This window comes from Saimiri boliviensis, chromosome 3, assembly GCF_048565385.1.
Source record: "Saimiri boliviensis isolate mSaiBol1 chromosome 3, mSaiBol1.pri, whole genome shotgun sequence".
Lineage (NCBI taxonomy): Eukaryota > Metazoa > Chordata > Mammalia > Primates > Cebidae > Saimiri > Saimiri boliviensis.
This window is the reverse complement of record NC_133451.1, coordinates 67,480,007-67,738,009: the sequence shown is the minus strand read 5'-3', so window position 1 is coordinate 67,738,009 and position 258,003 is coordinate 67,480,007. Positions and strand designations below refer to the sequence as shown.

The window sequence follows — 258,003 nt, the reverse complement described above, 5'->3', positions numbered from 1 at the left end:
TTCCATCAGGTGGGATAAGGCTCTGGTAAAGTATTTCCTGTGGAGAGGAGGCCTTTGTTATGGAGAATGTTCTGTGTATATTTCAAAGGGCTATGCTTCCCCTCCCCCTGCCAGGGCGAGGAGGGGCTTTTTCTCACATCTTCATCATGAGAACCTAATGGATTTTCTAGAGACAAATCCCATTAAAGTGTTCTTCAGTCAGTTGTTTGTTTCTCATTCTCATTCTTACACTACTCTATACCCAGCCTCCAGCAATTTATCAAAATTACAATTTTTTTTTCTACCTGTTTATGGCTTCAGCAGCTACTGCTTCAGATAAACATATTTCAGCAGTGACTCTCAAGATTCACCTCAGTTTTCTAATAGTTCCAAGAACATTTGTTTATTTTTAGCTTGTTCAGCTTTTTCTTATTGTAAGGAAAAGAGTGATAACTTCTAAGATCTTTACATATTGGAGCTGAAACCAAATCATTCCTTAGGTAGGAAATACATTACTCATAAATTACATTATTCCTTAATTTGTTCAACAGCATTCTTAACAGCATTCCCCAAATGATCTTGATTCATGTATTTTCCAATTTGCAAAAAAATTCATCAGAAATCATTATAAAGTTTAACAACTTCCATCACTGAAAATGAGAAGACTGCATTTATTCAACTTCTATCTCTGGACTTCCCTTCTCTTTGGAGCCTTCTCCATACTTAGACATCTAAAAATTTCACTGGCCGATAGATTTATACAGTAAAACCAGAGACCCGAGAAAGAAATACCCAGAGAAGTATCTTGGATCTAATGTATGTAACTAGAAACAAAGACAATATTGGATATGCAAAGAACCTATATAGTAATTATTACTATAATCACCTAATCACTTAAGAATGAGCACTAATTATGTCATAGATGACATGGTCATAGGAATTTACTGGTAAAAATATACTTGTGGATGTTTTATTATAAATGTGCTTGTAAGATAAATAAAAACCTCATAGATTTCTTTCACTTATCTATTTTCAAAATTGTGGGAATATTTAAACTTACTCCATTGTTCCTGTTAATCTCCTTGTTGAATTCACATGCTGGTATGTAAGAGAGCTTGGGTAAGCACGAAGAGATCTAGTCCAACTCAGAGTCATTCTCATTTGAAATAGTGCTAGATTAATGTTGACCAAGGTGCTGTTCCAGGTAAGTACCAGATGGACCCCAGGAGTTCACTTTAAATTCTGATTTGGTGGCAAGATTGTCCTGGGAACCCATGGAGAAACCTGAGATGAGAACGGATTCAGATCAGTGTTCCTGCCAGAATCTCTGGGCTAGGAGATGACCAAAAACAGAAAAAAGATGGGTGTTCTCAGTACAAAGATAATTGTCAATTAAGAGTGGTCATGAACAGACTTTCTCTCTTTCAGCTAAGACAGGACAAAACAGGATATTCTTAAGGGGTAAAGGACTTCCAGGAAGTACTCTGGCAGTTAAGAATGGAGGCTGAAATAGATTACAAAGAATTGGTATAAAGTCTCATTGTTGAAGATTTTGGATGGTAGAGGGAGGATAGACTGATACTCGTTTTCAGTGACATTTTATGTAAAGACTAGGTAAATTCTTGGAGTCTTTACTCTGCTAATGTTCATACATAACAGTCCACATTACACTGTTTAAAAGTTTCAAAACACCCTTTAAAACACTGTTTTAAACTTTTTAAAGAGTTGTTTTTAAATTTCATTCTTGAATCCCAAATCCTACACTTATTAAGTTGGAGTTGTTTAACAAGCTTGAATGATAATTTTATCTATAGAATGGAGCTAATAGAATATACGCCATGGAATACTTCTAAGATTGAAATAATTTCACATATTCAAAGTGCTGAAGAGAATGCCTTGTGCATAGAAGGTACTCAAGACATAATATGTCATTTCTCCCTAAACAAAGGCACACATACATACACACACACACACATACACTGGCTAAGAAACAATCCTTGTCAGATAAATAGTAAGTCACTAAATGTCAGAAAGAGTCCTTTATTTTATTACAAGATAAATAAAGGGTTACTGGATATGAATTTCCTCATTTGTGGGGGGTGTTGTGATGTCAGGATGGTTTAAGCAATATTTTCAAGTATGCACAGTTATTGGGTAATCACGAAGATACTTAATTATAAACATCAACTCTTCAAAATTTAGTGTGAGCAAGATCTTTGCTTTTTTAAAAAAGGAACTGACTAACAAGACATAGTATTTTTTTAATGTCTAAACTTCTTTATTTGGGGGGATAGGCAGTAAAGAAAATAAGAATATATTTATTTGTGTTAAATGCCATCAGGTGTAATATGGGAACTAATTTTACTTTTAACTGTTTATAGTTTACTGCATATCCAAGCAGAAAAGCAGAAATAAATAATTTGATTATTACTTTATCTAGTTTTTGTTTATTCATAAGCGTAACATCTTTGGTTCTTAAATTGATGTCAATTGTATATTGTAAATGCTGTAAAATAAACTTTATAAGCCTGAGCTTAAGTTTTTATTTAAAAATTTTTTCAGAAACTATAAATATTACAACATTTTTGGAATGGCTGTATATCTGAAGTCTTATTTTGTTCAAGGACACAACTAAGTTATTAAATGAGATTAAATACAGTCCCAAGAAGACCCTTGAAAGCACACATAATAATAATGTGAAAAAAATTTCTGAAAGACTCAGTAATGCTTTAGTTATCTATAAAACTACAAGTCAACTAATATTTGTTTTAAATACTCATAAAATTATTTATTCACTTAAATCTTAGTCACAGACTATATGATATTACTGGCATTGAAATATAACAAATTTTACAAATATATCCTTCCCTTCTCAGAGCTGTTGTTTTTTTCATTATTTTACTATTCTTATTAATTAAACAAATTCTGTTGATTCCACTGATCTGAGTGAGGATAATTTTGCAGTAGCAAGATAAAAATATTATTATTTAAAACATAATGGGCAATGACCTGTTATAAGCTAAATGGCATTTCTCCAAAATTCAACTGTTAAAGTCCGACCCTTTAGTAGCTCAGAATGTGATTGTATTTGGAGATAAAGTCTTCAAAAAGTAAGTTAAAAGGAGGTGTTAGGGTAGACCAGAATCCAATCTAAATGGCATCAGAAGAAAAGAAAGTTTGGGCATACAAAGAGATACCAGAAACATTAGAATACACAGAGTGAAGAACAGAGCTAGAAGGTGTTGTCCACAATCTATACACTGGAGTAGATTCTTGGATCAATTATACTCGAGTAAAGTTTGGGAAACTGATGGAATTACCTCTGTTGATCTAGACGAGCACCCGAAGCAACAGTGTCAAGAAAGCAGAGACCTTGAGCTAAAAATCATAAAAGATAAGTGTTAATAATCAACCTTCAGTGGATGTCCTCTTCATAGGGTCACCTATGCTTGCTCTACTTGCCTTTGTTCTGTTCCTCACCATCAGGCATCTTTGCCAAGGACTCCTTGGCAAATGAATGCCCTGGGATTATCTACTCCCTAAACAGCTATCTCTCTTCTAAAGTTTAATTGCTTTCCCCATGCAACACTTAATTTCCTTTACTGGGGTGAAACATCTGTGTGCACAACATTGTTTTCAGAATTACTAGTCTATTTTACTTCTTTCTGCTACTGTTGGCAATAGAGTTTTTCCTTTTAGCTCCTCTTTGTATACTACACATATTTGGCCCATGCATATTTAACCTCCTTGTAAAATTTGTTTATTTTCACCTAGAGACCATCGAACTCCAAGTAGTCATGCAAACAGAGCCACGGGCATTGGCTCCCATTACCAGGGAAACACTTAGGCGTCTGAGAGCTCTGACTGCCGTTTTCCCAAAACAACGCACCCAGTCAGCATGAAGCAGTTAAGAGCGGTTACTGTCTGTATCCAAACAGCAGTTAGATGTACCTCTTCAGAGGGGGCATTGACAGCAAAAGGAGGCAGACAGATTCCCCTAAACAGATAGGAACAGGTCTCTAGTGAAATCCAACCTTCAAGCCAAAGACAGCCTGAAGCCTGAAAACCCAGTTGCCAGTTCTGCGTAGGGTCTACGACCAGAGTGAGAACATCCTCAACGCCTTTTTGCCAATCAAATGGTGCTTTTTCCAGGCCTGCCCACGGATCAGTCAGGATGCAGTCCCCCATTCTGAGCCAATGAAAACCCTGAACTCAGCCATACATTGGGTTACCCTCTTTCTGCGCGCTCTCTCACGCAGATATTACCCACTCTTCGGTCCCCTCTCCATTGAGAGCTTTCCTTCTGTTGCTCAGTAAAATTCTTCTCCGCCCTACTTACTCTCGAGTGTCTGCACACTTAATTCCTCTTGGTTGCAGGACGAGAACCCAGAACTCACTGCACTGTGGGCGGCGGAAGCAAACGAGCTATAATGCAAATGAACTGCAGAAGCAACGAGCTGTAACACATCCCCGTTTGCCATGTTGCAGGAGGCGGGAATGAGAGGCAGCTATAACATTTCTTGGTGGCTCAGACCTCGGGACTGCCCTGGTGAGAACCGCAACACCCCTTTGGGGCTCCGCAGTTGTTTGCCACTCCAAATTTTGGGGCACCACCACGCCCCCCTCACCCAGACACCGGTGCCCAAGGTGGAAGCCAGCTGCGCCATGTCTGGACCAATCGCGGGCTGAGCGCAGAGCGGCTGCGGGAGCGGGTTCTGGGCTGTACCGCGAGCTGGTGCAGCCCACTGGGCTGAGTGGGTAGAGCAAGCCCTGCGGGCACGAGCGAAGACCGGACAGAGGCGCCAATGACTATGGAGATTTCTGGCTGGTAAAGTAGCGCCAAAAAACTCCTGTAACACGGTAACCGCCCCCTCCTGCTGGTGGAGCAACAGCCAAGAAAAGAGGCTGCTTGGGTGCCATTCCCGCCACATGCTGAGCTGTAGAACCCTGGGTCACTAGTTTATGTATAGAGTACCTCTGAAGAGATGAAAAATAGTATTTACCTCTGAAAAGTAGAACTAGTGGTTAGGGAACAATAAGGGAAGGAAGTACTACTATTCTTTGAAGATCCTTTTAATTATCCTTTACATCATGTTCATATACAATCTATTAAAAGGCAATTGGTTTTGTTTTTTTCTTTTTTTGAGACATGAGTCTCATTCTGTCACGGAGGCTGGACTGTAGTGACAAGATCTCAGCTCACTGCAACCTTCACCTCTTGGGTTCAAATGACTCTCGTATCTCAGCCTCTCAGGATTACAGATATGCATCACCACATCTGGATAATTTTCATATTTTTAGTAGAGACGAGCTCTTGCCATATTGGTCAGGCTTGTCTCAAACTCCTAGGCTCAAGTAATCCACCTGCCTCAGCCTCCCAGCGTGCTGGGATTATAGATGTGAGCCACTGTGCCGGGGCCTGTTTTTTCAGAAGCTTAACGGCATACAATTTTGAAAAATAAGCTTAATAATAGTATTCTAACTTCATCTGAACTCCAAGTATTTTATAAGCTGTACTTGTTAAATATATGTATTGGACTGTTTCTAAAAGAGAAAGAGTGAGCAATAAAACAGGGATTTTTAGCTTGGAAATACGAATATAAAGTAAGTATATATAGTACATAAGTATTTTTTTGCCTTACTACATATAATAAATAAGTGTCAAATGATATCAACTATAAAGAACTAAAATTTTTAATCCTGCTATACACAGAATCTTTCAAAAATAAAATAAGTCAACTATTTTTGTGTGTATGAATAAAAAATTTTCTAAAGCAAAAACAACTTGTAAAGAGCTTTCTATATGAAAATATCACTTTGAAAATTCTGTATTTCAAAGAAAAAAATAGACTAAATAAAAATGGAGAAACAACTTGGAATAAACATTTTCAAAACAAATGTTAAAGAGTTAATATTTGATTTTCTGCTCTTGTGTCAGTTTGCTGAGAATGACACAAGAGCAGAAAATCAAACACCGCATGTTCTCACTCATAGGTGGGTGTTGAACAATGAGAACACATGGACACAGGGAGGGGAGCACTACACGCTGGGGTCTGTTGGGGGGAAATAGGGGAGGGACAGTGTGGGGTGGGGAGTTGGGGAGAGATAGCATGGGGAGAAATGCCAGATATAGGTGAAGGGAAGGAAGGCAGCACATCACACTGCCATGTGTGTACCTATGCAACTATCTTGCATGTTCTTCAAATGTACCCCAAAGCCTAAAATGCAATTACAAAAAAGAAAAAAAGTGTTAATATTTGAAGTATTTTGAATGTTTTATACGTAAATAAAAAATCATCCAATCTTCTATTAGATAAATAAGCTATGAACATGAATAGACATTTTACAGAACTAGAATGACAAATGGTTAATAAACAAAGGAAAATATTCAATCTTACTTAAAATAGAAAATGCAGCTAATTTTATTTCAATCTGAGATGACAGTTTTACTTGTCTCTGTTCATTTTGTTACCTGGAAACATATATACAAGAAATAATTCTTATAAATGTTTCAATTTTATGATCAATATTTTTTATGGTAAAGTAGTTTTAAAAAATCCGTCTGATGCAGATTTTCTGGTCTTTGATCATAAATAGAAAAGAAATTTCCTAGCTCAGGGCTCCATCTTCTCATGAGATCATAACCATCCTAAGGCTAATAATGCCCTAAGGCATCTACCTGATCCAATTCCAACCACAATTCCTTTTCCCACGTGATGGCTTCAACTTTAGTGCTATGACTCTAGAATCATTCTCTTTTTGACACATAGAGATTTCTATTTCTGTCTTTTGAGTTCAGTCACGTAGTAGCAACTTCTGACATTCAAGTAGTTTTCCAGGTTCAAATGTTTGCAGGAAAATGTTATAACTATGATGGTATCAAAGACCATAAAAAAGAACTTTACACGATTATGTTATGAACCCCAATGATAGCATCAGCTTCAATTGCTCTAACTAAAAATGAAATACAGCAAATCTTTAATACATCATCTTGTTGTGACAGGGTTGTTAGTGATAAATGAACATTCCTGCTGAAGTGATATTGTTGAAGTTCAAGCTGTCTTACTTGGTACTCCAAGGTTTTCAATAGAACCGATATTTGAATAGCCATCTATAATTTTGAATAGATTCCGTTTGAATCACATAATAGGCAATGAACAGCAAATTATCAAAATGAGTTTGCTAAAGAGAAAGGAAGGATAGCGCTTTACTAGTGCCAGCACAAAAACAGGAGCTGGCATTGACATTTCAGAACATTTTCAGACATATCCTAACAGATCACTTTTTCTTTGTCATACATTTTGGTGATAGTGACTCTAATCCCATTATTATGTTTGTGTGGCAGTCTCTCATTAATAAAAACCTGCATAAAGAGCTTTACGTGGATGACACACAGGAAAAGCCATGACACATAACTTTAGCTGCAATAATTTTTTTGTGCTTCCTGTTTTATTCATGCTGCTCTTCAACAAGCTATAACACATTTCCTACGTAAGTTTGGAGCCAAAAAAATTTTATGACTAAATTTTATATCAACATTCTATCCACGTACTTTAAATAGGATGTTTTGAAAGCAATCTGTTAGAAAATCTCTGTTGCTCAATATTTCAGGTTTTTTCACATTTTTTGAAAACACAATGTTTTAAAAATGGATAAGGTAGGAGCAATAGTCTCCTTGGAAAGAAAATTATTATTTTGTTTGCTTTTCATTTCTACTATCAAAGATCTTCAGCAGGGTGTGCCTATGACTAATTGGGATAGAAAAGATACACAGTATTATTGAAAATATAGACTCCTAGGCACTACTTACTGGAATTCTGATTTTCTTTATTTCTGTTAAAGCCCCAAAATTTTTATTTTAATAAACACCAACTGCACATGATTACTTTTCACATTTAATATTAGGAACCATTGATACGAGGCTGTATGAAAAGAGGCATTGAGATGAGGCTGTATGAGAGAGCATGGCAGTTAACACACCAAGAAAGGTACTCAGAGTATGCAGATCTATGGAGGCTCGTCATTCCTTTGATTATTTCAAGGCCACAGTCATTTGTAGAACATCCAATACTTAGAATTCAATAAACAGTTTTATTCTTGCTACACATAGTGAAGGCAAGTGGCATTTATCATATGTCATCTGGCCAGAGACAGCGGCTCGCACCTCTAATCCCAGCAATTTGTGAGGCCAAGAAGGGAGAATCACATGAGCCCAGGAGTTCAAGACCAGCATGGGCAACATAGGGGGACACCCATTCCTACAGAAAATTTAAAAAGTTACCAGGCATGGTGACACATGCCTTGGTCCCAGCTGCATGGGGGATTGAGGTGGGAGAATTAATGCATGAACTCAAGAGGTCGAGTCTGCAGTGAACTATGATTATGATGCTGCACTCCAGTATGGGTAACAGTGCAAGATTCTGTCTCTAAAAAAAAAAGTGTGTATGTGTATACACATTTTAAGATATAGATAGATAGATAGATAGATACACACATATCTTTATACATTATATATATATATAATATACATATATATATAAATGTCAAGCAGTTTGAAATTTATAAACTGGATCTATAGAATCTAAGTAAAAGTACAGGAATGTGGGCAGTTTTTCAAGGAGAGGCAGTAACATAGAGGTGATTGAAATATGAATGAATTTAAAGAGTTTAGGACTAATGAGGGATTTCATTTTAAGTTAACCCTAAAATATCTGATGAGAATTGCTTACAATTTTCTCATGAATTGGCCAAGAAATACAAATTACTGGCGGGGCGCGGTGGCTCACGCCTGTAATCCAGCACTTTGGGATGCCAAGGCAGGTGGATCACGAGGTCAAGAGATCGAGACCATCCTGGCCAACATGGTGAAACCCCGTCTCTACTAAAAATACAAAAAAATTAGCTGGGTGTGGTGGCGTGCACCTGTGGTCCCAGCTACTTGGGAGGCTAAGGCAGGAGAATTGCTTGAACGCGGGAGGCGGAGGTTGCAGTGAGCTGAGATTGCGCCATTGCACTCCAGCCTGGCGCCTGGTGACAGAGTGAGACTCTGTCTCAAAAAAAAAAAAAAAAAAAAAAAAAAAGAAATACAAATTAATAGAATTTGTAATTTAAGTAATCCGATTACTAGTATATTATTGGTAGAAATAATCCTAAAATGAATGGCCAAAACTACCCACAGTTAAATTAATCATTTACAAAAATATTCACATCAGTTGACTGAGCATTATCTTCATAATATTATGTGTTTTAGCCAACTTTTAAACATAATTTAAAAATAAGCCATGGATTTACTGTCACTTTTTAGTTTTATTTCTTAAATTTTTTGTTGTGATGCTACTTTTTAATTATTGTTATTCATATAGAAAATAATTATTCAATTTTTGATTTGAAGACTGATGAGTACCTATGCACTTCTGTATCAGCATGTAAGTACAGGTTTTCAAAATCTTATTTTATTACATCTTAGTTTATTCTTATTTATTACAGATTTGTCAGAAACAGGAAATTCAAACTACTGTAATTTTTTATTTCTTATTTTAACATTTATGCCAATCCACTGGACACATTGAGAAAATTATCAAGCAAAATCTTTGAAGTAGGGGCTTAGAGTCCAATTGCAATGCACAGTAGCTTTGATGTGGGCTATCCCATCAGAAACCTTTGTGCCACAAATTTTACCTATACGTGTAAATACTGTATCATTTTCTCAGTCAATTCCAAGGATGCCAAAAATTCATTTGTCTGCTTTAAAATATCTGATTCAATTGTTTTACATAAAACAGTTAACAAATTTAGGTCATCACAGACATCATCCTTATAAAAAAGGCAAATTTAATAGCTACATAAAAGGCAATAACTAAATTATTGGCTCCCATTCAATTTTAAGGTTAAACAAATTTAGATTAAACTCAATCTTTCAATCATTCATTTAATATTCAAATGAGAGTTTTACAAAGTCACCTTCTTCAGCTTGGTTTGAGCTTGTGGTCATATGATCAATGTGGGATCTTATAAAGTATTCTCCTGTTAGATCTACTTTGCTATCCATGGTGCTTCTGACACTGACTTTGAAGGAGGCTTTAAGCCATTTTTAGTTTGGTGCTCTAATTGTATTCTCCATTTTACCTAGTTACTTCTCTTTTGAAGTTGCAAAATAGACATGAATTTCTTTAAAACGTGCCTGGTAGCTTTTAAATACACAGTGAGACTGATGATTTTTATGAATTTATTTCTTGGAAATTTCTCACTAAAGAAACATCAAGATTTTGGGTCAATTGCTTCACAGCAATAAACTGATCTTTAATTAATCATCTCACTATTTTTGAAAATTTATAAATCTGCTGTTGCTTGCCACTACTGGATCGCCAATTGTTGTTAAAAGCCTGCCTTAACTGCTTCGTTTTCAAATTCAGTGCAGTAATGGGCAATTACTTTTTTTCAACATGCCTCATGATTTCAAGTTTTTTCTGAATTTTTCTCATTGTAAATACTCTGTATAAGATTATGAACCAAATGTCTTGCTTTAAGTAAGTTAAGAATGATGTTTTAGAAAAACAGAATTTTCAGTTTATTTGTTATCTGAAGACATATTGTAGAACACTGGAACTCTTTTTGCTACATATCTAACAAGCAAAGTAACATATATATATATATTTGTTATTTACATAAGCTGAAAGATGGTGAAATTGATTTATGGGAACCAGTGGATTTATGTAATCAAAAATTTAAAATTGTTACTAATTTAGAGGATTACAAACAAATATTTGAAAAAATTTATATATAAATAAATATTATGAATAATATAAATATAAAATATATAAATATAAATATAAAATAATGTTATATTTTATATAATATTAAATAAATAAATAATATGGAAAATATTTGTATATAATAGTATATATACTATATATAGTATAATATATATACTATTATATATAGCATGTATAAATTATATACTATTCTTATAAGTATAGTATATACAATATATATAATATTATAGCTATATATAATAGTATATATAACATATATACTATTACATGTATTATAGTGTATATAAATTACATACTATTATATATAAATGTCATTAAACATCATATATATTATATTTATATATTATGAATATAAATATAATACATAATATATAATATTTAATATGTATGTGTCTATATAATATATATTAAATATATATTTAATATATATGTGTATATATTAATATATACACACATGCATATTAACTGTATATATATTTGTATACATAATATTGAATATATAAATAAATATATATTAATACATATTATATAACAGCAAAATTGGTGCGGTTTTTAAAAGAAGCATGGATGCTGGGAAGGCACAAACACAAACAAAAACTCCTAATTTTTACAACATGCAAATACAAACCACTGGAAGATAAATCAATTCTAATTAGGCTTAAGGAGCAGCTGAAGGTATGTTCACCTATTAGAAGCTCTCTACTTCTTCAAGCAGATGGAATTCGGTTTGCCTAAAGCACCAATTTGCAGATGCACCTGTTTGTTCAGCCTACCTAGACATACATAAACCCTGACAGTAATGTGTATTAGGCTCAAGCTGGGGACTCTCATACCTGTATATACCAAGTTTGACTTTTTTCTTTCTTACAGTTTTCCTTTGTTTAATGGTTCCTTTTTTAAATCAAATGTTTCATAAATTCTTAAGCAATTTCTTGCTGTAAGATCTGCAGTTTGGGCTAATATATTGCCTAATACAGACTGCTGAGAAGCAAAACCGTGTTTCTTTCACAACATTCAAACACTTGAATAAAAATAACAGTTTTCTCAGAGAGTAAAAAGGATGGGAATAAGTCTTGTGGAAAGGAAGAAGAATTTAAACTATTCCTATTAGTACAGTAAGTTGATAATGTTAGGATAAAAACCATCTTTGAATGTTAGTTGATTTAAGAAGGAAAATATAGTCATGAAGGTTTCCATTCATTTATAGCTTGACAAAGAAAAGAACAAATAATGTGATAAGAGCTTGAATCTACAGTAATATGGGGCTTTGGGATTTTGTCCTTGACACTTGTTAAATGTAGGTGGAAAAATTAGGGTTATGATAACTCCCAGGTCCCAAGGTCTTGGGTGCCTAGTATCAGAATATTTCAAATGTTTAATAATTATGATGAAGGTTTAAGCTGAGATACAAGAGTTGTGATAATTTCAAGGTACAGTCAGTTCTGTTTTAATGGCATGTTTTGAAAGTGTGAGTTTATTCCAACATAAAGACCAATTTGTACATAATAGGAACTTTGTGTTTGCTTAGGTATAATTTCACCTGAGAGAAATGCTAGATGATGAGGAAAACTGTTGAACAGAGCAACATAGGAGAGTGCACACATGCGTGCGATTCTCAAACATCTACCAGTGACCGTGGCTCATGTTTGAGTTATAAACTACACTCAGCCACATCTGCTGTTATAACTTTCCACCCAATTTTAAAAAAACCCTCCTCCATCACTTCACAATAATTCACAAGCTAAACCCTGCCAACCCTCACTTCCACAAGCAAAGTCTTTTTAAAGACAACGTACCATGTTTCTTGTACTATTTATGTATATTTTAACCACCTAAAATGTATAAAACTGTGTTAACATTTTTAAGGTTATTTTTTGTTTGTTTTTAATACGTTACTGATGAAGTTTTTTGAGTATTGTTTCACTTACCCCTGTTTTTGAATGAGTCCTGTGGGATATCCTTCCTGCTCAATTTTTTAGTGTAATGATTTTTAGGAACATATGTCATCTTGTAACAAAACTTACTGTATAGAGTGTCAATAAGTTTCAATGAGAGTTTTAAATACTTTATAATTATAAGTAATATTTATTGAATGAGTGCTATGTTCTATGAATTTTACCCGTATTAGTAACCTGATTTAACGTAATCCTAAAATGATCCTGTGGGTGTGATTATTTTCCCTGTTTTGTAATGGAGACAACTATGATTTAGAGAGATAAATAACTTATTCTCAACCACAATGTTAATAAACAGTTGGAATTTAAAACCTAGCTCTCTGAGAATGCAGATCCCACTTCAAACAACACTGGGCAAACTCAGCCATGGCCAAACTGTGCTAAGTGCAGCAGGACTTGTATTCAGAGAGACCAGCAGCCATGTGCTCACCTGCCTGTCACTAATTAAGACCATAAAGCCTGGGAACTAGACAGCCTTGCAGCCAAATCCAGGTTCCACCGCTTACTGGGTGCATATCACTGAGCAATGACTTGAACTTTCTACATTTCAATGTCCTAATCTGAAAAATGGAATTCAATTATAGTAAAATAGCTAACATTCATTGAGCACTTATTATTAAGTTCAAAACAATCTATGATATAAATATTTTCCCATTTCTACAAATGACAAAACTTGGGCTTCGAAAGTGAAAAAACAAACAAACAAACAAACAAAAAACTTGATTAAAGTAGCACAGGTAACAGGAGTGAAGCTGGATTTAAACTTGTCTGTTAAACTCCAGACATTTGTCTTCTTAACCACCGTTGAACACACCCCTAATAAAACCTTTCTCCTGGCTGTCTCTGAGGATTGACGGACAAATTGTCTCTAAATTACTTAGTGATGTGCCCAGTCCATGATATGAATTTGATAAATAAAGTCCATTATTTTGACTACTATTAGAACTTAGCCAAGAACATAAGTAATTATAATACAAGGAAGAATGTATTTGAAAAGTACAAAAAAAGAAAAAAGAAAGAAAGATGTCAAGGAAATTCAAAAGAAGAGGAAATGACATTTGTAAAGAAAACCGTTCTTCAAGGAGGGGACAGCATTTTTTTAAAAAATGTGATCTTGACAGACAGAGATGAGGGAGGGTAATACATGTGGCAGGATCAGCGGAGACCATAAAACACAGAGGGGGATTATGTGGCCCATTTGCAGAGCATAAAGCAGCTGTTGGCCACAGCTGATGATATGCATAGGACAGGTGGGGATGAGAAAGGCAGACCACTGGAGCCTCCCTGGAGAGGGTTTCATACTGCAGGCTGAGCCATCCTTTCTAAACGTAGTGCACAACGAGGAGTCAGTGTTAGTTCTTGAGCTGAGAGGCAACATAAGCAAGGCTGTGCAGTGAAAAGACAGATCTGGCAAGGATTACAGCAGAGAGTGACTGAAGGTGTGGGCAGGGCAGTGCCTGAGTCACCAGATGCCACCCCTGCCGGCTTCTAGGTGAATGTGGGTTTTCCTAATAAGCACATTCCTGGGCAACTCTTTGAACTGAGAGTCCTTTATGGTTTATGAGGTTTGCAGTACAATGGGGCCCTCTACAGGCAGCCTGATGATTAGATTTTACGGAAATTGACATGAGGAAAGATTAAAATTAAACCAAGGCAGCAAGTTTGCAGACTCAAAGGCCCTTGGACCCTGTAATGGCAGCCTAAGCATCAACCGCAGTTGAGTATTAAGGCATGCTCCTTCTAACCAAAGTTACAGAAGATATGGAGCACTGGCCTAAAGAAAATAGGTCTAGAGCTCTGTATCTTTTATTTTTCAAAAGAAGCTGGATTTTTACAAATAGTAAAACAGGTTGGTTTTAAAATGTGGACTTAATTTAAAACAAACATCATGAAAGCCACAGGAAATACGTCTGTGGACTGGATCTGCTTATAGGCCTCACATTTCCAATGTACAACTTCCAACCAGCAAGGGAATGTGGAAGTCATCTTTAGAGTCTAATTTTCCACTTAACAGGTAAAGATATCGCATCTAAAGGATCCCAGTAAAGTTCAAATCACACAGCTGGACTGGCATACAGGTCATTTAATAACAAACTGTTGCACAGATTTTTAAAAAATGTTACTTTGCAATTTTTTTCCTAAGCTGAACCACCACTACTTACTGCTTTTCTGCAAGGTGCATGTGGGACTGAGGTAGGATTGAGGATAATGTAGAGAAGGGCATTGATGAGATTTTACTGCAGACATGAAAGACACTTGGATTCCTCATTCCTCATCACATAAACAACCTGAGTCAGGTATGTCTCCATAAAGCTAAGAAATATTGGGAAATAGCCTGTAGCCAAGGGTTACAGGCTGGATTAGATTATTTCCAATATTCTCTAGGAATATTGGGTACAGGCTAGAGTAGAATGTTCTCACTATTCCAAGAGGGTACTCTAAGAGAATACTCCTCATTCCTTGAGTCATGAGGACAAGCCAGCGTCCCTTTACAGTATACAGTCTCTCCTAGATGTGCACTCAACTGTCAGCAGGCACTTGACATTGATCTGACTCCACCCTGATGATGTTATACATGTCTTAATAATTTGCAGATGACAGCAGAGTATTTTTGTGATTGATCCATGACAAAGATTATTATTTTGTATATTTTAAGAAAAGAACTTTCTTCAATTGCATACTAATCACTTGGGCATATCTTTAAGTTCACCAAGAAATTAACCCCCCTAACTCTAATTTTTTCATAAAATATTGGGAAGCATTATCATATGATAATGCTTAGATGTTAGATGAAGATCTCTGACATCAGGTGCATCTGGTTGAGGCTCAGTCCCTGTGATCTTGAACAAGTGATTGTCTTCTCTAAGCCTCAATTGCACACAAGCGTGGATTAATTAAAATAATTCAATTAATGCTTCAAACATTGTAAGTGCTCATAAATGGTTACTGTATTACATTATTGCTTCAACTTGATTTGTTAAGGAACTTAATATTGAATCAATATTTTAGTGTGATTTTAAAGATGTAGAGATGCCTTTTTTCGGAAAGATGTGAAGCCTAATTAATACCATTTTAAACATCAGTAACACTGCTTGTTTGAAAGCTGGTTGACTGTGGACTTAACCAAATTTTACTCTGGATGACTCATGCCCCAATAATATCCGGGACATAAAAATGACAAAGAAAGGCATGAGTTATTTAGATGAGACCTGACTGAACAATTCAATTCTCCTTCTTACCATACAATCACATTTCCAATCTTTATGAGCTGTTTCTTTGGAAGCTGTGGGTGTTGCCAACAATCTGGAACATTCATCACGTTTAGTTTTAGAAGACAAATAAAATAAATGATGGGACACATGTATTCACATGGATATTCTCAAGAGGTCTAACCTTAAAATTTTGGACAATTAACTGCTTATACTCTGAGCTGGATGGGCACTGTTTGATTGAATAATTAATAAAAATAAAATAGCCAGGCGCGGTGGCTCAAGCCTGTAATCCCAGCACTTTGGGAGGCCAAGGCGGGTGGATCACAAGGTCAAGAGATCGAGACCATCCCGGTCAACATGGTGAAACCCCGTCTCTACTAAAAATACAAAAAAAAAAAAAAAATTAGCTGGGCATGGTGGCGCATGCCTATAATCCCAGCTACTCAGGAGGCTGAGGCAGGAGAATTGCCTGAACCCAGGAGGCGGAGGTTGCGGTGAGCCGAGATCGTGCCATTGCACTCAAGCCTGGGTAACAAGAGTGAAACTCCGTCTCAAAAAAAAAATAATAATAATAGTAAATAAAATAAAATAAAATAATAAAAATGCAGAATTTAGAAGGGACATTTCTGAATGTGCTATGGAATAGGTCTGAGTCGAAGGTTTGGACAAAAATGTGGGCTCACCCAGATTAGTAGTGCTAGACACTGACAAATTAAGTTTCAACATTTATAGTTCATCTTGGCAGCTGCTCACATCCTGATGTCATGCAGCCACGATGTAATCAAGAAGAGTGATGTTTTGCAATAGAGGGATTTTGGTAACCCCTCCCATGAGTATGGGTTGTAGGATATCAATATTTATATCACTTCACAGAAAGCATGTTACATTTTGTAATGCAGAGCCATTAAATGGCTTCTGCATGGTACTCTGCATAGATAAGTTGTCCTCATGTTTAATATCAAAAGTTAAATTGCTGATGCTTGTTTTGTTATTTTCTTATGACTTTTTTCTCAATTAAATATAATGAATGGAAATCTTGACATCACTGAAATGAATGTGTTATAAATAAATAATTAGATTTGCATTATGCCAGGAAAGACTAAAAGATGAACTATGTTATAATTTCATCCTGTTCAAAATTTATGAAAACACAACTATACAAAAAGCTACTTTGAGGAAAGAGACTACGATGACAAGTAATTTTACTCTTTGCAAAATTACTGGCTCCAGAATGGTTGAGATTATATTGTGTGCCCCATCCTCATTATACTCTGAAATGCTAAATAATAAAGCACTCATTAATTTTTTTTTTTTTTTTAACGGAGTTTCGCTCTTGTTACCCAGGCTGGAGTGCAATGGCACGATCTCGGCTCACCGCAACCTCCGCCTCCTGGGCTCAGGCCATTCTCCTGCCTCAGCCTCCTGAGTAGCTGGGATTACAGGCACGCGCCACCATGCCCAGCCATTTTTTTTTGTATTTTTAGTAGAGACGGGGTTTCACCATGTTGACCAGGATGGTCTCGATCTCTTGACCTCGTGATCCACCCGCCTCGGCCTCCCAAAGTGCTGGGATTACAGGCTTGAGCCACCGAGCCGGCCCAGCACTCATTAATATTTATACTAAGGATGTGTTCTCAAATAATTTAAGGACAGACAAAGGGAGGAGACAAAATGGGGAATGAAAAAAATTGATGAACCCCTTGGCTAGTGTAATGTAGTTAAAGATGCCAGAAACATGTTGGCATTTGTTTGCTAAATGATCCACCCCGACTTAATGATACATTGATTGATAGCTGAAAGTGCAGTTCTGAAGGACAAACTTTACCAGTAGGCTCTTTTCAGGGTCTTGTTGCATATAGTAAAAAAAAAAAAAAAAAAAAAAAAAAAAGATGTAATGATTTGCAAATATTGCATTCTTACGCATTTTCCTACCCTAGTTCTACTTATGTACTTAATATTGCCAGATGTGGCTCTAGCTTCGTAGGAATATCAGAGATTTCTTCCTATGAAATTAATGGTAGGAATTAAAGGATCACAAGATTGTTTTATATGAAATATTAGGGCCAGGCATGGTGACTCACGCCTGTAATCCCAGCACTTTGGGAGGCCGAGGCAAGCAGATCACAAGGTCAAGAGATTGAGACATCCTGGCCAGCATGGTACAACTAAAAATACAAAATACAAAAATACAAAAATTACTAAAAATACAAAAATTAACTGGGCATGGTGGTGTGCACCTATAATCCCAGCTACTCGGGAGGCTGAGGCAGGAGAATCGCTTGAACCCAGAAGGCAGAGGTTGCATTGAGCTGAGATTGTGCCACTACACTCCAGCCTGGTGAGAGAGCAAGACTCCATCTCAATTTAAAAAAGAGAGAGAGAGAGAAAAGAAATATCATAAACAGATGGTTATGGTAAGCCACATTCAGTTTCTCTACAGTCTCACAGGGTGGGCTTTATGTTGTTAGTAGGTACTATTCTATTGGTGAAAAAAGTTGAATCTCTGTGAGAATTTGTTTTAGTTAACATTTTGGTTTTGCAACTTGAGGATTTTAATTCTCTTTCTGATGTTCTAATTTTAATTATATTGTGTTTATAATTTACAAGTGTAGACAACAAATATTTAAAATTTTTAAGGTTATCACCCCTCCAGACTCTAGCATTAATTTCTTTTTCCTTGTGTCAGGAGGCAGTTCTTAGTTAATTACAAGCAACCCTGTATTGTTTCTTCCCATACTCTCCCCAGTTCTTTTATATCTTTTTGAAATACTCAGGAAGAGAATCGCTTTCTAGGTGTGGTCTGTCACTGGAGTCACTGGGAGGAAACTTCATTGCCCCACTCCTTGGTATGATGTAAGCTTTGCATACTGTGTGAAAACATTCAGAAAGTGCTGACTGCAATCCATTTGCATTAAATTTCTTCTGAAGGAAAAACAAAACAAGTTAAATACCTTCTACTCAAAGGAAAGCAGAATTTAAAGTTTGGTTTAAGAATGAATAAAAAACTATAATTTAATGTAAATGAAAGGCTTGTTGCTGGACTGCCATTGCAAAAATAGTCAAGTTTGATCCTCTTTTCACCACTCGTGATCAAAAATGTCTTGCTTATCTACATCACAAATGGAAAAAAAAAGAAGGCATTGTTTTAAGTTGAACCTTAAAAAATGACAGCTATTATTACTCTTTAATATTTTATATTTCCTTTAACAATAAATTATTATTTTACAAACTAAAATATACACCTAAGATAATATCCAGTGGTGTGTTTCAGGGTTAGAGGTGGGGTTGAGATCCATCTCAATGTGCTGATGTTGAGGATTTCACTGGCACTACAGATTTGGAAAAACATTTTCTTCTTTTCATTGTCAAGTTTTAGAGCTGCAAGGGCCTTGTCGAAAATGAAACAAAAGCCCAGATAAATCGAGCAACCTGCATAAGACTATTCGAATTAAATGGCATAAATAAAACTAAGAGGAAGGATACTGATTTTTTTTTTTTTTTTTTTTTTTTTGAGATGGAGTTTCACTCTTGTCACCCAGGTTGGAGAGCAGGGGTGCCATCTTGGGTCACTGCAACCTCTGTCTCGGGTTCAAGAGATTTTCCTGAGTCAGCCTCCCAAGTAGCTGGGATTACAGGCCAGTGCCACCACGCCCAGCTGATTTTTGCATTTAGTAGAGACAGGGTTTCACCATGTTGGTCAGGCTGGTCTCAAACTCCTGACTTCAGGTGATTCATCTGCCTCGGCCTCCCAAAGTGCTGGGAGTACCGAAGTGAGCCACCGCGCTCAGCCTGGACACTGATTCTTAGTTGTTTCAACTGTGACTCCATTTTTTCCTCTCCCTCTATGTGCAAATTTGTTAACAAGTGTTCAAAAATGATAAAGTTTTCACATGCTGTGGGCTGGTGAAAAACTTCTATGTTCTGTTCTTCAGTTTTTATTTTAGGGCCAATTGTAAACTTTTATTCGGTAGGAGACTTCAAGGATTTCTGTCCAAATGAATGGTTACCAGGTAATTCCACAGATAACTGGAGGAAGGATGAACAAAAGCAATATGGACCAATGAGTCCAACACAAAGTTTTATAATCTATGTAGAAATGGAGATCCTTTGCCTACTCCAGACTTGATATCCAGAGAACTTCAGTCTTCAGAAACTCTTTAGCTTATTCCATATTTCACATATAAAGGCTGTATGTTTGTCACAAGCTGTGTATGATTTGTATTTGCCTTGGACATTCCATTCTCTTTTCAGTGGCTTAGATTTAAGACACGTGTTTGGTTCACTGGAGGTACCTTAACACTGATTTCATTCTAAAAGCTGACATCACATTCTTTTAGCCACCATGAAAACAAGTTTGGGATAAGGTTCATTGAGCAAATAGACTTAGAGAGGCCTATCTAGGTGGTAAAAAACGCTGGGTAGTAAGAACATGAAGAATCCAAATGAGGCATTGCTTTGGCTTGCTGCAAAGTTGATTATTAGTCCCATGAAAATTCATACCTGACACAGCCAAGAGCATGAAACTCAGTCTTTCTGTAGTGAGAATAATAACCACACAACAACAACAAAAGAGTGAAACTATAAACTTGACTTCTGCCACTGCAGCTTGTTCACTTGGCTTCCATCACTTCTTCATGACGGGAAAGTCTACAGACCAACGCTGAATTTCATCACCTCATTTCACTGTGATCCCACCTTTTATTATGTTCAAGTCTAGTCAGCTTGACAAGTTTTGTTGTTTCATCTGAAAACTTTAATTTTGAGCCCACTGATCTCTGCAGACACCTTGATGAAAATTCTTTATAAAGGCCTCACAGTGGTTGTCTCCCTCCAGAACAGACATTGTAGGGCGATTTCAATTTTAGACACCTGAAACAGAACATTGGTTTCCATATGAATTTGACTGTGGTTCATACAGGCATTGAAGCTTATGCATAAATACAACCTACAGCAGTTGCTCTCGGTGTCCCATCCAGATCCCCTTGGCCCATCGGTAAACCCATCCCTCAGCAGCTGCGGGCATTAACAGGCTCACGACGGCAGTCTTCTTCCAAGGTCTGCCCACGGCTAACAGAGTGCTCTGCCAGGAGATTCCTGGGAGATCACAAGTCCCTGTGCCCTACCCCGCATGAATCTGGGATTGAATAATATGGGATACTGAAATCAGATGCCTCATCTTCTTGGGAGAGGTCTACACTGCTATTCACATTCTCGATCTCTCTGTGGAATAAGGCCAGGGCTACACTTTGGTTAAAGCCACATCTTTGCTTAGCTTCTTCTTGTGCTCCATCTGCCTTCCTTACTTTATTACAGGTTTTACCTTAGAGTACTCTGTCAATCAATCACACGCACCGCAATCTCTATCTGAAGGCTCTGCTTCTAGGAAATCTGACCTCAGACAGCTACCTTGGTAATGTAGAAAAGTCTTACCTCCTCCTCCCCCTCATTATTATTATTATTTTTAGGTCTCTTAGGCAAATCTACAACTGATATAATACAGATTTGATTCTCTCTAAGATGCATATGTTAAGCAAAACAAACTTTTATAATTTTGACAGGTAGTTTTAGTCATTTAAAAATGATAACTTATTAGAGTGCAGCAAGGGCAATAATGTGTTTTTATTTTTGTGTTAGGATATCTCACTTTATTTCTTGACTTTACCCTAGTTACATGGATTTGAGGAAAAATTCCTCATGTGGGAAATCAAGAAATAAGAATTAATACATAAATAATTTATAATTATTTGTAGATCAAGTTTATCTTCTTAGGTTTTTAGCAGGAGACTGTACCTTCTGAAGATATGCCCAGTTGATGTCTGGGAAGAAATGGCCAGCGACTATCACACATTTTTATTCAGTTTTTACTTGTTTCTTGATTTTATTTCCCTCAACCAAATATTTACCCAGTGTCTGTTGTGTGCTAAGCACAGTGCAAGGCACTGAATATATGATTTTGAACAACACATATTTAGTCCCTACTTTCTTGGGGTCTGCTCTCCTCCTCATTTATAATTTTGATGTGGGCAAACAGAGATTTGATGAAGGAAGATTGTAACTTTAAACTCTCCTATTACAATTGAAGATAAATTTTACCACTCATCTGGGTTTATATATTTCATAGAAACATGCCAGATTTATAGTTCTTTTTTAATTAAAAAATTTTACATGTCAATGCCTGGCACATTATAGGAGCTGAATAAATATTTGTCAAATGAATGTATATGAAGTGACTTAACGTTTTGTCTTGTTCATACCTCTTTCTTATATAGCAGTAAAAAACAGCAAGAAAACCACTTAATAGTAATCCAACGCCAATCCCAATTGCAATGTATTTTTCATAAGAATCCATAGCATATGAAGTTAAAGTCAAGTGCTCACACCTTTCTCCAGTATAACCAGTAAAACACCTATAAAAAAAAAAGTTTAATTTAAAAACCTAAGATGATAGAAATACAAATAAATACCCTGTTTCAATAAATTTTAAAAATAAATGGAAATAAGGAATTTAAATTAAAGAAGGAAACACCAAATGAAAGCCAATGTGTTAAAGGCAATGAAGCAGCTATGAATTTTTCAGTAATCCTTAAGGCCCCATATTTTCCCTTCATTGGTAGAGGGAAAAGGTAGTATACTTGCATAATTTATTCTAGAAAAATCATTAGCCTATTCTTCCATAGCACAATACTGAGCAAATCAATGATCATAAAAATATTATCTTAGTTACTCTAGAACTTCATATTCCAGAAATGTTTTGCGTTAGTTTGCTTCATATCATCCTGAAAATGACCCCAAAACTTAAAATCACTTTTGTATGTTGTTAAAAATGCAGATTTTGATTCAGTAGTTCTGGGGTAGAGCATAGATTCTGCATTTCTAACAAGCACTCAGGTTCAAGAGATGCTGCTAATCTGGAAACCATGTTTCTGGTTAATGAGGATTAAATAGCGTAGACAAAAGACTCCGTAGATATTCAAATATGAAGAGGCCTGTCGAGTTATGTTCAGATTATTCACCCTTTTTACTAAAGACAGAAAAGTGTGGACATGTACTATGTAAAGCGACAGAGGCATAAACTCATCTCCTGTCTCTAGGACTTGGAAATTTCTTTGCATTTACCTGCAGATAGCTTTCTCTAGCTCATGGTGGAATGCACAAGCACCGTTGATGCAGTAGCTGTTATGATCTTTCAGGCAAGCATGTGAGAGCTTCAAAACTATGGGTCCTTCTATGTTGTCAGCTAAGAAAAGGAGATACAATATTAACAAATGAAGTGTGTCTTACTTTTATGGTAAATTTTTTATACATATGTAAAAAAATTTTAATTTTAAGGATATTTGAGAGGTGCTGTGTCCTTTAAACTATTAATTCTCTTAGATTGTATTCACAAGAGATGGGTTAATATCATCTAGTCATATTAATTAGGGTATGGAGGTGGATCATTTGTTTCATTTTTTAAAAGCAACATAGTAAGATAGAAAGGCAACAAATTCACCAAAAGGTGGCAGCACTGGTTCCAGTCTTAGGTTGTTTTGAGCAATTCTTCCCAGACTTGTGTCTGAATGCAAGTTAATATAGATCTTGGCTGGGCTCAGTGGCTTACGCTTGTAGATCCAGCACTTTGGGAGGCCGAGGTGGGCGGATCACGAGGTCAAGAGATCAAGACCAGCCTGGCCAACATGGTGAAACCCTGTCTCTACTAAAAAATACAAAAGTTAGCTGGGCATGATGGTGCATGCCTGTAGTACCAGCTACTCGAGAGAGGGAAGCAGGAGAATTGCTTGAACCAGGGAGGTGGAGATTGCGGTGAGCCAAGATCACACCACTGCCCTCCAGCCTAGGTGACAAGAGTGAAACTATGTCTCAAAAACATATGCGCCTGTGTGTGTGTGTTTGTGTGTGTGTGTGTATGATCTCATAATATTTCTATTTTCCCCCTTTACACCTGAGAAGTCAGCACTTGGGAAGATTTGAATTTACACCTGTGAGACAATAAACAGGATTATTATTCCTGATTCTCTGATGTACAATAGACATACCTATACCATTGTTGTTTATGCAGTGGGAATGAGCCTTGGGTACAATTGCATAATTGAATCCTTTGGGGTATACTTTATTGATTCTTAAATTTTTCTCAAACAGAATTAATGCCATTTTGTTTGTCATTTTTAGAAAGAATGTATTTCCTCATCATAATTATAAAGCTATACTATATTTGCCTTTCTAGCATTAAGAGAATCTTGTGTGTAGAAAAAAAAAAACGGTTTCAAAAGGCATTCTTTTTTTATATTAAAAATACTAAATATGTAGATGTTAAGATTACAAACAAGATATATTGTATTGCTTTATTTTGGTTGAGAACACACATTACCTTAAAATTCATGTTCATTTTGTAGAATGTGATGATATAATGTATCATTTTAATAATTATCAGGCAGTGAGAATTTTCCATTATAAACTATGCTGGGTGCTTTCTATTTCAAGAGTAAACAAGTTCGATTAACTAAGCCCTAAACAGAATTTGCTAGAAAAATGTGAGAATTAGGCTGGGCGCAGTGGCTCAAGCCTGTAACCCCAGCACTTTGGGAGGCCGAGGTGGGTGGATCACGAGGTCAAGAGATTGAGACCATCCTGGTCAACATGGTGAAACCCCGTCTCTACTAAAGGTGCAAAAAATTAGCTGGGCATGGTGGCGCGTGCCTGTAATCCCAGCTACTCAGGAGGCTGAGGCAGGAGAATTGCCTGAACCCCAGAGGCAGAGGTTGTGGTGAGCCGAGATCGCGCCATTCACTCCAGCCTGGGTAACAAGAGCGAAACTCCGTCTCAAAAAAAAAAAAAAAAAGAGAAAGAAAAGAAAAAGAAAAAAAAAGAAAAATGTGAGAATTAAGCCATTATAAAGAAAAGGTATACCAAAGAGACTTATCTTTCCCCTAAGAATGAGAAGAATGAGAAGATTAATCATAACTTTTATAAAAATTTTTCTAAGATACTAGATTGAGATTTTTAAGTTAGATAAAAAGCAAAAGGAAAATTAAAGTTATCCATCAAGAAAGCAAAGGAAAAATATAGAAATGATATACAGTTGTGCTTCTATATTCATAGGTTCCACATCCATGGTTTCAACCAACCTTATATGGAAAATATTTGAAAAATGCATGTGTACTTAAGATGTACAGACTTTTTATTGTCGTTATTCCCTGAACAATGCAGTATAAGAACTGTTTCTATAGTGCTTACAATGCTTAGGCATAACTAATCAAGAGATGATTTAAAGTACATGGGTATGTGTCTATAGGTTATACACAAATATTATGCTATTTTATATAAAGGATTTGAGCATCTGTGGATTTTGGTTCCCTCTGGGCAGGAGGTGGAGGTCGAACCAATGCCCCATGGAAAACGAAGCATGACTGTATTGACTTCCTTTTTTTCATTGTTATTACTTGTAACTCAAAAAATTTTACTTGCGGTTTACCATTAAGGAAGAAAAATAGTACTGAGCATGTCATTAGGAAGTTAGTCATTGAGAGAAAACTAAGCTTCTTTAATTTTCTGCAGTGTATCATATATATATATATATATATATACACACACATATATACATATATACACATATATATACATATATACACACATATATACACACACACACACACACACACATATAAATATATATATGGTTTTGTTGGGTTTTTTTGGTGTTTTGTTTTTTTTTTTTTTTTGAAATGCAGTCTTGCTCTGTCACCCAGGGTGGAGTGCAATGGCCCAATCTCAGCTCACTGCAACCTCCACCTCCTGGGTTCAAGTAATTCTCCTTCATTAGCTTCCTAAGTAGCTGGGATTACAGGTGTGCACGACCACACCCAGCTAATTTTTGTATTTTTAGTACAGACAGGGCTTTACCATGTTGGCCAGGCTGGTCTTAAACTCCTCACCTCAGATGATCCGTCCATCTTGGCCTTCCAAAGTACTGAGATTACAAGCATGAGCCACTATGCCATGCCAGTATATTATATTCTAATAAGATGTTTTCTCTTTGTTCAAAGGCTTAGAAGACAAGTAGTTGGCTATAAGTTATTCTAAAACCCACATTGATTTCATTGGGCAAATCGACAGATATTCAAAAAATCAAATGGGTAAAATATTTTGAGATAATCACTTAAAGTTCTGAATTATTGGTGAAAGGAAGAACAATGAGATATGACAATCTTCTTTTATTTGCCTGACATTGTTTCCCCTGCCCTAAATCACATTCCCAGCCTCCACATAGTGATCAGGATGCGATTTGCAGAACAATAATAATGACTCAGTCACAGGTCGTGGTAAGCAACAAGCTTTCCAAGTTTCACCTCTAAGAGTTTAAACAGATTTGAAAAAGAACGCTGATGCTCAAGAGCATCCAGAAGCCACTTTGATAATAGTAAAATACAAAAGAAAATATATCATCACTATCAACAACAAAAATTGAGTACAAGTGGTTAGGATATATAGCATACGCTAAAATAACAACAAAAGCCCCAAAGCAAACAAGAAAAAAGATCATTCCAAAGATGAGGGAAAGTGCTTTTCTTCTTGTAGCCATAATGTCTTTGGCAGCAAAGCTTATAATCACAGATCAAAATATAATGTCGCTCATCAAGAATGCCAAAATGGGGACAAACTGCCTCTGAACACACAGGGGTTACTGGGAACCAAGAAGAAATGAAGCAGAAAATGTGACCTGTTTCATGTTCAGGACATTAACTGAAAACAGCTTTTGTCTCATTTGCTTCACTTCCTCCTTTTAAAAAGGCAATTATTTTCTGGCACATTTATCTGTCACTTCAATTTAACAGCATTCTGCTAAAAGAGTTGATTATTTAATAATATTATATATATTTAAAAATGAGCAATATTGCTTTTATCTTCCAATTTTTAGAAAAGTCTTGTGAAATACAAAAATGGGAAGAAAATACCTTCTGTTTTGTTAACTGTCCAGTTACCTTGCTGGGCTGTGATTGGAGGTGTTACAGTCACGGCTGCCTCTTCAGTCAGTGCTGTCATTGCTGTATTAAGGGGGCAAAAGCATCTTTAACAGAGAGCCTCCTTCTATGTACAAGCAACAGATGGAAAATATTCTTATTCTGTTTATTCCTATTTCCATTTTGCTTTTAATTTATTACAGCTGAAATCCACAATGTGACTAGGGCAATATCCTTATAGTGTCTCATCCATTCCATTGACTATATTAGGATTATAGCCAATAAAAACACAATTTTTAAGACGGTTAATACATTTACATACTAATTCAAAACTAAGAACACTATAGTATAGTAGCTAAATGTATCAATTATTCTTCAATTGTATAAAGCAAACATTCTGGAGGTCTCAAAAAAGAGGTGTCAAAATATATTAGGAGAGGAACATACAGAACATAAAAAACTAAATTAATCCACAGATTCTTTGCTCTGATCTTTATCATAAAGCAAAACTGTTAGAAGCCACCTTCTCTCTAATGTAGAGAAAATAAATCCTATTCACATTTTACAGTGATGCAAAGTTAACAAAAGGAAATCACCTACCATTGAACAAAAGATAGACTGATATTGGGACTCCCAAAGCCATTTCCTGTAGTTGCTTAACTTTCTTTCTCTTATCCTTCCAGACTGACGGGTGGAAGGTTTTTATTGAGCTCTCTGAGTCTTTGTTGCATTTATATTTCATGAAGCGTCATCTGGCAGTTCTTACCAATCAAAAAAGTATGTACTTCTGGCAGCAGCAGAAAGCCTCTGGGCATTCACACACTTGTTTAGGATGCCTGTTTTATCTAGCAACGTGATCAAGTTTTCTTTTGAAACCCTGGTTTCCTGTTACCTGTGGGCATAATCATGTATGTAAAAGTACTTAAAAGAACATCAACAAACTGTGATTTCAGGAAAGGCATCCATTGGTGTGAAGAGAAATATACCAGCTCAAATGATGCTAGCTATACCTATACAAGAGTCCAACAAACATAACTGCAAATTAGGAAGCAGCATAACCTGTTTCTAAAAGAAATAACCCTGAAACTATGGATAGTTACACCACCTTTCGTTACAGAAGTTCCATTTTGAATCAAGATCATGTGTTAATTTAGTTGCAGAGAACAGTTAAATTTGTGAAAACACAGAAGTTTCATACTCCATTTTAGTGTTTGCTTCTGAGTTTTACTATGACAAGTGTTATAAATAAAATTATGTTTAATAGTACAACATTTATCTTTCTGCCATTCTGCTATTTAACATTTTTCTGAGTGAACAAAATGGGCTACCGTATTCCAGGAACAACAGTGCTTAAATCTGCGTCCCAATGATTAAGCTACAGAGAACCAGTAAAGTACCAACATAATAAAACATCAATAATAATAATATTAAAATTCTCCATTAAAAGAAAATTAAGATGACATTTAGTTTGGATACATCTAATGAACAGAAAATTTTTTAAGTTAATAGAACATCCAAATTTTTTCTTAATGTTCATCTAGTTGTAATTATTAAAGTGGCACTTTAAAGGCCAAAACATGTAATTACACCTACAATATTTTACAACTACAGACATTTTCACTTGCCCCAAATTACTATAAATAATTTATAAATATATCTTCCTGAGGCATTGAGTCTTTCTACCTGGAATTTCAATTGCTTATATTTTCTTGAAACCTGAAACCTCAAAACCCTAAGAAGATATTCAAGCCAAGATAGGTCATCTTTTGCATCATGTCCACTCAGCAAATTAGATTTACCAGAAAGGAGTCCTTTAAGTATTTGAATATAAATGTGGTGTTAGAAATCACACAAGAACGAACTTGTTGAACTCATTATACCTTGGGCAATCACTTACCACAGGAGTCATCATTTTAAAGTTAAAATAATATAATAGTACTTGACTCACTTTAAATGTGCCTACATTTTGCATTTCTACTTTTGTGGGTTTTTAAAAAACTGTTCATTACTAAGTCAATTTCTGGACAATACATTTCCCAGGCAAATAACATATGAATTATAAGTTGAACAATCTTCTTTGAACCATTGCTGAGAATTTAAGAATAAATCATTTACAAAAGATTAAATAAACCATCACAATTCTTTTTGTAATTTCTGGAGGGAGATGTTAGAACTCATATTAAATACTTTGTTTCTAAGACTGAGATATCAAAGTACAAAGATCATCTTTGTAAAAACTCCTAAGTGTAACTAGGACAGTCCTTTGCCCTTTATAGGTTTCCCTACATGTCTTAATTCTTCAGGAACCCTGGCCCAAACAAATCCAGGGCCTAACATCTAGTAAATACTTCATGAATCTGTCTTCAGTGAATAAGGAAATAATTAACAGGTATTATTTCTATTCTCACATGATAAATGACAAATTTTTTGAGGCTCAAAATAATTAAGTGACTTGCCAATGTACATGCTTAGAGTCAGGATTTCAATCCCGGCCAGGTGTGGTGGCTCATATCTGTAATCTCAGCACTTTTGGAAGCTGAGGTGGGAGGATTGCTTGAGCCCAGGAGTTTGAGACCAGCCTGGGAAACAGAGCAAGACCCTGACACTACAAAAATTAAATTAGCTGTACATGGTAGTCTGAGTTACTTAAGAGGCAGAGGCAGGAGGATCACTTGAGCCTGGGAGGTCAAGGCTGCAATGAGCCGTGATCACACCACTGCACCCTGGCCTGGGCTACAGACCCTGTCTCAAACAAAACAAAACAAAAACAAAAGCAAAAAAAAGGAGTCCAATTCTATATTTTCAGATTCCACATCATATGCTGTTTCCATTTCCCTAGTTGTGTCCTCTTGTAGGAGCTGTTGTACTGATCACCAAAGAATTCCCTTAATTATCTCCTAAAATCAAACTTTAATAAAGTTACCTTTATTAGAAAAACAAAATACTTAATAAACTGTGATTTTCACTTGCATCTGGGCTGAGAGACGGAACTGCAGCCTTTCTGGTAAATTGGCCCACTTAATGTAGAAATCCCTCTTCCACTTTAGCTTATGGTTTATACCAGAAAGTAACTCTAAGTCATCAAATATGCTGCCTTTCCTCTGGGGCCCATATTCATGGCTCCCACTTACAATCTTTACAGGAAAGTCCTCTCCCTTCACATCTTCGATCCTCTTGCCTAAAAGTCCTTTCTCCAAATCCTAAAGAATAGGGAGATGGATACTGTGAGGTGGCTTGTCTGATACCTTTATTCATTCTTAATATGCATTAAATCAGGTTAGGGTGAGAAAGAAGGAAGTGAGAGGCTAAGAGCTCCACTATTAATTTTCCCTTATGCCACTTTTCTGGTCTTTTCAATCTACTTATCTCACTCTTCCAGAAGTTTGTTCTGGAAGAGAGAATCTCTGAGTTTGCTCTTCCCTTCCCTTTCTTTTTTTCCTTGCTGTTTCACTAACTCAGCCACAATTTATTGCTGGGCATTGGCAGGGAATGGTGATCGGTGCATTGATTGTCTCTCTAAGTTTATCCTGTCACTTTCATGGATTCAGTTGTATTCGTTCATTAAATATTGAATGACTACTATATCCATGACATTGGGCTGGGTGAGATGATGTTTGTGAGACAAACAGATAAATCATGCATGGATTCTGGCTTCAAGGAACTAAAGGGATCCAAGCCAAGTACATACCTAACTACAGTATAGGCAGGGAGTGGTAACTGCCATTAGTATGTGCATGAAGGGCTCTGAGAGCTAAGGGCTGGCATTTTTCATGGACAAGTTTCATTTGAAGTGAATCTTAAATAACAAGTAGGATTTAGACACATATTGATAAGAGAATAGACTTGGAGGTGAGATCCGAGGGAAGGCAGAGTGGAGTAGTAAAAAGAGGGGCTTCTGACTCAGTCATCCCAACAAACCTTGCTGTGAATTCATATTCCCCCTTTTCTATACATTTGGCCTTAGCTGAGGCTTTTTAATAACCAGGAGGGTCAATAATTTTCTCATCTATCAAAAGGAGATTGTCAATAATGAGGAAAGACCAAAAAAAAAAAAATGGCACTTTGAAAGGCCAAGTAGGGAGGATTGCTTGAGCCCAGGAGTTCAAGACCAGTTTAGGCAATATAGTGGGACCCCTCTACAAAAAATGAAAAACTAGCTAACTGCCAGGCATGGTGGCAGCACTGGCCTGCAGTCCCAGTTACTCCAGAGGCTGAGGGAGGATTGCTTGAGCCTCAGAGGTGGAGGCTGCAGTGAGCAGTGATCACATCACTGTACTCCAGCCTGGGAAACAGAGCGAGATCATACATATATATATATATATGTATGAAAACAAAAGAGGAAAGTATTTAGCACATGATAGGTGCTCAGTTAAGGATAGTTGTTACTACTGAGAAAGTGTAGAAAGACACAGGGTGTGTATAATGGTTACCAAAAAAGCCAGGAATTTAGTGTGTTAATATATGCTGATGAGTCGTAAACTCTTATCATTAAGCATGAATTCTTATCCTCTTTCTAGACTGATATTATTTTGAAATTCTTATGAATGTATTATGTCATCACCTCAAACTTAACATGTTTTAAACTGAACATATCTCTCCTTCAAAGTCAGCTCCCTTTTACAATTTCCTTATGTTAGTCAATAACATCTTCTGACCTCGTAACTTACTAAATACTGCCAAATTCTGATGTATCCACTCCTCTAGTGTATTTTTGCACACTTATCCATCTGTACCACTCTCCAAAACAAACCTTTCATTTTTGTCCAGTTGCAACCCTTGCTTTCATACACATATGCTAAGCTCATTCTTATTTCTGTAACTTTATTACATTCTTTAGGGTGCTGTTTACACATACTTTACAGATACAGATATAGCAGGGGAAGAAAACCATCTCTAAGCTCCTCCAGGTCAACATGTCTGTCTTTTACAGGCAATATAGTGGGACCCCTCTTACAGGGGTCCCAAATACCTGTAAAGTTATGGTCCCAATAAACTGACTTTACCTCTCTAATATGTTGAAAAAACTCCCTCCTTCACCAAATCTTGGACTTCTCTGAGCTCTCTCCCTGACCAGGTCTTGACCTGGACCCATCGAGCCCAGTTTTAGCAAAGAATCCTGCTAAGTCAGTTTATGGAGAGTCCCCCATGCATGCTACTTAATCTAAGTTCTGATCCCCTGCCTTTGAAAGCTAAGGCTTTGGCCTGCTGTTATGAAGCATCCTGACAAACCAGTTTAGTGAGAATCCCCCTACCTTGAATATCTAAAGTTCCTCTTAGTAATTTTCCATCCAGCAACCCCCTAGCTCTGCTCATTGGCTATATATCCCTAGCTGTCTGTGTTGCATTTAGAGTTAGTTCAGTCTCTTTCATCCATTGCAATAGTCTTAACATCTTGACTATTTTAAACAAGTATTAGAGTAATTTTTCTTCTACAGTGTTTTAATTAGTTTCCGGGAAGTCTGAATTCTGAATGTTATTCCAAAGCAACCCTTCCTGCATCACTCTTGGGGTAGAGCTCAAAATTACAGTCTTCACATTTTCCACATGCATGTATTTTAATCACTTTATTTGTTTTGGGAGTTAGGGATCCTTAAAAATTAAAGAGGCCATCTCTGAATGTTAGCTTGGGAGCTTTAAATTTAAACTTCTGTCAGGATTATCAGACAACAATTGGTCTGACTTGACTGTGGAATATGCTATATAACATGTTCTTTCACGTTTCAGAAACTTGTGCATTTCTCTAGGATGTAGTAAGGAAATGAGTAAGAAATTTACAGCTATCTTAAGAAAAAAGAATACGGCATTTATTCACATTGCTTTTATTACACAGTTGCAATGTTATTAATTATAAACAACTAGTCTATTTTCACACAAATCGTCAAGAGTACACACTGATAAAGACATGCGCTGGGTGAGAATCATTATTTGTATATAAATATACTGGGATTTGGGCATAGAAACACAGTATCAGTTAAACAGCTTTAGCAGTCTCAAAATAGAGTTTCCTAATTTAAAATAGTATTTCCTAATTTATACTGTGTTAGAAATGTTGCATCTCATTTGAGGAACAAATGCTACAACAAAAAAGGGAAGACGAGGGCGAGAAACCAGGAGATTTCCAGTTGTATACTAAGGTTACATTCAAAGTATCATGTTTTCCTATTAGATTTCTGAATTTGTGAACAAACATGAACAGTTGCTGTTCTTTAATATGACCTCATTCGTACTACAGTTGTGGGAAAATACAACCTTAGTTTTATCTGTTTACTTATTTTTTAACTTTTCTGATATTGCTCAGTGAAGGTACTATCCAAATATCTTTTAGAAGAAGAAAGAAATGACATTTAAACCTAACACATTCTTTATGTATTTTTACTGTGACAAGTAGTCATTCATAATGTAATATAATCATTACTCTTCCAAATAGTGCATTGATTGTCTTCCTGAAATATTTTCCATTCCTTAAATAGGACATAATTTCTCATTAGGATGGTTTTATAGAATGCATTTGGGGGATATTTGAGATCAAGATTCTGTTTTCAATATTCCATTTTTCTTGTAGTAAGCAAGCTCTTTTTCATCATTGACTTAGATCATAAAATACCTTAAAAATGTGAGCATGCAAACAGCAAAACCGACGTTACATTTTATATGGGTGCCCATTTGGCTGACAGGACATTTGTTGAAAACATAGTATACGAGATATGAGATATTTAATTGTGTCAAAAATATATTTATTATGAGCCCTTTATTGTTTTAACATTATGAACAAATATCCTCAAAATAAAAAATTGTTACCAAAATTTTCATTGGAATTGTTTTCTTTCTTAAAACTCAAAATCAATTAGCAGGAAATGCATAAAATTGTGTGAATCATTTGATCCACAATGATTCCATCAATGAAAAAATAAATACCATGTAGAAATAAATAGCTTTGTAGTAAAATATAAAGGTTTTACCCTTCATCAAATAAAGAAATAGCATGACTTCAGTTTGCTTTATCCTTTCACGTGATCTAGTAAATGATTTTTTGAGCTGCCAGAAGGGTGTTCTTCAGAAGCATTGCCACTGTCACGGGTCCCACACCTCCTGGAACTGGAGTGATAAAGCCAGCTTTCTTCTTAACAGCTGATGGGGGAAAAAAAACAGAATATTCTTTATTTTAAAATTTATCTGAGATTTTCATATTTTTAAACATGCTGATATAGTGGCTCTTTCTTCATTACACATACTAATCATTTTTTTAAGAATCAAGTAGGCTGTAATAAACAGCGACACACATACACACACACATGCTCACTTAGACAAATATTTCTGTGAAAGACATCTAAGGTGGACAGAAAGACCACAATGGGCCAATACTGTAAGTTCGAGCTCCATGCAGCTCAGTTTGTTTTACATAATGAAACCTATGATTTACCCAGTAACCTGTAATTCTAGTTAACTAATTCTAAAATACATGATACTGGTCACAAAAGAGACATGGAATATAGAAAGTTCAGCAAATGCCATTTATTAAATAGAATTATTCCTTTTACAACAATAAAACAATGTATGTATAGATATTACAGTTCAGTTCAAGTCTAATAAATATCACTAAATATACTTGAATTAGAAATACATATACATAGTCCTATTCAGAGGCACAAAAACTTATTCAGTGAATACAGATGCTCCCCAGCTTGCAACGATTTGTCTTATAATTTTTTGATTTTTCAACTGTGCAAAAACAATACAGATTCAGTGGGAACTATACTTCAAATTTTGAATCTTGATCTTTCTCTTAGCTAGTGATATGTAATACAATACTTCTCAAGATGCTGAGTAGTGGTAGTAAGCCAAAGCTTCCAGTCAGCCATGAGATCACAAAGGTGAATGAAACCATGATCAACCAATACTCTACAATGTACTGCATTCCAAAATGATTTGTCCAAATACAGGCTAATGCACGTGTTCTGAGCATGTTTATGATAGCGTAGACTAAGATATGATGTTTGGCATATTAAATGCATTTTGACCTGATGATATTTTCAACTTAGGATGACTGGGATGTAATCCCACCATAAGTCATAGAGAATTGTACACTTAAAGAAAATGGCAGATAACTTTCAGCAAGTTTTATTTAAGAATGTTGTCAGGCTGCGTGTGGTGGCTCACGCCTGTAATCCCAGCACTTCAGGAGGCTAAGGCGGGTGGATCACGAGGTCAGGAGTTTGAGACCTGCCTGACCAACATGGTGAAACCCCATCTCTACTAAAAATACCAAAATTAGCTGGGTGTGGTGGCATGCGCCTGCAATCCCAACTACTCAGAAGGCTGAGGCAGGAGAATTGCTTGAACTCAGGAGGCAGAAGTCGCAGTAAGCCGAGATCGCACCACTGCACTCCAGCCTGGGTGACAGTGAGACTCCATCTCAAAAACAAACAAAACAGACAAACAAACAAACAGTGTTTTCAAACCCACAGTATTAAAGGTGAATGACTTGATGCATTCATTTGCTTGATGGTTTGGTGCTTTATTGTGTGAATAAAAGCAATGAATTTTTTCCAGATTACTGTTAGTAAAACATTAGCATAGACAATATTTCTTTAATGTATAATCTGACATTATTAACCACATGCTACCCAGATGTATTGCCTTTTACAAGTTAGCTCATATAGGCTTCTGCATGAATTAAAATCTATAGATGTTGCCTGTATCTTTAGTATTATTTTTGCACAACTTATGTCACCCTTTTGAAAGATGATTTGTGGAATCCACCTTTACTTTATTTGAAGTGAATAGTACATTGTAATAATTTCTTAAATCATAGGAAAAGAAAAGGAATAATATTGCTCTACTTCAAGAAAGGTCCAATAAGCGTAAATACATCACAAACATATATAGTTAACATGTGTCATGAATTTCCTGAGGTAATGTTATAAAGAAAAGATAAGAATAATGTGATTTGGAAGGTAGTATTTCACTTTTACAAACATCCTCTAGACAGAAAGCACATCCTTTCCATTGCTACATTTCCATCCAGTGCATTCTATTCTGCAGAAACATTAGACTGGGTCAATAGCCAATCAATAAATAGCTATGAATTTTTTAGTCCTTTCTTCCTTTGCTCTAACTGTTCCTTCTACTTGGATCATTATTCCACCTGATTCAAACAAAAACTCACTATTTTCTGAAAGCCAGTGAAATGTCACCTATCATTTTCCTGAAAAACTCACTCCTCCAGTGTTGAATTTAAAGTCCCACCACAGAGTGTAAATTAGTTCAGCCATTGTGGAAGACAGTGTGGCGATTCCTCAAGGACCTAGAAACAGAAATTCCATTTGACCCAGCAATCCCATTACTGGGTACATACCCAGAGGATTATAAATCGTTCTATTATAAAGACACATGCATACGTATGTTGATTGCAGTACTGTTTACAATAGCAAAGACCTGGAACCAACCCAAATGTCCATCGATGATAGACTGGACAAGAAAAATGTGGCACATATATACCATAGAATACTATGCAGCCATAAAAAACTATGAATTCATGTCCTTTGTGGGGACATGGACGAACCTGAAAACCATCATTCTCAGCAAACTGACACAAGAACAGAAAATCAAACACCACATGTTCTCACTCATAGGCAGGTGTTGAACAGTAAGAACACATGGACACTGGTAGGGGAGCATCACATGCTGGGGTCTGTGGTGGTGGATTAGGGGATGGACAGTGGGGGGTAGGGAGGTTGGGGAGGGATAACATGTGGAGAAATCCCAGATATAGGTGACAGGGGAATGGAGGCAGCAAACCACATTGCCATGTATGTATCTAAGCAACAATCCTACATGATCTGCACATGACCCCCAAATCTAAAGTACAATAAAAAACATATTAAAAAAAGTAAGTTCCACCATGTATATTTCCAATATTTGACACCTACCACCATTATGGAAAATAATACACTGTACTATCTCTTCCCTTAACTAGATACCAGCACCTAGAAGGCAGCAGCCAAGTCATTGTGGTGGTTGTTTTTAATCTTAGAATGTCTCCATGCACAGGTTAGGGACTCAGCAAATTCTGAGAAAGTGAACTTAAATTTCCCTTACTTAAAAATCTAAAACCAATTTGCAGAAATGTGTCAGTGTTTTTGACTGGATATAAACAATATCAATTTAGTTTAAGCTAACTTACTGAAAAACTCAAGCTACTCATTTTGCTTGAGGGTGATAAACTGCATTTTCCACTTTTCAATAAGCTGACTTAATGGCCTAAAAAATGCCCCCTAAGACCTTTCCTCAAGCATCGAAGAAGCAACGCCTTTAAAACGTGGCAGGTCTTTAGAAGAAACATTTACACTCTTTCCCCTCCCCCTTCTCCTCCCCCTCCCTTTTCCCCTCCCCCTCCTTCTCCTCCTCCTCCTCTATTTTATTACTAGAGTACTACTGCCATTTATACTAATAGAACATAGTCACATATTTGTAAAGCACTAATGTTGAAATATTAATAGATAAAAATAAAATACTGAATAATACGGGAAAGTAAAAATCAAGTGCTAATTGAACCTTCAATGGAAAACAAAATGATTTTTTTCAAAATTTAAAAGTGGCATACAATTTGTTATATCAGGGAGTATCTATTGTGAGCATAAAATTATTTTTATATAGTTTGGTTTTTAACTTTGAAAGGTAAAGTGGCTTTGATACTATTTGTCTCTGAAAAAATAGTAAAAAGCATAGCTACTATCAATTGAGTACCTATTAATTAGTTGCCAATAATTGTATACATTGTTTTAATAATTAATATTTGATTATTTCATTTTAAGAGATGAGGAAACTGTGGCTCAGTGAAGTTACAGTGACTTGCTGCTCTCCTATATAGTAGATAAATTGTTCACAGCCAGCTTAGAAATACTCTAAAATTCCCTAATTTCACTCCATCCCAATGCAACTATATGACCTGAACAAGTAGAAAAGTCCAAAGAACAGCTCACGTGCCAGAAATTAACTTCGTTTTCTCAAGGTGTTAGAAGGATATTCTAGAAAAAAATTAATGAAGAGGAAAACATTCTAATATATTAATTTTCCTACATTTTGACTATGAGTTCTCATAGCTATCATCTCTGAACTACATCTTACACTTCAAATTACACAGCAGGCTGAGTCGTTTTATTCCTGGTGTTAGATCAGATATCACATCGGTCTGCTCAGGTATCACAATCTTCCTCTTCCAAATTATGTTTTACAGACAACATGCTTACTATTGCATTCCTTTGCTCAGCTCAAAAGGTGAGGTTTGGGTGGAGGAGGAGGGAATGGGAATGAGATACTGCATAAAATAACATCTGCCTGAAATTTTTTAGCTCAGTGTCTGCATTTTTGCATACTTTAGTGGTAGAAACCAATATACATTCACCGTGTCCTGCCTATCAGTTTTCAGAGAATTAGACTATTAAGGGGTAATGGGGCTTCACCTAACATGGGCTAGGGCTTCTCCGAACATCAATAAGCATTTAGTAGCATCAATGGAGTCCAAAAATTACTTATGAAGCAGAAGATTATAATATCGTTGTAAACACACCTGATTATTCAAGTACTTGCTTCAATCTTTTTTGTTTTTGAAATAAAGTATATGGATATGAAGATAAACTTTGTACATGGTCTTGAGAGGCAGAGTGATTAATCTGATTTTAGAAAACACATATTAGGTTTCTATTCCTTTTGATTTGATATTCATAAGTATCTGTGTCTAAGAAAGAAGTAATAAAGCTTATCTGCTGCTGGCTAGTGTTAATATATTCTTTGTCTATTTACATAAGGATCAGGATATAGAAGTAAGTGATCTCTCAAGAAAAGTGGGGAGCTACTGGCAAGTACCAGTGGGTAAAGATGTCAATGCTTAACAAAAATTCTCTATTCTAACGATTTTGCATAACTATTTCAGGGCTATCCTAAGCAACACATGTATGAAATACTGCAGGTGGCTTATATGCTAAAATTAGTCATATGAGAAAGAGTTAAATTTTATTTATGTTTGATGCTCTGAAAAGCATCTTCCCCAATCATACCTGAAAGAGATCAAAGTAACAAGCATTACATCACCAGAACAACCTCTCATTGGCTAGTCTTTCCCTGAGAGCAGACAAGGGTTTGCACTTGCTTGAAGATGATTATTTTAAATATTAATCCTATTATGTGTAGGGAAAAGGTGTTCTATATGCTCCATTAAAGAGAAATACAGAAGCATTATAGGAGAGTAACTTCCTTCAGCACCTTAATTTACTGTGGGTGTAGGTGTGAGGGTGTATGCATGTCTGTTTGAGGGAATATCAGAAGTTTGGTATATATGGGAATCAGGTACTAGATCCTGATTGATACCAGCCCTTTCATATGAGATTAATTAACACATATGGCAAGACCAGGGTTAGATTCTATTTCACAAAATCAACATGTTTTTTGGCCTACTGAAACTATTTGACAATTGAGACAAATAAACAACCACCAACTCCTATTGTCTGCATGAAACTTTCTCTGGAGAATGAGACCTAGATGAAAATGACTTCGAAATGTTTAAACCAAGTTCCTGAAAATAAAAATATGTTGAGGAAAGGTAATAATTATCATAACAATTTATTTGAATTACCTCCCTGCAAACTTTAGACCCTGCAAAGTAATTCCATAGATTTCCTTGAAAGTGCTATGGCTTTGTTAGCAATGATTAAGAATGTTAGGGTGTACGTTCAGTTGTACAGAAATACGAGATTTAAAATCAGCCATTTGGGATGTAAGATTTGCCTTTGTACATAATATTCCCTTTGTCAAACATGCCTTTCTCTCACTTCTCCAGCTGGTAAATATTTATTCTTCCTTCTCAGATTCAGCATAAATGTCACTTTCTTTGTGGAGCCTATTAACTCCCTAGGCTAAGTTAACTGTTGATTCATTTATCAGCAAAAGTTAGTAGAGTGATTTTCAATTTGCATTCATAGAGCATATTGGAATCTCTTGTGAGGCTGAGTCATACTGCATATTCCTCCTTCTACCCCAATACGGCACATTCTCAGTATGTACCACTGAGAATTAATGTCTGAAGTGAGTGATATTTCTAATGGTGGGAAAAGAATGTTCTACATATAAACAGGATGGAGAAAATTTAAAATCTGGTTGGAATTCATGGCTACTTCACATGATGGCCTCAGCTTCCCAGTCAGGTACCAGGCAAAAACCAATGTACAAATGCTTTTCAAACTTCTGCTTACATCAGAGTTGCTAATGTCCCATTGGCCAAAGCAAGGCACACTATCAAGCTGAAATTTAGACTTGGAATAGGAAGAATGGCCAAGTCACCCTGCAAAGGGTATATCTACATGGGGACAAAATAAATGTGTGGCCATTTTTTATAATCTAACTATAGTAGCCTCTTGGCTCCCAGTACACCATGTCAGCCACACAATTTGATGCCAGAGTTATTCTTTAAAACACAGATTTGATTATCTCAGCTTATAAACATCTGATGGTTCTTCACTGTCTCTAGGAAAAAATATAAATTCTTTGTTATGGCAATCAATGAATTTTATCTTCTGGCCTGACGTCTTTATCTTGCATCACTTTCTAGCCCTATATTCAATTAGTCACTGTTCTCACACATACCATAAACTGGACCAGACAGACTCATAACAAATGTTTCTTAAGAAAGACAGACAGAGTTACTAAAAGCTCTTGGAGCTTTTAGTCTAGTTGGGAAGAGAGACATTAAAAATGCAGATGCCTAAATAATAATTAGGCTACAGCTGTGATACGTGCTACACATGGAACGTATACTGCACTGTGAAGGTGTCAAGAGAATCTGAGCCTGAACAGCACTGTGTATTAATGTGGCATATCCATGCTGAGTTTTTCTGGGTGGAATAGAGACATGTAGAATAGACAGTGTCCTGTGTAGAAGAGACAATGAGATAAAGGCGGCAAGAAGCTTCCCTCAGGTGGAAAGCTGCCTGAACTATTGAAAACACTGTAAGAAGGCCAGTATGGCTGAGATGCTGGAGTAAAGACAAAGTTGCAGGAGATGACATGGAAGACGTAGCAGTGTCTGATTATGTAGAGCCTGGTAGAAAATAACAAGAATTTTGTATATTAATTTAAGAGCAGTGATTAAAGTATTTTTAACATTTTGTAAAAACATATGTTTAGGTAGCATAAAACCCAATGAGGAAAGTGTCCTGTGTTTGCACATTTCTCTAATGAAGTGAGTTTAGTATCTGGGTGGAATGAAAGGAGATAAACACAAATATTACAAAATAAAGTGAGATTCACTAAGGTGGGAATAAATCTAGGCTTTTATGGGAGTACCTCAAAGAGAAAACACAAATCAGATATGGGGATTTGAGAAGGATTTGTAAAGCAGCAGAAAAGCTGCAAGATGGATGGATGCCTGAGCAGGGAAGAAAGGGAGAAAGCAATGCAGACACAGGGAAGAGTAAAATCAAAGGTGGGCTGGATCTGACGATGAATCTAATATAACAAAGGGGCTGAAATAAGTTCATTATGACCAAAGCACATGACAAAAACAGTGAGAAGAAAGAGAGGAGGCTGAGGAGGTGGTCATGGGCTGTATGGCGTTCAAGCAACTTAGGTTGGGTGATGGTGGTATAGTTACTGTGTTCAGGGTGAATAAGCTTTTATAAGTCTTTTGTGAATAAGCTTGCCTATTTATACATTTAGGAGTGGTCAGTTTTGTAATATGAAAAACATGAGAAAAACGCATGGTACTAAATAATTTTAGAAGAAAATAGTAAAGGAGAAATTCATCTTGCATTTTCACAAAGTTTCAGGCTATTGCATGTCACTAAATCATTACTCAAGTTATCCTCTTCAGCTTGGCATGCACGTCTAATCTTCTGTGTTATCTCTTCTCTACTATGTGGCTGATGACCCCCACCTCCGTGTTATTGACTTCAGATTTCTAAAAGGAAGAACTAAGACTTGGCTTGACATCATTTACATTATTCTTACTTGAAGAAAACAATTTTTCAATGTCAGTATAAAAACAATAGGTATAGAGCAGAGGTTTTAAAATTTGAGATGATGATAAAGATGATGGAAGAAATTAATCCAGTCTATATGGACACCTCCAAAAAATCCAAGGGTAACAGAGATGACAGGGCACAGAAAGTTTACTTACGAAGGATACTAATAGCAATATAAGGGATGCTAAAATGCCCTCTAAAATCTTAAGTAAGAATAAAATAGTATGCTGTCATTAATCTTTTGGCACCAGTAACCCATGCCTTATGACAGGGTGTCTTGTCTCCGCCTTGTATGTTCTGTGTCATTGCATCATTTAGAAACTTTATGTTCTCAGGTTCCTAGGGCCAGTAATTTAATAATTCAGATTCTTATTTAAGATACCTTGTTGGAATACTCTCTAATTCCTTGGCAAATACTAAATTTCTATTTCAGAATATTATATCTACTCCAAAGGTCCCAAATAATGGAATTTTCAGATATATCTAAGCAGAATTAATTTTGCTAGTGTATTTTGAAAACTGTATATTCTGGAAAAGTTAAAGAATATATTTATGCTCTATAAATTTATTTTTGGGGTGGAGGAAGAAGAGCTAATGTCTCATGTTCCTATATTTTTATTTGTCATTTGTATTATTTTATTTGTCATTCTATCTTCTGATTCACCGTCTCTTTTAAAGAAGTACTCTGTCTCATGTCAGTTCTCCACAGTGCTATAATTACTTTTTAAAATCAACTCCCTTCCCTAAAAGGAAGAATTATGATTCCTTTATCTGTGGCAAGCAGCAGAACAAAAATTTCTGGCTTCTCTCATGTGAATTTCATCTTCCTAGTATACATATGTAATTGTCTACATTAAATGCTTGAAGAATTTTCCCATGCTTCTAAATGCAAACCATTTAAGCATGGCCTCTCAAACATATCTACTCTAATGAAGGGGAGACAAGCTTCAGGAAAATGAAGCACAGGAATAACAACCAGAAAAACCTGAATGACATAGGAATGGAGAAATAACATGACTCAGGAGATAATACAGAAAACACTCCACTTTCTCATATGGTTGATATAAAAATGACACTTAAGAGCATGGTGAACTAGAGAGCAAACGATTCCTTAACAAGTCAGTGGCTTGCACTGAACTTGGAAGGCAGCCAGGAATCAAGTGCTCCAGAGGCAATTTACTGTATTTCTTCTTACATTCATCTGGTTGCTTAATCTTGAGGTTTCCACAAGTTTTCTAAATATATTGAGGTGTTCATCATCATGGCATCCTGTGAGCAGTAATGAGACAGAGAAGATTATCACCCTAATTTGGTAGAAATGTATAAGACTGTTCTATATTTCTATACAAATAGTGTTGACTTCAATACTTTGGTAAGCTGCACTTACAACGACTTCTCTCACCTATTTACTTTGCAATTTGTATTTGTAGGGTGGCTAAGGTTTGTTTTCTTTTTTCTTTTTTCTTTTTTTTTTTTTTTGAGACGGAGTTTTGCTCTTGTTACCCAGGCTGGAGTGCAATGGCGCGATCTCAGCTCACTGCAACCTCCGCCTCCTGGGTTCAGGCAATTTTCCTGCCTCAGCCTCCTGAGTAGCTCGGATTACAGGCACATGCCACCATGCCCAGCTACTTTTTTGTATTTTTAGTAGAGACGGGGTTTCACCATGTTGACCAGGATGGTCTTGATCTCTTGACCTCGTGATCCACCCGCCTCAGCCTCCCAAAGTGCTGGGATTACAGGCTTGAGCCACTGCGCCCGGCCGGTTTGTTTTCTTTTATGTTAAACTAAATCTCTATATATCTGGTAATAGATGTAAATTTCTAAAAACACCACTCATACCACTTAGAAGACAATTAGTGTGGAACCACACAGCAACTCAATCACCTGGAGAAAATTTAAAGTTGATTTCTGTGAACTCTGGCTATGATCTATCAGTGGAACCTTCTTTCTGACCATGGATGTTACCAGCTGCCATTTCCAGATTCCATTTTAGCAGGCAGGAGTAGCAATACTGCTATATTTCTGGTAATTCTATTGATGGCTGAGAAAATTACTAAAAATATCTCCCTTTCATGATGTCTTTAGAAATACAGGATCATCATACACTTTTGTCATCCTCTCCAATCCTTCCCCTCCCCCTATCCTTTTTTCCCCAAGCCACTAAACATTCCTATCAGAGTGGTAAATCTATAAACTAGATAAAACTTTCTAGAGCATCTTCCAAATCTCTTGGCGGGGTCTTAATCTCATTAATCTGCCATAATCAACCCAAGGCAGGAGCAGATAAAATCCCTTTTCCATAGATATTTATGCTGTAATATTAATATGGAGCACTGAGAAGCAACTGTAAATAAATAAAAAAAAAACTCATCACAGTGCAAGTAAAAAAACCTTGCAGAGACACTTCTCTTGTTCCTGTGAATGTATTTTTTGTGTCTCAACTTTAATTCTTCTCCATAAAGGTAGATGATCCAATGTCAAATTCATTCTGCTAAACAGAAGTCTCTGGAAGTTGACTTGATTTCAAAGACCTAGACTTCACAGTAACCATTCTGTCCATGTTGTAAGCCACAATGGAGGCAGTTGGCTCACTGATCATAGGAATCTCCTAGTGACTATCAGTGGTTCTACCTGTTTCGTGAAATGATCTGTGTGGGTTCCATGATCACAGTGTTTAACAGTCTCTCAGAAAGACTTTGAAAATATTCATCATCTTTTCTAAGTAATTGGAACAAATTACCTCTGGGTTAAAGTATTAGATCTTCTCTTATAGTAAAAACTGGAGCTTTGAACTACTTTATAATTATCTACCACAAAATGTAGATATTTTGAATCAGACTAATAAGCCATATCATCAAATTAAATGACTGACCTTGAAAACTGAGGTGGTTGGGAGCCACATTAATTTGATTCTTTGCAACCTCAGATTAATAGTTTTGTAAAAGTGATACAGTTAAAAACCAGCCCTGTTTACTTAGAAACTGGTTATATACACTTATTTTCCTATGTTGCAGAACATGCAGTTGGAAATAGGCAGTGCAAAAACCACTTTCCAAATAAGCTTACTTTGTGTAATCTGGAAAACATAAATTCCAGGTACTTTTTTTATTGTGTGCATGGATATACCCATGACCTCACATAGTATGAAACAGCACTCACAAAATATGTGTTGAGTAAATCAGTGAATGAATCAAATGGATATATCATTAATGGATATGTATTGTTGAATTAATGTATTTGCTGCTACTTTGCATGAAAGCTTTTGTTCCCATTAAGTTAACTTGAGGAAAGTATTTCTGCAACGTAAGAATGACAGTACAGGTTTTTAAGTACAGAGAATGTTGGTACAAATAACCAGTGGTCTGAACAAGAAGGCTGAAATCTGGTGTAGAATAGAGATACAAATACCTAATGTAGATGGCAGGTTGATGGGTGCAGCAAACCACCATGGCATGTGTATACCTATGTAACAAACCTGCACGTTCTGCACATGTACCCCAGAACTTAAAGTATAATAATAATAATAAACAGAAATGTAAGATAGGAAGCTAGTCTTAAAGAGCCATCCAATCAGGTTGGGAACAACTAAGTAAAAGTGCAAGGCAGTACAGGATTAAGAGCAAAATGAGTAAGGCAGATGAAACCTGCAATGAGAGTCTGGAGAAGATGGGAATAAGTATGAGTGCTTTAAAGTTGATTGATATGAGAGTTGGGCAAAGAAACAGACTACACTGGAAGAGAGTTTAGGCCAGAAAAGGAATGAGGAGGATAGTGGTAATTGAAGTGTGACGTTGTATACTTCAGGATCAGTAGTTCAATGAGAATGGAGAGAAAATGTGTGTGCGCGCACACACACACACACACACACACACACACACACACACACACACACTGTTTTACACCAGGCATTATGCTTGGCAATTTACCTACATTAACTAGCTTATGTAAGGTGATTATTTCATTTAATCTTCACAACAACTTTATAAGATAGAAATTATTATCACAATTTTTCAGATGATATAATTGAGTTTCAGAGCGGTGAAATGATTTACCTAAGACCATAATTGTTTTAAGCAGCAGAGTTGCGATTTAAACCCAAATCATCTTGACTAAAAAGCATAGTCTTTTATGAAAAGTCGGGCATGACACAAAAAGGGCAGGGAGTGAAAGATGAATCCAAACTTTCAAACGCAAGGCATTAAAAGAAAACATAGACAGAAAGCTGCTTCTAAAACACTATGGGGGTTTTCACCCCATCTCTAGTAGTTTCTTAGGAGAAACTTCTATGTAATTCCAAATTACTTCTATGTAATTTCAAACCCTTTCCTGACCCTATGTTTGACTATTGGGTTAGAATTTTCAGGAATGGTTTGATCAGATGGAGTCTCAAATTAAAAGATCCCAGGGGAGATTTCCTGCCCAGTGGAGATTCCTTTGGAAAATTAAAAATAAGGCACGAGATATCTGGGGCAAATTCACCATTGTATACAATATCATACTTCCCTCTTTCAACAGACCATGTTGGGCCTGCTATTGAGCACGTAAGGCCTTTTGTAATGTTTCCTCCTTTCCTTTGATTCTCTGTTCCCTATACCAGCAAAGAGCCCCTTCCTCCCTTTTGCCCATTTGCTACCCTAAATACACATATTTGTGTAAAATTCATTGAACCTTTAAGATTCATCTCAAGAGGATTTCAGAACTGATACCTCCACTCTTGGTTATTCCAAAATCCTTACAGTCATACTTAATTGATTCTTCCATTTCCCTCATATCTAATTGTTTAACCAATCATCCCAACTCTCCTTTTAAATTATATCTACCATCTAAACACCTCTCAACATCTTCACCCATTACAACCTGGTCCATGCCCCATCATTTCTTACTTGGATAATTACAATAGCCTCTTAACAGGTATCCCTATTTACACTCTTTCCTCATTCAGTAGACAGAGTGACACTGTTAAAATACAAGTCAAATGACATTTCTTTGCCCCAAATCCTCCAATGGATTTCCACTACGTTAGAGTAAAATCCAATTATACTTCCTTGGTCTATCTGCCATGTGTGTACCTATGCAACAATCTTGCAAGTTCATCACATGTACCCCAAAACCTAAAATGCAATAAAAAAAAAAGGAAGGAAAAAAAAAAAAAAAAAAAAAAGATGTGAAATTATGTGGCACCACTGCTACTACCTCTTTGACTTTATTCCCTATCACTCATTCCCTTATTTCCTGTTCCAGTTACAACAGTCCCCTTGCAGCTCATAAGAAACAGTCATTAGAGTGAATCGGCAACCAACAGATGGGAAAAATTTTTGCAGTCTACCCATCTGACGAAGGGCTGATATCCAGAATTTACAAAGAACTAAACCAGATTTACAAGAAAAAAAAACAAACAAGCCCATTCAAAAGTGGGCAAAGGATATGAGCACATACTTTACAAAAGAAGACATACATGAGGCCAACAAACATATGAAAAAAATGCTCATCATCACTGGTCATTAGAGAAATGCAAATCAAAACTACATTGAGATACCATCTCACACCAGTTAGAAAGGCAATCATTAAAAAATCTGGAGACAACAGATGCTGGAGAGGATGTGGAGAAATAGGAATACTTTTACACTGTTGGTGGGAGTGTAAATTAGTTCAACCACTGTGGAAGACAGTGTGGCGATTACTCAAGGACCTAGAAATAGAAATTCCATTTGACCCAGCAATCCCATTACTGGGTATATATCCAAGGATTATAAATCGTTCTACTATAAGGACACATGCACATGAATGTTCATTGCAGCACTGTTTACAATAGCAAAGACCTGGAACCAACCCAAATGCCCATCGATGATAGACTGGACAGGGACAATGTGGCATATATACACCATGGAATATTATGCAGCCATCAAAAACGATGAGATCATGTCCTTTGTGGGGACATGGATGAACCTGGAAACCATCATTCTCAGCAAACTGACACAAGAGCAGAAAATCAAACACCGCATGTTCTCACTCATAGGTGGGTGTTGAACAATGAGAACACATGGACACAGGGAGGGGAGCACTACACACTGGTGTCTGTTGGGGTGAAATAGGGGAGGGACAGTAGTGGGTAGGGAGCTAGGGAGAGATAGCATGGGGAGAAATGCCAGATATAGGTGATGCGGAGGAAGGCAGGAAATCACACTGCTACATGTGTACCTATGCAACAATCTTGCATGTTCTTCACATGTACCCCAAAACCTAAAATGCAATAAAAACAAAACAAAACAAAACAACAACAACAAAAAAAAACACAAAGCAGGCTCCCCTCAAGGTCTCTGCATTTGCTCCTCCACTTGCCTGGAATGCTGCTTCCTCATTTTCCACATAATTCCCTTCTTCATTTGTTCAGGTTAGCATGAGCCTTCCCTGACCACCCTTTCTAAGAAACTCCATGCCATTATTCTCTAGCTATCTTATCTTGTTTTATTTTTGTATCACTAAGACACTACCTTGTTACATAGATATGTATATATTTGTTTGTTATTTGTCTCCTCTAATCAGAATGTAAGCTACTGGTAGGTAAGTACTTTGTCTCTTTAGGTCACTGTTGTATCTCAAGTACTTATAAAAATGCCTGACACATAGCAGATGTTCAATAAGTATTGAATAACCGAATGAATTTAATTTGAATAATCTGAAGAGCTATACTAAAAACAGTAATAATCAAGTGACTGAAAATAATCCAATGAAGATAGAGATATTAAAAAAATGAAAGTCACAAAGGGACCTGATACAATTTTCAAAACTGCATAACATGGTCAAAAAGTATCTAATCTTTGTCAATGTCAATGATTGAATAATTAACAGCTTACTTAGAATTAAAGATATTTAGGTGAGTTTGTACTGCTTGCACACATTTTATTGAAAATCTGTGTGTCTAACATCCATGGAAATCTCAGGGTAAGATGTGAGCCAAGATATGATTTCAGTGACACTAGGAATTCACCAAAACCCCAGAAAAAAGTGAATAAGGGGAGCATGCTTTGAAATCAATTAGAAAGCAACCAGACAATGATGAGATTGTCCCTTGAGGTATTCAGAACCTAAAGAATTTAGGATGGGCAGGGTGAATGATATGTGGATGTTGGATAAATAAATATCTTTCTTTTCTTTCATAAGTAAGGCATTAGTCTTCAAGTTCTTATATAAAGGGTAGGTTATTATTCACCCAAGAATGGCCTCCCATTCAGAAACCATGGTTTCCACATCCCTGGTTTCTGAATGGGAGACCATACTCCACACATGATTACATTCAGGTCTGTAGAAAGCTAGCAGACATGATGCATACACTTCTAGTTCAATTTTATTAGAGATGGATTTTCTAGTTCTGAGCTGTCTCACTTTCTCTTAGAAGAGAACATAAATAAGGAGGCAATTCAACTTCAACTATGTGGATAAGGACAACACTCAGGTGGAACGTTGTTATGGGATGAATTGTATCCCCTCTAAATTCAGATGTTGAAGTCTTAACCCCAATATCTCAGAATGTGACTGGTTTGAGAGACAGGGTCTTTAAAAATAAAATTAAGTTGAAATGAGTTTATTAGCATAGGGTCTAATCCAACCTTCTAAGAAGAGGAAATTTGAACATGAACACATAGAGAGGGAAGATGATGGGAAGACACAGAAAGAAAATGGCTGTCTACCCGTCAAGGTTGCCTCGGAAGAAACAACCCTACCAGTCCCCTGATCCTGAACTTCCAGCCTCCAGAATTGTAGGAAATAAATTTCTGTTGTTTAAACCATTCTGTTTGTGGGACTTTGTTATGGTAGCTCCAGTAAACCAATAGAAATAGTAAGATAGGGCCGGGCATGGTGGCTCATGCCTGTAATCCCAGCACTTTGGGAGGCCGAGGCGGGTGGATCACGAGGTCAAGAGATCAAGACCATCCTGGTCAACATGGTGAAACCCCGTCTCTACTAAAAATACAAAAATTAGCTGGGCATGGTGGCATGTGCCTGTAGTCCCAGCTACTCGGGAGGCTGAGGCAGAAGAATTGCTTGAACCCAGGAGGCGGAGGTTGCAGTGAGCCGAGATCGCGCCATTGTACTCCAGCCTGAGTAACAAGAGTGAAACTCCATCTCAAAAAAAAAAAAAAAAAAAAGAAAAAAGAAATAGTAAGATAGGAGAAAATGGTATCCCTGAATGAGCATAGCTGCCCAACTCTATTGACTGCCTCCCTAATTCCAGACTCTTATGGGAAAGAGCCAAATAATAATAATAATAATTATTATTATTATTATTATTATTGAGTCGGAGTCTCACTGTATCACCTAGGCTGGAGCACAGTGGCACAATCTCAGCTCATTGCAACCTTCTCCCAGGTTCAAGCAATTCTCCTTCATCAGCCTTCCTAGTAGCTAGGATTACAGGCGTGCACCACCAAGCCCCACTAATGTTTATATTTTTAGTAGAGACAGGATTTCACCATGTTGGCCAGACTGGTCTCAAACTCCTGACCTCAAGTGATCCGCCGGCTTCAGTCTCCCGAAATGCTGGGATTACAGGTATGAGCCACCACCCATGCCTGGCTAACCAAATTATCTTAAGTCAATCCATTTTGGTTTCCCTTTCTTGTAGCCCTTAACCTATACTCATGTATAATACTTAGAAGAAAAAAATGGAAACAACCTAAGGGTTTAACCATAGAGAAAGGATGAACCGAAATAACGATATATTTACTGAATATAACCACGAACCAGAACCTCAGCATGACAAATCAGTAAAACAAGTTTATGTGTATAAGTTATACATATTCCTCAAACTATTCAGTAGATGCATACATAAAATATCCGGAAGCAACTCTGGTACAAAATATAATGATAATGTCAGTTGCCCTAGTGGAGTAGAGATACTTTTCCATAAAGTCTGACTTCTTTACTTTTATTATTTAAACCAGTTTCATCAACAATATAATGTATCTTTATATTGGACTTATCACCTTTACAAAGACTTAACACTTTAAATTTGTACTGTCCAATTATGTTAAGACAGTAGAGAGAAGAAAGTCACTCTTAGACATTAACCTCACCAATTTTGAATTTTAACAAAAATGCCTACACATCATTCCTCTTTCCTATCTCTTTTCTTTCTTTATACCAATTCTTTCCTGTCTTATTTTATCCCTTCTTTTGATATAAACCAATGAGTAGAAAGGCATTGTCAGAGTTGGGAGACAGGGAAGAGAGATGGCAGTCAACAGGGAACAGACATTCCAGTTCTTATTCCACCTCAATCCCTGCAGGATGCATCATAAAATTGAAGCAAACCTACTAAAGCTTCAAAAGGGTAGAGAAATGTCTTTATGTTAGCTATGAGAAATTAGTGAGGCCTGAGAATTCACCAATCAGAGTGCAGTTAATTGAATTAACAGCATGGAAGTCATTAATTCGACCATTTAGCTGACCAAATCCATTTGATGAATTAAGAACAGTGTAATTATGAGATCTACATACTACTTTCCAATTTGTTATTCAGAAGAAGCTATTTACTACTCATAGCACATAATCTCAGTCTTCTCTATCTTTGTCAAAAATGTATGAAGTTACAGCCTTCTTTGTCAGAAATGTACGAAGTTTCTTTCAAAGCTACAATAGAAAATGGTGTAAAAAAATTGCCTGTGAAAGTAGTGATATCTCAGTGTGAAAAATAATAATCTATATAGCAAATATATTCTAAGTGAATAGATTATTTACTGCATGATTATTAGTAATGAAAAATAATTCTTAGACATGCAAAATAATTTTATCATAGATGCTTTTAAATACTGTTTCTTCTTTTAATGTAATTCAGGAGGGAGGACGTATCTTCAAGTAATTGAAGAGGAATGTTAAGCATTTGTCCGAAGCTGGACATACTGATGAACTATCGAGTTCTGTAATTGAAAATCAATTCAAAACAAAATAGCATTTCAATTTAGTAATAACTTTAAGGCCCTATTTATTTCCCCTAAACATCCAGAGAGGCATGGCATTGCAGGAAAACCCTAACTTGGATGTATGTTGAGGGAAAGCACGTACTGGTTGGTAAGGTGCTTGGCAAACATTACCTTTCATAGTGATAGTAATGGTGAGAAACTGTAACCTAACAACTGAATAATCTTGTAGTAGCAGTGATTATGGCATTAGTTAAATTTGAACTATATGATCACTAATTTCATGAGTCTTAATTGGGCACAGAGAAAAATAAGGGCAGTGCTCAGTTTCACAGTAGTGTAAAACCATAAAGATGGCTGTTGAAACAGTGTGAAGCAGTTTTAATAGTCAAGGGGAGAAATTATATTTGTTTAGTGATCCTTAAAATTTTTTTGTCAAAACATTAAGAGTTCTTTTACAGTGGTTTATAAATGTATATGGAATTAAAAATAAAATTAATATCACTGATAATAGTAAAATAAACATTACTATTTACTAGTAGTAAAAATACTGTTTACTAATATTAAAACTAATAATTAAACTACTACTAACTAATAGTAAAACTAAACTAATATTTGAAAAGCAAATGCAATTTAAAATGTTAGAAACATTGAGAACTAAAGTGTTTTATTTCTCTGTAAACATTTGGCAAAGTACAGTTTGAAAGATGCTTGCCTTCTTTTGGTCATACAACTGATGATTAGGAGCAAGCATCTTTTTTATGTCTTGGTGAACAGGCAGATTCCTTTCTAAGTATGAATCAGCTTCCAACATTTTATCCTTTGCCCTTTAATGTCATAAAATATCTCTGCAGGTTCCTTTAATGTGAAATTTTTTACATCCTCTGGGACATTGTTATCCTTTCCATCACAATCATTTCATTCATTTATGTTGGTAAATCATTCCCATCAATGTTATCTACTTTAAGTGGGTCACCCAGTTTTCTTTATTAGTGAAACAAAGATTTCTGCAAGAACAATTTACTTCAACAATTGATTTTATCTACATCCATTTTGTTAATCTTGGCTATAGTTACAGTGAAACTTTCGCCGATACTCACAAAGCAGCCACCACACTTTCCCTGTGGCAATTTGAAGCCAAATGTTACTTATGAGTTTTGTGGCATAACCCATCTTAAAGCTCCTCCCTCTCAGTTGGGAGATCATCGTTCACTTCAGGTTAAGTCCTGATGAGCAACTTGAAGTGCAACATGTCAAAACCTATCAATTGCCTGCTCCTGTGGGTGGCTGAGTCATGGCCTCACTGGCAAGACCTTCTTTACCCAGTCCAGGTCCTCATTAGTACTCTGGCTCCTTGACCAGAAGGCTGTCAAGATAGACACAACTAATCATATGGGTGTATTTTATGATAGAATTAGAAAATCTCGACCTCCCTGATGAGTTTCCGTGCTTTTACATGATCATTTGATAATGCTCTGTTGGATGTCCAAGATACACCAAACAGTAGAAGTGAATGGAATCACTAATATATTTGCTATCATTTAACTAATAACACTGACAGCTAGTGAGGTGGCAAAGCTATCGGGCAACAGGCTAGGTCTGCCAGCCTGTTCATCTCATATCTTTGTCTCTTTTCCACCTCCTTTTGAAATTTTTTATATACTTAGGTACACAGAACTGCAATTTGACTTCATAGCCATTACCAAGTTAGACTTTACATAAATGAAGTAACTAAATGTGCTACTAAGCATACACACCAACCCCAAAAGGCTCATTTAAAAATCGTTTTCAGAATACTTTTTACTTTCAGCAAAAAAATTCTTACTTAAAAATAAGAACATATGGAACTGATACAAGACCAAGGAAATACTCTATGAGAGAAGAGTCTTATAAAATGTGCTGAAATGAACTGCTGGGTAATCTTGCATTACAAGCAGTCAAGGTTGTGAACTGCAAACATCCCTACTTTTCTTGCCTCAAGCTGGTTATCTCATGTTGTCAATGCCATCTGGGTGCATCACAACTGTGGTAATTTTGCAATGAACGCATGATAACTATAATATTATCAAGACACAGAATGACAGTAAAGAAAATAAATAAGGCCATGTTTTAAAATAAAATATATCTTCACTCTTTCAAGTTGAGAAATTCAAATAAGTTACTCATATCTGACTTGAGTGATTGAACATAAAAGGTTCAATAAATGAGGTCATTCTCTAGTAATTTCAGCATGTACACAACACACACACACACGTACAAACACACAGACATATGTATATACATACAGATATACATGTTCATGTGGAGAGCCATCCCTGCTAGAATAGAGTTCCAACCATGTCAAGGATCCTATGTGTTACAGTCAATATGGGCAGTAGTGTTTTCTTTGATAAGGTACATCTGTATTTGCTCTTATTTATCGTTTTGTCTCTAGAACACATTGTTGCATATATATATGTCCTTAGCGTTTTCTCTTTCTTTTAGGCTCAAATGGCTTACTTGGATCCGGCCCCTGATACATTTTAGAATCTCACATATATGGGGCCAGTACCCTGGGACACTTCTAACTGTCTGCCTTTTCTATTTTATTCAATGATATGCTAGAACTTGGGTAAGCCATCAGCTGATGACCAGGTTTTAAGTGTAAATTAAAATCTAAATTATTTTTAAAATGGCATCATCTATTCTTTTCAGTTTCTCTGTAAGAACACACCTATAACTAACAAAGTTCTTGATGTGGCACTATTTTTTAGCCAGAATGATCAGTCTTATACACAAAATATTTCTAACATAAAAATGTCACCACTTATTTACTATATTCATACCTTCATGGACATCTAAGACTCCTAGGCTACACTGAAAATCTGAATGCAGGTAAATATCTGACAAAGATAATGGAAGTAAAATTGGATTAGAGGGTCAGAAATCTAGAAATCATCTGTCTTTGGGCCCAGTTTCCCCATTTCTAACTGGGTTAGAATTTTATTTTTTACTACTACATATTTGTTGCCTTATCTCTTTCATTGATCACAAAAACTTTAGCCCAGTTCCTTTTCTGTATTCTCTTTAAAACACAAGTGAAAAAGAGCTGACTTCAATGATCTAGATAACTACCGCGATCTGAAATACAGTTAGGGTTGGCAGACACACCCTAAGATGCCTTCTGGCTCTAAGAGTGAATAGCTGAGAATAGAGCATATTTGACTAAGTGTAGAGTAGGATGACAACTCTCAAAATTCAAAATAATGCCCAGGTTTATAAAAGGCCAGCTGTATTCTATGAATAAAAACTGTACTATAAAAAATTTGATCCCTAAACCAAATATTAATTATAGAATTGGAAGAGATGGAAAGGAAGAAAGGAAAGATGGAAGGGAAGGAAAGGAAGAGGGAGGGAGAAAGGAAATATTTAAGTCTGATTAAACTATTTTCCCTCAGAGGAAAGAGGTGATGATTAATAAGTTAATAATTCCCCATAAATGAAAAATTTCTCTATTTTTAAAATATGTAAGGTAGATGTTTTTATCTTCTTTACTTATCAAAAGATATTTGGTTTATTACCTTCAAAGTCCACATCTCCAACTAATTTTGTCTTCCCTGTCACTGGATCATGGACATAGTTGATACCCACATCAATTACCGCAGCACCTTCTTTAACCATATCAGATGTAATCAACTTTGGAATACCTGAAAACAAAAAAGAATTGTTTGTCCTTCAGCATAACAAAGGCTTATATATCTGTTTTGGTAGTCATGGCTTAAAAAAAATATATATATATATATATATATATATATATATATATACACACATATATATTTAATATAAATAAATACATACATATATATGTGTATGTATATATTTATTTAAATATATATATGTATATATATATGCTACATTGTTCCTTAAAAAAGAGGCCATTGATCATTTCTGAGCTGAAAGAAGAACAAAGACGATTAAGGCAGCACCTAAGGGCTTCTCAGGATGAAATCCTGCAGGAGTTACCCTATCACCTCAGAGATCGTTCCCCTGACATCGCAGGGACACCTGCTTGAGCAGCATCCTTTTGTATACCATGAATAGCATGAGGAGATCCTGCGGAGGTGAAGTAGAGTGGAGCACAATAAAAACAACTTGGAAATTGGAGGGAAAGAAAGAATGAATGGGGGGAAGGGAGGGAGGAAGGGAGAGATACAGAAAGGAAGGGAGGGGGAAAGAAAGAATGAGGATAATAATAATTCATATTCCCAAGGGTTCTTGTAAACAGTAAAGTGCCATACTCATAATGGCATCTCATCAACTCCAAACATGAAGTGCTAAGTGCTATCTTGAGTTTTCTTTTTATTTCTTCTTGGTTTCTTTGAATCATTATGTCTGATATGATTTTGAAAGGTGTAATATATAGTAAGCTCTCCTCACTATTGCTCTGTTCCAGTTTAAAAGATAAATCTGCAGAGATCTTCTGTCATCATCTATTTCCTGTAATTAGTTTCAAATGCAACAGTACCAGCTAACAATGGTTAATGTTCCAGTTTTTTTTTTTTAATTGAACACTCCATCCCCAAATTTAGTAGATTAAAGCAACAATTTATTATTATGTCTCATGGTTCTGTGGGTGACTGAGTTCAGCTGGATGCATCTGGCTTGAGATTTTTCATGTAATTGGAGTCAGATGGTATCTGAAGCTAGAATCATTTAGAGACATGACAAGGCTAAAAGGGCTCACTCACATGGTTGCAGTGGATGCTTGTGGTTGGCTGGGAGCATAGCTAAGGTTGTCAACTGGAATGCATATGCATGAACGCTCCATGGGGCTTGGGTTTCTCACAGTCTGGCAGCTGGCTTCCAAGAGTGAGTGTTCCAGGAGATCAGAAGTATTAGTTGCCAGTCTCTTAGTGCTTAGACCAGGAAACTAGCATAATGTCACTTCTGTCAAATACTATTGGTCAAGAAGTAACACAGTCCACTCAGATCAAGAGAAGGAACAGAGACTCCACTTCTCAGTGGGACAAGAATCAGAGACTCTGTGGTCATCTCTATTATTATATCACAATGCTTCTGGTGGCCATGGTGTCTGGTAGATGATTTACTCACATTCGTATTCTAGATCCCTTGCAGAAAAAGCCACTGTCTTGTTAGAGACATTCTAGCACCTGAACTATTCATTTAAGTATTACAGGTAGCTTTAATATCACCTCATAACATGATTTTTACTGCTAGCAAGAGTTTAAAGGCTATAAACAAATGATCCATGCTAACATAGATGTAGCTATGAGATAGCTTCCTTAGTTTCATAATGATGTAACAGAAGAGGAATCTTCTGTTTGAGATATATTTTTCCCTTGCTTTCCTATCCTGTGATATATAACTTATCCTTTTTATTTGTTCTGACATAGATACTATGCATTGCTCCACATAGTCATAAAATCCTGTTTCTTGTTGGTATCCAATAGAAAAAGAGGACATACATTGAGTATAGCTGCAGAAAAAAAATTTCAACATAAAAATATTCATGAAATAGTTATTAAAGTCCAGATACCATGCTAATGGCAAGTATCCCAATCTCCCTCTGATTATTATAACATCTCAGGGAATATTAAATGGTAATAAACAAATTGCACAATTTTCAAAATACAGAAAAGTATGAGCTTGATTTTAATTCCCCAGAAAATCATAAAATAGAAAAAAACTTTAAATGTTTATCTTTTTTGGATAATGATGCTTTTTATGTCCACTGTAGAAAATTTGGAAAACACATAAATATTTAATATGAAAATGAAAGGAGTATTATCTTACCATCCAAAGAAAATTAAGTATTAGTATTTTTAGTGTATTTATTTCTAGGATTTCAAAATATTTATATATTAAATATAAAATATGAAACCTGTATTTCATTGATGTTGTGACTCACTATGTGCCTCACCACTCTGTCATTAAATTAAATTATGAGCATTTTCCCATTTCATTTTATTTGAAAATTAGAAGCTATATGAACTAATTCGTTATATGGATTACCATAAAAACATATTAATTCCTGCAGTGTTTCTAACATTTTGCTGTTATAAATAATGTAGTGATGATCATTTATGTTCAGAAAATGAAAGGTAATTTCTTAATTACAGCATCAAGTTTTAGAAATCTTTTCATTGAACTCTTTTGAATGGAAAAATGTAGGTTAGATAAAAGCACCTATTGGTAGAGTCATAGGTGGTTAAATAACATGTTACAAAACTGTTGATCAATGCATTTGTAACAAGGTCTACTGAGGTCTTCTTTGGAAAGTATTTTTCAATACCATGTTCAAATTTTTAATAAATGATTTGTAAGAACCTATTGGCATTGTGATGGTTTTATCTTTGTTCTCCTCCAGATCCATTTTCCACCATTTTTCTCCTTTACTCTAGGCCAGTGGTGAGACTGACCCTTACAAAGGTCTTGTGCGCTTCTTGTCTCTCTTGGAATCATGTCACGGCCATGAGATCAAGCTCAAGCTAGCCTACTGAAGGATACAAGTACTGTAGAGGATAGCTGAGTCACTTTAGCTGAGGCCATGCTAGACTGATCAGCCCCCTGCCAATAACCAGTGATGACAGATGCTTGATCAGGCCCCAGGAAGATTGTCAGTAGTGAATGAGTTACAGTCACTGTAACTGACCAGCTGAACTATGGATTCAGGAAAAATTTTTTTAAAAGGTGTTTGTCTAAGTGACTTTTTGTTTTGTTTTGTACCAGTAGCTACACAGCCCATATTTGAAAATGACAGAAAATTGGACAGAATGGCTACTGGGTTGTAATTTTTGAATGATGGATCATAAGTATCAAGAAGAATATGAATGGAAACAAATGTATAATTCTCACAAAGTGCTGTACTTGATTAAAAACTCAATATAAAACTAAGATGGTCTCCAGATACTAGAATGTAATATTTTCCAATATACTTTTAGCAAACTCTCTGGAATAGTTGGTTGTACTTCAGAGGCTTGTCTAAGGAAGAATGATCAGAACCAGTCTAGAAATCATGTCAAATTCTTATCACTTGCTATCAGACTAGCTGGTTCAATTGCTTATTACTACTGTTCTACAATATGATAAAATCTTGTGCCACAACATAAAGCATCTATATCAGTAAACACAGTTTAATTCGGCTAACTTTATTTTTGTTTTTTGTACCAAATGTTTTCAATGAATTAAGTGGTATGTTGATTTACAGTCTGGTGCAAGTTCCCTATCTTCCTGTAGATCTATAACACATAATGTGTAGAGGGTATGAAATAGTCACAGACCATCACCAGTGCACTGACCACACAGTGAAAACCTCTGCAATAGAGGAATGGTTGAATGAACTTACGCTGCCTATCTCAGAAAAAACAAACAAACAAATGCCTACACCTAAAAACAAAATGAGAAAAACCCAATAACTACAGTAGTTTCTTCAATATGTTAAACTGCAAATCAGGACGATTTCAATCTATATGATTCAGAGAGTAGAAGAAAGGAAAAAAGACAAAGGGATGAAATATATTTTAGTTCAATATAAAGAAGATTTTAAGGGTAATATAATAAACCATAAAGAGAAACTATATAGTATCCTTATTCCTTATAAGCAATATTCAAAATAAAGGAGGGATTAAACTGGGAAGGTTAGTTGCAGGCGGACAAGTCCCCAAATGACCTTGGCTGCCCTAGCTCTTTCCCCTTCCACTTAACAGAGACATTCTCTTTATCCCATTCTAGTTCTAGATGGGGTACCCTAGTAACTAGAATAGGGCATCTTGAGACAAAGAGAAAGTGTTGGGTACAATCTAGGCTATGTCCTCCTCCCTCCTAGAACGAGATGTTTCCCAGTGCTTGACCTCAGCAATTTAAGTGGTGCTCAGGGTATACAAACTCAGGGCAAAGTGCTTTTGAGCTTCCTCAGCTGTGTCACATGGGGCAAGCAAAGATGAGACTCCATCTGCCCTGGACAGTTTCCTGATCCTTGGGAAGTTGGTTCATCAAGGATTCTAGGCTTCTGTTTATTCTTGTTACGTATCTGTGAATAAAAATATCTCCTTTGGCTGATTTGTATGAGTGTTCTGTCTCACCATTCTTACGCAAGCGATAGAGGTACTGGGCCCCCTTTTGCTCCTCCATGCTATCCTCATGGTGTTGGGCCTACTAGAGAACCTGGGTCTTCTCTAAGCTTCTGGCAGACTTATAAACTTCTGTATTAGTGATGTCTTTCAATTCTAAAATGTCAACATTCTCCTTTGTTCTTTCAAATAATAATAATAAACTTTTCCCAAGTAATTAATTTCTGAAGTTGTGTTGATCTTTGAATCTATCATTCATTCTACTTAAGAAGATAGAGAAATAACATAAATTATATTTAGTGGTTGGAATTATAACAAACATATACAACCCCTATTTTAGTTATGCTGAATACTCTAAGTAGTCCACTTACATTGCTGTCTTACAGAGGCAAATGATTGGAAGCACATAGTTGCTCAATCATTATATTTTCAAAGATATTGAAAATAAATTTCTTGGACTTGATGTGTTTAACTTCCTAAGCATACAAATGCAATATAAATTATTGTCATTTTATAAAATATAATTAAATATATTTAAATATTAGATAAAGAAAAGACATATTACTAGGATGCATAGTCAGAATTGTTTTCTTTTTGTCAGAGTTGAAAATGAACAATTTCAAGTGAATAATTCCTATGAGCTTTACTTTTTCTGTTGTTGCTGTTGTAATTCCATGGGAACCAAATCTTAATTCTTATATAATTTGAGACCTCAAGCATTATATGTAAGAACCAAAACCATCCACACTCACATAGCTCATATAAGTTGTAATATTAACATTATTTTATTATTCAGCTGTCTTCATCTACATAACTTTCTTACTCCAGGAAACTCTTAGTCAGAAAGATGAAAGTTGAAAGTGATTTTGCCTCAGGAATTTACTGAAAAATTCATTTAATGAACAGCAAACCTTTTGATATTTCAATAGGTAGCATCAAACAGCTTATTGTGTAGGATGTTTTGAAACCCTTGCTTCAAAACCCTCTCCTTGTATCCACCAATCCTAAACTTGCATATTATAATCATTATCTAATTCTAAGCAAGTCCCCATAAGGCACATTAAACGACTTGCCTTGCAATACCACTCAGGACATCAGCATGGACAAAGACTTATGATGAAATCACCAAAAGCAATTGCAACAAAAGCTAAAATTGACAAATGGGATCTAATTAAACTAGCTCCAGCACAGCAAAAGAAATGATCATCAGAGTGAACAGGCAACCTACAGAATGGGAGAACACTTTTGCAATCCACCATCTGACAAAGGTCTAATATCTAGAATTTACAAGGAACTTAAACAAATTTATATGAGAAAAAACAAACGACCTTATAAAAAAACGGACAAAGGATATGAACAGGCACTTCTCAAAAGAAGACATTTCCAACATATGAAGAAAAGCTCAACTCACTGATCATTAGAGAAATGCAAATCAAAAGCACAATGGGATATCATCTCATGCCAGTCAGAAGGACAATTATTAAAAAGTCAAGAAATAGCATGCTGGCGACGCCATGGAAAAATAGGAACTCTTTTCCATTGTTGGTGAGAATACAAGTCAGTTCAACCATTGTAGAAGACAGTGTGGTGATTCCTCAAGGATCTAGAATTAGAAATACAATTTGAACTAGTGATCCCATTACTGGGAATATATCTAAAGGATTATAAATAATTGTGTCTACTATAAAGACACATGCACACATATGTTTACTGCAGCACTATTTACAATAGCAAAGACTTGGAACCAACCCAAATGCCCATCAATGATAAACTGGATAAAGAAAAGGTGATACGTATACACCATGGAATGCTATGCAGCCACAAAAAGGAATGAGATCATATCCTTTTCAGGGACGTGGATGAAGCTGGAAGCCATCATCCTCAACAAACTAACACAAAAACAGAAAAATCAAACACCACATGTTCTCACTCATAAGTGGGAGTTGAACAATGAGAACACATGAACACAGACAGGGGAACAACATACATCAGGGCCTATTATGGGTAGGGTGAGCATCAGGACAAATAGCTAATGTATGCTGGGTTTAAAACCTAGGTGATGGGTTGATAGGTGCAGCAAACTACCATGGCACGCAAATACCTATGTAACAAACCTGCATGTTCTCCACATGTATCCTGGAACTTAAATTAGAATTTTTTTTTAAATAGATTTGCTTTGAAACAAACTCTAACATCTTATAAATATTTCAACTTTGCCTCATACTCTAACATGTTAATAAGGTTACCTGGCTTTCCAGGAGAAAAAATATCTCTCATGTGTAGAATATGATGATTTCTATAGCAGAGTCCTACCATGGCTAACTTCAAGCTACTAATGTGACCTCACTGAACATGGATTGGGGAAGAGATGTTCAGAATCAATCTCACAGGCTGGTGGAGCCAGCTTCAGCATACCACTGCTACTAAGGCTCTGTCACTACAGTTCTCACCCATGCTACAATGACCATAAACTAAGATTTGTCATACCATTGAATTGTTTGGGTAATATTTTGGGGGAATCAGCATTCAATAATCTTAAAGATCCACAAAGATCTAGTCAATAACTTCTCTTGTACATGATCCAAGGCCTTAAGTCAAAAATCATGAGTACCCTGTGGCCTATTAAACTTCCTGCTAGAGTAAGGAGTTGTTGGTCTCTGACTGTTATGATGAGGTATGTCTCACATTGAGTCTAACCTCTTATATATATTTTTTCACTTAAAGTTCCCCATGCACTGCATTTATTTTGTCTTCTATGAATAAGAATCCCTTTTCAGGGAATACTTTGATTACCTAATCAGATTTGAGTAACTTTTATCCTTTGTAGAAATCAGTTTAATTATTAACTGCACTATATGTCTCTATCCCTGTCATTTTTTTGTATCTCTATAAAAGCGAAGTTCACAGAAAGGGAATGGGTGTAAACCAGATAAATCCATCCTCAAACTGACCTTGATGGGCTGGGCATGGTGGCTCATACCTGTAATCCCAGCACTTTGGGAGGTTGAAGCAGGTATATCACTTGAGGTCAGGAGTTGGAGATGAGCCTGGCCAACATGGTGAACCCCCATTTCTACTTGGAAAAAAAAAAAGAAAGAAAAATCAAACTGATCTTGAGGACTGAGAAATTCAGAAAGTTCTGAACTTTGGAAAACTCTGGAAAAACTTTGCCTCAGGTCATGTACCAAACTCTCATGAATGCTTTTTCCAGTCTATCTTATGATATCTCTCCAAAACTTACTGTCCATGAACTGCACATGTGTGAGGTTTGCAGCTGGAGATGGCCCAGCCAACAGGTCATGAGGGGCTGAGGCAGGAAGCACATGAGCGGTGCTTCCCCTGATGATTCTTAGACTCTACTGGACTTGCCTCAGTTTAAACTGAAGACCATTCCTCCCTCTGACAGACTCTGTCTTTGTACATATATTTATATCGTAACTCAAATTCTTACATTTATTATCTCTCCAAATGGCTTTGTTTCACTAAAGATGATTTAGAATTATAATAGACATTTTCAGGGAGTTTTGATATGAACAAAAGTGTTCATTTTAGAGGCGTCTGAGAACGTAAAAAAATACAATTCCAAATTTCAAATGGTCTGCATTACTGTTTGAGGAAGTATCCAAAATTATTCAGACTTCAAAATTGTCCCCTTAAAAGATTCCTTTGTTGAGGCAAATAATAATAATAATGATGATGATAATGATAATAAAAGCGAAATACTTAATCTCTTTTAGATTCTTCGAAACTTCAGCACAAACCTAATGGTCTTTATCCTGTTCTTCTTCTTCTCCCAGCCTGTTTCTCCATCTCCTCCTGGCTTGTTCTCCCTTCCCCCTTTCTTCTGGCTGTCCAGAAACCCATAAAGTGCATTACCTTATAAAGTTAAGACCCCCTCAGAGCAGGGAAAAAACAAACAAACAAACAAACAAAAAAACCCTCTTACTGTTAATTTTAAGATCTCATCCCATTCTGAGCTAAAAGCCAATATTAAAATTTACCCAAAGCCTGGCCATTATAAAATTTGCAGAGGCATCAGAAAGAGTTTTAGGAATGTACAATCCATACTTCTCAAATCTACATTTATTATTTCATATGCTCAGATACAAAAGAACTGAATAAAAAGGCATAATAGAAAGGTTCCCAATTGCATAAGAAATCAGAGGGATTTTGGAAGCTGTAGATTTTGAATGTCTTTTAGAAGCCATCCCCCAAATTATTCCTTTGAACTTAGATTGGACTCTGATGCAATCCTATAAGCTAAGGAAGAATCAATCCATTAGGGAGGTCAGTGATAAGTTATTTGACACCTTTTGACAGAATTCAGAAGTAAACACTAATTCAGATGAAACCTCACTTTCTGATCATTTTCTTGTGAATGACCTTAAGCCAGAATTAAAGGCATTAAAACGCAAGAAAAAAGCAGAAAATGGAAACAGCCTATTGCCAGACCTCTAGCACCTTGTTGAACATTTTGAAAGGGACTTGGCACAAAAATCAAGTAAGACTTAAATTAAATTTAGGCCCTCACAGATAAAAAAAATCAGACATTACCCATCATCAAACACTCCCTAAAGAGGGAGTCACTTGGTAAAGACATTTGCAGATACTGTAAACAGAAAGAACACTGGCCACAAAAATACTACTACTACTACTAATAATAATAATATATTAAAAATAAAGGAAAAAAATGAAGGATGTAAAACGGAAAGTACTTAAAGAAAATCAAATGCCCAGTTTCTCTTTTTACCCTTAAATTCACAAGGAGAAATTTCTTACAATTTTAAGAACAACCTTTTGATTGATGTAGGTACTACCATATTGGCCTTAAATTATTCTATTCTTATTCAACATTTCCCTTTGAATAAACATATTACGTAGCCTGTAGTATTTCTAATAATTCCTAGACAATCATTATGTCCAGATCTAGAACAGAAATATAGTCTTTCCTCCACTGTGATCACACCTGTTAATTTGATACTCTGAAAGTGGAGTTGCCAGATTAAATGATGTCCTGATGATCTCTTTCTTAAAACTCCTTAGAAAGCCCTATTCACAGCTAGTTTGGATAATGACATAGACTTACTGGTACCTGTGTATCAAAATCAAGCTCAAATTGAAAATATCAGCTGGGTGCGGTGGCTCAAGCCTGTAATCCCAGCACTTTGGGAGGCTGAGGTGGGTGGATCATGAGGTCGAGAGATCGAGACCATCCTGGTCAACATGGTGAAACCCCATCTCTACTAAAAATACCAAAAATTAGCCAGGCATGGTGGCACGTGCCTGTAATCCCAGCTACTCAGGAGGCTGAGGCAGGAGAACTGCCTGAACCCAGGAGGCGGAGGTTGCGGTGAGCCGAGATCGCGCCATTGCACTCCAGCCTGGGTAACAAGAGCGAAAACTCCGTCTCAAAAAAAAAAAAAAAAAGAAAAAAGAAAAAAAAAGAAAATATCAAAGAGATGCCAGAAATTTTGTGGGTAAAAGTTTGATATTATTATCAGGATTATTGGGGCTACACCTCTGCAGGTTCAGATTGACCTTTATTTCAACTTAAATAATACCTTCTTAAACCACTAGCTAATACCTAAAACTAACACTTACATTTCTGTTTAAAAAAAGGTCTAAAAACCCCAATGTGTAGGGATATAGATTCATTGAGGACCTTAGAGCCATAAATAGAATATTCATTTTCCATGGTAGCAAATCTGAATTCTATTTTATCTTTGTGCATCCTAAGGCTATATGCTTTACAGTTTTTGATCTGTATTTTGTTTTCTGTAGTGTCTCCTTAGATAAAAATAATTTATAGTTATCTGCCTTCTTCTGGAAATATAAAAAGATATACCTTCTGCTATTATGCCTTATAGTTTACTGAGGCACCAACACACTTTTCACAAGTCTTCAACCTGGACCTAAAGAATTTGAAATTTCTCTGTAATTCTACTCATATAACACTGGTGAGGATTTGAGGCAGAACATATATTTCAGAAGATATAAAATCAGACTCTGAATTTGAAGTTTCCAACAGTTCAAAGTGCTTTTATGTTACACTGGTCCATCAGCAGACACATTCCTGAAGTATAGGTAATGAAAGCACATATAATTTATTCATACATTTATATATTATTTATCATGAAAGCACATAATTTATTCATACATTATTTATATATTTATTATTATTATGTATAATGTATTTATTGTGTATTACAAGTATAATAAACTAGCTACTAGATTTTACAGAATCATTTCCTGTTGTAAACTCTTCTTTTGATATTTTAGTGGTTTTCAAAACCTCCATATCAGTTAACTAAGTTTTGAACAAACTATATTAACTCTAAATTCTGGGTCATTTAGTAGCATATGAAATTGAATTGTTACATACTTAACAAATCTAAGTGATATAATATGATCACTTAGAAAATTCTATCTAACAAAAATAATTATACACTAAAGCATAAAGAAGGGTTATGGAGAAAAACTTGTGTTCCCCCCGCCAAACTAATTAATCCTTTTATGAACTTATTTCTGACAGAAGAAAGGGTCTATTAACACAGAATTTCAAAAGTAATTGAGAAGATAATATTAGGGTAAAATATTCTCCTCGGAAAACTTAATAGAAAGATTCCTGATTTATCTAAGATTTTTCTGTTACTGGTGAAAATCTCTTTAATAAATAGATGAACCAATGGATAATCTATATAGATTCACACTACTGTAAGGCTTATGTCTTTCACATCAAGTGACTATAAATATGTTATTTTGTGATGCATTATATGACAAATATAAAATAAATCACTAATGTTGCCTAGGCAAAAATATACTGAATAAAGATAACCTAGAAAAAATATTAGCAGTATCGAAATCAAACAAAGCACTAGTCTGTACCCTAGGAGCTAAGCTTTCCCTAATGTGAAGGTGTGACCATTAGCTCTTCAGCTAGTAGGTGGCTATATCCTTATTCTCACCAATTAGAGCCCAAACTGGGTATTTTCATATGTATATTTGACAATCTCAGAATTGAGTTAGCATGAATTAAATAAAATTAAGCACTTCCCTATGAATCCCCCTATCGTAGTCATCTGTAACTCTTCATGAAATGGCTCAGTAAAACCATCCTGATAAAATGAAGCAACATATTTACACATCACTTTAATTAGTAGAGTTCAAAGGGCTGTGTAAACATTATCTAATTAAACTTCACAACAATTCAGTGAAGCAAGAATAGGTTTACCTATTATCCTCATTCACAGAAGAGAGATTTTGTGGTGCTGAGAGGCTAAATGATTTCTTAGTTTCACAATAATGAGTCAGATGTGAGGCTGGGAACAAAACCAGAACTCTAATTCAGATATAAAAGAAACATCTAAGAAATGCTTACTCAGGTAGATCACTTCTACAGCTGGAAATTGTCCTACTACATAAAGAGAATAATTAGAATGAAATTTGTATGAATGTATGTTTCTTTCTAGATTAGAAAAATTTTCTTTAGCATTATTTGCTTTGCAGACAGTAATATAATGGCTAAATGCATTCTAGCTAAATAGAGCCTACATTAGTAATACAAATACCTTAGTGTTTTCTCCCAGGCTTCCTCCTGTTATTTCTAGAAATCTTCAAGTAGTGTTTATAACCCAGTGAGTCAGTGGCAGTGACCACAGACCATTTCCTGTTCTTGTTCTTTTTCCCTGGCTTCTTTGGTTCCTATCTGAACTGATATACCTATGATACCTGTCATGAGACTAATATTCATGCCAAGAACAATATTTGAATGCCCACAAAGCTTCTGTTACTTGTGGTACCAGAATAGTGCTAGGTTCCTAACTGAGCTCAAGGACAGTAGGGCCCTGCTCTGTGCCATACTTGATCATCTAGGGCTTTGGAATCCTTTTGTATTCAGAAATTCATAGGATCATTCAAGCAGTTCCATCATCTTCTGCCTTGGACCATATTTCTGCAAAGTCAATGGACCTGTAGGGTCCAAATGTGTGCCTCTCTTTTCTTCTTCCCATCAATCAAACCTTATTCTCTGAGGGCACCTATAATCTCAGTCCTTTAAGAGGCCAAGGCAGGAGGATTGCTAGAGCCCTGGAGTTCAAAAGCAGCCTGGGGAACATAAGGGAACCTTGGTACCACCCAAAAAAAACCAAAAACAAACAAAAAATGCTGGACATGGTGGTTCATGCCTAGGGTCCCAGCTACTTGGGAGGTTGAGGTGGGAAGATTGCTGCCAGGGGGTAGAGGTGGGGTGGAGTGGGGGCTGAAGCTACAGTGAGCCATTATGGCACCACCTACTTTAGCCTGGGCAACAAGGTGATATAGTGTCTCAAAAAAATAAGATAAAAATAAGAAAGAAAGAAGAAAAAAAGAAAGGAAGTGTCTTTCCTAACAACAGACACCAGTGCATTTGGGAACTGGGGAGAGCTTACAGCCCAGTGGGGACAATAGGCCAATAGGCAAGGGTCTGTATTACCCATTGTCATGTTATTCACAGAGTATTAAAGTCTAATAGAATGAGTTTCAAACATTTTAGAATCCTTTCTTCAAAGGAAAAATGTTTACTAAGCTCAGTATGTAAAAGGATCAAAGCAATGAAAGACATATTAGTTAAAAAAGAGGTGGGGGCTCTGCAATCAGCAAAATCCCCTTAGGTTCCTCAGAGCTCAACTTGAAAATCAATGAGTTCAATTTCCTTGTTTTAAAGATGTAGCTCCTGAAGACCAGATAGTCTAGATAATACAAAGAAATGAGGCCTGATATTCAGAAAACATATTACTTTTTTACAATCCCTAGTATTCTCTTCTAATGCAGTCTTAGATTTTCCCTTCCTCTATAACCTTTAAGCATTCTAGCAGCAGCTAAGGCATTCAGTGCTGATTGACTCAGAAAAGTGATAGAGACATGAAAAAGAAGTAGAGAACTTATCTCTTAGCTTCAAGATTTCAAAAGCCTAGTGCTTTAGAAAACAGAGACTGATTATGCTGAATAGAACTGCCAATACAATGTTGATAGATGTGGTGGGAAGGAAAATCTTTGTTTTATTCCTGATCTTAGGGGGAAGATCATTTTTATTCCTGATCTCGTACCATTAAGTATGAAGGTTTTCACAGATGCTCTTTATCAGGTTGGGAAGTCCCCTTCTATTCCCAGTTTGCTGAGAAATTTTTATCGGGAATGGATGATAGATTTTGTCAAACATGATTTCTGAGATTATTAAGGTATGTTTATTTTTATTTTTGTTTTAGTGTACTAATATGGTAAATTACATGGCAGATTTTCAAAATTTAGACTAAGATTTTTGGGATAAACCTTATTTGGTCATGATGTATTACCCTTTTAATATATTGAATTGTGCAGGCAAGAGAAAGAAATAAAGGTCATCTAAATAGGAAGAGAAAAACTCAAACTAGCCCTGTCTGCAGATGACATGATCCTATATTTAGAGAACCCCACAGTCTCAGCCAGAAAGCATATTAAGCTAATAAAAAACTTCTTCAAAGTCTCAAAATACAAAACTAATATGCAAAAATCACTAGTATTCCTATATAAAACAACAGTCAAGTCAAGAGCCAAATCAGGAATGAACTCCTATTCACAAAAAGAATAAAATATAATACCTCAGAATACCTCCCTAATTAGGGAGGTGAAAGATCTCTATAAGAACTACTAAATATACTATGCAGTAGTAATATACTAGTAGTAGTAATAAATATACTACTAGTAATATAACTACTACTATACTATGTGCATATGTATATATATCTGTATATGCATATATATGTGTATATACACACATATATATATACATATGCACATATATGTAGGATTATATTTGAATTAAAATTTAAAACTACTAAAGTGTGACTAACATACAAAAAGCTGTCCATATTTAATGTAAAAAGTTGGTGAACTGAAAGATAAGTACATACTTTATTACTCTATTGCTGACATTTTAACTGCTTTCAGTGATTTACTATCACCAACAAGCTATAATAAACATTTATGTTTATAAAAACAGGTTAGTTTTTTTAGACATCCAGAAAAACAATGAAATCTCTAAGTCATATGAAATGCACATTTTCAGATTTCATAACATCGTCAAATTATCTTCTAGAGGGACTAAAATAAAGCACAACGTCATCAGCAGTGTATGCAAGTATGTGCTTCCCTGGATCCTTGCCAACATTTGATATCATCAAGCTTTGCATTTTTTGCCAATCTGATGTGTGTAAACAGTGTCTCATTTTGTTTTAATTTGCAATTGTCTATTAGTGACAATTGAGCAATTTTTATATGTGTATTAGCCATTTAAATATCCTTTCTTATAAATTGTTCTTTTTAAAGTTAGGTTTTTGGATTTTTAAAAATGTATTTATATATGCTTGATACTAATTCTTTGTTGTTTATAATGCAAATATTTTCTCCCAATAAAATTCTCAAATTTTAGCTTTAATAGGCACTTGTTCTATAGATTTTAGGAATTTTATGTATTTACGTTCAGTTTTTCTGTTTCTTTTAACTTGCATATGTGTCTGTGTATTTGTTTATATCTTTTCTAAGAAAATTTGTTCTCCAGTAATTTTATTGTTATGTTTTGTAAATTTAGGTTCTTTATCTCATCTGGAATTGATTTTGATGTATGGGGTAAGGTGGGAATCTAATTAGATTTCTTCCTAAATGTGAGGTTAAATGTTTTCATATTATTGATTAAAGTATCCAATTTTTCTCCATTGTTTAATGATACTATCCTATCTACACAGATTCATACATATGAATGTATTTCTGTTTTATCATCCTTTGCCATGAATATATTTGTCTTTTCTTATGCCTGTGCTTTAATTTTAATTACCAGTTCTTAATAATATGATTTTAGACAGAATAAAATACTACTGTTCATAGTAACTAACACTTGTTAAGTTAGTCAGTGTTCTAAGTACCTTACATGTGCTATCTCTATTTGGCCTTAGAATCATATATAACATAGATGTTATTATCCCCACTTTGGAGGTAAGAAAACTGAGGAAGAGAGCCTGAGTAACTTATAACTTAGGCAACAAGTTCACACAACTAGCAAGTGGGAAAGCTAAGTAGCAGAAGAAAATAAAGTTTTATTATGTCTTTTCTTCCAATTAATCTTTATTATCATGAATAATATAATCATATATTTTTATGGCCCCAAATGGGACAATTTTGAGAGTAAAAGTGGATGCTAATGATAATTACAAGTCATTAGGCATAAGTTTAAACTATTTCAAATAAATCATGACATATGGTCATATTATTTATAAGATAATGCTTTTGTGGGATAAATCTTGCCATTCCTGTGCAAAATCATGAGCATTTGGGTGGTATGGAATTTATTGCTTCATTTGGGAATAATCAGCATTCTTATGTGAATAAATTCTCCCATGCAAAAATATGGGTTACAGCTCCACTTGCTCAGACTTTTCCCTTTGATTATATATTTGCAAAGTTTTTTTATATTCTTATTTCTGTTTAGTTTTATTAAACTGAATTTTATAGTTTTGTTACTACTGTGAGTAGAATATATTTTCTATTACATTTTCTAATTTTACTACATATGTTTATGTTTTTATTGTATTCAGCAACCTTGCTGAACTTTCTCATTAGGTCTAATATTTTATCAGTTGATTATCTTGAGCTTTATGCATAAACGATCATACCTTCAAAGAAACACTATCTCGTCTCATCTTGCAAGTCTTTGTCTCCTAACTCATGCCTCTCAACTTACTGTATTAGCCGGGTACACCAAAACAGTGATGGAAAATGATAGTTGTTATCTTTGCCCCACTTTTATACAAAAGGGAGTAATTCTAGTGTTTTACAACAGAGTATATATTTTTTCTATTTATTTTCAGTTGACACCCTTTATTAGATTTTTAAAAAGTACCATCTATTGATAGCTTGAAATGAAGTATTTTTTTCATTGTTTCTCTGTTGTTGTTGTTTAAACCACAACTGAGTATATACTTTTACTAACTGCTAAAAATTACAAAGATGAAAATAATAGACATCAGTAACTACTTAAGGAGAGAGTGGGAGAAGTATGAGTGTTGAAAAATTACATATCAGGTACTACATTCATGACCTTGGTGACAAAATCATTGGTAAACCAAACCCCAGCGACACACGATTGACCCATGTAACAAATCTGCACATGTACCTTCTGCACCTAAAAGTTGAGAAAAAAATTGATATAGATTTGGGAATTAATGACAAATTTATTCATATAATTTTGTTCTTTTAAAATGTCCTACTGTCTCATAGTTGTATGCAATCCAAACATTTCTTGATGTTAATTTTTTGTGTCATCTTTTTCTTTTTATCCTTGATTTTCCCCAAATTCTATTTTATTAGTATTTTCCAAAAGCTATCTTTGAGTTTCACCAAATGGATTACTTTTTTCTTTTCTTAACTTCATTAATTTTAACTACAATTTTCTTCGTTTATTTAAAATTTTTTAAAGCTTTTTCTTTGAATTTATAGTTCATTCAATTTTTATTTTCTTACTTTCTCAAATGAAAATCTTTTTTTTTTCTTTTTCTTTTTTTTTTTTTTTTTTTTTTAAGATGGAGTCCCACTCTGTCACCCAGGCTGGCATGCAGTGGTGCGATCCTGGCTCAGTGCAACCTCCACCTCCCAGTTTAATTTTAAAATATTTTCTCATATTATATGAGTTGTATTTTTGCTTTCTTTTTTTTGTTTTATTTTGCTTTTATATACATGCTTTTTATTGCATTTTAGGTTCTGGGTACATGTGCAAAACATGCAGGATTGTTGCATAGGTACATACATAGCAATGTGGTTTGCTGCCTTCATACCCCCCATCATCTATATCTGGCATTTCTCCCCATGTTATCCATCCCCAACATCCCTACCCCCTGCTGTCCCTCCCCTATTCCCCCTCAATAGACCCCAGTGTGTGATGCTCCCCTCCCTGTGCCCATGTGTTCTCATTGTTCAACACCCACCTATGAGTGAGAACATGTGGTGTTTGTTTTTCTGTTCTTATGTCAGTTTGCTGAGAATGATGGTTTCCAGATTCATCCATGGCCATACAAAGGACACAAACTCATCGTTTTTTATGGCTACAAAGTATTCCATGGTGTATATGTGCCACATTTTGCTTGTCCAGTCTATCATTGATGGGCATTTGGGTTGGTTCCAAGTCTTTGCTATTGTAAACAGTGCCACAACGAACATGCATGTGCATGTGTCTTTATAAAAGAATGATTTATAATCCTTTGGATATATATCCAGCAATGGGATTGCTGGGTCAAATGAAATTTCTTTTTCTAGGCCCTTGAGGAATTGCCATACTGTCTTCCACAATGGTTGAACTAATTTACACTTTCACCAACAGTGTAAAAGTGTTCTTATTTCTCCACTTCTTCTCCAGCATCTGTTGGCTCCAGATATTTTAATGATTGTCATTCTAACTGGCATGAGATGGTATCTCAATGTGGTTTTGATTTGCATTTCTCTAATAATAGTGAAGATGAACATTTTTTATATGTTTGTTCGTCTCATAAATGTTTTCTTTTGAAAAGTGTCTGTTCATATCCTTTGCCCACATTTGAATGGGTTTATTGTTTTTTCTTGTAAATCTGTTTTGTTCTTTGTAGATTCTGAATATGAGCCCTTTGTCAGATGAACAGATTGCAAAAATATTTTTTTCCCATTCTGTTGGTTGCCAGTTCACTCTAGTGATTGTTTCTTTTGCAATACAGAAGCTCTGGAGATTAATTAGATCCCATTTGTCTATTTTGGCTTTTGTTGCCAATGCTTTTGGTGTTTTAGTCATGAAGTCCTTGCCTATGCCTATGTCCTAAATGGTTTTGCCTAGATTTTCTTCTAGGGTTTTTATGGTGTTAGGTCTTATGCTTAAGTATTTAACCCATGTGGAGTTAATTTTAGTGTAAGTTGTCAGAAAGGGGTCCAGTGTCTGCTTTCTGCTCATGGCTAGCCAGTTTTCTCAGCACCATCTATTAAACAGGGAATCCTTTCCCCATTGCTTGTTTTTGTCGGGTTTATCAAACATCAGATGGTTGCAGACATGTGGCGTTGCCTCTGAGGCCTCTGTTCTGTTCTATTGGTCTATGTCTCTGTTTTGGTATCAGTACCATGCCGCTTTGATTACTGTAGACTTTTAGTATAATTTGAAGTAAGGCAGCATGATACCTCCAGCTTTGTTCTTTGTGCTTTGAATTGTCTTGGCTATGTGGGCTCTCTTTTGGTTCCATATAAAGTTTAAGGTGTTTTTTTCCAGTTCTGTGAAGAGGGTCATAGGTAGCTTGATGGGGATAGCACTGAATCTGTAAATTACTTTGGGCAGTATGACCATTTTCACAATGTTGATTCTTTCTAACCATGAGCATGGAATGTTTTTGCATGTGTTTGTGTACTCTCTTATTTCTCTGAGTAGTGGTTTGTAGTTCTCCTTGAAGAGGTCCTTTACATCCTTTGTCAGTTGTATTCCTAGGTATTTTATTCTCTTTGTTGCAACTGTGAATGGCAGTTCCTTCTTGATTTGGCTCTCTTTAAGTCTGTTATTGGTGTATAGGAATGCGTGCAATTTCTGCACATTGATTTTGTATCCTGAGACTTTGCTGAAGTTGCTGATCAGTTTAAGAGATTTTGGGGTGAGACGATGGGGTCTTCTAAATATACAATCATGTCATCTGCAAATAGATACAATTTGATTTACTCCTTTCCTAATTGAATGCCCTCTATTTTTTTTTTCTTTCCTGATTGCTTTGGCTAGAAATTCCAATACTATATTGAATAAGAGTAGTGAGAGAGGGCATCCTTGTCTAGTGCCAGATTTCAAAGGGAATGCTTGCAGTTTTTGCCCATTCAGTATGATATTGGCTGTGGGTTTGTCATAAATAGCTTTTATTATTTTGAGATATGTTCTGTCAACACCTAGTTTATTGAGTTTTTAGCATAAAGGGATGTTGAATTTTGTCAAAGGCCTTCTCTGCATCTATTGAGATACTCATGTAGCTTTTGTCTTTGGTTCTGTTTATGTGGTGAATTACATTTATAGACTTGTGTATGTTGAACTAGCCTTGCATCCTCAGGATGAAGCCTACTTGATGGTGATAGACAAGCTTTTTGATGTGCTGTTGCAATTGATTTGCCTGGAATTTATTGAAGATTTTAGCATCTATGTTCATCATGGATATTGGCCTGAAGTTTGCATCTATGTTCATCATGGATATTGGCCTGAAGTTTTCTTTTCTTGTTGAGTCTCTGCCAGGTTTTGGTATTAGTATGATATTGGTTTCATAAAATAATTTGGGAAGGATTCCCTCTTTTTGGATTGTTTGGAATAGTTTCAGAAGGAGTGCTACCAGCTCCTCTTTGTATGTCTGGTAGAATTTGGCTGTGAACCCATCTGGACCTGGGCTTTTTTTTGGTTGGTAGGCTATTAATTACTGCCTCAACTTCAGCCCTTGTTATTGGTCTATTCAGGGTTTTGACTTCTTCCTGATTTAGGCTTGTGAGGGTGCAAGTGTCTAGGAACTTACCAATTTCTTCCATGTTTACTGGTTTGTGTGCATTGAGTTCTTTGTAGTAATCTCTAACGATAGTTTCTATTTCTGTAGAATTGGTGGTGATATCCCCTTTATCATTTTTTATTGCATCGATTTGATTCTTCTCTCTTTTATTTTTTAATAATCTGTCTAGTAGTCTCTCTATTTTGTTTATCTTTTCCAAAAACCAGCTTCTGTATTTATTGATTTTTTAAGGGTTTTTTTTTTTTTTGTATCTCTAGCTCCTTCAGTTCTGTTCTGATCTTAGTTATTTCTTGTTTTCTGCTAGGTTTTGAGTTTTTTTGATCTTGCTCATCTAGCTCCTTCAATTTTCATTATAGGGTGTTGATTTTAGATCCTTCCTTGCTTCTCATGCAGGCATTTATTGCTATAAATTTTCCTCTAAAATTGCTTTAAATGTGTCCCAGAGATTCTGGTACTTTGTGTCTTTGTTCTTGTTGGTTTCAAAGAACATCTTCATTTCTGTCTTCATTTCATTGTTTATCCAGTCAACAGTCAAGAGCTAGTTGTTCAGTTTCCATGAAGTTGTGCATTTCGGAGTGAGTTTCTTAATCCTGACTTCTAATTTGATTGCACTGTGGTTTGACAGACTGTCATGATTTCCATTCTTTTGCATTTGCTGAGGAGTGATTTACTTCTAATTATGTGGTCAGTTTTATAGTAGGTGTGATGTGGTGCTGAGAAGAATGTATATTCTGTGGATTTGGGGTAGAGAGTTCTGTATATGTTTATTAGGTTTGCTTGGTCCAGATCTGAGTTCAAGTCCTAGATGTCCTTGTTAATTTTCTGTCTTGTTGATCTATCTAATATAGACTGCAGAGTGTTAAGGTCTCCCACTATTACTGTGTGGGAGTCTAAGTCTCTTTGTAGGTTGTTAAGAATTTCCTTTATGAATCTAGGTGCTCCTGTATTTGGTGCATATATATTTAGGATTGGTAGCTCTTCTTGATGTATTCATCCTTTTACCATTATGTAATGCCCTTCATTGTCTCTTTTGATCTTTGTTGGTTCAAAGTCTATTTTATCAGAGACTAGGATTGCAACTCCTGCTTTTTTTTCTCCATTTGCTTAGTAAATCTTCCTCCATCCCTTTATTTTGAGCCTATGTGTGTCCTTGCACATGAGATGGGTTTCCTGGATACAGCACACTGATGGGTTTTGACTTTTTAACCAATTTGCCAGTCTGTGGTCTGTGTCTTTTCATGAGGGCATTTAGCCCATTTACATTTAAAGTTAATGTTGTTATGTGTGAATCTGATCCTGCCATTTTGATGCTAGCTGGTTGTTTTGCCCATTAGTTGATGCAGTTTCTTCATTGGGTCAATGCTTTTTACCATTTGGTACATTTTTGGAGTGACTGGTACTGGTTGTTCCTTTCTATGTTTAGTGCTTCTTTCAGGAGCTCTTGTGAGGCAGACCTGGTGGTGACAAAATCTCTCAGCAATTGCTTGTTTGTAAAGGATTTTATTTCTCCTTCACTTATGAAGCTTAGTTTGGCTGGATATGAAATTCTAGGTTGAAAGTTCTTTTCTTTAAGGATGTTGAATATCGGTCCCCACTCTATTCTGGTTTGTAGAGTTTCTGCTGAGTGATCTGCTGTGAGTCTGATGGATTTCCCTTTGCGGGAAACCTGACCTTTCTCTCTGGCTGCCCTTAGCATTTTTTCCTTCATTTCAACCCTGGTGAAACCGACAATTATGTGTCTTGGGATTGCTCTTCTTGAGAAATATCTTTGTGGTGTTCCCTGTATTTCCTGGACTTGAATATTGGCCTGCCTTGCTAGGTTGGGGAAGTTCTCCTGGATAATAGTCTGAAGAGTGTTTTCCAGCTTGGATTCATTCTTTCCGTCACATTCAAGTACACATATCAAACGTAGATTAGGTCTTTTCACATAATCCTGTATTTCTTGGAGATTGTGTTCATTTCTTTTCACTCTTTTTTTCTAATCTTGCCTTCTTGTTTTATTTCATTGAGATCTTCAATCTCTGATATCCTTTATTCTGCTTGGTCAATTCAGGTATTGAAACTTGTGTGTGCTTTGTGAAGTTCTCATGTTGTGTTTTTCAGCTCCACTAAGTCATTTATATTCTTCTCTAAGCTGTTTATTCTCATTAGCATTCATCAAACCTTTTTTCAAGGTTCTTAGCTTCTTTTCATTGGGTTAGAACATCTTTTAGCTCAGAGAAGTTTGTTATTACCCACCTTCTGAAGCCTGTTTCTCTCAATTCATCAGACTCATTCTCCATCCAGCTTTATTCCTTTGCTGGTGATGAGTTGTGATCCCTTGGATAAGAAGAGGCATTCTAGTTTTGTATATTTTTGTCCTTTTTGCACTGGTTTCTTCCCATCTTTGTGGATTTATCTACCTGTGCTCTTTGTAGTTGGTGATTTTTGGAAGCGGACTCCAAGTGGACGTCCTTTTTGTTGATGATGAAGTTATTTCTGTTTTTTTAGTTTTCCTTCTAACAGTCAGGCCCCTCTGTTGTAGGACTGCTGGAAGTCCATTCCAGACCCTGGTTCCCTGGGGATCACCAGTGGTAGCCTCTGCGTTGTTCTTGCTGGGAACTGCATTCCAGAGCTGTTCTGATTCGGCCATCTTGCTGTCCTTCCTTATCATCTCTCTTTTTACTTTCTTGAGGGCTTTGTTTGTATAAAAGTAGTAAAACTGGATATTCTTTTCTTGTTCTTGATCTTAGAGAAAAACTATCTTTTACCAGTAAATGTCATTGTAGCTGTGGACCTCTCAAAGTTGTCTATTGTCAGATTCAGAAAGTTTCTTTCTAACTTTAGGTTATTGAGTGTTTTTATCTTGGAAGAATGTTGGACTTGTTGAATGTTTTTTCTATGTCTAATGAGATGATCCTGTGACTTGTCCTTTGTTCTGTTGATGTATATTGGTGTATTAAATGATTTCGTATGTAAGGCAACCTTACATTCCTACAATAAATTCCAATTGGTCATAATATATAATCCTTCTTATCTGTAGCTGAGTTTAGTTTGCTAGTATTTTGTTGAAGATTTTGTAATCTGTATTTATAAGAAATATCAATTGATCTGTAGTTTTTTCATTGTTTCTTGTGATATATTTGTTTGCTTTTGGTATCAGAAAAATACTGGCCTCATAGAATGACTAGGGAAGTGTTGTCATCCTGGGTATTTTTGCAAGAGTTCATAAAGTCATTACTTTGACTTTAAAAATTTGGTAAAATTCAGGGCCAAGATGGCCAACAAGAAGCAGCAAGGATCAGAGGCTCCCATTGTAAAGAACCATAAGAGCATGTGCATTTTGCACCAGCAACAGATGTATCCAGATTTTCTCATCAGAATTGACTTGGTGGAGAGGAAGGAAGAGCAATGTGGTGTGGTGGCCCACCTGAGAGCTGTACAAGGAAGGGGAGCCCACAACCTCCCTGCCAAGAAAAGCAGTAAGTGAGTATGCTATCCAGGCTGGAAACCATGTTTTTTCCATGCAACTGTTCAACTGATGGATCAGAAGATCCCACTTGTGAATTCACGCTACCAGGGCCTAAGGTTCCAACCACAGAGCTGCACAGATTTTCAACAGCCTCTCAAGTAGAATCTGTTTAACCTGCTGAGTTCCTAGGGGGAGGAGCAACCAGCACCAAAGCTGTGGCTGCCTGCCATCTAAGCTCTTTGAGCTCCTTGGAGAGGAGTGGCAGCCAACAGTGGGATTGCTAGCTGCCTAAAACACTAAACTGCCAGGGTGGGAGAAGGGCAACAGCCATCTCCATAGCCAGCCATGTTTCACCCCTGCTGGAGCCCGCGAGGGTGAACTGCCTGGTCCCAAGGAGTAACCCCTACAGCCCAACACACCAACTTTGGCAGACTTTGGTCAGAGTGCCTCTTCATTCCTGATCCAGACCCATCCCTCCTCACTGGGTGAGGCCTCCCTGCAGGAATTCAAACAACTTCAGCCAGGGGCTAAGGAACAGAACTCTGATCTCCCTGGACCTGAACCTCTAGGGAGAGGCATGACAACAGACTTAATCTTTTCTCCTGCTAGTTCTGGAATTTGGGCAGTCAGACAAGTGGGTTTCCCCCAAGTGAAGCACTCCCCCTCCACCAAGGGACAGTCAAAGTTCTTTGTTAAACAGGTCCTGCTCCCTGTGCCACCCAACTGGGTGAGACCATCCAACAGGGGCTGTCAGATACCCTATACAGAAGCATTCCTACTGGCATCAGGTCAATGCTCCTCAAGGTCAGAGATCCCAGAGGAAGAAGCAGGCACTGATCTTTGCTGTTTTACAGCCTGCTTGAGTGATATCTCCAGGAGCAGGAGTGAACCAGATAAACAGGGCCTGAATTGAGCCCTCAGCAAACTGAAGAAACTCTACAGAAGATAAACCTGATCATTGAAAGAAAAACATATATACAGAAAACAACAGCATCAACAACAAAAAAGTGCCCACAAAAACCCCATCCAAAGACCAGCAGCCTTAAAGATCAAAACTAAACGAACTCATGAAGATGAGAAAGAATCAATGAAAAAAGGCCAGAGTGCCTCTTCTACTCGAAATGATCCCAATGTCTCTCCAGCCAGGGTGCAGAACTGGATGGAGGAGGACATGGATGAATTGTCAGAAGTAGGCTTCAGAAGGTAGGTAATAACAAACTCTGTTGAGTTAAAGGTGCATGTTATAATCCAATGCAAAGAAGCAAAGAACCTGGGTAAAGGAGGGCTAATTAGAATAACCAGTTTAGAGAGGAACATAAATGAACTGGTGGAGCTGAAAAACATAACATGAAAATTTTGTGAAGCATACAAAAGTATCAGTAGCTGAATCATTCAAGCAGAAGAAAAAATATCAGAGTTTGAAGACCACATTGGTGAAATACAATATGCAGACAAAATTAGAGAAAAAATAATAAAGAGGAACAAAAAAAAAAAAACCTCTGAGAAGTATGAGGCCATGTAAAAAGACCAAATCTATGATTGATTTAGTACCTAAAGGAGATGGGGATAATGGAACCAGCTGAAAAAATACACTTCAGGATATTAACCAGGAGAACTTCAACCTAGTAAGACAGGCCAACATTCAAACTGAAGAAATATAGAGAACACCACTAAGATACTCCACAAAAAGATCAAACCCAAGACACATAATCTGTAAGATTTTTCAAAGTCAAAAGGAAGGAAAAAATGTTAAGGGCAGCCAGAGAGAAAGGGAAGCTCATCAAACTAACAGCAGAGCTCTCAGCAGAAAACCTACAACCAGAAGAGAGTAGGGACCAATATTCAACATTCTTTTAAAAAAGCATTTTCAACTCAGAATTTCATACCCAGCCAAACTAAGGTTCATAATAGAAGGATAAATAAAATCCTATCCAGAGGAGCAAATGTTGAGGGATTTTGTCACTACCAGGACTGCCTTGCAAGAGCTCCTGAAGTAAGCAATAAATATGGAAAGGGAAAACCAGTATCAGCCACTGCAAAAACACACCAAAGTATAAAGATCAATGACACTATGAAGAAACTACATCAACTAGTGTGCAAAATAACCAGATAGCATCATGATGACAGGATCAAATTCATGCATAACAATATTAATCTTAAATGTAAATGGGCTAAATGCCCCCAATTAAAATACATAGACTGGCAAACTGGATAAAGAGTCAAGATCCATTGGTGTGTTGTATTCAGGAGACCAGTCTCATGTGCAAAGATATAGGCTCAACATAAAGAGAAGAGGACTATTTACAAAGCAAATGGAAAGCAGAAAAAAAAGCAAGGGTTGCAATTCTAGTCTCTGACAAAACAGAATTTAAACCAACAAAGATCAGAAAAGACAAGGAAAGGTTTTACATAATGGTAAATGGATTAATTCAACAAGAGCTAACTATCATAAATATATATGCACCCAATACCAGAGCATCCAGGTTCATAAAACAAGTCCTTAGAGACCTACAGAGAGACTTACACTCCCACACAATAATACTGGGAGACTTTAAAACCCCACTGTCAATATTAGATTAACAAGACAGAAAATTAACAAGGATATTCAGGACTTGAACTCAGCTCTGGACCAAGTGAACCTAACAGACATCTACGGAAGTCTCCACCCCAAATCAACATAACATACATTCTTCTCAGTCCCACATGGCACTTATTCTAAAATCAACCACATAATTGGAAGTAATATGCTCCTCAGCAAATTCAAAAGAATTGAAACCATAACAAACAGTTTCCCAGATCACAGTGCAATCAAATTAGGACTCAGGATTAAGAAACACACTCAAAACAACATAATTGCATGGAAATTGAACAACGTACTCCTGAATGACATCTGGGAAAGTAATGAAATTAAAGCAGAAGTCAAGAAGTTCTTTGAAGCAAATGGGAACAAAAAGACAACTTACCAGAATCTCTGGGACATAGCTAAAGCCATTTTAAGAGGGAAATTTATAGCACTAAATGTCCACATCAGAAAGCTAGAAATATCTCAGATCGAGACCCTAATACCACAATTAAAATAGCTAGAGAAGCAAGAGCTAACAAATCCAAAGGCTGGCAGAAGACAAGAAATAATTAAGATCAGAGAAGAACTGAGGGAGAGAGACACAAAAAACCATTCCCAAAATCAATGATTCCAGGAGATTTTTTAAAAAAAAAATTAGCAAAATGCATAGAGTGTTAGCTAGACTAATAAAGAAGAAAACAGAGAAGAATCAAATAGACACACACAAAAATGGCAAAGGGATGTCTTCACTGACTCCACAGAAATAAAAACTACCATCAGAGGATACTACAAATACCTCTACACAAATAAACTAGAAAATCTAGAAGAAATTGATAAATTTCTGGAAATTTACACCCTCTAAGACTAAACCTGGAAGAGGTCAAAATCCTGACTAGGACAATAATAGTTTCTGAAATTGAGGCAGTAATTAATAGGTTACCAACCAAAAAAGACCAGGACCAGACAGATTCACAGCTGAATTCTACCAGAGATACATAGAGGAGCTGGTACTATTCCTTCTGAAACTATTTCAAACAATTGAAATGGAGACACTCCTCCTGAAATCATTTTATGAGGCCAGCATCATCCTAATACCAAAATCTGGCAGAGACACAACAAAAAAAGTCAGGCCAATATCCTGATGAGCATCAATGTGAAAATCTTCAATAAAATACTGGCAAACTGAAACCAGCAGCACATCAAAAAGCTTAACCACCACAATCAAGTGGGAGCAAATCATCCCTGGGATGTGAGGCTGATTCAACATACACAAATCAATAAGTGTAATCCATCACATGAACAGGAACCAATAACAAAAAACAAATGACCATCTCAATAGATGCAGAAAAGGCCTTCAATAAAATTTAACATCTCTTCATGTTAAAAACTCTCAATAAACTAGGTATTGATGGAACATACCTCAAAATAATAAGAGCTACTTATGACAAACCCACAGCCAATATCAGATTGAATGAGCAAAAGCTGGAAGCATTCCCTTTGAAAACTGGAACAAGACAAGATTGCCTTCTCTCACTACTCCAGTGCTATTCAAGACAATATTGGAAGTTCTGGCCAGGGCAATCAGGCAAGAGAAAGAAATAAAGCATATCAAATAGAAAGAGGAAGTCAAATTGTCTCTGCAGATGACATGATTGTATATTTAGAAAACCCCATCATGTCAGCCCCAAAACTCCTTAAGCTGATAAGCAACTTCAGCAAAGTGTCAGGATACAAAATCAATGTGCAAAAATCACAAGCATTCTAATACCCCAACAATAGACATGTAGAAAGCCAAATCATGAGTGAACTCTCACTCATAATTACTACAAAGAGAATAAAACACCTAGGAATACAGCTAACAAGAGATATGAAGGACCTCTTCAAGGAGAACTACAAACCACTGCTCAAGAACACAAACTACACAAACAAATGGAAAAACACTTCACCCACATGGGTTAGAAGAATCTATATTGTGAAAATGGCCATACCGCCCTGTAGGCATTCAGTCAGGGTGGTGGGAAAAATTTTAAAATAGACACAAACCTTCTTGGAAGGCTGAAAGGTTTTCGCAAAAGCCTTGGAATAGGATTTGGCTGAAGGTAGCCAGATTCTCTTATCTGGTGCCTGAAAGCTTACAGTAGGTACAAAGGAATGTAAGGGAGTTTATCTAAAGAGCTTGCTAAGACCAACCTTTGAACATCCATGGACACATGACTGCTCTCTAGTCAGGGAGTCCACAATGTTACTACCCACAAATGGTGTTTGCCTCAGGCCTCAGAATCTGGCCTTTAATCATTATTCACAAATGTGTTTGCTGACTCAAAGCCTCTGTCATTAAATCTATATTGAATAAATGCCCAGAGTGTCAGCTGGTCAGGCCATGGCTGCTGACAGCACCATGGCTTTACAGCATCTTCCTGGGGATCCATAAGCTGCCTGGACCCCCCCGCCCACTCTTACACCGGATATCTGTGTCTGAGTGTATTTGTTCATCCATCACTGGGTCAGGGTCTGCCAGTCAGATGTAACATTGCCCAAAGTAATTTATAGATTCAATGCCATTCCCATCAAACAACCATTGACATTCTTCACAGAATTAGAAAAAACTACTCTTGATTTTACATAGAACCAAAAAGAGCCTGTATAGCCAAGACAATCCTAAAAAAGAACAAAGTTGGAGGCATCATGCTACCTGACTTCAAACTATACTACAGGCCTACAGTAACCAAAACAACATGGTACTGGTGTGAAAACAAACATATAAACCAATGAATGAAAACAATGGCCTAGTTTCTCGTATATCCTGGAGTACTTTCCACAAATGCTTGAGAAGAGTTCCTATTCTGTTGGGTGTAGTGTTCCAAAGACGTCTCTTTGTTGCAGTTAATTGACAGTGTTGTTCAAGTCTCCTATTTTCTTGTGATCATCTGCCTAAATTCTTCTGTGCACTATTTAAAGAAGGATATTCACACCTCCAACTATTACTGTTGAATTGTCTATGACTCCTCACAATTCTGTCTGATTTTTTTCTGCGAACTTTGCAGTTTTGTTTTTTATGCACATGGTTTTAACAAAGTAAAATGTCCTTTTGTTATCTAGTAACTTTTTAAAAGTTTAGTTTATCAGTATAGCCACTCATGTTTTCTTACTCTTGTGTCCTTTAATTTTTAACTTATTTGTATCTTTGGATCTACAGCATGTCACCTGGAGACAACAAATAGTTGGAACTTGCTTTTATATAAGTCCAACATTCCTTAACTTTTCGATGGATTGATTAATCCATTCATATTTGTGTTACATTGATAGGGTTGAATTTAAGTCTGTCATTTTACATTTTGTTTTGTACATACTTCACGTATTTTTCTTCCTCTATTCTTCTTTACTACTTTATTTTTAATTAAGGAAATATTTTCTGAAGTCACATTTTTATTTAATAATTTATTCCCTTTATTTTCACATTATTTACTTATGATGTGTATGAAAATTTATCAGAACAGACTTTAGATTTATACTAATTTAATTCTAGTGAGATATAAAAATTTTAAGCCCATATAGCTATGTTCCTTCTTCCACTTTCTAGTTCTATCATTTTCATTATACACATTCTATCTTGCTACGTCTTTATTTGTTGCAAACTCAAAAATATATTGCCATGAATATTATTTCATATAATTTTTTGTCTCTCAGAATATCTGAGAGAAGCAATGAGAGTAAGTGTTATATGTCATATATGTTTCTAGCCACTTGTTCTTGTGGATTCAACTTTATCATCTGGTGTCATTTCCTTACTCCAGTACAGCTTTACTTCCACCTGCTACCTCTGTGTTTATTATGAAATATATTTCTACATGTTATAGGTCTAACAAAACAATTATGTACTTACTTTTATATGTCATTACTTTTTAAATAAGTTAAGAAAAGAAATACATAGTTGTACGGTCTTTTATAATTACTTGCACAATTATATTTGCTGGTGTTCTTTGTTCATTTGTGTGCAATTGGTTTACTGCCTGAGGTCACTTGCTTTCAGGAAGAAGTTTCTTTAGGATTAAGATATCTTTGTGTTCTTCCTCCAGAAAGCAAGTTCCTTTAGGATTTCTTGTAAGGCAGATCTGCCAGTAATGAATGCTCTTTAGTATTTTTTTTAACTGGACATGTCCTTTATTTTTGTCTCCATCTTTGAAAGATAGCTTTACTAGATGCAAGATTTGCATTTGGCAGTTTTTTTCTTTCAGGATTTTGAAGATGCCATTTTCTTTCAGCATTTTGAAGATGCCATCTTACTGTCTTCTGGCTTCCATTGCTTCGATAAGAAATCAACTAGTAATCTTACTGAAGTTCCCCTCTATAGGATAAGTAATTTTTCTCTTGCTGCTTTCAGGATTTTTCCCTTTGCTTTTGGCTTTTGAGTAGGATGTGTTTGGCAGGACTCTCTAGGCATTTACCTTAGTTACAGCTTGTGGAATTATTTGGATATATACGATAGTGTTTTAAAATAAAATTTACAAAGTTTTCAGACATTACAGTTTCAAAACATTTTTCCCATTGTTCTTTCTCTTCTCATCTGGTAATGCATTACACATATGTGGGTGCACTTAATTATTTCCCCCATTTCCCTGAGGCTCTGTTAAATTTTTTCCTCTATTCTTCAGATGGCATATAACACTTACCAGTCTGTTTTCAAGTTCACTGTTTATTTCTTCTAACAGCTGAAATCTATTAATTTTTGTTTTTCATTTAAGTGACTTTATTTTTCAAACTTAGAATTCCCATTTGGTTCTTTTTCATAATTTCTAGCTCTATTAATAGTTTTCATTGAGAAGACATTGCCATAATGCCTTCCTTTACTTGTCTAAGCACAGTTTCCTTTACTTCTTTGAACATATTTATAATAGCTGCTTTGAAGTCTTTATCTGCTAAATGTTATTTTGAAGGCCTTCTCCTAGGTATTTTTTTTGCCTGCTTTTCCCTCTGTATATAGGTCTCACAACTTTTGTTTCTTTGCATGTCTCAATTTTTGTTGAGAACTAGACATTTTACATGATGTAGCAACTCTGGATACTGGTCTACCTCCATGGCACTTCTTGTTGTTTACTTGTTTGTTTAGTGAGTCAGCCATGCTATTTCAGCAAAATCTGTTTCTCCTGTAGTGTGCAGCCTCTGTCTGGTGTCACTCCTCGGAGGGCATACATATGGTCACCATGGGATGACACTGGTTTTAGAAGATTTATCTTTAACCGTATCTTTCCTTGTTCCCTCTGGTAAGATGCTAGCTAGTCTACCTCTGTTGGTATCACACCTAGATTTTGATTGTCAATTGATTGTGCTACTGTTTCAACAATACCTTAGGAAATAAATGGCTCCAAATTCTAATGAATTACACTCGAGCCTCTTTGCAAGGCAATCTTTGAGGCCAGTCTTTTATTCTAACCCAAAGAGGGTTTTTTTCTTTTTCATTGCCTACTTCTCTCTGTTAAACATATAGCTGATCTATGGTTTAGCTTGTTACTTTCATGGACTACCAGTATCTTCCTAATGATCTTATATCAAAATTGTCTTGTTTTTGACAGTATCCCTAGGCTTGAATGTCCCGATGCACTATTTCAAATAAAGAAACTTCTCTTAGGAAGAACTATGGAGCTCTCTGCTTTTACAGACTATCTGTCCATCAAAACAAAACTCTTAGACACTTCTCCAGATCTGTTCCTCAAGGGCAGGTGCCATGGCCCAGTGCTGCTAGAATGATAATCCTGTTACTAGTTCATGTTGGTGGGTACGGGGGCAGGAATGGTAGTATCCCCTGGTCTTCCTGGCTTCCCTCTTTGGGAATGAAACCTTTACCCTACAAATGTGCTGAGATGAGAATGAATTAGACCCAACATTATTGATTTGCAACATGTAATGTATAACTTCTACCCTATGAGTCGGTGCTAGGTGGGAAAATGGAGCCATAGATTTATCTGCTGTTGTTTAAATAGGAACTTCTGTAATACAAGGCTGGAGGAGATAGAAAGTTCTGGCAGCATGCTCCTTCTGGAGAGATACCAGACTGGACTCTGAGACAGAGCCTTGTGTTCTTAGATGCAATTGACTGGAATGGAATTTTTTGTCATGTTGTGCTGGTAGAGGATAGGTGGAAAGAAGTAGTGGGTCATGGCTCAAATGCCACAGACTTGCATTTATCTTACAAAGATTTAGTAGATTTTCTTGAATAAATGTTTATGCATTTGCTATATGACCATGAAGAATTTCTAAAGTTTTAAAATGATATAAAAATATTTTTCACAAGTTTTGTTTTCTTTACTGGGGACTGGGTTCACAGACTGGTTACACTACCATTCTGGAAGTATCTCCCTGTCCATAGTTTTCCTAATTTAATAAAAATATTGTTCTATACTATTTATGTTCATATTGTTACCATAAGAACTAATTATCTCATTTAAAATGATGAATGTTTAAATCAAATTTGCTATAATATATATGATGGTAAATGTTTCATATTTTATAAATAAAATTCTAAAAACTTTATTACATATGCCAAAGTCCTCATAAATTCAAGTCTTGTAGTTAGTCCTGAAAAACCATATATACATATAAAGTCAGCCCTTCTTGGTTTCACATCCAATAATACTGTATTTTCAATATTCATTTGGTTTAAAAAAATTCTGTGTATAAGTGGACCTGTGCAGTTCAAACTCATGTTGTTTGAGGATCAACTGTGTATGTGTGTATGTGCCTATGTATCTTCTAGCTAACTATCTCATATTTTTTATATATTTATCCATCAATGAATGCTTATGTTGATTTCATATCTTGGCTGTTGTGAATCTTACTGGAAGGGAAACAGGATTACAGTTATTTCTTCAAGATACTGATTTCAATTCCATATGCTACATACTTAAAAGAGTGATTACTAGATAATATAGTAGTTCTGTTTTTAATTTTTGTAGGAACCTCCATACTGTTTTCCATGTAGGCTTAACCAATTTACATTGAAACTAACAGAACAAGGATTTCTTTTCTACACATACTTGCTAACATTTGTGATCTTTTTTTTTTTTTTTTTTCCGTAAGAGCCAACCTAACAGTTGTTAGGTCATAAATATCTCATTACAGTTTTAATCTGCATTTTCTTAATTAGTGACATTGAGCATATTTCTTATATCCAATGGACATTTTGTATGCTTTCTTTAGAGAAATATCTAGTCAAGTCCTTTGCTTACTAAGAAAATCACATTGTGTGTGTGTGTGTGTGTGTGTGTGTGTGTGTGTGTACTTTTTGCTAATGTGTTGTATGAATTTCTTATATATTTTGGATATTAACCTCTTACCAGATATATGATTTGAAAATCTCTAATTGTGAGAGTCTCCTTTGCTGTCTAGAAACTTTTTAGGTTGATAAAATCCCATTTGTCTGTTTTTGGTTTTGTTGTCTGTGCTTTGGCAGTTATGTCCCAAAAATTAATGCCCAAATCAAAATCAAAAAGCTTTTTCCCAAAGTATATTTCTCCATTCAATTCCGTTAATATTTGCTTTATATTACATATATAGGTTCTCTAAAGTTTGGTACATACATATTTCTAATTGTTATATCCTCTAATTAATGGACTCCTAATTCTTGATATAATTAACTGAAGTTTTTGACTTAAAGTCTATTTTGTCCATTATTAAGGTAGTCCCTTCTGCTCCCTTTTGGGTATAATTTTCATGAAATATCTCTTTCCATCCTTTCATTTTCAGCCTCTGTGTGTCCTTAAAAATAAAGTGATTCTCTTGTAGGCAGAATATAGTTGAACTCATCTTTTTATTTATTCATCCACTGTATGTCTTTTGATTGGATTATTTGAGCCATTTATATTTAAAGTAATTTTTTATAGGTAAGAACTTATTATTACATTCAACTGAGAACCAAGTCAAGAATGCAATCCCATTTACAATAGCCACACACATACAAAATACCTACAGAATTAGAAAGAGAATTATAAAACACTGCTGAAAGAAATCTGAGGAGACACAAACAAATGGGAAATCATTCTGTGCTCGTGGATTGGCAATATTATCATTAAAATGGCCATACTGCCTAAAACAATCTAAAGATTCAATATAATTCCTATGACTACCAATATTATCTTTTTACACAATTAGAAAAAAATTCTAAAATTTATACGGAACTGATAAAGAGCCAGAATAGCCAAAGCAATCCTAAGCAAAAAGAACAAAGCTAGAAGCATCACATTATCTGATTTCAAACTATACATTACCCAATTTCAAATTTTAAAGCCACAGTAACCAAAACAGCATGATGCTGGTACAAAATCAGAGACCAATGGAACCGAATAGAGAACCCAGAAATAAAGCTGCACACCTATAACCATTTGATTATATGTCCCCATTAGCCATTTGATTGTGACAAATGGTTATAGGTGTCCCCAGTGACAAAAATAAGCAATGGGGAAAGGACTCCCTATTCCATAAATGGTGCTGAGATAACTGGCTAGCCATATGCAGAAGAATGAAATTGGCTACTCTCTACAATATACAAAATTAACTCAAGTTGGATTAAAGATTTAAATATAAGGCCTCCAACTATGAGCATCTTAGAAGAAAATCTAGGAAACACCATCTGAACATCGGCCTTGGGAAGGAATTTATGACTAAGTCCTCAAAAGCAATTGCAACAGAAACAAAAATTGAAGCTGGGCATGGTGGCTCACCTCTGTAATCCCAGCTCTTTGAAAGTCCAAGGCAGGTGGATTACTTAAGGTCAGGAGTTCAAGACCAGACTGGCCAACATGGTGACACCCCGTCTCCACTTTAAAAAATGCAAAAATAGCTGGGCGTGTTGGTGTGTGCCTGTAGTCCTAGCTACTCAGGAGGCAAAGGGAGGAAAAAGATACTATCTTATACCAGATAGAATGGCTATTATTAAAAAGTCAAAAGACTTTGTAATAGATGCTGGTAAGGCTGGGGAAAAACGAACACTTATATACTGTAGGTGGGAATGTAAATTAGGTTAGACATTGGAAAGCAGCTTGGAGATTTCTCAAATAAGTTAAAACAGAAACGGAACTACCATTTGACCCAGCAATCCCATCACTGGGTATATATTCAAAAGGAAATAAATCATTCTAGCAAAAAGATGCATACACTCATATATTCATTGCAGCACTCTTTACAGCAGCAGACATGGAATCAACTTAGGGTACCTAGGTTGACTTTAACAGTGGACTAGGTAAATAAAACATACACATGTACACCATGGAATGATACACAGCCATAAAAACAGAATGAAACAATTTCCTTTGCAGCAACATGGATGGAGCTGCAGGCCATTCTCTTAAGTGAATCAACTCAAGAACAGGAAACCAAATACCATATGTTCTCATTTATTAATAAAAGGAGGAGCTAAACATTAAGTAATCATGAACTTAAAGATGGCAACAGTAGACATTGGGGACTACTAGAAGTGGAAGAGAGGGAGAGGAACAAGGCCTGAGAAAATAACTACTGATACTATATGCACTACCTGGCTGATGAAATCATTTCAACTGCAAACCTCTGCATCATATAATACACCCATGTAAAAAAACTTGCACATGTATCCCCAGAATCTAAAATAAAAGTTAAAATTATTAAAACAAGGAACATACTATTTAAAAAAATATTTTTCTGACTTTTATAGTTCCTTTGTTCTTTCTTCCTTTTTTGCTTTCTCTGTGATTAATAACATTTGTAGTTTTATGCTTTGATTCCTTTATCCTTTGTGTATCTACTTACTACATGTTTGTTTCCTTGTGGTTATCATGAAGCTTACATAAAATATCTTACAGTTACAACTGTGTATTTAAGCTGATAACAGCTTAACTTAGGCTGTATACAAAACTTCTATGCTTTAACTTCTCCTTCCCCCACATTTTATGTTATTGATGTCACAATTTACACCTTTTTATACTGTATAACCAATAACTATTTTTTTTTTTTTTTGAGATGGAGTTTTGCTCTTGTTTCTCAGGCTGGAGTGCAATGGCATGATCTCGGCTCACTGCAACCTCCTCCATCTCCCAGGTTCAGGCAATTCTCCTGTGTCAGCCTCCCGAGTAGCTGGGATTACAGATGCCTGACACTATACCTGGCTAGTTTTTGTATTTTTAGTTGATATGGGGTTCCGTCATGTTAGCCAGACTGGTCTTGCACTCCTGACTCTCAGGTGATCTGCCCACCTCGGCCTCCCAAAGTGCTGGGATTACAGTCGTGAGCCACCAGGCCTGGCCTATTAATTCTTGTAGCCATAGTTACTTTTACTTTTTAAATACCTTTCTCTTTTAATCTTCATACTAGGGGTCAAAAGTGATTTATATGCCACTAGTAGTATTAGAGTATTTTGAACTTGACTATTTTCTTACCTTTACAATGAGCTTCGTACCTGATTTTATGTTCTTAGTATACTTTCATTTTAACTTGAAGAACTCAATTTAGCATTTCTTTTACATAATGAACTCCCTCACCAATTTCTTTTGGAGTTGAGGGAGTTTTCTTCTTCTTTTACTGTTTAAGGACAGTTTTGCTGAATATATTATACTTAGTTGATAATTTTGTTTATTTTTATTTAGCACTTTGAATATACCATAGCATTCTCTTGGCCTGCAAGTTTTGCTGAAAAATCTACTGCTGAGAAATCTTATGGGGGTTCTCTTGCTTAGGATGATTCACTTTTGTTTTTTTGCTTTCACTTTTTTTTTTTGTATTCAATATTTGAAAATTTTATTTTAATGTGTTTTGGTATAGACTTCTTTTGGTTCAATCTATTTGGAGGTTTTAGGGCTTCATGAAGCTGAATGCCCATTTTCTTCTGCAGACTTGAAACTTTTGCAGCCAATATTTCTCTTTATGTTTAATTTATTTGGGGTTCTTTGGGATTCATGGATCTTGATGTTCATTTCCCTCTGCAGCTTTTGGAATTTTTCTGTTAATATTTCTTTAAATAAGCTTTCTGCCCACATTTCATCCTCTGTTCCTTCTGGACCTCCCCAAACGCATTTATTGGTTTTCCATATGGCAGTCCTGGTGCCTAGAAATTAAGGCATGGACTTCATCCTTAGTCCATAAACCCTGTCCCGGTACTGGGATCCACTGAGGAAGGTCTGGTGTCTTGGTTCAAAAGGCAGATCTGGTGCCTGTGACTATAAGGACAGGCCTAGAGTCTGGACATATAGAAGTGAACAAGGAGCTTGGGTCCATGGGAGCCAGCCTAGTGGTGAGGTAGACCTGGAGCCTGAGTCTGCATGGGGAGGCCTGGGTCATGGTCTTCTAGTGCTGGCCTCGAGCCTAGAGCCATGGGGTATCTGGAAGCCAGGATCCACAGGGGCATAACTAAAGTCTAGGTTCATAGGGGTAGGCCTGAAGCCTGGGTCCACAGTAGCTAGCCTGGTGCTGGGATGGCCCTGAAACCTGTGTTAGCATGAGCAAGCCTGGGTTATGGTTCTCTGGTGCTGGCCTGGAGCCTGGGGCCATGGGGGTGGCCTGGAGACTGATGCTTGTAAAGGCTGGCCTAGCTTTGGTTTACTGGGGTGAGGTTGGTGCTAGGATCTGCAGCAAAGTTGGGAGCTCACTTTATTCTCCTTCTTCCATAGAGAGGGAGGCTTGGGGAAGGTCTGATGTGGGTAATTAAAAATGCTGTTCCTACCCTCTCTACTTTGTCTTTTCTTATTTGTATGTTCCACTGATGTGCTATAACATCTTACCCGTATTCCTTAGCTCTTGTGAAGATATTTTCTTGCATGGATGTTTGTTCAAATTCATGTTTCTGTGAGGAAGCAAGTGCTAGATACTCTGATCTTGCAATCTTGCAGATGTCACTCCAAATAGAATTATTAATGTTATTTTATAAGTCAGCATTCAGACGGACATATATATTTGGAGAGCAGAGTGGCTCACTTTTGTATCTTCTACCACTGCTTACTAAAATCATTCTAAAGGAAATAAGATTTCTGATTCCTTATACAGCTGGAAATTTCTTCATTGTACCATTCTACTGAGTGATATTTTAGCTGGACATAAAATTCTAAATATATTTCCCTCAAAATTTTGAAGTTATTACTTTATCATCTTCTAACATCTAAAACCATCAATAAGTAATTAGGTTTCACTTATATCTTAGTTTATTGTAGATCCTTATTTTTTTATTTTTAAGGTTTTTTTTTTTTTTTTTTTTTTTTGAGATAAGAGTTTTGCTGTTGTTACCGAGGCTGGAGCTCATTGACACAGTGTCAGCTCACTGCAACCTCTGCCTCCCATGTTCAAGTGATCTTTCTACCTCAGCCTCCTGAATAGCTGGGATTACAGGCGTGTGCCACCACACCTGACTAATTTTGAGTTTTTAGTAGAGACGGGATTTTACCATGTTGGTCAGGCTTGTCTCGAACTCCCAACCTCAGGTGATCCACCTGCCTTGGCCTCCCAAAGTGCTGAAATTACAGGTGTGAGCCACCGCACCTGGCTGATACTCTTTACTCCTTATACATTCTAGGAGTGTTAATGTTCTGAAGTTTTAATATATGTATCTAAAAGTAATTATTTTAATATTTCTCCGAAATTGGTAACATTTTCAAACTTAGGACACATCTTTCTCAAGCTTTATAAAGTTATCAGTGATTTCCCTTAAAATGTTATGTCTATATTCATCTCTAATAATTTCTTGTATCACCTTCTGAAACTACTATATCAGAATTTCTTATGTTCTATATCGCAAGCCACGTTTTCTAGATCTTATTTCTCTGTGCTGAATTCTGAGATGAGTTCAGTTTATTACTCCAGAAGATTTTTTTCTATTGTGTTCATATTGTTATTTAGTGTTATTTTAAAGTTTTATTTTTTAATTTCAATAATTATATTTTTCATTTTAAATATTTCTAATTAATTCATTTTCATAATTATCAATTTTGTATAACCCCATGTTCTTGTGTTATAAACTTTTATTCTCTCATTGCTATAATCCCTTCTTTATCTTGATAATGGCATAAAAAAGACTTAAAATTCATTTTGTTTGTGCTAGTATGCCTATTTTCCTCACCCTCAGGTTTTCTGTTTGTCAGGTTTGTTGTTTGTCCTTGTCTTTGTTAAGTTCCTATGTTGTTATGTCCCCCAAGATATCTCATCCTACAGGATCCTGGTCTCTTGCAGCAAGTTTGCGGTGCCCTTAGCCAAAGCTCCAATTATGATTTGGTACAGAACAGGCCTTGCAGTCATAGCTGTCATTCTTCAAAGATTCATTTCCAGACTTGTTCTTGCTTAGCTTTAGACTCCCATAACTGTACAAAATTTCCTGCAGGAGCCTCAAGCTATATGGAAGAAAATGTTGCTATTCCAAGCAGCCAAGAGTAGGAAAAGAGGTGGCATCTTTCCCAGCCCCCAGCTCCATACAAGTTGTGCAGACATGGCTCTGAGCTATATGCACAACTTGTGTGGGTATAAAGAATGCCTTTTCCAAGCATTCACCTGGGTCCCATCACCCACCTTGCCTGTGAACTAACTTCACCACTGCAGGGTGTTCTCAACTCATTTGTTCCCCACTGCTTTTAATTAAGATGACATCCTTATTCTAGTTTATAGAGACCTCTCTTTCTTGTTTTCAAGAACAGCTATATTTATTAACTTTAAAAATAGTTTACTCTTATGCCTGAGTTTGGAACAGATGGAATGGAGTATGTTTCAGTATGTACTCAATTGCTATTATTGACTAGAAAACCATAAAAATAATTCCTTTACACATAATGTCCTATATTATTTATTATATAATATATATAGTATGGATAATGTGCAATATGTATCACAATATGTGTAGATATATTATTTCCCCATATACAGAATCATATCCAATGGAATGATAGATTTTAAAGTTAATAGACTTTAAAAGGAGAATAATTGCCTTTCAATAAATCCAACATTGGCAGTTTCTCTCCAGCATTTGGTCAAATTATCTGGTTGATACCAAATGTAGCTGGCTCAGGTTTAGAGGCCATACTGACTGAAAAGTAATTGTATCTTTCATCTCTAGACTCATACACAATGCAGCATGAACCTTTAATTCTCAGAGACATGCAGGAAATAAGACAGTCTGAAGGATTAGCATATTTATATTTCCCATCTCATGTTCAATCCTGAACATAATCTCATTAAGTGGAATATCAGATAACATAGCCTGTATTATTTAAATTACTATTTCTAGCTCTTTGTTTTTCAATTTTGCTATTGCTTTAAAACTTTATCTAGGTTAAGTTCAAGTACTATGCAACTTGTCTTACCATGTTTTAGACATATTAAAGATCTCTGCTCCATTTGAAAGTAACCATTTGAGCATTTACCATGAAATGGCAACAGGCAATGATTTCAACATTAGGGAAGATAGCATGGACAATGGTAAATAGCAACTTAAGAATTTAAGCACTTCCCCAAAATATCTCACCTACACTGAGGAATGTGCTCTCTCCCCTAACACTTCCCAAATCATTACCAATCAACCCAAATCAAAGCCAAACAATACAAAATCAACAACAAAACCCACAGCAAATTTTAAACAGCAAGAGAACTGGACTAGAATTTAGAAATTCTGAGTTCTAGTGCTTGGAACACGGCAACTAGGAGTATGATCCAGGATTAGTTATATGACTCTGGGAATTATGTATAACATCAGAGTTATAAATACCTAACCCATGAGTATATTTCAAATATGAATATTTCATAGAATGTTCACTAACTATTCACAATATATAATATTCTTATCCATTTGTCTATTCATCTAACAAGCACTTACTGCTGGTTTATTATGCAAAGCTCTGTCTGCTACTAAAAATTCAGAAATTGAGAAAATTACATAGTCTGCTTTAGGAGCTCATCACAAGAGAGTCAGATAGCTGTAATAGAATATGGGATTATGATATAGAAATGTCCAGGGTATGGAGGAAATGAACCACAATGGGGTTAGGGAGGGGGACACTTATCCTGGCTTGTGGCAGTGAGGGCATGTTTTTCAGGCGTGTTTGTGGCAGTGAGGGCATGTTTTTCAGGCATGTTTGTGGCAGTGAGGGCACGTGCTAACTCTTGAGAGCTATAAGTACATCAGGTGAATGAGATGAAAAAACTACTCCAAACAGAAGAATCTAACTATGCAAAACAGCATGGAATTCCAATAAACTTGGAAAGATTTAGGAAACTGAAAGAGTTTGAGATAGTGCATAGGTTGTATGTTGAAGACAATGGTTGGTGAGGAAGCTGGAGTACAAACACAACCACTAAATGATATAAAACAATTTATTCCCAACATGTACTTAGGAGAAGAGAAACGCTGATTCATGTGCAAATGACCACATTATCATTCAGATACATCCTGTATTTACAAGAGACTTGGTTTCTCTATTGAAAATGTCAAGAACCGCAAGTTTTGCATTACACTGAATTCTTGTAAAAAACCATAACTGAATGTATCTAATGATCTGGAGAAAGGAACATGACTGAAATCCACATGATAGGTTTAACCAGCTTACTATTTATTGTTAGAGGAGAGATGAGTCTGAGTAGATCTTAGTGTTCATTAGTCAGATTGGACACTATTCCAGGCTTCTATGGAGTCAGTTTGAAGTTGCGGAGAGGGAGAAGCCATAAATAATTTCCCTAAAATTCTGTGATCTGTTGGTGCAACTCTGAGAGGGACTACCATGAGGAAGAAGCATTTTTCCCATTTGCCACAGAACTCCAGGCAGCTCCATCTAAACGGCTTCAGCATATCTAGAATGGAGTGTGCACTTAAGAGACTGTGTCTGCTGCAGTGGCAGCTGCTCTTGGCAAGAATAATAGACCTCATCTCAACACATACATACAGATGTATGCTGTGGGGAAACAGTTATGAAGAGGTTGAAGCAAGAGAAGAGAACACCACGTAATACCTGACTGGATCTGCTGAGTATAAAAACCTATCAGAAACTCTCAAAAATACCACTAGCAAAGGTTTTTAAGGCATAACTAAGAGCAACTGCACGCAGAACCTTTAAAGTGTTAGCACTATCCAGGAAATAGTAGGACAATATCCAGATAGAAAAATATTTCCATTATTTCAATAGAAATTTGCTGAATAGCTACTACCTGCTAGCTACTATAGTAGGCATGAGTGATAAAACTATGAAAAAGGCACCCAAAAATTCCTTCCCTAATGTAGTATACATTTTCATAGGGAAGAGGGCCAATGCAATGCTGGGTAATAATAAGTATTAGAAAAAAATAGACTGCTATTTTTAAATAGGCCTCTCTACACATATACCATTTAAACAGAGACATGAATTAAATTAGACAGTGTGATTACGAAAGTTAGTAATTTTCAAACTTTTTGGTTTCAGAATCCCTTTATGTTCTTAAAAGCTATTGAAAATCCAACAATTATATCTAATGATACTATCATATAATTACTTAATGACTTATACTTAATGATATTATCATATAAGCAATTAAAATTGATGAATTATTTAAATATTTATTTTGAAAAACAGTAAGCCATGTTAAGGCATGTTAAAATAAATAACACATTTCAGTTAACTATTCCAAAACTTTTTTAAAAATGAGAAAAAAGGTACTGTCTTAAAATTTTGAAAATCCTTAAGGTCCAACTTAACAGAAAGACAGCTGGATTCTTAAATCTTCTTCTATATTTACTTTCACATACATATGTTGCTGGAAAAGGCAGGAGTGTTTTAGTAGCCTTTTATGATAATTGTAGATATCTTTCTTTGATTCTATACCAAAATTTGACAAGTGATAAATTCTTAAAAGTTAATTACAATGTAGAATTTGAAGCCACTTCAATGAATTCTGTAATATTCATACTCCATACTCTGTAATGCTAAAATCCATTGATCTATCTTGCATTTTGAATGGATTCAATGACATTATGTATTGCTTATTTGGAAAATAGCACTTCATTGAGTTTTGTGGACATTCCACATTGCCACATATCATTATACGATATAAAATTACGTTCATTAATATCACTATTGATCTTATGAGAGAGAAAACATTAAGTATTGGAAAGCTGTCAAGCTCACAGCGGGGATACTGCTTTTGCTTGAAATCAAACTTTAGCCTGGCACAGAGGGCTAATATAAGTTTACTAAAACTTGCCTGGATGCCTTTGGCAGCTATTTATTAGTAGACTTTGCTTTTATAACTTCCTTCCCACTGACAAAAGCGGATGATTTTGCACTCTGACCCACTTCCTGCAAAGCCAATTGATGGTTCTATCTCTATTCTAAAGCAAAGACTACCCTCTCATCTATCTTTCTGATCTGAGGACTATACCACTTTCCAAAACAGTAGAAAGACTGTGGTGATGAATGTAATAAATGAATAGATAGTTCTATCCCTACCCCCAAGCAAAGACTACCCACTCATCTATCTTTCTGATCTAAGGATTATACCATTTCCCAGAAGACTGGAAAGACTGTGGTAATGAATGTAACAAATGACTTCACTCTTCATTTGAGACCCCACCCCCCACAAACAGGGAGTGGCATTTTCTCCCACAGGCCCAACCTTAAACATATAATAATCACATAACAACAGTAGGAACAAATAGTAACAAGAGGTTGTTCTATCACACCTATCAACAGACTGAGCAGTATTATTTATAATTTTGATCCTCCACAAATCATAAAAACAACAGTGTTTTGGACCAAATCTCACAGAGCCCACTGTAATAGGTGAGATCCAGGCACAAGTCAAGGTCAGAAAAGAACAGGTGCTTTAAGAGAATAAAAAAGCTCTCTTTACTCCTAGAGATTTAATGCAGGGCTCTGTTACCTTGCCTACAAGCTTTGTTTTGGGAGAATTTATAGGCGGTTATGATATACTTGTGATGCAAGGAGCAAAAATAAATAAATAAATAAATAAATAAAACAAATTCATATTCATTTAGCAACATGGAAAACACGCAGGGAAAGAAACTCTGAACAGGCTTGAAATGAAATCTTGCAAATCAAAGGAATAATTTTTTTAAAGTAAAAAAAGTTCATTAAAATCAAACCAATAACACATCAAAATAAAACAAATAATTGTTTTTAAAAATCAGCAAAATCCACAAATGTGGATTGGAGAAAGCTTCAAGACTTTTCCTCAAATATGTCAAGGGTCTTCAAGGCAGAGTTTTCGTGCTACCATAACAATCCTATCCCATTTAGCCTAGTAGGAATGTGATGAGACAGTACCCTCACATGTGGGAGTACAAAGATAACCCGTAGAGTTCCTGTCCTCAGGGAGCTTGAAATATACTATTTGTAAGATGACTGGCATAACTGAAATTCGATGTGATAAAAAATATATCAGATTTATGCATAGTTAAAACCAGTAAAAGAAAAGAAAACTACTAAAGTCTTTCCTGCTTATTAATAATAAACCCTTAAAAAGCATATGGTAGCTGAAAGACTACATCCTCTGGGAGGCCTTCTGTGCCACAGCAATCATAACACTAGACCAAGTCCCCTTCTATAGATAACTATGGCATCCTGCACCTCTCTCTCTCACCAATTTTCAAATTTTGCCATTACATTTGTTTGTTGTTACTTGATTAGTGTCTATTAGAGTAGACTATAAGCTCCATTTTAAAATACGAATGTGAAATGTTATATATTAGGAGACAGTTACAGAATTGTAGCTAGAACTCTGCAAACTTCTTGCAAATTTAAACACATGTTGGTTTTGTGTTTTCTTTATATATGCGTTTTTGGTTCTATTAAAAAGTATTGCCACAAAAAAGAGACATGTGACCGACATAACTATAAATTCCTAAGCAACAGCTACCTAAGCCTGATGCCCACTCTTTCAAATATGTTAACACTTACACTTAATATAAAGCAAATAAAAAAGAAAAATTAAAAGAGCATCCCACTGCCCCAAATTATGGCAGCAATAGCCAAAAACCGAATAAAAAATAAATATCAGGAGCTTTAGAGTAAGACAGGCTTGGTTTCCAGTTCTAGTTTAGTTACTTTGTTATATGACCATGAGCAAATCAATTCACTTTAAACCTCAACTTTTTTCGTCATTATTATAGAAATAATAACCTTATTGACCTAAGGGTATTGTAAGATTTAAATAAGATAATGTTTCAGAAATGCTCAATAAATATTAGTCATTATTGCAATAATAAACATTATGAACAATGATATTTAAATAATTGATGACAAGCCTACACTAATTCTATTTGAATACAGAGTAATCTTTGAGTAGATTACATTAAAATCTGTTTGCTACCAACCACTAAGTTTTTAAAAATAATGTACCATGATACTAAGAAATGACAATATTTTAATTATTTAAGCATACAGAAAAGATTTGAAAATGTCCCTATACATGCTTTTTTTAAATCATTTTTGTAGTCTGTTTTTATTTTATTCTTTTACTTATTTATTATATGATTTAATTAAATTATCATTTTTTTGGTAATTATAGAGTCACATGCCATTGTAGGAAATAATACAAGATACTATACAATGGTAATATCTTGCCAAACTATAAGACAATATTACACCCAGGATGTTGACATTGATATAGTTAAGATATAGAACATTTCCATCATCACAAGAGTCCCTCATGTTGCCTTATTAAAGCCACACCCAGTTCCCTCCCAATCATGTTGTCCTTGACTCCTGGAAACCACTAATTTTGTCACTTTCAAGAATGCTATATAAATGGAATAATATATGATATGACTGAACATAGAACATGTGAGATTGGCTTTTTCACTTCAAAATTTGCTGGAAATTCCTTCAGGGTGCTGTGTGTATCAATGTTCATTCCTTTTCACTGCTGAGGAGTACTACGTGAATGGATATATATGTTTATATGCTTTTTTTTTTAAGCAATGTCAAAAAACTAAATGGACAAATTTAAAACTAAATAGGTTTTTCTAACATCTAAAATACTTATATATTACTGGGTGTGGTGGCTCATATCTGTAATCCCAGCACTTTGGGAAGTTGAGGTAGGCAGATCACTTCCGCTCAGGAGTCGGAGACCACCTAGGCAAAATGGTGAAATCCCATCTCTACAAAAAATATAAAAATTAGCTGGCATGGTGGTATGTACCTTGTAGTCCCAGCTACTCGGGAGGCTGAGATGGGAGGATCAATTGAGCCCAGGAGGTCAAGTCTGTAGTGGGCCATGATTGTGCCACTGCACTCCAGCCTGAGAAACAGAGAGACCCTATAAATAAAAATATATATATTAAATAATGATGTTGGGAAAAAAATGGATCTGCACCTATTTGCTACAAAACATGCTTCAGTTAAAATCCAGATTTGTCCTTGGCAGACCATAATATTGTAGAACAAGTTATTAATGTCATCTGGATAACTCTACAGGATTGAAGAAAGAGTTCAGCAATAAGGAATGTTCAAGGCAGAGAAGAGTAGAAGTCTCTTTTTCATAATGGTAAAAGTTTCATAATGGTAAAAGTCAGGGACTCAAGTGAAAGCAGGTAGAGGGATCCCTTTTCTATCTCTTTCCCTCATATTCTTGTCCCACTCCTCTCTCTTGGTGCTAACTAAGTACTAGATGAATTATTTCTATTACATATATGGAAATAAATTTGAAAGCCGAAATTATCCTCTATTTTAGTATCCTCAGGGCTTCCAGTTTCCCATATATTTTTTTAAAAAAAGCTTTATTGAGATATAATTCACATTCTACATGATTCATCCATTTAATTCATATTTCTTCTTTTGTTTCGAGAAAAGACAACGAATTAAACGTGTTTGATACTTTGTAGGAGACTAGCCATTACAGTTTAGTTCATCGTTTCCATGTTCTTCTATAATTAAAAAGTTAACAGCTTCAGAAAACAACATGACAGCAGGTAGAATCTTGCCAGTGATTGGAAATGAATCATTTCAATATTCTTTATTTTGCTTTATAATTATGAAATCAATACATTTTAGAAAATTAACTTAAAGAATTTAGAAAATGATAAAAAGGAATCTATATTTACCTATCAGTTAGAGAAAACTTCTAGTTGTATTTTTTAATTCTATCTTTGTTTTCTGTTTGTGAGTATGTATGCATGAGTGTGTGTGGTCATATCTTTCTACAATGAATATAATCGAACACAAATGTTTCTAAAAATATAATTTAATTGGATCTATAGGGTTCATATAGATACACACCATCATCCATCACCCATTAAAATGTTCCATCTTTGTTGAATGTTTAGAGTGTTTCCACTTTTTGCTATCATAAATAAATTTATAACAGATATCTTTGTGTATTATCTCTGTAAGCCTCAATATAATTCTCTTTAGGATAAATTCCTAAATTTTGGGAACTGAGATAATGTTTGTTAACAAGCTTACCTCCCAAAAAAAGTTTAAAAAATTATTTATTTGTATTTGGATAAATTTACTTATGTTTACTATCTAATACAGTAACTAGGCTGCAGTAAAACTAATATCATTTTCAGAGTTCTTTCCAAACAGTTCAAAACCCTTTGCAGAGCTTCCATTAAAATGTCATCAAATTTATCATTAAGTAGAGAAGGGGAAACCCCTTCAAATGTTTTTTTTTTTTTTAATTCAAAGAAGTAAATTTAGGGGTGGTCTCTTAGTGACCTACAATAATGCATGTTACTCTTAAGTACGCATAAAGGGGTCTCACTCCTTCTGATACGGTGCCCCACATTATTTTTAGGACTATCATGAGCAACTACCATGAGAAGGATGTATATGGTAATGTGGATTTGTGGGCATATGTGTATGTGTATTTTAAAGAGACAAGGAATCTTTCTGATGTTTGTTAAAAAATATATAAGCAGGAATTATGAAACACATAACAGAAACTCAAAAAAAAAATATTGCAATGCACTTACCTTTTTATTTACAACGTAATATCTGATTCTTATATTATTATCTTCATTTGAAAGGCACATATCAATAAAATACTGAGTGAATTGCCTACAATCTGCACATTCAGAGAAGAACTATTTATTATTTGAATTTGTTTCAACTGCAGTCATAAAGCCCACACTTCTGCACAGTACTCATTAACTCTTGGGTTTTGTAACAAAGGTAAGTCATTTTTAAAATAGGCAATTATTAATTGAACAAAATAAATGTGGGGGAAATGCACTATGGTAAAAGATAGAGCCAGAAGCCTTTTTCTAACTACATAAACAAGAAAAAGAAAAGACTTTCATAGAAAGTTGCCTTAGAAGGCACCACAGACATACCAATACACATTCCTTCCTTCTCACTGCTCTCCTTCAGAACCAAAGCCACACCTAAAGCAGGTGGCCAGGTGCTCTGTCAGAGTCTCCACAGTACATTTCAAACACCACCTCTGTATGGATTATTACATAAGCACTGACATGGAACATTTTGATCCCTACAGTTTTTAAACAATTTTCAGTTTTCCTAGATATTAATTAGATATGCTGATGCTATTAAAATGACACAACTAATAATGACTGTAGACCTAATAGAACTGTTTCACTTTCTGCCAGTCAACACATGTCTGTAACAGACATTGAGCAATCCTATGCTCTGAATACACCATTGGAATAGTGACTTCACCTACAGAAAGGCTTATATATCTACCCACACTAGAAAGTAAAGCAATGGTATTTTCTAGTTTGTTCATTGAAGACAGTAATTTCTCAGTTGCTTCTCTGCCTCTTCTCTACCTTTCTTTGAACTCTGCAGGTGCAAGCTCTGAGTCAGTGGTGCTGATGCAATGTCATATTACACTTTCATGAAGTAAAACAGCCCCAAACAAGGCATGAAAGAGAATCTAAGGCTGAATAAGTCCTGAAAAGATCATCTTCCCCTATAAAGACCTTCCTTACCTTCTAGGAAAAAAATTTAAACCAAGACCAAGATAAGCACTTGAACTTTTTTTTTTTTTTTTTTTTAGACAGTCTCACTCTGTTTACCCAGGCAGGAGTGCAGTGATACAATCTTGGCTCACTGCAACCTCTGTCTCCCAAGTTCAAGAGATTCTCTCAAGCAATTCTCGTGCCTCAGCCTCTCAAGTAGCTGAGATTACAGGTATGCACCACCACACCTAAGAAACTTTTTGTATTTTTAGTAGAGATTGGGTTTCACCATGTTGGTCAGACTGGTCTTGAACTCCTGACCTCAAATGATCTGCCCACCTCGCCCTCCCAAAGTGTTGGGATTATAGGCTTGAGCCACTGCACCTGACTGGGTAAGCACTTGATTTCTAAAGAAAGGAATTCATTCATTGAACAGTGAGTTTTCTAGTCCTAAAGGCAAGTTTCTTCAGTAAGTACAAGAAACACAAATATAAATAAGACATGGTCCTGGCTGCTGGAGGTCACAGTACAGTAGATTTCATTCCAGTGCTGTCCCACTATAATTCTTACTATTCCCTCCTTATCACTTATGTCATATAGTTCCTTTCTTTATATTTCCATTCTCCTTCTCCTCTTTATTGTTTTGCTATAAATCACAATATGATTTAAAAAGAGGATTTACACTTTATATGAAAACACACATCATCCCGTGTTAGTACAATGTATTTAAAATTTACAAAATGTAAAGGCATATTTTATTCCTGACATGGGTGTTATTAAATGACTTTTTTACAACTATAAAGTACAACTTCGTAAAATGTCATATGAAGTAAGGTTTATTTAAAAAAAAAATACATGCCTGTAATCCCAGCACTTTGGGAGGCCGAGGTGGGCAGATCATTAGGTCAGGAGTTCAAGACCAGCCTGGCCAATATGGTAAAACACCATCTCTAACTAAAAATACAAAAAAAAAAAAAAAAAAAAAACCTAGTTGGTTATGGTGGTGTATGCCTGTAGTCACAGCTACTCAGGAGGCTCAGACAGGAGAACTGCTAGAACCCAGGAAGCAGAGGTTGCTGTGAGCAGAGATTGGGCAATAAAAGGAGACTCCACCTCAAAAAATAATTAAAAATAAAATTTAAAAAATAAACCTAAAAAGAGATAAATCTATTGAAAGTATGGTGGAGAAAAATGCCTTATACCTTGTCTTCAGTGTAGTCCAGATAGCATTTATTGGAGTCTCTTGATGAAGCAAGTGATAATACTCAAGGGACATATCCAAAAAGGCACATAAAACTTAAATTATGATTTTCAATCATATAGTGACACGAGCTTTCAATCCATACTAGCAATGTAGACCCTGTTGTGTCATAAGTTGCCTTGATCAGAGCCTCAGAAAAGTTGAATGGACATCACAGGTGTGAAGGAATAAAGGACAAGGTGAGACAATAGAGAATAGACTGGATGGCTAGAAAAAACTAGTAAGGACACGTAGAACTTTCACTTTCAGGTCCTAGTGTTTAAAGAATAAAAGTGAGTATCATTCCCCACAAAACCCGAGAAACTCTAGGCAATACCATTCAGGACATAGGCATGGGAATGAACTTCATGATTAAAATACCAAAAGCAATGGCAACAAAAGCCAAAATGGACAAAATGGCAACAAAAGCCAAAATGGGATCTCATTAAACTAAAGAGCCTATGCACAACAAAAGAAACTATCATTAGAGTGAACCAGCAACCAACAGAATGGGAAAAAATTTTTGCAATTTACCCATCACACAAAGGCCTAATATCCAGAATCTACAAAGAAATTAAACAAATTTACCAAAAAAAGACAAACAACCCCATCAAAAAGTGGGTGAAGGATATGAACCAACATTTCTCAAAAGAAGACATTTATACAGCCAACAAACATGAAAAAAAGCTCATCATCACTGGTCATTAGAGAAATGTAAATGGCATCACATTGAGATACCATCTCAGGCCAGGTAGAATGGCGATCATTAAAAAATCAGGAGACAACAGATGCTAGAGAGGATGTGGAGAAATAGGAACACTTTTACACTATTGGTGGGAGTGTAAATTAGTTCAACCATTGTGGAAGACAGTGTGGCAATTCCTCAAGGATCTAGAAATAGAAATACCATTAGACCCAGCAATCCTATTACTGGCTATATACCCAAGGGATTATAAATCATTCTATTATAAAGACACATGCACACATATGTTTATTGTGGCAGTGTTCACAATAGTGAAGACCTGGAACCAACCCAAATGCCCATCAATGATAGACTGGATAAAGAAAATGTGGCACATATCCACCATGGAATACTATGCAGCCATAAAAAAGCATGAGTTAATGTCCTTTACAGGGACATGAATGAAGCTGGAAACCATCATCCTCAGCAAACTGACACAGGAACAGAAAAACAAACACTGCATGTTCTCACTCATAAGTCAGTGTTGAACAATGAGAACACATGGACACAGGGAGGGGAGCATCACACACTGGGGCCTGTTGGGGGATGGGGAGCTAGGGGAGGTAAAAAAGGAGCTGGGGGGATAACGAAGGGATAGCATTAGGAGAAATATCTAATGTAGACGATGGGGTAATGGGTGCAGCAAGCCACCATGGCACATGTATACCTATGTAACAAACCTGCACATTCTGCACATGTACCCCAGAACTTAAAGTATAATTAAAAAATAAATAAAAATACTAAAAAAAGAAGAGGAAAGCTTCTAAAACTTAAAAAAAAAATAAGTGAATAAGTTAATAGATGTTTCAAGCAAAATTTAGGTAACCCGGTTTGGAAGTCAAATAAGCCATAAGGAATTGAGAAAACAATTTGTTTGTGTTTTAGAAAGCGTTAAAATAATTAAATAATGCACATGGGAAATCTAGAGTTACTGAAACCAGGCTGTTGGTCACCAATAAAAGTACTGTGAAGATACATTAGGCTGTAAGCAATAAAGCTGTAACAGTCAGCTCAAGTTGGTAACCTGGACATGTCAGATAACGGAAATTAACTGAGAATTGGATGGTCACAATAAATCCACTATGCAAAGACTGCAAATGCAAGCATAAACAAAAAATTCAGCCTGCTGGAAACATTTATTAAAGAAGTTTACATTACATTAAAGAAGTTCACATTTAATCTTTTACATGTAAAAGATTAAATGTTTATGATGTAAGTCTATCATTGTATTTTTAGGACATAATTTTGTTTCCACTATATCGTACATTTTGGTTTATAAATACCTTCTCTTATGTTACTCAAACAATGCTTTAAAGCTGATAAAGGTTGCGGTTACCAGGGAACAACAGGTATGAAACAAAGCTTCATAAAAATACCAGTTTTTCTTATACAATCAATTAAAGTAAATGCTGGAATAAGAGTAGGCTATCTTCCATTGGCACTAGTTTCACAGAGGCAAGAAGGCAATGTTATAGTGACCCTATCAACCAACACACTTCAAATATGTCAGAATAGAACTCTTCAGTCCATGCACTATAAACAGACTTATCCTATAGGGTTTTATCCATGCCTTCATGTCCACTACTGTTGATACTAATGACTTCAAAAATTGTCACTCCAGAACAGCTCTCACTTCCAAACCCCAACCCCACATATCTCAACCCTCTACTGGGCTTTTCCAACTGAATATAACACCCAGTGTCATCAATTGAAAATGTTCACATTGCATTAATTAACTCCTCCCACCCACTTATCTTTACTTTTCCTAAATCTTTCTTCCTTTCTATACGCCCTTCCTTGTTAACAGGATCACCATATACTTAGTCTCTAAAGCCAGGAAGTCTTTCCTGTCTACTTCCTGTTTTTCCTTCTCACTTTCATCTACTCCTGTATTAGTTAAGAACTACATCAATGCTGCTTCCAGTTTCATATCTGCCGAGAGGCTATCCAAGTGCCCTTTCTAAAATTCAATATGATGTTATTCCAGCACTTCTCATTATTTAAAGGTTGCCCATGACCTATAGGATAAAATTAAACTTTCTTAATTTATTATGCTGTTTGGCCTTTCCTAAACGTTATGCTTCATTTTTCACAACTCACAGACAGGAGCCTGTCATTTTGAAAGAGTAAATATTTTCTTTGCTATATGCATAACATTTTATAGCTCTAAGCTGCCAGAATAAAATACCTTTTATTTTGCCTAGTGAATTTCTGTTCATTCTGTGGGATGGAACCCAACTCATTCATTTATTCTTCAGTGTCAGAGGAGCACAGGTATTACTTCCTCTCCAATGATGCTCTCTCTCTGTCTCTGTTTTTCTTTCTCAATCTTTGTCTCTTATACACACACACACACACACACACACACACACACACACACACAGTCTACTTTTCTAGACAGACATATTCATATGTATATACACATATATCTAATATTGCACTAATAAGCTGTATTACAGTAATTTGTTTGTACATCTTTCTCCTCTACTAGTCTCTGAAGCTCTCAAGAGCTGAACCAAATCTACATATATTTATTTTTCTACTGCTTGCTATATGACCTAATATGTACCAGTGGCAAAATTAGTATTTGTTGGATAAATGAATGTGTCCCAGAAAATACATATAAGCTTAAACATTACAGAACTGTTCATAATAGCAATAAATTGGAAATAACATACATATCTATCAGTAGAAAATGGATACTCGGTCAATTGAGTATTATAGAAAGAGTGCTACATCTATTAGCATGGGCAAATTTTCAAGTCATAACATTAATCAGAACAAAGCAAGTTATGGAAATATAAAACAGGTAGGTTGAAAATATGCATAATACTTATATCTGACAAATCTAGGTAATGACAATGTGTTAATATTTTTATTAACATTCTTCTTATATACTTTTAAGCATATTTAAATATCTCCTAACGTAAACCTTTTAAAGACCTGGATATAAAAATATAACAAAGTGATAATATCAAAGGCTACAGAGATAACTTGAAGGGAGGAACCTCGCTTCTTCCCAAGCCCATGATACACATGCATGGACCCAAGCAGAATTAAATAAAATACACATATGAGCCTTTATTATACATCATGCTTAAATATTCATTTGTCTTTGAGAATAAGAAAATAAACTTAAGATCAATATGATAAATATTATAGGTCACTTGTGCAAATAATCTAAGATGTTTACAGCTGTTTGCCACTTTATTCATAACAGTAAAACTTGGATAACTATCTAAATTTTCAACAGTCAAGAACTGAATGAATAAATGATAGTATATCCAGAGCACACAATATTATGGAGTCATTAGAAGACTGTTTTAGAAAGAAACATGTGCGCAGCATAGAGCTGCTAAATACAAATAGTGTGTACAAGGCAAAAGAACTGTTCAGCTATTTAGATACATGTATAAGGCCAAACATCAAATTGTTCACCATAGTTCACCTTGGTTGGGATTAAAGGTTCTTTCCTTTTGTCTCTCTATTGTCCATGCTTTCTAAGTTTTGCAGTAAGGCTGTATTACTGACACTAAGAAAAAGATCAGTAGTCAAGCTGCCCTCTCATGTATTGGCAAAATTCACTGCAAACCAGGGAAGCTTTGCTTACTTAGTACCTTAGGCTCTGGGCATGGGTTGTGAGGGCCAGAATAGACTGAAGTGGGAAGATGAGGTAGAAACAGAGAAAGGGAGACTGGGAGGGTGGATAAAGGTCTGAGAGGAAAAAAATCCCTTTCACCTAAGTGCCTCGACCTTCCCTATCTCCCCTCTCAAAGTCAGGTTGTTCCAAAAGAGGTAGAGGAGGCAATGAGGAATTCATCCAGGAACAACAGAACAAACATATAGGAACAAGTGCTGATGTCATCCTGAGAAGTCACACATCTTAAGTATAAAAACAAAGTTTCTATAAAGTTGTCCCCACATGTATAACTTCTTAGATTAATTTATTTATGCTTAAAATAACTACTCTGATACTATATTAGTATCAAAAGCAACCAAGAAGTATATTCTTTTAGTTATGTCAAGTTGTAGCTTAATAATCAATTGATTTATCATTTCTAAATCGTTTATTCACATGCAATTCCTAACACAGAACGCATTAACGCCTAACACTTATTGAATATTTGCGATATATTGGGCACTGCGCTATGCTCTTTACATGGATTGGCTAGTTTGATAACACTATACAGAAGGTTTTTCTTGAGAAGTATTAAATACTTTATTTGCTATTACACATAAACCACACTACAATGCCTTTCAATAAGTGAAAGGCATCATTTTAGATATGGGGAAAGCTACTTAAATCAGTATACTACCAAAAATATAAAGTAGACATTGCTGTGGAAGGTTATTTTTATTATTATCATTCAAATCACATCAATGAACAGACAGAGATTCAGAGATGAGGCTGAGCTCACTATTAGCAAGTCTCAGAGCTAGAATTTAAATCCTGGAATTCTTATTATAGAAAGGCCTGTGCATTTTCACCACTCTGTACCATGAAAATAATGATAACTTTTAGGAAGAAGGGAAGGAACTCTTAGCTGGAGTTGCAGAGGCTAGCGAAAGAAGACAAGCTGGACAATAACAAATAAATGAAATAGGAAAAGGACAACAGTAGGAGTGAAGCCATAAAATGTGCTGGCCTCACTCAGGAAGCACTCAGGGCTGTATAAGTGAGCAAGTTCCACTCCGAGGTTGCATGAGCTGTGGGGATGGTGGAGCTATTTCCATGCCCCACCCCTTGGAATTTCTCAATGTCCTGGTTTCCTGAAAACTAGGAACCCTGTTTCAAGGAGGAGGAAATAACACCAGGGGAAAAACCCTATTGAGCTGTAGGATAATATTTCACAGGAGTGTTTCTAAGACTTGATAATATGATGGGAGAAGTGGTGAAAGGAAATTAGTTGGTCACTTTGAACTTTATGACAAGTAGGAATATTCTGAATTACTAAATTGCCCATGTATCCTGTTTCATATTATGGTATCTGACATTAAAAGTGTTGCAACAGAGATTCTAGAGTTACGACTGTGAAGGTTCATTCACGGTGCTGGAAGGGATGGCTTAGTGGCCAAAAATGGCAGCTTTCACCACCACGACACTATACCCAGAGTTTGACCTGCAAGTGGGATTGACTCGGCAGCTCATCTCCTGAATATAGTTAGTTCCAGAGTTGACTCAGAGGGGTGGTGGGTAATGTGGACAATGTTTGCAAAAAACTTGCCTATCCTGCTGAATAATGAAGGTTCCTAGAATTTTATGACTTAGGATAGCCTACAGTTTCCTTAAAGCATGAGATACGAGAGAGCCCAATGATCTCCTAACACCATCTCAGAATTGATACCCAATTCTGGCTAGCTCTCCCTTCTTTATTAGTAGCTTGTACAAAGCTGATTTAGTCTTTCCCTAAACTGCTCCTCCCTTTCAGCCAGTAAGAGTCTCTTTATTCTTTCTTCACCTTTCCCATAATTTCTTTCTCTTTTTTTTTTAGACGGATTCTTGCTCTGTTGCCCAGGCTGAAGTGCAGTGGTATAATCTTGGCTTACTGCAACCTCTGCCTTCCAGGTTCAAGCAATTCTCCTGACTCTGCCTCCCAACCAGCTGGGATTACAGGCTCCCACTACCATGCCTGGCTAATTTTTGTATTTTTAGTAGAGATGGGGTTTCACCATGTTGGCCAGGCTGGTCTTGAACTCCTGACCACAGGCAATCCACCTGCCTCAGACTCCAAAATTCTGGCATTATAGGTGTGAGCCACTGCACATGGCCACCTTTCCCATCATTTCTTAATCTTAACATTTATAACTAAATCAGTCCATTCATACACTTAATGACATGAACTACGCTTTCATGAACGAATACTTCACATTTTATCATTTTATCAACTACTTTATGATGACAAACTGGGAACACTTGGTAGTTCCCAAAAATAATGCTACACTGTAAATCAACCAACAACTAGAATAATGATTCCATCTTTAAAAAAATATATTATTTCAAATATATCTGCTAAATATGTATCAATTTGAAAAAGTCATTGTTCTAGATATAATCTCAAAATCAACAGAGCTCACGTTTATTAGGCACTCACTATGTGTTAGATGTCATTCTAAGCACTTACCTAGCAAGCTTAAAAAAACAAACAAAAAACAACCTCAGCCCTTTCCATGCCATAGTCTAGTGAAGATAACAACTACAAACAGGTACTAAGTGCTGTAACCATGGAACATTAAAGTACCTTAAAAACTTGTTAATTCTCCCTGTGAACTCAACAATGTGGCTTTAAGTAGGGACTTGAAGTTTCTTACTTCTAATTGCATAGTGTGGCAGGGTCTGATTCTGCAGATCTGAGCTTCTGAGTCTAAATCTCAATTTTGGGGGACAGCTTTTAAAAGATAAGTGATCTATATATAGTTAAGCCTGTAGGATTGGAACTGTGAGAAACTGGAAGGATGACATTAACAGAAGCTAATACTATTCATGTCTCAGGATCTTCATACAAGGATTTTTTCTTTTACCTTTTTCAAGCTTGTGTCAAGATTTCATCATCACTTTCTTCATTCTCATCTCTCAGACATTATCACTATTTCTGATATGTATCACACACTTCTCCTCCTTCTACTCTTTCTGAGTTCACCTAGATGAGGTTGTTTCCATATATGCTGACATTTTCATCCGGACAGTGATCCAGCCCTCCCCATTCTGGCTACCTCTGCCATTAGATAATTATCTCCTTTTTAAATACCCACTATTTACATTTGTTTGTTTCCCACACAATGCATGATATGGTCATTTTGGCAATACTTTATTCCTATTGCCTGGTTATATGGAATTTCTTTTTATATTCACTCATTTTTTTTTCTATAATTTATAAATATGTACATGTTTTATCCTTAACTTCTCCAGGTGATTATTAATTAACTGGAAATGTAGCAATCTTTAGTTATTTCTTATAAATTTTTAATTTTCTTCCCTTAAATTTCCCATTTGCTAAATATTTATTTCTTCAAGAAGACTGTAGAACTATATACAAATCTGTCTTCCAGTATTCAACATACTTTTGTATTTAGAAAGCGGCATTAAAGGTTAAATAAAAAAGCAAGGATCAGGACTTGTTCCCACTGTCTTTGTTTAAATATCTTCTAACTAGGAGCAGGATGGTGTATGGCCAACTTGGCTACATTTAAAGTAGCAGTTCACCTGGCTGGCGCCCTCTGGTGGTAAGAGAATACCCTCAGCGGGATAGTTGTGGGAGAGCCTCAACACACACCACACCTAGAGGCTTGAGTACCTGCTGGCTCCTGTCCTGTTTGTTTTATATAGGCTTGAGTCTTCCTTGTCTTTCTCTTCATTTATTTTCCTTTTCTTTTTCCTTCCTGACTTCTTTTTAAATATATTTACTCAATGCTTATTTAGGCCTTTACAAAGGAAGCCAGAGGATAAACCCAAGGATGGCAACAGTGTTGGCTGGCATTATGGTATAAGGTTAAACTTAATCACAAGAGAATATCCGTGTTTCTTGCAAGTGGATTGAGAGCACCCTTGTGCTATTTGTTATAATAACAAAACAAACCATGAGTAGGAAGGCATGCTGAGAGATTTTCCTCCACTATAATAAAATATTCACTCAATATTACATTTGACAAATGGTACCTAAGAGCAACTGTCAAATATTCTGTACAAGTTGTTAACATTAGTTAAATAATACCTTTTAAAGATAATGTAAGTTTCATTCTGCCTAAGTTTAGAAATGGACAAAGATGAGCATTCAGATTCCTCTTTACTTAACAAATTCTGAGTCTTGCGTGTGAACAAAACTGTCTATAAAAAGAAGTCAGTATAATATTTATCTGCCATAAAGGTATCGGTGGCTGCAGCAGTATTTCACTTAATGTTGGTCTGTGGTCTGAAAAAGTTTACTGACTCTCTAAACATCTCTGACTTCTGTCAATGAAGTTCAAAAATTTTCATTTGGTATCACACAAATATAATTTCTCAGAAAAAAAAGGAAATGTAAATGTGATACAGTTATATCTGTGCCAGCTTACCAATTTTTTTTTTCAGGGAAAAAAAAATTGCTGCTTTTACTCTATGAGGAGCCAACTGCTATTCTTGGAGTCATGTATATAGTCTAGATTCCAGAAAAAGGCCTACAGAAGAATCAGATATTTTATTAAATTTGATTGAAACTGTGTATCCAAATAAAAACAAATTAGAGCAAAATCTAGATCCATGAAATGAAATTGCAATACCTTTTCTCTCTGTTTCTACTTTTGCACCTCTAGAATCAGTTCTTGACACAACTTCAGACGTAAGGTCTGACATGTTTTTAAAGGTATGATCACTCCTTTAAAGCATAAGTCAGAATATTTGATCTCCTGCTGTCAGCCATTCTTGGCTTATATCAAAATCCTCAAGATGGCCAACAACGTTCTATATGAGCTAACCCTGGCTACCTTCCCAGCAACATTTCCTACTAGTATCTTCATAATTTATTAATATTTAATTAAAATCAGATTAATATAATAAACCCTCAAATTCCTGTGTTCTGGAACACATGAAGCATGCTCCTGCCTAAGGACTTTGGTATCTGCTGTTCCCTCTGCTTGGAATGCTCTTCCTTCAGGAATGGTTCTTGATTTGTGCCTTTACTTCATACAGATCTGCTTCTATCAGTGTCTCCGTGGGAAGCAGAATCCACCCCATACAGTAATGAAATAATTTTTACAGAGATATATTCAGGGTAAGAGAAAAAACAAAAGCTGTTACAGCTCTTAGAGATTAGAAACTGGAGGAAGCTTGCACCATTCCTAAGTCTGTAGGGGTAAGGGAGGAAACGATGTTACTGCAGCCCAATGACAGCGTCAGCTGTCAGAGAAAGGGTGCTGAACAAAAGCTATCCATGAAGGAGGAAGCAGAAAGAGAGTAGAAGTGGAAGAGAGTAGAGAAGAAACACCATGACTTGACCTTTCTCTTCTCCTTCAGATATCCTACTGGTGCCAAACCTTGATGAGAGCTAGTGGCGGAGGAACACAGGTGAGGCCATCCTTATTAGTCAGCCTCTCATTAGTCAGCCTCAGGGCCAGACCAGGGCAGGGAAGGGCAGAGATTGCGGCTGGTGGGCAAATGGAGAATGGCTGGGACAAGGACTCTACTCAAAAGGTCGCCTCCCGAGAAAGGTCTTCACCAATCAATCAATCTAAAACAGTATGCCCAAAACATTATTCCTTCAACCAATTTCATTATAGCACTTATCACTATCTGACATTACATTTTACTTTTTATTTGCTCTCTCTTCCACCAAGATGTAAGTTCTACAAGGGCTGGCATTTCATCATTTGTATCCATTGCTGTATTCCTAAAATTTAAAACAGATACTGATGCATAGGAAAGGTCCAATATTTATTGAATGAATGCATGAATTTAGTACCGTCTTTGCTATTCAAAAGTACTCATGTTTAATTAAAATCAGAATATACAACAAACTCTCAAATATCTGTAATGAATTATCCATACACAACCCCCATACTCCAGCCTTTTCTGTGTTCTAAAATATCCTTCTTGTCAACTTACTCTGTAGAAAAACACAAATAAATTTAATCTTATGAAATCTTATGAAATACATGTATAAACATATACATATTATGTTTCATAAAGCTTATTTTTAATTGCATTTTAGGTTTTGGGGTACATGTGAAGAACATGCAAGATTGTTGCATAGGTACACACATGGCAGTGTGATTTGCTGCCTTCCTTCCCCTCACCTATATCTGTCATTTCTCCCCATGCTATCTCTCCCCAGCTCCCCACCCCCCATCCCTCCCCCATTTCCCCTCAACGGACCCCAGTGTGTGGTGTTTCCCTCCCTGTGTCCATGTGTTCTCATTGTTCAACACCCGCCTATGAGTGAGAACATGCGGTGTTTGATTTTCTGCTCTTGTGTCAGTCTGCTGAGAATGATGGTTTCCAGGTTCATCCACATCCCCACAAAGGACAAGAACTCATCGTTTTTGATGTCTGTGTGGTATTCCATGGTGTATATGTATCACATTTTCCCTGTCCAGTCTATCATCAATGGGCATTTGGGCTGGTTCCAGGTCTTTGCTATTGTAAACAGTGCTGCAATGAACATTCGTGTGCATGTGTCCTTATATTAGAATGATTTATAATCCTTTGGATATATACCCAGTAATGGGATTGCTGGGTCAAATGGAATTTCTATTTCTAGGTCCTTGAGGAATCGCCACACTGTCTTCCACAATGGTTGAACTAATTTACACTCCCACCAACAGTGTAAAATTGTTCCTATTTCTCCACATCCTCCCCAGCATCTGTTGTCTCCAGATTTTTTAATGATCACTGTTCTAACTGGTGTGATTGGTATCTCAATGTAGTTTGGATTTGCATTTCTCTAATGACCAGTGTTGATGAGCATTTTTTCATATGTTTGTTGGCCTCCTGCATGTCTTCTTTTATAAAGTGTCTGTTCATATCCTTCGCCCACTTTTGAATGGGCTTGTTTTTTTCTTGTAGATCTGTTTTAGTTCTTTGTAAATTCTGGATATCAGCCCCTTGTCAGATAGGTGGACTTTCTTTCATATTATAAAATAGAGAATTAAAGAGTCTCATCATTGAGGGAAATACTAAAACCAACCTAGTACTCAGTACATAGATATTCTCTACGATGTTCCTAAATGGTAGGGAGTAAAGAAAGAATGTAATTCTTTCTCCATAGAACATATGTTCAAAATAATTATAACTGTTTACATGCATTTTAGTTATGTTGTTTAATTTATGAAAATATTCTGATAATGTTGAAAGAAGGGATGAGTTTTTGTCATCCAAAGTGGAGCAAAAGCCAATAAACGATGATAAATAATGCTCTATGGAACCCCACTGAGGTTCTCATCTATATTGCTAATTATTGTAATAATAAGGAACTTACTCTCTCAAGAACTGGTGACTTTGAGGCAGCTTTTACTATTATAAAAGTTTGGGCTTGCTTTTTGTTGTTGTTGTTGTTGTTGTTTAAAAAAAAAAAAAAAAAGCTGTTGTATCTCTTTAGGTCATTCTTTCTTCCAGACCAAACATCCTCACTTCATCAGACCAAACTTCGTATGTCCTATTTTTTGAAAGATTTTCATCCTAGATGCTCTCCTTTGCACATGGTCTCATCCAACAACTTTTCCCCTAACGTCTTGACTTCAGAACATAATTCTTCAGCCTGGCTGTGTCTAGGGCAGCATAGTGACTATCTTTTCCCCTCACCTGAACATTCTGTGTTCCTTAATACACCTTGAATGTACAAGTTTTATTGTTCCCCCATAGCTACAATGTATAATTTACTTGCACCAAACCTTTTTCTGTAAATGCTGTTAAACTATGTTTGTCAAAGCAATTAGAAAACTGCACATGGTTCTTGTGCTTCATCTGTCATCCCAAAAGCTGTTTGGGTTTTCCATAATGAAGAAACTAATGCTAACATAGGCACAATGGACTGATAAAATGATTACCAAGAAACAGAATCCAACCAACAGAAGTTAGTCATATATACACCTAACTCTCTCAAAAAGCTTTCAAACATGTCAGCAATTAGGGCAGGAATTACTCTGCTGATGACATTCCAACAAATAACAGTCACTAAGGACTTACCTGCAGCAACTATGATAATATCTGCCAGTTGTGTATGAATCTTCAGTTGTTCTTTGGGGGTATATCTGTGAGCTATTGTCACAGTTGCATCACCTGGAATACAGAAGAATTTCTATTAATGATTACTGAACTTTTAAAAATTTTACAGATGCTCTAAATCTAGAAGAGTTTCGCTTATTTCCTAAGAGTAGAAAAGCTACTTTGATATGACTAAATCACTTAATACATTAGTATACAGGGTAGTTGTCTTCATAATGGCAGGCAAACAAATACCGAAAGCAACAAAATAAGTGAACAAAAAAACTAACCAACTTTGAAAGCAGGTATTTAGAAAACAGCGAAATTTTTTTGTCATAGGTTATGGTACATCACAGGAAGCTTTTATATGAAAACCTTGAGGGACTGATGAATGAACAAGAGAGGAAAGAGATTTCAATATTTACAGTGTGAGCCATGAAAGGGTAGTGAGGGAAAGTTGGTGATAAAGTGTAGTCAAGAGAAGGACTTCTGGTAAAAATATGGCTAAGTCTTGTCTTCTCCTGGAAGATGTGCAAATGCTACACAGTTAACAAAACTAACAAAAGTTACATGATCTCCATTCTCCACTTTTAGAAAAATTGGAAGACCTCTTTTCTACAGACTCCAAAAACATGTTAAGAGTAACCAAAAGCAGCAATTAGTAGATACTATACAGGGAGAAAGGCAGCAAAGAAATGCAGACAATGACAACATGGCCGGCAGCGGCAGATCCCTGAAACTGACCGCAAAATTACACTTCTACAAAAAGTTCATCCCACTGTGCAAACAATATAGCTTTCTTAACTGGGGCAGTGAGAACAGAAATAAAGGCAGAAGAGCCTTCAGGGACCTGCTATAGTTCAGAGTGGCTGGTAACACACTCGCATAGAGGGGCTATTTTAGAAGGAAGCAGTCTGACTTTGTGAAGGTAATAAAGGAGTCAGAAGGCTGCACAGGACCTCCTCTAACCCCCAACAGAGTGTCCTGTAAATAGCAGATCTAAGAACATCCATCTCATTCAATGATGAGTAATAAAAGTAGATGTGACATAGCATTAATAAAAGGATATTATGCAAGAGCAAACCCAGGGAAATGTGGGAAGTGATGAAGCTGTTCTGATCCAAGTGGTGTTAAACTAGTTAATTTAATAGATGACTACATGCATTTGTCTAAATTAATGAAACTGCACACCAAAATGAGGAAATTTTACCATATGCAATTTTAAAAAAATTCAATAAAACGGTATATTTAAAAAGTGTCAGAACCAAGACAAAAGGCAAAACAAAAGCAAAAAAAAAAAAAAATTAAGCACTTACCAATGTACTAATAAACTCAACAAAAAATGTCGTGGAAAAGTTGAACATTATGAACAAATATTAAACCAAAGTTTGTATTTATTTATTTACTTTTAACTTTTAAGTTCAAGAATACCTGTGCAGGTTTGTGATATAGGTAAGCTCATGTCATGAGGGTTTATTGTATAGATTATTTTATCACTTAGGTATGAAGCCTAGTACCCATTAACTAGTAACTAGTTTTTCTAACTCCCTCCCTCCTCCTAACCTCCACCCACCAGTAAGCCTCAGTATCTGCTGTTCTCCTCTCCCTGTCCATTTGCTCTCATCATTTAGCTCCCACTTATAAGTGAGAGCATGCAGTATTTGATTTCTGTTGCTGTGCTAATTTGCTGAAGATAATGGCCTCCAGCTCCATCCACGTTCCTGTAAAGGATACAGTCTCATTCTTTCATGGCTGCATGTATTCCATGGTGTATGTTATGTGTATGTGTGTGTGTACGTGTGTGTATGTGTGCACACAACTCAGTACAATTATAATTATTGACAAAACTGGAAAAAAAAAGACCCTTCAAAAAGAGACTCTTCTAATGGAGGATGTTAAAAATTCTATTTTAAAAAATTCTTGGGTCAAAATAAAACAAAACAACATTGCCAACTTTTTAGAAAGATTTATAATGAAAACAGTTCATATTAGATTCTATAAAATAAACATAAAGCAATGCTTAAAAAATTGTAGACAAATTATTATATCAATAAAACAGAAATAAGTAAATGAATCATTTAACTTCAGAAGTTAAAGAACAATAAGCAAGTGAAACTAGAAAAAGCTATAAAAGTTAAAATGTATTTGATAAATCTAAAAAATAGACTACTGTGAGAAACACTGACAGAATTCAATAAATTAATCAAGTAAGAAACTAATATACAGAAGTAAATAGCTTACATATATAACATCTTATAAAATATCCTGTGAGAACAGGCCTCACTGTAATAGCTGAACAAAAGAGAAAATACTTAAAATAAGCTTAATAAAAAAATGTGCAAAATCTATGTAGTAAAAGAAAATCTCCAGAATGACACCAAAAGATATACATAAGACGAAGGAACTAGAAAGATAAACTATGTTCTTGGATAGAAATAGTTAATAACATTAAGATTATAATTCTATCGATGTTCATTACAAATGCAATAAAAGTCCAATAAAAATGGACTCTTTTTTGGAAGAATGTAATTTAATACTAAAGTTAAAACAGAAAAATAAAAGATAATCAGGAAAACTTTGAAAAGGAAGGACAATGAGAGGCAACTAACTAGTAGTCTTTTTCATTTTAGTTGGCACCATTTTCTGCTCAGTTATTTACAATAAAAGTCTAAAAGTCCTCCCTGGTTTTTCTCTTTCTTTCACTTACTATAAACCATCAAGAATGTTGAGTATATATTTACAGCCATGCCAAGGTACCAAAATTATAAAGCACCCATCTCTGTGTCAGTTCTGGTGTCCTACATTTGAAAAGGTTCTGTAATACCTTAACAACCCACTCAAGTGTTCTCTAATTCCAAATGAGAGTCTCCCAAATACCCACACAATCAAAACCAAAGCAAAACTGAAACTTCCCATTTCCATCAGTACTGATTTCATTAAGAAATTGACAGAGACACGAAATCCAGTGATTTGTATACACATATAAGAAACAACTTAGAAAGTATCAGGCAAAAGAAAAGTGTATCAGGATAAATTTCAAACTGCATAGAAAGCCCTTGTAGGTAACTGCACTCCCTTCACTACCTTTTCAATGCTATAAGGTTAACTTGATATTCCTCAGTGAGTTTGGCTGGTGATGTCCATAGAAACTATCAAAGTCATATTTGAACTTGATTTATCAGAGTTTATGACTATACCAATACCAAACCATGGAAAGGCATTTAGCCTGTTATTCGGTAGACCTGATAATAAAGAGAGGTGACCCAATGAGCTAAAAGCAAATGTGTTGAAATGATGCCTCAGACTCTTCTGTCCTTTTGCTTGTGAGCACCTAAATTCCTGTTCCTGGTCCTGACATCTAGCTGTCCTGTTAACCCTATTCTTATTTAACTCATCTTCCTTGGCATTGTGATAATCCTTGTCATTCCTATATTCAATTCTTATCCTCTATTAATTTTCTTCAATCCTCTGGCTTTTTGCAGCTATTTTTTGTGTGTGTCTTCTCAGCTTTTTCCCAAGGGAAGCCAGTACTAGCAAGTCACAGCAGCTACTCAAGAATGATGCATATTTCTGACTTTCAGATGGTTTTTTCTCACACTCAGTTGTATCCTCCTAGAGTGCATATGAGAACAGAGTGAGACCTTGTTTTCTATCACAGGGACCCAGATAAGCAGAGTCTACAAGTAACTATTTTGTGCCTAGTGCTTTATAATATGTTTCTAAGACATAGGAAGAATAAAATACAGCTGTCCTTCAGTATCTGTCAGTATCTGGGAGGGACTGGTTCCAGGGCCCCCTGCCCCACTGGCAGATACCAAAATCCACAAATCCTCCAGTTGCTAATACAAAATAATATAGTATTTGCATATAACCTATGTATATCCTCTTACTTATTTTAAATCATCTTTAGATTACTTATTACTTAGGTAGTATAAGTAATACCTAATACAATGTAAATGCTATGTAAATTGTTTTATATTATATTTTTAATTATTTTTATTATTTATATCATTTTTTCTAAATATCTTTAATCCACAGATAGTTGAATCCACAAATGCGGAACCCACAGATACAGAGGGCTTTCTGTACTTAGAATCTATCTTCTAGAATCTTAGCGTTTTCTTGGAAATCAGTAATTAATAGATAGACAAGATGTGTTTTTTATTGTGTAAAAATCTAGATTCAACCAAGAATTATCAACTAGGACCCACCTGAGCAGTTTTCTAGGCTATCATTACCTCTGTAATTTATGGAAAACAATATACTGTAGCAAATAGTTGCTAGTAATTTGCACATAATGCCAATTTGAAGCAAATAATATTTTCTATTAAAAAAAATCAAACCTAGAACAAACAGCACAATGTGCTTCATTTGTTAGTATCATTGTTTGTTTGTTTGTTTGTTTGAAATTACTTTAATGAGGGATTGACTGTTCTTGGACATTTCTGGGCCATTCCTGACCTTGGTTTATTTAACAATCAAATGAGCCTATAAATCCTTTAAACCAGATTCTCTGGTTGTGTCATGGACACACCCTTGAAAAACTTGCACACGCTTTTTCAGTGTCTCTCTAGCCTCACTCTGAGCAGAATGAAATAGTTATTTGCTTAGTAAGCTAAAGAACCAGACACTATGGAATGATTTTGGTAAGACTGTCCATGTGCCAACTTTCAACTCTGGATTCTGTCTTTTACTCCTAGAGTAAGTTATTTTCCTCACATCTCTACAACCATCATTTGAAAACATGATTCTTCTATTTTACTTATAGAAAGATTTCACAAGCATTCTAACTATTGTCTCTAAAAAACAGTTCATTTTATGGAAGAATAAAGAACTACATATCATGACTTAAAAAAACAAAAAAATTTAAAGAACACCAGAATCATGCTAGGCAATAAGAATTCACAATTCTCTATTCTTACATGGAAAGCAGGTACACAAACATGAATCATAATACAGTGTGCTAGATTACATGTTAGAAGGAGGCAGAAATTATAGTGTTGCCAAGAGCATCATTATTTACTCCACCTGAGAAAGCCATGGGACAGTTGAAGGTCTCAGAGAAGACAGATTGTTAATGTGAAAACGAATTCTTTTCCTTCTGCTTCAATTCCCCTTTAAGTATGCTTTTCATATCCTTTCCCATTGGTAAACCACTTTTTAGAAAAATATGAGGGAGGATATTGCTTAGCCTTGACTATAAGAAATTTCTTCATTATAAGAGCTAAAGTCTACCTTTTCCCGGCTTTTACCATAATTCTAGATCTGTCTTCAACAAAAACACAAAATAAGTCTCAACTTCCTTTCTCATGAGGCAAATCTTCAAACACCTGCCTGATCCTGAATCAGCAGGTGAAACATAATTGCTAACAATCTGAACTAGAACCTCACATGTAGAGTTTTGCTTTGTCACTTTCTCTGGATAAGGAAAATCTGAGTCATTCCCAATATAGTAATTCATGTCACGGTCTGGTTTAAAGGAGAAATCACTGAGAGAAAAATCACAGGAAGGAAAACTCAGTAATCATGCACAGAACAGCAATGAAAAAAAAAAAAGCCTGAATTCTGTTTTGGGTAAATAAAACCAAAAGATTCTATATTTGAATATTTAGACTCAATATTTGAATTATTCAAATATTGAGTCTAAATATTCAAATATAGAATTAAAAAAAAATTTCTTTTTCTCTGCAAGCTACTATTGCATCTAAATATTCAAATATAGAATTCAAAAAAAAATATTTCTTTTTCTCTGAAAGCTAAGCAATGAATAAACTATAAAATGAAACTTAAAAACAAACTAAAAATCACTTTTCTATAGAGAAACTCTATAGACACTAAATGTAATTTTGGTAAGGTGGTTGGGGCAACCCGAGGTGACATTTAGACAAAAACCTAAAGGAAGTGAGGAAATACATTATGTAAATAACTTGGGGGAAAAAAGCATTCCAGGCAGAAAGGACACCAGGTGCAAAGACACTGAGTCATGAACACATAAGACATATTCCAGGAAAGCACATATGGGTAGGACAGGGGGCAGTGATGAAACATGAGAATGGTAGGAAGTGAGTTAGGAGATATAGCCCAGGGTCAGGTCAAATAAGGCCATGCATATCATGGTAGGGAACCTGGATGTTATTCTGCTGTTATGTTGTCATGGGCTGTCATGCTACGGGAAGATATGGGTGATTATGACCTACCATGTGAAAAGCAGACTCTAAATGAAAGGTGTGACAAGGCTGAATGCAGGGACACTAGTTCATAAACATTTCAGTGTTCCAAGTGAGAAACAGAAGTTGTCTGAACTAGAATCTTATAAGTCCAGGTGATGATATCACAGGTGTATTTTACACAGATCGCTAATGTTAGACAGAGGATGTAAGAGAAAGAGAAGACAAGGATTGACTGAGCAACCAGGAAAACTGATAGTACCACTCATTAAGATGGGGAAAACTAAGGGTAGTAAAATTAGGAGTGAAGGTTTGCATATAAGTTTGAAATGGGTATTGCCATGCAAGTGGAGTTGTCAAGTGCACAGTGCTCATATGGGTCTAAAGCATATAGGAGATGGAAATGATATTTAAAGCTACAGGGCTGCAAAGGCCACCTAGGGAATGGCTATGAATTAAAAAGTTAAGTCCTGTGGTTATTCCAATGCTTCCTTGAGTAAATATTCTCAACACTGACCACACTAGATTTTTCTATGGAACCTTCTAAAAAGTACCTGCTGATAGTCAGGTTCTGCTCCTAATGATGCTGATTTAATTATTTTCTGTGTTGGGCTTAGGCTGCTCTATTTTTAAAGCCTCCTTACGATCCTAATAGGCAGCTAGGTTGAGAACTGCTGGTTTAGAAGTTGGGAGGAAAGGAATGACCTAGAAACAAAGAATGAGAAGAAATGTTTAGTGAGGTAAGAGTAATGTTGCTAATGGTAGCTTTAATCTATGCTTAAATAATAAAAGAAATATAAAGAGCCCTATAAAATGTGGCCCTTTTGTTAACAAGCATTTTATGAATATTATTCAATTTACTTCATAGTTTTCTGTTTATAAAAACCATCAGGAGAAATACTTTTTGTTTTAATATTAGGAAAATGTTTTATTTGTATTGAGCACATGTTTATTTTTAATTTTAAAGACAATTGGATAACTGTAATTTTTTTTCCTGCTAACCAGCTCTGACAATAAAATTAGTGACCCAATCATAGCACACCTAACTGAAACTCAATTAAATAAATTCACCAAATGTACATCCAGCACCATTATATAAAATGCAATGTGCTTGACAGTGGAAATATATCCACAAAGACCTAATGATATGTCTACCTTTAGTAGAAGTCTTTGGCTCTATTTTTAGTTCCCCTTTTTCTTCACCATCTTATTTGCATTGTGTTTTATATATTGCTATGGGCTCATAAGATTGAACTTTTTAGTTTTTAAGTAAAGAATAGTAAAAGGGAGGTGGCTGTCAAGATGGCCAAATAGCAACAGTTCCTTCTGCAGCTCCTAGCAAGATCAACACAGAAGGTGGGCGATTTCTGCATTTCTAACTGAAGTACCTGGCTTATCTCATTGGGACAGGTTAGACAGTGGGTGCAGCCCACAGAAGGCAAGCCAAAGCAGGGTGGGGTGTTGCCTCACCTGGGAAGCTCAAGGGGTTGGGAAATTCCCTTCCTTAGCCAAGGGAAGCCTTGAGGGACTGTGCTGTGAGGAACAGTACATTACAGCCCTGATACTACATGTTTCCTATGGTCTTTGCAACCCATAGACCAGGAGATTCCCCTGGATACCTACACAACCAGGACCCTAGGTTTCAAGCACAAAACTGGGTGGCCATTTGAGCAGACACTGAAGTAGCTGCAGAAGTCTTTTTTTCATACCTTAGTGGTTCTTGAAATGCCAGTGAGACAGACCATTCACTCCTCTGGAAAAGGGGCTGAAGTCAGGGAGCTAAGTGGTCTAGCTCAGCAGATCCCACCACAAGGGAGCCCAGCAAACTACCATCTGCCAGCTGGAAATTCTCATTGCCAGCACAGCAGTCTGAAGTCAACCTGGGATGCTCAAGCTTGTTCTGGGGAGGGGAATCCACCATTACTGAGTCTTGAGGAGGCAGGTTTCTCCTTATAACATAAACAAAGTCACCAGGAAGTTCAAACTGGGCAGAACCCACCACAGCTCAGCAAAGCCTCTGTAGCCATACTGCCTCTCTAGGTTCCTCCTCTCTGGGCAGAGCATCTCCGAATTAAAGGCAGAAGCCCCAGTCAGGGGTTTATAAGAAAACTCCAATCTCCCTGGGAAAGAACACTTGGGGGAAGAAGCAGCTGTGGGTGCTGCTTCAGCAGACTTAAATGGTTCTACCTGCTGGCTCTGAAAAGAGCGGCAGATCTCCCAGCACAGCACTTGAGCTCTAATAAGGGACAGACTGCCTCATCAAGTGGGACCCTGACCCTTGTGCCTCCTAATGTGGAGACACCTCTCAGTAGGGGTCAACAGACACTTCATACAGGAGAGATCTGGCCGGCATCTGGTGGGTGCCCATCTGGGACAAAGCTTCCAGAGGAAGGAATAGGCAGGATTCTCTGCTATTCTGCAGCCTCTGCTGGTGATACCCAGGCAAACAGGGTCTGGAGTGGACCTCCAGCAAACTCCAGCAGACCTATAGCAGATGGGTGTGACTGTTAGAAGGAAAACTAACAAACAGAAAAGAATAGCATCAATGACAACAGAAAGAGCATCCACAAAGAAACCCCATCCGAAGGTCACCAACATCAAAGACCAAAGGTAGATAAATCCACAAAGACGAGGAAAAAGCAGCACAGAAAGGCTGAACATTCCAAAGACCAGAACGCCTCTTCTCCAAATGATCACAGCTCTTCACCAGCAAGGGAACGAAACTAAACAAAGAATGAGTTTCACGAATTGACAGAAGTAGGCCTAAGAAGGGGGGTAACAACAAACTCCTCCAAGCTAACCCAAGGCAAGGAAGCTAAGAACCTTGAAAAAAAGGTTAGATGAAATGCTAACTAGAATAAGCAGGTCGGAGAAGAACATAAATGACCTGAGGGAGCTGAAAAATACAACACAAGAACTTTGTGAAGCATAAACAAGAATCAATAGTCAATCAATCAGGAAGAAGAAAGGATATCAGAGATAGAATTTCAATTTAATGAAATAAAGCACGAAGACAAAATTAGAGAACAAAGAATAAAAAGGAATGAACAAAGCCTCCAAAAAATATGGAACTATGTGAAAATACCAAACCTATGCTTGAGTGGTGTACCTGAAAGTGACAGGGAGAATGGAACCAAGTTGGAAAACACTCCTCAGGATATTATCTAGGAGAACTTCCCCAACCTAGCAAGACAACCCAACATTCAAATTCAGGAAATATAGAGGACACTACAATGATACTCCTCGAGAAGAGGTACCCCAAGACACATAATCGTCAGATTTGCCAAGTTACAAATGAAGGAAAAAATGTTAAGGGCAGCCAGAGTGAAAGGTCGGGTTACCCACAAAGGGAAGCCCATCAGACAGACAGTGGATCTCTCTGCAGAAACAGGAAAGTGGAAGTTGCAGTGAGCCAGGATAGTGCCACTGCACTCCAGCCTGGTGATAGAGGGAAAAATAAAATCAAAAAAAAAAGAAGGACATTGCATAATGCAAAAGGGATCAATGCAAAAGAAGAGCTATCCTAAATATATATGCACCCAATACAGGAGCACCCAGATTCATAAAGCAAATTCTTAGACACCTACAAAGAGAATTAAACTCCCACACAATAATAGTGGCAGCCCTTAACACCCCACTGTCAGTATTATACAGATCAAAAAGACAAAAAACTAACAAAGATATTCAGGACTAAAACTCAGCTCTGGGCCAAGTGGACCTAATAAACATCTACAGAACTCTCCACCCCATATCAACAGAATAAACATTCTTCTCAGCACCATATCACACTTATTCTAAAATTGACCACACTCATCAGCAAATACAAAAAAAAGTGAAAATCATCACAAACAGTGTCACAGTGCAATGAAATTAGAACTCAGGATTAAGAAACTCACTCAAAAACACACGACTACATGGGAAATGAACAACTGGCTCCTGCATGATTACTAAATTAATAACAAAATTAGGAAGAAATAAATAAGTTCTTTAAAACCAATCAGAACAAAGACACAACATACCAGAATCTCTGGGACACAGCTAAAGCAGTATTTACAGAAAAAATTATAGCCCTAAATGCCCACAGGAGTAAACAGGAAAGATCTATAATTGACACCCTAACATCGCAATGAAAATAACTAAAGAAGCAAGAGCAAGCAAATTTAAAAGCTAGCAGAAGACAAGAAATAACTAACATCAGAGCAGAACTGAAGGAGATAGAGACATGAAAAAAAAAAAAAAAAAAAAAAAAAAACCCTTAAAAAAATCATTGAATCCAGGAGCTGGTTTTTTGCAAAGATTAACAAAATGGATAGACTCCTAGCCAGACTAATAAAGAAGAAAAGAGTGAAGAATCAAATAGGCACAATAAAAAGTGATAAAGAGGATATCACCAATCCCACAGAAATACAAACTACGATCAGAGAATACTATAAACCCCCTCTATGCAAATAAATTAGAAAATCTAGAAGAAATGGATAAATTCCTGGACACATACACCCTCCCAAGACTAAACCAAGAAGAAGTTAGACCCCTGAATAGACCCATAATATGTTCTGATATTGAGGCAGCAATAGCCTACCAACAAACAAACAAACAAAAACCAGGACCAGACAGATTCACAGAGGTACAAAGAGGAGCTGATACCATTCCTTCTAAAACTATTCCAAATAACCAAAAAAGAGGGACTCCTCCCTAACTCATTTTATGAGCCCAGCATCATTCTGATACGAAAACCTGGCAGAGACACAACAACAACAACAGTTCAGGCCAATATCCCTGATGAACATTGATGTGAAAATCCTCAATACAATACTGGCAAACCAAATCTAGCAGCCCAACAAAAAGCTTATTGACCTTGATCAAGTTCCCCTCATCCCTGGGATGCAAGGCGGATATAACATATGCAAATCAATAAACATAATCCATCACATAAACAGAACCAATGACAAAAACTTCATGATTATCTCAATAGATGCAGAAAAGGCCTTTGATAAAATTCAACACCCTTCATGCTAAAAACTCTCAATAAATTAGGTATTGATAGAACATATCTCAATATAATACGAGCTAGTTATTATTAATAAACCACAGCCAATATCATACTAAATGGGCAAAAGCTCGAAGCATTCCCTTTGAAAACCAGAATTTGGAAACTATCTGTGAGTATTCTTAACTTACAGCAATATAGTTGCTTGTATCAGTGCAATAAGAATCCATTTTCTTTTGCAACAGGAAGCAATCAGAGAAACTTCTTGTTTTTCCAATGCTTTGACTGGAAAGTTATGCTTCCCTTTAAGAAGTCAAGTTCAACTTACTGAGCTGATAAAAGCCCCTTACAAAAAAAAAAAAAAATACTGACTTCATACCCTTGTCCACACCATCCTTGTACAAGGTTCCTGACTTGTGGTCAGTAAAGAATGTCACCTTCTAACAGGCCCAGGAGCTCAAAGTTTATCTTGGAACCTTGAGAGGATCACCTGACTTACAGGTATTTGAGGATACAAACCCATGTTGAACAGAGTTCCATCGAAGCCAATCTCAAAGGTCTATGTAGAAAGTTATTCTTCCAGCACTTTATGCAAATAATCAGGCTCAGTATACGACTAAAGTCTATTTTGCAAACAACTCAGTCCTTTCATGACTTTGTGTTTTTTAGCAAAAATGAGGACTGGAGAGAGAGGAATTATGTTTCAAAACTTATCATACATTTGTCACTAAATTCTAAATTCATTAGTTGTTTTCAAGGTTTTTCCTACATTTTAGACTAACCCTGCTTGTTCCTGTGAACCAACCAGCAATCTCCAGCTACAATTCAGGACAAGCAAAAGGGATAGGTAATAGAGAAATCTGGATTAATATTCTATTTCTGAGCAATTATCCTGCAAATCCTGCCAGGTAATGAGAATAAATAGGGTGCCCATAACCTAGAGGTTTCCTCTTTGGGATGCTAAGACCAAGGGAGCTAACCAAAACCAAGTACCATGCACTCAAATCTTAGCAAGTGTAACTATATCTACCAGTTATCTGGTAAGGTCACAAGACATCCTTTTCTCTTTCTTGTTGGAGGAGGACCCAATTCCACAGCTTCACCTTAGCATTTGGCTTATAATAAAGAGTCCATACAAACCCCCAAACCCCCAGATACACTTTTGTCTTAAACTCAACTTCAAGGTTCAGGTTGAAGCCCTAGGAAGGAAAACTGGATCTAAGGGATCCAGAGGCAGATGATAACAGAAGTTAAAGAGTAGAACACAGGTGAGCATGACTATTTCCTGCCAATTAAGCCAAACCTCCTGTTTCATGGATAAAGCTCCTATTAGTAACCATGGCATAAATGAGATCTAGGGAACTCCAAGGCTACTGACAGTAAGTGGGATTCAGGCATAAGTAGGAGCAGATAATTCCTACTCTGTAGGCTTTCCCTGCCTCAGGGGTGCAAGCCACTTTGGCACCCATGGGTGGCACCTGCTAGGGCAGCCAGGACTCAGGGATGCAAGGATGGAAGAAAAAGGACATTCTTCCTTCTCTCTGAAGAACCAGAGACACCTGCTCCCTTCTTTCTAGATAATTAGCCATTCATCTTCAATCTATATCCTTTTTTAATGCATCCTGAATCCCTGGGCCTCATTTGAAAAACGCCTTCTTTTTTCATTTCTTCTCCTCTGTTCTCTTTTCACTGATAGGTAACTGTGCCTCCATGCTACAGAACACTCTGCTCAGATGCATCCTCCAAACTGGGATAGTTAATTACCAAACCTTAAACTGGTTGGGTTTGGGCTCAGAAGAAAGAAACCCAGAAGCATAACATGCCAGCAAAAGGGTAAAGTTTGTTTGTTTTGTTGTTGTTGTTTTTAACCAGTCAGGCTTTTGGCCTCAGTCTCCCTGTGCAAACCGGTAAAAGGCCTCAGGATTTTTGAGCTGTCCTTGCCCACCTTGTTTTGTTTTGATACATGTTTTCTAATGACCCAGTTTGTCTCCTCTCACCTTCAGGCCGTCAGACTCCAAACAGTCATGCAACTGGAGTCTTGGACAATGGCCCCTTTTGGCTGAGGACCCTTAGACAGGCTTCTGAGGGGGATCAGACTGCCATTTGCCCAAAACAGCACCCTGTCAGCAGCAAGCAATTAAGATTGATCTTTGACCTTTTCATTATCCTTATTCTAATGGCAGTGAGATGTACTTCTTTAGAGAGGGGTATGAGGCAGCCAAGTAGAAAGGGTTCCCTGGAGAACCCCCAACTGACCGGTGCTCTGGGAGAATGGCTTGGAACACGGAAGTTCATAGGCAGGAGCCTGGTCCCTCCAGTTCCTGGGTGGTACTGTGGAATTCAATTGGTGAGATGGGGGCCTATTAACAGGAATCCCTCTCACTTTGCTGAGTTTTTTCCTTTTTACCCAATAAATTCCATTTTTTTTCATCTTTCTGTGTGTCCACAAGCCTAATTTTTCCTGGTCATGTTTCAAGAACTCAGCTTTTAGCTGAACTAAGAAAAATGTCCTACAATGCTATGAGGTCATGGAGAAAGAGAGGAATTGAAGGAGAAAGATGTAGACTTCATTTTCCATTTAAAATAAGTTTTAGTGTTCCTTTCAATAGTGTGATAGTCCTAGTTGACTGATAAGAATGTGTATTTTCCAAGCACAGTGCTGTTCAGATACTAAATGGCTGAATTTAGAAGACATTGAAAATGAAACAGTGCTCCTATTATTCAATTTAGAAAATGAGAATAGTTCTATCATTTGCTGTTTTCTTCAGTCTTCCACTACCCAAATTCAAAGATGTAATTCAGTAAAGTCTAATTAACATGGAGATATCACAAAACATAATATCCCCAATATCTTTTCCTTCTAAGCTGAGGGTAGTGGGATGAGAGTGGCAGAGACTAAATACCTGCCATCCCCTGTCCCAGTCAGACAATGGTTCCTTCCTCAGAGGCAGCAAACATCCCACTCCACTGCCAATAAGACTAAGAGTGTCAATCTCAGTGGTGTGATCACTTTGCATGACTCCTGCATTCCTTGGCATTCCTTTTTGGCTCCTCTCTTTGAAACCTAAAAAACCTTGGTCCAACCTGCCACCAGGCTGAGCTTAATCACACATACCACTCACATCACGTTGCACTGCCTCAAGCATCTAGTACTGTGTTATTATGTCCTGCAGGTGGGAGATAAAATTTCTAGGCTGGCAAAAATTAAAAAGTCCATTTTCACAACTGGGCTTAATTCTCACAAAGTGAAAGACATTCAACTGGAAAAAAAATTATTGTCATTTTCCATTTAGACAGGGTGCCTCTTGAAGAAAATCTACCTGAGATACAGTAAGTTGCTGCAAAATCACAGCTTGAGTGTGAAAACTGAATGCAATGCAGAGTCAGTGCCTTCAGAAAATATCCACTGCAAAGATGAGTCCTGGAGATTCAGACTGTCAACTTCTGGAGAGAGAGAAGTCTTTTTCGGTGGGATGCAGTTGTATCCCACAGTGTTTCCCAGAGAATAAGTACTAGATGAGTATTGGCTGAATGAAATAAAGAACATCACCAGACCCATTGGACTCTAAGCAAAACCAGCTGGTTGCTGGCCCTGTCAAATGCTCTTTAAAAATGAGCCAGCATCAATATTCCTCCAATGATGCCAGAACCTTTTAGTCAAAGGAGCAGCATGCAACTCCATATTATGGCCAATTAGGAAATCTCACCTAACTAGATGAGATGTCCTACTTAGAAATAAAAATATGCCTACAGGTACTTACTCTAAGAATAAGAAGCTGGGTGCGGCAGCTCACTTCTGTAATCGCAACATTTTGGGAGTTTGAGGCGGGCAGATTGCTTGAGCTCAGGAGTTTAAGACCAGCCTGGGCAACATAAAGAGACCTCATTTCTACAAAAAATAAAAAAAATTATCTGGGTATGGTGGTGTATGCCTGTGGTCCCAATGATTCAGGAGGCTGAGGCAGAAGGATCACTTGGGCCCAGGAGGTTGAGGCTGCAGTGAGCCGTGATTATGCCGCTAAACTCCAGTCTGGATGACAGAGTGAGGTCCTGTCTCAAAAAATAAAACTAAAAGGATTTGAAATAAAATCTGATTCTATATCTTCTCATGACAGTTAGTAACCTTGGTCATTATGGCACTTTGAAGGAAAACAAAAAGTTTTACAGAAATTGGAGACTTTCTCTGTCACTTCCTCATTGTAAATCTAAAAATAAAGACACTGCTAAAAACAATTGTATTCAGTTTTCATTCTAAAAGAATGTGAAACTGGTAGGTTACTACATACAAAAAAGTAAAAAAAAAAAAATGTAACTGGGCAGCTGAACTTCAAAATGCATTTTCAATGTTTTCTTTCTTTCTCTTGGGTTTCAAGATACAACCTTAAGGCAAAGTGCAGAAGACTTTCCTTAGCCTTAAAAAAGACTCCACGTCTCTCCCTTTCTCACGGTACATACTCCCTGCATATCTATCTAACCCTATGCTAGTATCTCATTATATGCCTTCTTAGAAGTTCCAGGAGCTAATCTTGAGACAGACAGACCAAGTCTGGAGATCCAGCTACAAAATTCCAGAGATTAATCCAAGGACACTAGTTAACAACCCAGCCATTGTTGAAGTGACATCAGCCCACACTCTAGGTGGACTGGGACCCAAGTCAGCCACCAGAACAAGACACACAGACATCGTACTTGGCCCAATTCTTGCATGCCTTCTTTATCCAGTTTTCCCTTTTTAAGTCCCTGCCTTCCACCAACCCCCAACCCAAATCAGAGCAGTTACTTTGAATAGGAATCTGGCTGTGTCCCCATTTTTACTAGTTTTGGTTAATAATGTCACTGTCTTTACTAGGCCTTGCTCTGGTTAATTGGACTATACAAGCAGAGAGCATCTGGACTTGCATTCAGTTACAAATATACAATGTGTATATGTGGTCACAATGGTACTAAAACATTCTAATAATTAGTGGAGCTCATTCTCTTTATGTCACCTCAATTAGCCATGGGCTTCGAGAAGCACATAGAATGTTTACTTAGAGATGCCAAATTTTATTTTGTGCCACTGACTATTTAAAATTTAAATTACCCATACTTATGTATCATATCCCCTTGCTCCCCCATCACCACCACCAAGACTACATAGCTCTGGGAGGATAGGAACCATCTCCCACCTACTCTCTATTAACCATATAGAAGCTCAAGTGTTACATCCTCTACAAACCCTTCTGTGATGATCTGTTCTCAGCAGAAGGTAACTCCTTCCTTGATTCCTTGTTGTGTTGAGTGTCAACACTACCCCTTTAAGAGTTTTTAGCACATTCTCCCTCCTCTAAATATTCAAGCCCTTGGGGAATTAAAAAAATTCAAAAAATAGCTGTGATCCATGTCCTTAATAACAAAACTAAAAGCTAGCCATAGGTAGATACGTATTAATCAAGCTAAATTACAGTATGGCCATTTTTCTTCTAGTACAATTATCTTTGGCTTTAAGACAGAAATGAATCATTAGGCTTCTGCATGCCTTCTGGCAAAGAAATAAATATACAGTGTGAGCCGAATGCTCAACATTGTGAGTGTTATTAGAACAAGTTCTATACATATGAATTTCCTGAGTTAATCCTCCTTCATTATCTTCATTAGCTAACAATGCACATGGAGTCACTGCCCATAATTATTGCCCTAACAGACATGGATGTCTGAAATATTAACTTTCCCACAGACTCCAAACCTTCAGTAAGCAGCTCTCAATGATTCATTATATTAATAATACAAGTCATCACACTCCTCTTAAATATGCATGAGATTAAAAACCACTCATGTTGCAAACCTTCCAATATCATTTTTAGTATAATTTGTTACCTTTGAGATACTATAATTGTAACAGCACCCAGGTACCACTGTAATAAAGATAAGTTTAATCATCTGGTTTGTAAGTAACCAGTATTATAACTTATTCCACTTTTATTCCATTTTAACATGCATTCAAGCGAGAATATTTCATAACACAAAGTATAATACTTTTTAAACCATATACGTTTTTACCCATTAATTCTTTCCCCAGAAATAACTGCCACCATCAATTTGTATTTATCTTTCTCATGCTTGCTTTACTGCTCTTACTACATATGTAAGCATCTATAAATAAATCTTAAATGATAAAAAATAAAGTAATATGTTTAATGCACAGGATAACCTAGTTTAAAACTGTATAAAAAGGGTAAATCAATTTTGACAGATATTTTATAGACAAATGAATAATTCAAAATTGAAATTAATCAAGAAATTAGCATGCAGTATACTGATGCCTATTAAAAAATACACTGTTAAGCACTATTTGGAGAATTATGATGTCCTATTTCTAATCACATATTTTATAAACTTTTATAAATTCTGAGTTTATTCAAATTTTTACAGAAAAGACCAGATATGATCCAAAAATTGCATATACAAATCCGGAAGAAAATAAAATTCAAATAAAGTTAAAAATTACATCGTTAATCTCGGATCATGTTACTTCACACATCATGATTAGAATAGTTACAGATTACGGACTTAAGTATAATAGTGGTAATAAAAGTAACTGCCACAGCTATATGCACCAATAGCTCACTTAACTTACTATATGTCAGGCACAGTAATTAGTGCTTTAGATTAATATTTCATTTAGTTTTCACAATAACCAACTTGAGGAGATATTAATATTATTGATATTTTACAGATGAGGAAAGTGGAGGTCTACATGATTAAATAATTTGCCCAAGGTCACAGGGCTTGGTAATGGAGGGGACCTAACTCCATGTCTATCCTCTTAAACACAAACTCAGCATCTAGCTCCCCAGAATGCCTGTTTCCTTGCATGGCCTTATATGAGTCCTCTGAAGTCTCCAAAGCTCATTTCCTTTAGCTGTAAAATGGGAATAACATTAATATATGCTAGGATTACTGAGAATTAATTAAGATAGTTTAAGAGAAAGTACTGAGCAAATCATGGAGCTATACACTGTTGCTTGTTATGTTACAGATGAAAACAACGTTAAAAGTGAAAAAAAAAAACAAAACTGCCCATTGGCTCTTGGTCAAAATTTTCCAAGAAAAAAATAGTATACTTAGGTAAACATTACTAATTATTTTATCTTGTGATATGGTTTGCATCTGTGTCCCCACCCAAATCTCAACTTTCAATTGTAATTTCCAATATTGGAGATGGGGCCTAGAGAGAGGTAACTGGATAATGAGGCACTTTCTCATGATTTAACACCATCTCCCTTGGTGCTGCTGTTGCAATAGTGAGTTTCATAATATCTGGTTGTTTAAAAGTGTATGGTACCTCCCCTCTTTCTCTCTTCCACCTGCTCCAGCCATGAGAAATGCTGGCTCCCCCTTTGCCTTCTGCCATGATTATACATTTCCTGAGGCCTTCCTAAAAGCCAAGCAGATGACTCCATGCTTCCTGCACAGCCTGCAGTACTGTGAGCAAATTAAGCCTCTTTTCTTTATAAATTACCCAGTCTTAGATATTTCTTTACAGCAATGTGAGAACAAAACAGACTAGAACAGACTAATACAGTTAAAGATTAGAACAGACTAATACATCTTGCTTAGGTGAGACAGAAATTATTACATAAAGGCAAATCTGAATCCATATCCTTATTATACAGAGACAGAGAGAGAGATAAGCAGCAATAGACCAAGCTAGAAGTGAATAGTGAAACTGGGAATGCACCTTTCGAGATGTGTACCATGAAAAGTGTCATACCACTGGATTTGGTCTTTCTAAGAGCTCTTCAAAACTAAGGCTTTTTAAAATTACCTGGAGTCATTATCAAATCTTAATTTACTGTGATTCATATATATGTATTGATTTCTGGCAATATTTAATTCTCTAGACATAGAAAGGAAAAATAATATTCAAAAGTGTCATTCATCATTTTTATGATAAGTTATTACTGGGATTATTTAGATAAGTTATTACTGGGATTATTTTTTCCATAGGGCTTTGTGTTTTAAAAAATTATCTCCTAAGTATCATGTCAATCAAGATCCTAAAACAAGTATTATTGAAAATTTGAGATCAGGAAACTTGAATTCAACAAGATTTATATAATGGTAAGAAATCTATCTATATATGTTTTTTGTGTGTACATGCATGTGTGCATGTGTGTGTATGTGTGATACATGATGAGCATAAAGGTGTCTCTCACTCTGGTTAAATATTAGAAAGCAGAAAAATAGCCCCTCCTCTTCTTTGGAATTAGAGAAACCAATGAAGTACTATATCAAAAATTAGGGGGAGAAAGATTAGAAGTAATAAATGGTAAAGGAAGTACAAAACATCTCTAACACATACATAGGCCAATGACTACTTCTCCTAAGAACATGAACTTGGTGTTTTACCTAGATTAGAAGAAGAGGCAGATTTTAGCAAACAGTGATGAACTGAATAACCCTTGTGCTTTCCTCCCACAGCACCAGCTCAGACAACAACAAACAATGTCCCATCACCCCTTTGCTGGATTTCCTTTTCATCCCATCCCCATTTCCACCTCTAGGGAGCTATTCTGTATCTAGCTATTAGGCTGTTGAAGAAACCAAGATCCTCGGATGATGTTGAGATGACCAGCACCTGGAATGGCTGCATGTTCTCAAAGGCTAATCATACCTTCCTGGGCTTTGTTAGTGACTTGGAGTGTCACTACTCCTCACAGGACAATAACTACTTGTTTAACCTACATAATCTGGTAACAACTCTAAGCCTCAGATAACTCATCTGTAAAATGAACTAACTAGCTGATTTCTAAAGTGCTAAGACCTCCCCACCATAGGAATTCTACATCCAACAGATGTTTTGTTTTCTATTTCCTGAGGCATGTGATTTTTTTGTATCTAATAGCTTTGCCCTTTTCTTAATGTCTGTTTTGTTAATGATTTTAAAGAAAGTATATATAGCCAAAAGAAAAAAAAATAGAGAAAAAGGTCACTATAATTCCTATAGTCACTCTCAAGACTCTCACATCATTAAATGAGGAATAAAGGAGACTTTGAATTACATAAACCCACAAATATGCTAAGCTGCATTATCAAACATCTTTACTTGATTTTGTAAGAAGTCAGAACACTGTGAGAGTGCATAGCATTTGCAAGGTCCTACCTACCTCCTGGCCGTTCATGCTCTCCATCAGTGTGTAAAAGCATGGCAATGGGCATCCCTACATTCTTGGATCTTCCAGCCACAACCACATTTTTTCCAAATGTTTGAATTCCTTAAAATACAGAGTTTGGTTTAAATGCGGAATTGACAACAAGAAGTAAAATAAACATTTGAACAGCCAGCTGAAACATTCTTTTAAAATTTTCTAATTAAATCTGAATTATTATGTGGCTTGTCTATAATATGACCACATTCATTATTTATAAATAATTCATTTTATGCTTCTTAGATTTGTCACTTCTTCTCCGATTATGTCCTCATTAAAAACCACAGACATTCCTCAGCTGCCATTAAGTTACTTTTAAACATGGAGATTCACATTAAGAGAAGTATAGAATCTTAACATATATTAACTTCTAATTATAAAATAAGCAAACTACAGCAATGTCACACTTAATAGGCAATCAAACTTTGAGCAATGCTGGGACAAAACAAGTGAAAAAAGGGGCATTTTTCACAAAGCTCATGCCTTTTACTCCATAGGAGAGAAAGGTTAAACTTAACAGACATAGAAAGATGTAAAAAATAAAGCCTGCAGATTTAGTACATTCTACTTCTGTTGGACTCATTTCTTCATAAATAAAACAAAGAAGTTAGAACTAGGGATTTTCCAACACTAACACTGTAAGAGTATAAATCTAGAATCTGTTTTCCTTTGGAGGTTTTTCTTTCTCAAAAAATAGCAGATTAGAAAGGAGAAAATGCTACCAAAAATAGAAGTAACAGTGATGGAGGTAGGAAAATCATCAACATATAAGGCCATCTGGGGTCAATTAATATAGAGGTAAACATCTCTACATACTGTAAGAGTCTATGAGAACATTACTGAATCCAGCACAGTACCTGTTAAATGCTAAACATGAAAACCCAAGCCAATAGAAATGATAACTATGAGATCACCACATATTTTTAAAGGTAAAGAAAAATATATTTTAGAAAAGTTTCTATCAAAAGGCGTGAAGTTTATATTTTAAAGGTAGACACACACCACTACTGTGTGGAAAATTCACTTCCTCTAAGTTGCAACTGCAGTTATCTATAACCTGGCAAATGTTCTTCATTTTATTTTGAATTGTGTTTTGACTTCTACAGTTTTACATCTCTCTATATACTAATGCTTTATGACTTATAATTTTCTGTCATCCTATAGGACTGAGGTGGCCCCATCAAATCTCAGTGCACAAATGCTCAGCTCAGTACCTAGCACCCATTTCCTGCAGACCACAAGTTACCAACCTGTTCTTGTTATTATTTCCCAAACAGCACTGGCAGTGGCAGGTATGAGAGAATGCTGATCAAGGCACAATCTTCCAATATTGATAATATGAAATCCATCAACATCTTTTTCTGGGGCTATTCCATTGCATATCGTTCGCTCATCAACATGGTCTGAAAAACAAATAAAATTTGTCTAATTTTTACACTGTTACCTATTTGGTAGCCTGGAAAATAAAATCTGGGAATTTAAAGCCACATCACTTTTAATTTAGCTCCAAGAAAGGTATAAAGTCATTATTATTATTTGCCACAAAAATAGGAAGCAAAAATGTGCTTGACTGATGGTTAGAATGAACTGTAGTTGTAATATATGCTATTACAGACCCAAAAGTGGCTGGACCGGTGAAAGAAAAAATTTGTGAATTAAACAATCCCAATGATATCTGCTAATAGCCAGGTGTTACGTCTTTGCTTCAATAAGTTTGTATATTTAGAGGGCTTAAATCCACAATTTATCTGACGTGAGACGGTTTTACTAAATTAAATACTTTGAGCATTGCAGATTAACGGGCTTTGTTAGTGTTCAGAATAGTCATAACATCATTAGTTCTTAGCTTCCCCTTAAATGACATAACAAAAACACAAATAGAAAACATGCATGCACACAAACACACACACACACACACACACACACACACACACACACATTTTCTCTAAAGCACTGGCATAGTGAAATCAAAATATTACTATGACTTGCTAGATGGAAGAAAAAGAACACGTGAATAATAAACTAATCAAATGAAATATGGGATGCCAATCATCTTATTTTTCAAAGTAAGTATAGAAATATAAAATAGGCACCTATTACTCTAAGCAGAGTAGTTTAAATTACCACTAACCTAACAATTAACCCATGTGCCTAATATATTAAAAGTATATTTTCTACGTAAAGTTTATTTGGCCATTATATAATGTCATTTAGACATAATTCTTTAAAACATTATAAAAGCCCAAGTTCAAAATTTCAGAAAGCTATGCCTTGGGTTTTACACCTTTTGTATTCTGAAAGTGTGCTATTGCACCTTACTTTAAGTAGAGCCAATTAACCATAAGTAGATTACCAAAGTCCTTTAAATATATAAAAGTATTCATTTGAATCATATTCAAATAGAAACTGAGTCTTCAGAACATCTCTCCAATCAATAGTTTTTCACTTTCAATAACTGCATTCAGTCTATAACGTTTTAGCAGGACCTCCATCTATTTTCTATAGATCTAGATCATAATTTAGATTCTAGTCAAACTTTTAAAAGAATACATATTTAACTTACTACATGAGGGTAAAAATAGTCATTCTTTTTTAAAAAAATTATAGGTGATGATGATGATAAGTCATTTTAAATCACCTACCACTCATGCAGAATCTTCATGACATGAATATTTTTACAATGAAATCAAAAGCTTTATATATGAAAAGAAAAACAACTATATTTGAAGTATCTATTTTTAGCTAGGATTCAAATTAGTTTATTTCTAAGTTCAAAATTGGCTAATATATGCGTGGGCTGTACTACTGATTAAAAAGAACTCAACAAGGACTCTTTGATTTTAAGAGCCATTCTCCAAACAATAAGCCTGAATTACACTGAATTTTGCCAACTACTGTTGTGCTCCCATTCACTGAAAATAACATTAAAGCTGTAACAAATAATTCATCTCACACACCAGCTAATAGTTGAGAAGAAATGTAAGCATCTGAAAAATTGGAAGCCAGAACTAGAGACTGACAGTTAAGAGATCTGTCCTCTCGTACATGTAAACTTCAACTCAGATCATAATTCAGATCAACACTTTTGTCTTAAGTATTTAAGTATTAGTAGTTTAAAAGACAGATATGTGGACATACAAAAGGTATAGCAGATTCATAAAACCTGAATCTAAAAGGGAGAGCTTCATATGAGTAGATAAAAAAAAATTGAGGATCACAAAAATCAAGAAAACCAATTCATTTATCATTTTGAAATAACTCTGTTATCTTAGCAGTGTATTAAATCTAATATTTATCTTTTTCCAGGAGAGATCTTTTATTATGTAGTGTACATTATATAGCAATAACCTTAAGTCCTATATCTAACATTTAAAAAGTGCTTTACAATGATTATATTACCATTACATCAATTTCCTTTTAATCTTCATAGTTACTGGGGACTAAGGTAGAAAAGGTATGATCACGCCCATTTTAAGGACAAGCTCAAGGAGTTTGAGTCAATCTCAAGCCACTACAAAGAATGCAGAGTTTAAATCCATATCTTTTGGCTCTAAGATCAGTTTTTCCTTTTGTATCATATAGAAGTCATAATAAATATTAATCACTTTAAATACCATTCAAAAATTGAAATCAGAGAGGCCTCCTTCCTAACTCCTAACAAGACATTTGATAACTCTAAAGTATCCCAAGAAATGTACCGTTTCTCCTAGGGCTCCAACTATAACACTATTTCTAGATTAAGTAATACATGTCTAAGCACATGCAAAAAAGCATCAAACGTTTTACAGGTAATTCTACTTCTTTTTGTTTTACAAGTAAGAGAAATAAATACATTTCCTGTTTTTGAATGACTGCTACTAAAAGTTTCCCAAAATCTCACTCTTGGGGCACAGGACTTGAACAGAAAAAAGAATCATAAGACCATTGCATCAATTTTCTCACAATGGTCATACAACACTTTGATTCACAGAATACATTGGTAAACAACAAACCACTTAACATCTTACCCAAATGAATGGTAAAACTGGTATTATTCACTTTGTGATTTTCCTCCTTCTATTTAAGGTTATGAGAAATCATTAAATCATACTTGGGAAAAAAGAAGTCATCAAATTAAAATCTGAACACTACAATAAAACAGCTCAGATAATGCCTTTAGGGAGCTCACTTATTACACTGAATAGATATGTACTGTATACTACATAATAAAAAGTAGATCTCTCTCTCCTCTCTCTCTCTCTCTCTCTCTCTCTCTCTCTCTCTCTCTATATATATATATATATATATATATCATCTCCTTCTTCTGAATTTGAGCCTATGTGTGTGTGTGTGTGTATGGAGAGAGAGAGAGAGAGAGAGAGAGAGAGAGAGAGAGAGAGAGAGAGAGAAAGAGTGAGAGAGAGAGAGAGAGAGAGAGAGAAAGAGAGAGAGACACTCACTCTGTCGCCCAGGCTGGAGTGCAGCGGCACGATCTTGGCTCACTGCAACCTCCACCTCCCAGATCCAAGTGATTCTTCTGCCTCAGCCTCCCAAGTAGCTAGGATTTCAGGCATGCACCACTTCGTGTGGCTAAATTTTTGTATCTTTAGTAGAGATGGGGATTCACCATATTGGCCAGGCTGGTCTCGAACTCCTGACCTCGTGATACCCTGGCCTCAGCCTCCCAAAGTGCTAGAATTACAGGTGTGAGCCACATGCCTGGCCACTGCATATATATTTTTGTGATTTATTTATAATGTGCTTAACTGCTTTTGGACAATAAACAGAAAAAAAAGGAACAAACAAATTACTGGCCTACTTTTCACCTACGGATTTTTACATTACTGTTTAAAAATACCACCTTCCACTTCCCCCACATCTGTTGGATAAGTGCAAAGCTCATCAGTATAGTAAATATTGTGTCCTTTAGTTTGATTCTTTTTCCTACAGTCCCTTCTCTATGTGTTCCATATCTTTACCAACCATCATCATCACACACCTTCTACTCTAGTCAGAACAAACCATGTCCATTCCCCAAGCCCTTAGCCTTAACTTCTGCATTGCTATTGCTCATAATCAATTTTTTTCACTAGTAATCCTTTCTTCTCGGTTTGTTCTTATCCTATTCATTCTTCAATGCATTGATCAATTGCCCCCCACTGAAATGATCACAAATTGAAATGACATTTTTTTCCTCTGCTCTCCCATGAAACAACTATAGAAAAATACTTAGCACGCTAGTTCAGTTAGTTAATGATATTAGCTGTTTTATTATCCTTATCATCTCCTTCTTCTGAATGTGAGCCTTTTAGGACACAGTCTTTGTCTTAAACTGATTCACTTATAAGTATTCCACCTCAGTTGAATGGTGTGAAATATATATATATATATATATATATATATATATATATATATATCCCCCAAAATCACTAAGTTAAATGGAAAATTCAAGCTGGGAACTGCTCAGGACAAATCTGCCTCCCATGACTAATCAAAGTCATCCCTCTGCTCACTGAGAAAGATGCATGTTCTGATTGCCTCCTTTGGAAAGGCTTGTCAGAAACTCAAAAGAATACAGCCATTTTTCTCTCACCTACCTGTGACCTGGAAGACTCCTCCCCTGCTTCAAATTGTCCCCACCTCTCTGGACGGAACCAGTGTACTTCTTACATATATTGATTGATGTCTCTTAGCCCCCTAAAATGTATAAAACCAAGCTGTGGCTAAACCACCTTGGGCATATATTGCCAGGACTCTGAGGCTGTGTCATGGGTGTGCATCTTCAACCTTGGCAAAATAAACTCAGACTTGTCTCAAATTTTGGGGGTTCACAATGGAACCCCCAAAATAGAAGTAGCATCCTTCTATGCTACTTGCCAAGAAAACCTGGAGTCATCTTAAACATTCCTCTTTCACTCACACCTAACATCCAAACCACTGGAAAATCTGTTGGCTTTCTTCATAATAATACATCGAGCACTTTATCAGTCTCACCATGTTCATGATACTACTCTATTTTGAGTGAACATTATTCTTTCTGTCAATTCTTGAAACAGCCTCCTAATTAGTTTCCTTCTTGTATATGTGCAACCATACAATTTATTCACAAAACAGCAATAGGGTTATACCTCGAAATGTATATTTGATCACACAGCTTTTCTCAAAACCCTGCAATGTTATTACCTTAACAATTGCAAAGAAGGTTCTACATGATCGATACCACACCAAAACCAAAGCTATGTGTCTAATCCCATCACTGGTTACTCTCCTCTTTTCTCAATCTATGAGCACCAAGCTGGTCCCCTTGATGTCCCTTGAAAACAAGGCATTTTGCCACCTTAACTGCAGCTTTCTGTCTGCCTGGAAGGCTTTTCTAAAGAAGAATTGTCACCTGGGCTAAATCCCTCCCTTCTTTCAAATGTTTTCTTAAATACCACATTCTCACTGTTAAAAGAAAAACTTCAGCGGAATTAAATTTAAAGATGTTTAATTGAGCAATGAACAATTAATAAATCAGGAAGCTCCAACAATCACAGCAAATTCAGAGACTCCAGCATAGCCATGTGGTAGAAGATTTATAGACAAAAAAGGGACAAGACACACAGAAATCATAAGTGAGGTACAGAAAAAACTGGATTTGTTTCTGCTCAATATTTACCTTATTTGAACATAGTTCGAACAGTTTGCTACATTTGATTGGCCAAAGCAGTGATTGGCACAGGTATGGGCCATGATCAGTTTAAACCTCCACTTGCTACAGTTCACAATATACAGAAAAATCTTTAGGCCAAATTTAAATAATGTAAGGAGGCAGCTTTAAGCTAAACTTGATTAACATCAGTATGGATAATTGTGACCACACAATTTAAAAATGTAGGTTCAGTTTCTATTGTGAAGTGGCTTATTGGACTCAACTTCTTATAGGAAACAACCTCAAACTTCAGTAAAATCATTTTTTAAAAAAATACAAAAAACAACTATCTGAAAAAAAATGGAAAGTTACTAAAAAACAAACAGATGTAGAGGAAAGGTATCTGAAATAAAAGAAAAAGTCATTGAAACAGTTTTCCACTTTAAAAGTTTTTCTAGCCACAAGACAGATAGAATTTGGATAGAAATATTCAGTCCTACTTGCTTAAGAAATCAAAAGATAAAGTTTGGGGCTAATATCATAGTTGAAAATTGAAGGGACATATCCAGGAAAGGAGAAAGTCACAGAGAGGACACCCAAATATTGCATGTAAATTCTGTATCTCTGACTGACCCCTGAACACACACACAGGAAACAAACTCCAAGAAGCTCATCAAATGATAAGAGAACTTACTAGAGAGTCTACCTGTGGTTCACCAAAGGAGAAACAAATCTTTAAGTCCTCAATCAGATACAGGCATTTACAAAAAATTTTACAGTTAACATCCTACTTAATAGTGAAATACTGAATCTTTTCCCTCAAGATTTGAATAATGTCCACTCCCACAGTTTCTAGTTAATGCTTTGTCAGAGGGCCTAGCAAGTGTAATAAGATAACAAAAATAAATAAATAAAGAGGCATAGAGAATAGAAGTAAAACTCTCTAATCACAGATGCAATAGTTGTTTATGCAGAGCATGCTTAAAATTTATAAAACAATTACTAGAACTAATAAGGTGAATTAAGCAAGATTACAAAGTCAATGTAAGAAAACAATTGAATTCCTGATACAAGTAGCAACTAAAAGGAATTTTTATAAATACTCTTTACAATAGCTGACAAATCATAAAATACTCAGGAGTAAATTTTTTAAAATTTGAGAATGACCTCTTTAATAAGAACTACAAAAGATTGCTGACAAATGACATAAAGAAATAAAAGGCATACCATGTTCATAGATTGAAAGACTCAATAATGGTAAGATGTCAATTTCCAAACTGATTTGTAGAGTCATTGCAATAATCTCAATCATAATCCTATGTGGTTTTTTGTTAGACTCTTAAATGTATATGAAGATTTAAAGGACTTAGAATATCCAAAGCAATCTTGAAAACAGGGTTAGAAAATTTACAATACCTGACTCCAAGATTTGCTACAAAGCTACAGTATTCAAGGCAGTGTGACATTGGCATAAAAACAAATAGATCAATGGGCTAGAAAAGACAGCCCAGCTTTAGAGTCACACTTATAGAATGTGTATGCCACAAAAATGCCATAGTAATTCAAGGTGAAAGGAAAGTGTCTTCAACAAATAGTACATAAACAGCTAGGCAGCCAGATTGTAGGGTGGAGGACAAAACTTACTATGATAACTATTTCACACTACACAGAAAAATTAACTAGAAATCAATTAGAAATCTAAACATAAAAGTTAAAATTATATAATTTCTGGGTGAAAATTTAGAAGACTATCATTGTGTGCTAGGTGTAAGCAAAGGTTTCTTAAAAAGGACATAAAACACATAAAACAAAATTAAAATATTGATCAATTAAACATAAGAAAAATTAAAATCTTATGCTCATCAAAAAGCACCATTGGCTGAGTGTGGTGGCTCATACCTGTAATTCCAGCACTTTGGGAGGCTAAGGTGGGCAGATCACAAGGTCAGGAGTGATCTTTGAGACCAACCTGACCAACATGGTGAAACCCTGTCTCTACTAAAAATACAAAAAATGGCTAGGTATGATAATGCAGCCTGTCATCCCAGCTGCTTGGAAGACTGATGCAGGAGAATTGCTTGAGCCCAGGAGGCAGAGGTTGCAGTGAGTCAAGATCACACCATTACACTCCAGCCTGGGCGACGGAGTGAGACTCTGTCACAAAAAAGAAACAAAACAAAACATCATTAAGAAAATGTACAGGTAAGCCAAAGACTGGGAGAAAATATTTGCAAACAACCTATCAGTTAAAGAACTTGTAACCAGACATATTAAAAAACACTCAAAGTTAAATCATTAAAAGATAAATAACATTTTTTTAATGAGCAAGATACTTTAACAGCCACTTTACAAAGTAAGATATTCAAATGGAATATGTATGTGAAAAACAATCAGAATAGTGGTTACCTGAGTGTGAGGATGAAAGACAGAGATAGCAACTGACTGGGATGAGGAAACTCAGTTGACAAAAATGTTGTATAATATGTAGGTATGTAGGTGTTTAGGTTACATGAGAGTTTTCATTTTTCAAAACCTATGAAATAGTACATGTAAGTTGTGTCAATCTGTCAATGCATGTAGATTTCACATAACATGTAAATGCATGTAAATTTCACATAACATAAATAATGAACCTTAACGATGTACACACTACAGGCTTAGGGGTACCTTAAGTGTTCATACCTTTAAATCCTTCAAAAATAAAATGGATAAGTAAATATATTAATGGATAGGTATGCAACAAAACAAATATAGTATGACGTTAACAACTACAGAATCTAGCTTGAGGTCATATGAGTGTTCACTGTACTAGTCTTTTAGTTTTTCAGTATGTTTGAATTTTTTATAACAACATGTTGGGGACAGCAGATAAAAGTACAACCTGTTCTCCAATATCCTGACCCCTCCTACCATGCTCTACTTCTTTCTTTTGTCCCACAGCATATCAACCTCTAGTAAATAATATTTATTATATTTATTTTTTATTATCTGCTTCCTCTGCTACTCACAAGGACAGAATTTTTTTTTTTTTTTTTTACTGATCTACAGTACAAATAATAAAATAATATAGTGCTTGGAACATAGAGGTATTCAATAAATATTTATTGAATAAATAGCTACTATTAATCCTAATTTATAGATGAAGAAACTGAGACAGAATTAGTGGGCAGCTGGACACAGTTAGAAGAACAGGCTACCACAAGGAAAAGATGTCTGAGCCTTCTACATCCTCTAACCTCCTCTTTTAAAAAATATAAAGAGGCCAGACTCAATGGCTCATGCCTGTAAACCCAGCACTTTGGGAGGCCAAGGCAGGTGAATCACGAGGTCAGTATTCAGGACCAGCCTGGCCAACATGGTAAAATCCCGTCTCTACTTAAAATACAAAAAAAAATAGCTGGGCGTGGTGGCCAGTGCCTGTTAATCCCAGCTACTTGGGAGGCTGAGGCAGGAGAATCGCTTGAACCTGGGAGGAGGAGGTTGCATTGAGCTGAGATCGTACCACTCACTGCACTCCAGCCTGGGCGATAGGGCAAGACTCCATCTCAAAAAAAAAAAAAAAAAAAAAATATATATATATATATATATATATATATATATGTGAGACAAACAGACAAAATGTTTGCCTTCTGGAATTTATATTTTAATGGAATAAATGTATGCCCACCCAAATTATTTACCTATAGTCTCTCGATGGGTTATTTTATAGGAGTAAATGAGAGATACTTTCGGAAACTGTGCTCACTGCTCTCAAGCCAATAAATATTTAAGCTACACTCTCTAAGATATACATCAAGACAGACAACACTTATCAGGTGCCTACCACTTGCCCAATATCATTTAAGCGTTGTTTCATTATCAAGGGGCAGGGGGACAGAAAAGGAATGGGAACAGACTCTAACCTCGCTGAGCGACTCCACCCAGAAATCCGAGAACAGAGTAGAGCTTAATGAAGTTGGAACCTACCTACACATCACACAAAGGTTGCTAGCCTTTACCCTATATAATTCCCTTAAGTAAGCTGAAGAGTATATCGAGATCCTAAAATTATCTTGTTCTTGTAAGCAATGTTAAGGACATCTTGGTTTATCGAGCCCTTAGTAACTTCTGTCAAATAGACAGCACTGTCCTTGAAATAGTGTATATTCCATAGAAGAAAACACTTAGATAAGTAAACATGCCAATTCTAATAAGCTTCTTTTAAATACACAAGGAGAAGGAAAAGATGTTATTTTGGGAATCTTGCTTGCAAACTTCTCAAGGACAGTGACGTAGTTTTAAACTGTTTTCTACTTGTTCAGTACCCTGACTAAAAGTTACCTTTCCCCTAGTACTCTGTACAGTTTCATAAAAATTGAATTCGAGGTAAATATTGGTTGACCTGGTAAATGAATGATGAAGGTCAGAAAACTATCATATAACTATATATTTAAAATATTTTCTACAGAGAAATAAATATCCATTTTCCAAAGGATCTTTTGAGTTTGTTAAATGCTTGTCATCATTTCAAACTGAATATACTCAAAAACAGATGAGGGTATCATGGTAAAGGAAAAAACAAAATATGAAAAATAAAAAAGTAACTACTGTTGTTCAAAAATTCATGATTTTGAAGATATTGTGAAAAGTAAATCATCTCAAGTTAGATGATATAACAAATTTTTAATAGTAACCATTCAAAAAGATGTAATTCCATAGATTTGAGCAACTAAAAAATTCTGAGCATGGTTTTCGCATAAATATGAATGAGAGAGAGAGAGACATAAGTGGCTACAGACACCAAGCAATCCCACTGTTACGTAAATTTATCTCAGTGATTTACTCACCTTCCAGTATAAAAGAAAGAAAAACATTGCTTGCTCAATGCTGCCATCATGTGGTTAAGAGACTCGACATGCAAGAGCATGGTCTTCCACTTTTCTTCCCCTTGTTGATAAATTATTTGACATACACCTCCCTCTGATAAAGGTTTTTAAAGTTGGATAAATAATACTGTGAGGATGGCTTTGTTTCTATGTGACCACACGAATAATGTCAGAAAGGATCTGAAGCAAAACATTGGGTATTTTTTCTTTGAATGAACTTCAAGTGCAGAAATTAGATTAATCATAATTCATGGGCTTGTGACACAACCACAATATTGGTCCAAACACAATGCAATTTACATTAGTTTTTCATAATAAATTAGGCATATGCAAATCTACTACCCCAAACAAAAGTTATGGACTTGATAATAATCTATATTAAACCTTATAGTCTCATAGTCTACCCAATTAGTCCATCTTCTGTCCTGCTCAAAACTGACATAAATTTCATCCTGAGTCCTGTGCATGTCATTCTTTTGAGTCCTTTACTATGTAGTTTTATTTTTTTTTTGTATTTATAATAGATTTGGGTTTTCAAAAAACAGCTCTATTGAAGAATATTTGAATATAATAGACTATACATTTAGAGTGTACAATTTGATAGGTTTTGACATATATACGTACATATATATTTGATGTATATATGTATAAAACCATAATCCTTTTAAAGTTTCTCAGTTTCTCCAAAAAAAAGTATGCTGTATATTTAAAACTACAGGGGAATTGCTGAAAGAGTTCTCTTCTATTATTAGTTACTTGACAGTTTCTCATCAGGAATTGATGATGAAATTCATCCAATACTTTATCTGTATCTATGGAAATGATGATTTTCATTTTTAGCTTGTTGATATGGTGAAATATAGTGTTTATTGTTCTAATGTTAAATCATATTGGATTCCTGGAATAAAACACATTTGGTCATGATGAACTGTTTTCTAAATTGTTGTATTTGATTTGTTAATGTTTTGTTAATATCTTTTGAATTTATGTTCATGAAGGATATTGTCTTGTAATTTTCTTTTCTTGTAATGTCTTTGCAAGGTTTTAGTATCAGAGTAATGGTGGCCTCATGTAATGAGTTAGAAAGCATTCCCTCCTCTTATCACTATTCTTCCTTAAATATTTGGTAGAATTCACCTGGTATGCCATCTGGATATAGAGTTTTCATTGTGGAATGGATTTGAACTACAAAGTCAATTGCTTAACACAGCTATTAAGACATTTCTTTTTGAGTAAGCTTTGGTAATGTATATATCTTTCAAGGAAGTTGTCCACTTCATCTAACTTGTTAAATTAATTGGCATAATATTATTCAGAATATTTCCTTATTATCCTTTTAATATCTGTAGAATCTGTAGTGATGTTACCTCTCTAAGTCTTGGTATTGGTAATTTGTATCTATTCTTTTTCTTTATAGGTTCAGCTTTTGGTTTTACTGATTTTATTTTCTATATTACATTTCATTGATTTCTTCTCTGATCTTTATTATTTCTCTTTTTCATCTTTACATTGTGTTTAATTTGTTCTGGGTTTCCTATCATCTTAAAGTATAAGATCAGATTACTGATTTCAGACCTTTTTTCTTTTCTAAGATATGTGTTTGCTGTTACGTGTGTCCCTTAAATACTGCTTTAATAGTATCCCACAAACTTTGATGTGTTAAGTTTTCATAAAAAATACAAAACAATTTCAAATTATTTTCTTCTTCAACACAGGGGTTATTTAGAGATATGCTATTTACTTTACAAATACTTAGGGATTTTCTAGATATTTTCATTACTGATTTTTAATTTAATACCATTGTGGTCAGAAAACATGCTTTATGTGACACGAATTCTCTTAAAATTGAGATTAGTTTTATGGCCTAGAATGTGGTATACACTGGTAAATATTCTACATTAACTTGAAGAAAGGGTATTATCTGCCATTTGGAAGACTGTGTTCTACAAATTTTAATGATGTCAAATTGGTTGATATCATACTACAAGTATTCTACACCTTTACTGCTTTTCTGTCTACTTGTTTTCTCCATTATTAAGAGGTTTTGAAACATGGCAATAATTTTTTATTTGATTATTTTTCCTTGCAATTACATTAGCTTTTGGTTCATATAATTTGAAGTTTTCTTATAAGGTATGTAAGATATTAAGATTGTTATTTACTTTTGATAAACCAACCAATTATTATGGAATGACCTCTTTATCCCTAGTAATATTTTCTGCTCTGAAACATGCTTTCATATTAAATAGCTATACTAGCTTTCATTTGATTAGTGTTAGCATGGCACATATTTCCCACACTTTTGCCTTAACCTCCCCGTGTCCTTATAATTACGGTGTAGTTTCATGTAAGCAATGTATAGCTGGAACTTGATTTTTATCCAATTTAACAACCCCTGATGTTCAATTGTATTATTTGCATTACATTTTCTAGGATAAAATTTAACATCCTTGTTGTCTTTTCTCCATTGTTCCGTATTCCTTTAGATTAACTGAATATCTGTGATGATTCCACTTTTTCTCCTTTGTTGGCTTATTAGCTATAACTCTTTGTTGTATTATTTTAATGGTTGCTTTTGGTTTCATAGCATACATATTTAACTTATCACAGGCTACCTTTAAGCAATATTATGTCATTTCATATCTATTATATGAATTAAACAATAATATTCCACCATTTCTTCTAGCCACACTTTTGTGCTATTATTGCACATATTTTAATTGTGTGTGTGTGTATATATATATATATATATATATATATATATATATATATATGTTACAAAGCACGTACTACATTGTTTTTGGTTTTGGTTAAACATTAATTTCTTCTAAAATAATATGAGTGATAAGAAGAATATATTATAACATATGTATATATATGCATGAATAACATATATTTATTCACGTAGTTATCACCTCTAGAGCTCTTCATTCCTTGGATAGATCCACATTTCTATCTAGCATCATTTCCTTCTAGCCAAAGGACTTCCTTTAATTTTTTTTTTTTTTTTTTTTTTTTGAGCTGGAGTCTCACTTTGTTGCCCAGGCTGGAGTGCAGTGGTATGCTCTTGGCTCAGTGCAACTTCCAGCTCCTCGGTTCAAGCAATTCTCCCACCTCAGACTCCTGAGTAGCTGGATTATAGGCATGTGCCATGATGCCCAGCTGATTTTTATATTTTTAGTGGAGACAGGTTTCCCCATGTTAGCCAGGCTGGTCTCAAGCTCCTAACCTCAAATGATCCACCTGTCTCGACCTCACAAAGTGCCGGGATCATAGGCATGAGCCACCACACCTGGCCCTTTTAATATTTCTTATAGCATAGGTCTGTTAGTGAACAATTGTTTTTAGTTTTGAGCTTTCTTCCTCATATGCCTGATAAAAGGACTGATAAAAGGACTTTTGCCTTGTTTTTGAACATATTTTCACTGGGTATGGAATTTTGGGCTTACTGCTTTTTTTTCCCTTCTTCTTAACACTTAAATGTTTTTTCCATTGTCTTCTTGCTTACATTGTTTCTACCAAGAAACATTCTGTCATTATCCTCTTTGTTCATTTGTATGTAATGCCTCCCAACTCCTTTATTGCTTTTAAGATTTTTTTCTATCAGTGGTTTTGAATAATTTGATTATGGTGTTCTTTGGCATAGTTTTCTTCATGTTTCATGAGCTTGGGAGTTTGGTGAGCTTCTTTGATCTGTGAGTTTATAGGTTTTAAAAAATCTGAAATTCCAGTCATTTATAAAAGGGTATTTATTTCTTATTCATGTAAAGTCCAATAAGAATTCTACTGCCCTACTTCTTGTAATTTACAACCATCTGTAATACCTACTTTCCAAGAACAATGAAACAAAAACAGAAGTGAAGGACAAGGTCACAACAGCTTTTAACCATCTCAGTCTGGAAGTGGCTCAAAAAAGGTCTCTTCCTTTTACAGTCTGTTGGCCAATAGTCACATGGCCTCAACCTAATCTCAAAGAGAAGCCCCAGAATATAACAGGACATGTAAGTATTTGGAGAACTTAAATTGTCTCTGTCACAGAAGAAAGGAAGTTCCAAACAGAGAACAACAGAATGAAAACAATTTTGGGAGTATAGGCTGACAAAGCCTCCCTGAAGCAATGACATTGATGCTAAGACATAAAGGGTAGAAAGAACTCAGCCCTAGTATATTTGAAAGATAACCAATATAGTTATTAAGAGGTCAGAGGTTAACACATTGTTCAAGTAATAATATACATTTTCCTAACACGGCCTCTATATAATAGATACTATAGCTACAGAAAACTTTCATGGGTGAGGACACAAGATCTTCACCGAATCTTCATTGGTTAAATTGTTTATGCACTAATCTCTTAGATGTGGAAACATATACAGAAGGATGAGACTTAATACACACAAAAAGTGGTGATGAGAATGTATAGGATTTACTCATTTCTTCAACAGCATTCACTAATAGTATCTAACAGATACAAGGTAGATTACATAGACAAAATGTTTTCTGCAACTCTCCCTATGTGGAATTACTCTGAACACTCAAGCACATAACTGGGGTTTCTCCCATAGAGAAAGGAAAAATAAATTAAAAAACAAAGTCAAATTAAAATTTAGAAATCATCTTGAATTAAACAGAATAAAACAGAAAAGATTTTAGAATGTAAAAATATTCCCACTCTGGTCAATAATTTTAATAATAATCAGTATTCTGCATACATAAATTTGAAAATTTCTCATGAAAAGTAATTACAGCAATACTTTTTTCTCCAAATGAAAAAACGAGTTTTAGACAAATATGCCTATCTCCTTGCTTACTAGTGAGGTCAATATCCACAGTTTTATGCCTACTAATTGCTCAAATATTTTATTTGTGTTAAATCTGTGCAGTGAACTCAAACTCTTCTAACTCACCTTCTTTAGTTTTATCCTTTAATCATTCTCTACTTCCCTTACATAAATTGGAAGGAACTAATCCTCAAAGGCTTCAAATTAGATAACTGAAGGGAACATTTGAAAAACTATTTCAGAAAAAGATAGATAAGATCAAGTTTACCTAATTGTGTTCCAGAAATAAATGAGTAGACTTCTTAGGAAACAATTAAATACAGAGCAGGTAAGCAAGCATCTCTCTTGATGCTCTCTTAAATTTCTGCTGTAGGACTGTGACTATGATACAAAGGATGCTATACTTGATCTCTTGACAATGCTCTGATACTCACTCACTGAGTGAACTCATACAAGTTACTTAGTTCCTCTTAGTTACTCTTTTTCCTTAACCATAAGCCTCAGATAAAAATAGCACCTACTGGTAAGAACTGTTAAGAGTATTAAATGATTTTTCATATATATAAAGCACTTTTGTATAGTGCTTGGCATTAGAAAATAGTAAATATTTACCATTCCTGACACTTGTAACAGTTGTCATGAAGTCATAGCTGTAAAATATCCTATTAAAATTTCGTTGAGTTAATAATCGTTTTTCAGGCTTAGATCTAAATGTTTTCATACAGTTCATATAATTTAAACCCTCTTGAATCAAATTCATCCTGCACCAAATCTTACTCTATGACAAGTGGTTTTGAATAATTTGATTCCAATGTGCTTCAAGTTTATGAATACTATAATTTCCTTTTTATTACTCTAGTTTGAAAAGGATGCCACTGGTTCCCAGTTTTAAAAGACCATTACTCTAATTTACTTTCTCTATATAAAAATATATACTCCAAAAAATTTGATTTTTAATATCATATCAGTTTAATACATGTAACTCAATAAAACCTAAAAACAAATAAAATGCCTACTCAGAAGAAAAAAAGAATATAACATAAATAACAGACCTCCTTCTCACCCCAACAAAGTGATCACCTATTGATAAGAATCTATGCATAGTCAGGACAGGAGTAGGAAAGCATCTGCATTTGGTCATTTTTATTTCTCCTTAGCTTTAGGACCAGCTACAGAACAAACAGCCAGGCTGTGTACTCTTATATCCCAAGTATTTCAAATCCTCAACAAAGTTGAACAGCTTCTGAACATAAATCAGGGCTTAGCTTGTGACAGGCCCAGTACCATTAAACAGCATAGAATTTCATCTCATTTCTTTGCTTTCTGCCCAAATGAAATGGAAACTGCTTGCACATTCGGTTTAATCCTTATGCAAACCTGTCTTCAAACATTAGAATTATAATTCTAACTTGGAATTTCTTTTATTCAAGACATTTCCCTAATTGTGAGAAATGATCTCAGATTTCTAAACATGAAGTAATTTGAAATTCGTATTTACTAATAAAATTATAGACAATAATTTTATATTATTAAAGTTGAAGGTGCAATCAACTAGACTCATTCATTTTTTATTTGCTTATTGTTTAATTTGTTCATTATAATATTGTTATGAGATATACATAGGCGAGGCTAAAGTCATCTACTTCTATATAGCCAATCTACCAAAATAACTCATCAGTTCCACTTACTCTGTGAAACCTGAAGGCTGATGCTGGACATACCAGAGAATAGTTCAAAAGGTATTCCTAACTCTACCAGTTGAGTTTCATAACCAAGAGACAATTTTTGTATTTCCCAGCCTGTCTTTGCCAGTTTTTTAATAGAAATTATAGAATGTAGGTTATAAATAAATTACAGTGGAGTGCAAAAGGGAACAGTTCTTATTTGTTTTTGGGGTTTTTTTTCGGTTCTTATTTGTAAGAAAACTAAGCTGAATGATCTAGAAAGACTCTCAAGAAATAAAAATAATTAGTATGACTTAGACAACAGCAAGGCGACTTTGAAGAGTGGGAGGCATTTTGAAAATCTAGATGAATTTTCACGTTTCACCCCAACATGAAAATCACAGGCAATGAATCATAAGTATTACTGTCAGAAAATGATGTAGAAGTCCAAACAGTGGGCTCCAAAAAGCTTTGAATCTATATTAAAGACTGATGAATGAATATTTAATTCTTTATGATATAATACAATGCTTAAGGTACATATGCATTGTTTCACAATTTCCTACTTTAGCCAACTTTTTCTATTAACTAAAAACTATATGTTTCCAATATGCAGCATAAAAGGTCAATTTTCAATTCTCTTTGTACGAGTAAAATAAGACTCATCAAAGTTAAGTAACAGTCAATTACAAAGCCAGATTATAAATTCAGACTGTATATATATCCATATTTGAATTGCATCTCTGCTAGTAAAAATGTATCACAGCGCAATTACTAAAATAAACTACGTTGAAAGGAATAGTATATTTAATATGTCTTTAATCTCATTGCTACCATTTTTAAACCTTACCAAAAAGAAATTGTGAATAAAAATAGGAATATCATTATTGAGCGAGATAAAACCATAAAAAAAATATAGGTTACAAGTATGGGAACAGAGAAACCAGATGATCAGCAATTTGGTGGTTACAAGTAATAGGAACCTGTATGTGAATGTTTGAAATATATGTGTTTATGTCATGCCTTACTACATTCGAGAGACAGTTTAACAACAAGGAGTTCAAAAGGCAGGCTCTGAAATCAGATGACCTGAGTTTGGGTCTTGGCTCTACCATTTACTAACAGGTAATACTGGTCAATTCACTTAACCTCCCTCTGTCTCAGTCTCCTCATCTATAAAATGAAGAAGATAATTCTTACTATATAAGGGTGTTTGTAGGATTCAATAAAATAATCCATGTAAAGGAGTCCCTCCCACACAGTAAGCACACATTACTCACCAGCTAACATTGATGTGCCAGTGAGGGTGCCAATCTAACAGGTAACAGTATTCTTGGCATAGGGGCCAGTCTGCCCAGATTCAAATCCCAGTTCAGTTACTTAGCAGCTCTGTGAACTTGGGAGAAGTTACCTTCTTCGTGCCTCAAATTTCTCATCAGTGAAAAAATACTCGAGCTTCATAGGATTATTGTGAGAATCCAATGGGTTAAAAAATATAAAGTGCCATTTGTAATATAAATGGCATATAAAGTGCTGTAATATAATCAATGTTAGCCACAATTTTGGCATTATTGGCTTTTTGGTTGCATAGAAAACCACCATTTCTCAGATTTTTTTAAATCACCATGGTCACTTTAGCTCTATGCATCTCACTCTGTTTGAGACACTCAAACAATTTAGTCTCTAGCACAGGAGTCAAGCAATTTAGTATTTAAAACAAATAAATCAGCAGTGCCAGATAGCAGTGAGCTGCTAATAAATTCACCAAATGAGGAATATTGCCCAAAAGGGGTAAAATTTATACAAATATAAATTCATTAAGACAATCAATCTAATGTAGTTTGAAATCTGTGACAAACTAAATATAGTGTAGTTTGAAAACCATGACTATTTTAAATAATTTTAAACTAACAAACAAAAATTGTATATATGTGTGGTGTACAATATGTTTTGATATATGTATGCATTATGAAATAGTTAAGTCAATCTAGTTAATGTATCTAATACATCAGATATGTATTTTCATGGTGAGAACATTTAAAGCTCCTTTTCAGCAATTTGCAAGTAGACAGTATGTTGTTACTAAGTTACCATGTTGTACAATAGATCTCCAAAACTTATTCCTGTGTAACTAAAATTTTGCATCCTTTAACCAACATCTGAAAAATCCCCTTCCCAGTCCTCAGTCCCTGGTAACCACCATTAACTCTATGTTTCCGTGAGTTTACTTTTTAAAATTCTACAGGTAAGACCATGCAGGCTTTTCTCTTTGTGTCTGGCTCATTCTACTTAGTATACTATGCTTCAGCTTCCATGTTATCGCAAATGATAGGATTTCATTATTTTAAAAAGTTGATTTTTATTTCATTGTGTAGATATTCAACATTTACTTTATTCATTCGCCACCAATAGACACTAAAGTTGATTATGTATTTTAAAGTAACGCTACAATGAACATAAGAGTGAAGCTATCTCTTTAACACATTGATAACATGTCACTTGGATATATACACAGAAATGGAAATTTTAGATCATATGGTGTTCTATTTTTAATTTTTTGAGGAACTGTCATGCTGTTTTCTAAAATGGCTATACCAGTTTACACTCTAAACCTCAGTGAGCAGGGGTTCCTTTTCTCTATATCCCCAGCACTTACCTCATTTTCTTGATAACAGCCATCCTAACAGGTGTGAGGTGATATTTCATTGTGGTTTTAATTTGCCTTTCCCTGATAATTACTAATGTTGATCACTTTCACATACCTGTGGGCCATTTGTATGTTTTCTTTTAAGGAATGTTTTTTTTTTCAGGTTACTTTGTGTAGAATGGACATTTTAAGAATTAATATTGTGATATGGTTACATGGCTATTAAAATGTCATACAAATGCCAAGTGGAGAAAACTTCAAAAACTGCAAACTATAAAAAGATTGCTTGATAAATACAGCACCAAAAAAGAGATTCATTTTGCATTAGTCAAACAATTGAGAAACACTGTTAAAATTTTTTGGACAGATTTGTGATGTTAATAAACTCCTGATCTTCTCTAGACCTCATTTTCCTATGATAGAAGAGTGTTGCATGTGTTGAATTTCTTTTTTTAGTTTTAAATGTAAGTGATACTATCACCATACTAACTTTAACATCATTAATCTAAGAATTATCTGTCAGAGCATTTTTCTCAGGAGAAAACTGTGATAGCTTCTAAGATTCTTATCAACTTGATGTTTTTTGTCAGTGAAGCTATATTAGAGGAAAAGAATTAGAAGTATTAATTTTTGGCATAATTTAAACAGCACAAAAGCTATAACATATGCTAACGTATTTTATTGTTAAAGAAAAATATTAATACCATATGAAGATCCCATATAATAGCATTATATAGCTTTACTTTTTGCATACCATAATTGTTAATCGGAGCTTCCAGAACGCAAAACTACAAAACTACTGTAACCTATACCATTCCTGCAGTCCTCAATTTTGCAGTTTAAATATGCACAAATTTCAGAACCACAGTTTAATGAAGTAATACTAGTCCCACAACAACACAGTTCAAATTCTTAGTAACTATACAAGAGCTGCTAGCTCTTTAGTCCACAGATCACTAAAAATAACAGATGAGATGATGATCAGAGACCAATCATACCCTTCTTTCAAATGACTGGTCGCTGCACATTTGTAATCTCCAAACAGAGAGAGCAAAGTGTGTTTTCTCCATGTCCCCCAGAGATAAACCCATATGATATTTTACAAAAGTGGATAACAGACAGAGGGGATTAGCCTATAAAAATAAAAGTATAGCAAAGAAACACAATGCGATAATGCTAGGATGGAAACTGGCTGTGGGTAGAAGATCTGAAAATGGTAACAGCAAACAAAGACAAGAGGAACCTAGGCCTGCATGAAGTGAAGGTAAGAACGATGTTGGAAAAAAATCTAATGAACATAAAAAACAAAGTCATAGGATTCTAATTTAATGTAAATGGGGTTGTAGGAGAAATAGCTGACCATAGAATGTTGACACTGAATCCTTTGGAGAGATGGTTACACAGCCAGAGAAACTTAATGAAGGTGAACTCATCACAGAAATGAGGAAAGTGACGGGAACAAAAAAGACGACAACGTCTCAGAGGAAGTGATACCAACATGTAACTTCACATTGACGTTTCTTTTAATGTTAAGGAACTCTCAGAGAAATTACATAACATTGAAAGTACAACAGACAAAATACTGGGAGCTAATCTAAACTTTGAAAGGAATGTAAAAGTTCAATTCACCAAAGCATAGAAAAGATGCTCATTCCATCTGATGTTAGAGAATTAGAAGGCAAACACTGCTCTAACTACTTTTGACAAGTTTATGCAAAGAAATCATACACTTTATTTCTCAATGTTTCTAATTTCTAAATTACAGTGTACTAAAAAATATTACTTTAGTTTTACTAATTATTCATTTCCCTATACATTTATGAACCACAATCTCTTGTTTGAGACACTCAAACAGTAGGAAAGGTTTTAAAGCTTTGATAAAAAGTTTTAAAGGCCACAGAAAAATTGTTGTTATTTTTACCTTTGATTATTAAGATCACATTACCTGGTTTCCTCTTACATCATCATTTTTAGGGTCCCACACTACTGTGCAAAGCAAGGGGTGCATGTATTGCCAGTACCTAAATTTTAGTTTCATGGATTTTGTCAATGTAAGCACAAATCATTCAGAAACCACTATTACACTTGTTGCTAGTTTAATAGTCCCCTTCTGAATATGTTTTATAAATTACTTATAGTATCATGATATGATGTTGAAAGATGCCCTCTGTTTCTCTTTTAGCAAAACCAGATATAGAGAAGAGCGTTATGTACCTGGCAGTGGTAACTGAACTAATATACCACTGACTCTTGGGTCCATATTCAATTGATCAGTTATGTCCAAAAGTTCTTCCTGAGAAACATCCTTAGGTTTTAGAATGAGCTCACTACAAATACCTAGAAGAAAAACAAGCAGAGAAGGTCACTTGACTAACTGAATATGGTTTTTCATCAATAGTGCCTGACACAGTGTGGGACTGTTCCTGCTGGAATGAAGGGTTCTGATGTTTAATGCATCATCAGGAAGGATTTCTCCAATAATACAAGTGTTTTCTCTTGATTAACATGCATTCTTTGGCCTGGAATGCCAGGTGACAACTTGTACTTGTTTGAGATAAGCTACTGTTAGTAGATTAGAAGAGAATAAAAATATCACTACCACACAACTAATTAGGCCAAGTTTAACAGGGTGAACAAGTCAGGTTTATTATTTGATTAAATCAAATATAATGAAAGCAAGCCTTTTAGATGTATTCTTTGCATTTCTTCCCATAGAATATAAAACACACTGAATTAACCCTATAAACATTTTGAAGAATCATCAAATGAAATTAACATAAGGTTTAGTAACTGAATAATGTTTAATACATGTAATTCAAATGGTACTTATTTGATAATTATCATTCTTAATTATCACAATTTGAACTAAAAACAGAAAACATATTTAGTAGCAATTACAACTAAAACACATACCCACCTACAGCAGAGGCAGCTCTTATCTTATTCCTGACGTATGTTTTGCTTGCTGGATTATCTCCCACTAAAATTATACTGAGGTGAGGTCTTCTGTTTCCAAGGGAAATCCATGATTCCACACCTTGCTTTATTTCTTTCTGGATATGCTTAGCCATTTCGGTTCCTGATATAATAATGGCTTCATGTCTGTGGAAAGCAAAACAACAAATATAATACTAAAAAGAAAATTAAAAATATTCAACTGTACAAATTTAAGGTACAAAAATGAACAAAACAACCATGATTCTCCAAGCGCCCCAAATTTGATTATTTTTTCAATTTAATGTGACACCTACTCTTCAGGTTTACAAATATTTTATAATTTTTTGAAGGATTTCGCCTCTCTTATTTTGTTCTACAATATAACCTATCTGCTATAGAATAAATGTATGTCTCTTCAAAATTCATATGTTGAAATCCTAACCCCAAATGATATGATATTAGGAGGTGATTCCTTTGGGAGGTGATTATAAAATGAGGATAGAGCCCTCATGAGTGGTGTTACTGTCCTTTTAAGAAACTCCAGAGATCTTCCTCATGCCTTCTGCCATGTGAGGACATAGTATGAAGACAGCTATCTATTAATCAAAAAGCGGGCCCACACCAGACACCGAACCTTCTGATGTATTGATATTGGACTTTCCAGCCTACAGAACAATGAGAAGTAAATTTCTGGTTTTTTATAAGCCAACCAGTCTCTGATACTCTGTTACAGCAGCTCAAATAGACTAAGACACTATCTACAGTGTATGTTTCTTCACAATTTTTACTTAGGTATTATCTATATAACATATATATTATACACATACATGCATACAATATGCATATACATATACATATATATGTATATTCATATAAATTAACAAACTACATACTCAAGATCTAGACTATATTATTGCCTGATTTTAAAGTTCTGCCATTTTTTCTAAAGAAGCAGATCAGCACAGCCCAGTTAAAACTGGCAGCTATCTTGAAGACTGGGCTCCGTTGTGTATCACATGGCCCCACAGTCATGTTTTTAGAACAGTTAATTTTAATGTACTCCAATTTATTAATTTTTCCTTTTATGGACCATGTTTTCAGTGTTGTATAAAAGAAATCTTTGCCTAACTCAAGGTCACAAAGGTTTTCTCCAGTGTTTTCTTCTAGATATTTTATGCGTCCAAGTTATACATTCAGTTGTATGATTGATGTCTATTTTTAGTTTGGTTAGAATTTGTATGAGGATATTGCCAAATGTTTATGTCTATTGAAATGATCATAAGGCTTCCTCAGATGTTAGTCCATTAATATGGTAATTGATTAATTTTCAAATGTCAAACCAATCTTGCATTCCTGGGATACATCCCAGTTGGTCATTATGTATCTATCCTTTCCAGAAATTGTGGATTTCATCTGAAATTTTGTTAAAATTGTTGCATCTATGTGCATAAGAGGTGTTTGTAGTTTTCTTTTCTTACAAGGTTATCATGTAGCTTTGATACCAGGATGATGCTGGCTTCATAGAATGAGTTAGGAAGAATGCTATCCTCTTCAAATTTCCAGAAGAGTGTGAAAAGAACTGGCATTATTTTCTTTCTTAAATGTTTGGTAGGATTCACCCATGAAGCTATCTGATTTTGGAGTTTTCTTTTGGAGAAGGTTTAAACCTACAAACTTAAATTCTCTCTAGAGAGATATTCAGGTTATCTATTATTCCTTGAGAGATTTTTTGTAGTTTGTGCTTTGTACCTTCCAATAATTTGTATATAATTATAAACAAATCAAGTTAAAATAAAATATAACTTGAAAGGTTTTTATTTTTCAAAGGAAAGTAACAAACTGTTTCACCGTTTCCTATGAATTTCTGGTGAGGATGTTTTATGAATTCACTTAAGTAGCCTTTTGGCACTAAGATAACAAGGACCTTGTATATTATTAGCAAATACTATTAACTGCAGATACACAACATATTCCACCATGACTCATTTAGAAGTAGTAGCAAAAAAAAAAAAAAAAAAAAAAACTTTCCATAAATCAGTTTGTGTCAGCAATATTTTCTTAGGGTAGAACATTATTCTAGAAGCAGATTTATCTATTAAAAAAAAAAAAACTAGAAGTCACCTAACATAGTAAGCCATATACATTTTATTTTAAAATATAACATCTGAACTTTGTCTTGTATTTTATAACGTTAGTAGCGATGCTACTGCTGACATATTATTGATTGATTCACTCACTATTAAACATAATAGTTTGTTCACATGCCACTGTGAAGTTGGCAATCACTGAATATAATTCAGGCTAATTATGACCTAGATAGTACAAACCTGTGTGACCTGGAGAGTGTCAGAGAAGACCAATAGCATGAACTGATTCCCAGATTTCAAGGAGACAGACTGTATACAGATTAAACTTAACTGTACCATGCATACACTCTGGCTAGCAGGTGTTTATGGGCAAATTAGGAATTAGGTCTGTGAGCATTTTCAGTAGCAACTGGCCCCTCCAACTGACTCCCTCAGTCACTGTAGAGACTCAGCAAGCCTAGCTCTGTAGGAGTCACTACAAGAGGCAAAATGAAGCAACCTGAAATTAATGCAGGTTCAATGGGAGAGTGCCTGTATTGGTCCATGTGCTGGAAGAACTAGTCAACTCACACATTCTCATTACTTTAGTGCATAAACAAATGAGGTCTTTGAACATGAAAATTGTTGAAAAGCTAAAAAGGTTAAACAGCAGCAACAACTCAACTGTTCAGCCACTGAATAACACAGCTCCTAAAATTCTCTTGCTTGTCCTGATCACCTCTAATGCATTTTCCATACGGCAGCCAGAGTAATTGTTGTTTAATTATGTCACCTCCGTGGTTAAAACTCCCCAACACATGCTCATTGCTTATTAACTGAATAAATACATATTGAAAGTCTCCTATGTGCGTAGAACTATCTTAGTCAATGGGAATATAAATAATAGGGCATAAAACAATTGCCTACTTTTATGGAAACTATATTCTAATACAAGATATAAGAAAATTGAAAAACAGCAAGTATTTAATATATCATGTGTGACTTGAGGCAGAGAAAGGACTTATCTGAAAGCCAGAATTATTTTATATAGGTGGGTTAAGGTATCACTTCTCTGATAAATTAGTTGACATGTGAGCAAAAATGAAGGACATCAAATAAATCATGTAGATTTCTCGGAGAAAAGCATTCTAGGCCAAGGGAAGCAAACAGCAAGTATGGAGGCCTTTAGCAAAGAGCATACCTGAAATCTTTGAGGAATAGCAAGAGGCCAGTGGCTGCAGTGAAAAGACCAAGTGAACCAGGATAAGACATGAAGGAAGAGAAGTAGTGGGACATCAGATTATATAAGGCCCTGCAGGCCTTTGAAAGGATGTTGGCTTTGACTGTGAGTGAGATAGAAAGCCCTTTAGAGATTCTGACATGACTTTCGTTTTTAAAGTAACTGGTGAAAATATGGAGGATAAACTCTGTGAGATCAAGAGTAGAAGTGCAGACTCCAGCTAAAAAGCTAGTGTAGTATAACAGGCAACAGACAATGGGGAGTTAGTCAACCAGGTAGCAGTGGAGGTGCTAAGTAGTCTGATTCTGAATCTATTTTGAGAGTGAAACCATTGAGATTTACTGAGATTGGATGTAGGATATGAGAAAAAAAAAAAAAATAGGCAAACACGACTCCAAAATTTTTGAACTGAGAAATTGGGGGAATAATTTTAACTAAAATCCAAATTCCCTATGGCTTACAAACTTCTGCATGAGCTACTTTAGCCTCACTGCTAAAGAACCCTGTGATCAGTGAGTCCCACAGTACACACCAATCATATTTTAATTCATGAACTGCACCATGTTCTCCCTGGGCCTTCACATACAATATTCCCTCTGCCTGAAACACTCCTCCTTCTCTTTCTCACCTCTCCAACTACCTTGCCATGTCTATCTCACACATTCCTGAAGTCTCAGCTTGTGAAACACTCTGGGAAATGTTTTCTGACCCCTGTACCCCGGGACTCTGCTATGAGTTCCCACAGCACCCTGTTTTTATCCTTTTGTAGTATTTGAAATCATGTGATATTGTTTAGTTGTCTATTTGTGTTCTCTGGTTAGGCAGCCTGTAGCTCTCCATTTCTTCATGGTCAATTACTGTTACTTTATTTTGTTCTTTTTGTGGTGTCATGTTTCCCTAATGATTCATAGTTCTCATGGCCTTTCACTGGTGTCTATCACTTGAAGAAGTAGGCACCTATTCCAGTCTTTATAAACTGGCTTCAGTCAGGAAAGCCCTTCACCAGTCAGCCTGTCTAGAGATTCTTGATGAGCCATCTGGCATGGTCCATGGATGGGCTTGCTGCTAGAGTCTTCAGATTGGTTGGCAGATGGCAGGCCTAATACTTCAACTCACAAGGGGTAAGCTGGTATTTGGGTAAATAGGGGTGGGCTGTCAACTGGGTATGTAGGAGCAGGCCTGGATCCTGGGTCTGCAAATACAGACCTGAAGCCAAGGTTCATGGGGGCCATCCTGGCAGTAGGGCAAGTCTTGAGTCTGAGTCCATGGAGACTAGCCTGGCACTGGAATGGGCCTGGTCCCAAGTTTGTGGGGACTGCAGGGGTAGACCTGGCACCAGGAACCGTAAGGTTGGGTCAGGAGCTTGGGTCCCTGGGGATAGGCTTGGACCTGAATTCATAGACGCTGACCTAGTACTGGGGCAGGCTTAGAGTGTGGGTACATGAGTTTGTACCTGATGCCTAAGTCTGCAGAAGCTAAACTGGAATCTCTGGGTGCTGCCCTGGCATTAGTACAGGCCTAGAGCCTAGGTCTACAAGGATTGGCATACAGACTATGTCTATGGGGGCTGGCTTGGCACTGGGAGGGGCAACACTGTTTCATGTTTTTCAAAAGTTGTTGGAAATTATTAATCAACATATTCAACAAGAAGATCAAATGGGGGTAGAGGCACATTCAGATTTAAAGTTTTTAGTGAACTGTAATCAGTGAAACCAAAGCTTACAAATAGAAATGTTATCTCTTCAAAAGGAAGGGAAGAAGGGAACTAATAAAAAAAATGATAGCTCAAACAATGCACAGGTAATTTTTATTTCTGCCCTTAGAAGAGACACACATACACACAGAAGGGAAGTGAAATCACAGAGGGAAGACAACCACATGACAACAGAGGCAAAGACTGGAGCTATGCAGCTACAAACTCCTTAGGAACATCAAGTACTGGTGGCAATAACCAGAAGCTAGTTACAGACCATGGTCCTATAGTTACTTTGTTTTGGACTTTTAGCCTCCAGACATGTGAAAACAGATTTCTGCTATTTCAAGCCACCTAGTTTGTGGAACTTTATGTACAGCAGAAATAGTAAATAAATATATCTATAGTCACAATTTTAAATAGTCCAATTTCTGAGAAGACTTTCGATGGAGCTCAAATTTTTTGTTGAATACAATTTCGTCGAATAAATTACTGTTTTGTAACATAATGGAATATAACTGAGAAAAACTTTAATGTTCCCATATCTAAATTTGGCAAACTATTTTAAAAATCATACACAAAAAACAACTTATTTGATGACGTTTATCTAAGTATTCATCAAAGAAAAGTACTTTGAAAAGATAGACAAAGATAGCACCTGTGAAAATATTTAGGCTAAAATATCGTCCATTTCAATATGAAAAAAAGTAGAATTAAAGAGTATTCCATTTAGCAGCGTTTACATGGTGCTTCAGCATCTATAGAGACAGTACCTTTAAAACTAAAATAATGATTGTCTAAAGCAAAGATTCAATTTGGAACTGTTAAGAAAGTTGCAGAAAAATTGATTTTAAAATTAAGCATAAGGGCTGGGCATGGTAGCTCACACCTGTAATCCCAGTACTTTGGGAGGCTGAGGTGCACAGATCACAAGGTCAGGAGATCAAGACCAGCCTGACCAAACCAGTGAAACCCTGTTTCTACTAAAACCACAAAAATTAGCCAGGCATGGTGGCACATGTCTGTAGTCCCAGCTACTTAGGAGGCTGAGGCAGGAGAATGGCTTGAACCTGGGAGGTGGAGGTTGCAGTGAGCCGAGATTGCATTACTTGCACTCCAGCCTGGGTGACAGAGTAAGACTCCATCTCAAAAAAAAAAAAAAAAAAAAAAATTAAACATAAGATCTTATTAACTTTTTTCAGAAAATTATCAGTATCAAGGTGTTAAAAGATAAAGCTAAGAAGCCGATTCAAGTATATGCACCAAGTATATGAATATGCACCAAGAATAATTATTCATGCTGAATATTCATGTAATATAAATTTTTATTTTGTTTTAACATACAAGGATATAAATTATCTTTAAAATGTTAATTTTGAAAATGGTTTGAATGAAAATTTTATAGGTTTGCTAATATCTTTGTAAGCCAATAAATATTCCAAATATATCATTTTCATTACATTCATGCCCCTTTTTACTCTAAAGCATGTACTAGTTTGGTCAAAAAAATTATAAAGTGACCTTGCCATTAATGTTTATCAAAAGTGAAATCCATTTGACCCCTTAGATACTGTTTACATGATGTGCCCTGTCATTACTTGCTCAGGTGTTTTCCACAAAGGCAGAAACAACCTTCCCCCAAAGAAGACAGGAAAAGGAGCGCTCCCTTCCAATAGCCTATTTCTGGGCTAGCCACTAAATGTGGCTTCATCAGGAAGCACAAATTAAAGAGAGGTGGTGGCTAGTGAGTAGCAGGGCAGCACTATGAAGTATAAATTACTCACCTGAAATCAGAAGTCCTGAGCATCAGAGCTCTGGGTCACCATTAGTAGCAATTATAAAGTTAGGCAAGTCACTTAGCTGCTCTCAAAGGCATGCAATTTCTTCATCTATATAATAAGAATACTCTTTTGTTAACCTCACATTACGTAAGAGAATCTGGCTAAAAGTTCATTGGCTGGTTTGTAAAAGTGGCTCTCTCTCCTAGTTTCTAAATAACAGATGACAACATATTCATATAACCAGGAGCATTATAGAGCACAAAATCTTTAATACTTAGTGCTCTTTCCATGGGTTTGTTTACCGTACTTCCAGAAAATAAACTAACCACCTTAATCTACTCTTACTAGAACCAAATGATGTATTTATTAAAGTAGAGCAAAGTAACAAGGGGGGGATTATTACCATGTATCAAAGTACTCCTCCACAAAACAGTAATGTAACAACAAATAAAACCTAGTCAAGATCAATAGTTTATTTAATTTGTATACTTCACAAATCTACATCTTAGTTTCAATCTCATCTTTATTCACAGCTTCAACTAGAGCTGAATGAACCACTTTGGGCTCTATAAAGATGAAAAATCCTAATATGATGATTAACTATTCCAAGCTCTCCCCAGGTCCTAACATACAGTTTGGATATCTTGAGTTTGTACAATTGGAAATGAAACCCAAAGAAAACAGGACAAAATTCCATAGAGAATAAAACCAATCACCAGTATAGGGAGTCTTTTGAGGAGTGTTGCTAAAATAAATGAATACATATAAGTGTTAAGTTTATGGCCTCCTTAAAACAATTTGTTTCACACCCCAAGTACCCTATTCACATCTTGAAGTAATTTTACTAGAAATTACATTTGCAAATCAATAAAAAGTAAAATAACTCATTTTTCTTATGTATGACTCTTCTTGATATTCCATTTTTTTAACTAGTTAACACTTTCTCACTCTGTAGTATTAAACAACATCCATGCGTTTTCAAACTAACTTTGTCAGAAAGAACCTTAGATGCTAAGCTTTGTGCTGCAAAAGCTCTTGGCCTGTCTGTTGAAACCCATGGACTCCTCAGAACAATCCTTTTAAACATTCAATATAAATTACAGATTACAAGGAAAACCAGTTTTACTGAAATACTATCAAATGCTTTTTTTAAAAAAAAAAAAAAAGTATGAAATAACAGGATCTAGTTGTACGTCTACCTACCAGATCAAAATAGTGATGTGCAAATGATGTTTTGTGGTATCTGCCTCAACTTTGTGATACTGAAATATTTGTGATTTATATTAGCAAGTCAAATGTACTGCTGATGCTATGTGTTTGTTGCCAACATTGACAACTGAAAAAAAAATGCTAAATTTATTAGATGTTAGTAACCTCCCATCCATGTTTATGGATCCCCTGAATTCTATCCATAAGGTCCTAGTTAAGAACATCTCTAACTGAAGGAATCTAACAAAATAATTTCTAAAATTTACATGCAAAATAGCTTTCTAGATTCACAAAAGTTCTATGAGATTTAATATTGATGTTTTCAAAAAGAAGAAAAAGCAAAAGTGAGACAAGTAAATAATTATAAGCTGTTTGTAGAAAACAACACTGGAGAGATCATGTGGGTTCATGCCTTGTCTTCACCATTTATTTACTGTGCCAACTTGGACAAGTTTAATTTCTCTAAGTCTCAATGTCTCAATCTGTTAACTGGGAATAGTCATAGTGTTTACTTCATTTAGTTGTTGTAAGGATCAAAAGATATAATGTAAGTGAAAAATCTCAGCAAAGTGCTTAACGCTAAGAGCTCCTCAGATATTAATAAAAATGTATTTTTCAACAATACAACTGAATTCCTTAAAAGCATGATGGTATTCATTGCAGTTAATAACAAATAGGGGGGAAAAAAGCTAGGGAGACAACATATGTTGTAAACTATACACATACACTCACTTTAGAATTATGAATCTTTAGACAGTCTTTAGATCAAAGGACACTCTAATGAGCCTAATTATAGAAACCTATGTACGGTTCAGATGACGAAGTGAGCAAACCTGGTTGATATGATGTTGACAAGAGCATGACCTCAATCTGAGAGTAAATTATTACATGTTTTCCAAGAACTAGACATTAAAAAGCAGCAAGATGGTTAGGTAAGTTAGGGCCAATTGATTTAATGTAATATGATGCAGTCATTGAAATGCCAATAAAAACAACAGCAACACAGAAACTACTTATGATGTAATGTTAAGTGGAGCACCTGGCTAAGCCTTCCTGGATAATATCCCCCCCTGAATTCTTCAACACTACTGTTAATTTAGGTTCAGATTGTGTTCTATTGTGATCATAAAGTTTTCTACCTTGCATACAAAATGTTTTCTCAGGTCCCAACTGAATTTCTTAAAAACAAATCTCATTTATTACTCATCATTTCTTCAATTTAGTATACTTATTTACAGTTCACATTTCACTTAACCTCCTTTCTTAAACCTCCTTCCACAACTTAATTATCTCTAAGCCAAACTGTAATTTCATTTGAGCTCTATGGGATTCATTGAAAGAGTATGTGCCCATGAAAAGATCATCTGGTGTTGCTCCTTTCTGCTGTTTTCATCCTCCCATCAGAATATTAACATGAAAGAATAAGGCATTTAAAAAACAAAGATTTGGGTAATTAAAGAAATTGCCAAATTATTAGTAAGACCATGATTAACTAATAAGATCTAAAAGTATTATTTGTCTATCTTTTTCATCTACTGATCCATTTTAGTCAAAAATCTTGATTGATTTTAGAGATATGAGAACATACTATCTCTGAACAGCTGGAACACAGAAAATAAAACTTAAGGTATGACAAACCAAATGTTGAAATATTTAGTTTCTGAATTTAAAATGACACGAGAAATTCTTAGAAATCAAAATTGTAGCCAGATAGCAATTATTTTTTCATTTTCAGTAGAATACGTATAGCAGGAAGATAGGAACACCACCACATTATCACATTTGCCGACTAAACAGAATACGATTTTGAGAAACTACCTTTCCTAGTCTTTAGAAGAGCTAGAAATACAGAGTAAGTACTAGAGGGAAGAGTCTGAAGAAAAATGAACATTGTTACTGATAAAAATGTATCTCTTTTTTATTATTAAACTCAACTACCTACAGTAAAAGACATGAATACTTAACACAAATAAGTGTCTTTTACTAGTTCCAAAATCATGGTCCAGCTGCAAAAATTATAAAGTTGCTGCTAGGAAGACACAAAGAAAGGTGAAACTTCCATAAGGAGCTGTAAGCATACACATTATTTTTAAAGCTAAAAGAATAATAGTATAAGGAGAAAAAAAGAGAGTCTACCAAATTAACAATTTGAGGATTCACTGAACAACAGGATAAACATGGAATGCTTAGTATAGCCATTTAGTTAATTAAAATAAGTAGTTCAGGTAGAATAAGCCAAAGCAGGGTTTGCGAAAGTCCCTCTGTTGCAGAATACCTGCAAATCTGCTTTGAGCATGGCATTAATGCACAAGGTCTATAACCTTCCCACCCAAATGGGATGGGCTGCTAACAGGCTCCTCAGACTGAAAAGCACCGGGCACAAACTCATGTGATGTCTTCTAAACAAGGATATTTTGATTTGTAAAATCCTCACACACCACAACAAAATGGGAAAACTTTAATTACAAAGACTTTTAAAAAAAAAATTTTAATCTTTTGCCTGGATAGGTAATTCATTTCAAGAAACAGCTGGGAGAATTAGAAGGGCTTATTTATTACTTTAATTTCTCCCAATTAAGAAGACCTAATTTCTCACGAATAAACAGGAAAACAAATTCATTGCAAATTTTAAGGGAAAAATCATTGAGAGAAAAATGTAAAATAATACTTCAAGATATTGTAACCTGCAAACTCCATCAAACATTACTTATTGAAATTCTACTTTAAAAATCCTCCACTAAAAAGTATTTACAATGTTCCATTATTATAGATATGTGGCCAAAATATGAAAAAATAATCAGAGATACTTTTTCAATTAAGGATCTACATAGTTAATAAATGGTAATAAATCTGTTAATTTAAAACAGTATCACTGAGATAAGAGTTTGTCAAACTCAAAGGCAATTTTCAGTGAGAATAATACTAAAGTGTAAATTTCATGGAAAAGAAATGATGTCAGACTTAAACCACATTAACTATGAATAACTAGACAGCTAATGTGTCACTATATATAAAAAAAAAAAGGTGACTGTGGATGGGGTCAAGTGGGGAGGCAGACAGTGGCAACCTCTGGAAGACGGAATCTCTTCTCTCTGCTGGTCCTAGAAGAGAAAAGAGACACCAATAAGCATCAACACACTGTCCGAATTCCTCCCCACCCGAGGCCCACCAGTCCACAGGTGTTTCTCAACCTTGGGGCCAACTTCACCTTCAGAGATGGTATTCAGTGTAAAAGGGGCATCAAAACCCCTGCCTTATCTTAACTTGCCTAGTGCCATCTGTAAAAAATAAAAACTATCAAAATAGATTATTTATTTTTATAATTATAATCTGCATCAAGTGGGACTGAAACTAGCTGGGCTGAAATTAATAACTCTTATTGTGCATATGGATAATAGCTTTCCAAAACCTTTGCACTCAACTGTTTTAAATTATGAAGAAGTTATTAAGTATAACTTAAAAGTTCTGAATTCTCCATGAGTTGGGTTATGTGTGTGTGTGTGTGCACGTGTACGTGTGTGTGTTCGTGTACAAAGCAAGTGGCTACAACCAAATTTTGGGGTTTAACTGTTATTTGTAATGACTTCCACTCAATGTATGCAAGTCATCGAGAAAATGGTGAGACAGAGTTGTTTACAGCAAGCTGACAAAGGGAAATTAATCAAGTTGTACTATTTGAAACAGGTTATCCTCAACCTGAAAAGCAGCCCTAACACAACTGACATTCAGAGAATAATGATACAAACAAGTATTTAGAGTGACAGCAAATAATTCCCTCAATTCTTTCATACAAATAGAATTCTACAGAATCTGCTTTTCCTAGGTAGTAGAGCTAGCTGGTAGCTTCAAAGCAAGTGGCACATTCTTACGCACAGCACTATCACTTACAAAACAACTCTGATTCACTGTTATTTTCTCACATATCCTCGTGGAAAACCTAGTCACTAGAAACTATATCCAAGCAAATCCTATAGAAAATAATTTTTAAATTCAGTTACTCAAGACTAAGATCTAAATGTACACAATAGGGAATTAATTGATTTAAATTAAATAAACAGCATCTACGTTTCCACTTTACCAATCATTGTTTTTTTCTAGGGATTGTCCTGGGCAAGGGGGTGGGGGTGGGCAGAAACAAAAACTCGAGTGAGACACAATCTTTGGACGTAAAACGGCAATGAAAGCGCATTTCTGGAAGCCCTGAAAGTTTAAAAACAGAGGCTCTTCTGGACTCACAGGCTCTGGGTCAAGAAGCTATATTTTCATCTTGTTAAGATGGATTTTGCAAGTAAGACAAGTAAAGTAGAAGACAGAAGGGTGCGTACTCTTTTGTATTTTCATGGTTCTTGCCAGCAACCAAGTCCAAAGAGATGTAATGAATGCAAGTCTCATCACTTTACAGAGGTTTACGGAGAGCCATAGATGAAAAGACTGAGAAATTGGGGTTGATCTCTGGTTTTCTGAAACCATACATAACTTAGAGTTGGAAAAGACCTTGACAAAACCATTAACAAAGGAAATTGAGAAACGCAAACATTAGTAAGCCATCTGGACAACGCCTACTCCTTTATTTACGAAACACTACAATAAGCAAAGTAGAAACAAATGCTTGACCAAGCAGACCACGTGTTTTTATGGTATCTTAGTGCCTCAAGTGTCTTCCTCAATCACTCAATCGCACCTGCTGCAAAGATGGAACGTTCTGGTGCCAGAGCCCAGAGCAGAGCACGTTTTCGCTCCCCGAGCGGAGGCAGCCGCGACTCACCCGCGAGGCCGGCAAGGCCAACTCCCAGCCAAGGCGGTCCCCGACCCGGCCCGCCGCGCGGCCGCCCCCGAGCCCTCGGCCCCACGCGCGCCCCCGCCGCCCTCCCACCGCCGGCGGCTCAGCACCCTGAGCCCGCGGCCTTCGTACCTCACCCCGCTGCTCCGAAAGCCCCGGAACGCGCTCCTGGGCCCTCCCGGGGCGCTCACGGGGGGTGCTGTGCTCCTGTCCGGCGCCGGCACTCGGCCCAGGCGGCCGCGGAGCAGCGAGAAGCCGCGGGCCGGCACCGTCATGGCCGCGGATCCCCGGCTTCCGGACCGGGGCTCCACCTCCCGCGGCTCCAGTCCTCGCGGCTGGATGCCCGGCTCCGCCCCCACCCGGCCCGGCGGGGCAGCGAGCAGCCCCGGCCAGCCAGGTTCCGGGAGCCAGGCGCGGCGGGGTCAGGAGCGGGTCCCGGGGCGCGGCGGGGTGGTGCGGGGCGGGGTGGGGCTGAGCGGGCGCCGGGTTCTCGGGGGCGGGGCCGGGACCCCAGCCCCCGCGCCGGCTGAGCCTGCGGAGGCTCTCAGTGTGGCCTGCAGGCTCGGCCCGCGTCCAGCCGACACGCAGCTGGCATCCCCGCAGCGACGGCACAGAGAAGGCCTCCAAACTAAGCACTTGAGGCTGCACGCCCCATTTTCCACCAAGCGGAGATCCTGCCTAACAGTCTCCGAGACTACGTGGAATTGGCTTTAAAGCAGGAAAGAAGTCATAGGTTCACTGTTTCCCACTCCCTTTGTGAGATCCCTTGGAAGCTGGAGAAAAAACAAAGGTGTGTGGAGAAGGAGCAGAACCTGGCTGAACGTAGAAGGTCTGGACCTTAGGATTTCTATATTACTTTATCATCTCCGCTTTTGGAAGGAAATACTGACCAATATCTGTCTTTTCCTGAGCTTATGATCAAGTCGATGCAGGTTAAGAATCCTGCATTGTGTGAAGAAGCAAAATATCTGCTCCATCTGACAAAGTAAAACATTAGACTGTCCATTCATTGTGCAAATTAAAACAGATACACAAAAGACACAGTCACAGATAAAACCAGTTGCAAAGTTAACAGGAAACAACTATTCTCTCAAGGTCAGGCTGCAACTGGGTTGTTGAGTCAGAACAACCTCTTTCACAGCTGCACTTTTACTGAGAAAAACTTGTTTTTTTTAAATCATAGACTGTCAGAAAACTTGCTGTTTAAAATCGTATCAATAAGAATGGGATACCCTACTCTGGCCTGGCTGATCTAAATCCATTTGACACAAATAAGCAGCATCAAAGAAAATATGGGGGGGGGGGAAACTTGGGTTTGACAACGAGACTTTAGATACAACACCTAAATCAGAATTCATAAAAGAAAACACAATGTAAACTTCTACCATGCAAAAGACACTGTTAAGATAATAAAGAAACAAGTCATATGCTGGGAGAAAATATTTGCAAGACATTTTTCTGAAAAAGGACTTACACCCAAAATATACAAAGAACTCTTGAAACTCAACAATGAAAAAAAAGAAGAAGAAAGAAAAAGCAACTCAGTTAAAAGTGAGCAAAAGGTCTGAAGAAACCCACCAAAGAAGATATACAGAGGTCAAAAATATGGGAAAATGTTCAACATCATTTATCATTAAGGAAATACACATTAAAACAACGAGATGCCACTACACTCCCATTAGAACAGTTGAAATCCAAGAAACTGATAATACCAAATGCTAGCAAGAATGTTTGGCAGCAGGAACTTTCATTCATTGCTGTTGAATAAAAAAATGGTTCAGTCACTTTGGAAGACAGTTTGGCAGATTCTTACAAAGCTAAATATCTTTAACCATGTGTTCCAGCAACCATGTTCCTATATATTTACCCAACTGATTTTAAAACATGTCTGCAATAAATCGTCATATGAATGTTTATAGCATCTTTATTCATATTCTTCAAAAACCAAGGTGTTCTTAAATAAGGATATAGACAAATTGTGGAAATATTCATACAATGGGATATTATTCATCAGTGAAAAGGAGTAAGCTACCAAGCCATAAAAATACATGGATGAACCTTAAATAATACTGGTAAAATGAAGGAAACTAGTCTGAAAAGGCTACATACTGTATGATTTTTATTATATGGCATTCTATAAGAGGCAAAATTATAGAGACAGTTAAAAGATCAGAAGGTTGACAAAGGATCAGAAGACAGGGCAGAGGTTTCAATAGTGGAGCACACAGGATTTTTAGGGCAGTGAAACCATTTTGTATGATACTGTCATGGTAGAAAGAGGACACTACGCATTTGTTAAAACTTGCAGAACTTCACAACACAAAGAGGGAAACTTAATGTCGGTCATATTTAAAAATATGATTCATATTGGAAAACTATGTTTTCTACAATGTTACCAGAATCAAGGCTCTGTTTATTCCCAAGACTTGCATAGAAAAATAAGATACTATATTTTGTTTGTATGTTCTAAATACAAACATTTTACACATTTTATCTAGATGTGTAAAAGTGTTTTTTAATCACGTGGAATGGTTTTTTCAATATTAAAAAGTGGAGGGAGATTTGTTTAAACAAATATTTATAAAAGAAATATGTACATCATCCTGGAAATTATTTGTGGTGAGGAAATATTCTTTACTCCTGTTGCATTTCTCAGGCAATAAAGTGGCGCATCCTTGCTATGTCCTATTTTGTCAGCAAATATACTATTTACCCTTTACATTTTTGTATCATAATAGACTTTAAAAATCTAATGTTGTTCACTGGAGACATTCATTTGTTAGCAGATTTGTTTCTTTTTAATGTTTTACCTAAAATTTGACATGCTTTCAGGACAGGTTTGCCTCTTACTTTATTTAACATCGTAGACATGTAATTAATAGAGCTTCTTACTTTAACATTGTAGAAATGAAATAAACAATGCTCATTACTCAGTTTAGCATAGACATTCTTTTATATGATCTTCCAGATTTGAGCAGTTAGCAAAACTTGATACACCAATAAAATATTTCTACATATGATGAGAATGTTTACAATTTAAATTTTAGAACTTGGTTTGATGTGATTATATGTACAAAAATCATTTAACATTATGCTCATGCTAAGAACTGACATAACAAAATTACTGAAATAAATGTGCTGTGAGGAATGGAAAAAATATATATTATTTAGCAGACTGGTGATTTTCAGGAAGGAATGAAGACTGTGACAAGAGAATCTACTGTATTACACATATATGAAACAATCTCATTGGAAAGGATGGGGAAAAGGTGCTGACCTAAATAACTTTCCAATTGCAAGGGTAGAAGTCTAACAACAGAATAAACTGCATACAGGAACTGTGCTGTAGTTAATAAAGTCATTGATTTACATGAACAGTTCTCATATGACTATGCATGTATACTGGAATTAAACAATTATTTAAATGGAAGTGGACGATAAGAGCCAGGTTCCTCATTTTTTGGAGTAGCAATTTACAGATAAGCAATGGGAGGAGACTAGAATAATCCATATGATAATAGATGAGTGTTGGGAACATCAGTTTTGGCTTAATATAAATACAGATGGTTACATATAGAAATATTCATGGATGTGTAATATTCAGGAGTTAGTATACATACATATATTTATTTGCTTTGCCAGCTCAGAAGGCCTAAAAGAAACAACACCCAAAACCAATAAGCACATCTGCAGCCCAGATCTTGGTATCTAATGTCATTCTACAATAACAGGAACCAGGACTTCTTGGGAAAATGGAGGATTCTAGGCTGAGGAAATACATTAGATGATCCTAGAGCATCATGTAATTCTTGAAAGTAAGGAACTCAAATAAATACCACATTGATGGGGATGTGTCAGGGATGGGAGCCAACTGAAAGGGTTCCTAATGCCCAAATCTGGAACAATTAGCAAAATAAAGTAGTGTTAGATTATAACCCAAAGTATAAATTGAATATCCATTAGCCCATACTCATATAAATAAATATGTTATTGAATAAATAAATAAATGGGGGAGAGAGGAAACATGAACCAGAATTCCTAAAATTTATGTAGATACTTTACTCTGAAGAAGGAGGAGTAGAATTCTTTACTTCTTAAATGGGAGCTGATCCTAGTGACTTCTTTTCAGAGAGTTCAGTTTAGGAAATGGGACAAGAGAGTAACTTACCTATGGAGAAGCCTGACAAACACTACCTCAGACAGGTGATCAGGATTAACACGGATACATCATGCTGATAGCATGGATGCTTGATGCAATGTGATATTGTACTTTACCTCTGTAATCTTCCTGCAAAACCCATAACTCCAGTCTGATCATGAGAAAAACGAACAAATCTCAATAGAGGGACATCCCACGATATAGCTGAAGAGTATGTCTCAAAACTGTAAAGATAATCAAAAACAAGGAAAGTCTAAGAAACTGTCATAACCAAGAAGAACCTTGGGAAACCTGACAACTAAATATAATATGGAATCTTGGATTAGATCCTGGAACCGAAAAATGGCATTATATAGAAATGAAGAAGATCTGAATAAAGTATAAACTTTTGTTGATAGTAATTTATCAATATTAATTCATTATACTATATAATGTAAGATGTTAGTAGGAAAAACTAGATGTGTAGCATATGGGAAACTCAGTACTATTTTCTCAATTTTTCTGTAAATTTAAAACTGTTCTAAAAAATAAACTCTATTTTTAAAAACGTCTTTTTAGTCAGGGTAGGTATATATTAGAATCTGTATCAGGAGAGATTATTTAAAGATGGACTTTAGCCAAGTTTTATTTCTTGATCTATTTGTAGTTATTAATATATTTATTAATATTTATTCCTGGACCAAAAAAGGTAAGGCTGATATATTTTTTCCTTTTTTAATTCTCAATGTGCTTCTAAAACCTGCTCAACAAATATTGAATTCATTTGAATTGAATCAGAGATGGTTAAAAATTACAGAGAAAGAAAACCAGTTGCTAATGTGGAATAAAAACTTTCTCCCATGATTATTTCAAGGGTTTCAATGAAAATGTTAAAAGTTGCTTTAAAGGGTACAATGCATTTTTGTGCCACAGAGATATATGCTTTCAGGTAATTATAGTGTCCGTGGCATTACTTGGAGCATCTGATTTAAGAGGCTCCATTTATATTATCAGTTATCTTTTCACTATGTAACATTCATTGTTGTAACAAAATGTTTCAAAATGATTATCAGCATGTCAACAGTTAGCACTGGCATGGAAAGCTACCAAAGTTGAAGTAGGTGGTACTATTCTACCTACCAAAACACACAACACACTTGCAACTTATGAAGGATAACAAGAACATTCCTGAGCCAATCACCCAATGTAAGAATTAGAACCATTCTGATCGATATCAATGAATAAATCTATGTGCTTCTTCTATATCCCAAATTTTTTTATCAGCGGTAATCATTGTCTTGAATTTTGTAGTTTAATCCTTTTGATTTAAAAATAATTTAACCACAAATATATTTTTAACAATATAATGCTCAGTCTTGCTTGCTTTTTGTTTTGTTATTTGAGCTTTAAAAAAATTATAATAAGCTAAATGCAGTCTTCAAGCTTTTTCCCTTTGACTCTGTGTTTCCAAAACATATTTATTGTGTTGCATGTAGCTACAATTCATTATTTTTTTCTGCTAAATATTATTAAATTGGGGGCATTTATTTTTTCACCAGCCTATCAATAAACGTCTGAGTTTGTATGAGGCAGAATCTAGAAAGAAACAGAAACCACTGTAAGTACTTCAAATAAAGGAAATTTAATATAAGGATTTAATTAAGTAGATAAGAACTTAAAAGCTAAAAAGGATACAAAACAACCCAACAGCAGGAAACCACTAAAACGGCTAAATCTGGAGAGACAGCTAGATGGAGCAAGTAGCACTATCGGAATTGAGAAGATGAAACTATTTGATGAGAGCTAGAATCATGGCAAAGGCTGCCTTGAAGGACCTGGAACTATCTAAACAATGATTGACTAGAGGAAGCTACACCCACAAGGGAGACAGTAGAATGATAAGAAGAAAAATAAACTGGGTTTCCCTTTCTCCAACCCTTCAATACTTTACTATTGTTTCTCATTGGTCACACCTACTTGGAAACCAAAAGGCAAAGGGGTCTAGGAAATAGAGTCTTCTGAAATACAAGTTCAGCGTGGAAACTGGACTAATGAGCTCAAAGATCTGTTTCCATGCTGCACCAGCCTAGGCAAAAAGAGTAATATTTTTCTCAAAAAGTGCATTTCTCTGGCTTCACTGTCACCAGTATATGAAAACTCCCTTCCACACTCAGATTCTAGCCAAGTGGTTTTGAAGGCTGTGAGGAATCAGTGCACATATGCTTTCCAAATCCTCTTGGTCACATTAAGTGTCTATCATTTTTCCTGCATTCTTTTCTGACTTACTGTGATACCTCCTGCTGATGCTTCTTTTTCTTTTATTTTTTTTATTTGAGGAAGTCCTTAATGCTGGTAATATATAGGTAGTGTGGATATCTATACCAAAGACATCATCTCCTATCACCATCTTAACTCCTGACACGCCACAAAAACTGTTAGAACCAGTAACCCATGCCTTCATCCTCAATGATCATTGGTGATTTCAGACCAATATCTCTTTCAGGTATTGATACTTTTTAAATTTTCAAGACCTCTGTCATTGATTGGAATATAAGGATTACTTGAGTGGCAAAGGCTACCAGGAATCTACTAAGCATCTTTGTTAAGCATCAAGATTTTTATTTTTGTCCCAGACTGACTCATTATCCTTGAATAATATCTTGAACAAGCCTCTTGGCTCTCTCATTCTGCAGAACCATGTCCATGCTTCTAAAATTGGCATGCATGTAGGGGTTGCAGAAATGTGCAGGGAGGTACTTGGAGCCACAGAATAAGCATGTCTGTCATCTTGATACATCAGTTTCCCATGAGTTTCAGTTATTTCATAGTAAATATTTCAAAATAGTAAACATTTTAGTTTGTGCTGCTAAAACAAATTACGACAGACTGGGTGGCTTAAACAACAAGCATTTATTTCTTACAGTTCTAAAAGCTGAGAATCTGGTCAGGGTGCCGGCACAGTTAGCCTCTGGTGCGAGCCCTCTTCTAGATCACAGACTTCTGACTTCCGGTTGTATTCTCACATAGTGGAAAGAGGGCAAGCTAGCCCACTGGTCTGTTCTCAGAGGGAAACTAGTCCCATTTATGAGAGCTACACCCTCATAGCCTAATTACCTCCAAAAGGCCCCATTTCAAAATACTATTACATTAAGGATTAGATTTCAACATATAAATTTGAGGGGAGCACAAATATTCAGCTCAAAACATTAAATAAAAAATCAATTTTAAAAGGTAAAACGTAAGACTTCAAGGAAATTTTGTAGTGCAGCTATGCTCTCCAATCAAACATTCTTAGCTAATGCTCTCACTTCCTCATCCAGTTCTGCCTTTTGGGATATTGTGGTGAGTTTTTCCTACAAGAATCTTTAGTCTTTTATGCAGAGACTCCATGAATTTTAGACATAACTGAATTCTAAAGTGAGCCTAGCCAGAGACTCCCCCATTTACATATTTTATTTCACATCTAAGTTGATTATTTTTTTCATAATGAAAGCCAACACACATCATTTCACTACATATTTGTTTGACTATATAACTGCTTTACTAATTAAGCTATAATGGATGGGATAATCCCATAAAACAACCTTTTTTTTTTTTTTCCACTGTTCTCCAAGTTCTTTTTATGGGCAGCCTTATTCCTTTCTGCTCCATGAAATCTTGAAAGTGTACTAAAACTTCTTGGTCCCTTTTAGTTACAAGAACAATATTACTTCAAATATCATTATTTCTATTTTATTGATGAAGAAACTAAAACACTAAAATGTTAGATAATTTACTTGAGGTCAAGTGAGTGACAAGAGGGTAGAGCCAGAAATTTTGTGTCCAGAGTCAGTGTCTCTCAATGAATGAACGAGTGAATGGACTAAAGGAAGGGAGACCTTGGAGGCTTAGCAGACTGTTTTAGTAATCAAACTGAGAAACTGTGGGGAACATTCCCGTGTGAGACCCCCAAAAGGCGTGGGTCTCACTGTACAGTGAGTTTGATCCCAAACACAGTTTCCTGTTGGAGGCAGTCAAGCTATTGGGAAAAAGGAACTGAAAGATGAATGATCAGTTTCTAATATCAACCACAATATCGTTTGGGCCTAAAACTATGCAGTGCTGCTAGATTGAGTGACTCCCTACCAGCAACCAGTTTCTGCTTTTAACTTTTTTATGATTCTTTCTTTAAGAATAAGCTTTAAACTTTTCTTTACTTGCCTGACTGCCTTGTACCCTAGATAATGGTTTAACTGTCGGGATTTTTGCAAAGCAAATGCCACCATACGGGATGGCTTTGATCCCTGACTCAGAGACTCCTGAATGGGGGAGTTGGGATAAGTTGAGTCAGGAACAGACAAAGGAGAATCCGGTTAAAAGATATTCTGATGAGCAAAACCAGAAAACCTTTTCACATCTCAGTTCTAAAACAAGATCAAACCAGAGATACCTGCAGCCAGGAGGAATAATGTCTGGATGTAAACAAGCTTTATGATCAGAGGAAATTCTGTTACTTTTTACAACCACTGATTGTATATCTGACTTCTCTATTGTATAGGCCATGTGAGGTATAGATTTGCATTTCCTCTTGCAATGATGTAAACCAGAGCAAAAAAAGTGTACTTATTCCTGGCCTTTGAAAAATAAAATTTGCTGTTTAGGCATGGCCTATCAGCCCTCCAGATCCCCGTTCTCTGTCTTTCTATTCTCTGTCTTTCTATTCTCTGTCTCTTTCATATTTCTTCAAGCGCACACTCTCTTCCAGGTATTGGGACCCTCTTGCAGGTCGAGAGACCCCTGGCAGACATGCCTACCCATCCCGGATGGTCCCCGACAAGAAACAGTAAGGGCAGAACTAAGGCTATGTCACTACGAATGGCAAGGAGGAGACAGATTAAATTCATGAAGGGGGTAAGAGCAATAGAATCTAGTGACAGACTGAATGTGAGAGCTCACATTTGGCAACAGGCCTGACTTTATCTAGCATTCATATCTCAGCCATAACATGTAACTTTTGCTTGGACTACTACTTCTTCTGTTATCTCATGTTAGCCTATGGATAATTATTTAGCTCTAGTCCTTTCTACATATAGTAATCAAACCACTGCTTATGCCAATTATCTTGATGCTTGCTGCTCAACTTTGGCCTTCCTATAACATGTCATATTTCAGTTATTACCTACAGCACCAGTATACTACCCTAATAAGATGAGAAAATTTGTCACATAATGAAGTTCTGTTTTCGTCTTGGAAGTTAGGGCAAAAATAACCTACACTAAATATATTCATAAACTATCAATAGCATAAAATTTTGAGAATATGAATATTGTCATATTTGGTAATGTAATCTAACAATATGAATTTAAAAACCCACAAATACCTTCATGACTGATATGGTTTGGCTGTGTTCCCACTCAGATCTCATCTTGTGGTTCCCATAACCCCCATGTGTTGTGGGAGGGACCAGGTGAAGCTAATTGAATCATGGGGGTGGTTTCCTCCTTGTAACAGTGAGTTAGCTCTCATTAGAGACTATGGTTTCATAAGGGGCTTCCCCCTTCACTAGGCATTCATTCTTTTTCCTGCTGCCATGTGGAGAGGATGTTTTTGCTTCCCCATCTGCCATGATTATAAGTTTCCTGAGGCCTCCCCAGTTCTGCAGAACTGTGAGTCCATTAAACCTCTTTAATTTATAAATGACCCCGTCTCTGGTATGTCCTTATAGCATGGTGAGAATGGACTAATACAATGCCTTGAATTATATTGCCTTTTTTGTAGTATAGCCTAAATGAATAATGCAAAACATAAAAAGGTGTGCACAAAGTGAAAAAATATATAATTGAGAAAATCAAAAATAATTTACTAAAAATACAGGAGTATTTATATGAATTAAGTTAATTACATAAACTTACAAATAATAAAATTACTACTAATAATAGCAGTTTCTGTAGGTTTGTTTTATGCCAGATAGTCTTCTCTGTGCTTTACATAGATTGTTTCATTTTAAAAAATATTTTCTTTTTTCATTTTCTGAGACAGGATCTCACTCTGTTAGGAGTGCAGTGGCACAATCATAGCTCACTACAGTCTTGACTTGCCTGGGCTTTGGTGGCTCTCTCACCTCTGCCTCCTGAGTACCTGGGACTACAGGCACCTGCCACCGTCTCAGCTGTGTGTGTGTGTGTGTGTGTGTGTGTGTGTGTGTGTGTGTGTATGTGTGTGTTTGTTTGTAGATGTCACCCGGGCTTGTCTCAAACTCCTGAGTTCAATCTAACCACCCACCTGGGCCTTCTAAAGCATTAGAATTACAGGCATGAGCCACCATATCTGGCTGATTACTTCAGATAATTTCCTTAATTGCCTTGGAGGATAGAAACCCTTATTCCCATTTTACATGTGATAAAACTGAACTTCGAAGATATTAAGGAACTTGACTGAAGTTACAGATCTAGTAAGCAGTATATCCAAGATTCTGAGAAAGACCGTTTAATTTTGTACCTAAAAATAACAACAAACTTCTACTAATCTAGGAAATGAAAAAGACATGAAAAGAGAAATTAGAAACTATTTTTGACCTAAAGGAAAAGTAAAAGAGAACAGGTCAAAATTGGTGGAATGCAGCAAAAGCAGTGCTTATCACCAACAATATCCTAGAATTCAAATATGAGAATGAGTTAGTTCCCAGGGCCACAAAAAAGAGAAAAACACTTTGAGCAGACACTTAGAGACTCAGATATTCATTTCCAAGACTGCTCTCCTTCCAGTCTGCTTGGAACCAAGTTTGTGGAAAATTTCCCCCAACTCATGGGAAGAGTGAGATGGAGGTGGACTACTAGCTTTTCCACCATCTTGGGCTCCCTAGCAGGAGATCAGTGTCTGCTTCAACCCACAGGAAGCATCACAAGTGCCTGAAGGGAGAAATATCCCTGAGGACAGCCAGACACAAATGGAGAAGGCAGCACTACCATCCCCAGCCCTGAGTACTCTGCTTGGCAACTTGGCCAAAGGAGATGCCAAATCATAGTGGCTATTTGGCAGCACCATGCTGTAAGAAGTGCTATCCGCAGGTTCCCTCCTTATGAATCCCCACTAGCCAGCCCCTAGGATATCACTTTTGGGACCTCCTCAGTTCCTCCTAATCCTTTACTAGAGCTGGGGCAAACCTGGGCTTCAGACACATTCTAGTGCCAAATAGGAGAAAGTGACCTAGTGAAAAATCAAATAAGAAATTCAACAGGTAAATTACAAAGACTCTCTATGCAAACATACCCAATAAACACCAAAACAAGTCAGACAGAGAATACTGGAATAATTGATCCTTCAATGCAAAGACATGGATGTACATCCAAAAGAAATAATAGCAAAGGAGGAGCCATTACCAACCCAAACAGACAAAGCAAGGAACCATTGTCCAACCTTAACAAGACAGAGATATGTCAACTTTTTTTTGAAAGACAAGGCTGAATTCACTTATTTTTCTTGAAATGAAAAAGTGTGTGTGTGTATGTGTATAATTTACCATTTTAAGTGTACAGCTCATTGGTAAATAAATATATTTATATTCTTTTTCCTCCCTCTCCCATTCCCCTCTTTCTGACTGGCATTCTGTCTCCAGTAACCATAAATCTACTCTTTATCATCATGATATCCACTTTTTTTAGCTCCCACATAAGAATAAGAACATGACTAAGAACAAACATATTTGTTTGTCTGTGCTTGGCTTATTTCTCTTAAGGTAGTGACCTTAAGTTCCATCCATATTGCTGCAAATGATGGGCTTCCATGCTTTTTTATGATTGAATAATATTCCATTGTGTATATGTGTCACTTTTTTTTTTATCTATTCCTCCATTTATGGGCACTTAACTTGATTCTATATTTTGTCTATTGTGAATAGTGCTGCAATAAACGTGAGAATGCAGAGATCTTCTTGATACATTGAATTTTAATTATATATACCCAGTAGTGAAATAGCTACATCTTATGAGTTCTATTTTCAGATTTTTTGAGGAAACTCTATGGTATCTTCTGTACTGGATATACTGATTCCCACCAACTGTCTATGAGAATTCCCCTTTCACCACGTCCTTGCTGGAATCTGTTATTACCTATCTTTCTGATACAAGCCATTTTAACTAGGATGAAATGATATCTCATTGTGGTTTTAATTTGCACTTCTCTGATATATAGTGTTACTGAGCATTACTTTATTATACCTGTTAGTTTCTTGCATGTCTCATTTTGAGAAATGTCTATTCAGATCTTTTGTCCATTTTTAAATTGAGTTTTAAATTTTTTTTCTATTGAATTGAGTTTTTGATATATTCTAGTTATTAATCACTTGTCAGATAAATAGCTTGCAATTATTTTTTCTCATTCTGGGTTGTTTCTTCACTCTGTTGATTTTTTCCCTTACTATTCAGACGTTTTATAGTTTAATGTAATCCCAATTGTCTATTTTTGCTTTGATTGCCTGTGCTTTAGAGGTTACACAAGAAATCTTTGTCCTGATCATTGTCCTGAAGCATTTCCTCAGAGTTTTCTTCTAGTAGTTCATGGTTTTAGGTCTTAGATTCAAGTCTTTAATTCATTTTGATTTAATTTTTGTGTATGCTGATAGATAGAGGTCCAGTTTCATTCTTCTGCACATAGTTATTAAGTTTTCCTGGTGCCAGCTATTGAAAAGATTGACCTTTCCCCATTGTAAGTTCTTGGTGCCTTTGTTGAAGATGAAGATGAATTGGCTGCAAATACGTGGATTTATTTCCAGATTCTTATTCTGTTTTATTGACCTATGTGTCAGTTTTTATGCCAGTACCATACTATTTTGGTTACTATAGCTTTGCAATAGACTTTGAAGTCAGTTAGTGTGATGTCTCCGGCTTTGTTCTTTTTGTTCTGGATTGCTTTGGCTATTTAGGACCTTTGGCAGTTCCATACAAATTTTAGAATTTTTAAAAATTTCTGTGAAGAATGTTACTGAGTTTTATAGTTTTTCTTGTGTAGGTCTTTCACATCTTTGGATAACTTAATTCTCAGGTATTGCATATTCTTTGTAGTTGTAAATGAGATTGCCTTCTTGATTTCATTTTTGGCTAGATTAATCTTGGTATATAGAAACATTACTAATTTTCACATATTGATTTTGTATCCTGTAACTTTACTAAATTCCTATGTGAGTTATAACAAGTTTGTTGGTTTTTTTTGTTTTGTTTTGTTTTTGGTAGAGTCATTAGGTTTTCCACATACATGATCATGTCATCTGTGAATAAGGATAATTTGACTTCCATCATTCTGATTTGGATTGTCTTTCTTTCATTTCCTTTTCTTTTCTTTTTTTTTTTTTTTTTTTTTTTTTACATAATTGCTCTGACCAGGACATCCAGTATTATACTGAATAATAGCAAAATAATAGTGAAAAATGGGCATTTTTGTCTTGTTTTAGCCTTTAGAGGAAAGGCCTTCAATTTTTTCCTGTTAAGTGTGATGTTAACTATGGGTTTATCATAGATGGCTTTTATTATTTTCAGGTTTGTTTCTTCTATGCCTAGTTTGTTGAAGGTTTTTATCATAAAAGAATGTTGGATTTTATCAAGTGCTTTTACCTTTATGGCACCTATTGAAATAATTATATGATTCTTGTTCTTGATTCTGTTAACATGGTGTATCATATCTATTGATTTGCATATGTTGAACCATCCTTTCATCTCTGGAATGAATTCTACTTGACTATGGCGAATGATTTTTTTAATGTGTTGTTGCATTTGACTTGCTAGTATTTTGCTAAGGATTTTTACATCTATGTTCATCAGTGATATGGTCCTCTAGCTTTCCTTTTTAAAAATTGTGTCCTTGTCTAGTTTTGTTATCACAGTAACACTGGCCTTGTAGAATGAGTTTGAAAGTATTCCCCCCTCTTTAATTGTTTCAAAGTATTTGAATAGAATTGGTATTGGTTCCTTTAATATTTGGTAGAACTTAGCAGTGAAGTTATCATGTCCTGGGCTTTTCTTTGATCAGAGGCTTTTTATTATGGTTTTGATTTCAAAACTCATTATTTATGTATTGAGGTTTTCTGTTTATTGATGGTTTGATATTGGTAGGTTACATATGTCAGGAATTTATTCATTTCTTCCATATTTTCCAATTTGTTGGCATATGATTGTTTCTAATCGTTTCTAGTGGTTCTTAGTGTTCCCGAGGTCTCAGTTGTCATGTCTTCTTTTTTGTTTCTACTTTAATTTACTTTGGTCTTCTCTCTTTTTTTCTTATTCTAGCTAAAGATGATTTGGAGCTCCTTTATATGCTACTTGCTTTTTTTTTTTTTTTTTTTTTTAATCTTGCTACATTTCATCTTTGACAGTTTGATTATTAAATAACTTCATTAGTCTTCTTTGACTAATGTGATGCTCTAAGGCCTTTCTGAACCTGGATATTTATAACTTTCTCACGTTTTGGAAAGTGTTCTGTTATCATTTCCTTAAATAATCTTTCTACGCTTGCTTTGGCTCAGCTCCCTCTTGAACAACAACAAGTTTTGGATTTTTGTCTTTGAAGTCATTTTCTATATCTTGTAAGTGGCCTTCTCTCATTTTTATTCTTTTCTCTTTTCTCTCCTCTGTATATTTTTTAATAGCCAGTTTTTGAGCTCATTGATTCTCTTCTCTGCTTGACCTATTCTGCTGTTGAGATCCTCTAAAGAGTTTCTCAGTTCAGCAAATGAAGTTCTCAGTTACAATATTTCTGTTTATCACTATTTCAATTTCCTTGTTAAATTTATTCTGATAAATATCTGAATTGATTTTCTGTCTTATATTCGAGATAACAAAGTTTCCTTGAAATAGCTATTTTGCATTTTTGATCAGAGAACTCACAAATCACAATCTCAAAAGGGTCAGTTGCTGGAACTTTGCTTTGTCCATTTAAGAAAGTCCTGATTCCATGTTTCCTGTTGTTTCTTGTGAGTATACATCTATGTATGTGTATTGAAGAATTATTTATTCCAGCTTTCTCTGTCTAGTTTGGTTTGGTTTTTATTGAATATAGTTGCTTAACGAATGTTCACTGCTAGCTTGGTGCCTAGTTTTCGGCTCTAGGTGGCGCCTTAAGCCTAGGTTTACCTTGACTTTTGTAAATGACCAGAGCACTGCCTGTCCCAAATAGAGAAGGTCCAAAGGGATTACTAGCACTGTGGGAAGGTCGGCTAGGGGTGTGTTCCCAGGGGACCTGTGAAACATACTTCCTACATGATTCCTACTGATTTGGCATTTCCTTTGGTCAAGTTACAAAGAGTTTTTGACGGCTGAGATTGCTAGTCCTGGCTTCCCTATTTGTCTCTGCCAGCCCTCATGGACATTTCTCTCTCCAGGCAGTCACAATACTACCTGGGGTTTAAGGCGAAGGCAAGTCTCCTGACAGGAAACTAAAGAAGATGGGAAAGCTGGTTGACAATCTCATTTTCACGTTTTTCAGTGCAGAAACCATGAGTTGAGGGCAGATTCTCCGTGCTGCTGATGCCTGTCAGAATGGAGGGAAGAAGAGTTGCGGATGTAGCATCTGATTCTCCTACCATCTGCTCAGAGTTTTTCTACTTCTCTGTAGCTACAAGAACTATCTCTTCCTCATACGGGAGCTCTGGGTTGCTGCTAGTGAAGATCTTGGTGCTGTGTATTTCTTTTTGGTTTATGATAAAGGGAAGAGAAGCAAGCTTGCTTCTAAGCTGCCATGTTGGGATTAGAAAAACAATATGTGAACTTTTTAACTACGAATTCAAAATATCAATTTCAAGGAAACTCATTGACCTACAAGAAAACAAAGAAAAACAATTCAGATATTTATCAGAGAAATTTAACAAGAAAATTGAAATAATAATTTAAAAATGAAATGGAAATCTTGGAATGGGGAGCCACATTTGCTGAATTAAAACACTCTTTAGAGGATCTCAATAACAGAATAAGTTAAAGAAGAGAATCAATGAGCTCAAAGACTGGCTATTAAAAAAATACAGTCGGTCAGCAAAGCCTGAGGCCTGTCCTCTTGCTCTCCTCCCCCGCAGCAGGAGCTTCACTACTGACTCCTTCTCCACCAATTTCCGATCCCTGGGCTCCATCCAGGTGCCCAGCTAGGGAGCCCGGCCAGTCAGCAGCACAGCCAGTGCCTGTGCAGACACCAGGGGCTCTGGTTCCTGCATCTCCGTGTGCTGCTCCACTACCTTCCAGGGCGGCATGGGGGCCGGGGACCTGGCCGCGGGGATGGCAGGGGTCTGGCAGGAATGGGAGGCATCCAAAACGAGACCGTGCAAAGCCTGAACAACAGCCTGGCCTCCTACCTGGACAGAGTGAGGAGCCTGCAGACTGAGAACTGGATGCCGAAGAGCAAAATCCAGGAGCACCGGGAGAAGAGACTGGAGGTCAGAGACTGGAGCCATTACTTTAAGACCACTGAAGACCTGAGAGCTCAGATCTTCGCAAATACTGTGGTCAATGCCCGTATCGTTCTGCAGATCAACAATGCCCATCTTGCTGCTGGTTATTTTAGAGTCAAGTATGAGACAGAGCTGGCCATGCACCAGTCTGTGAAGAGCGCCAGTCTGTGGGCTCCGCAAGGTCATTGATGACACCAATGTCAGTGCGTTGCAGCTGGAGACAGTTGAGGCTCTCAAGGAGGAGCTGCTCTTCATGAAGAACCACGAAGAGGAAGTAAAAGGCCTACAAGCCCAGGTTGCCAGCTCTGGGTTGACCGTTGAGGTAGATGCCCCCAAATCTCAGGACCTCGCCAAGATCATGGCAGACATCCGAGTCCAATGTGACGAGCTGGCTCACAAGAACTGAGAGAAGCTGGACAAGTACTGGTCTCAGCAGACTGAGGAGAGCACCACAGTGGTCACTACGCAGTCTGCCAAGCTTGGAGCTACTGAAATGATGCTCATAGAGCTGAGACATACAGTCCAGTCCTAGGAGATCAACTTGGACTTCAGAAATCTGAAGGCCAGCTTGGAGAACAGCCTGAGATAGGTGGAGGCTCGCTACACGCTGCAGGTGGAGCAGCTCAGCAGGATCCTGCTGCACCTGGAGTCAGAGCTGGCACAGCCCTGGGCAGAGGGACAGCTCCAGGCCCAGGAGTATGAGGCCCTGCTGAACATCAAAGTCAAGCTGGATGCTGAGATCGCATCTGCTGGAAGATGGCTAGGACTTCAATCTTGGTGATGCCTTGGACAGCAGCAACTCCATGCAAACCATCCCAAAGACCACCACCCGCCAGATAACAGCAAAGTAGTGTGGGAGACAAACAACACCAAAGTTCTGAGACATTAAGCCACCAGAAGCAGAGGATCCTTTAGGGAGCAGGAGGCCAATAAAAAGTTCAGAGGTCATTGGAAAATATATAGTCAGCAGATATAAAAGAAAAAACAATGAAAAGAAAAAAAAGGCCACCTGCAATGTATAGAAAATTACCTCAAAAGACCAAATCTAAAAATTATTGGTGTTTAAGAGGGAACTGAGCAACAGCAAGGGGAAAAAAACTTATCTTAAGAAATAATAACAAAACAATTTCCACAATTTGAGAAAGAAAGAAATATCTAAATATAGAAAGGTCATGGAACACCAAACAGATTCAACCCAAATACCACTAACCAAGGCATAAAATAATTCGACTCCCAAATATAAAAGACAAAAAGAAGATTCTAAAAGCAGCAAGAGAAAAGAGTAAAATGACAAAGCAACTCCAGTTCATCTGGCAACAGATTTCACAATGGAAACCATGTAGGCCAGAAGTAAGTAGGGCAGCATTTGCAAACAGAAGGTCTTTTACAGACAAAAGCTAAGAGAATACACCACTGCTAGACCCATCTTACAAGAAATACTAAAGGGAATTATTCAACCTGAAGGAAAAAAGGGCTAACATATAGTACACTAACTAAAATAAAACATTTCAATGCATAAAACCCCCAGGTAAAATTAAATATTAACGCAACCCCAAAATATGCCAAAAACTTAATTGTGGTGTGCAATCCAACGATAAATCAAGTATGAAGCTTATAAAGACAAATCTATCAAAAACAATGGCCACAACAGCCTGTTAAAATTAGACATTATAAAAAATGTCAACTAATAAAATAAAAATTCAAAATGTGTGTGTGGGTGGTGTGGAGTTAAAGCATAGAGCAGTTTATTATCGTTATTATTATACTTGAAGTTCTGGGATACATGTGCAGAATGTGCAGGTTTGTTACACAGGCATACATGTGCCATAGTGGTTTGCTGCACCCATCTACCCATCATCTACATTAAGTATTTCTGCTAATGCTATTCCATGGTATTTATGTGCCACATTTTCTTTATCCAGTCTATCATTGATGGGCATTTGAGTTGGTTCCAAGTCTTTGCTATTGTGAACAGTGCTGCAATAAACATATATGTGCATGTGTCTTTATAGTAGCATGATTTATAATCCTTTGTTTATATATCCAGTAGTGAAATTGCTGGCTCAAATGGTATTTCTGTTTCTAGATTCTTAAGGAATAATCACACTGTCTTTCACAATGGTTGAATTAATTTACACTCCCACCAACAGTGTAAAAGTATTCCTATTTCTCCACATCCTCTCCAGCATATGGTGTTTCCTTTTTAATGATTGCCAATCTAACTGGTGTGAGATGGTATCTCATTGTGGTTTTGATTTGCATTTCTCTAATGTCCAGTGATGATGAACTTTTTCTCATGTTTGTTGACCATATAAATGTCTTCTTTTGAGAAGTGTCTGTTCATATCCTTTGCCCACTTTTTGATGTGGTGGTTTTTTTTCTTGTAAATTTGTTTAAGTTCTTTGTAGATTCTGGATATTAGCCCTTTGTCAGATGGATAGATTGCAAAATTTGTTCCCCATTCCGTAGGTTGCCTGTTCATTCTGATGAGAGTTTCTTTTGCTGTGCAGAAGCTCGTTAGTTCAATGAGATCCCATTTGTCAATTTTGGCTTTTTTTGCCGTTGCTTTTGGTGTTTTAGTCATGAAGTCTTTTCCCATGCCTACGTCCTGAATGGTATTGCCTAGGTTTTATTCTAGGGTTTTTTTTTTTTTTTTTTTTTTTTTTTTTTTTTTTTTTTTTATGGTTTTAGGTCTTACATTTAAATCTTGAATCCATTTTAGTTAATTTTTTTTTTTTTTGAGACGGAGTTTCGCTCTTGTTGCCCAGCCTGGAGTGCAATGGCGCGATCTCGGCTCACCGCAACCTCCGCCTCCTGGGTTCAGGCAATTCTCCTGCCTCAGCCTCATGAGTAGCTTGGATTACAGGCACACGCCACCATGCCCAGCTAATTTTCAGTATTTTTAGTAGAGACGGGGTTTCACCATGTTGACCAGGATGGTCTCGATCTCTTGACCTCGTGATCCACCCGCCTCGGCCTCCCAAAGTGCTGGGATTACAGGCTTGAGCCACCGCGCCCGGCCCATTTTAGTTAATTTTTGTATAAGGTGTAAGGAAGCGCTCCAGTTTCAGTTTTCTGCATATGGCTAGCCAGTTTCCCCAACACCATTTATTAAACAGGGAATCCTTTCCCCATTACTTGTTTTAGTCAGATTTATCAAAGATCAAATGATTGTGGATGTGTGATGTTATTTCTGAGGCTTCTCTTCTGTTCCATTCATCTATGCATCTGTTTTGGTACCAGTACCATGCTGTTTTGGTTACTGTAGACTCCTCGTATAGTTTGATGAGTAGGTAGTGTGATGCCTCCAGCTTTGTTCTTTTTGCTTAGGATTGTTTTGGCTCTACGGGTATTTTTTTGGTTCCATATGAAATTTAAAGTAGTTTTTTAAAAGTCAGTGGTAGCTTGATGGGGATAGCACTGAATCTATAAACTACTTTGGGCATTATGACCATATTCACAATATTAATTCTTCCTATACATGAGCATGAAATGTTTTTCTATCTGTTTGTGGCCTTTCTTATTTCCTTGAATAGTGGTTTGTAGTTCTTCCTGAAGAGGTTCTTCACATCCTTTGTTAGTTGTATTTCTAGGTATTTTATTCTCTTTGTAGCAACTAGAATGGGAGTTCACTCATGATTTGGTTTTCTGTTTGTCTGTTATTGGTGTACAAGAATGTTTGAGATTTTTGCACATTGATTTTGTATCATGAGACTTTTGCTGAAGCTGCTTATTAGCCTAGGGAGATTTGGGGCTGAGGCGGTAGGGTTTTCTAAATATACAATCATATCATCTGCAAACAGAGACAATTTGACTTTCTCTCTTCCTATTTGAATACCTTTTATTTCTTTCTCTTGCCTGATTGCTCCGGCCAGAACTTCCAATACTATATTGAATAGGAATAATGTGAGAGGGCATCCTTATCTCACGCTGGTTTTCAAAGGGAATGGTTCCAGCTTTTGCACATTAGTATAATATTGGCTGTAGCTTTGTTATAAATAGCTCTTATTATTTTGAGATATATTCTATCAATATCTAGTTTATTGAGAGTTTTCATCATGAAGGGATGTTGAATTTTATCAAAGGCCTTTTCTGCATCTATTGAGATAATCATGTGGTTTTTGCCATTGGTTCTGTTTACATGATGGATTATGTTTATTTAATTGCATATGTTGAACCAACCTTGCATCCTAGGGATGAGAGCAACTTAATCATGGTCAATAAGCTTTTGGATGTGCTGCTGGATTCTGTTTGCCAGTATTTTATTGAGGATTTTCACATTGATGTTCATCAGGGATTGGCCTGAATTTTTGTTGTTGTTGTGTCTCTGCCAGCTTTTGGAATCAGGATGATGCTGGCCTCATAAAATGAGTTAGGGAGGAGTCTTTATTTTTCTATTGTTTGGAATAGTTTCAAAAGGAATGGTACCAACTCCTCTTTGTACCTCTGGTAGAATTCGGCTGTAAATCTGTCTGGTCTTGGGATTTTTTTTTTTTTGTAGGATATTAATTACTGCCTCAATTTCAGAACTTCTTATTTGTCTATTCAGTGATTCAGGTTGTTCCTCATTTATTCTTGTGAGGGTGTATGTGTCCAGGAATTTATTCATTTCTTCTAGATTTTCTAATACATTTATGTAGAAGTGTTTATAGTATATTCTGATGGTAGTTTGTATTTCTTTGGGATCAGTAGTGATTTTCCTTTATCATTTTCGACTGTGTCTATTCGATTCTTCTCTCTTTTCTTATTTATTAGTCTGGTTAGTGGTCCATCTATTTTGTTAATTTTTTCAAAAAACCAGCTCCTGAATTCATTGATGTTTATGAAAAGTTTTTTGTGTCTTTATCTCCTTCAGTTCTGCCTGATTTTAGTTATTTTTTGTCTTCTGCTAGCTTTTTAATTTGTTTGCTCTTCCTTCTCTAGTTATTTTCACTGCGATGTTAGGGTCTTGATATTAGATATTTCCAGCTTTCTCCTGTCAGCATTTAGTGCTATAAATTTTCTTCTAAACACTGCTTTAATTGTGTTCCAGAGATTCTGGTATGTTGTGTCTTTATTCTCATTGGTTTCAGAGAACTTTGTTATTTCTGCCTTAATTTCATTATTTAGCCAGTAGTCATTCAGGAGCAGGTTGCTCTGTTTCCAAGTAGTTGTGTGGTTTTGAGTGAGCTTATTAATCCTGAGTTCTAATTTGATTGCACTGTGGTCTGAGAGGCTGTTCGTTATGATTCTGTTCTTTTGCATTTGCTAAGGAGTGGTTTACTTCCAATTATGTGGTCAATTTTAGAATAAGTGTGATGTGGCACTGGGAAAAATGTATATTTTTTTGATTTGGGGTAGAGAATTCTGCAGATGTCTATTAGGTCTTGATCCAGAGTTGAGTTCAATTCCTGAATATCCTTAGGAGTAGTTTTGTTTTTCAGTTCTCTCTTTGTTTATTTCCATTTATTTGTGCTCTAAGTTGTTATCTCTTTAAAATAACTTGTTATATGTAAAAGTGTTTGTTGTAAGCCTCAAGGTAACCACAATGCAAAAATCTATACTAGTACACTAAAAATAAAAACAATGAATTAAAAAGCTTACTATCAGAGAAAATCACTTAACCATTAAAAAAGATGGTAAAAAAGAAAAAGAAGAGTTGAAAACAACCAACAAATTTTCAGTTATAAGTTCTTACTTGTCAGTAATAACACTTAATGCAAATGGTGTCAATTCTCCAATTAAAACTTACAGAGGTCCTGAATGAATAAAGAAACAAGACCCAAGTATATGCTGCTTTCAAGAATGACAGCAAACAATTTACAATTTCAATTCAATCCCTGTCAAAATTATGACATTCTTAACATAAATAGAAAAACCAATTCTCAAATTTATATAAACCACACACACAAAATTTCCCTGAGTAGCCAAAGCAATCCTGAGCAAAAAGAACAAAGCAGGAAGCATCACGCTATCCAACTTTAAAACAAACTAAAAAGGTATGGTATCCAAATTAGGATAGTTGGTAGAAAAACAGGCATGTACACCAATGGAATAGAATAGAGAACCCAGATATTAATAAACACATTTATAATCAAGTCAGTGTTTACCATGGCACCAATAACAGACAATGAGTGAAGGGCTGTCTCTTTAATAATCTGTTCTGGGAAAACTGGATAACTATATGCATAAGAGTGAAATTGGACCCCTATCTCTCAGAATATTCAAAAATTTAATCAAAATGAATTAAATACTTAAATTTAAGACCTGAAACTATGACGCCACTAGAAGAAAACATTGGGGAAACACTCAAGGACGTTGGTCTGGACAAGGAATGGCAACAAGAACAAAAATTGACAACTGAGGTTACATCAAGCTAAAAAGCTTCTGCACAGCAAGAAAAACAATCACCAAAGTAAAGAGACCACTCAGAATGGGAGAAAAATTTTACAAACTATCCATTTCACAAGTATTAGTGACCAGAATATATAAGGAGCTCCAACAATTCAATAGCATAAAACAAAATAATCCGATTTTAAAATGGACAACAGATCCGAACAGATATTTCTCAAATGAAGACATACAAATGGACAACAGTTATATGAAAATAATGCTCAATCTTACCTAATCACCAGATAAATGCAAATCTAAACTACAATGTGATATCATCTAATTTCACTTACAATGGCCTTTATCAAAATGACAGATAATAACAAATGCTGGTGAGAATGTAGAAAAAGGGGAACCCTCATACATGTTGGTGGGAATGTAAATTAGAATGACCACTATGAAAAAGAGTATGGAGGTTCCTTCAAAAACTAAAAATAGAACTACATATGACCCAGCAATTAACTATTGGGTATATATCCAAAAAAAGGAAATCAATATATCAGAGAGATACCTGCACTCCCATATTTATTGTAGCATTAGTCATGATAGCCAAACTATGTAATCAACCTACGTGGACATCAATGATGACTATATAAACTGTGTTTTATATATATATACATACAATGGAATATTATTCAGCCACAACAACTAATGCAATCCTGTCATTTGTAGCAACATAGATGAAACTGGAGGTCGTTATGTTAAGTGAAATAAGCCAAGCACAGAGAGACAAACATGGCATAGTCTCACGCATACGTGGGAGATACAAAAGTAGATATCATGAATATAGAGAGTAGATTGATGGTTACCAAGGCCCAGAATTGTTAAGAGTGAAGAGGATGAACAGAAATTGAATAGTGGGTACAAGTATACAGTTAAATAAAAGAAAAGGCATTGTGTTTCATGGTTGAGTAGGATAAGACAATCTATTGTAGATTTCAAAACAGCTAAAAGAGAATAATTCAAATGTTCCCAGTATAAAGAAAAGTAAGGTGATGTATAGCCCAACAAACCCTGATTTTATTATATTAATCTGGTCTCACACTACTATAAAAAACTGCCCAAACTGGGTAATTTATAAAGAAAAGAGGCGTAGTTGACTCACAGTTTGGCAGGGGTGGGGAGGCATCAGGAAACTTGTAATCATGACAGAAGGCAAGTCTTCACAGGTGGCAGGTCAGAGAATGAGTGCCAAGTGAAAGGGGAAGCCCCTTACAAAACCATCAGATCTCATGAGAACTCATTCACTATCACGAGAACAGCATGGAGGAAATCGCCTCTATGATTGAATTACCTCCCTCTGAGTCTCTCCCTCAACACTTGGGGATTATGGGAACTGAAATTCAAGATAAGATTTGGGTGGGAAAGCAGCCAAACCATATTATGAATGTATCAGATTATCACATTTATCCCCCAAATAGTACATCTGTTACATATTAATGAAAAATTAAAAAATATATAAAGTATACAATAATCATATGAATACATGGCAATAAATGATACATTATGAGTCTAGGGAGGACACCATATTTTTTGTGTTTGTTTTTGAATTATATATTGGTAGGGGATGCTTCTTACACATTCATTCCCTGACTTTACTTTTTTGCAATAAACTTTAAAGGTGCACTATGCATCTTTTATGTCTATGGCCACACACACACACCAGAGAAAAAGTGTGACATTAGAAACAAAACTAGACATTTTAAGGAGGTTTGATGATGGGCAGCAAGGTGTGGATATTGGAAGACTCATGTTTACCACTAGGCTAAGGAGTAAACCTCCCTCCTCACATCACCCACCACTACTATGACCTCTGTCACTCACAGATTCACCAAAAATTAAGTAATTACCTTGTTTTTAATAATCTTTCTGAAATGTGCATATAGTTCACATATATTTCAATGTTTAATATTAGAAGTATTTTGATCTCACACACTGGGGTCTGTCAGGGGGAGATACGGGAGGGACAGTGGTGGGTGGGGAGTTGGGGAAAGATAACATGGGGAGAAATGCCAGATATAGGTAATGGGGAGGAAGGCAGCAAATCACACTGCCATGTGTGTACGTATGCAACAATCTTGCATGTTCTTCACATGTACCCCAAAACCTAAAATGCAATTAAAAAAAGAAGTATTTTGATCTTTATTTAGGAGTTTGATGATGTTTTTGTGACTGAAATATGGCTTAGGAACTTAACTATTATTTCTATCAATTAGTCTATAGTAAACTCTGTTTTTTTATGCCATTTCATTTAAATTCACAGTTTCCAAAATTCTACTGATGAGGTTAAGTTAGGACTTACAGTACACTGCTTTAGTGGGTCATTAGTTAAAGTCTACTTTCAAGGATTAATTTTCCAATATTTCCAACCTGGGCCTTGCTAGTATAGTGGACTCGTGAACAGATACAGCCCTTGGAATATAAAACACTGAGCACTGAAGTGGTGCAGACCAGATGAAATGGGTGGGTATCCAATAGCATAGGCTGTAGCTCTAAATTTTATTCACTTCATGTTGTGTTAACATATTTAATAAGAAATGGTTGGAAACTATGGAAGAATGGTCTTTAATTTTTTTCTTATTCATTTTTCCTTGTTTCTAAAGAAAAGTAAAAATTTAAAAACAAATTAAGAGAGAATAAACAAATTTTGCTATGCTTTTTGTGAAATCAGTACTCTTTGAGGTTTGCTACATTGCTTTACATTTTCAATTATTAAAAAAGCAAATTACTATTGCCAGTATTTTTTTCTATAATTGAGAAAAGAAAGTCTTAAGTAGAAGCCCATAAATAAAAGTGAGATTCCATTAGGTAAATCTCTTGAAATGACTTTTGTGAATCTTTCTTATTAGTTTTGTAGCAAATGATATATTTGAGAAATTGGGAAAAATTAACTCTCCTCCTTCAGATTATCTGCACCACCTTCTGTACCCACATTTGCTGTATGTCCAGGCAGAGATCTCTTTATAAATAAGCTTCACACTAAAGAGAGAAAAAGACTATTGAGGTAAATTACTTATCTGGTTTTAGATCTTCCTTTGCAATTGGATATCATGGTCATTTGGCTCAGTAGTAAATGGAAATGATCCCAACAGAATTTCTTCACAATTTTCTGGGAGCTGCAGGAACCCCACTTACTTTGCCAAAGGCTCTTGAATCCAGCTTTCACAGTTAAAGGAATTCTCAGGATACCTTGAGTCATATTACTTGGATTAATTGACATAGACTTGGACGTTGCTTCACTCGTGCTAATTCCTATTTCAAATTTAATCATCATTTTAGAAACTTGCTTGTGTTTCTCTAATTACTTAAACTCTGCAAAATGTCAGATTATCTACCTCCCTACACTGTGTTTTAGAATTTGCTTATATCAAGAAATGAAATAATTGCTCTGGAATTCAGACGCAAGGGAGACATAATAGCTAACACTAACTAGATATCAGTATCATGTTATTTGTAAAGATGTAATTTTTTTTTGCTCTTCTGTTTACCATTGTACTCGCAGCATCTAAACAGTGTACATGTACATAAGCAAAATAACTAAGCACTTTTGAAAGTACTTACATGATTTCTTAATTTTCATAACATAATCCACATCCAATAGTTCTGAGTACTTTTAATAAATTTGGTATGAAAAGGTATGAAATGTGTCCTTATGCGATGGCATTGTGGTACTGTTCTAATACTTGGCACCACAGAAGCAGTGAAATTAGCAAGGAAGTAAGGACTGCTTCCCAAAGGGCACAACTCTGCTAGATACCCTTTAAATTTGACTATGATGATTTTAAGGACCATGGGAAATGCCTTAAAGAAATAGGTTTCTACAGGTAGACTAATTTTATGCTAATCCTTGACATTAATTTCCTTTCTTTCAAAATGATTCTCACTGACTATTTTGAATATCTATAAAAAAACAATATTTGAGTATATATAAATATATAAAACTATATTTTAAAAATAATTTTATGTCCATATGGCACTTTTCTCCTATTTGATTTTACAGTATTCTTCATGATGCTATAACGCTACTTACAGGAGATAAACAATGATCTTACCAATAGAGATATAACCTTCAGAAAGAGTTAACAGAAACATAGCTATTTTACAGAAATGTATTCCATTAAAAAAAAAAACTTTTAATGCTGATAAAATAAAAAAGGAAATACAGAAAACACATGCTAAAAACATACTATTTGTTATACAGCAGGACCTTAGGATGGTCTAGGGTCCATCAGAAATCTTCAAAACAGACAGAAAATGATTACTATCTGAGCCTTTGTCAGTAGAACATCGAGTAAAAGCACATGGTTACCTAGTTCAATTTTAATAAGCAATATTAACCAACTGTGGCCCCCAATGGAATATGATGTAAATTTTAAATGAATATAAGTATATATCATGATATATAATATGTATTATAGAACATGTTCTGAATTTTAGCAACTAAATGTCTACATCAATGCAAACATTACACTTTTCTGAGAGGTATAGCGATAGAACCTAAATAATTCCAAATTTAATGCAAATTAGAGCTGACTTATGCCTTAGGCACATTAGGCATAGTGCCTAGGACCCACAATAAGTTTAGAGGCCCATGAAATTGTTTTAATTGCCTTTGAAGTCAGAAGAAAAGCATAAAGTTTTAGAGTCTAAGAAAGTGTTACTTTTTTCTCACAACAGAAAAAGATAAAATTTTTAGAGCCCACAAAAATCTCCTAAAATTTGCCTAAAACAGAAAAAACATTGAAATATTTTAAATGACATCAAAAATAATTTTAAGTATTGATATTATGATGGCTGAGGGTCCCACGAAGATAAAAAGTTATTTTGTAGTCATTCCAACATCAAATAAATGCAAATAGAGAATTTTTTTGTTGTTTCAATAAGCAAATCTCAAATCATTTTGGATAGCTTTGCCTTCTGAGAATCATATTTAGACAAAAGAAAATGCTCTTGATTAGAAAGATGAGCCTACCTTCACACAGTGCTATAGAAAGCATGCAACTGCCAAGAGAGTAGTAGTGTAACAGCCAGTTTGGAAGTCATGTTTACACTGGATGGTTTCTTTCCAGTTTCCCACAGCCTCTGGACACTGGAGTGCTTAGTTGTCTCTGGGGACTTGTACTGGCTGGAGTGCTCCTGAGGCTTTTTATATTATTGCAACACAAAATGTGTGTAGATACTCATTCTTGCACTATGTTACTGGAAATTACACAAAATTCAGTATGTCACTATGCACTTTGAAACTGGCCTTGACAGAAACAAACACTCCCAGGTCTCTTAACAAATCTTCAGCAGGTTAAAATTTAACCTAATTTAGTATACTTTGTTAAATGTACACACCTCTGAATTTGATTATTTTTATTTGAATCCCTAATTTTATAACAGTTATATTTGAAATAAACTTACATAGAAACGTTGAAAGAAGAGTCTACAGAATTCTGGAATCTTTTTTGCCCAGATTTTCCAGTATTTCCTAAGAACAAGAAAATTCTCTTATAAAAGCAGAAGGCAGCTATCAAAACTAGAAAATTAATGGTGATGCAATGCTAATACCTAATCTATAGATTTTATTCAAATTATGACAATTATCCCAATAATATCCTTTACTTTGATGGGTGGATAAACGGATAAATAGATAAAACTGTTTCAGAATCCAGTGTAGATTCAAGTATTGCATTTAGTTGTCATGTTTCTTTAGTTTTCTTTATTCTGGAACAATTTCTCAATTTGAATTTATCTGATGTTTCCTTATGATTAGGTCCATTTTGGGCAGCAATATTCCAGTTTGCTGTTGTATGTCTCTCAGTACTTTTTGTTATATGTCCAATATGATTTGGTTCTGTGTCCCCACCCAAATCTCAAGTTGAATTGTAATTCCCAGTATTGGGGGAGGTACCTGGTGGGAGGTGATTAAATCATGGGTGTGGATTTCCCCCTTGCTGTTCTCATGATAGTGAGTTACCATGAGATCTGATGTTTTAAAGGTATGTGGCATTTCTCCCTTTGCTTCCTCTCTCTCCTGCCACCATGTGAAGATGTGCTTGCTTCCCCTTCACTCTTCTACCATAATTATAAGCTTCCTGGGACTCTCAAGCCATGCTTCCTGTACAGCCTGCAGAACTGTGAGTCAATTAAACTTCCTTTCCTTATAAATTACCCAGCATCAGGTAGTTCTTTATAGTAAACTACAATTTGGAATACAACCTTTATTTCCTAATACACAAAAAATAATTAAAAGAATTTATCCCCAGGAAGTAGGACATTAAAATATGTTTATGTCCTAGAAACAAACAAACAAAAATAATTGCTGAATATATTAGTTTGCTAGGGCTGCCATAACAAAATACCACAAACTTGGTGGCTTACACAACAGGAATTTATTTTCTCACAGTTCTAGAGGCTGTAAGTCCAAGATCAAGGTGTCAATAGGTTTGGTTTTTTTCTGAGGGCTCTCTCCTTGCCTTGAAGACAGTTGCCTTCTCATTGTGTCCTCACATGCAATGGTCTCAACATTTTTGGCACCAGAGACCAATTTCATGGAAGACTATTTATTTATGGACTGGGGTGAGGGGATGGTTTAGGGATAATTCAAGTGCATTACATTTATTGTATACTTTATTTCTATTATTATTACACTGTAATATATAATGAAATAATTATATGATTCACCATGATGTGGAATCAGTGGGAGCCCTGAGCTTGTTTTCCTGCGATTAGACAGTCCCATCTGGGGGTGATGGGAGACAGTGACACCTGAAGTGTGTTGCTTACGTCCAGTCTACTTTGTAATCCCGTTTTGGTTGCTGTCACTGCAGAAAACCCTGCTTCACAAAGACAGGATGTTGGAATTAGAAGCAGGATTTTCAGTACTTTCGTGGCAATCTTGGGATATTTCACCTTGACTTTAATCCGCAATGTACGGAGATTTGAAGTTGTCTCAAACATACTTTTAAGGCCATTGTCATTTGCCATATCAAGTAGTTGATCCTCTTCTAAATTGACAAAGTCAACTTGCTTGGCTTATTTACAAATGGGTCACAAATTCATTCCTTCCCAGTTCTGGGGTCTTTTGTAGTTAGAAAGTAATGCTTAAACACTTTTTGAAAGCTGAGATAGATGATCATGCACCAGCTGGGAGAAAAAAGGCCATGGCTCAGTCTTTTTCAAAATCTTTGCTAATTTTGAAACATGTCAAAAATTTCAATGTTCACTCTTTGCCCCCATAATTCCACTTTGGCTATGAATGCAGCCCCTCTATCTGCCAGCTTGAACACAGTTGTCATTCTCTCCTGGAGTGAAGGATTGAGTTCACTGAGCAGGTTGAATATGTCACACAAGCAAGTTATGCAACCCATTCTCTGTCACTGAAATGTGCTGTCAGTGGTGTCTATTTATCTAAAATAAATCTCTGGAGTGGCTCTAGTAACTCAAACACTCTAACCTGGTGATCTGTCTTTAGAAAGCCATCTTACTTCTGTGTATAAGAGAAGACTTGTGTGTTCTGTGTCCACCTCCTTGCAGAGGTGCATGAACAGACATCAGTTAAGGGCATGCACTTTAATGTGGTTAATAATTTTAATCACATCTTGCAAAACGTTTTTAAATTTAGATGACAATTTTTGGCTAGCTGACATTTCTCTATGGATGACACAGTGTGAAGACTTACATTCAGAAATGACCTCATTGACCCAAGTACTGAAACCAGAAAGCTGTCTAATCATGGCAGTTGGTCTGTCCATGCATATACCAACCCAAAATGACCATTCAAGTTTTTCTGATATGTAGTCATTCAAAGACTTGAATAGTTCTGAAGCTATGGTGTTTGCTGGCAACAAAAGTGCACATATCTTCATGCACATCTTCTGAAAAATACATTGCACAAAAATAAGCATTGTTGCCTTGTTCTCAACATTAGTAGACTTGTCAACTCAGATTGTGTACCACAGTGGCTCATTAACTCTCTATAACAATTGTGCCTCAGCATTCTCTACTATTTCATCAAATCATTTACATATGGTATTGGTCGAATGAGAAACACATGCCCCTTTTTTAACTGCAGCCTCTCCTAAAAGTTCATGACATATGTCCTTAGCAGCAGGCAGGATCAACTCTACACCAACAGTAAAGGGCTTCTTAGCTTTGCGAGTGTGGTTAGTCACTACAAATGATGCTGTTGGTACAGACACATTTGACGAAATGTTGACCTTCAGCAATTGCTTCTGTTCTTCATGCTCATGTTGTTTTTTTTAAAACTTGCACATTCTCCTTCTAGTCACATCGGCAGCCATAGCTAAACAACGGACAGACAAGAGGACGCAACTACTCTGCTACCTCAACCCCCATCTCATGTATACTCTCTCTACATTCTATATATCCACCCTGACACTATAGCCTGCAATATCTGCTTTGTTAAAGGGCTTCTGTAGGAATCATGACTCCATTTCACTTTATGGAACATGTATTTCTCCTTAGCAGCTCTCAAACCTCTTTTGTCTTCCTTCCATAATTCCTTCCTTTCATTTTTTTCTTCCATCTTTTTCTTCCTTCTATCCTTTCCTTCTTAACAATTCTTGTAGTTTCTTATTGCAAATATAATTCAGTTTGGGTATAGAGAAGTGTAAAAAGGAACAAGAGTCTGTCCTCTGACCACCCAGAGATTATGACTATTCAGGATTTGATGCATTTCCTTTCTATCCTGTGTGTTGTGTATATGCTACAAAACTAAGATTTTACAGCACACACGACTTTATGTCGTGCTTAATTTACCTTCTACAATGATGCTGGTATTTCTTAGCATCAATACTTCCGCTTCATAATTTACATGTCAGTATTTTTACTTCTCTTGCATCTCTGAACTATCACAACATGTACTTTTAGCTAATTTTTTAAAATTAAACTTTTTAGTGGAGTTCTTTCTCCTTCCTAACCCCACTGTGCTAAGCCAAGTCCTCCTTTTTGAGGCCCAGACTGTAAGACCGGTTGCCTTGCCGGGAGGCCAGACACACCCACCTCTGCACTCAGCACCTGACTCTGTGCTGGGCATCTAGCTCTACCGCATGGCTCCCCTGGAAGGCTCCACCTGATGCAACCCTGGCCTGCCCTTGTACTAGAAAAACCTGCCCAACAACCTGCCAACCAATAGCGGCCTGCCCCATTGCAATCTGCTCCCCTGGAGCCAATCAGAGCACCCAGCTGTTGCTCATTACCCATAGCCACAAAAACCTCACACTCCAGGAAGTCAGAGGGACTTCTCTGCCCCCCTTTCCCCCGACCATAGAACCTTACCAGGAGCTGAATAAATTGGCATTTAATTTTCTTATACTGGCCTCAGTTTCCTCATTTTAAACTCGGCAATAACCCTTACACAGACCAATATGCGAATCTCTGAACCAAAGCTCTCCTCCTTTACATCCTGCCAAGTGAACTTTCTAAAATGCAAACCTGACTGCCTTCCCCGGCTTTAACCTTCAATGTCCAATTTCATGCCATGCTTTTTAGAGCATATAGTTTACTCCCCTGACTCTGATCAAAACATTTCTCTACTTAGCCCCTCTGGTCTCTCCAGGCTCTTCTCTGGCTCTGTCTATCCCTCCTCCTACCCTCACCTTCAGCCTTTGAAATTCTTGTACCTGTGAGTCTTTTTTCATTCCATTTCCCCCATCTGGAATACTCTTCCCTTTGTTGGCATGATATAACATATGCATTCTTTAAAATTCAACCCAAGCAGCACCCCTGCTTGAGCACTTCCTAAAGGGTCATTCTTTCGCCCTCTACCTCCCTGTTTGGATTAAGATCTGAAGGTTTGTTTCTCCTGACCTGGGAACCTTTCTGTACCCAGTAGCCTGGAAACCCACTGCAGCTTTTCTTAACTGACTTCCTGATTGCTTTCCTCTTAAAAATAGTAGCTGAATCCGAATCCCAAGCACCTCACACATAGTAAACACTCAAGAAAAATCTGCTGAACAGTGTTGGTCTTTCACAGTCATCCTGGCTCAGCAGCCAAGAGTTCCTGTGCCCAAGGCCAGGTTCCTTCTGTTGGCTCCATTCTAAGTTAAGCATGCTGTGACTCACTGTTTCCTAGACAATGTCATTTGTTACCCTGGCTATGAAGCCCTGTCCACTTGTGGAATTTCCCAAGGATTTCAGAATCTCCCTTTAAAATCCCTTTCTCCAAGCATTTCCATCACAGAGGCCTCAGGATAAAAGAAGTTATAGAATATTGTTACCCTGAGGATGAATCAGCTATTGCCAAACATTTCCCACATGAACTTTGCTTTTAACACCTACAAAAGAGAAAACAAAATGTGGCTTTCTTTACAAATTTAGTGAAATAAAACCTAACAACCTAATTTTAATGTAGCAGACATGAGTGTAATTTGAGTAGAGATCCAGAAAGATAGAAAGATACCAATATGCCTAGTCCAAAATACCACTTTAGTGTCAAGGAAAGAAAAAGCTTTGAACCGAAGCTAAGGACAGCTTTTCATAAAATCACGTAGGTCTCATTCATCATTTTGACCATACAACAGAATCTTCTTTCATTTGTTACTGTTACTTCACCTGTGGCTAAACTGGGCATGCTACCAGTGGCTTCTGCATTGGGAGCCAGAGTCTAGATGCGGGAAATGTGGTGACATCTGAAAACTCAGAGATGCCAGCATCTGTGGAACCTCAATGGATGTTAAAATGCTTGCCTGGGGAATCCTGAGGTCCAGGCTCCCAAGAAATGTTGTGGCTTTTGTAGTTCAGGAGGCCGGCCAGGAGGGACTGGTACCTAGCTGCTTCACTCCTTTGAGTCTTCAGCTCATAGGATGGAGGCATGTTACATCTCTCCCTGCTGCCTGCAGCTTGGAGGATGTGCGGTGTTACGTAAGCTCATTTGTTCCTGCTGTCTGCAGCTCAGTAAATAGAGGCATGTGGCACCCAGTGGCTTTTTTCACTCCTGTAAGTAAGTGAACAGGGGTATGTGTTACAGCCATTTGGCAGGTTGTGGGTTCTTGTCCTGTGACCAAGAAGAATGACAGACACAGACACTGGAAAGTGAGCAAGGAAGAGAAGACTTTTACTGAGTTACAGAAAAGCACTCGACACAAGAGGGGACTTGAATTGGGTAGTCCTCTGTGTCAGAGGGGAGCCAAAAGCAAGTAGCTGTCTGTAAGGCTGAGTCTGGGGTTTGTATGGGCTCAGAATGAGCAAGTGTATGATGATTGGCCCAGGGGTGGTCCTGGAAAAAGCACGAATAGATTGGCTAAAAGGCATCGAGAAAGTTCTCACTCTGGTCATGGACTCTATCCAGAACTGGCAGCTCAGTTTTCAGGCTTCAGACTGTCTTTGGCTTGGAGGTCAGGTTTTACCAGGATGCAGTCCTGTCTGCCTAAGAATCTGTCTATCTCCTATTGCTAGCAGTATAGCCAATTTGAGCAGCCATTTCCCAGTCAAATTATGTCACTACATAGCATGGCAAGTGAAGATCTTAACTATACCCAAACAGATTATTATAAGTATCATCTTCCCCATTCTTATGTTCTAGTCTCCAGCAGAACATATCAACTGCCAATTCATCAGAAATACCACCACCACCACCAACAAAAAAAAAAACCTTTCAATCAGGAAAATTTAAATTTATTAGAATTACTCAACAGGAGGAACAATTCTCTGACAACATTTTAGTGTCTCAGAAGGAGGATGTTCAGAGAATTGGGCTCAAATTAAAACTGATCTGACAAGGTAGGGAAAGGACTGGAATTGGGCACAGTTGCTGACATGATAGTTTAGAGTTGGTGGACAAAAGAGGTGAGGGTCTTGCCAGAACAAGCAAACTTGTCTGAGGAGTGATCTGCTAGCTCAGGTGTGCAAACTGATGTCCTAGATAAACTGACTTATGAGAATAACCTGAAGCAAATGACAAAGTTCTCCATGAACTTAGTTTTATTTTCTATGTAAGAATTTCCTGGATCAAAGATGTAAGTCATGCCAATACAAATAGACCTAGTTCTCAAAAGAATGCCCTGAAAAGTGGAGAACTTCTCGGTAGCCTCAACTCCTGGAACAGTACCTAATAAAAAAATAAGTGCACATAGAAATATATCTGGTAGTCAAAAACATTTGTTGAGTTGAATGAAGATTATCTTGGTCCTAAATACAATGTTAAATAAGATAGACATTGTTGCAGAATTGAAAATGTCCAGAAGAGGAAGCCAGGAATCTGAATTCTAGTACTGATTCTACCACTAAGTACTAATCTCTCTGAACCTCTGTTTACTTACCAGACTAATGAGCAAATTAAACTAGATTATTTCTAAGACCCCTTCAGTTCTAAAAGACAGTATTACTTTCCACATTCACGTAGGAATATTTGAGCCTCCTGCAGACACACACTTGACTGTTAGAGCACACAAGCTTCAGTTGTTGGTAAGAAAAGATAATGCATTCTGAGATTCCGGCTGAGAGGAAGAGATATCAAATTCTCACTTAGTTCCTATTAATAGTAATTTGGGGCAAAATAGAATGCTTCATGAGCCCCAGGACATGTATGTAGGCATAGAATGCCCAGATTTATGATCCAGAGTAAAAAAAGTCCTCATCTTCTAGTATTTCATTCCTAGAGTCTTTGCTTGTTTCAAATAATAACAATAATACTAATAATAAATAAAAGTGGCATTGCTATCAGTCCAGTGGGAACAACTCCTAAGAATTTTCTGTGCATGAGAGTTGCCTAGATGATGAAACCCAGGAAAAATCAACGAGTGAAAGAGAAAACCAGCTAAAGGGGAAAAAATGTCCAAGAGATCCCAGCAGAGAATAATGAGGGCAGAGGACAGAGGCTATAAGGCAGGTGTCCCCAAATTTTTTACACAGGGGGCCAGTTCGCTGTCCCTCAGACCATTGGAGGGCCACCACATACTGTGCTCCTCTCACTGACCGCCAATGAAAGAGATGCCCCTTCCTGAAGTGCGGAGGGGGGCCAGATAAATGGCCTCAGGGGGCCGCATGCGGCCCGCGGGCCGTAGTTTGGGGACGCCTGCTCTAAGGGGAGGAAAAAGAGGATAAAGTTCATGCAAATTATGTTCCTGCAGAGCTATAAGCAGTGGTGTGTTGGTAAGATGGCTTTCAATTTAAAAAAAAAAAAATCAGACTTGTAGCATTTGCTGATTTCTATAAACACTCCCACTATGGCCAAAATTATGCTTCCAACAGTCAATAACTGGCTATCAAATTTCCTGACCATTTAACAAACTGCTCTTGTAAGCCCAGATGAGCTGGTCAGAGCGCAGCAATGAGGTAAGTGAGGCTGACTGAGTAGCTCTCACTGACCAAGGGTGAGCTCCTATAGGACCCTCCGGAATTACTGAATACTTCTTCTGGGGTGTTATCTTCTTTTACTGAAATTCTCACTATGCTTTGCTTTAGGGAATTGGTATTCATATTCTGTAAGTCAAGAGGAGTTTTTTTTCAGTAGGAGCTTGAATAAATCGAAATGGATCAACTCTCAAGTGCCAGACACCTCTGTTCTGAGGTTTAGATGACAATTATTACATTACTTCAGTGATCCTTGGCCACTCTGAGATGGGAGTGGTCAGGGAGAGAAAGGAAAGGAATGTTAGTGAAACCACTTCCTGTTCTCACCCTGCCCTGGGGCCTCACTTACTATCAGCTTTGCCTCTCAGACCTTGGCCTTCCTGTGAAATGAACATTCCTTAGCCCTAGCTTCCAGGAATATTGGATGCTAGACTCTAAAATAAACTGATATCATTCACAGGCCATGCCAGAAGAAAACCAGGAAACATATGGCAAAAGAAATGTTCTTCAAGAAATTATTTTCCATGTCATATTTGCATAAATTTGTAATGGACTTGTCACTTCCATGAAGGGGGAAACCAGCATGACTCTAGCATGCTGGCATCCTGGTGTCCTTGGCAGATAAGATCAGACTGTTTCTCCTCTTGCTTCTTTTCTGCGGTTCTTAGTGGAATCATGACCAGCAGATTTGAAGGTACAAATGACTATATTCAACATTGTATGTGCTATGAGTGAGCAGCCTGAATTGCTCAACAATATTTCATTTGGCTAATATTTCAGTTTGTTGAGTCATAAACCTGACAAGTAGCTACAGCCCACAAAATGACATTTTCTGACTCGGTGCATGTGAGAGAGAAGCGGTAGCTAAAGGTTCAGCACAGCAGACACTGTTGGCACAACCATCTGACTCCACAACCTTGTTCTAGAATCTAGATTTCCCTCTATTTGACTCAGTGGCTTGTTTTATAAATTCAGTGTAAACCTCAGACCTTCAAAAATGTATACCAAAACACATGATGAACAGCACCTGGTGTTCAGCCTTCTTTTCTTCTGACTATGAAAGTGTCCCACCAGGAAATAACAATAGCTGTCAGCCTATTAACGCATGAGCAATTTGATGCCTCTTATGTGAAAAGTACAAGTTGAAAAAAAAAAAAAAAAAGAAAAGTACAAGTTGAGAAATGAATTTCCTGCTGCTGAAATTCTAACATTTAGAAACTCTTCAATGAACAAACATAAGCATATTCTCTGAGTTAATAGTGGGGAAACAAAGGATTTTCTTAAACCAAACAATTTAAGTGCCTTGACAAATGTCAGCATAGTGGAACAGGATCTTAAGCCATCAAACAGTGGGTTTTCCTTGTGGTTGTAGTTTTTCAAAGACCTATTGAAGAATCAAGAAATGCTGATTCTTTGTTTTTCTTAATCATGTTCTACTGTCCTATGTTATCATAAAAGTGACTTTATTTAAAATGTTAATTTTAGTTAAAATTAATGGCTTTCTCACCTGATATCTTAACTATTGAAACATGTTATTTACACTCTCGGCCTTGAGCTTGAACTTTGTTAATCAAGAGAGTGAATATTTAGTGTTAAGGAAGTTTAGGAGATTAAGGATCATTTGGTGCCCACACTAGGGTCTAGTTCCTCAGGTGGCAGAAGTGTCCCCGGTTCTCTAGGACATTTGTGGTTTTTTTGCAAGGTTGTGCTAGATCTTCTGAAGCTTAGGCTTAGGACAGGGGGACTTTCTTTCCTGGGTCTAAGATCAGTAATGGACCCCATATGGAACTAACCATAACATGATACCCTTTTTTTTTTTTTTTAATTGTCTTTTCTACATTTTAGAATGTCTGCACTTTAAGAACAAGTTGAATATTTTACCCTTCTTTTTATCCCTAGTTCCTTACATATCCCCAGTAATCATATGTAATGTCTGGCATAAACACTGGGTTATTATCACCTGTGACATCCCTGTCTGCTCAGCCAGAGTGTAGCTCTTGTGAGGGAAAGAATAGACACTTTGATTTCTGGATCTCAGTGTCTCCCTCAATCCTGGAAATATGGTTTCCATTTAATAAATAAGTCCAGTGGTTGAGTATATGTGTAACCTTACAACTGCACTGAGGAAGAGGAGAGACAGTGTAGTCAATGTCCCACATAACCTGAATGTTAGTTTGGCAAACAACCGAATGAGGCAAGAATAAAATGTAGAACCAGAAGGGTTTGGGAGTAGAGAAGTAGCTCCCTATCTCCATTTCACCACTTCAGCTGCTTTAATTTTATTTCTCATTTCAAAATCTTCCTTCCTGAATCTTGGATTACCAGTTGGCCAGACTTTCGAAGTTAGCTAAGTAACGTCAAATTCCTCGGATGTGCCTCTCTTTTCCCTCTCTTGAGAATCTTTTATTATATTATGTTATTTTTCTTACCACTCTCAAGGTCTCCCATTCTTTTTGAGCTCATGAGCTATCCTTCGTCTGTTCCTTGGCTGGATGCACAGGGATGGAGGAGTGGGAAGGGAAAAGAGGCAGTCACGGTGTTTCACACACTGCCAAAATTTAACAGTTTTGTTTCTCCTCGCTGCTCTCTCCTTCCAGGGAGGTGACAGGACTCTGGAAGCATGACTGTATTTGTACTTAAGAGACTAGCAAGCACTGGTATTACCAACCTTAGCAAAGATTTCTGTGCTGCAGAATGGATACAAACTGGACAGTGCTGCACTTAAAATGATCACCTCAATGTGTATCCTTTCATGGAAAACAAGTATAAGCCAAAATACAGCTGGATGGCCCTAAGTATTTTGCTCTGCATAAATCCCCTGGGACCTTTCTTACTTTCAGACAGTGTGGTCTGGGAGCTACAATAATGACTGAGATTGAGTAGTTTTCTCCTTGGTGGAATGAAAGCATACGGTCAAATTTAATCTGATTTAAAGGAAATGAATTGAAGGACAGTAGAGATTAGACTTTTGTAAGGGACCGTTGGGACCTTAAAATTTAAAATATAGCCCCTGTCATTGCTTATGCTCCAAGTGTAATTGTTGCAGGTATACAAGAGAGCTATAATGTTTTATCTCACAAAACTGTATTTTCTATCTGTTTTTATCATGGATATGTATGCAAAGTAGAGAAAAAATGAGTATAAAGATGTAAAAGAAAAGGATTACATCCCAGGTAAATACATTATTATGGAAACTCCTCGGTAGTCCAAAGACTTTCAGTTTGTATCCAACAAATAATTTATATATGCTATTGAATTCAACAAAATTCTATAATAGAAACAAAGAATGTGGTCACATTATTAGCATATAGGATAAATATTGGTCTTGAAAGAGTCAAAGCATGTTTCAGGCTCAAATGTGCAGTTCTCAGAAAGGTATTGCCTCAGTAATGGGGATCAAATTAATCTAAGACGAAAGGGTATTGTGAAGCGACAATAAGAAATCTTAGAAACAATCTAGAAATGACCAAACTTATCCCAGGTAACCTAAATATTTCCCCTACATTTTATTTTCAATGCCACAAGAGTTATTTTGCTAAAATACAAATACAACTCACTTATGTATAAACATTCCAAGTTTCTCTTTCATCCACATTTTGAGTTCCAAATTTTTTAGTATGGCAGATAGATTAGTTTCATAATGTGAAAAATGGGTATATTTTTGGTATCCGTCTCTTCAGTTTGTATCTGTGTATAAGATGTTACAGACACACACACACACACACACACACACACACACACACACACACACGCATGCACAATCTCTGCCCTCTTCCAGATATAAAATGCATAAAATAACATGTTAATTATTAATGATTCATAATTATAATTTTAATATTAGCATACTGCTCTTTTGTGTACTATCATAGACAATTTGGTTAGTTGAGTTAGAATTTAGCAAAGACAAAGATTTTGACAAAAATAAGCAAAGAATGTTAAAATTGAACAAATACTTCAATTGATTTTTTGAAAAATTAACACACAAGGAAGTGGGATACCAGTGGTAAAGTATTAATGTTTAATTTTTTCTTTATTTCCCTTTTGTACCTGCCACAAGCAGTATTCATAGCTGGATATAATAATTCGTCGGTGTGGTCCACCTGACCAAAGGACTGAAACAAATTCTGCTAAATGAACCAACATTGGTGCTATGTTAATCTTTTAACTCTGCTGAGAACACTGCCAAGCAGCCACCCTTATCAGCAAGAACCTCCGAAGCTGGCATTTCTGCTGGAAAAAGCTCAGGTTACGCAGCAATTTGCTGTAGCTGCCTGTTGTGCAAACTTTTGGGGAGTGATGAAACTAAAATGGAATGTGCTTCAACTCTTTTTTTTCTTGATTGGAAATTCTCAACAGATACTATCTACAAAATGGGAACTTACTATATAGTCACTGCCCTGATCAATATGTTAACTTTTCTGAAGGAATATTTTTACTCCTGGAAGTTCTTTTTTTGATCTTGTGTGACCAAATGTTTAGTTTTATACAGTTACCCATGTGTATAAGACAAAAAAGTGTCACAACAGTTTAACTAACAATATGTGATGCATTATGGCATATGTATTTTTAGATTCTATCCTATTACATTTTATTCCATTGTATTTTTAAATACTGGTTGCAACCCACACAATTGACTTTATGACCCTCTAGTGGATTATGACTTGTAGTTTATATGTATTGAAGTATTACTCTAGTCTCTTGATGACAGAACCACGCTTTAACAGTTTATAGTGGCATCTCCCTTCTCATTAGTGCCTTCTAAGATACTTTGAGAGCTGCTAGAGCTAAGATGCTTTGCTAAATCTTTTACCTACGCTACCATCTGCCTTATATGTATATATATGTATATACATATATACACATACACATACATATGTGTATATACATATATATGTATATATGTATATCTGCCTTATATGTGTATATATACATATACACATATGCATATGTATATATACATGTATGTATACATATAAGGCAGGTGGTAGCTTAGGTAAAAGATTTAGCTAAGCATCCTACCTCTAGCAGGTAAGATATATATATATATATATATATATATATATATATTTTTTTTTAATAGAGACCGGGTCCCACTACCTTGCTGAGGCTGGCTTTGAACTCCTGGCCTCAACTGATCCTACTACCTTGGTTTCTCAGAGTGCTAGAATTACAGGTGGGAGATACCACTCCCACCCTGCCTTCAATCTTGATGTCAGATTCTGATATGGTGTTGGGAGTCACTGGGAACTTCATGGAGTGAATTTTGCAGCTGATGGCACAATAAGCAGGAGATTCTCTGGGCTGCTGGGTCTCTGGGGGCTACTAGTTGTCATCACTTCTACAAGTTTGGTTCCTAATCCAAATGGTATTAAATATTTTAATAAATGCATTATTTTCTGGGAGGGTTGAGAAATACTAAAATCTCTTCCATAGACTTAATTAAGATTCTTTCACATGTCTTCTTCTTCCCCGATCACTTCCTTCCTCGTCTAGAGAAAGACTGGCTTTAAACCTATGAGCTTCTGAGTCAGTCTTGGATTTGAATTTAATTTCACCTCAAAGACCTTGTACTCCAGTTTCCTTACCTATAAAATAAGACTCATGATACCAGCCTCCCAGCATTCTTGAAATTACTAAAATGACAGTGCACTGAAAATCTCAGGCACTGCATTATAATGAAGAATTGAAATCTAATAAATAATTGTTACTTCCCTTCTCTTCTTTTGGTGCTTTATCTCCAGAGCATATGTTTCAATGTGTGGTCATCACAAACCCTGAGCTAACAAGCATCCCACTAAAGAACCACAAACAAGAAGTTTTCTTCAGCAGGACCACAACCCAAAGCTGGAGTGCCAGAGCCAGTAAGGAAAAATTTAACACAATTAATATAAACCACAGTTATCAAAAAAATCGCAAAACCCCACAGAACATGTCAACTGCTATGTTTATAATACTATGAAGTATTCCTAGGCTCTGGTCATTGAGAGGCTGCTTTAACTCTTTCTTTAGTGAAAAAAAAAAATAGCAAGAAATACACATAGTATGTAACTAGGTCAATTATGTATTTCTTTATGGAGTCAGACACAACAGAGGAGTTGTACCACTGTCCACTTTGTATGGGTGGCAGCAAAACTTGAAAGCAAAGGAGTCACTAAGCATAAACAGAGTGAGGACTATCAAATCTTATGATAACAATCCTGCTATCTGTCTTCTATTCTGTAATTCCAGAGTCCCATATCTCCACCCCCATAGATCTACCTCTAAAATCAGTTGTAATTCTTATTTATCTTTCTAATCTGTTCCTCTAGAGGAATAAGCTTTATGCTGGAAATTATATCAGGAAAGTCTTCAAGGCAAGTCAGGGTAAAGCAGAGCCACACCACTCATTTTGCTGCCCAATTAGCAAGAATGCCAGTGCTCAGCATAGAGCAGTAAGCCCAGATTTTGCAAGTATATTAGATTGTACTAGTCAAATCTGAAAGATACAATAAAAATTAAAGAAGAGAATGGAATTTAGGAAACTGTGCTTCCACTTTAGAGATAGCATCTTTGTGTTAGTAGTTGCATGGGTTTACAACTTGTGCCTGTAACAGTGGCACTCAACTTTGTTAAGACAAGAAGGGATTTATTATGGTAGGTTTCAGAACACCAGTGCTCTTAAAAACTTCAGAAGCTTGGTATGATGTTGTCATAAGTTATATCATAGAAAGTGGTGTATTAAGAAAAGAAAAATAATTCTACTTTCTTCTCAAAAGCAAATAATTTTTAGTAAACAAGTTCTAGGAGTAACATACATACTTATCCAAATGATGAGCTGATTCTTGAAATTTCTCATGTTTTAGCATGGCTGTTACTGTGGATAAATAGAAATTTTACTCTTCCTGAGTATTTACTCACATCAATACTTTGGGATGGGTCTGGCAATTATTAAAAGCAGATGTTTTCTATTGTTCTTTAGTTCTTTAGCACAAAACAAAGAAGTTTGGGCAGCTAGCTGTTAATGCCCAGGCAGTCATTTCATAAATATTTTCTAATAAATGGATAGGGTAGAAGTTTACTCTTATTTTCATTTTATATTGAAAGTGATTGAAACTAAATTTCAAACAAGCAATAGATCAAAAATTATTCTAATATGCCATAAGAATATAAATGCATGCTTCTTTAAAATTTCTGATACTGAAAAAATTTAAAGATAAATCAGAAGATGTTTCTTTGAAAATATTTCTTTCTTTCTTTTTTTTTTCTGTATTCATAAGACTTTACCAGAGTGGTTCTGTTTAGTTAAGTGTCTTAGTCAGTTTGAGCTGCTGTAACAGAATTCCATAGACTAGGTGGCTTAAACAAAAATTATTTCACAGTCTGGAGCCTGGGGAGTCCAAGATTAAGATGCTGGCAGATTTCATGCTTGGTAAGGGCCCTCTTCTCAGTTTGCAGATGGTGGCCTTCTTGTTATGTCCTCATAATGCAGAAAGGGAGAGAAAGCCAAAGATTGAAAGCTCACTGATCTCTTATTATAATGGCACTTATCCCATCATGGGAGCCATACCTTCATAAACTCATCTAAACCTAATTACTTCCTATGATTCCATCTTCTAATATTAGCACACAAGGGAGTCAAGGCTTCAAGATCTAAATTTGAAGGAGACACAAACATTCAGTCTATGATAGTAAGGTTGTAAAACACCACTTCTATTTTGTTATTTAACAAATATTTATGTAACACTTTAAATGCGCTGATGGTTTACACATGTTAACAATATTTCTAACAACCCTGCAAGGCAGGCACTATTATAAGCTCTTCTACAGGGGAGAAAAATGAGCAAATAAAGCAAAATTACCAAGGTTCATGAAGAAAGTTAGTGGTATAGTTGAGACTTCAACCCTGAGAGCCTTATCAAGTGAACTCTACAGCAGGGCATCCAGGGAACACTCTATTCCTAAGGCAGTCTTGCTTCTTTATCCTCCTGCCATTCCCAGCCCTTCTTATATCAGTGGCAGAATATCTCACATATCCCTGAAGTCTGCATCCACCGCCAATAATTAAGACAGAGTATTGTAGGCCTACAGCTTAATTTTTAAAGGGAGAGGAGCATTGAAATTGATGGTGAAAAGTCAGTAACCCAGTGAGAAGGCATCAGCTAAACAGACTTGGAAATGCTTCACTGACATTCCTCTAGAACTGAAACTTCCTTGATAGCTGTTTCTCTAAAGGGAACCAATCCCAGGATGCTGGTAAATACCGATGGCATGGTAATGCAATTACATTAGTAATCTGATATATATATATATATAATCAGAAACGTCTGCTTGTGCTTAGGCGAGTAAACAAGCAGAAGCTCATTCCCTGCTCCTTTTCTGGTGCCCAAGGCCTTTTCTGCCCAGGGACAGTACTAGAAAAGGCAGACCTCTGGAGCCCAGCAGGCCCTTTGTAGTTCCCCAGTGACTTCCATGGATCAAAACACACCCTCCCATACAACAAAAAAGTGATGCTGCTGGAATTACTAGAGTTCGAGATATTCCAAGGTTTCAAAGAGGGGAAAGATGGGAGATTGCAAAACTGTGTACTAAAATAAATACTGAATTGACCCTTGGCAATGGTCTGTTCCCGGACCCAAACCCTGGCTCCACTACATTAAACATACACACACACACACACACACACACACACACACACAGAGAGAGAGAGAGAGAGAGAGAGAGAGAGAGACAGAGAGAGAGAGAGAGAGAGAGAGAGAGAGAGAATTTGTTTTTAAGACCATAAAGCATCAGGAAGAAGACAAAAGCTCTTACGCCTAATCTGAAGTGACAGATGTATTGTTAAAGAGTGCGTTTATTTCAAAGATGAATGAAATCTGCAAAAGTCAAACTAAAGACAGGATAGATACTGCGGTAGTTCTTGCCCTAACTCTTCCAGTCCCAGCAACTGAAATGTCTTTCACAGCAGTAACTCCCCCCGCCCGCCCCCAAGGATGTAGCGCCGTCCCAGCGCCTGTCTAAGGGATCGGATCCGCCGCGCGCCGCACTGGGTCCATCCGTTTCTCTGAGAGCGGCGGGCTCTCGCTCGCCCTTCAGGGATTTGGGGCAGAAAGCGAACACCCCACAGTTGGAGGGAGTTATGCAAGACAGCCAGACTCGGCCGTCACTCGTGAGTGACCCGACCCCACTCCGCCCCGGGGGCGGGGCCTGTGCTTTCTTCCGGACTCCCGATCGATCAGGAGCTCCGGGAATTTCCCTGGCCGGGGGGCTCCGGGCTTTCCAGCCCCGAACATGCATAAAAAGGATTCGCCGACCTCGGGGAGCCACAGAGCCCGGGCCGCAGGCACCTCCCCGCCGACTCTCCCGCTCCTCGCACCGCCGCCCGACCCGCCCGCCGAGCCCCATGGCCCGCGCCGCGCTCTCCGCCGACCCCCGCAACCCCCGGCTCCTGCGGGCGGCGCTGCTGCTCCTGCTCCTGGTGGCCGCCGGCCGGCGCGCGGCAGGTGGGTCCCGGCGTCCGGGGGACCCCGGGCGGGACGCGGCTGGGGTGGCGCCCCCCAGCGACGGCCCCGCTCAGTCGGCGAGTCTCTTCTTCCCTAGGAGCGCCCCTGGCCAATGAACTGCGCTGCCAGTGCCTGCAGACCCTGCAGGGGATCCACCTCAAGAACATCCAAAGTGTGGAAGTGAAGCGGCCGGGACCCCACTGCGACCGAACCGAAGTCATGTGAGTCCCGCCCCGCGCCGCCGCCGCCGCCGCCCGCTCCCAGGCCCTCCCGCCGCCCCGACCCTGTCCCCAGCCCGACCTCCTGCCTCACGGATCCCCTTCTCTCTGCAGAGCCACACTCAGGAATGGGCAGAAAGCTTGTCTGAACCCCGCATCCCCCATGGCTAAGAAAATCATCGAAAAGATGCTGGACAGGTGAGTGATGGTTTCCGTGGACGCAGGCGACTAGAGCCGCTGGTCAGAAAAACTGGCATCTGGCCCCGAAATAGTAAATCAGGAAAACCCAAGCGTTAGCTGAAGGACTGAAGAAAAGATTATTTTATACAAAGTTGCCATGAAGGTTATTAATCTGCTTTGGTGCCTGAGGATATTCACAGTGCCCGGGGTCCACACCCAGGTTCTTCCCTCGTTCTTGATTGTAGGTAAAACTGCCTTCATTTAATTTCTCATTGGAGTTTGCCAGTTGTGCTGAAGTGCTTTCACCTGTTTATAAACACAGACTTCATTTCCCCTAGTTTCTATTGAACTTCAGACCTAAAAAGCAGACTCCTGGTTTTTTTTTTTTTTTTTTTTTTTTTTGTAAAAGTTTAAGGGTGAAGAGCAGAGATTTCACAATGATACTGCACTGGGTACATATCTGGGTGCCACCACCTATTAGCCGTGTCACTCAAAGACAGTTATTTAGTTTATCTGAGACTTAGCAAAACAGTGAAAATAACAGTAGCTACATCATGAGATTGCTGTGAGGCTTAAGTGAGGCCCAGTATGACAAAGAGCGCAGGTTCTGGCTGTCTTTAATCCAGTAATACAATAGACACCACCGCCCCCACCCCACCCCCCATTCCTAAAAGAGCATCCCAAGCCTAGCGGTCTTTGCCACACAGCACAGCTGTCACCCGCAGTAGCCACTTGGGTGCCAGGCTGGGGAAAGTGCATTCAGAAAACTCTAGAGCCTGGGGGAACAGGACGGGCGAAGAGTGTTGTGCAGTCCGCTTTCCCGAGCACCTACTCAGGGCACCCATTTTCTCATTACAGTGACAAACCTAACTGACCAGAAGGAAGGAGGAAGCTCATTGGTGGCTGTTCCTGAAGGAGGCCCTGCCCTATAGGAACAGGAGAGAAAGAGAGACACAGCTGCAGAGGCCACCTGGACTGCGCCTCATGCGTCTGAGCGTTGCTTGGAAGTTTTCTATTTATTTATTTATTTGTTTGCTTGTTTTTGAAGATTCTATGTTAATATTTTACATGTAAAATATTGAGTATTATTGAATCTACTTGCACACTGTCCCATTATATTTATTGTTTATTTTATGTCAAAGCCAAGTTAGTACAATACTGATTCCTATTTGAGTCAAAGGTAGAGAAGGTTTTCAGCTATTCTCTAGTCATTATGCTAATATTTTTGAGGAACCCACAACATGTCAGCCACTGTGATAGAGGTTGGGGGAATCCAAGCAAATGACCAGTGAGATTAACGTGAAGGCAGGGGAGTGTATATTTATCTATTTTTGTAACTGTAAAGATGAATGTCAATTGTTATTTATTGAAAAGATTTCACAGTGTGTGGTCAACATTTCTCATGTTGAAGCTTTAAGAACTAAAATGTTCTAAATATCCCTTGGACATTTTATGTCTACCTTGTAAGGCATACTGCCTTTTTTTAATGTTAATTATGTATTGTTTGTTTGTTGATATTTATTGATATTTTCACAAAAGACATGAAAATAAAATATTTAAAAATGCAAAATGTTTCTTTTATTTTGGGGAGGAAACAAGGACTGTCTTTGCTGAAAATCTGATGATTTATATCAATATTTATTTCTCAAAGTTTTGTTTTCTGAGCTTTCAATCTGCTATATAGATAAATCAAACAATGAATTATGCCTAACTTCATGTTTTGATTGCTGTCTCTTCCCTTGGCTCTCACCTAGTAAAGAATATGCTTTACCAAACTATGGTCTTGCCCCTGATGGGAGAATCACTGATACATATTGCCCTTTTTACAAGAAATTCCTAACTACCTTGTTACCCCAATTTACCTCCTTCAAAATATGGAGGGGGGAAATTTGTCAGAGATGTTTTAACTAGAGCAACTCCATCTTGAATAGGGGCTGGGTAAAATGAGGCTGAGGTTTGCTGGGCTGCATTCCCAGTAGGTTAGGCATTGAAAGTCACAGGATGAGATAGGAGGTTGACACAAGATACAGGTCATAAAAACCTTGCTGATAAAACAGGTAACAATAAATAAGCCAGCTAAAACCTACCAAAACCAAGATGGAGAAGAGAGTGACCTATGTTCAGCCTCACTGCTCATTATGCACTAATTATGATACATTATCATGCTAAAAGGCGCTCTTTCCAGCCCCATTACGGTTTACAAATGCCATGGCAACTTCTGAAAGTTATCCTATATAGTCCAAAAAGGAGAGGAATCCTCAGCTTTAGGGAATTGCCCACCCCTTTCCTAGAAAACTCATGAATAATCTACCTATTGTTTAGCATATAATCAAGAAATAACCATAAAAATGGCCAATCAGCAGCTCAGGCTGCTGCTTTGCCTATGAAGTAGCCATTCTTTATTCCTTTACTTTCTTAATAAATTTGCTTTCACTTAAAAAAAAATTACATTCTTATAGTTATCTTAACAGGGATCTCATTTTATTGTTTTTGCTCCATAGTTTTTCATATGCTTGCTGACAATTTAATGAAGATGTCAGTAAAATAGTGGCCATTTTGTTTTTCAAAACTCAAACAATTTGTGTCATAATAGAAGCATAAAAAGTGAGCGGCTGAATACTTCACTGGTGGAAACTTCTGATTGAAATTTGGGTTCAACGTTCTAACCTTCAGCTAAGATTAATGTTGTTTCAATCCTTTATGGCAATATAACAAATACAATGCTTTTAAGATTTGACTGGATTCGTTTGCATAATTCCTAGTGGAATTTTGATAGAAACTTATAGAGCGTTTATCGAGAAAGTCCTCTGGGGAGCTCTGAATTCAATGATGCCCCAGGATGACAGTAGCACTCCAGGACAGAAACACAACTGTCATGTCAAAGGAAGAAAGACCCCAATAATCTAAAAGAAACCACACTCCAAACCTGGAAAGGAAGGACATTTGTACATTTGTGAGGTATCTGCTTGTCTCTGATTCAGGACTCATTCCAGAATTCGGAGCCTTGGCAGAATTCCAGAATTGTAACTGCCTCTAGCACAGGCAAGAAGGTGAGGCTGGCAGCCTCCATACTGGAGATCAAGTTCTGGATTGTCCCAAGTAGCTGGGTAAGTAAGGGAACAACCTTTAAGTAGCAAGAAACAACTTCTGTGAGCTTTTCTCACAGCTAAAAAGTTAAAAACAACAATCTCTTCATAGTTCCAAGAGATTGTTGAAACTATGAATGAGATGAGAAAGAAAAGTATTTGTAAACTATACATAAGTAAATAAATGCAAACCATTCAAGAAGTTCCATAAATGGTAGCATTCACTCCCTAACCTCCACTTAGAAGACACTGAAAAATGTTTACAAATAGCACCAAAGGGTTCAATAAAACCACTCCTTACACCTAAGACAAAGTTCTTACCCTCAAACATTGGAGCTTGCTGTACTGGCTACCTAGCTCTTGCTAACATGGAACAGGGAACATACAAAGGACAAAAGAGATGCTTTTATTTGCATGGTGGTTAAAGACAGATTTCAAATGATCAGATTGACTTTGGAGTAAATTCCAGCTCTGTCACTGTGATCGTGAGCTAGTTTCTTTACTTCACTCAACTTCATTTCCCCTTCTACAGAATGAGGATAATAACAGAATATGCCTTCTGAAGTGTTGCAGGGATTAAATGTTACAGAGGCTCCGGAAACCTGGTTCTTGCCTTCGGTCCTCAGGCCAACTCCTTGGACATTGTCTGTGTCTCTGTCTTAGACAAAGTAGATAGGAAAATTTTGCTTTTCATACCAAATTGCCGAGAACTTGCAATTACACGGCAGTGTCCTGTAGAAAGTGTTACAGCAGGAAGTGGGACACAAGCCTATCTGAGGTGGTGGTCACAGGATGAAGGAAATAGGAAAAGAATGCTACGTGACACATCATAGTTTTGAGAGGCTGTCAGCAGGAAACAGCGATGACCACAGTGACTGAGGTTTCCCGAGCAATGTTGTTTCCGGAAAAAAGCCTGGATTCAGACCCAAGAGAGGGTTCTTGGATCTCACACGAGAAAGAATTCAGAGAAAGTCCACAGTGCAAAGCAAAAGTAAGTTTATTAAGAAACAAAATATAATCACATCTATGTAATCTTATTGCTTAAATACCAAATCTCTATCAGCAATTTCAGAGAAGAAGCCTTCGGTGTTTTTTGTTCCCTATGTTTCACAAGCAAGTGGTTATAAATCAGGAGGCACACAGGGGAACAGAAAGTAAAATCTCTAAGACCAGTTAACCCAAGTCCCTGTAAATGACACTGAAGCAGAGACAGCAACCAAAAAATGGATTCATGCAAAGTGGACGAGGCAGATGAATACAAAGAGCATAACAGTTACCAACCCATGGTGCCAAACCTATTCTTAGCCAAGACGAACAACTGAGAGGGGCCTCTAACCCCATAAATTTTAGGATGGACCTAACCTTCCAAAGTTGGGCCTAGAACTCAGGTTTGGTCAACTGTCCTTGCCTTTTATTAAGAGGGGACTTTAACTCTCTCTGTCAGAAGAGACTCTAACTCCTCTAAGTTGGGCCTCTAACCCAATCCTATCCTTGACCCGGGTACCCTGCTGCTTACCCAAAATCAACCAACTGGTGTTGCAGTCTATTTCCTTTGGGTCCAGGGTCTCCTCAGTATTGTCCTTTCATGGTCACCAGAAAGATGTTACCAAGAAGGGGTCCCAATCCAGATCCCAAGAGAGGGTTCTAGGATCTTGGGCAGAAAGAATTCAGGGCAAGTCCATAGTGCAAAGCAAAAGCAAGTTTATTAAGAAAGTAAAGTGGTGAAAGAACAGCTACTCCATGGACAGAGTAGGGTGTTCCCAAAATTAAAAGGAAGAATGTGCTCACTCTAGGTACATTACTTGTTCATGTATAAGATAAAAAAATATCATGGGGAGATGTGCTCTGCTACAATAGTTTGTGATGAAGGATTTGTTTTCTTAATTATTATATTAGTACCTTTCAAGAAAAATTAGGAATTCTTCTATTCTCAATATATTGCGATGTCAGGACATGCATAATTCTGGGTCTGTTTAGTAAATGTTATCTATCTGTTCCCTTAACTGTAAACTTCCAAAAGCTAAGAATATCTAACTTCCTGGGAATGCAGCCCAGCAAGTCCCAGCCTTATGTTTTCTTAGCCCTCACTTAAGATGGAACATTAGGAGAAATACCTAATGTAGATAACAGAGTGATGGATGCAGCAAACCACCATGGCATGTGTATACCTATGTAACAAACCTGCACTTTCTGCACATGTACCCCAGAACTTATTTATTATTTTTTTTTTTTTTTGAGATGGAGTTTATCTCTTGTTACCCAGGCTGGAGTGCAATGGCACAATCTTGGCTCACCACAACCTCCGCCTCCTGAGTTCAAGCAATTCTCCTGCCTCAGCCTCCTGAGTAGCTGGGATTACAGGCACGCACCACCATGCCCAGCTAATTTTTTGTATTTTTAGTAGAGACGGGGTTTCACCATGTTGACCAAGATAGTCTCGATCTCTCGACCTCGTGATCCACCCGCCTCGGCCTCCCAAAGTGCTGAGATTACAGGCTTGAGCCACCGCGCCCGGCCCAGAACTTAAAGTATAATAAAAAAATTAAATAAAATAAAAAAGATGGAGTCACTGTAGTTTGAATGCATCTGACATATTTTCCCATTCCCTTTACAAGAGGACGCTTAATTCTAAAAGCTGCAGAAAGACAAAGATCAGTCTTTTGTAACTTCCTTAGGCTGAACAGGGGTGATGATATTCCTGCCCAACTATTAGAGCCTCTTGTATTCAGGGTAGAGAGGAGCTCAGTCAGAAAGCGTTGGTATGGTGAGGGTTGTTCATAAATGAGTCCCAGCAAAGGGCAAAATCTGAAAAATTAATGTGTCCAACTTAAGAAACCATTGAGTAAGCTTATCTCACATTCCCACACAAAGAGTACAATTGCAATGTATTCCATGACAGCAAAGCAAAATAAGTGAAATCATCCTAAGTAAACTAAACAAAAAGGCTTTCCAAGAGCTGGGTAGTTGTTGGAACCAAGGTGATATAGGGTCAACTGACAGTGCATCAGTGGCAGAGATACGAGTGTCTAGGGCTTTCATAGCCTGGTAATATTATGTGAATACTCTGGAGCATACATACAACATCTGGTTTTGATCAAAGCACAAGCTCCCCCTTGGGCTGCTGTTAAAATATTCAAAGCTATATGGTTTGTAAGGCCAACTGCCTAATCTGAGAAATTCCCTCAGTTAAGAGGGTAAGGGCATGGTGTGTATTATTGAAAGCTGCACCCACGTGTTTGGCTAAGGCTTTAACTTGTAACTTGAGATGACTGTGGCTGCCTGTGGGGAAAATATAGCCATCAGACAGAACCACCAAGAAGACTGTTTTTGATGTCCTATGGTGAACCTTTACCATTTTCCAGTTAGATAGGAGAGAGTCCAGTTTGGTAAGAATAAGTCCCAAGAAATAAGGACAACCCCATGTACACCTTCCAGCCCAATCATAAAGTAAATACAACGAGCCATGAGTTACACAAGCCCATAACCATCCCCAAGGGGAAAGGTGGGCACCCATTTTTTACAAATTATGTTGCCATCCTATCCACATTTGATCTGATAAAAGAAGGGTCTGATTACATTGTTGAGGAGGCAACTATCCCATATCACGGGTTTCAGTCTGGTGGTGACTATTATTGCACCTTTCAAAACATAGACATGTTTTATCTGATATCTGTACTTGAACAACTGTCATCCACCCACATCTATTGTGTACAGTATAACCTAAAGTTGAGGTGGGATTTCACTGTTTCCTAATTAGATGAAAAAGGCGCTTTCTTGTCTCTCCATAAGAGAGGAAGGGGCTAAGGCCTGTGTGGCTATGGTACATGAAAAAAGAGGGACTATGTTTATAATGCTCAGTTTCCCAATCATAATAAAATCCCATTAACTTAGGTTGGCCGGTTGAATATACTAGGAAAACATGGAAGTAAAGGAAAGTGGCAATTCTCTACATACCCAACAGTTTGTTGGATTATGCAGAGAGGCTACAGTATGTGCCTACTTAGCAAGTAAGTTACTCTTTGCGTGATTCCAGCTTATATGCAAAAATAGAATATCAATTCATATCTTTAGGTTACCCGCCCCTTTTATTTCTTTTGAACAGGTCACTGGGTGGCTCACAGGAATAAACGGGATGAGTCTCTTGTGTTCTGTTGAGCTGTGGGACTCCATAAGAGACAGGTTTCATTTGAGTTAAGTGAACCCAGATGTGTATTCAAGAAGTTTAACTGCAGTTAGGGTACTGAGGAGAACTTGATAGGATACCTTTCCTTTTTGGGGAAAGTTGATCTGCTAGAGATGCCTCCTTCCAAGTCTTTAATAGCACCCAGTCTACTGCCTGGGTTGTAACAATATTGTCTTCCGTAGTAGAGAAAGGGAGTCTTTGATTTCCATATTCAAGGAGCGTCTTTTGCATTTGTCCTCAGTTGAGTACATAATTTTGTAGCTTGAAAGTATTGATGTCTGTTAGGAAGTCTGCAGTTAAGAAGGCTTTCCATACATTATTTCAAAAGTGTTGTGCTGCAGATTTCTCTTGGGAACAGCTGGAACCCATAACAAAGCTAGAGGCAATATGGATAATCAGGTTTCTGACATTTCCTGGCATAGTATTTTTTTAGAGTTTGATTAGCTCTTTCTACTTTTTATGAAGACTGTGGTGTTCATACTAAATGAAGAAGGTACTTAATTCTTAGGGCTGAAGATGTGTTTTGGGTATTGTAACTGTGAAAGATGGGCCATTATTGTTTTGCAAGCTCTTAGGAAGCCTGAATCTAGGAATTATTGCCTTAAATAGGAGGTTAGAAACCATAATTGCCTTTTCAGACCGGTAGGAAAAGCCTCAATCTAACCAGTGAATGGCCAATGAATACTAATAATTATTTAAATCCTTTACATGGGGGCATCTGAGTATAACCTACTAGCCAGTCTTCACCAGGATGCATTCCAATATGCTGAACAGGCCTTGCTAAAGGAGAAGGAAATGTTCAGTTATTTGGATTATTCTGGGCACAGAGTTAATAGGACTGAGTTACTGTTTCACTGTGCTAAGTAAGCCCTTTCCTATAAAAAGGTGAGACATTGGCTGGCTGCAGTGGCTCATGCCTGTAATCCCAGCACTTTGGGAGGCCAAGGTGAATGGATCACCTGAGGTCAGGAGTTTGAGACCAGCCTGACCAACATGGAGAAACTCCATCTCTACTAAAAATACAAAATTAGCCAGGTGTGGTGGCGCATGCTTGTAATCCCAGCTACTCGGGAGACTGAAGCAGGAGAATTTTGAAAAACATATTAATAACACATTTATATAAATAGAAATCAGAGGAGGTTAAGCACCATTTCATATGCTACAATGCTTCCTGCATAATTTCATTACACAAAATAAGCTAAATATATCTTCTTTGGACTTCCAGGGGACTTAACATCAAAAAGTTAAAGCTGGCAGTGAAATGATGAGTAAAATGTTTTCTTTTTCAAAACTCCTATCAATAGAAGCAGAAAAAGCAAGTGGCTGGATACTCCACCTGTGGGAACATCTGACCAAAATTTTGGCTCATCTTTCTAACATTCAGGTATTAATAATTACTACTAAGTTTCATGTTGTTTCCATTCTTTTTTACCAATATGCCAAAAATAATGGTTTTAAGATTTGACTGCATTAGTTAGTATTCTTCCTATTGGAATTTTGAATGGACCTGATAGGGTGTTTATCTTGAGAAAGCCCTCTGGGAATTCGGTATTCAATGCTGTCCCAGGACGACAGCAGCACCCCAGGTTTGGGACAGAAACACAATTGTCACATCAAAGGAAGTATTAAGGATTATAATACCAGAGACTCTGGAGGAGGAAAAACGGAAAATGGGGCAGAAATAAATGTAAGCTCATAATAGGAGAATGCCTAACCACACTGGCCATTGCTATGCACAACTGAGTTCTTGACCTCACAAAGGGGCTGTTATGAGTGTTTGCTTTCTTCTTCTGCAGAAACTCAACTCAAACCAAGAAATTGGAGTTGCTGTGTTTACAGCAGAGTAATAAATCACCCCAACAGCAGGGCATCAGTCTCTGACTTCTCTTCCTCTTAAAATTAAAACCTGGAATCTGAATCCATAGGCTCTAAAGCTGAGGAGTCTACCATACCACATCCAGAATCTCATATAAAGAGGTTAGTACTTCTACTGACATTTTTTTCCTACACATTAAAAGTGATAAATCTTTCCCTTTTTAGTGTAAGTTAGTTGGAATTGTTGCTCTTGCTCTAAAAATTTCCTTAAAAAGGAAGCCAGAAATAAAATGTGGTCACTATGGGATAAGTAAGGTCACTTATGAAACTGCTTAAGAAGTGAAATCAAAGCTCATAGGTCACTCTTAATTAATTAAACTTTAAGCCTATGGAAACAGCTATCTTGAAAGAACAAGTAAACTGTAGTTTGCAGTTTTTGATAGGAAAAAAGTCATAATCCGAACTTGATATTCTCTGCAGCATATCTAAGCATACATATAGTTTTAGTTTGAAAAATTCTATTAATATTTTAAATGGTACGAAATCCAAAAGCAAATACTTCCTAAGGAAATGCATCTTAATTCCCTACTTTTAACAAACATGTCATTGGTAAAGTTGCATAGACATTCTCAAGAGTCCATTCTGTAAGTCACCATTAACCACAACTGGCATTGACTCCTTTGTGATAGTGCAGTTTCACCCCCAGCACATAATAGATTCATTTGTCTATTCAACAAGCTCATCTCACCATGTCCCTAAAATCCCAATTAAAACAGCAATTGAAAAACAAACTCAGTGTCCTTATTGGCTCGTAAGTGACAAGAATGTTACTTGGTAAACTGTACCTTTTGTTCTTTAGCCGGGGGAGAGAGTGCAAGGAGAGCAATAAAACATTCTCAGGGTTGCAGAGAGCACATGCAGGTGAGCTGCAGCATTGACTCCACCATCCATACCAGGATCAACATCAAGGACAGTCCTGGGTACTCAGAGCTCACCAGCACTCCTCCTGCTGGCTGTCATGGTCCTGGGCACTTCTGATAAGCCAACCGTGGCTTTTATCTTTTCCTTATAGGCACTGGGAAAACTCAGAAAAGATTCCAGGTATAATAACATTGTATTTGAAATTAATCAAAGTGTATAAACTGAAATTAAAATGTAAGCAGCCATATATAGTATTTAGATTATGGAGTGTCACATAACTTCCTGTTGAATCAAACATCTGTTTAATTTCATAGAAATATCTGACTCTAAGAGTCTATACTTTTCTTATTAGAGATGATAGAAAGAACATTACCAAAAATAGATTTCATATAAAATACCTAATCTTAGGAAAAGTAAGAAAAAGAAAGAAAGAAGATTAATACTATTAGTATATATATACATACACTCAAACTGCAGTTGTATTAATATATTATATATGTTTATATTAGCATGGATTTGTTAAGTTAGTATAAGCTATGAGTCTTTATAACAAAGCTCTGTTAAGTTTACATTCTGTATATATTTTCTGTCAATTCCATAGGTACTACCAAAGTGTATCTTCATTTAAACATTCATCAATCAAATATTAATTTATTGATATTAATAATCTTGTTATATACCTGACTCTGTGCAGGATTCTTATCACCCAGAAATCATAGAGATAAGGAGCTTTAGATCTAAGTTAAGATCTTTATGCCGAAAATACACTCCGTTTTCCCACAGAAATCAAAGGTTCTTCAGTAAGGGAAAAGAATCAAAAAAGGGGAGGAGAGATGAGAAAGACTAGAAGACAGAAGAGAGGAGAGAAGAAAAAGAGGAGGAGGAAGTTGGAGGGGCTTATGTTATTTTTTTCTTTCTAATCTGTTACTTCTTTCCTTTTCCTTCTTCTTTTCCCTCCCCTTCTCTTATCTCTTCTCCTTCCCTCCCACCATCCCTCATTTCTGTTTATTCATGGAAGTAAAATAATTATACTTAAAAAGAGGAAGAGAAGAATCCAGGTACCCCAGAAGAAATCACAGCCAGCAGCCAGCATCAACCACCTCCCATGTGAATGAAGCCATTTTTTATCTTTAGCCACTTCAGTTGCTTCTGACTGCGCCCACTTGAGTGTAACAGAAGAACCTCACAGTAACAAGCAGGTATATCAGAAATAACAAATTTATTTTAAACCACTAACTTTGAGGCCGATTTATTGCACAAAAAAAGAGGATTATCGGTACATGGTAACAATGTAACATGTTTGCAGGCTCTACAATAACATTATGTTAGAATTTCTTCAAATGAATGAATATGTTGAGAAACTGTTTAACTGTCATACGTTTGCGATTCAACAAATGATATTTATCAACAGAATTTAAAGTATAAATTCTGAGTCCTGCAAACTTTGAAATACTTACATGCAATAGCACCCTAGAAGATATTTCCTTCTCAACTCCTTCGCCTCTCTCACTCTCCTCCCACTTTCAGCCATGTTTCGCCTCTGGGCAGTATCAGTAAAGCCTCAATTAACTTGAGTGCCAGAGTAAAGGAATTCACATCTGGACAGTTCTTGTCAACTAACAGTTATACAGAAAGCACATTTGGTTTCAGCACTTATTTATAAAATATTTTTGCTGGTTAATATTTTAATTTATTGATTAAGATACTATAACAAATTCACACAAAATCGTACTATCCCTAAGCATTTGCTGAAGAAATCGCTTTTATGATTGATTTGCAGGTGGTAGTTTAGTTTCTTCATACTTGAAAGAAGGATTTGGGAAAGGTGTGTTAAGATGTTCTGTGTGAGGCAGAGAAGTGCTAGTCTATGTCTAAATTCTGAGTGGTGGTCCTCCAGTGTCTCTAGATAATTTGTTTTAAAACAGCTAATATAAGATGTGCTTTAGGTCTTAGATAACTGGCTTGTTTCCTGAATGACTCTGCCATTTATAAGAAGACTTAAAGGGAAAAGAGATAAAATAACTTACCTCCTGCACCACACACACATACATTGTGACAATGTAAGATTTAGAAAAAGGCTGTGAAGTTATTTTAAAACCAAAAACCCTGAATTTTTCCAACTTCTAGCATTTATTTAAATCATAATTTTGCATAAGCTAACTGCTTTCAACTGAATAACTTATTAAAAAGATCTTTTAATAAGTTTTTTAATAAGATCTTTTAATAAGTTTTTTCTATTTTTGTACAGTCAGTTTATCACTGTGAGTATAATGTTTCTCATCATGAAAATCGAAGGGAATAATGCAGATGACAGTAACAACAGTTAACAGTAGCAGTTGTCATCACTGTAGTAATAGTAGAGTATTATTCATAGTTCATTACTTTGCACAAATTTTTTAGATCTCACTTTTAAAAAAGAAATAGTTAAAATGACTAAGTCACTCAAAGAAGAGAACTTCGTAAAGCCTGGCACATAACTGATGCTTATTCAATATTTTTTGAGTAAATGAAAATTAGTAAAAAGTTTTTTCATATTAAAGGCTGACCAATAGGCTTACATAATTTTGATGACTCAAAAATTTCTTACGACTTCCTCATGAACCTTGCTGACGATGTGTCTTTTGTGACAAGCCACATTTGCTGATTAAGGCAATGACTCAATGATGCTGTGCTCCATGCCTACCTCTTTCCTACTGCCAATGCACTCACAAACATCTTTACTTCAGGAGACTTTTCCTGTAGTTTCCTCAAAAGGATTAGGAACTTTTGGGAAATCTTACTAATGAACAAGGGAAGAAATATGGATAGGGTAAGTACTGGAAAGAAAAGAAGTGTCTACTAAAGTTAATAAATATTCTCAACAATATGTTGAGGGGGTTGAACAGAAAATGATACTATGAATAATGATAAAAAACCTTTATATATTGCTCTGGAAATGGCTTTGATGTTATGTTTTAATGAAAATGTTTCTTACTTGAGAATTCACAATATCGCAGTCTCAATAACAAGGAAACGCTGTGAAGTCATCCTGCAGGAGGAGCTAGAAAGAAGCCTGCTCTCCTCATTCTGTGTCCTGCTGACCTTTTCTCTGCAATTGACTCCACATCTCAGCTCTCAGAAGAACCCAAACTCTCAGCTTATGCCCTTCTTTTAAGCTTGCTTAAGACTAAAAATTCTGTGTTGAGATGGGAAGAAAAATTATTTTAGTTTAATATTTTCTGCTGCTAAACTGCCGTTTATAAGAAAAAAGTAAGTAGGGTGGAAAAATAAGAAATACATTTATCTACTGAAATTATTTCTGCTGAGGCATAAACAATTTTAGAAAAGTTTATGGAAAGCCACATGGGAAGATAGACTTGGAAAGACACATCAACAAAGTTAGGGGTGTTCTAGAGTCTTCCACAAGTTAAAGGGCTTTCTGGGAAAGTTTAGAAGATGAGAGGAAGACACTTCATACCAGAATTGTCCTTTTTTTTACACTGGAGGATAAAATAAAGGAGTTACAATCATTAGATTATCATATACAGGCTAAATGTCTATGTGCAAAACAATCAGTAAAATTTCTTGTTTCAGCACAACTTAGGACAAATATCATTGTCCTATTCCGTGTCATCAGGTTCTACATTAATCAGTACATTAACAATTTGAGGAACTCATAATAAGATGGTTTATTCAGAGACAGAGTGTTACCATCAAGTCACCAAACTTTCCCAAGGTGAGTTAATTTGAAAGTCTGCTTACTTCTAATGTAAACTGTAAAATGTAACCTGTAGGTTGTCACACTTAAATACAGAACTTCAGTAGGCATAGTGAATAATTGTTCAACAATAGGAAAAATTGGCTTGAAAACTAAAAAAAAAAAAAAAAAAAAGAAAAAGAGAGAATGAGTTTTGTTTGTAGTTTCTTGATAAAATTACAAAGTTTATTTCAAACGCAGAAACAGTTCAATAAGCTAAAATCCAAAATAAGCCTTTGATGGTAATTGGCTATTATTTTATCCATCTGCTGTCTTTGGCACTAGAAATGAAAGAGAACTCTCTCTTTCAAGGGCCATATATTTGTGGTTTCAGGTGCCCCTAAAGTGTGTATAGAAGCCTATAAACTAAGCCTATAAACTGCCTTGTAGGAAAGACAGTGCATATTGTTACAGAGTCATACAAAGGAAATACACGTAGTGTTTCAGTCTAGTTCTTACCTTCCTACATAGAGTTCTTACACATGTATAAGGGAGATAGGTATTAAGAAAGGGAGAGTAGGAATGTGAAGTGATGCATAACATGCAACTTAGTAGGAATGTTGACCTGTCTGGTCTTTCTCTGGGTTGGGTACAGCTTGACAGGCTTGTATGTCTATATCATCACATACTCTCACATACCCCTTCCCTACCTCTTTCGCCTTACTGACTTCAAGGGAGAATGTATAAATGACATCTACAGGGCATGAAAAGCCACTTATCAGCAGACTTGTAGGCAGCAACTCACCCTCAAGTGGAAGTCTTCAGGCTCTGAAAACATCTTTAACTTAGTCTTCTGCACCATAACCCTCAGACTCAATGCCACCCCCTCCTGTAACAGTGCCAGACCACTTCATCCCCTGCAGGTACTGCTGCTGACTCTCTGGCTTCCTCCACCAATGGACAAACTAAGAGAAACTTTGGGAAAGGGAAATGTCCCTGCACCTGTTGCTGCTTCTGCTATACGTGTGCCTGGGAGAAGACTAACTTGGTGGCCCTGCAGCTGGAGAGTGCCATTATACGAACAACTCTAGGTAGAGGAGGCACACTGAGGGGACACTTCACACGTGCTGGGCATTCTGCTGGGCGCTTCACTAAAGCTTTACAGACCATAGTCACCATGGCTTTATGAGAGAGGTGTAATTACTCTCAATTTACAATGAAGAGAACTGAGAAAAATATTCACGACCGTTAATAGATCACTTTTAACCCCAGCTGAAAGACTAGACAGTGACTTGTACACTGAACTAAGCTGCATGTGTGTGAAGTCAACCTCTGCATTTCATCCCAGAAACATACACAGTTTGGAGTTGTTTTCAGCAGGACCCCATTGGCGCAAAGCCAAAGTAATGTAAACCACTGCTTCTGAGTGATTGCCTCATCAGGGAAGCCCTCTACCTCCATCCCCATCTGCACTCGATTTCTCCAGTCTCACAGATCTGTTCTGATATTCAGGCCACCACACTCACAGATAATTCTGTTCTCTCTTGCAGAGTCACGCTGAAGGATGGGAGGAAAATCTGCCTGGACCCAGATGCTCCCAGAATAATAATTTTAAAAATGTACAGAATATGTTGGAAGGTGATGAATCAGCTGGTTAATTGGTTAACCTTTTTCCTAAAGCTTTCTACTGGAAGGGGAGGATTTTGAATCCTTGACTTCTCTGATGCTTATTTATTCAGGATACCTATTCTTACTATATTAAAATGTTGAACTACTTTCCATTCTGTTTCAAAAAATAAACTTTATTCTGAGACTGCTGTATAAAAGATAACAGAAATAAGATGAAAATAAGCAAACCAGGCTTCAATATATATGTTGTATCTCCAATCCTTGGCTAAATATTGTAGTGAACTTTCCCTTTTGTATTTGAAAATTTCTATTCAAACACATCTTTGTTGATTTTTCCACTCTACTGATAGACTAGACATGCTAATGACAATGAACAGATTTTGTAATGGTTAATGATATTAGCAATCAAACAGAGCCCAGCATAAAATATGTGCTCAATAAATTTTAGTTAGTATGTTCAGGAACTTAATAGGGTCTTTCAGTGTCTTAGTACCAGTATGTCTTGTTTAAAACATTCTCTGAATATTTATCCTGATGTTTGTTTTAGCCTTCAAACCCTAAAAATAATAAAGTTGTAGAACATAAGTCTTATATAAACTGTGCTTTCTTACTTTAGAGTATATACATTTACCACTGATAGAATAAAAAACAGAAGATAGAAATGAATTAATGTAGTCTATTAAAAAATCCTGTGATATTTTCTGAAACAAGAAAGGAAGAAAAAAATTCTTGAGGTTAAATGTTTGACCCTGGCATGTTTGTATATATAAGCATTTAGTTAATATCTACATGGTTATAATTCTAGCATTAGTATTGACCTTGCAAGCAAGTACAATGTAGAACTTAAAATTTAGTAGACTACTAATTCTTTTTTAATCAACAAAATTTCCATTCTTTTTTTTTTTTTTTTTTGAGACAGAGTTTCGCTCTTGTTACCCAGGCTGGAGTGCAATGGCGCGATCTGGGCTCACTGCAACCTCCACCTCCTGGGCTCAGGCAATTCTCCTGTCTCAGCCTCCTAAGTAGCTGGGATTACAGGCACGCGCCACCACGCCCAGCTAGTTTTTTGTATTTTTAGTAGAGACGGGGTTTCACCTTGTTGACCAGGATGGTCTCGATCTCTCGACCTCGTGATCCACCCGCCTCAGCCTCCCAAAGTGCTGGGATTACATGCTTGAGCCACCGTGCCCGGCCTCCATTCATTTCTTAACCCCTAAAATTTATATCCACAAAATTTTCATTAACAAAATTAATTTTGTTACTACAAAAGTATTAACATAAAAACAAAAACTTCTATTGATTTGTTGTTACATATTATTAATTTTAACAGAATTGCTGTGGAAAAAAGCTTTACTTCTCCCCTTCTCGTTTTGTTTTACAATCTGGTACTTTACAATATGGTCAACAAAAGTCACTAAGTTATGATCTGTGCCAGTCTTTATACAGTGTGTTAATAGTTCAAACTTATTAATCACTTTTAATATGCCAGACATATAAAATGTTTTGCATGCAGGAATAAACAATTTTTACAACATAGCTATGATCTGGCTAAAAGCACATCTTCTGGAATCAGAATAATGGAGTAATCTGGCTCCACCACTTTCAAGCTCTGCAAGCTGTTGGGTTGGATACTGGATGATCAAAAACGCAGTCATGCATTACTTAATAATAGGAACCCATTTTGAGAAATGCCTCATTAGGCGATTTTGTCATTGTTTGAGCATCATAGTATGTACTTACATAAACCTATATGGTATAGCCTACACCTAGTGTAGCATAGAGGACATCACAGAAACAACTAATTATGTCTACTGCCAAAGAAATCACACAGACTATGGTACTCCATGTGCCCAGAATCAAAGCCAAAGTGACCGACCCACCAAACATCATAAATACATCTTCAGGAAAACGTCCTCCCTTACAAAAAAATTCAAAAATAGAAAAAAGTTCCTGTTATACCAAATATCCAGAAATCAATATAGGGATATAGGAAACATAAAAAAGCAAGAAAATACAACACCTCAAAAGGAAAACATTAATTCTTCAGGAACAGATCTTAATCATAAAGAAATTTTCAAAGTTCCAAATAAGGAATTCAAAATATTGATTTTTAAGGCTACTTAATGATATTTTAGAGAATTCTGAAAGACAATACAAAGAAATTTTTAAAAATCAGGATACAAATGATAAGTTTACAGAAGAGATAGATATTTTTAATACAAACCAAATTAAAATTCTAGAACTTAAGAATTCATTAAGGAAAATATAAAATACATTTAAAAGTGTTAACAATAGCTCAAGGGGAAGAAAAAAATCTTAAAACTGAAGACAGGTCTTTTGATATAATTCAGTTAGATAAAAATAAAGAAAAAATTACAAGAAAAGAAAGAGCAAAGGCTTTTTGACATTTGTGACAACATAAAATGAACGAATATATAAATTATCAGTATCCTTGAGGGTGAAGAAATGAAGAAAAGATTAGAAGATCTATTTAATGAAAAAATAGATGAAAACTTCCAAATCTAGCAAAAAATTTAGACATTCAGATTCAGGAGGCTCAATTTACCCAAACAGATACAATGCAAAAAGATATTCCCTATGACTGTACTAAAGTCAAAGTTAAAAACAAATTCTAGAAACAGCAATAGAAATGTGTTTAGTTATCTAGAAAGAAAACTCCATCAGATTTACAGTGGATTTCTCAACATAATACTTTGATATCAGAAGAGAATGGAAAGATATATTCAAAGTGTTGAAAGAAAAAAATCTTCCACCCAAGAATACTACATCTAGCAAAATTAACCATACTAAATGAAGATGAGACAAAGTCATTCACAGAGAAACAAATGCTGAAGGAATTCATTATCACTAGATTAGCTCTGCAAGAAATACTCAAGGAAATTCTAAACCTAGAGGTGAAAGGATGATATTTACCATCATGAAAACACACTAAACTGTAAAAACTCACTGGTGAAGCAATTGTATCTAAGAGGAAGGGAAATGATGCCGATGATTATACTACAGAAATCCACCAATCCAGGAGAGAAAACTATAAGACAAAAAGAAAGGAACAAAGAATATATAAAACAACCAAAAAAAAAAAAAGTTAAGAATATGACAGTACCATAGCCTCATATATCAATAACAACTTTGAAAACAAATGATTAAATTCTGCTCTTAAAATACATAAAATGGCAGAATAAATTTAAAAAACATAATCCAGCTATGTACTGCTTACATGCCCACCTTGCCAGTAAAGACACATATAGACGGAATATAAAGAGATAGAAAAGCTTATTACATGCAAGGGGAAACGAAAATCAAGCAGGAGTAGCTATACATATATCATATAATAGACACTCTAAGTTAAGAACAGTAAAAAAGACAAAGAAGATTATTATACAATGATAAAGGGATCAATGCAGTAAGAGAATGTAACAATTCTTACTATATATACATCAAATACTGGAGCACCCAGATACAAAAAGCAAATATCACTAGATCAAAACAAAGAAAGACTGCATTACAATAAAGTGGGGGATGCCAATACCCTTCCCAGCATTAAACAGATCATCTAGATGAAAATAAACAAGAAAACATTGGTGTCAAATTGGACTTTAGACCAAATAGACCTAAGAGACATATATGGAACATTTTATCCAATAACAGCAGAATATACCTTCTATCAGCACATGGACTATTATCTAGAATAGAATACATGTTAGGCCACAAAACAAGTCTCAGCAAATTTTAAAAAATTAAAATCATATCAAGAATGTTCTCAAATCAAAATGAAATAAAATGAAAAATCAATACCAAGAGAAATACTGAAAATAATAGGAAAACATGATAATTAAAGAATATGCAATCCCTATCGAAATACTGCTGTCATTATTCACAGAATTAAAAAAATTACTAAAACTTATATGGAATGAAAAAATAACCCAAATGCCCTAAGAAATCCTGAGTAAAAGAACAAAGTAGTAGGCATCACATTATCAGATTTCAAAATATATTACCTGGCTGTAGTAACCAAAACAGCATGGCATTGCTATAAAAACAGACACATGGACCAATGGAATAGAACAGAGAAGCCAGAAATGAAGCCTCACATTTACAGCTTATTGATCTTTGACAAAGCTGACAAAAACATACATTTAGGAGAGGATTCTCTATTCAATAAATAGTGTTAGGAAAATTGGATAGCCATATGTAGAAAAATGAAACCGGACCCCTATCTTTTATCATATGCAAAAAGCTACATAAAATGAATTAAAGACTTAAATATAAGAGCTGAAACTATAAAAATACTAGAAGAAATCTAGGGAAAACTCGACTGTACATTGGTTTAGGCAAATAATACATGACTAAGATTCAAAACACAGGCAACAAAAATAAAAATAAACAAATGCAAAAAAGACAGATGTTGGTGAGGATGCAGAGAAGAGAACTTTTATGCACTGTTCTTGGGAATGTAAACTAGTACAGTCACTATGGAAATTTCTCACAAAACTAAAAATAGGGTTACCATTTAATCTAGCAACCCCATTTCTGTGTATTTACCAAAAGAAAAAATAATATATCACGTGGATACCACCAGCACTTAAATATTTTTACAGGAATATTCACAACAGCAAAGATGTAGAATCAACCTAATTGTTCATAAATGGAAGAATGGATAAAGAAAATATGTATATATAAGCACTGGAATCCTATTCAGCCATAAAAAGAATGAAATTATGTCATTTACAACAACATGGTTGGAATGTGAGGTCATTGTCTTAAGTGAAATGAACCAGACACTAAAAAATAAATATCACATATTCTCGCTTAAACGTGGAAGCTAACAATTTGAAAACATGGAGGAAGAGAGAGGAAAACTAGATGAGAGAGACTGAGAAGGGTAATAAGGAGGGAAAGGAGAGGATGAAGAAAAGTGGGTTAAAGGGTATAAATGTGCAGCAAGATAAATGGAATAAATTCAATGTTTGATAGCAGCATAGGATAACTGTATTTAATAATAATATATTGTATTCTGGTGACGGACACTCTGAATACCCTGAAGTGATCACTATGCATTACATATGTGTAACAAAATTTCTTATGCAATCCATAAATTAACACAAATTTTAAAAACCCACAATGTTTGTCAACCAGTGTGCCTATAAGATTATAAAACATACAGGACATATGGTGATGAAGAGCCTGTTCTGTCTTTTTAGTAAAGGAAACAAGAAAAATAAATACATTTTGGATATAATTGTGCCAAATATTTATTTCTTCACTGAGCCAGACACAACATGGGGATTATGTCTTTATCCAGTGTCTGTGGTGAGAGGCAATACAATCTGAAAGTAGAGCAGACAACAAGCAGAGTTGGAAAAAAATCAGTTTTACTTATCAGCTATGTTAGAGAATCAGTCTTCTTTTTTCAATCTAGGAATGACTATAGAAACTATTAGGAAACAAGGCATAAAGAAATTTGCACTTATGTTCACCAGAATACCTATTAAGTTGCACTGTGATTATTCATTTATCTGTTTTTCTCTACTTTAGAACAGGGAATAAGGGTCAAGCCTTTGTCATTTCTTCATTCCGGATCTCAGAAAGAAAAATGCCTGATAGAGTAGGTGCTAAATAAATTTTGTTGAATATTTGCTACCTAAAGAGGAATAATACTGCAGTTAATGCTGTGATGTAATGGTGCGGGTGGGTACTGAGGATAAGACACCCAGCTAACAGAAATTTGGTTGAACATTAAAGACACCATTTTCCCAACTCCTGATCTTGCTAGGCTCACAGATTTTGCCAAGTTAGTCATAGACATTACAACAGCCTTATGCCGTTTTTCCTGTCAGTGACTTTTTTTTTGAGATGGAGTCCTGCTCCTGTCATGCAGGCTGGAGTGCAGTGACTCAATCTTGGCTCACTGCAACCTCTGCCTTTCGAGTTCAAGTGATTTATCTGCCTAAGCCTCCTGAGTATCTGGGATTGCAGGCATGCACCACCACGCCTGGCTAATTTTTTTTTTTTTTAGTAAAGACGGGGTTTCACCATGTAGGCCAGGCTGATCTTGAACTCCTGACCTCAGGCAATCCACCCACCTTGGCCTCTGGAAGTGCCAGGATTACAGGCATTGCACCCAGCCTGATGTTTTAATTAGACTCACAAATGTAACTATTAGGGATTCTGTTAAGGGTCTGCCCACCCACATGCTCCACATGCTCCACACAGATGCTAATATGAGCAAATTAAACATTATTTGACATTTACTTCTATGTATAACATACAGCTAGTAAATGATACACAACCAAGCTCTTGTTTTCTATTTGTATGATAATTTCCACCATATCTAATTAGATCCCATATTTTTTGTGTCCTTAACTACTTCAAAAATGTCAATCAATGACCTAGCTCAGTCACATACCAGTAGAGCAACTCTGAAATCAGTATTGTATAGAAGTCCCTACTGAATATATGGACAGAACCCAAAAGGAAAAAATCAAAACAAAAATATTTCTCACTAAAACATGGGACAATAATGAACATTAAAAAAATACTATAGATAGGAAGCTTAAGATCAATTTTTTATGATGACTCAAACTTTTCTTGGATGAAATCTGGTTTTTTAATGCCATGCATGCTATTTTCACTTGTGGTTTATACATTCATCTTCTAACTTCCTAAATTTTTCTTCCAGAATATTAAAGTCATAATGATGTTTTAATCTTCAAACAAATTTCTTATGTAATTATTTCCAAGGGAAATTGTCTCACTTCCTTATTCTTTTGCAATTTTGGCAATCTTATATTTTGTTTGTTTTTTTTTCATAATATATGATCACGATGTTGTTTATTTAGTGAATACAACTTCAAGAAAGTTTAGGAAACAATCTTAATAAAATGATGAGGCAAAATTATTTATAAAAACACTTTTAAATACAAATAATTGCCCATTATTTCACTCCCCCATCCAAAAAAAAACAGACCAAAGTTAAAATATTTAATTATTCTGTGTCAACTGAATGATTTTAAGTATTTGTACACTGACCATGAGATTATCATGCCAGGAACAGAAAAATAAATGATCTAGCATTGCAGAAGAAAGTTGACAGATTAAATAAAGAATTTTACATTAGAAGTTGGATTTGATCCAGCTTTATCTCTTCTACTAAATCACTCACTGTGCCTTATATGCACAGATTAATTTTAAATGTACCAGAAGAAAGAGAAACTTCCAGACAAGCAGTCTCTGGGAAGCTGAATGGAGAGGCTGACCATGTATCCAGCGTCCACCATACCCTTGGACTGTGGATGTGGACTGATTCAGGAATTTAATGTCATGTTCACACAACTTCATTCTTCCCTCAGAGCCAGAGTCATCACATTGGATGAGATGAGTATAGGGAAATTGGGAAAGCAGTTGTGAGGAAGAAGTTCCTAAGTCAGTTTGGGGCAGAGCGGGGCCGCCCTCCGTATTCCTGCCTACTGTGAGTATGGTCATTTCTCAGGATGGAGCAGTGCCTCAGTTTAGTCTCCTCCAAAATGCAGAGTTTGAGTCACGGGCCTGCCATGCAGGTAATTTATTTGGGGAAATATTACCAATGCAAAGAACTGGAAAAATGGGAAGAACAAAACAGGAAGAGAATATGGACAACTGGAGTTCAATCCTACTGGAGACCACCTGAGAAATGGTGTAGAATTTCTACTCAAAACATGCAAAAGTGGAAAACATTTACCCCTTGACTCCAGTTCCTCCTGTAAAAGGGATATTTCCCGGCAGCAACAGAGAAACACTGGGCCAGAAAGTGAAAGATACCTGATTCGGCTGAGGCAAGGAGTTTCCAGGCGACATCTGCACACAGCTAGTGCTGTAGCAGTGACTGGAAAACAGGTGGCCTAGGAAATGTAAACTCCCAGATTTGAATGTTTCCCAGTTCTGTGAGGTCCCATGATTACAGGGCAAATGGAATTTGGCCACCAAATCTTCCATTTTTAAAGATTCTTTTGTTTCTTTAAGAATTGTGCTTGAATAAGTTTAAAGACTACATATAATCCTGGCATTCAACTCTTGAAAAGAAATTAGGCTTGGAGAAATACTTGTTCTAACAAGACAGCAAATTTATTTTTGTAGTCAACAGCATTATAAGCTTTAGCTTATGGAGATTTCATTGATACAAGTGGCATGTTAGGGGGAAAAACAACAACAAACCCTCTCCTTTATATTTGATTTACAGAAACAAGTGATTTTGACATTTTCCTCAGGAGCCAAGTTCTGCATAGCCTGCACATGTCCACTGCGTCTTGACATGCTTCATCCGCTTTTTTCTCTCGGCACTCTCCTTGTGTTTCTAAAACAGTAGAAAAAGGGACAAAGGTGTCAGGTTAAAAGACTGAAATTCCAGATCAGAAAAAAAAGAGCCCTGTTAGTGTTCCTAGAGAAAGAGGACCCAACACTGAATACCAGAAAGTTCTATAGTATATGGAATGTGATTTATGTGTGATCTGTGTTCAAAATGTCATCAGCAGGCAGCTGTTTGTTCCTTCAGTGGGAATGGTGTTTGTCTACTCACCAGTGTCATTTGCAAAGACAAAACCAGAAACACTAAGGCTGTGAGCCTGATGGACCCAGCCCCTCCACAGCTTCAGAGTGATAGCCAGTTTCATATTTCTAGATCCAGTCTGAATCCCTCCCACAGGGAGAAGATCTCCAGGGAACTTTGGAAGTTCCAACATTTCAGAGGCAAGAAGGAAGTTATGCAGGATATGAAAGAAGAGGTCATGTTACAGCCAGGGCTTCCACTGACACACCAGATTCAACTTTTGACACTGATAATCTGTTGCTAGCAAATGGAAAACGTAAACAAGATATTCTAAGTGTGATTAGAGAATATGCAAAACACGAAACAAGCAGAACATTCTCCTCTGAAATCCGAGATGATGGCTGTACTTTCACAGGGTTGATGTGACATGTACATGAAATAGGCTAACCGAAAATGAGAGAGGCAAGAGGTTTACATAGAGGACAGTCTATATAGATAGAGGACAGGTGAGGGAAAATTAGCCTATCTCCCGGTCCTCAGCAAATCTGATAACTAAGGAGACAAAGCTCTCTTCCTCTAAAGAAGTCTTGCCTTGGCCGGGCGTGGTGGCTCATGCTTGTAAACCAAGCACTTTGGAGGCCAAGGCGGGCGGATCACCTGAGGTCAAGAGTTCAAGACCAGCCTGACCAACACGGTGAAACCCCGTCTCAAAAAAAAAAAGTCTTGCATTCCTTGCCCTGGTTCTCAAGGGTTGCCCCAGGTCTTTCCTCCAACAATTACCCTGTACGCTGGAGTCATCAGGCACCTGAGGTTTCCCCAGACAGGTGGTATCTGCAGCGAGGTAGACTCACTGTCCCTCCAGGAATTTGGGGCAGAAAGTGAATATCCCAAAGTCCCAGGACCCACGGGAGTTACTCTGGAGGGCGAGGCGGGGACGCCACCGGTGGTCCCCTCGCCCGCACCCCACTCCGCCCCGGGGGCGGGGCCTGTGCTTTCTTCCGGACTCCCCATCGATCAGGAGCTCCGGGAATTTCCCTGGCCGGGGGGCTCCGGGCTTTCCAGCCCCGAACATGCATAAAAAGGATTCGCCGACCTCGGGGAGCCACAGAGCCCGGGCCGCAGGCACCTCCCCGCCGGCTCTCCCGCTCCTCGCACCGCCGCCCGACCCGCCCGCCGAGCCCCATGGCCCGCGCCGCGCCCTCCGCCGACCCCCGCAACCCCCGGCTCCTGCGGGCGGCGCTGCTGCTCCTGCTCCTGGTGGCCGCCGGCCGGCGCGCGGCAGGTGGGTCCCGGCGTCCGGGGGACCCCGGGCGGGGCGCGGCTGGGGTGGCGCCCCCCAGCGACGGCCCCGCTCAGTCGGCGAGTCTCTTCTTCCCTAGGAGCGCCCCTGGCCAATGAACTGCGCTGCCAGTGCCTGCAGACCCTGCAGGGGATCCACCTCAAGAACATCCAAAGTGTGGAAGTGAAGCGGCCGGGACCCCACTGCGACCGAACCGAAGTCATGTGAGTCCCGCCCCGCGCCGCCGCCGCCGCCGCCGGCTCCCAGGCCCTCCCGCCGCCCCGACCCTGTCCCCAGCCCGACCTCCTGCCTCACGGATCCCCTTCTCTCTGCAGAGCCACACTCAGGAATGGGCAGAAAGCTTGTCTGAACCCCGCATCCCCCATGGCTAAGAAAATCATCGAAAAGATGCTGGACAGGTGAGTGATGGTTTCCATGGACGCAGGCGACTAGAGCCGCTGGTCAGAAAAACTGGCATCTGGCCCCGAAATAGTAAATCAGGAAAACCCAAGGGTTAGCTGAAGGACTGAAGAAAAGATTATTTTATACAAAGTTGCCATGAAGGTTATTAATCTGCTTTGGTGCCTGAGGATATTTCAGTATTTCCGTGTCCTCCTAACCTCTACTGAAATAAGTGAGGATAAATGTGCGTTTCTGAAATACTAAGTAGATTTGATAACAATGCTAAAAGGCCTCCTGCCTGTTTTGGAACGATGTTTAACTCGGTCCCTAACGTGCTTCAGACCTGAAAAACGCAATGTCTGGTTTGGGCACTTTGGGCCTTTAAGTCTTCTTGGTGAAGAGCAGGGACTTTGCAATGACAACCCCAATGAGTTCAAGGCTAGGATGCCTGTCAACATTATTTAATCTCTTTTAACTTTAGCAAAATAAGGTAGATAATTGCAGTTATTTCACAGGGTTGTGTGCAACTTAAGAGAGATCATGAATGGACATTTCTAACCGAATGTGACAATCTGTGAGCATTATGTGTTCGCTCTTTCAAACCAATAATCTAGTTCAGTCCACAGCCCCCTCTTTCTTGAAAAAAAAAAAAAAATAGGATTCAGGAGTGCAAGTTTCCTGGGTACAGCCAGACCTTCCCTGAGTGGAGGGCTGAGCAAGAGTAAGCAGGTGGACATCGCTCCAAGCAAGCTTCAGCCACCAGAGTGACAGAAGAGCCTTCCTTAGCACCTGCAACAGTAACCGTTTTCTCATCACAGGGAGAGCACCAACTGACAAGAGTGAAGTAAGAAGCTCATCAGCTCATCATTGGCACTTCCTGCAGGGTGGTCCCTGCCCTATGAGAGCTGAAAATGAAAAGAGAACAGCTGCTTTCTTGGGACACCTGGAAAGGACTTAATGTGTTTGACTATTTCTTAGGAGAGTTCTACTTATTTATGTATTTATTTATTTTTGAAAGCTTTTATTTTAATATTTCATATGTTTTTATTTAAAGATGTGTGTTTTATCAAACATAGCTCAATCCTGATTATTTAATTGGAATATGATGGGTTTTAAATGTCTCATTAAACTAACATTTAGTGGGAGACCATTATGTGTGAGCCAGCTTGATAAATGATAGGGTAGGGAATTGCGGGGTGGGGGGTGTTGGAATGAAAGCAATTAGTGAGGTCACTGTTAGGGTAAGGAATGTATGTGCCAATCTACTTTTTATACTTTTTTTTTTTTTTAATGAATGTCCGTTGTTATTTATTGAAATTATCTCACATCATGCGTTCAACATTTTTATGCTGAAGTTTCCCTTGGATATTTTATGTCTTGTGTGTAGGGCATAATGCCTTGTTTAATGTCCATTTTGCAATGTTTCTCTTTGCCTTTCAACAGAGAAGTTACCATTACTGTTATATTTTTACAAATGATATGATAATAAAAGTTTTATGAAAAAAATGCTTATGTAGTTTTTTAAAAAAAATTCTTCTTGATCTTTAGTTCCTCCCAGGCGCCGAAGGTGTTATACTGTGAGACTGCAGGTTCTTTCTAAATCTGTGCCTGCTTCTAGCTGGCACTTCCCTTATATTTCTCTTACTCAGAAAGGAGTATCTGATGCTTTTAGAAAGTACACACTATCCTCCAACCACTTTGATAATTCTAATTTTGAAGAAAACATAGCTGTTTTTTCACACTGACTAATTTATTATTCAAAATTAGTTCTTTACAAACTTTTGAATGTTACTGATACTTTAATGTGGGCCTCTGCTAGATGCTTTTGGTAAGCAGTTTTTCCAAACACTTAGGCAATTCTTTCCCATTTAATGAGATTGGGAGCAAAAGTTAGAAAAGTTTATTCTGCCTTAGAACTAAAAACAAAACTTGTGATATTTAAAAAATGACCTGTGGAGATACTGTAAAGTAAAATATATGACAAAAATAACAAGAAGGCAGGTTGGGAGATAAATGGATTTAGACTATAACATGTCTCTTCAATTGTTAGAGAAAGTATTAAGAAAAAATTGTAGCAAGAACAAATATTGCATATTTGGCAACAACTAAAAGGAAAATGCAAAATTTTGGACTAAATCTGAAAAGGAGATAAAATGGTATAATAGAAAATAGCCAAATAATACAAAAGAAGACAGAAATGAAGGAATAAACCAACACATGAATCAAGGGCAGAAGGGATAAATCTTTACAGTAGAATTGCTAATAATATGAGGATAGTTTCTTCCTTCCTAAAGGTGAAGCTTACTTCCCCTCTCCATGTGAGTGTGGCTAGACTTAGCAGCTGGCTTCCAAAGAAAAGACTAAGAAAAAGGAAAAACCATTATAATGGAAAAATGTGACAGACAATCTTAACTAAGTGATCATGTATAAGAGGTTCCCTACATTAACGACCTTGCAGTTTATACAGTAATTTGTTTTCTGTTTTTTTTTTTTTTTTTTTTGGATGGAGTCTTGCTCTGCTGCCCAGGCTAGAGTGCAGTGGCATGATCTCCACTCCTTGCAACTTCTGCCTCCCTGGCAATTCTCCTGCCTCAGCCTCCTGAGTAGCTGGGATTGCAGGTGCATGCTGCACCTGCCTGTTTCTTGTGTTTTTGGTGGAGACTTGGTTTAGCCATGTTGGTCAGGCTGGTTTCAAACTACTGACCTTGTGATCTGCCTGCCTCAGCCTCTCAGGATGCTGGGAGTGCAAGTGTGAGCCACTGCACTGGCATTTTCTTTTTTTTTTTTTTTTAATCTTTTAATTTTTTTATAGAAGTAATTCATAATTACTACAAATTTATAAGGAGTCAGAGCTTTGCTTTAGAATGATTGTTTACATTCAAGGATTATGTAAAAACCCTGATAGTTTGTTGGAATTTTACCTACTCCCTACCTGGAGGAACCAATAAAATTGAGAATTTTGTTTCTTTCTTAGAGATTGACTGCTTGGAGCCATATGAATGCTCCAGGTGGTCAACCTCTGGGAAAGAAATGGAAATTCAACTTAAGGTCAGAATACCTCAATATAAGGTCTTTTAAAACCCAAGTGATAACCACTGCTAGAAAATAGTAACAACAACAGCAATTGCCAGCATTCCTATGGCAGAGAGTACTATTCTAAGCATTTTACATATATTGATTTATTTAATTTTCCTAATGAGCTTATGAGGAGATACTAGTATTATCCCCAGAACAAACAAAGAAAAAAACTGGTGATAACCAGTTATGGCATGTGAATATTATGCACCCCCTGATATAATGTGATGGAAAGACACTTCCACTCCATTTGTATTCTTCCAGAAAATCAATAACCTTTGTATAAACATAACAAGGGCATCATAAAAACCTAAACCGAGGGACATTTTACAAAACTCCTCACAAGTACTCTTCAACATTGTCAAGGTCATACAAAACAAGACAAAACCAAATTACTGTCACAGATCAGAGGAGATAAAAGAGATATGAGGACTAAATGCAATGTGGTAAGTTGAACTGGACCCTAGGATATAAAAAAAAAAATCCTTGGAAAATTGATGAAATCTGAATAAAAACAAGAGTTTAGTTAGCAGCAATGTACTAATGTCAATTTCTTTGTTTTAACAAATGTACTACAATTGTTTAAGATGTCAGCATTAGGGGACACTTCAGTTATAGAAACTCTCTGTACCCACACAAATTTGTTGTGAATCTAAAATTATTAAAATTTAAAAGTTTATTTTTCAAAAGAAATATAATAGCAAGATAGTAGACTTAGATACACGTACATTAAGAATTACAGTAAATTTAAACAGAATAAACACTCCAGCAAAAAGTCAAAGATTATCAGACTACATAAATATGACATGTTTATGCTTCTTGAAAGAGATATACCTTAAGTTACATCTGGATAGGAGGAATAATTCTAGTGTTCTGTACCACTGTAAGATGACTATAGTTAAAAGTAATATACGGTTTCAAACAGCTAAAAGGATATCGAATGTTACCACACAAAGAAATGATAAGTATTTGAAATGATGGATATGCTAATTACCCCTCTCTGTATATAATACATTATATATATTGAAATACGTATCTCATCAATATGTACAGTAATTATGTGTCAATTTTTGTAATTAACCATAAAACATTTATAAATAAAAGGAAAAGTAAAAAAATTCAGCACCAGGTAGCTTGAAATTAAAAGAATTCATAGTGTTATATCATGTAAAAATGGGCTGACATTGATATATTAATATATTGAAACCTGACATGTATGTATTAATATATTTATTACTGAATAACTATTAATATGCTATTCATATAAATTATTAGTATATTTATTAAGAAGTGATATGCTAATGAAGGCCTAATTACTATATTATGCCTTAAGGAAAGAAGTAGTCTTGGAAATAAAGAAAGACTGATTAAAAATAAAAAGGGGTCAACTTAACAAGAGACAAAACATTCCTAAGCTCTCATGGACTTAAAAACACATTATCAAAATATATAAACTACTCGTGAAGCTGAGGTGGGAGAATTAATTGAGCCCAGGAGTTTGAGGCTGCAGTGAACTACGATCGTGCCACTGCACTCCAACCTGGGTGACAGAGCAAGACCCTGTCTCTAAAAGAAAAACAAATACACACACACACCAAAATGAAGAGATTTAAAAAGAGCAATAGACAGATATATAATCATAGTTACAGATTCTAACAAACTCTTTCAATACTTTATATGTAAATCAGTACAAATTCATTAACAATATAGAAGAGTTAAGCAACCTAATCAACCAACTTGGTTTGACTGACATATATTGACAATTTACCCAGCAATTGCTTAAATCACATTTGTCTTTCCTAAGAGAACATAGATGAGTCATAAAGAATGTATAAATACATTTCAAATGTTAAAGCATTACAGAGGACATTTTCTGATCATCAAAGCTTTTTATGATGATTTGTAACTTTCCTAGTTGAACTATGTATTCATCCACTTGCGTGATATGTTTGCTGTGATTTATAACTCATCTCTCAACTTCCTACACTGTACTTTCATAATACCAGAGTCATCATGATGTTTTTATGCACAGTATAACCATCTAGTTTCATAAAAAATATTTCCATAGAGATGTTTGCTTATTTTCTGCATTTTTTTTCTGACATGCTCTTTTGTAATTTTGGCATTCCTGTAGTTCTTTTTATAATTGACATTAACTTAATGTAATTTAATTAATCTTTTTCACAAAAGTTTAAACAACAATCTTAAGAAAAGGCAAATATAAAGTTTATACTAAGAGCATTTTTTAAGTTTTGGAATGATGTTCACATCTACATATTAAATGATGCTTGGTGTTAGCTCAAATAAACTTAAATAATTACAGATTGTTGAAATTATCGAAATGTCTTTATTACAGAATTAGAAGACCAGCAGTGTTGCAGAAGGAAGTGTCAAGTTAAGTATCAAAACAAATTTTCATATTTGGAGTTTCGGCTTTATCCACTATGTTACAAAACTGATCACAATCCCTTTTGTGTGGTACGCATCTAATAAATGTCTTTTGAATTTAGTATCCACCATCCCTCATTTTCTACACATACCTTGAACCTGTAGGTTACTCTTGCCTTCCCACTCTCCCTATGGTAAATAGTCAGTAAAGAAATCTGTCCACAAGGGACATGGAAACACCATGAGACACGTGTAAAGGCTTCGCAGAGATGGCAAACATTCAAACTGACAGACAAGCAGGATTCTATAGGCACATGGCCTCCCATGAGGAGTCCTGATCTCCCCTCCTGCCTCATTTGCTTCCCTCTCCCTGCCCACAGGATGAACTCCACCTACCTGAGTCACTTGCTGCTTCTAGAACTTCCAGGCACTTTCCAATTTTCATGCCTTTGCTTACTTGGTTGTCTCCTATGGAGCGTTTTCCATCCCTCAGTTGTTCCCCATCTACTTGGAAAACACCCCACCATCATCCTTTAAAACTCACATATGTAACCACTTCTTGTAGGAAAACCTCTGCAACACCTTTCACAAACCTACTAATTAACCCATAAGAATTGTATGAGATACCTCCTCCTTGATCCGAATACTTTGTGCATAGTTTGTCGTGGTATTTATCAGGCTATTCTAAAATCTTCTCTTTGTACATTCGTCTCCTGTATTGTATTGTGAATTAGAAGGTAGCAGAATCTGTCTTAATTGTCTTTGTATCTGTGGCACCTAATTTCATTCCTATTTTGCAGTGCTGGGAAAATGATCAATAAAAATGCTGAATCAAATGAAAAGAGCAATTAAATTCAAGTTGAAATTCCCTTCTCGTTAGAAAGATAACTCAAGCAGTCAGTACAGTCAGCAACAAAAACCAACTCAAACTGGCTTAATGAAAATGGGAATTATTTCATTTCCTTATTAAATATATTGGTGTTTTGCAAATATTGACATATTTATTCATCATAACAACCCTTTGAGATAGAGAGTACCATTTACCTTATTTAACTTCTAAGTAAATGAGATAAATCTTGGTCCTAGAGTTCAAAAATTCTCTTTAATAACCAGTCTCACTGCAGGTTTAGCTGCCTTTCTCTGTGCTGGCTTTATTTTATGCAAAGCACTGGCAAAGCTCCAAGCTTATCTTACCAGCTATTACCCAGCAGGAAGCAAGGGACAGTTTTTCCAGCTGTTTTCTGACAAAGTGGTTTCAGGAGATTTTTATGACTTGGCATGTTAGATCACTTGTCTGCCTCTGAGCTATCAGGGTGACCCAGGGTTGAAAGGAATGGCCAATACTACTTTGGGATGTCAGTTCACTCCTGGAGCTTTAGAGTAGAGATAGGTGGTTCAACCTATCTGAACCACCCAGACTGGAAGGAAGGGAAGATGGTTTCCAAAGGAAAACCAGTATTCTGTTATTAGAAGGTAGAAGGGACTCAAACCAGGCAGAGAAGACAAATGTACTAAAGATTGGACCGAGTGGATGACATTTTCACTTGATGAAAGGTTCTGGACTGACCAAGTGGATGCATCCAGAGATTTAAATGCCACCTTCAGACATCTTCATTCTTCTCTTAGAGTCAGAGTCATTACAGTAGTAGTAATTGCAACACAATACTGTTGACAGTTGTAAGGCACAGTTCCCCAAGGCGAGCATGGTTAGAGCAACACTATACTGCCTCCCCGTTCCTACTGTTCTATTCGTACTTAGGATACAGCAGCAATTCTGGATTTTAAAGACATATTGTATAGTGCCAATCAAAGCTGCAGGATACAATAAATGTGTTAGTTCAAAATAGAATTTAGAAACCAACTCTTTTATTTTAGCAATGACTCTATTTATTTAAAACTGAAGTTTCCGTAAGTTTAATGCTGGGGCATATAGATCTGCCATTCAGTTTATATGATGAATATTTGGCTGGAGGAGGCACTCATTAAAACAAGAACGAACTGGATTATATTGGTAGAACATCAATGCTTTCTTAATTTTCTGAAAAATAAATATAGGGTTGTTAGGAATTGAATTATGAGAACAGATATATTAAAGGTGGGAAAAAATCCTTTTTTATACTTCATTGCATAAGCAAATGCTGCTTATTATGCAAGTCTTAGGCATAGTTACAGATTATTCTACAAAGCTGATTCTTGAAATATTTTACCCCTTTAGCTACACTGTAAATTTTTTAATGCTCTATTTATCCTAAGTATTTGCTTATGCCAATATTTTGGTTTCATCCGGAAGTCATTATAGTAAATATTTTCCTTTTTCTTGTTATAAGGAAAATAAAGGTGTAGACAGCTTCCTATTAATGCTAAAGGCAAAGTATTTTATTTATTAAAACATGATAAAGTGCCCAAACTGGGACAGCAGAAAACTATCATTTTTGTTTCAGCAACTAAGAGCCTAGTAAGATGCCTATTTTCCCTTCTTGCAAGCTTCTAAGGTACCGTATTCATTTCCACTGACCTGATTTTGGAGGTGAAATGCATTGACTTGTAATAGTGGACAGACAGATAAATAAATGTAGATTTCACTAACTTCCAATATATCATTTTAGTGGCACAATAATTCTTGACATTAGTGAAACAAAACACAGTAAGCTTGAGCAATTTCCTATTTTTTAGGAAAGATAAATTTGAGCTATTTAACCATGAGAAAAGCAAACATTAAAAAAAAATTACTCTCCTGAAGTTCTCAATTACCTATCTCAGAAAACATTTTTTTGTTTTTTTAATTGTGTAGTGGTTAAAGCCATACAGTATGGAGCTCAAGTTCTGAATTTTGTTAATTGTGAAACCTTGGACAAATTATGTAAATTCCCTGCCCCTTAATTTCCTTGTAAATTGTAATGTGTGGGAAAACCTGGTAACAACTTCCTTGGGTGGTTGAAAGGATTAAGTGCATTTTATATATACGTTAAGGACTTTGAACACTGCCCGTTTCATCAAAGAGTAATTTATCATAGCTATGTTCACTCAGCATCTTGTAAATATGTAAAATGTGTCAGTTACACATTGAACAGAATGTCAAAGAAAGAAGCAAATGTCTGCTAACTTTATTTCTTTGGACTAACCTTAAAAGAACTTAAATAATCCCTTAATCTTTACTGTACTTTGTAATTTTTCTCTTAGGTATATATCCATAATTAGAAAATTGATGCCATATTTTTTATGTTAAAGGAATTAATTCCAACCCACTGATTATTTTACGAAAACAAAGTATTTCCAACTAAGAATCTCAGAAAAAAACAACAAGTTCTCAATTAACACTGAGTTAGTCAAATATTTTATATAGGAGATTATCTTTCTTTTTTTAAATTGTACTTTAATCTCTGGGTTGCATGTGCTCATCCTGCAGGATTGTTGCATAGGTACTAAAACAAATTAATTTTGTTTTTGTTTTTGCCATAGTACTGTACTGATGTTCAATGTGGTGGTGGGGTGTGGGTAGGGGATATGTAAAGACAGAAATTTAGTCATTTATAAATCTTACATCATAATCAACATGAGGCATCCTTACTTTTATTCACATTTTGCAGTTAAAATTGCCAAAACTGGAATTAGAAAATAATCCAATAATTATACTAGACACCAAAAAATTCATTCTGTTTCCTTTTAAGAAAAAAAAAATGCTAAAACAAAAATTTTGTGTTAGAGGGTTTTGTTTAGGCAAACTGCATTTCTATGTACAAGGATTTTTTTCCTCAGGTGAGTTAATTTAGGTAATATAGAGAAAGTAAATTCTATTATATTTATAAAGGTTGTATGAATATTTAATATGTTTTGGTGCTTTACTTCTTTTGTATGGATGAAAATCAGAGGCAGATCATTATGTCATCTACCAGTAACTATGGAGGTGGAAATTCCTCCCCTGGTGCAGAGTGCAGGCAGAACTATTTTATTATTATTATTAATTGCACCTTATTTAATTGGTTTGTAGATACCGTATTGTTTACAAATTTAGGGTTTGTGGCAATTTGATGTTGAACAAGTCTAGTGGCACCATTTTTACAAAAATGTGTGTTCATTTTGTGTCTCTGTATCACATTTTGGTAACTCTTGCAATATTTCAAACTTTTTCATTATTATTATATCTGTTACAATAATCTGTGCTCAGTAATCCTTGATGCTACTATTGCAATTATTTTTGGGCTTCACAAACTGAACCCAAATAAGACATTTAATTGACAAATGTCATGGCTATTGAAACTGCTTCAGTGACTGGCCCTTTACCATCTCTACATCTCCTTTGGCCTCTCTATTCCTTGAGACACAGAAATGTTAAAATTAGGCCAATTAATAATCTTATAAGGGCTTCCAAATGTTCAGGGAAAAGACAGTGTTGCATATCTCTCACCTTAAACTAAAAGCTAGAAATAATTAAACTTAATGATGAAGGCATATCAAAAACTAGGATAGGTCAAAAGCTAGGCCACGTGTGCTAGAATCAGGGAAACACAACGCCATCAAAAGAACAAAATAAAGCACAAGTACCTGGTTCTAAAATACGGAGATCCATAAATTGTCTAACAAATAATTCTAAATAACCCACCTTATACTAGCACGATGAGTTCCAATAAAACACAGAGAACTAAAAGTAATCAGGAAAGCAATATTTGAACAAAATTAGAAGCTCAAGAGAAAGAACCCTGCCCTCCCCTCCCCCCGCCCCAGCAATAAAGAGCCAAATAGAAACTCTGGAGCTGAAGTATGACCAAAGCGACAAGTCTCATAGAGAGATTCAACAGCAGACTGTATAAAGCAGAAGAAAGAATCAGTGAACTCAAAAAAAGATCATTTGAAATTACCCAGCCAGAAGAACAATAAACAAACAAACAAATAAATAAATAATAAGAAGAAGGCCTACGAGATCTATGGGCACTCTCCAGCAAACTGAAGCACTATAAAACAGACACACACCCAAAGTTTTAACAAATTTAAAAAGATTGAAATAATATTAGATATATTTTCTGACCATAGTGGAATGAAACTAGAATCAATAACATAAAGATTTTAAAAATTCACAAGTATGTAAACATTAAGTGACAAAGCTCTGAACCCTGAACAGCTTAAAAAATGAACAAAAGGGAAAATAAAAATATCTTCAAGTAAATGAAAATGGAAACAGAACATGCCAGAACTAATAATATGCAGCAAAAGCAATTCTAGAGGAAAGTTTATAACGTAAGCACCTGCATTAAGAAAAAATAAAGATCTCAAAAAACAATCTAAAGTTACACTTCAAGAAATTAGAAAAAGAAAACAAAGCTAAAAATTAGATGAATGAAATAGCAAAGATTAGAGCAAAATAAGTGAAATGAAGACTGGAAAGTAGTCTTGTTGTTTTATTAAGAGAAAAGATCAATAAAACTAAGAGTTGGTGTTTTGAAAGATAAACTAAATTGACAAATTTTTAGCTAGACTATGAAAAAATGAGAGAGGACTCAAATAAATAAAATTATAAATAGAGATGTTACAACTGATATTACAAAAATATACAGAATCATAACAAATTATTATGAACAATTACACACCAAAAATTGAATAACCTAGAAAAAATGGATGAATTCCTAGAAATATACAGCCTATAAAGACTGAATTATAAAGAAATAGATAATCTAAATAGGCCAATAACAAGTAAGAAGATTGAATCACTAATCACGAATCTCTTAATGAAGAGAAGCCCAGAATCAGATGCCTTCACTGGTGAATTCTACCAAATATTTAAAAAACAGTAAAGAGAATCCTTCTCAAAACTCTCCAAAAAATTGAAGAGGATAAAATAATTTCCAACTTATTTTATGAGGCCAGTATTACTCGGATACTCATGCAAAAAAGAACACCATAAGAAAAAAAATTCAGACCAATATTTCTAACGAACATAAATGCAAAAAAAATCTCAATAATATATTAACAAGCAACTCAACAGCACAGTAAAAACAAGCATACATTATGATCAAATGGGATTTTTCCCTAAAATGCAAGGGTAGTTCTATATGTGAAAATTAATGAGTGTGATTCTCCACATTAATAGAATGAGAGATAAAAATTATATGATTGTCTTAACGGATGCAGAAAAAGCAGTCAAAAAATTCAACATTTGTTAATTACAGAAACCCTCAAATTAAGTATAGAAGAAATATTCCTCAACATAAAAGCCACGTATGAAAAGCCCATAGGTAACATATTCCCAGTAGTAAAAAACTGAAAGCTTTTGCTCTAAGATGAGGAAGAAAACAAGAATGCCCACTCTTGCTATTACTATTCACCATATTTACTTTAAATCCTGGACAGAGCACGCAGGCAAGAAAAGGAAATAAAATGCATCTA

General features: G+C 36.4%; 4 protein-coding genes and 1 pseudogene across 25 annotated transcripts; 3 read left to right on the top strand and 2 right to left on the bottom strand.

Annotated features, from left to right (window-relative positions):
- Window positions 1-17,843: 17,843 nt before the first annotated feature.
- On the bottom strand, window positions 17,844-27,624 carry EPGN (epithelial mitogen). 2 transcript variants are annotated; one of them, XM_003931970.4, is made up of 5 exons: window positions 27,477-27,624; window positions 26,871-26,960; window positions 23,035-23,155; window positions 22,173-22,325; window positions 17,844-20,787 (listed from the first exon to the last, which is right to left on the bottom strand). In XM_003931970.4, exons 1-5 carry the CDS (start codon window positions 27,616-27,618, stop codon window positions 20,730-20,732), a joined length of 564 nt encoding a protein of 187 aa, XP_003932019.2. In that variant the 5' UTR covers window positions 27,619-27,624; the 3' UTR covers window positions 17,844-20,729. The 2 variants fall into 2 exon arrangements, with proteins under 2 accessions (XP_003932019.2, XP_010340898.1); XM_010342596.3 differs by having other exon boundaries at window positions 26,898-26,960.
- A 5,034-nt stretch (window positions 27,625-32,658) lies between these two features.
- On the bottom strand, window positions 32,659-202,559 carry MTHFD2L (methylenetetrahydrofolate dehydrogenase (NADP+ dependent) 2 like). Of its 21 annotated transcripts, XM_074396267.1 has the most exons (13): window positions 202,426-202,559; window positions 200,589-200,705; window positions 178,819-178,926; window positions 172,831-172,864; window positions 161,755-161,939; window positions 161,052-161,174; window positions 139,524-139,676; window positions 138,232-138,339; window positions 117,911-118,003; window positions 62,857-62,949; window positions 55,368-55,493; window positions 43,086-43,159; window positions 32,659-34,004 (listed from the first exon to the last, which is right to left on the bottom strand). In XM_074396267.1, the coding sequence occupies exons 3-13, from the start codon at window positions 178,859-178,861 to the stop codon at window positions 33,948-33,950; spliced, it is 1,089 nt and encodes a 362-aa protein (XP_074252368.1). In that variant the 5' UTR covers window positions 178,862-178,926; window positions 200,589-200,705; window positions 202,426-202,559; the 3' UTR covers window positions 32,659-33,947. The 21 variants fall into 21 exon arrangements, 20 of the variants coding, with proteins under 20 accessions (XP_074252368.1, XP_074252367.1, XP_074252373.1 ...); XM_074396266.1 differs by lacking the exon at window positions 200,589-200,705; XM_074396272.1 differs by lacking the exons at window positions 178,819-178,926; window positions 200,589-200,705 and having other exon boundaries at window positions 168,558-172,864.
- A 17,426-nt stretch (window positions 202,560-219,985) lies between these two features.
- On the top strand, window positions 219,986-221,758 carry LOC101048540 (C-X-C motif chemokine 2). The gene is made up of 4 exons (XM_039468548.2): window positions 219,986-220,231; window positions 220,329-220,452; window positions 220,564-220,647; window positions 221,488-221,758. The coding sequence occupies exons 1-4, from the start codon at window positions 220,132-220,134 to the stop codon at window positions 221,501-221,503; spliced, it is 324 nt and encodes a 107-aa protein (XP_039324482.2). The 5' UTR covers window positions 219,986-220,131; the 3' UTR covers window positions 221,504-221,758.
- Window positions 221,759-234,297: 12,539 nt separating this feature from the next.
- Window positions 234,298-236,437, top strand: LOC101048229 (platelet basic protein-like; annotated as a pseudogene).
- A 9,147-nt stretch (window positions 236,438-245,584) lies between these two features.
- LOC120363662 (C-X-C motif chemokine 2-like) lies at window positions 245,585-247,451 on the top strand. The gene is made up of 4 exons (XM_039468546.2): window positions 245,585-245,763; window positions 245,861-245,984; window positions 246,096-246,179; window positions 246,981-247,451. The coding sequence occupies exons 1-4, from the start codon at window positions 245,664-245,666 to the stop codon at window positions 246,994-246,996; spliced, it is 324 nt and encodes a 107-aa protein (XP_039324480.1). The 5' UTR covers window positions 245,585-245,663; the 3' UTR covers window positions 246,997-247,451.
- Window positions 247,452-258,003: the final 10,552 nt, after the last annotated feature.

Excerpts from the sequence above, each read along its gene's own strand:
- EPGN (XM_003931970.4), bottom strand. The coding sequence starts at position 27,618 with ATGAAATATAAATGCAACAAAGACTCAGAGAGCTCAATAAAAACCTTC. Across the intron at positions 22,326-23,034 it reads CTAGAGAAAGCTATCTGCAG|GTGTTTTACTGGTTATACTG; the intron begins GTAAATGCAAAG and ends TTTTTTTTATAG. Across the intron at positions 20,788-22,172 it reads TACTGCTATATAAGAAAGAG|GTGTCTAAAATTGAAATCGC; the intron begins GTATGAACAAGA and ends GTTCTGTTTCAG.
- MTHFD2L (XM_074396263.1), bottom strand. The coding sequence starts at position 174,818 with ATGACGGTGCCGGCCCGCGGCTTCTCGCTGCTCCGCGGCCGCCTGGGC. Across the intron at positions 118,004-138,231 it reads AGAGCATGAACGGCCAGGAG|GTGATGCAACTGTGACAATA; the intron begins GTAGGTAGGACC and ends TCTGTATTCCAG. Across the intron at positions 62,950-117,910 it reads TATTATCATAGTTGCTGCAG|AAATGGGGGTTCACCATGTT; the intron begins GTAAGTCCTTAG and ends TTTTCCAAGTAG.
- LOC101048540 (XM_039468548.2), top strand. The coding sequence starts at position 220,132 with ATGGCCCGCGCCGCGCTCTCCGCCGACCCCCGCAACCCCCGGCTCCTG. Across the intron at positions 220,232-220,328 it reads CGCCGGCCGGCGCGCGGCAG|GAGCGCCCCTGGCCAATGAA; the intron begins GTGGGTCCCGGC and ends CTTCTTCCCTAG. Across the intron at positions 220,453-220,563 it reads TGCGACCGAACCGAAGTCAT|AGCCACACTCAGGAATGGGC; the intron begins GTGAGTCCCGCC and ends TTCTCTCTGCAG.
- LOC120363662 (XM_039468546.2), top strand. The coding sequence starts at position 245,664 with ATGGCCCGCGCCGCGCCCTCCGCCGACCCCCGCAACCCCCGGCTCCTG. Across the intron at positions 245,764-245,860 it reads CGCCGGCCGGCGCGCGGCAG|GAGCGCCCCTGGCCAATGAA; the intron begins GTGGGTCCCGGC and ends CTTCTTCCCTAG. Across the intron at positions 245,985-246,095 it reads TGCGACCGAACCGAAGTCAT|AGCCACACTCAGGAATGGGC; the intron begins GTGAGTCCCGCC and ends TTCTCTCTGCAG.